This window comes from Balaenoptera musculus, chromosome 18, assembly GCF_009873245.2.
Source record: "Balaenoptera musculus isolate JJ_BM4_2016_0621 chromosome 18, mBalMus1.pri.v3, whole genome shotgun sequence".
Lineage (NCBI taxonomy): Eukaryota > Metazoa > Chordata > Mammalia > Artiodactyla > Balaenopteridae > Balaenoptera > Balaenoptera musculus.
In genome coordinates this window covers 9,236,226-9,524,583 of record NC_045802.1, presented here as the reverse complement: position 1 = coordinate 9,524,583, position 288,358 = coordinate 9,236,226, and the positions used below count along the sequence as shown (strand labels likewise).

Here is a 288,358-nt window from a genome sequence, read left to right as displayed (position 1 = left end):
ATCTTACTTAAACCTGGAAGAATAAACAGCAATTCAACAGCTGAGCTTACGTGGAAGTCCTTCCCCAACAACAGGGGAAAACAGGGGAGAGCCAGCCATGAGCCCAGAAACTAGAGTGAAGCCAGAGAGAGGAAAGATCTGGACACTTTGTGGAATCTGGACTTTGTCCTGAGTGAAATGAGGAGTTTTCAGTGATTTGGGGGCAGGGAGTGACATGATTAGAACAGCAACAGAAGCATGGAGAACTGACCAGAGAGCAGAGAAGTTAGAAACATGAAGAATTCTCGGGAAGGCATTACAAATTGATTTGATAGAGCCCCACTTAGTCAAGGCAAAAGATGTCAAGACGTGCACCTCTTTTACTCATACCCATTTTCCAGTGGGATTCAAACTATCTGCATGTGAACTTGAACTCAACACAAAGCTGCTGGTATGGGTTAAAAGGAACCCTCGTCAGCCTGACATTTATTCTTTTCTCTTACACCCCAGAAATATCAGATTGGAGTCTGGGATGGAAAATCCATTTTCTCAGTGACAGTCCATAAAGTATAAATACTCTCCATTACTTTGCATAATGTCCCGCATGGCCAGTCCTGAGCCTCTGGCATGGAGCATGTTCTGGAATCCAGAAGTGCCTTGGAAGCAGTGGGGCATTTAATCAGGGAGCCACTAATACCCTTCGCTTTTCCACAGATGGTAGGCAGAGACAAGGGTTGCCAACTCCTTCACTTTGGGCACCCCACATTTTGGCAACCCCTACCTCTAAACTTAGTGTAAAATTTCACCAATTCTAGAAGGCATCTCAGAAATATGATCCAGTGACCTAGTATCAAAGGATCTTTACTCAGTAAGTGTTAAGCACCTACCTTTCAGACTCTATCCTGAATGCAAAAAATAAAAAGATCTGGTTGTCCCTGTCCTCAAGGAAGCTCAATGTCTAGTGGGGAAAAAACTGCAAACAAGTAATTACTATCCAGTATTACACATGTTCTGGTGCAGGTGTATACTGAGGGATGTGAGCTTGTGAGAAGAACACGTCTAACTTTTCCTAGGGCTGCCGTAACAAAGTACCACAAACAGGGTGACTTAAATCAACAGATTTTTTTTTTAAATTTTTATTGGAGTATAGTTGATTTACAATGTTGTGTTAGTTTCTGCTGTACAGCAAAGTGAATCAGTTATACATATACATATATCCATTCTTTTCTGGATTCTTTTCCTATATAGGTCAGTACAGAGTATTGAGAAGAGTTCCCTGTGCTATACAGCAGGTCCTTATTAGTTATCTATTTTATATATAGTAGTGTGTATATGTCAATCCCAATCTCCCAATTTATCCCCCTTCACCCCCCCCCCCCACTTTCCCCCAAATCAACAGACTTTTAATGTCTCACAGTTCTGGAAGCTAGAAGTCCAAAATCAAGGTGTCAACAGGGCCATGCTCTCCCTAAAGGCTCTAGGGAAGAAACTTGTCTTTACCCCTAGCTTACACCACTCCCAAAAATAAACTCAAAACAGATCAAAGACTTAACATAAGGCCCGAAACTATAAAACTCCTAGAAGAAATCGTAGGAAAAAGCTCCTTGACATTGATCTCAGCAGCAATTTCCTGGATATAACACCAAAAGCACAAGCAACAAAAGCAAAAATAAATGAGGCTACATCAAACTAAAAAGCTTCTGCACAGCAGAAAAAAAATAATCAAAAATAAATAAATAAAAAGGCAACCTACAGAACAGGAGAACGTATTTGCAAATCATATAGATGATAATATGATCAGGGGTTAATAGCCAAAATATATAAAGAACTCGTACAACTTGGTAGCAAAAAAACGAACAATCCAATTAAGAAAGAAGACATATAAATGGCAAACAGGTACATGAAAAGGTGTTCCAACATCATTAATCATCAGGGAAATGAAAATCAAAAGCACGATGAGATATCACCTCAAACCTGTTAGAACAGCTATCATCAAAAAGACAGGAGATTAAAAGCGTTGATGACGGGGAGGAAAGGAACCCTTGTGAGCTGTTGGTGGGAATGTAAATCGGTACATCTACTATGGAAAACAGTATGGAGGTTCCTCAAAAAATTAAAAATAGATCTATCATATGATCCACTAACTTAGCAAAATATCCAAAGGAAATGAAAACAGGATCTCAAAAAGATATCTACACCTCCATGTTCATGGCAGCATTATTCACAATGGCCAAGATATGGAAACAACCATCAATGGATGAACAGATAAAGAAAATGTGAGATAAACACACACACACACAATGAATATTACTCAGACATGAGAAAGAAGGAAATTTTATGTTTGTGACAACTTGGATGAATCTTGAGGGCATTATGCTAAGTGAAATAAGTCAGAGAAAGACAAATACTGTATGATTTCACTTAAACATGGAACCCTAAAAAGCCACTAGAGTAGTGGTAACCAGGGGCTTCAGGGTGGGGGAAATGGGAAGATATTGGTCAAAGGGTACAAACTTCCAGTTGTAAGATTAACAATTTCTGGCGATCTAATGTACAGTATATAATAATGCTGTATTTCATACTTCAAGGTGCTAAGGGAGTAGATCTTAAATGTCCTCACCACAAAACAGAAATGGCAATTATGTGATGGGATGGAGGTGTTAGCTAATGCTGTGGTGGTAATCATTTTGTAATATATAAATGTATCAAATCAACACATTGTAGACCTTAAACATACACAATTTGTATGTCAAGTATAGCTCAATAAAGCTGGAAAATAAAAATAAAATAAAGCAAAGGCAACAAAGGCTTTTTGGTGCTCCATGCCCTTTGGTGACAGAGGTGCTCCCCTACGGGGCCTTAGGCTCAAGAGAGAGCAGCCTGGCACATGCCCAGCGGCAGCCAGCTCTGCTCCTGAGCTGCTCCTCTAAAGAGCCAGCGGTGGAGAAGAAGGGGAAACACTCAGGCTCCTGATGCTGGGACCCTACCAGTCATCCTGCCGTCAGAAGGAATAGGAGAAAGGCAAAAATCCTGTGTGTCCTTTCTATTGAAAGAAGCAAACAAAAACTCGGTGGGCCCACCCAATACCCTCTGTAAATAATTCCTTACAGACATCCTAGCTTCCACCTAAACCAGCCCCCCGCAGAGCCCTGCCCCGTGGGATCTCCTGCAGGCCCCCCTCCCAGGCCTGGTCCGCAGCATCCCCACCTCCCGCTCGGCGTGCGGTAGGGGTTCACTACAGAGATCAAATGGAGCCCCGTCTCATCCCTCTCAGGCCGCGTCACCTGTATTTTTTTTTTAGGCTATTTATAGATTGATTATTAATAAAAATTCCATCATTTTGTAATTCTCAGCGATGGCTCGTACCTAATTTCCATCATAAATTGTTTCCCTGGAGCTTTGGAAAAAGAGCCACGTGAGGAATAGGTTATTTATTTATGAGAACAGTAGAAACTGTTCCTTCCTGCGGCTCCTAAAGGAGTCTTGATTGCTTGGCCAAGAGAAAGGTGTATTTAAATGACACAGGTGGGGAGCGCTGGGGCACCCTTGACATTTTGTCTGCGATGGTGAGCCGGCTGCCTTCTCAGGCAGGCGCGGAAGGAGAATGATGCCGCCGCAGAAACCCAACCCAAGGGCAGGAAAACGAAAGAGAATCCCATTTAGAATTACAAGGTCACCGACATCAACAAATAACTCTCAGCTGCCTCCCACTCTTTTCAAAAACTAATCTAGTTTTCTTAAGCTTTGATGAAAAAGTTGTCTTCCCAGAGGCCCTGCATGACTGATAGGTAAGCCTCATCCTCTCTACCAGCAGTGGAATAAAATTGGCTCTCCCCAGACAAAGCAGGGCCTGGCAGTTTGGACAGGCTCTGGCTTGTATGGCCTCCCCTTGGAGGGGCTGAGGGTGGTTGGCCCTCCTGGGAGCTGTGCCACGAGCCGGCACAGTCTTGCATCTGGAAAGTGCTCAGAGTAGTTGCGGCATTGACCTCATTAAGTTCCCGTGTCTTCCTTTAAGATCACCAAAGACCATCCAATTCAAAGGCAAGCCTCAGGACTTCAAGCCTCACTACTCACAGTGTGGTCCTTGAACGTGCTACTTGCCTTGGGAGTTTGTCAGACATGCAGAATCTTAGGCCCTTCCCAGAGCTTGAGAGTCAGAATCTGCGCTCTAAAAGGAGGCCAGGTGATCTGCATGTGCTCAATGTGTGAGAAGCACTAGTACTTTAGAAAGCCTGCCCTTGACCTCTGAGTCACAGGTCAATAGCTTTCACATTCCTTTATTGACTCAGAAGATATCTATGAAGCACTGCATCCATTTGCTAGAGCTCCCGTAACAAAACACCAAGACTGGGGGGCTTAAACAACAGAAATTTATTTCCTCACAGTCCTGGAGGCTGAAGTCCAAGATCACATGTCAGCAGGTTTGGTTTCTCCTTGGCTGGTTACAGATGGCTGTCTTCTTGCTGTGAGCTTACACGGTCTTTCCTCTGTGCACGTGAGCCCCTGGTGTCTCTCTGTGTGTCCTAATTTCCTCCTCTCATAAAGACACCAGTCATAATGGATTAGGGCCCACCCTAACGGCCTCATTAAAGGCCCTATCTCCAAATACAGTTGCATTCTGAAGTACTGGAGGGTTAAAGATTCAACGTATGAATGCCTGTTCAACTTTTAACAAGCATTACCATGTCTAGGCACTGTGCTAAGCCTGGGGTTACAACCATGAAGGAGACAGACTTGGTCCCTGTCCTCAAGCAGCTTATAATCCCTCACTGGTCACATCTCCACTCTCATCTTGGCTACTCTTGACTGTAGGGTCCAACTGGCCTCTGGTCCACTGTTAGGTCCCACAGGTCTGAGAGGCCTACACTGTCAGCACTGACCACTCGCCCATCCCACCAGGAAGAACTGCTGGTTCCCTCACTCCTCGGCTGGAGAGAGTGGGTAAGCCCTGTATGGACACCAGCCAAGAGGAAGACCCCCAACCCCCCAAAACCAAAAATTATCTGCAGATGCTAAAATGTGTGGGCAAAGTATGTGGAGAAACAGGATATTTACAGAATCTAATTCCTTTTTAGGTAATCCATCTTTGTTCTCTAGTTTCTTTGAAAATGTTTCTTGTCTTCGGAATCCTGAATCTTCAATATGATTTGCCTGAAAGTGGAATTATTCTTGTTTTATTTTTCTTCAGGCATCATTGTGCTTCTTGAAACTGAGGATTCATATGTTTTACCAATAATAACTTTCAAAGTTATTAGCTCTTCTAATATTGCTTATCCTTTTATTCCATTTCCCCTGTGAGAACCCTTGGTAGACATAGTTTATATATTCTCATTCTATCATCCATGCTTCTTAACATCACTTATGTATTTTTCGATCTCTTTATCTCTCACTGTGCTGCATTCTTGGAAATCTCTTCGGATCTGTCTTCCTGTTGACTATTTCTCTATTCAACTATGTCTACTCTGCTGTTTAAACCATTCACTAATTTTTTTCCAATAATATTTTTCTAAAAGTTCTATGCCCCTTTCAAATCTGACAATTATTTCCTCATGTCATCTTGCTCTACAGCTTTAAATCCTTCTTTTACATATTTAATCACTTAAATATATTTATTTTATACTATCTTTCATATATTGCCATTCAATTATCCAAAGTTCTTAGGGGTCTAACTTGATTTTTGTTGTCTCCACTGTACAAATCTTTTATGTCCCAGGTTGGGAATACATCTCCCTTTCAGAATATTTTTGCATTCTTTCCTGCAGAGTCCTGGCTCTTTGTATCCCCAATCTGGGGACAGTTTTTATTTAAAAAAAAAAAAATGTGGTTTGGCTATTGCCAAACCATATGGATAGTATAAACTCACTACCCAAAACTCAGATCAAGCACAGCACAGTGGTTATGAATTTGGGCGAGGAGAGGGAGGAGGGATCTCTTTTTTCCCACCCAAAGACAGTCAAGCTTCCTGTTCTCTTCTGTGCCAGCGCACAGATTTTCCTAGTCCACCCTCTCACTAGGGTATAGCCATTTGAGCATGTGGGTTGAAGGAAGAGTTTAGTTCAGTTCCAGCTCTGTCTTTTTCATCAGCTCATGGCCTCATGTCCTATCGCCATGTGGGCATTAAAATCCAAGGTCCTGGGCTACAGAGACTGACAGCCTTCTTTGTGCTCTCCCCTAACCCAGGAGCTTACCATTCTGATTTTTAGTTCCCTCTGTTTCTAGAACTATGGGATTTCCTCTTTCTCTCAAAGCTAACTAGTCATTCAAAAAGATCTTTGCTATTCTTTTTTTTTTAATTTAAAAAAATTTTTGGCTGTGTTGGGTCTTCATTGCTGCACGTGGGCTTTCTCTAGTTGCGGCGAGCGGGGGCTACTCTTCATTGCGGTGCACAGGCTTCTCTTGTGGAGCACGGGCTCTAGGCGCGCGGGCTTCAGTTGTTGTGGCACACAGGCTCAGTAGTTGTGGCTCACGGGCTCTAGAGCTCAGGCTCAGTAGTTGTGGTGCACGGGCTTAGCTGTTCCGTGGCATGTGGGATCTTCCCAGACCAGAGCTCGAACCCGTGTCCCCTGCACTGGCAGGCAGATTCTTAACCACTGTGTCACCAGGGAAGTCCAGATCCTTGCTATTCTTTGTCCAGAATTTCTGGGTATTTGAAGAAGGATTTGAGATTATCCAGTTCTACATATTTCCAGAACCAGCATGGTCAGTGAAACAGGCGTGTTCACTCCCTGCCTGGTCTTCCTCCAGTTCCATTCAGTTCCCAACTATAACAATCTGGCTTTTGCTCCCATCTCTCTAAAGCACTCCATTCTAATAACACAAAAAATGCACACACCAAAGTGAACGCTCAACCTCAAATGCCCCTATACCCTTCTTGTTTACTTAACTCTTAGTTATCCAGTAACTATCCAGTAACCTGGAGGGCACATTTCATCTTCTCTAAGAAGACTTTCCTTTGAACCACTGTAGTCCCAAAGATGCTGGTGCTTACTTCTATCTCTCTCACTACATTATAATGAAAGTATATTTTAGTGTCTCCCTCCGCATTTAAGATCCTTGAAGTCTGGGACCATGATTTACTCGTTGTATCCCCAGAACCTAGTATCTGACACATAGAAGGTGTTTAATATATTAGTTAACTGAATAAATGAACACAGACCAGTTCCATAATTACTGCCTTTAAAAGGTTTTTTAGCAGTCCCCCCAGACCTGGAAAACTTCCAGTTTCCTACAAAACATGTATGCAAGACAATCACCGGAGGAAGAAGAGGGAAGTATGTAAAGCTCAGAACACTATACCCCAGGGACAGACGGGACATTGTGCTCCCTCGCCTCACCGGGGCAGCCTGAGATCTGAAAGATGTGAAATCCAATTAACTGAACGTTCATGTCTCTCCAATGACTTGCCATAAAATGTAGTACAAAGCTTCAGCCTGTCATTCAAGGTCATCCAAGATCTAACACCTAGGTGGTTTTTCCAGTATTTTCTGCTCCATAAACCTTCACTTATTTCCCCCAAATCATTATGCATCTCATATTATCACCCCTTGACCCAAACCCCTTAGTCATGCTATGTACAAGAGCTCAAAAAGAGACAATTTTGTTGCAAGCACACTGTTTATCTTTGTTTTTCACTACTGGCTTACTTTATGCCTTTTAGATATATATGAAAGGAAACAGAATATATTTAATTGTGTTACTCTTGGCTGTAATAAAACCCTCTGCTCCTTTTGCTACCCTACGATAAATTTCATATTAGAGTCTGTGAGCGGCCCTCCCACACCGCACTCCTACAGCTCAGTTCCAAAGGAGAAAGAGCAGGGAGGGAAAAGAGGCTGATGTTTCAGGTCTACTGTGGCTCCAAATTGCAGAGTCATCTCTGTCTCTCTCCACCGCCCCTAAGGACAAGGGCATTGATTGGTGAGCTCCCTGATTTGCGGCACCCTGGAAGAACTCTGTTCTTAAGATGTCACTTTTCCCAGTGAAATCTGCTTTCCTGTTGAAAAGGATTCAGATGACCGGATTACTCCAGAATAGTATGTAATTATTTTTGTGGTCAACTGAGACAACATCGCATAGGGAATTAGAACAGATGTTGCCCAAAAAGGAATTCAGTTTGGCAGATGGAGAAACATGGTGGGGAGAGAACTTCCTCTGACTCCCTGGCTAAGAAACTGCACAAAGCTGGTCTGCACAAAGCTTAGACTGAGAGAACGTCCCTGCAGGAAGGAGCATTCGTGCTCCAATGGCCCCACCTTCTCCTGGAACAGATGAGGAGACTGAGGCCACAGAGAAAGTAGGGTCAGAAACCTCATCTACTTCTTTCATTCTAGGATTTATTTTTCTGGAAAATGCAGGAAGAACTGATAGCCCAAAGAATTGTTTTCTTTGGATTTTCCTACATGAAGAGTCATAATGAAGCATTTTCAAATATTTTTAGGTTAGTGAGAAGCCAGTGAACTCCATGCGTGGTTGGACAGAGTAGCTTCTGTCCTCAAGTGTGGCTTCTGCTCGCTACACAGCTATGTGAATGTGGAATGCTGAGTACTGAGCTCCGAGCACTGAGGACTGAGAACCAAACACCAAGCACTGAGCTCTGAGCACAGAGGACTGAGAACCAAGCGCTGAGCTCTGGGCACTGAGTACCAAGTTCTGAGCTCTGAGCCCTGAGGACTGAGCAAGCCCCCCTAAGCGCTCAAGCTCATTAGCCTTCCTGTGAAAGGAAAGCAATCATTCAGTGCATCCTGCCAGCTCTAATGGAACATGCCCGAATGCTGGGAAAGCATATGGATTTCCTCTATATTCAAAAAATATTCTGAATATCTTTTCTGCTCTCTATCACCAAATGGCAACAGTATACTAAATTTATTTCAGGCCCCTGGCGCATTCCAAAAAGAGTTCTGTTTCTCAAGGTCTCCCCCACTTTGCCCTATCAAAGGAGAGAGCAGGCATGGGTGACAGCCTTCTGCAAGAACTTGCTTCCCTCTCCTCCTGCGTCTCTTTCTCCTCCTACTGCTTCTCCTCCTCCATGAGGTCTTCCCTTCTGGTCCCGATACCATTACTCCTTCCTTCCTCTGGTTTCCCAAAGCACTTTCTAAAACCTCTATCATAACACAGCAGTTGTGTGTTCAAGAATTGGTGTCTTTGGGCTTCCCTGGTGGCGCAGTGGTTGAGAGTCTGCCTGCCAATGCAGGGGACACGGGTTCGAGCCCTGGTCTGGGAAGATCCCACATGCCGCGGAGCAGCTGGGCCCGTGAGCCACAACTACTGAGCCTGCGCGTCTGGAGCCTGTGCTCTGCAACAAGAGAGGCCGCGATAGTGAGAGGCCTGCGCACTGCGATGAAGAGTGGCCCCCGCTTGCCGCAACGAGAGAAAGCCCTCGCACAGAAACGAAGACCCAACACAGCCAAAAATAAATTAAAAAAAAAAAAAAAAAAGACCTAAAGAAGAAATACATGGCGAATATCTTAAAAAAAAAAAAAAAAAAAGAATTGGTGTCTTTGTCCACTCCCCAACCAGACTCTGAAATCCAGGCGGGAGGGACTGAGTCACTGACTGTTATATCCCACAGAGCCCAGCACATCACCGGGTGCCTTCAAGATGCTCAATAATAAAAAAGGCGTAGGTGAGCACCTGAGTCATCGTCTTTCTCCTCCCCCTCCTCTTTCTCCTCATCCCCACACCTTCCTCCCTAGACTCTGAAAGCAGGAGTTTAAGGGCTGTAAAGAGCACAGCACTCCTGCAGGCAACCTGAGCCTGCGTTTCAAGTACTCATTTCCTTTCCAACCTTGGCTGTGACCCTGACCCACTGGAGATTTTTTAAATAATTTGCACAGATAGTTAACGATACTGTATTGTATACTTGAAATTTGCTAAGAGAGTAAATCTTAATTGTTCTCACAAAAAAAAAGGTAAATATGTGAGGCGACGGATGTGTTAATTAACACTTGATTATGGCGAACATTACAGTGTATATCAACACATCACATTGCACACCTTAAATATATACAATTTTTATTTGTCAATTTTTCCTCAAATAAAACTGGGGAAAAAAGAGAAATTATTTGTACAGTTGATGAGAAAAATAATCATCCTCATGCTCTATTCTGTTCTGAATGTTTCTGGACTTACAGATAGAGGTTTGGACCCTTCATAAAGCTCTTTGAAATTCAAATCTAGGGCCTCTGGAAGGTTCTTAGAAAGCAGACTCTGGGGTGAGCAGTCTCTCAGAGCAGAGGGGAGCAACTGTTCTGCATAAGGGCCAATTTAGGGAAAATAAACATATTTAAGGGCTGCATTTTTCTCCCTTGGTGGGAAGTGCATAGTTGTATAACTTAGATTTATCTCCTTTATTAATTAGAAGAATGTCTAGGAAGTAATTGCCACTGTTTTTCTGCCACAGCCACCTACAAATGGTAATAACTGGTCTGATTTTAGGAATGACAACATAGACTAAGCTTTCTAACTTTCCTGCCATCTCTTCCTGACTGCCAGCCCCTGGCTGTAGGCTGCTCAGCCCTGCTGCAGACAGACTTCTAAATCCCAGCAAGCTGCAGTCTGCATGGAAAATGGTTCTTCCTCATGCTGTCTGTTCCAGCTGTTACTTACTCTTTAGATACTAGTAGTTAGGGACTCCAGAATTCTGCTAAGAGCAAAATCCTACAGTCATTTGGCAGGTTTTAAAGAGCACAATGAATCAGAAACCTTTTGTTAGAGGCGATGTTCAAAGAGAGGCTGGTACACCCATTTCACCTAACATTCTAATCCTTTATCACCAAATTATCCCAGAGCTCAAGGCCCCAGGGTTCACATCCTGCCAAGGCTATGCCTCCTGTATAAGTATGCTCCACTGAGAGAAGGTGGGGGGTGGGGGAGGAGAAGGAAAGGAAGAGGGGAAAGGGGGAGGGAAGGAGGAAAGGGGGAGGGAGAAGGGAGAGGGGAGATGGAAAGGGGGAGGAGGGAAGAGGCCACATTTGTGGTGCTTAACTTGACTGTTAGTTCTGGTGATAATCAAGGCATAAACATTCAGAACAACCAACTCAGTGTTCATCTCTACCTCATGTGCATACACACTCACAAGCCTAGTGTCTTAAGTGGAAGAGAGTTACAACAAGGGAACTTTCAAAAGGTCTCTGCTCTTATTTGCATTTCTGGAGCTTTTCTTTCTACATAGGTATTGTTGAGAAGCAAATCATTTGTCAGGTGAGCCCTTTAAGTTAGGCAATGGTTACCTGATGCACACATTACACAAGGACAGACCCCGTGCTGCTGTCCGAGCTCTGGAACTGAGAAAGGCTTGGTGCTGAAGAGGTGATGCAGAGGAAAAAGAAGGAAGGAGTCTGTACCCATTCGAGAGGGACAGCATCTGATCAAAGCCTCATCCAGCTGTTGAGTTGGGACTGTGGGATGCTGAGTGCTTCTCACTTAGTGCCCGGTGTTCCTCTCTGAGTACTACTGGGCAGCGTTAAGTACTGGGTTCATCCTGTACCGCTGCCCTCACCTAATGGTCATACTCATTGCCTGATAGGATGTGCACCGAATACAACCATACAATCTGACATTCTCCTGCTCTCTCCCTGCTGTTTCTCTTAGATCAGGGTTGTCGGAAGGCTTCTGCTTCTGCGTCTGCTCCTGCCTCTGGCTCTGCCCCCAGAGACTTCCTGTGAGCAGCAGGAAACCTAGAAGACAGCAGAACCGAACTGGCCCCTCCCCAGGGATCAAAGCTAACTGGTGTCTCCTGCTCCCCAGAGAAACCTGCCTGTCAGGCCCTGGAAGTGAGTTTAAAGACCAAAGGAACTCGCTCTGTGAGGGCTTTGCCCTTGGTTCTTAGGCCTCCTGTCCTGTGCTTGTGGTAAGGACTCAGTAAATATTTCAGCTCAAGGTGCTGATACAGGAGCAGACCCCAAGCTCCATATGTGGTCAGAACCAGAAGATCCTTGAAAGAGAAAATAAATCAGGTTGTTCCTATAGCTCGCCCTTGATTAGCCGCAAATGTGACGGATTATTTCATGAGTCAGACTCAGGCAAGGGTGAGAGCACTTGAGTTTGGATCTGAAGTGTCCTCGTAAACAAGGGGAGATGGGCATTGTCTGCCCACTCTGAAGTGTCCCCTGAACTGTGAGCTGTCATTGAATCAGTCACAGATGATTTGAGTTACACTTAGCAAAAGGCTGCAAGAAAATCATGAGTCAAGAGTTCAGCAAAGGAATTACAAAAAGACTAAGGCTGTCAGTAAAATCATATCCTGAGATTCAAGGTGATAAAGGGAAAGGGGAGGAATCTGCAGATGTGTTGTTGACTAGCACAGTTACGTGAGCGGGAATATCCCCTCTGCACCGGGAGGTCTAATGGAACCATGGGGACCATGAAGGAGGTCCCCCACCTTCACCCCAGGGGGTAGCTACTCTCATGAAGGTGGGAACTGTCTGCCCTGTGTATTTGCATCTCCACCTGCAGCCGGCCCAGTGCCCACACGCAGTGCCCTCCACCCACGGCACTGAATTGAGACCCACACTGGGTGGCTCCAAGGGACATGCAACCTTGTACCTCAGTCCAAGCAGCCGATACCTTTTTACTTTAATCCACTGTGTCCTTAGCATTGTGCTTTGGTGCCCTAAAGAAAGAATAATTATGAGATTTGAGCCCAGCTTCTAGTTTAATTGAGAAGACAAGGTCAGTCGGTGAGATGTCAGAGAATGATATTCAGCAATGTTTAATTAATTGCTAAATTGTGCAGCACAGAGTTGACTGGCAAAGGAATCAGGAGATGGAGGTGAGAACTGAGAAACCCTGCTGGCTCCCACCTTAGAGCTTTCACCTGTGCGGTTCCCTCCGCCTGGACCACTCTTCCACCTCTTCACCTAGTTAACTCCTATTCCTCCTCAGAGGTAGCCTTTTTTTTTTTTTTTTGGCCGACCAGGGATCGAACCCATGCCCCCTGCAGTGGAAGCACAGAGTCTTAACCACTGGACTGCCAGGGAAGTCCCAGGGGTGGCCTTAAATGTCCACCTCCTCAAAGGAACCTTCTCTGATCCTCCATAGAGTTTTTGGCATGATTTTTGGTACTGACTTACTTCATGTTTTGTTTACTGTCTCTCTCCTCCTGCTGTACTGTAAACTCCCTGAAAGCAGGATATGTCTGTTTTGTTCATGGCTGAAATTAAGACCCTGAGCACAGCGTAGTAGATACTCAAATGAGATCTATTTCTTTTTCGTTGTTGTTAATTTCTTTTTTTTTATTAATTTTTATTGGAGTATAGTTGCTTTACAATGTTGTGTTAGTAATGAGATCTGTTTCTGAGTGAAGGCAACCACGCTTGAGCTGGGCTCTGAAGAAAGTGTAGTAGGATTTGAACAGCAGAGGCAAGAAAAGGCAGGATCCCCCAGAGGAGATTTCCCCATGGGTAGAGACCTCAGTGTTGGCATAAACGGGACACATGTGAGTGGTGAGACCCGCCTGGCAGAGTAGAAGGGAGAATGGGGACCAGATCTGGAAGGACCTTAGAAACGGGCCAACATGTGCCTATTGATGGAGAAGAAGAAACAGAGAGCCACTGAAGGTTTTTAATAAAAAGAATCTCCTAGGGAAAGTGATATTGAAAGATTAATTTTGCATCCTGCTTGAAGGAGAAAGTATCTGGAAGCAGAGAAGCCGGGTGTTGGGGGCCTGGCCTGAGACGGGGAAGAAGCCTTGCGCTTTGTAAAGGCCTCTGCTTCAGGCACTCTGCTCAGGCAGGAAGTAGGCTGCATCACCAAGGAAAACGAGCAGAACTTGAGACTTGGAAATAACAGATGAAGGGGCAGGAAGAATGAAGAGGGGCTCCCAAGTCTAGAGGCTGAGTGAACAGGGACGGAGAAAAGAATAACTAGGCAGGAGGAGCCGGACGGAACTGGGGAGAAGGTAAAGAGTTCAGTGTTGACACACTAGCAACAAAGGTCACGGGGTATGCATCAGTTATCTATTGCTATGTAACAAATTACACCAAAACTCAGTGGCTTCAACAACATGCATTCATTATCTCGCAATTTCTGTGGGTCAGGAATGGGGCACAGCTGCGTTCTTCTCCGGGGAGAGGGTTGGGGGGTCCTTCACAAAGCTGTGCTGGAGGAGTCGGCTGACTCGGGTGCTCATCTGAAGGCTCGGGGTCGGGGGGCACTCCCAAGCTCACTCGTGGGGCCGCATGAGGATTCAGCTCCTCAGGGCTGTTGTGCTGAAGCCCCACGTCCTTGCTGGCTGTTGGCCAGAGGCCACTCTCAGTCCCTCACCACGTGGGCCCCTCCAACATGGCATCTTCACCAAAGTGTATAAGCCAAGAAGGCAAGAGGGAGAGTCTGCTAATAAGGTGGAGGTCACACTGTTTTGTAACCTAGTCACGGGAGTGACGCCCCTCAACGCTGCTGTATTATATCTGTTAGAAGCAAGTTACTCAAGGGGAGTACAATCATACAAGGTTGTGAGTACCAGGAGGCATGGATCTTAGAGGAATGTGGAATTGAAGTTTGGAAGCAAGGGGGGCATCATCTAAATGTAGAGGAGGGTTAAGATGATCAAAGGAAAGAGTATTTCATATATATGTGTGTTTGTGTGTGTAGTGTGTGTGTGTGTGTGTATATATATATACTATATGTGTGTGTATATATATATATATGGTGTGTGTGTGTGTGTATGTATATAGAGACATATATATAGTATATATATATATATTTTGCCTGGAGGATCATTCACATTTAGAAAGGAGAACAGAGGGACTTCCCTGGTGGTCCGGTGGTTAAGACTCTGCGCTTCCACTGCAGGCAGTGCGAGTTCAACCCCTCGTCGGGGAACTAAGATTCCACAGTGGCAAAAAAAAAAAAAGTGAATAAAATTCTACAAATACTAAAAAAAATAATAAAACAAAAGCATTTTTAAAAAGATGAGAACAGGAATGAAGAAAAAGACCACGCATTTTGTAGAAGGTGGAGGTGCTCACAACAGGGAAGACCAGATCAACAGGCTTATTAGAAGGATGAACTAAGGTATCTACCATGATTATTTTTGTAATCTGGTCAGTTAATAAACAGTGACTGCTTTCAAATTGAAAATAAATAAATTAATTAAATAAAATTTAAAAAAGATGAGAACAGAGAGGTAGAGAAACCTACAAAATGGAAGAAAGGAAAATTGAGAGGATAATTTCACCAAATCCAAGATTATCACTTTCTTCAAAACCTAGGAGGAAAGTCATCTCCTCCAGGAAGCCCTCTTAGACTGATTTGGTTCTACCTGATCCTCCACTAGATACTGGCTCATCACAGAGTCTCTAAGAAGCTTACAAGTTAGGGAGTTAAGACAAATTCATAAAGAAGTTTTTATAAGATAAAAAGCAAAGTAGTGGGAGAGTGGTACACACAAGAGAAGAGAGTCACAGAGTAGCATAGTGGGAGAACCTGCTTCTGCTGGGGAAATGAACTTGTGTATGTATCAGGCCAGTCTGTGGTTTTTGTTTCTGTTTTTTTAATTCTTATTAATGTGCACCTTTAGGGCCTGGGTCGCAGGACATTTTGTGTGCCTCTGGGCTGTCTTTCCAGTTGGGTCATGTAGCTTAATGAAGGGAGAGCCCACATTTTCGAGACCTTTTCTGCACTCTTTGGGGCCCAGACAATGTCCTGCATTGGTCAGTTCTCTGGAACTGCCTGGTGAAGACAAAATTTCCTCTAGTGCCATCTAACTAGCAGAAACACAGGACACAGCAGACTGCCTGAGAATAACTGAAGCATTTGAAATACACTTTCAGCATTTTTGAGTCGTTGGGTTCTTAGCAGACAAAGGCCTTTATTGGAAGAAATGATTTATTTCCCCTAGCAGGCTAAGTGACGCTTTTGGTTAATCATTTCTTTACTTGGTTTTTAGATTGCATTTCACAAAATCACCTCAGGGGCAAATCTCTCCAAATGAAACTGTTAATAAGACTAGATAAAACCGTGGCAGGCGGAGCAACTAGGCCCATGAGCCACAACTACTGAGCCTGCGCGTCTGGAGCCTGTGCTCCACAACAAGAGAGGCCGCGATAGTGAGAGGCCCGCGCATCGTGATGAAGAGTGGCCCCCGCTTGCCGCAACTAGAGAAAGCCCTCGCACAGAAACGAAGAACCAACACAGCCAAAAAATAATAATAAATAATAAATAAATAAAAATTAAAAAAACAAAACAAAACAAAACCGTGGCAGGTTTTCAAACCACCCCTGAAGGTCAACCACATCACAAGCCCAAGCTCTAACTCCATTTGTAAATCTCCTGCAACAGTTCTAGGGAGAACTACCCACCTGTTCTTCCTGCCTTTCTCTGGCTGGGCCTCCAGGTGCTACTTTGAAGAGAACAGTTCCTGGAAATAAACATAAGAAGGAAAAAACCTGGACAAAAGGAAAATAGGATTCCAGGGTCAAATTTCCTCTGAGAAAAGGGTTCCTGCAGACCCAGGGCAGAACTGAGGCAAGCGTCACTCAAGGTTCCACGGCAGAGGAAGGAGGGAGTGAGCAATTTGCTCTCAGCCCCAGGCAAGGCTGAGCAGACAGCAGTGTGACTGTCCCCAGCGAAGGCAGCCTCTGAGCTGACCACTCTAATGACCTGCTCCCTCCTGGTGGCCTGGAGGGATGCTAATAAGAATTGGCAAGTTGCCAGCATCCTATTTATCAACTCATTGGTAATTCCTCTGGGCTGCCAGTGCATCGATTTGACTCCAAATAGAGCACAAAAATCAGCACTGAGATTTCTTTACCCTTTCTAACATTTCATGAGGGAGGAGTAGAAATTCACTCTGGACAGTCTGGGGACTGACTCTGGCGACCAGGGGTTAGTCTTCTCTTTTCTCCTAATACACAGGGGCCTGGTCCACTCCAATCTGCCTCCCAGAGGTGAGCCGCTGCACTGGCTGGCTCTGCCCCCTGCTCATCTCGGGCCTCGAGTCTCAAAGTGTGGTCCCTGGACCAGCACATCAGAATGACCTGAAGCTTATTAAAAATGCAAATTCTCAGGTCCCGCCCCACACCTGTAGAATCAGGTCCTGCATTTTAACAAGACTCCCCAGATGATTCATATGCACCTTAAAAAGCACTGCTTTAAACCAGTAATTTCATTCATGAGAATTTATTCTGAGGAAATCATGAGATGCACGCATACTTGTGTTCACTGCAGCATTGCTTACTTATAAAGACAAAAACTGGAAACCCACCAAATGTATCGAAGCAATATTTATTGAGAGCCTACTATGTGACACTGAGGAAATAGGAGTGACAAAATGAAGTCCTAAAAATACGGTTTGTTTTTTTTTTCAGATGAAACAATACATAGCCATTTAAAAAGTACCCTTTTAGAAAAACACCCTACTATTACAGCCCTATTTCCTGCCTTCCAGCTTGGCTCAATTATTGTCATTCTCTCCAGACAAACAGCTCATGAAGGCTGCTAGGCTGGGGACATTTCCCTTTACTAAACAAATAAGCAAACACAGAAGGGTCTCAGCTGCTGGGGCATGTTGGAATTGCATGTGAAATGAATCAAGAGCCACTTCCAGGGCTTATGATGTAGGAACATGACTGTTTGCTTTCACTTTTCCCCCGATTTTCCCATCCCCCAGGACATAATCCACTCAATCTCAGCTGCACGTGGCCCCTCTACCTTATAGCCACAATGCTCAGCAGATTTATGTCACCATATCCATTTTTTTTTTCTAGGAAGACAACTCAGATAAGCATGTTCAGTTTAAGCAAACATAACTTGATTCAACTACAGCCACGAGAAGGGTAATAAACCCTGAAGAGGGGATCTTCCGGAGAATATAGCAATATTATCTTGCCAGCCCAGGGCTGTGGTTTACAGCTACTCTCAATAGTTGCCCGTAAATCTCTGCTTTGCTTAGTATTATCCAAACACAGCAAAGTCTCTCAAGCAACGCTTCTTATAATAAGGTAAACTGTTAGTGGCTGCCTTTAAAACAAACAAACAAACAACTCCTGACAGTACAGTCCCCAGCCAGAGGAAAGGCCCCTTGTCTGTATCATAGCCACAGCCCAGGTAGTTCTACCTGCAGGGCTCACACCTGGAGGGGCCCCTGGAGTTGGGGCCCCGCCTCACTCCTCAGGGAACATGGCTGCTGAAAATATTAGCCCAGCTGAATTTCATCTTGTTGGTTTCTTATCTAATTCCCTTCCTTGATCACTCAAACCTGTTTGGCCTGCTAGAGTACTTCCCATCTCTTTATTCTTTCTTCATTACCCCCATCCTTATTGATTAATCTCACTCATTGATTAATTCAACAACAAAGCCCCTTACTGTGTTGGGTGTCCACAACCTCAAATGAGCCAAGGAGCTCACTTCCCATGTGCGGAGAAAGAGACGTGAATAGAGCCAGACTTCCTAGGTGTCCACGATGCCACCAGTATTGGGAAGCCACATTTATTCTGTAATATTTAAATTAAAATGGCCTTTCCCAGCTGGGCCCCCTCCCATTCTCAAAGCTCTGTTTTGTCTACTACTCTCCCTTGGCGCTGAGTTTCTGCACCTGCTGAATTCTCTCCCTTCATGCTCCACCTGGTCCTGCTCCTCCTGTGTGAGCTGGCCCTAGTCTGTCTGCATCCTGTGACCCGCTCTGGATGCCACCCTGCCTATGTCACTCCCCAGAGGACCTCCACCTGGCTCCCCCTCTCTCTCTGGCAGAAAAGCTTAATTTTTTTCCCACTTGATCATGAAGAATTCTTTCCCAGCCTGTCTGTCTCTCCAGATCTTCCATTATAAATCTGAAAGCTCATCCGGTTGACTAATAACCAAGAGCCATCCAGTGGAGGACGTCCAATGGCTAGACGTCCAGAAAAAAGCCCAGAGGAGAAAGTTAACGTTTCAGTTAAGAGAAGAAAGGAGAAAAAAATTCATTTATATATATGATCATCTCACTAAATTCAGTAATAGCATTTGACAAAATCTAACACCCTTTTATGATAAAAATACTCATCAAATTAGGAATAGGAGGGAACTTCCTCAACCTGATAAAGAGCATCTACCAAAAACCCACAGCTCACATCATACTTAATGGTGAAAGACTGGATAATTTCCACCTAAGATCAAGAACAAGACAAAGATATCCATTTTTGTCTCTCACCATTTTTATTCAAAACTGTACGAATGATTCTACCCAGGGCAATTAGGTAAGAAAGAGAAATAAAAGGATTCAGGCCAGAAAGAAAGAATCAAACCATTTAATTAGTGGTTGCTTAGGGTTGGGGAATGGAGTAGGAGGGTGATAGCTAAAGGTTTCTTTTTGAAGTAAAGGTTGCATATATTTGTGAGTATACTAAAAACCATTGGTTTGTATAGCTATTTTTAAAAAGTGGCCAGTGAAATAACAGAACTAGAAGAAAGGATAAAGGTGGAAAATTCAAAGAGAGGGTAATTAACAACATTAACTCACCAGAGTTAAAGTTAAGGGAAAAAAAGTTCACTGGATTTAGTGATTATCAAGACAACTGAAGACCTGGTCTCAGAGAAAAACTGTCCTTCCATTTTGCCAAAGCCAGCTGCGCACCCCATGCTCTCAATCACTTTCCTTTCTCTTTTTCCTCGATCTTCTTCCAGAAATATTTCCTCCATCTCTTACATCTTTTTTAAAAAAATAAATTTATTTATTTATTTATTTATTGGCTGCCTTGGGTCTTCGTTGCTGTGCGCAGGCTTTCTCTAGTTGCGGTGCGTGGGCTTCTCATCGCGGTGGCTTCTCTTGTTGCGGAGCACGGGCTCCAGGCACACAGACTTCAGTAATTGTGGCTCACGGGCTCTAGAGCACAGGCTCAGTAGTTGTGTTGCATGGGCTTAGTTGCTCCACAGCATGTGGGATCTTCCCAGACGTGGGATCTTCCTAGACCAGGGATCGAACCCGTGCCCCCTACATTGGCAGGCGGATTCTTAACCACTGCACCACCAGGGAAGCCCCTATCTCTTACATTTTTAATCACACCATTCATACCTTTAATTCTTTCAACCAACAAATATTATAGCATCTCCATGTGCTGGGAACTCCTCTGGGCATCAGCAGACCTCTGCCTGAACCTCGTTGATAAGGACTATGTCATGTGGTCATTCCTAGCTGCAAGCAAGGCTGGGAAATCAAATTTTTTTCATTTTCTAGCTTCCTTGGTAGAAGAAAGACAGAAGAGAAAATAGCTCGAATTAGAATTGAATGAATCAAACTATTCCTTCCATACATTTACAAATAAAATTTTGAATCAAATTTGAACACAGGCCTGACAGCAAGAATTGTTTTCACGGCTACTGGAGAACCCAGATACCCTCCAGTGGTTCTCTACCATTTGCTTAATTGCTCAGGTGAAAAACTTTGGAGTCACATTTGATTTCTGTCTTTTAATCATACCCTGCATCCAATTCATGAGCTGGTCCTGTGAAGCAAGATCTTCAAAATGTATCTCTTCATCTCCACTGCTACCACCCTAGTCCAAGCATCCCTCACCTCTCATCTGAACTATTACAATCGCTTCTTAATTGGGCTCCCCACTGTCACTCCTGCCTCCCACTGTCTAGTCTTCACAGCACAGCCTGACTGATCCTCTCAAAACACAGATCTGATTATGCCACTCCCTTGTTGGACAGGCTCAAACAGCTTCTCATATTGCACTTAAAATTAAATCTAGTGAAGAAAGGATAATCTTTCCAATAAATGGCGCTGGGTCAAATGGCTATCCATATGTATAAAATTGCAGCCTGATCCCTACTTCACTCCATACAAGGAGAAGAAGTCTAGACAGACTGTATACCTGAACACGAAAGAGAAAATAGTAAAGTTGTAAGACAAAAACATAGGAGAAGATCTTCCTTAGCTTTGAATAGGAAAAGATTTCTTAAAAAGAACACTAAAATCACTAACAATAAAAGAGCTACATTAAAATTAAGAACTTTCCCCCCAGAAGACACCAATAAGAGGATGAAAAGGCAAACCACAGAGGGAAGATATTTACAATATAAATATCCAATCAAGGACCTGTGTCCAGAATATACAAAGAACTCCACAAACTTTTTTTTTAAGACAGTTAACAGAAAAAAAAAATGGGCAAAAGATTTGAACAGGTTATCTCACAGAAGAAGATACCCGAATGGCTCACAAACATATGAAAATGTAACTTCATGAGTTATTAGGAAAAAGCAAAATAAAATTACAGTGGCATACCATTACAGACACACCAGAATGGCTAAAACAGAAAAGACAAACCATCTCAATTGTTGGCAAGAGTATGAAGCAACTGGAACTCTCATAAAAGGATAGTGGGAGTGAAACGTGATACAAGCACTTTGAAGAACTGACAACATTTACTGAAGCCAAATATATATATATATATATATATATATAGATATATATCTATATCTATATCTATATCTATATATATATCTATATATATATATATCTATCTATCTATCTCCCTTAAGCCAGTAATTCCACTCTTAGATTTATACCCAACAGAAACACATACAGATATACTGAAAGACTCATACATGAATAATTATAGCAGCTGAATCTATTATAGCCAAAGCTGGAAACAACCCACATAAATAAACTGTGGAACATTCATACAATGGAATACAGTAAGTCCCCTACATACGAGCGAGTTCTGTTCCAAGACCGCATTCGTAAGTCCAGTTAGTTCGTAAGTCCAACAAAGTTAGCCTAGGTACCAAACTAACACAATCAGCTATATAGTACTGTACTGTAATAGGTTTTATAATACTTTTCACACAAATAATACATAAAAAACAAACAAAAAAATAGAGAAAACATTTTTAATCTTACAGCACAGTACCTCGAAAAGTACAGTAGTACAGTACAACAGCTGGCATACAGGGACTGGCATCGAGTGAACAGGCAAAAAATAAAGATACTGTACTACTGTATTCTACTCGGTACTGCACAGTAAAGTACACAAAAGCACAACCACTTGTAGAGGATGCAGAGACAATATACGCCAGACACACGAACCAACTTAGGTGATTTGACATGCAAACACATGTTTCCATCTTTGAAAGTTCTCAACTTGAAGGTTCGTATGTAGGGGACTTACTGTATTATACAGCAACCAGAGTGAACAAGCAATTATAACACACAACAACATGGAAGAGTCTCACAAGCATAATGTTAGATGAATGAAACCAGACATAAAAGACTACATACTGTATGCTTTCATTTATAGGAAATTCAAAATCATTCTATAGTTCTAGAAGTCAGATAGCAGGTCTCTGTCGGGAGGGGAGAGTGGCTAGGAGGGGGCTCTAGGGTCGGGTGGGGTAAAATTCTATTTCTCAACCTGAGTGCAGGTTACACAGGGATCTTCAAATTTTTATATGTTTCTGTGTGTTCATTATGCTTCAGTAAAAAGATTTTCTTTTTAAAAATGCCATATGCTAAAAAAATTCAAATGTAGACATTAAAATGAAAGAGGATAAAATCCAAGTCCATAAGTGGCCTCCAAGCCTTGTATCGTCTGGCCTGGCTCTTTGACCTTCACCTCCTGCAGTTCCCGCCTTCCTCACTAAGCACGGCCACTACTTCTTGTTGCTCAGACACCTCAGGGCCTCTGCACTTGCTCCTCTCTCTGTATGGCATGTTTCTCCTCCAGGTAACTGAGGCTCACTCCCTGATTTATTGAATAGGAAAATGCCCACATGCCCACATTCTTCCTGACCACTCATCTAAAACAGCGCACACAGACTCTGTGGTTACCTGCTTTATCTTTCTTCCTAAGATGTATCACCACCATATTATTTATTTCCTGCCCCCACTGTGATATGAGCTCCCTGAGGGCGAGAACTTCTTCCATTTTACTCACTGTGGTATTGCCAGTGCCTACAACAGGGATTTGTTGAATAAATGAATGAATAAAACTCAAGGGCAAGGATAGCTCTTTATTCTACTTTGTATTCCCTGTGCCCAGCGCAGAAATTGGTCCATTACAGATGCTCAACAGATGTGTAAGTGCTTTGGTGTTGAAATTACATTGCCAATAAACCCTTCCATGGAAGAGGACAAGGTCTTTTGTGAGCAGTATATGTATGCTACCATTTCCATGCTGGCTCTGAAAAACAAGGCAAGGTTCTTAAGATTTGCAGTAAGGCCATAGATCCTGTTCTCACTTAAAAGACACAAAACCAACTATAAGAAGGCAGATCAACGCAATGATTCAATATTGCTAAAACCTAAGGGAGTAAGAAAACAGTCCTTCTGCTTGGTTGAAATTTTCCTGCAGAGATGAATCTTGAGTGACAGGCAGTGAGAACACACTGGATACCTATTTGTGAGATAACAAAGGCTCCCTCCCTGCGGTGCAATGTTAACTCTCCACGTCTTTAGAATGACAGAAAGCCAGTTTCTCCCCAGCACCCTGGTGACTCACCCATCTTTCTTTGTGTGCCATCACTGGTGTAAATAAGACTTTGTGGGGCTGTGGAAAGATGGGTACAGCAGCGACTAGGCAAAACCCAGCGCTTGCAAGTCTTATGGCTGCAAGGGCCCTGCAGTGAGCACAGCAATCAAAGGCAAGCGCAGGTTGTCCACTGCCCATGCACCACGGGCGCTCCAGCAAGCAGGTGCTGGAGATGGAGCCTGGCTCTCACAGTCCTCAAGTCACCCAGCAGGGCAGCCCTCGGCCACAGGAAAACCAGAGCAGGCCTGCACCTCTGCCTCTTCCTCCTGGGCAGCTTCGGGAAGACGTGAAGGAGCCCCTGCCCTCCCCCCTCCCCTCCCCCAACAGTGCCCCTCTCTCTCAGGGCTTCAGTGCTGCCCCACACCCACCCTTCTAAAAGTTGCTTTCCGGAAATGATCCCAGACTCATTCACACTGAGGTGGACAGACTGATAACAGCTTAAAGGGCTTCTTCAATTAAAGGTACATTGGTGCAGATTTCTTTGGGGACCCAGTTGAACTCATCCTTTACTCTCTTAAAATCATCTCTCTACCACGTTTATCTACTTTCACTGTGGTCCTCTCCTGCTTCTTCAGACTCAAACCTTTGATGCTTCTCACTCCTTTAACCTAGGACACGGAATACCCCTACTCATTTCGGTACACATTAGGGAAATCCAGTGCCAGGCATCCGTTCTTCACCAGCCATTGGTGTTCCCCCTCTGCCCCACACCAGGAAGCCCTGTAACTGTGAGCGGAGGGCACATTGAAGGCCCTCAGTGCCCTGCCCTTCTTTCCTTTAAGTAATTGCAGTGTCCGTGTCTTCTGTAAGCTGTGACAGGAACAATTCTTTACTTCTTCCCTCATTTCAGAACTTTCTCAAACAGATTCTCATAGCTAAGTAGAGTTAAATCCATATTTTCACCCTGGCATTCAAGACAACCCCCCATAATTTGGATGACCTATCTTACTTTCTCCCCATCAATCCTAAAAGTGAAAGGCTTGGCGGCAGGAGAAGGGGACTGAAAAATTCAGAAGAATAACATTTTTAAACATTTCTATTTTTCTTGAATTTTTAACCTTGAAAAAATGTGTGGACTTTTTAAAAAATTGTTTGTTCGTTTTGTCCCCCCAAAAAACATGTCTTAGAACTGATAAAATACAGTAAGTGAGGAGATTGAAGCAGTATAGTAGGGAGAAGGAGGCCCAAAGGATAATTTCAGAGACACAAGCTTGATTGGCCTTAGGACAAGGAGAACTTGCTCTGATGTTACAGGCGTGAGCGAGGCAAACATTTGGGGGCCAGGTGCCCTCATATCCAGCATCCTGCCCTTGGACATTTAGAGCCAAGGAGACTGGCACTTCTGCCCTGCTTGGGCTGTGCAGCTTGACCTGCCTCTGCCCCCATAGCCAGACTGTAGCAAGCTTCTCATGAACCCCTAAAGAGGGAGAGGTGGGAAGCTCAGAAGCATCACCTGCTGTCTTCTCCAGAGCAGACAGCCCTGGCCCTGTTGATACACTGAGAGAGAGGGCTGGCCTGTTGGGCTGTCTTGTTTCACTGTCCACAGACTATGGAAACTGAGGTGGGCAATGAGATGGTTCTTAATGATCCATTTCCTAAGGGAACCAAGGGGGCTTTTTGTCCATTTTCATCCTTACGATAAAACAAGAACCTCAGAGCTCCAGCTCTGAGGCCCAGAGAGACCTATAGATTGAACCTTTGCTAATCATCAGTAGACAGAAAGGAGGAGCAAGTGAACCTTAATTTCAGATCAGAAAACATACCACACACACACACACACACACACACACACACACACACAGTGAGATGGTGAGACATTTGCAGGAGAAAAATGGATATTATTTTTAATTCCGAGTTTCTGTCATTAGATTTTCAGACACAATCTAGAAATGGTTGGCTTTCAATTTATTTTATGCAAGTTACTGTTGGCTACACATTTGTCTACAGTGACATTAGAAGCAGCAAACCAAGGACTTACATGCATATTTCATTAGTAGGTAATTATGTTCCTTATAATTGGTTTCTAAATCAGACCATTTCACACAATTATGATGTTTTCTTTGCCCATTCAGTCAATTGAAAATATAGTAAGAAAGTTCTTTGTTATCAAAAGGGTATATTCTTAACCTCTATTATGGAGTAAAGGACATAAACTAAAATAAAAACACAACTATTCTGCATTCGTAGAATACTCCGTGTTAAAATGCATCATAAATTCAAAAGGAAGAAGAAAAAGACTACAAGGACAGATGTTTCTAAATGTATCAGGAGTAACAAAATACCAAAAGGGGAATTTGATGGTGGGGGCAGATTAAAAATATCAATAATGAAGTCATGCTGTTTAAATGCCAAAATCATTTTTCACCCAAATGAGAAAAGAAAACTGGGTCATAGTGAAGGCCATGAAATAACTACTAATAACAAAGGAATAACATGAGCCCTACACTCAAAAAAATCTATTTAGTCCTTAAGTTAACAAACATTTCCTAAGCACTCTGTTGGGGAACAAGGGCATGATAGTGGGCAAAACAAAGTCTCAGTGCTGCTGGAGCTTAACACCAACCGCCACCCCCTGGGCTCTCAAACACACACACACAGACACAGACACATACACAGACACACACACACACAAAAGACTTAGTGAAGCAACACGCTGGTGGGGAGTGGGGAATGTGCAGGGTAGGTTCTCAGCAAGACTGTGTAAGGCAGCAGGTAAGAGCACAGACTGCAAATCTCACCTTTACTAATGAACCTTGGGCAACTAACTCTCTCTCTGTGCCTCCGTCTTCCCATCTGTAAAATGGAAATAGTACAAGCACACCTGCCTCATAAGGATGCTGTAAGGATTCCATATGTAAAGCACTTAAAACAGTGCTGGAGTGAATAAACAAACAAACAAACAAATAGGGCAGGAAGTGATGGATGTGTTTATGGCACTGATTATGGTGATGGTATACTCATCTCCAAACTCATCAAGTTGTATACATTAATTATATCCAGATTTTTGTATCCCAGTCATATCTCAAAGTGTTTTTTTTTAAAAAAAAAACAGTGCTGGGTGTAGTGAAGGCATTATTATAAGTGTTAGCTATTATTATCTTTCCCAACCTCTTTACAGCTTTCCTCCAGGGTAAAAATGCAGTTATGGAACATCCTAGGGACCCACTGGCCTTTTTAAACTCTCTCTAGTTCTCTGGGTCCATCTGCAATGACACCTAAATTTTACTGTAAAGCCCCCAGCATTGATCCATAGCTGGTGTTCTATGCATGTTATTCTCCCTCCTTGTCCACTCCCTCCTTAAAATACTGTCTATCCCAACTGCCCACCATTTGGCTCTGCTGGAGAATTTCATAATTCCCAGTCTTCATTTCGAAGAGGGAGAACTATGTTCATGGATAAAATTTTCATAATTAAAAATTTCTCAGAATACATTTTTCCTACATTGCTGATATCTTTCTTCCTCTAGTCCGCCCACTAGAGATTAGTGTGAGATAGTGTCTGCTTTAGCCCCAAATTTAGTATTTAGATCTTAAAAATTAAATGAATAATATGTCATCATTTTCCAAACAGGTTTGAGAAACACTACTTCAAGTTCAAGGTGTAGTTGTGGATATCACTGGTGTAACTCCCATGGGCATTCTGTGATGCAAAGGGAAGGAAAAGAGGAGCAAGAGTTAGAACTGACTCTGAGACTATGAAATGTGGTACGTTTGAGGGTTGTTTGATGAAGTGAGTAAAACTTTAGCAATCAATGGGGCAAGTATTTGGAATGAGGTGGTCTTCCAGAGCAGGGTTCTTTGAACAGAGAACATTGATGACTTGACCTGGTTGGCCTGACAGGGGAGGTGGAAGTTCAAGCATCAGGGGCCAGGGATGGATACGCCAAGGGGACAGTGGTATAAGGGAGGGACAGTGAAGTTGGGCAGGGATGCATGAAGCTGGAGGGTAATACCAACTTCCAAAATGCCTTGTCCATCCGGGGCAGCAGCCAGTGCTCAGAAAATGCCACAGACGCTGAGCATCCCTCAACAATCTACTAGCCGACTGTGTAAGGCAGGGAGGCTGCTGCTTGAGAACCAGAGGGGACGGCCTGTCTCTGTTCAGAACACCCTCAGGGGCCCCAGAGAGACTCATTCATAGGTTCTCAGTGGCCTGCATCCACACCCATGAGGACCCACCGAGAACAAAACAGGAGCCCCCTACTGACAGGATGAATGAGTAAAGAATAAAGTTGTCGGGCTTCCTTGGTGGCGCAGTGGTTGAGAATCTGCCTGCCAATGCAGGGGACACGGGTTCGAGCCCTGGTCTGGGAAGATCCCACATGCCGCGGAGCAACTAGGCCCGTGAGCCACAACTACTGAGCCTGCGCGTCTGGAGCCTGTGCTCCGCAACAAGAGAGGGCGCGACAGTGAGAGGCCCGCGCACCGTGATGAAGAGTGGCCCCTGCTCGCCGCAACTAGAGAAAGCCCTTGCACGGAAACGAAGACCCAATACAGCCAAAAATAAATAAATAAATAAATAAAATTTATAAAAAAAAAGAATAAAGTTGTCGGGCTTCCCTGGTGGCACAGTGGTTAAGAATCTGCCTGCCAGTGCAGGGGACACGGGTTCAAGCCCTGGTCCAGGACGATCCCGCATGCCGTGGAGCAATGAAGCCCGTGTGCCACAACTACTGAGCCTGTGCTCTAGAGCCCGTGAGCCACAACTACTGAGCCCGCGTGCCACAACTACTGAAGCCCACGCGTGTAGAGCCCGTGCTCCGCAACAAGACAAGTCACCGCAATGAGAAGCCCACACACTGCAACAAAGAGTAGCCTCCGCTCGTTGCAACTAGAGAAAGCCCGCGCACAGCAACGAAGACCCAACACAGCCAAAAATAAATAAATAAAATAAATTTATTAAAAAAATAAATAAAGTTGTCGACTTTATGACATTTTTCTCCCAGAATCCAATTTAGAGAACATTTCAGCTGTTCACACAGAAAGTGTGAAATACAGAGAGAATAAAGGGACCTATAGGAACTACATACAAGCCATGCTCTGAGGGCTCACTTTAGAGAATTCCCGTGATCAGGACACCGAGTGGACTTTTTGACAAGATTTTGTATTGGCTGGGGCCATTCACTTTTGGCTTCACCTTTGCAGAAGGCACTGCCACCAGTTGCCACCACTGTCCACTGTCCCTTTAGCTATCACCCAGCTCCCTGCCAACCATAATCCCACAGTTTGCCACGTCGCTGCTGCCTTTACCTGACCTGCACAGCACACCTTACCGATCTTTTCCCTACTCCCACCCTTCCATCTGTATGCTCACCTTCATTTGTTTCTCGGCTCCTGTTCGAGACAAGAGTGATAGTGAGACTCTGATTTTTAAAAAAAAAAAAACACCAGGCTTTGTACACTCAGATGGGTCCTATCCATCATAGCCCTTTCGAGATTATACTCATTCTAATGATGGTGCATTGGCCTAAAGCAGTGTCAGCTTTCCTCTGTGGGTTTACCTTCAAACATTTATCATTCTCAGGAAAGAACACTGTCTCACTGTGTTTATCATAGACATACTCACCCCAGTTGAATGCAAAAAGCTCTGATCTTGGAATCAAATGACCTGGCTTTTTATCTTAGATTCACTACCTACCAACTTTGTAAGCTCAGACTTAAACCCACAAGACTAGATGTCTTCATACCTGCTCCAGTTTATAGGAATTTGTGAGGATCAAATGAGTAACTCTATAAGAAAGCACATTTAATGCCACAGAGCATGATATTAGATTTTTAAGTTGTTTTTCTCTCCTCATCTCCCATTTTACTCATTGTATACCTTATCAACTGTCCTCTCACCTCTAGTCTCCAGAGAAGACATCTATTCATTCATTCAAAAAAGATGTATTGAATCCTCACTGTGTGCTGGGAACACAAAGCTGAAAAACTTTAACTCTCTGTCCTCAAGGAGCCCACAGAAGAGAGAAGCAGATACAATTTTGAGTGGATGAATAACAGTAAACAAATAAAAGTCCTAAGAAAGGCATCTACATGTGCTAGGAAGTGACTAATTGTGCAAACGTGTAGATGGGGGCAGGTGATTTTTAAAAGAAGACAGATGATAGCTGAACTGAATTTATTTATTCTTCAATAAATATTGATTGAGCACTGACTATGTGTCAGGACTGTCCAAGGCATCGGAGACATAGTAGAAAACAAGGCAGGCAAGATAGTTGGCCTCACTGTACAATAAACAAGGAAACAAAAGCTGAAGAGAATTTCTGACTGTGACAAGAGCTAAGATGGAGATAAAAGGAAGATGTTATAGAGGAATGGCAGTATTGAATCATGTATGCGGCTGCTTCTGTCCTCCTCGCCAGGTTCCCTGTCAAGCTGTATCTCTATTCTGACGATTTGATCCTGTGAGGAACTATAACATATGGCCCTCAGACCACATGACACTGGTGCCAATCAAGTATTAAGTCAGTCACGAGGACCTCTTAGCCTACTCTCCACTGAGCAGGCAACCACATGCTGTACAGAAAACCCAGATAGATTCCTTCCTTCCTTCCTTCCTCCCTCCCTCCTTCCTTCCTTCCCTTCTTTCTTCCACTTACTCATTAATTTATGTATTCAACAAATTAATTATAGAGTACCTTCAAAGCCCCAGCTGTGGTATCTATGCTGTGAGGAATAGGAAAAACTGAAGGCATGGTCCCTGGGCACTGAAGTTTACAAGTTAGGAGGAGACAAGAGAGCCAAATCAGATTCAAACAAAGAGTTCCCACCTTAACAGATGTACTACAGACTGCATGGGAGCAAGATTACCTGGAAATCTTCTTGGCAAAGTTGAGTCTTAACCCAGCTTCACAGGGGGAGGTAAATAGGGATTAGCAGGATGCATGTGAGGGTACCTGAGAGAAGGACAGAGGCAGATGGGAGCAGGATGGATCCTAAGTCAAGGCTGGAGAGAACGCAGGGGAAGTCCTGATCTGTGCCAAGTGCTGTGAAAACTTCTTCATCTCATTTAATCTTTCCAGCAACCTTCTAGAAAAAATGAATAATCTCTAATTCATAGATGAGAAAAATATGGTCCACGGGGTTAAGTACAGTTGATCCTCATTCCTTATGGATTCCATATGTAGGAACTCACCTACACCTTAAAATTTCTTTGTAGCTGAAAATCAAAGCTTGCAGCACTTGCAAGTTCATTTGTAGTCACGTGCAGAGCAGCAAAAACTTTGAGTCATCTGACATGCTCCACTCAGCTGAGACTGAACAAGGCAATGCTCTGCTTTCCCGTTTTAGTTCTCATAATATTGTGTCCTTTTCACAGTCTATTTAGTACCATCTTTTTTGCATTTTTCTGCTTTTTGTTGGTGATTTCATTGTTTATATGCCCCCCAAATGTAGTGCTGAGGTGCTGTCTGGTGTTCCTACGTACAAGAAGGCTGGAATTTGCTTTACATAGAAAATATGTGTGTTAGATAAGCTTCCTTCAGGCATGAGCTACAGCACTGTTGGCTAAGAGTCCAATGTTAATGAATCAACAATATATATTAAATAAGTTGTCTTTAAACAGAAACACACACAAAACAAGGGTATGTATTGATCATTTGACAAAGATGTTGTGACCAGAGGCTCACAGGAACTTAACCTTGTATTTCTCCAGGAGCAGTGTTCAGTATTTGCTAATTCAGGGTTCACAGCGACTTTGTAGAACAGAACTGCCATGGAAAATGAGAATCAACTGGAATTTGCTCAAGATCACAAATCTCAGACTAGAAATCTGCTCTTTCTGATTCCAGCACCAATGCCCTTTCCACTTGCTTTGGAAGATGGGGCTCCCTCCAGGTCATCCCAAAGGGAATACGTTACCATCAATTTACACATATGCTAGAGAACCATTTCTAGAAAGGGTCATTTTGGCCATTTTTTGCTGGCTAAAAAATGTTACTCTTATTTCAAGTCAAAAGAATAAAAAACTGCTACATAAGCAGGAGCTACTTCTTTTTCCCTCTGCCTTACCATATTATCAATGCAACATGCTCAGAATCCAGAGATGGCAGAGGTGCTTTCCAGTGAGTTCAGAGGTGGTTTACTCCACTTCACAGAGCAACGTTGTTTGGCGTTTGCAGTACTGGATAGTCCTTCGCAAACAAATCAACATTGCAGTTGGGTTTAAGTGGTTGCCACATGGTTGTCTGCGTGGTGTTGGGACATCTGGCCTGGCCCTGATCCTCTGGATGTAAGAATGTGGGTTTCACACAGCACCAGGAGGCCCAGAAAGGCAAGCCCCATGGATTCACAGGGGTTGTCAGTCAACAAAAAATGGCTGAGCTCCCATTCAGAGAAAAACACAGGAGTAGGAATCCAGGAGAAAGGAAATCTTTATAAAGTATCCTTCACTCCTGGACCAGCCCAAACTATTCTGGGTATTTTCCTTTTCCTTTCCTTGTTTTGTTTTGTTTTCTTTTGTTTTGCTTTGAGCGACAAAACAGCTTCGTAATGTAGTCCTCAGTGGTGCAAAAGCATAACTGTGTGGTTGTGCCTGGCTGATATATATGGAAAAACCTCCAGTACAAAGAGGATATTCATTCATGTATACCCTAAGATGCAATTTTTCGCTTTTATAAGTTTAATGTTTTCACAACTAGGTCCAACTTTTGCTGGAGTACTTTTCTCAGAAGGGGCATTATAATGTGCTATCTAGGAGGCCATTTTCTCCCGTTAGCCATTATGAGCTAATTTAACTACATTAAGATCCTGCTGGGTATGTGTCTAGAAGTATAAAAGAAAATCACGACCAGTAGCAGAAAATGCTGTCTGCTCTGGATCCCGAAGTACCATTAAACACATTGCCACCTCCCCCAGTATGCACACACATTCATACACATGGCAAAGCACTTTTATTTTTATTTAATACATACATTGCATAATAAATTCAATATTTTCAATAAACTGAAAGGTGAATTATAACAAAGGTGCATATGTGTTCCCAAAAGGTTTGTGAGCACTAATTTCATTATGATTAATACTTTACTTAAATTCTACATTAGATTTTAGAGATTAATCCTTTGTCAGTTGCTTCATTGGCAAATATTTTCTCCCATTCTGAGGGTTGTCTTTTCATCTCAGGTATGGTTTCCTTTGCTGTGCAGAAGCTTTTAAGTTTCATTAGGTCCCATTTGTTTACTCTTGTTTTTATTTCCATTTCTCTAGGAGGAGGGTCAATAAGGATCTTGCTGTGATTTATGTCATAGAGTGTTCTTCCTATGTTTTCCTCTAAGAGTTTTATAGTGTCTGGCCTTACATTTAGGTCTTTAATCCATTTTGAGTTTATTTTTGTGTATGGTGTTAGGGAGTGTTCTAATTTCATTCTTTTACATGTAGCTGTCCAGTTTTCCCAGCACCACTTATTGAAGAGGCTGTCTCTTCTCCACTGTATATTCTTGCCTCCTTTATCAAAAATACGGTGACCATATGTGTGTGGGTTTACCTCTGGGCTTTCTATCCTGTTCCATTGATCTATATTTCTGGTTTTGTGCCAGTACCAGACTGTCTTGATTATTGTAGCTTTGTAGTATAGTCTGAAGTCCAGGAGACTGATTCCTCCAGCTCCATTTTTCTTTCTCAAGATCGCTTTGGCTATTTGGGGGTCTTTTGTGTTTCCATACAAATTGTGAAATTTTTTGTTCTAGTTCTGTGAAAAATGCCATTGGTAGTTTGATTGGGATTGCACTGAACCAGTAGATTGCTTTGGGTAGTATAGTCATTTTCACAATGTTGATTCTTCCAATCCAAGAACATGGTATATCTCTCCATCTGTTTGTAAAATCTTTAATTTCTTTCATCAGTGTCTTATAGTTTTCTGCACACAGGTCTTTTGTCTTCTTAGGTAGGTTTATTCCTAGGTATTTTATTCTTTTTGTTGCAATGGTAAATGGGAGTGTTTCCTTAATTTCTCTTTCAGATTTTTCATCATTAGTGTATAAGAATGCAAGAGATTTCTGTGCATTAATTTTGTATCCTGCTTCTTTACCAAATCAAAACTACAATGAGGTATCACCTCACACCAGTCAGAATGGCCATCATCAAAAAATCTGCAAACAATGAATGCTGGAGAGGGTGTGGAAAAAAGGGAACCCTCTTGCACTGCTGGTGGGAATGTAAATTGATACAGCCACTATGGAGAACAGTATGGAGCTTCCTTAAAAAACTAAAAATAGAACTACCATATGACCCAGCAATCCCACTACTGGGCATATACCCTAAGAAAACCATAATTCAAAAAGAGTCATGTACCACAATGTTCATTGCAGCTCTATTTACAATACCCAGAACATGGAAGAAACCTAAGTGTCCATCGACAGATGAATGGATAAAGAAGATGCGGCACATATATATAATGGAATATTACTCAGCCGTAAAAAGAAACAAAATTGAGTTATTTTTAGTGAAGTGGATGGACCTAGAGTCTATCATACAGAGTGAAATAAGTCAGAAAGAGAAAAACAAATACCGTATGCTAACATATATATATGGAATCTAAAAAAAAAAAATGGTTATGAAGAACCTGGGGGCAGGACAGGAATAATGATGCAGATGTAGATAATGGACTTGAGGACATGGGGAGGGGGAAGGGTAAGCTGGGACGAAGTGAGAGAGTGGCACTGACATATATACACAACCAAATGTAAAATAGATAGCTAGTGGGAAGCAGTCGCATAGCACAGGGAGATCAGCTCAGTGTTCTGTGACCACCTAGAGGGGTAGGATAGGGAGGGTGGGAGGGAGATGCAAGAGGGAGGGGATATGGGGATATAAGTATATGTATAGCCGATTCACTCTGTTATAAAGCAGAAACTAACACACTATTGTAAAGCAATTATACTCCAATAAAGATGTTTAAAAAAAATAAAAAATAAAAAAAAATAAATTCTACATTAGAAAAATATTTAATCTATCTCTCACCCTCAATTTAATAGGATATACCTACTCATACACTGGAATGAAGCACTCTTAACATGGCACTTTGTCCTAAATAAACAGTCAAAATTCAAAAGAAAAAAAAAATCCTGTGAGAGATCTTGTCCCATGAGATATCAATTATAAGTTAATATATCAACAAGATAGTTTTAAAATAACTGCTTTTTGGATTATAATGACATGTATTGATTGGCCTACAAAACAACGATAACCAAGATTAATGTGGAAAGTATCTTATCAAGTTCCTTATTTTTTGTTACCAAATTTCCTATTTTATAATTTTTGTTTTTTAATTTGACCCAACAAATTGATATAGTTTATCCATCTCTGGAGGGAATTACTACTTATGACGATGTTCTTTTCTTACCAAAATGTAACTGAATATTGCCTCTGCCAAAAATTCCATTTAATTAGATGTGATAGATCCACTATTAAGGAACAAAGACTACATCTATTGATACAAGTCTTCCTAGGAAAACCTGTCTGCTCTATGATCTATGACTTTCCAGCCTCACAGAGTAAAGAATTTCATTTCCTGGCAGGCCAGGAATATTAACAAATACGGGAATCTTAGAGAAAATAGTGCTGGTAACAATGATAAAAACTCTCTCACTCATAAAAGTAATTTACAACTCCCAAGGCTTTACAAAGCCTCCAGACAGAAGTTAATTCTAAAGCTTTACTATCATGTGGTTCTAGCTCTGCTACATACAAAAAGTAGGTATTTATATATTACTCAACACCTCTTGTTATGCCTATATAAATAAACTGGTCAAATAAAACAAGATATCAATTAAATGAGTCATGGTAATTTTATTCCTCTTACCAAGTAACTGGTGAAGGTATGGGTATTGATATATTCTGGTCAATGATGTACTAGCAAAAATCTGGCTGGGAGTGGGGAGGCAGTATGGAAAAGATATCTTTGCTAACAAAAAGAGACACACAGAAAATCCCCCCTTCTTCTGCTGATATTATCACAGCTAGATGTGGTGACAGGAACTGCTGCAGCCATTCTGCAACCATGAGGACAAGCCAGGATGTTGAGCAGTATTAACCTGGGTCCTTACTTTAGCCACACTTGGGTTCTTGAGCCAGACTCCCTGTTATATGTGACACATTTTCTTTTTTGTTTAAGTCAATTGAATTGGGGATTTTCTTTTTTTGCAGCCCAAACCAGACATTCTATTAAAGACCCCAATTAACTCTCCTATTACCATCAAGATTCCGGGGCTAAAAGTAATCAAACCAGGTAAACAGTGCCAACATTATAAAGAGTCCTGGACATTATATTTGCTCTTGGAGATTTTATAATAGGAGATACGTATATAAATAGAAGAGAGTATTGCAGGGCACATATACAGCATTAAAACAGTGGGGGCCAAAAGGTAGCCACTGGATCCAGACAGAAAAGATGCTAAATCCCCAAGGAACATAAGAGAGGTGAGGTGAACTAGCAAATGATCCCAAGGATTATAGTTAAAGTTCTTCTGATGAGAAAAATCATGAGAAGCATCTTCAGAAACATGTAATGCTTTAACCTGTGCCAAGGCCATGAGTGACATGAAACTGCATCTCTGTAACCCACCACACCTTAGTAAGTCCGAAGCCTGAGTTTCCTGCATGGTATAAAAATACCTGTACTCCTCAAGATGGCTGACCGCACACTGAGTACCAATGGCAAGAACCTGAAGTCTAGAGGTGTACAGCAACACTTAGAGATAGTCACACATATATTTTTTCATCCAGTGGGTTGAAGGGCAGTGGGCAATGCAAGGGACAAGAGTGGACATCTCATTAAAAGAGCTGCCCTAGGGCTTATGTCTCAACACACAAACAATCTTGTTTTATATGATGTGGTCATTTCATGTGCCATCAGGAGCCCTAGCAGTTCTTCTGTGTTTGTATATAACAAACCCTCCTCATTTTTGTTTCAGAGAAATAACGTTCCCTAATGGAAAGATACATCAAAGATTATTGGGTCTAATCAACCATTTCACACATAAGGAATTGAAGGCTAAGAAAAGTCTTGTGACTTTTTCAGAATCTCGGGCCAGCACTAGAACCTAGATCATGTCTCTCACCCAAAATATACTCTTGTTCCCAATAAACGTAATTTTACTTAATTTGCCAACAATTCACCTTGTCAATATTATTTTTATTTTGAATTGTATATTCTAAGGTGCTAACGACTTTACTTACAACCCACTGGGAACTCACTTGGTTTCTAGACTTTTCTTTTCTTTTTTTTGGTTCAACGGCGGAGCAAAGAATAAAAACCCTGACAAATAACCACAAAGAAGCTAAACCCTACAAAAGGTATAACTACAATGAAATGTGTATACACTTTGCTATCCTCTCATAATGCCAGGGCCTTCAAAGAAATATTTCAGAAGGTCTGAAAAATTTCAATATTAGAAATATTCACAGCAATTATTCTTATTAATATCAGAGGTGTTCTTACCACACATATTATTTATGATCATATGATCAGACATTAGTTCTCTAGATCCACAGAGCTCAGACAGCAATTAATGTTTATATAATGTTCACACAAACCTAATCATATTCTGATAAGTAGCTCAACGGAGCTCATGTAATTAATGAAGCTGATGCTTTCTGCTAAAATCTAAGGATGTCTACAGACTTCCGATGGCAAAAACCTGACCTTACAAAATGCCAGTTTTATACATCCAGCTGTGATTGCTCTAAGGGTGAGACTGCCGTTTTGATGTTTCAATGTATTGATCTGACAACCTCATTACAAGTTGATCCATGAAAAATTAACTGAAAACTATGGTGCCTGTTGGATAATCCTGACATTGTAGGACAACACAATTGCAAAATCTCTAAGAAGTGTTTTGAAAGCTTCATAGTTAAGACTATTGCTTGGCATAAGTGACTATTGTTAAGGCTTGACAACTGTTAGCTATGCAGAGATTTGAGTTGTTGAATTGGCTTGGATCGTCGTAATTTGATTTCACATACGCTTTCGCCCTGGGAATCAATTAATACGTGCTCAGTATCTCTTGGGTTCCGGCATCCTATTATAGTCTCTTGATGCGTAAATATATTTAAGAGCAAATAACATGCCACTTCTCGATTTCCAAATAAGCTTACGCCGTTTTTAATTAAACTTCTCAGGGCAGTTTGTCAACCTTGGCATTTACACATGTAACACTGACAATTATGTAAAGATTCTTAAGAGATTTGTTTAGAATGTTTCGAGTTAAGAAAAACAGTGCCGGAGAAAGGGCAAAATTAAAGCACTAACGCAGTCTTGTTCACATCACAGCTCTGGAAACAAAAGCAGTGCAGCAGTGCATCCCACAGAAGGGAATCCTGCTCGCTCGTCAGCCCCAGGGGGAGAGAGGGAGCCACGCCGAAAGCACGGCCAGGCACCCTGGTACTTTTCCTGGGGAACTCTCCTCTTTATTTCTGGAAAAGTACTTAGAAACCCCTGTAAGAACAAACCGTATCAACTAGGGGCCTGTGCTTAGAGCTAGGGTCACCGGCAAAGCCCATTAACATTTCCTGGGAAATCATAAAAATAGAGTCTGGGTAATAAAATAAAGGCTAACCTTTTTGTTTCCTTCTCCTCTGTGCTTGGTTTCACTGGCTCACAGGGTGCTGCATGACGGGGCGTCACACCCGGCACCCGACGCGAAATGACTGCACCGACACCTCAGCTCACCGGGCCGTGCGCAGAAACGCCGCACACTCCACCTCAGTTCAAGATGGTGGCGGCGAGCCGTGTGCAGAGAAGCTGCGCAAGCGCCCTGGATCTGAGGCGGAAGCAGCGCAGCTCTGCGGCCTCGGGGGGAACCCCGCCCCCCGCCCCGCCCCAGCCCCGCCCCCGCCCCGCTGGCTGTCGGGATACCCATAAAGCAGCCCAGGCCTCGGCCTGTCTGAGAAAGCGGGCTTTCTGGGGCAGAGCTTGCAGCTCTCCATTCTTTGATCAAAGAACAAAACTTTCCTTTGCTTCTGAACCAAATTTGGTCTCGTTCTACTGGCGCGAGTGACACCAGGCAGGAGGACCTTTGTTGCACCCCGACTGGAAAGGTCGGTAACACTAGCACAGTATTCCTATCAGAAGGATGCAGGGATATGGGGAGGGAGGGAAGCAGAGACAGAGAGATACGAGTAATGCTGATACTATGTTCCAAGAAACAAAAATACAGCAGCTTATAAATCTCATTCTCTTAAACAGAAAGATCATCCGGGTTGTGGATACAGATGAGGTCAGAGGAATAACTGTCACCAGGCAGGTATTGCAAGGCATTTCCAAGGCTCTCTTCTTGCTCTTGTGGAAACACAGGTCTGCTCTCACGCGGGCTCCCGGGACACTGAGCTTCCATCCACTGGCACCTTAAGGGTCCAAGGGGCACCGCCTCGTGGAAGAGGCACTAGGCCGCCTTCCCGGACCTGCGCCCTCCTGTCTGCCATCGCCGCCTCCTCGGAGCCCTCGCAGTGCACTCGGAGCTCCGCCAAGACGGGGAAATGGCTTCCTTCCCTTTCTAGGTGACATTCAGTCAGAGGTGTTCCTAATCGGGGCAGCTTTTCTCCCAGGGACTTGTAGGGTTTGGGTCACAGAGCTGCTGCTGTTTACTTCCACGCCTCTCTTTAGCACACAGACTTGGGCCAAGAGCTGATCAAGTGAGAGAAACTACAAGCCCTGCTTAGAAGGCCTCTCCTGGAAACCAAGGCTCCAGGGGGAGAGGGGGCTGCTGCCTCCTTCTTCCCTGGGTTGAAGGGCCTTGACTCCAACACACTGGGTTCTTGTACTCCCCCCCACCCCACCCCAATCCACCAGATACACACAGAGACATCAGAGTCCAGAATTGGGACAAGCATTTGTCGTGTGTTTCTCCTCTGTATCTCATTTTAATGTCCTTACTACATAAACAAGAATAGATGTAATGTGTCACACAGCATAATAATAAATGAAATGCCTGTTATAAAACCACCTGACTTAAGAAGTAGAATAGACCCACTACTACTGTGTGTGTTCCTTTCCTATCCCAGGCTTGTGCCCCCAGCAGGTGAAACCTCTTTCTTGAATTTCCTTGCTTTTTTCTCATTTCCTTGCTTTACATATACATATATGGTTTTATCACATATGCATATGTGTCTTATTCCTAATTTTAAAGCGAAATGCTTCTAATTCCTTATGGAAAATCATATTTGTGATTGGTAGATATTCTTTATCAGATTAAGGCAGTTCTCTTCTATTTCTATTTCAGAGTTTTTATTTAGAATAAGTGTTTAGTTTTACCAAATGCTTTTTCTGAATCTACTGAAATGATCATGTGTTTTCTTTTTCTTTTAATCTATTAAAAAGAATTCCTGGAATAAACCCAGGAATTTAAAAAACCCCATTAGTTTTTTCTTCTTTTTAAAAACATATGGCTAGATTCAGTTGTTAAATGTTTAGGATTTTTAATCTATGTTCATAAATGTAATTGGCCTGGGGTTTTTCCCATGCTTTGTGTTATTTTGATATCTAACTTATAACAGTGTCATAGCTTATGTCATGATTTAGGGAGTAAACTCTTTTTCTGTTCTCTACAGAGTCTCCTGAAACTTTGATAGAACTTGCCTATAAATAATCGGGGCCTGGTTGTTTCTTTTTAGGGATATCTTTACTGATTCTCTATAATTCAAACTTTACTTTCTTCCTTCCTCAGTTTTTTTTTAAAGAAATTTGTCAATTTTATCTAGAATTTCAATTTAATTGGCATAAAGTTGTGCATAGTATTCTTATCTTTAAATCTTTCTGTGTCTATACATGTCCCCCTTTTCATTCCTAACCTTATTTGTGACTTTTCCATTACATGTATCTAATAAAATCAATAGATTCTTTATAAAGAATCAATTGTTGGCTTTGTTAAGTCTGTCATATGTTTGTTTTCTATTTCTTTGATTTCTGCTCTTCCTTCCTTCTTTTTAAAGAATTATTTTTTTATTTTCTAATATCTTAAGTTAGGTGTTTCACTTACTAATTTTCAGACTTTTCTAATGTAACATTTAATGCTATAAATCTCTAAGTACTGCTTTTGCTCCATCTCATAATGGTTGATATGTATTATCATCATGGATGATACTAAAATTTTAAATTTCCCTTATGATATATTCTCTTAGTCTTCAGATGTATGGAAATTTTAATCTTATCTTTATGGAATTGCAGTCAGAAAACAAAATGTGGTTCACATAATATCAGTTCTTTGAAATTTGTTGAGAATTGCTTTATGGGCTAATACATGGTCAATTTTTGTAAAGTATCCATGTGTGCTTGAGAAAAATGTGTATTATCGAAGTTTATGGCCCATCACACTAATTGACCAACATATTGTTTTGTTCAAGTATTCTGTATCTTTACTGATTTTTTGTTTAACTTAATAATTGAATGAACTGACCTATTAAAATGGATTTGTCCCTTAGTCTTTATATTTTTTATGCTATTTTATTAGTGCACAAATTTAGAATATATATTCCCAGTAAAATGATCCTTTTATTATTATGTAGTGATAATGCTTTTGTTTTTTTTATGTAGTGATAAGGCTTTTTTGTCTTAAGGTATCTCTTCCTCATATACCTTTCTCAGCTTTCATTTTGTTATTATTTGCCAGGTATATTTTTCCACCCTTTAATTTTCAACGCAGTATTTTTTAAAGCATGGGTTTCACTCTGATATCAGGGAAGAAATGAACTTTTTTAGCATTTAAATCAATAATAAAATTTTAGTTTTTTTTTTTAAGAAAACATTTCCAATTATTTTTTTCTTTATCTAACATAAAGGAGTTCCTTATGGTTTTACATGTCAAATGAAGTCAAAGCTACATGGAAATTGATCCAGGACAACAGGTCCATGGCTCACTCAGCGTAACACTCTTGTCTGAAAACACCTGACACTGTCTTCCAAAGTCAGTTACTCCCATCATCTCCACCTTTGCTTTGATCATTTTCCAGACTCTTCATGTATCAGTTTTATTAAAAAACTCTGTGACTTTTCTGCTCAATTATTTTTAAAACCACCAATAGTAATACCTACCCCCCAAGGTTAAGATGTCTAATTTCCTTTTGAACTTTATTCCGTGCATACACATATATGTACAGACAATATGTGTATCTCTGTAGAAACAGAGAGAGACAGATTAGGGACCCAGACAGACCTAAATTTAGATCCAGCCTTGTCATTTTCTGTGTGGCACTTCCAAGATTAATGGGTTGTTAAATGCCTGTCTTTCAGTTGTCCTGGAATTTTGTCTAGGGCTCCGCGACAGAACAAAACAATCCGTGCCACCCGCGCAGAGGAGAAGATGAAAAGCGCCCACTCAGGAGGCACCCAGACGGTGATTTCACCCGCGGTTCTGCGCACGCTCCCTGCCGGGCAGGGAGGAAACACTCAGCTCTGCAAGTCAAGTGGGGAGAGGGATGCAGGGAGGTCAGGGGGACCATGGTGTGACCCGGCGGTACCTGGAATCCGGTATCTGGAGTCCAAGGCACGGGGACCGGGCCTGCAAGGTGAAAAGGAGTCTGTCTGTGATCACCCTTAAAGGGATCCTTCCCGAAGGGCCCTTGAGGGAGGAGTGAAGTCTGGAGCCCAGGGCGTCGGGTCACCTTCTTCTGTGGTCAGGGTCCCCCATGTCCCGGGGGGCCACCACCAGAGGCCGTCTGAACCAGATTATAAATTTGGTACATTTGTTATCAGAATCCCTGAGTCTCAGTGGGTTACCTCATTTGTAAATGTTGATAATAATAGTAGCGATACCACAGTTTCCAGCAGGACTCAAGAGATAATAATAAAGTACTCCTGGGTGCTCTCCGGATTCCCCTCGTCACCTCTGGCTCTTGGAATCCCCCAAAACTCTGACTGATGAGCAGTCCTTACCCTGGCAGGCCACTTTCTTGGACAAAATCTCTTTTTAACAAATGACCCCAAGCTATTCCCTTACCCAAGTTCCACATCTGGTGCCCAGGATTCTGTGCTGTGGACCAGCCAGGCCAGCAGAGCGGAGGGTATCACTTCTCAGGCACTGCCCAGGCGCAGCCTCCCTCCAGCTGTCTTGGGCCTCTTCAGCTCCCTAGCCTGGGCCAGGACACCCAGCAAGCCCCTCACGACGTGTGTGTGATGGGGTGGCACTCGAAGCATGGCTTTCGATCCGAGAAATCAATCCTCTCTCCCTCCCCACACAGTCAGCTATTTTACATCTTCCCTTATATGTAAGATCGCTTATATCTTTTCTGACCAATTCTCAAACCACACATTCTATTCACAGCAACACCACTTCTGGGCGGGGTGAGGGGGGAGTCTGTCTTTTATTTAGTCTTCCTCTGGTCCTGGCTCCACATCCTTGAGCTCTAAACAGCTCTGCACCTTATTCACTGATGTCTAAACACATCCATCTATGAGGGAAGCTCCACATTTGAAATCCTTCTGCCAAGAAAATAAGCCCCTTCAAATGCAAACCATTTTCTTTTAGTCACTCTGCATTTGAATGCTCTAGCTTTAGTGAGATTTTGTTTTGTTTTGTTTTTGTTGTGAAGCAGAAAATTCTGTAGACTGAAGTAGAGAAGAGGGGAAATATAAAACTTTACAGGGAAAGAGGGATAATTACTTCTGTTGTATTTGGCTTTTGGATTGGATTACGGCAATTGCAAGCATTATTTCTCCTTCTTGAGCTCTACAGACATATCAAAGTGTCAGGGATACGTGGACCAAAGGTAGCAGTGAAGTACAAAAAGAAAGCCAAGGGGAGGAAAACTGACACGCATGGAATAGGAGCTAAGGATCAGCAGTTGGAAAGGTCAACATTTCCAAAAGCTCTAGAAGCTCACAGGAAAAATGGAATTGAGAACCAGTGCCAGGCAATGAAGGAGGAACCAGAAACTAAAAGAGGCAAGCACACCTGTTGCTAAGTCACTCACTGTGGCAAGTGGAATTTCCTGGAGAGCCACACCAATACATATCCCTTTCCCAGGCTCATCTTACAGTGCCACTGACACTTCTCCGACGAGAGGCGGGAGCTGTATTCAGGACAAATGACAAATGTGAACGTAGAATAAATATATTTTCAGACATTCAAATACTCACAAAGTTTCCTTCCCATAACCCTTTCTTTCTTAGGAGTTTACTTGAAGGTGAATTCCAGCAAAGTAAGGAAATAATCTAAGAGGAAGACATGAGATCTAGGAAACAGATTCTAAGAGAAGGAAAGTCCAGGATGAGAGCTGCACAGAAAGACAAAGCTCCAAGAGAGAGGTTCAGGGGAAAGCACGGGGGTGGGGCTGGGGCTGGGATTCAGGAAATTTATTATTCTGAGAGTTTGGGACATTTTATTGAAGGCCACTCCATAATACTAGATTTTTCCCAACTATGTACATTATTTATAAAAATTAAAAATTATTTTAATATAAAATAACACTGATATTCTTTGTAATTTGTGGTATACACTTATGGCTGTTTCTTTGCTTAACTCAATATGAAGTTTTCTAGTTTTCTACTTATTTTAATCCTTTTCTTTTCAATGGTTGCACTGGTATGGAAAGAAAAAAAGTCTTCTGGTTTTAAACAGTGGGATAAATAAGATTCCATGGAGGTCTATACCCAGGGTATCAAGTTGGGCCATTTAAAAGGAAAAGCTAAAGTTTAACAGGTCATAAACAGAAGGCACAGGGCTTAGTCTCAGATTCAGGTTTGGTTTGGATTACAGCAGAGATATAATAAATAGGAATCAAAACAGAATCAGTGGTGTGGAGAAACCAGAACCCTGTGCACTGCTGGGAATGTAAGATGGCACAGCCATTGTGGAAAACAGTATGCACGTTCCTCAAAAATTTTTAAACAGAATTACTACATGACTCAAGAGATTCCAGCTTCTGGGTATACACCCAAAAGAACGGAAAGCAGGGTCTTGAAGAGATAATTGCAACACCCACGTTCATAGCAGCATTACTCACAATAGCTAAAATGTGGAAGCAACTCAAGTGTCCATTGATAGATGAATGGTGGTTGCCAGGGGCTGGGAGGAGGGGGAAATGGGGAATTATTGTTTAATGGCTATAGAGTTTACGTTTTTCAAAAAAAAAAAGTTTTGGAAATTGATGGTGGTGCTGGCTGCACACTATGAATGTAATTAATACCAGTGAACTATGCCCTTAAAAAATGGTTAAGATGGTAAATTTTGTTAAGTGAATTTTCCCACAATTTTTAAATATTGGGAAAAAAATCCAACAAGATCAGTGGGCAAGATGAACTGTAATTTGGACAATGAGCAATGGTCAGGATTTGAGAGGCCACCGAAGGTGGACAGAAGACGGCAACATAGTTTGTATATTCCCTACCTCTGTTCCAAAGCAGTAAATATAATACAGATACCCTAACATACACACACCCACATGTAACTCTCAGTTCCCCATGACTGTATCTTGCTTTTTCAGTTAAACATATTTTCTTTAAGGACCAACAATTACCCTCTTGTCCAAAAGTGGGTAAAGATCCCAATAACTGAATTACTGATAACTGAGGACTTTATCATCCACAGATTTTTTTTTTTTTTTTTGCACACACTATTTTAAATAATTTGATTGACTACACTTTGAGGTTTTTTTTTTTTTTCTTAAGCTATTTACTCCCGTTTTACAGATGAGGAAACTGCAGTGCAGACATGTAAAATAACTTGCCTAAGATCATACATCTGTTACATCTGCAGAGCCAGTAAAACGACAGCTCTATTATAGCTATTTGTCTACACTTTCCTTTACACCTGGAGTAACACATGGAATGAACAGACCTACATCTACATAAAGTTTCAATAAATGTATTTTCCATATATGTAGTAATATCATTCAAATGTATGTAGATAGGAATAAAAACTGAGTGTGGCAAATCTAAAGTTGCCATGTAAACTTCGGTATAGCTGAAAGTACCCTTAAAAATCCCTTACATCTCCCATGATTTTATACACTTAACCCCAAGCAGTGATTTCCATGCACAGTAAAATTTGAGAATCAATGCCCTAAACCTATGAAAGGCACAAAAGGATGTCAGGGTATCCAAACAACTCTGCCTTTAAGATAGCTATGAAAACACTGGTGAGTAGAAAATAGGGAGATATTGCTTCTTGCAATATTTACTTCATCTTATTTAAATATTTGCATTTTATACACTTATTCAATCTTTTTTTTTTGATCACACCACTTGGCTTGTGGGATCTTAGCTCCCCAACCAGGGATTAAACCCGTGCCCTTGGCAGTGAAATCGTGGAGTCGTAACCACTGGACCACCGGGGAATTCCACTTATTCAACCTTATTATATTATATGCTGCTGCTGAGATTAAAGAAGCTAGTAGAGTCATATCTTTCAGGGGGAGTAGGTTTTAAAATTAGTGTATAAGTTAAATATATTTGTGATGTGGCTCTACTTATTATGACTTTATATAAATTTTCTCGATGGATACTAAAAGTACCATTTCTACTGTGCAGAATTCAGTAAAACTGTTTTTTTGCCTTTAGAAAGAGGACAGAAAGTTCATAACTCTTACATTAAGTTACAATGCCAATTAAGGAGTGGGTGAAAAGAAAAACCACTGGTGAAAATAACAGACATTCAGAAGGGTAGGAAGAAAATCCTATTCTAACAGTGTCACAAGGGCCAGTCAAAAAGCAAGTGATATAGAGAAGTCCTGGAGAAAGAGGACTGAGAAGAAAGGACTGGATTTGGTCACTGGTGATCTACAGTAACAATTCTGTAAAACTGGACAATAGAAGCCCCCGAGGAACTGAAGTGACTCCAACTTACAGTGATAAGCAGCAGTAGCGTAACCAGACTTGCTAAAGATAGTTTTTGCTTTGTTTTCTTTAAAGCAGCCCTGGAAGGCTCAGTCAGAGATGATGCATTAAGTATAAGCGTAAGAAACTTTCATTTCCCCAGCAAACAAAAAGAAAATGGGTAGGGACACAACATAAGTGCTGGAATGAAGATAGGATTCCACTGGATCCAGACAAGATTAAGTGCTGGCAACTATCTTCTCTCATAAAATGAAAGCGGATAAGAACACACACACACGCACTCCAGATAAATCCACAAGAGAAAGAAACATAAAATTTTGACAAATTCGGAAAGAAAAACAAATATTTTAAGAAGAACCATAGCCCAAAACACATGCTAGAGAAAAGCATTGCAAAGGTGAAGTTTAGATGTGGAAGACAATTCAAAAAACTCTAAATATCTAAAAAGAATTCCAGAAACAGAACAGAGAAAATGAAGCGGAAAAAAAACAAACAGTAAAGATAGCTATATGCTGTTTTAAAATCAGATGTAAAACACAATGACAGAGGGAAGCTTGAAAAAAAGGGTATCAAATATTTATATCAGTCACAGAACTTCTAAGATCCGAACTTTGAAACATATGAAGTTAAAAAAAAAAAAAAGAACTATCTCCTAAACTAACAGGTTTGACAGATGATAAAACCAAGATATATAAATTTAAATAACCCAATAAACAAGCTCAATCTAAAACACACATACATACACACAATTTGGTACACAAAACACTGAATAAGCCTAAATAAACCTTCTTTTCAGGCACATATGGAAACACACAACAAAAATCTCTCAATACAGACCAAGAAGCAAAATTACACAAGTGACATTCTTAGCCTACATTCAGTTAAATTAGAAATTAATCACAAAAAGATAACAAAATCACCATCACCATGCCCAACCCTATCTGCTCAAAATTTTTTAAAAGTCTGCTGGGAGAAAAAGTCCCACTAAGCTTAAGACTCAAAAGAAAAATTATAAGCTATTTAGAAATTGAATAATAATGGGGAACACTACAAAACAAAACCTTTGGAATGTAATCAAGCCGTAGTCAGAAGAGAAATGTATATATTATTAAAGACAGACTAAAGGTAAATGAACTGAGTATATACCCCAAGAGACTAAAAGAAGAATTAATAAATTCAAATAAATTTGAAAAAAGGAATGAAGATTATTGCAGAAATTACAGAAATAACACGCAACAACAACAAAATGCTCAATCAATAAAACCTAAAGCTGGTTCTTACTCAAGGAAATCCAAGGATAGAGGGAAAAAAAAAGATAAAAAAAGTTTTTTGAACCAAGAAAAAAAAATATATAAGAGATGCTACAGAGGAGATTTACGAAATAAAGTAGCCTACTTGAACCTTTTACCAACAAATTTTTAAATCTAGACATGCACAACTGTCCGGGAAAACATGAGTTACCAAAATTTCACTTCAGGAAGACTGAAAAACTTGGATTAACTAACCATAAAGAAGCTAAAGACATAATAAAAGCTTCAGCTCCTAAAAAAGCTTTTAGGCCCCAAAGGAGTAAGGGTAAAGGAGTGAGGGTAGACTGAGCCAGTGTTCCTTATCCAACAGCAACAATGAGAAAAAGTAATTTTAAAGAAAAATAGAGTTTGCAAGATTGTTATGAAGTAAACTGTAAAACTACTTATGGATATAAAAGACACCAACAAACCAAATTCATGGATGGAAAGATTTCAATATCATAAAAATGACCATTCTCTCCAAAAAAAAATCTTTTTTAATTCAATGCCATTCCAGTAAAAATCCTAAGGACTTTTCCCAGAATTTGGCAACCTGATTTTAAAATTCATGCACAGGTGTAAAAAGACAAAAATAGCCAAGACAATTCTGAACAGTAGTAATAAGGGAGATGCCCTACTATAAAACTACAGTAATGAAAATATACTAGTTGCAGGAGTACATACATAAACTAATGGAACACAAAAGAGAGCCTAGAAACATTATAAACATAAATATTATATTATTTTAAATATATTCTCAACATATAAAGGCACTTGGTATATGACAGCTTTAAATCAAAGTAGAAAGAATGAACTATTTAATAAGTAATAGTGCTGAGGTGAATGGCCATGCATTGGAAAAAGATACAATAAGACCCTAACCCACACCACACACAAAGTTAATTTCAAAGGGATTCAAATCTAAAAATTAAAAGCAAATAACAGCTCTATACACTGCTGGTGGGAGTATAAAGTAAGACAACCACTTTGGAATGTAATTTGGCAATACCTAGAAAGTAGAATGCCCATATTCATTAAATTCAACATTCCCATTCAAAATAACCATTTATGAGACAGGAAGGATGTTCACTTTGGCCCTGGTTGTAATAATGAAAGTGTAAACAATCTGATAATAAGAATAAAAATAAAAATATGAAAAATGATTAACTGCTATAAGAATGGATTAACTGTGGTATAGTCAAACAACAGAATACTTTACAAAAGCAATTAAGAGGAATTTACAGAACTTCATCAAATTTAATATGACACCATGATTTAAGAAGCATCCTAATTTCAGAGATGTTAAATCGTGAAAATATAGAACAACATGTAACAAACATGGCTATACCTATACCTCAAAGACACAGTACTGAGTAAACAATAGGTTTCAAAATTATAGATACAGTGGATTTTTTCCCATAAAATTTAAAAATATACAAAATACTCCTATGCACTTTTTAAAATACACATATGTAAAACAAGGATGAAAACATGCATGGGAATGATACACATTAATATCAGGATATTTACCGCTTAGTGAAGAAGGGGGGAAGAATGAAAAAAGGTTATAAGCTTTAACTATATCTTTTAGTATTTTACTTCTTCTTAAAAAAAAAAAAAAAACAGGAATGTAGCTTTTACATAAAGTGAATTTCTCCTCCCCATGAAAGGACAGACACAAATGCAATCACTCCACATCATCTATGACACAATTATGGAATGTTTACTCTTAAAACACAATAAAGAAACACTGCTTCCTAAACATTCCTGAGAGATTTTACTGCTCACTGGCAGAGGGAGCAGAGAAAGTGTGTGTGCGCGTGCGTACCTGTGCGCGCGCACGTGCATGTGTGTGTGTGCGTGCGTGTGTGCCTGCGTATGCATGCGCGCGTGTGTGTGTGTGCTTGTGTTGGGGGTGGGGGGAGTTATCGAGAATTGAAACAAATATGGTGAAGTATTAACATCTTTTAAACTTGGAGAGTGAGATCATGATGGTCTGCTATATTATTTCCCGGATGTTGGAAATATTTTTTACTTGAAAATTGAAAAAATAAAACTAAAAAAAGCACCATGTACAATGTAAAATGTGAGCTCTATCAAGATTTCAGAAAGTAAATAGTTCCTACATTATATAAACTGTTTCACAGACAAATAGAGAGACCTTTCCAACTTATTCTAAAGGCTGGAAAAACCCTTCATACCAATACTGGAGTAAAGAGAACACAACAAAGAAAATCACAAACCAATCTCAGTACTCGACATGAATATAAGGATAATGAGTAAAATGTTACCACGCTGAATCTCATGGCATGGCCAAGCTGGGTTAATCCTACCAAAGCAAGCAAGGATGATTCTATTTATATAATTCATTACACTGACAATTATATATTTTTTAAAACATAAACTGCCATGCAAACATGGAATTCAACACACATTCCAGATTTTATTTTTTAATAACTCTTGATTAGACAGCAATAGAAACTTTCTTAAACTGAAAAAAGACAGGATGCTTTCTATTTAACAATGCTCTGGAAGTGCCAACCAACACAATTAGACCAGAAGAACATGATAAATAAGTATCAGAACATCTGAAATACTGACAAAACTCTTTGCAGAGAGTGTTATCTATCTAACAAATCCAAGACAATTAAATGAAAAAGTCTTACAACTAATAAAAAGTTCAGCAAAGTGGCTGAAAACATAACACAGTGGGTATAACCAGTTAGAAAATAGAATAACAATGTTAGCAATAACAGTAAAATTCATAAAATATATTTTTTAAGATGCAAAGCCTATTCTTATGAAGAAAATAGTAAAACTATATTGAAAGGAAGGACTTTAAAAAAATCTCAGTGGGCACTCAATATTGTAAAGATATTGATATTTTGAGTAAGAGAAAATGACAAGAGTAGCCAAGAATAACAAATAAGACATTGTTAAAATTAAAATTTAGGAAAATTTCTCAGACCAAATATAAAAACTTATTATATAGGTATAGTAATTACATTATATATTGGTTATAGGCAGAGACAAAGAGATCAATGAAACATGAGTCCAAAACCAGGTCCAGGTAGATAAAGGTATTTATATCATGATACCTGTAGCATTTCAAACCAGTGGAGATAAAAGAAACTACACAATAAACTGTGTTAAGAAAAGTAACTATACACTTAGGAGAAAATTAAGTTAGACCATAATTACACACAATATACAAAAGTAGTCCCCAGATAGAGTAAATGATTTAATGTTAAAAACAAGTGTACATATTAGAAAACAGGAAAATAATTTCAAAATCTTGTAGTAAGCACAAAACTCAGAGGCCATAATGAAAAATACTGACAGATTTGAGCTCACAAAGAGGAAAAACTCTCACATTATATGACAGAAGACACCACTAAAAAAACCTTAAAGATGGGAATTCCCTGGTGGTCCAGTAGTTAGGACTTGGTGCTTTCACAGCCTTGGCCTGGGTTCAATCCCCTGTGGGGAACTAAGATCCCCGGCAAGCCATGAGGTGTGTGGCCAAAAAACAAAAAAAAAGCTCATCGATAAATGACTCACTAGAAGATATCTTCCACAGACTTAACAAGCAAGTGAATAATGTGAGAATATGTAAAGAGCTCATGGAAAGATCGTAAGCTCACTTTTAGGATATATGCTAGCCAAAAACTACAGTATATTTTTGTAACAAAATGTAACATGGTGTGGCTAAAGTCCATAACCCATCCCTACCTCCTTCCTTTTTACCCAGAGATAAACAACGATGATAAAAAGACAGATAAATAGAAAAATGCGCAAAGAATATGAACAAGGAAATCTAGCACTTCAGCACAAAGACATTAACAGGAAAGATCATTTACTGCAACATTTGTAACAGTGAAAAATGTAAATAACCCAAATGCCCATCAACAGAACAGTGATTAAATAAATCATGGCATACCTATACAATGAACCTTATGCAGTTGTTAAAAGAGTGCAATAAACTCATATGTTCTGATAGCTTTATAAAAACATTAGGTAGAGGAAAAAGTTGTAGAAGGGTATAGTATGGTCCCACTTACATAAAAACAAGATAGACAGGTATATATAAGCGAGGAAGTGAGACTGAAATCCTGATCAGATGAAACGAAGGGTGATTTTCATATTTTGCTCTGAATGCCTGTGTTGTTTCTACCTCCTTTCTATGGGAAAGGATTTAGGAAGTACCTGTGTAAGGTTTGAAATCAAAAAAGATGTTCAGCTGGCTGTTACTTACTGTGAACCTTGTCTGTTTATTTGAATAATGGAACTACAGAACTCAGGTCTAACAATTACTAGCTATGAACAGTTTGAGGCTTAAAGACAAGGTAATTGCTTCTTCAGAGCAAACTACTAAGCTAATCTTACAGTGAACTAACTGGACTAGTTTAGTAGTCCCTTAAACTGTATTACACACCCTTCTAAAGCTGTCATGTGAAAAGTCCTAATAATTTCCTAGCTTCCTTCTTTTGCTCTAAAAATCCATCAGTAGCTCCCTTAACTGGCTTTGTAATTCAAAGCCCTAAACTATGTTCTCCCAAAATACTTCTGCAAGAGCATCTCCCCACTACCCAACCACAACACAGATAAAGTTCTCCCCTTCAGCCAAGTTGATCTCAATTCCCAAATGAACATGTGTGGTATGCACCCAAGCTCCAAACATTCACATACTATCTATAAGGGGCTAACAGTATTATCACCTCTCCAGGATTTTTTTCATGGTAACTAGGGGCACCCAAGGGGTATAACACAGAAGACTACCTAGTGAACCACTTAAATCCATCCACCAAAGAATGTAAATTATGTAAAGTAAATAAACTTACATTTTTATCCATCACTATCTAAGATTTGTCTGAAGCATTTTATATGCTTTCAATAAATAGAAAGCAGTTTGGGTTTAAGTAAATTATTTGAATTCTAGTCCAAACCAATGGCATAAGTTTTACTTCAGACCAGCAACTCTGGCTCTACTCTGTGACCTTTGGGCAAGTCTAGGTTTCTTTGTAAAATGTTGATAATACACATTTCTCACAATGGGAGATAATGTAGGGAAACAGGTAACAGAGTATCCAATAAAATGTGGCCAATGCTATGTTATCACCTTGACTGGGAAATTCCAACATAATTTGAGAATTACATCACTACTTCTTTAAGACTTATTAATATTTATTCAATCAATGTTGGCTTGATGATTAATATTTGAGGTAGTACCGAAAGGGCATAGCTTTGGAGTAAAACACATGTGATCGACCCTCAGTCATCACTTTAGAGATGAGGAATCTTGAGTAAACCATTACTATATCTGACCCTCAGTTCCCACATCTGTTAAAGGGCATACCATCAATGACCACAGAGCTACAGTGAGGACTACATGAGATGACAGTGTATGTAAAGCTTTTAGTAAGGTTATCTGGCACAATAAATTATCAGATTCCTTTGTCTTAAATCAAACAATTTTTAATGTCTTATTTATCTACATTTTAATAAAGTAAAGTTAATTTAGATTATTCAACAAACGTTTTTGAGTACTATGTACACTAGGCACTGTGCTGTGTGCTAGAGATAAACTAGTAAAAAAAAAACACCACCTCTGTCTTCATGTAGTTTACAACGTTGGAGGCAGTAGGACAAGCGTTAATCAAACAATTCAAATGCCAACTGTGCTAATAAGCTCTATAAAGAGGTAAACTAAGGGGGTGGATAACAGTGGGGTTTGTCCTGATCACAGAAATCTAGAAAGGCTTCCTAGGGAAAATTCTTACTTGTAGTGTGAGTATGAAACAACCAGATGCAGCAGAAAAAGGAAGAGTGCTCCAGGCAGAATGAATAGACTATATTTTATCTTTTGAATGTCTATATACCTTTATATGCACCCTAATAGCTTCTACCTCTGGCAACTAGGTATAAGGGGACTGAAAGAATAGCCTAGCTGACAGAGACTAAGAAGAAAAGACTGGCTAGATAGGACTGACCAAAGATGCAGAGCTTTGTAGGGCACATTATCCTAAATGCAATGGTGAAGTGTTATGGGACTGTAGGGTTTATACTGTAGGGTTTGTTGTTGTTGCTGCTGCTGACGGGATCACTGTATTTCACAATATAGTCTGGCTACACTGTGAAAATAAATTTGAGGTCAGGCAAGAGCAAATGTGAGCAGACAAGTTTGGAGGCAAAGAAATGAGAACTACTTTTTTTAATACATTGATGAAAAAAAGTAGAAAAATTCCAGGAATAATCAGAAGGTAAAATCAACAGGACTTGATGACAGACTGGATATGAGCGTAAGGAAGAGGAGGAGTTGGGAGGTAATTTCTAGATTTCTGATCTGCATTACTAGCTGAATGCTAGTTCTATTTTCAGATATGTAAAGACGACCAGATCCAGGAAGGAAAGGTTATGCACTCAGTTTTAGACATGTTGAGTCCAAAGTATTTTTTTTTTAATTAAAAAATAAGAAAGAAAAACAGGTCCAAATCTTGCCACTCTCCTACTCATCAAAGCCCTGCAGTGGATTCCCATCAAACTCTGAACAAAAGTCCCAAGAGGCATACAGGTATGATCTGATTCTTTGCTATCTTCTGAATTTCTCTCCTACCCTTTTATCCCTTGGTCACTTTCACTCCAGAAACACGGCCTTCTTGAAATCTTTGATGTACTTATTCTTCCCTAAGGACTTTTGTACTTATTCTTCCCTCTGCCCATAATACTTTTTCCCCCCATATGGCTTGATTCCCTCACTTAATGGAAGTCCATGATCAGATGTCACCTTCTCAAAGAACCTTCTTTGCCTATCCTATGTAAAACAGTCTTCCTGCTGAGAGGCTGGGCTGGAGAGAAAAGCTGAATGAAATCTCTGGTAGTCTTGCAAGGCCTGTCACATAATACAAGTTTTACTCCCAAGACTTCTGGAACAAGTTTGAGTCTAACAAAAGCTGCAACCCAAGCCCAACTCCATGGACTGAGGTAATCAAGCCCTAAAATGCCTAATAGAAAACAAGGCAAATTCTCTCCTGGTGGAAAATGACATCAACTTCAATCCTTCAGTTCCTTTATAAACATTCTCCTGCAGAAGGGGAAAAAATTAAAAGCCCTATAAAGTGAGAGAAAGAAGTGTGACCAGGAAAAATGTGACTGGTAATCAAGAAAAAAAAGAACTAGACAATGGGATCAGATCCACAGATGATGCAGATGTTAGACTTAGTTATATAATTCAAATGTTTGCCAGCTGTATTTTTTTTAAATGGGAGGAAAGAGTAAAAAGACAGAGACGTTCAAAAGAAAAATGAAATCTATAAAATATAACTGGACATTCTAAAACTAAAAAATACAATATTTGAAGTCAACTAATTGGGTTGGTTAAATGGAAGACTGCGCAGTGCAGAAGGCAGGCTTGATAAATCTGAAAGATGGGTCAACAGAAAACATCCAAACTGATGCACAGAGAGAAAAAAAAAAAGCGGAAAGATCAGGGAAGAAAATAAAAAGCACATGGGACACAAACAGTAAAGTATATTTATAACCGTAGTGTCAGAAAGAGAGAAGTGATAATAAAGTAGAAGCAATATGTGAATGGATAATTTTTCACAACTGATGGAATACATCAACCCACAGATTCAAGAGCTCAGTAAACCCCAAGCATGATAAATAAAATGAAAAACATAAGTACGCTCAGCACAGTCAAACTGCTAAAAACAAAGATAAAGAGAAAATCCTAAAAGCAGCCAGAAAAAAACACACACATTACCTACAAAGAGCAAAAAGGTTTTAAGCTGACTTACAGCAAAAAATATGAAAATCAGAGGACAACAGAATGCTAACTTTTAAGTTGCCAAATAAATAAAACTGCCAATCTAGAATTCCATATCCAAGGAAAATACCCTTCAAAAATGAAGGTGTGATTAAGACCTTTCAAACAAACAAACGCTGGATGAGTTAACTGCCCCCAGGCCTGCACCATAAGCAATATTAAAAGTTCTTCAGGCTTAAGAAAAATGAATTAAGGTGGAAGCATAGAACTACCAAAAATAAATAAAAAAGAAAAAAGTGCAAAGAAAAGAGAAAATGTATGTATAAACAAGTAAGAACACTGACTATTGAAAGCATAGATATTCTGACATTTATAACCACAAAATATATAACAACCATAGCACAAAGAGTAGAGGCGCAGCAAATGGAATTGAACTGTTTTCAAATCCTTGCATTGTTCCGAAGGGGCAAAAACATTAATATAGCGCAGACTATAATAAGTGAAATACAGATATTATAATCTGTAGGGTAACCACTGAAATAATAATACAATCGGGTATAACTAAAGAGCTAATAAAAGAGATAAAATAGAATAGTAAGAAGTACTTTACCTAGCCAAAGGAAGGTAGGAAAAGGAGAAAATAAAGGAATAAAGAAAAAATTGGCAAAAAAAAAATAGCAATAAAAGCTACTGTATCAGTGATTATACCAAAAATAAATAGTCTAAACACTCTAATTAAAGAACAAAGATTCTAAGATTGGATAAAAGAACAAGACCAAAGTATAAAATGTTTACATGACATGCACTTTTAAACATAAGGACATAAACAGGTTGAAAATAATGGAACAGAAAAAGTTTTGTCATGCAAACAACAGTTAAAACAAAACTGGTATGGCTATATCAATTATCAGACAAAGTAGGCATGAAGTATTCATACAGCTAACAAATGATGTTTTATAATTATAAAAGTGTCACTTCATCATAAAGACATTAACAATCCTAAATTTTACTGAATAACGCAGCTTCAAAGTATATAAAATAGCTTCTCCTCCAATCATTTCTACTCTCTATCCTGCTTTCCTTTTCTAATCTCCATACTTTTCACAGTATGACATAATATATATTACTTATTGTTTTCCTTAGTCCCCCACCTCTTTGTGGAGAATGTAAGCTCCACAAGGGCAGAGACTTATTCTATCCTGATCACACTATATCCCCTGTAACTAGCCTAGCACATAGCAGGTACTCAATAAATATTCCCTGAACAAATTAATAAAACTGTCACTACAGTAACTTATTTTCTTAGTGTTTACTTTTAAAGTTTATATTATACATTTCTTTTCTTCAGTTATGCAATCTTTTAACTTAAATAATATTTAGTAAGTCTCTGCCAGCCAAGATGTTGCATGAGAAGTTTAAACAAGAAGTCTGAAAAATGTTACTAGGAAATATATTTCCTCTTTATGAAACAAAGCCTCCAAAATTAAAAATCACTAAAATGTGCCTTCCTCCATTTAGTAAACATATTTAAATATATATAGATAGATTCACATAAATAAAATAATACAGTTATATATTAGCTTTCATGTTTATTCAACTTCACAGAAAATCCAAAACTGTGTCTGAAAATTGGTTATCTATCTAAATACCAACTGTTCATTACAGTGACATAATACTATGTGGTAGGGGAGATATGCCTAAGTTAAACAAATTCTTAAATTCCTGACATTCTTTAAGTGGGCAAAAGGAAACCTTAAAAATCAAACTTACAAGTTATAAGAAAATACAGAAAGTAATGTAACCTTTAATACCTGGAACAAGTTTTACAGCCACATTTGTAATTTACATATACAGTGGAGATCACTGAAAAAGCTTCCTGTTGCACTGCAGCAAGAAATTTTATTATAGTGTAGATTAAACGGATTTGCTACAGAGTGCAGCAAGACAACCTCACTGAAGAATCATAAGATCTTCATAATGGAACTTGTTACAGTGAGTTAAATATTTTCTTAATTTTTTTATACAGTATATATTTTCAAAATGAACATTATCACTGAAGAGTTTGCTAACCACTGTTAGCAATTAACGTTTTACACATACTTAATTTTACTTTAGTTACAGTATGTGGTTCTCCAAATGTTAGTATATGAAATGTTAAGTTTCAACATGAGATAATCCCCTAAGATGACTCAGGACATCAAAACTTTGATCATTATTGCACCTATTTTTTCTACAGAAAAATGGAAAATTTACATCATAATCTTCCCAAAAAGTGAACAGACAAGTTATAAAATCACAGACTCATTGTCATTGAACAAAATCTACAATGAACATTTTTTGTGAACTGATGTACAGGATTAAATGTGCAATGAAATTTGGTTAACTATGATCATGCAAATAAAAATCCTCCACAATCATTTTTTCACTGTTTTATAAAATGGTCTTAAAGATATACTTCCATAAACATTTCCGGTGCAATTTAGTCAACGACAAAAATACAAAGCTATCCCTTATTCTTTATTTTATAGGTTTAAAAACATGCCTTTGTACTGCTGAAATAGAAATAGCGTGTTTGGGAGAACTGAGCTAATGACACATTTAAAAACCAACTGTATCTTGGTCCAACATTAGCTGCCTTGATATACAGCAGCCTCCCATAATCACTGGTGTCAGTACTGTTGTAGATGAAGAATAGTTAAATATTGAGAGATTAAGACACAATTCAAAACTTTTTTTAAAAAATAAAAGGCCGTTTCATAAACATGAAGAAATCTTCAAAAGAAAAATAATCACATCAATTGTGATATACACTGCAAAATAGTAAAATGTCACTTTCCAAAATAGTAGTTTCTTTATTATATCCCCCATCTATTATAACCAACTTGAAATATACCTTAAACATAATGGCATATTAATGAAAATGCTCCATTATCCACTGTGATAAATTTAATAAGTTAGAATATGATTTTCTTTTCTGATGGTAACCATGAAAAAATGAAAGAACAGCACCTGAAATACTAAAATGAATTTAGGAAAGCATTAAGTTGTAACCTATATGTTTTGGTTGAAAATACAGTTCATAAAACTGTATAAAGGATGCTGCCTTTGTTTCTATATTTTGTAGATTACAACAAAGAAAAGAAAAAAGATATGCTCTAAACCCAAATATATTTCCACTTCTCCCAATCTGGACAAAGTGGAATTTCATTCAAAGTTCATAAGACTGTGATACCTACAGTAGCTCATATAGTTGGATATATCACTCCCACCCTGTCCCTCCCCCCCAGAAACAATTTTTGGCTCCAAAATAAAGTACAATAATAAACTCTTGATGAAAAACTATGTTATGGGGCAATCTATCATATACTATGGCTAAATACGAATTTACAGAAAAGAGCACATCCCATTTTCAGCACTTTTTTTCATAAACATGCAACTCACTATAAAATACAAAACACTTGCTTTCAAGAACAGCTTTATAAAGACACACTGCATCAATAAAATTTTTTTCTTTCTGATTAACTTTACACTGTTATGGAGAACTGAAACACTTCTAATGTGTATATATCAGATTTTATATTATAGTGTAATAATTTGCATTTTCTGAACATAATGTTCAAGAGGAAATATCTATACACAATAACATTCTAGACTATTAAAAACTAATTCAAACTGCAGAATTTTATTGATACAGTAGATTAATAAAAACTGAAAAGGGATGATAAAATGGGATAAAGAATTCAGCACATTATTTTATAACACACTCTTTAAAATTATAATATTTTAAATCTCTCTCTTTTTAAAATTTTCCTTGCCATGAAAGGCCAGAAAATTCTGGGACCAATACTGAGGTGTAAAATAATCAAACAACTTCAGGACTATTCCACAGTTTGCGTGGCGTCCTCCCATCAGAGGCATTGTTCAGGTGTAATGGCAGACAATTTAGCACCTCTGAAGATTAAGGGTGCCCAGGAGTAAACACTAGGTAAGATACACAAGGGAAAGAGATCATTTCAGCTCTCCAACAAATCGTGACATCAAGAAAATGACACCATTTGTTGAAAAAAAATTTTCACAGTAAAACTGCAGAGAATACAAATACAAACACTGACAGATTACTGCTTAAGATCTATCCTAACAAACTCTTTTCAAATCAATAGATCCGATAAACAGCTGGGTACTGTCAGTTTAAAGCCGCAGATAAAAGCTATACAAGCACTTCAGAAGTCAGAAACATTAAAAAAAAAAAAAAAAGAAAAAAAGAAGAAAAAATATATTTACAAGTTTCTTCTTTAGTTTATGTCTACATAGCCATCGCACATTAGACTTTTTCACAAGACTCCATACTCAATGTTATCACTGTGCGCATGGCTAAAGCATGTGACCACAAATACATGAGGTCATCAGAGTAAGGTCCAACTGTCCACTCTTCAGCAGTCCCATTTTGTGCATCAAAGGCTTTACTCGGCCTGAAGCTTGACAAAAAATTATTTTTTTCAAAGCTTTCACATAGAAAGTTATTAATGACATTTGTTCATCGCCTTTCTCTTTTAGAACTTCGCCGCCGTACCTTGAAAGAAATATCACCAGATGCTTAATTAAAATGCGTACATATTAATTAGACACAGCAGTAATTATTATTATTTTTTAACCAATCATTATTCTTACATGTTCCTGATTTTCTTTGCTTTTCTTTCCTCAAAACCTTTCTCCTATGTTAACTTTCTGCCTTGACATCACATATTTAGACGTACGTAATACATGAATGCCCATAAATAGCCTTTCCCAGGATAGCAAAAGAGAGAACTATCTTACTTTTCTATTTAATAATTTTAAAGAGAAATGAACAGAAGTCAATGCCAACAGCAAGAAAAACAATTGCAAATATCACCTTTTTACTTATGTTTCTGTAGTAAAAGAAAACATTTGATATTTATGAATTTAGGCTTACAGCTGTCTTTCTCAGAAAACAGCTATTGAGTTTGGATCATAACAACTATCAAATACATATAAATAATCTGAAATTCAGAAATATTACCACTTACTGGCAAGTACTAATGAAAGCATAAAACTTTAGTTCAAAAAAGATCAGTATTAACAAGAGGAATACAAATAGAAAAGGATTTTAATTTAATTAATTTACAGTATAGTTTTTCTTTGATGAAGACATCAGTCACTATGTACAACCCTTCAGCCTTATTTTTACACCCCCAAAACACCCTTTACAAACAAGCCCAACTAGTTTGAGACCATAATTCAACATATTTTTCTGTGGTCTTAATTCATTCACATAAATGCATCCTGATGCAGACAGAAATGCTGATTATATTAAATAGGACAGAGGGGCAGGGATCAACCCTGGGACCTGATCAAAGAACACAGGTTTCTCAAACAAAAATGGCTGGCTGAACTGACCCAAAGATTCAGCATTAATGTTAGGAAGATGACAGCTCTTACTTAAATGTGTTAATTATATTTCTTCCGAAGAGAAAAATCTGAGATGTAACCAGCAAAAACATTCATTTCTTTTAAAAAAAAGTATCTCAGGAAGCATCACATTCTTACTTCTGTAAAAGAAGTGTCTATTACCAATTTTATGAATTCCAAAAGCTAATTTTAGTTAAAGACATGATTTTATTCTATACGACTAACTACTAGTAGCTAGTGGGAAACTCAAACAAATACTTACAAAACATAAACAAGAGCATATGTAACAGATACAGGGAGAACTTAAATGCGTAAGGTGTTGACATCAGACTGCCTGCCACTTGTTCATCTCTGCATTCAGTTTTAAACTGGGCATTTACACTTTCACTAGGCTACGTCTATTATTCTCATTTGGTTTCAGGTTTTCACAAAGGATATACTCTCCACTATCTAAGCCGGTAGATGAAACAACACTATAAACTAATGAAGAAAAATATATAAATATTTAGAATTATTAAGTAACAGCAAGTGCTAAATGGATCTGACCAAATATTTACCAACTCTAATTCTATATTCCATACTATTACACATGGCACTTTCATAAGCACATACATTTACTGCAGAAACTTCTTCTTCCTCTGTTTCTTCCTGTGGATTATCATCATTGACAGGAGAGCTACCCTGAAACACATCTACTTCTTCACTTGAATCATTTTCTTTAGTAGCGGCTTGTTTGGAGCGTCCTACACGGCTAGAGTAAAACACATGTAAAATAAAATGAACATTCTGATCCTTAAGTGGTAGGTTACTTCATAACAGGAAATGCTTTAAATATTTCACAGGCTTTCATTTATTATCATTTTTATTCTCAATTACCTCGTAAGCCAAAAAATATTTTTCTTACATTCTGAACCCTAAACAAGCACTTAATCCTAGAATCTTACATATAAAAAGTTCTACCAAATAACAAGTCAGTGTGACTGAGACCAATACCATAAAGGATTTTAAAACATAACCCAAAGTCTACTCTTCCTTTTATCTTTCCCAACTCAGTAAAAGGCTGAGTTGCTCAAAGCAGAAATTTTAGAGTCTTTCGTCATAGTCTACAACTCTTTATCTGGCCCTAAGATTCTACTTATAAAGAAATCTCAAATCCATTCACTTCTCTCCAACTTCATTGTTACTACATATTTCTAAACCATTCTCATCTCTTGCCTCTTCTCTCTACAAGTAATCTTTCAAAAATGTAAAAACAGCTGATGCCACGCCCCCTAGAGAACCCCGTATGTACTGAGAGCAACTGCATAAACCTCCTTAATACAGTATATAAAGCCCTGCAGACAGGCCTTGCCTACCTGTCCATTCTCATCTCTTTCCACTCCCCAGTTCCCCACAACTACAATACAGCAACATCCTTGCCTTCCTTCAGCTCTCTGAATTTGCCAAGATTTTTCCCACTTCAGAACCTTCCAAAACAGTGTTCCCTCCACCTGAAATGTTCCTCTCCCTACTCTCTATCAGTCTAACTCCTACTATTCTCAAGGAATCAACTGGTCACTTTCCAAAGAGAAAACTCCCCCAATTCCCCAGCCCTGTCATTACATTCTCTTACAGCACCCTAACTTTATCTTTCAGGGCACATATCACAATTTATTATTCCATATTTATGTGTGATTATTTAATGACTACATGCCCATTTAGATGGTAAGTCCTATAAGGATAAGAATCGTGCCCGTTTCGTGCCGCTATATTCCCTAGCACCTAGTACTCTCTGAAACAGGAGACACTCAAAAATATGTAATAGATGCCACCATTTAATTAAATGTATCTCTCTTGATAAATATTTGTTTTTTTAATTAAGAACTTAGCCTATCACTTCTATAAGCAATCAAAAATAGATATTGTTTAATCCATACTCAAACCAATTACTCAAACTTACTTGATTCAGTTTTTCAGAATTAACAGAAGAAAATACAAGGAAAATTATACAATCTTTCTCAATTCCACTGAGGTCAGAACAAGAAAACAGACAAATCATAACATATGTTATTACATTACCTCTAAAAAGGGGCTTCCCAGTGAAAGGAAGTTATTTAGGCTGTTAAGACAGAATACAGAATCTCTTTCTGTATTGATTTTTTAACAGAAATGCTTGTTTGATTTATAACACTCATGTGAGGAACTTGTGTAATTTTAGGAGGTAACATGATAATCATCTAAGCCCTTAATTTTATGAGGCCCAAATAGAAACAAATTAAAGTTACAAGCATGAAAGATATTCACCCCGTTACATTCTTGTTATAAAATTAACCATGGGAATTTAAGATGCCTTAAGAATATTTTTTTATCGAAAAAAAACAATGATTTTCCATGGTCGAATACAAACACATTTATGAAGCTGCCACAAAAATGTACTTACCTTTACTTTTTACCTGAGGGAAAAATTATATGGAAAAAGGCAGGAAGTACTGGCTAGACACTCAGGTAACTTTTCCTCTTCCTATGGAATACACAGGAACAGGAAAAACTTTGAAGGTAACTGAGTATTTAACCAAGGTCTGTTGGCAACTCTGAAAAGTCAAGCTACTGAAGTATGGAATTACCTTCAGAAAAACTGCAAAATTTCTAATAGAAGACACGCTATTCTATTTCCACTTTGAGGAGAAAAAAGTGCCAATTTACAAATTACAACACTGATGCACCTGTCACTTTAATAAGTTTGGACACAGATTTGTTACTGTAACTCTCCTATAAACATGTACTTGTGTGAACATCCAAAACTATCTATAGATACATATGTGTTAATGTGATTAGAAAAGAAACAAAATCAAGACATCAAAAACTTGAGATCACCATGTGATAATTTCCACAGATGTAATTTAAGAAAAATGATGCCTGTTACTTTCCGACATGGTTCAAAGAATCAAAGCAAAAGTGTAAAAGCTATTTTTTAAAGCTGTTGAGGAAAAGACATGAAGAAAAATTGTAGCATGGAATGACAAGGTAATGTGGTCTATACTGTAATTATTTAAAAATACTTCATCATCTCTTCAGGTACCATAAAGTATGTATTGGAAATAATAAACTATTTGGTATTCATTTATAAAGTTTTGTCTAAAACCTGTAAAAATGTACAAATGTCACCAAAGGTTGACTGGGTATCAATCACCTAGGTAAGTTTACAAAAATGTTATCTTACCTAGTGTAATGGGGCTAAATATATGGGATTTAAATACAGCCCTATGTATATTTAGAAATTTATGAACCCCTGCAAAATAATTTGAAACTGGTTTGAAATTTAATATTATTTACAACTTACACATTTTTGGGGGGTTGTGATGGTGATGGCGTTTTTGATGGTCTTCCTCGTCCTTTCTGTGGTGTGGATTGTGTGGATTCAACTGCACTAGTTTCAGGAGATTCTGCTCTGCTTTGGGGAAGACCCAAATGTGGATAGCATCAAATTATGATTTATAATATAGTAACTAAATGTATGCAGTTTAGAGTTACACATACTTACCTTAGTTGTGCTCTCCTTGAAGTTCGGTGCTGTTTACTTTTTGACTTCTGTTCTGTGTTTCCACTTTGTCTTTCTTCTTCTTCCTCTTCTTCTGCTGTTGAAGGTCCAGGTTTTTTTTTGCTTCCTTTTTTAGAAGTTTTCATTGTTGGCTCTTCTTTGGGTGTACCTCCACCAAGAGGTTTTGGTGGTCGGCCTCTTTTACCTTTTTTTGGTGGACTATTCTGTTCATCCTCATTTTCTAATATATCTTCTTTGAGCCTCTTTTCCTCAGGCCACTGCTGTTCGTCTGATTCTGAAGCCGTATGGCCTCTCTTCCGTCCACGCTGACTGCCTTTAGGTTTCTGTTCCTGTACCAACTTAGTCAGGTCATCCATCCCTAATTTCTCCTCTGAATCTGTTACAGGTGTTTTTTTCCGGCTTCTAGGTTTGTCCAATTCAGACTAGGAATAAAAGCCACAATTTCAAATATAAAACTTAGTATGCAGTGTTAGTATATGTATTTTTAAGAATCAAAAAAAAAATCTGTTATCCACTTCAGTCATAAAAATGTACCTAAATAAGGTATAGAGTTCTGAAGTACATCAGAACCATAACTACTTACTTGCTTTTATTAATAATTTTCTAATTTAAAACACTATCTGGGGGTAAGAGGGTAAGTTTTTATTCTTACTCAAGCTAGAGAGCCTCAAATGAAACCTCTCAAGATCAGTATTTGATTAGATTATAAATTTTTGGTGAAGAGCTATTTCATAAAAAAGGACATTCTAAATTCAATGCTTAAATAATGGACAACTATACTAAAGTATAATGGATCTGTTTTGATAGTCAATTTAAGTAATCCTAATTTTACCACACAATGTATAATAAGACATAAAATATCAACTATGTTATATATATATATCATGCATACACATCATAAAAGAACTATTTTTATTTTATAAATGGAGGTTGCAAGATACAAAAGTTTAAACATATTCATCATTTATTAAAAATTCTGAAAACACTTCTGAATCAAAGATACCACTTCTTCCCAGATACAACTAACAAAAAAAATAATTTAAAAATCAGTGACTTTCAAATTTAAAATGAAATACCAGTCTACATTCACAGAATTTAAGCACTGACCAGCAGATGGAGACTGAGGAAATTCTTCAAAGAAACCAAGAATAGTGCATATGAATTTATAATGCTCTCCACAGGTATACACATGCATAAAACACATAATATTTATAGTACTAAGTTAATTTCCAAAAGGTTTGTTCCAATTTACATTCTTAAAAGATCAGTGAAAAGAAAAATTATCTAATTACTTATAATTTTTTAATATGTTTAATTAGTCATTTGTGTTTCCTGCCTGTGAACTGCCTATTTATATCCTTGGTATTATGCCCTTTGTCCATTTGTTTATTAAAGTCTGAGTTTTAATCTAAATATTCTACACTTTTGTGTATATTTAAATTTTATTTCCTATTTGTTATGAACTGAATTGTGTCCCCACAAAATTCATATGCTGAAGTGTTATGATACAACAGTACTTGGAGATGTGGCCTTTGGGAGGTAATTCAGTTGAGATAAGGTCACGTGGGTGGGGCCTTCATGATGGGATTAGTGTCCTTATGAAAAGAGACACCAGAGAGATCTTGCTGTCTCTCTCTCTCCACCATGTTAAGAACATGGTAAGAAGGTGGCCATCTGCAAACCAGGAATAGAGCTCCCACCAGGAACTGGATTGGCCCACACTTGATCCTGGACTTCCTAACCTCCAGAAATGTGAGAAAATTAATTTGTGTTGTTTAAGCCTCCCAGTCTATGATATTTTGTTATGGCAGACTGAGCAGACTAAGACATTATTGTATCTTGTTTTAGAATAGGATGCTGAGTTGAGGTTCTAAACTGTTTTTCCTACTTCCACTGCCAAACAGACATCTAATCAATTTCAAAATCACTGATTTGTAATGCTTCCTTTATTTTGCATTATTTTTCAAAAAATAATAATGTTTCTGGGCTAATGTAACAACAGCACAATAGTTTACTAATTATAACTAAGTATGTTTGTGTTTGGTTGGGCTGATCTTATTACTCCTCTTTTTTGCATCCATTTTATTCTTCCACATGGACTTAAAATCACACTGGAATTTTACAATGATATCTTCATTTAGAAAGAACTGTCACTTTTTAAGTCATTTTTTCCATGAAGGAATATGGCATGTCTTCTCTCTCTTCTGTTTCTCATTTTTGGTATTTTCTCCACATAGGTTCCCCCTACCTCTTTTTAAGGTTATGTTTAGATCCATCTATCTAATTTCATTGTTGTAATGGTTAGTGTTGTAAAGCAAATCCCCTTTCCCCCAAGTGTACATCTGATATAAAGTAAAATTACCAGAGTAAAATTATAGTTACATATATACATACATACATACGCCTACACTCTTAGTTTTTCAACTGCTTCCCTTATTTTTTTTTAAGAGTACAAAAATAAAAATAAATTTGTCTCTTCTTTTTCATTGTCATACTTTTTGGCTCCTATTTAATGTCTTTCAGAACTGGTCAAATATTCTAGAACAATTTTAAACAACAGGTTGTTTTGTTCCTGATTTTTAATAAGAATGTTTCAAGTATTTTGCCTTTAAGAATAATAATTTTGAAAAAAAAAAAAAAAAGAATAATAATTTTGACTAAATCACTGACTACTGATTTAAACAGATAAAACTTTTAGCATGTTAATGAAGTATCTTTCTAGTATTAATTTACAAAGAGTTCATATTTGTCAAGGATGAATTCTAAGTTTTATTTATGTCTGCTTGGCATGATCTGAGATTATCTTGTTAGTATTTTTATTTGGGATGTTGATTTGCTTTTTATTCTTTTTAGCGTTTAAATTATCCTTGAAATCTAGGGGAAAATAAAGACCTATAAATAATTGGCTTTAATTTGTTAGTATTTATCTAGAGTTTTGTACATAAATTAAAAATTAACTGTCATTACTTAGAGATGGGAAGAGAAATATTAAATTAAAACTAAACCCTCCAATTTTAAATGCTACAATTCATTCTGACATCCAAAGATCTGAAAAAGTGGCTGAATTCATTTATGCTCTGGAAAAGGTTGTTGGCAAACCCGAAATTCAATGTCTGTTTTCTTGAGAATATCATAAAATAATCTAAGCTTCCTCAAGCACTACATTCTCTAATTTTTCATTTTGTACCGTATTGTTTTCAGAACAGAGGGGGTATAAAATTGAGGTTAGAAGCAGGAAATGCGGAAAATATGTTATTTGTAAAACTAAATATTACAATACAAATGTATATGAAGAATAATCCCTTTGCAGTGAAATTTCTATGTGAAGCTCGTAGTATATAAAAAAGACGAGGGCTTCCCTGGTGGTGCAGTGGTTGAGAATCTGCCTGCCAATGCAGGGGACACGGGTTCGAGCCCTGGTCTGGGAAGATCCCACATGCCGCGGAGCGACTAGGCCCGTGAGCCACAATTGCTGAGCCTGCGCGTCTGGAGCCTGTGCTCCGCAACAAGAGAGGCCGCGGTGGTGAGAGGGCCGCGCACTGCTATGAAGAGTGGCCCCCACTTGCCACAACTAGAGAAAGCCCTGGCACAGAAACGAAGACCCAACACAGCAATCAATCAATAAATCAATAAATCAATAAATCAATAAATAAAATTGTTAAAAAAAAAAAGACGATACTCTTTCACCATAATTTATTGGTCTTTAAATTGAACTTCTGTCTCATAATGCTCACCTCTTTGAGAATATTTCAGTTGAAACGAGCTTATTAATAAGGTTCTTCTGGAAATGGATGCAATGTTACACAAAAGACAGCCAAAGGCCTTCATTAATTATATAAATAAATCTCAAAAGCTCAGAAATTCAAAACTGTTCTATAAAAAACAGACTTCGTTCTGCATTGCTCCAAAAGGCAGAACTAGATATGGAATTTATAGGCTAGCAAAATATTAACCATGCTTCCTAATTAAGGGGGTAGTGGGGAGGGAAAGGAGGCAGTATATGTGGGTATGGGTCGCTTAGTTGAGGTTTCCAACAAATGAGAGAAATTATAAGCTCTCCACTTAAGGCATTTTCAAGCACCAACTCTCATAAATGATAATGAAGGAATTTCTGCACTAAGTGAGAAGCAGGACTAGAAGACATAAATACCTTTTCCAACTCATGGATTCTTCCATAAATCAAGATAACAGGATTCCTTTCTGGCTAAGCAATTAATTTTTAATTCTGTTTGGGTGAAAATTTTAAACAGCCAATAAAAACCCAAATTTATAGTATAGTTAGGATTTAGTAAGAATTTTAGAATTTTAATTTTTTTAAGTGGAAAGAGAAACAATCTGCTAAAATAAATTACTGGAGAAATCTGAAAAAAACTGAAAATAATTTAAACTTCGTGGGATATGTAAGCTTGGGCCAGTGGAAGAAAGGACGGCAAGTTCTATGTCAGAGAAAGCAAATGTTTTTATTAATAACCTTTTGCCTCTATTAATCGAGTAGATTAAAACACATTAACTTTCATTATTATGATAATCATTAATCAAAAATATTAATCTTTATAACAAAACAGCAGCAACAACCATTCATTTGGGCTAATTCATTTATTCTGATAAACCTTACCACCTAAGTATCCACACTTCACTGATAAAGGAACTCATTCAGGGAACCTAATGGGTTATTCAAGAAATGTTTAGAGCTAACCTCGAAAGTCAAAATGTGCTCAATTATTAATGCCATCAGGTTGTGTTGCAATACATAACTGTATTCTGTATCTGTACTAAAAGTACCAAATTTGTCTTCAAATGACATTTATAAATTATGCCTATCACACACACATCAATATCATTGCTATTAAGATTTTAAAACTAAACAAGGACTTTATGAAAACAGTAGCATTTCCTATATTTACTAGAAACTTATTTAGTAATTAAAGGCTCAGGAAATCAACTGAAATGAAGGAAACTTTAAGGACCCGAATTCTAGCCTCCTCTCTAAGGCTAAGCCTAAATTTACTGTGTTTAAAAAAAACACAAAAGCCAAGCAGTTCTGAGTATGGAACTGGCATGTTTGATTCCAAAGCTCTAAAGAATAAAGATTGCTTACTAGAGTGACAAGAAACACAAGAGGTTCAATATACTTAAATTACATGGTAGAGGATAATTATAAACTCAAATTTGTGAGTAAAATCAGATGTCAAACTTGGAGAGCAAAATTAACTGGTTTCAGTGTAAAAATGATTATTTACATAGTAAAAATTATTATTATTGTACTTATTATAAAATCAAACCAAATATCTCACCCTTACAAGATCAGAGTCGTCTCTCTTGTCACTTTTTTTCCCCGGCAAAGGTGAAGACATTGTGTAATCTTCATTTTCACTGTGATCCATTTCAGAACTATCAAGCCTTTTAATATAGACATTTGTAATTGTTATTACAATCAAATAACCTTAAAAGTTTTTCCTGTTCCCTAGTGTAGCTTTATAACTTTATGAGGAAAAGTTTCATTCTTTTCAAAAAGTATCCATTTTAGTATCATATTTAACACCATTTGGCTATTTTCCATCATCTTCCCTTTTCATCCCTTCCCTAGATTACTATTAGCTGACTCCAAAGTGGCACTTCCTACCTCAATTCTAGCGCCTCTATTCTCCACCAATAATCTGGGCAATCTTTTAAAAGCACAAATTAGACCACTAGACTCTAGAACATCTTCCAGTTTTACTTAAAATCAAACCCAAATTCCTTACATTACCCACAAAGTCCAAACATAATCTGGGTACCTCACACCTTCATCCCTGACCATTATTCTCTCATTCCTACTCTCCAGCCAAATTGATCTCTCAAACACACCTAGCTCATTCCCTTAGAAAGAATCTTAATGAACCCATGGGATTTGGAGAAAAAAAGCAACAAAGGCTGAAAGAAAGTTTAACCAAAAGTAAAGTAGGGAAACTACGAGTCATTTGTTGTGAATAACAATGGGAGATGAGGACTGGGTAAAACTATATAATGGTCTTGAAAACAAACAAGGGAAGCCAGTTAAGATTTCCAAGCAATGGAATAACCTGAAAACGTAGCATTTAAAAAAGATTATCTAGCAGTGATATGATATACAATACAAAGCTTTTGCACAGCAAAGGAAACCATAATCAAGACGAAAAGACAACCCTCAGAATGGGAGGAAATATTTGCAAACGAATCAACAGACAAAGGATTAATCTCCAAAATATATAAACAGCTCATTCAGCTCAATATTAAAGAAACAAACAACCCAATCCAAAAATGGGCAGAAGACCTAAATAGACATTTCTCCAAAGAAGACATACAGATGGCCAAGAAGCACATGAAAAGATGCTCAACATCACTAATTATTAGAGAAATGCAAATCAAAACTACAATGAGGTATCACCTCACACCAGTTAGAATGGGCATCATCAGAAAATCTACAAACAACAAATGCTGGAGAGGGTGTGGAGAAAAGGGAACCCTCTTGCACCGTTGGTGGGAATGTAAATTGATACGGCCACTATGGAGAACAATATGGAGATTCCTTAAAAAACTAAAAATAGAATTACCATATGATCCAGCAATCCCACTACTGGGCATATACCCAGAGAAAACCGTAATTCAAGAAGACACATGCACCCCAATGTTCACTGCAGCACTATTTACAATAGCCAGGTCATGGAAGCAACCCTTTAAATGCCCATCGACAGACGAATGGATAAAGAAGTTGTGGTACATATATACAATGGAATATTACTCAGCCATAAAAAGAAATGAAATTGAGTCATTTGTTGAGATGTGGATGGATCTAGAGACTGTCATACAGAGTGAAGTAAGTCAGAAAGAGAAAAACAAATATCATATATTAATGCATGTATGTGGAACCTAGAAAAATGGTACAGATAAACCGGTTTGCAGGGCAGAAGTTGAGACACAGATGTAGAGAACACACGTATGGACACCAAGCGGGGAAAACCGTGGTGGGGTGGGGATGGTGGTGTGCTGAATTGGGCGACTGGGATTGACATGTATACACTGATGTGTATAAAATTGATGACTGATTAAAAAATAATAATAAATAAATAAATAAATAAATAAATAGATTATCTAGCAGTGATATGATATACAATACATAGCCAGAGGAATAAGAAAGGGAAATAGCCAAATACTACAGTAATTAAAGAAAGGGAATGAATGATATGATGATAGCAGAAAAGAGAAGTATTAAATAAACACTGTAGAGAAAAATAACTGGCAAAACTTATTAGCACAGGGGAAAAATCAAAGACAATTTTGAGGCTCTTAGCCTAGATGGGTGAATTAGATCATCTCTGATTATAACCAGGAATTCAAGGAGAAAAGCCAGTAATTTAGGAAATGAATTGCTGGAAATGTTTTTGGTCATGTTAAATATGAGGCCATCCAGTAGAAAAATGTCTAAATGACATAGGTAAAGAAGGGTCACTTAGGTATCAGCCACTAATATGCATTAAAACAGAAATCTAGAAAAAACAAGAACTTCAGATGTAATTTTTGTTTTAATTCGATTATACTATATATCACTTAATAATTTATTCATTACAAGGAAATTGATAAGACATTTTAGAATGTCTCCTCCCTTCTTTACTGATTGGTTATGAACAGTGCAAAAGACAACATAATCTTTCATAATAACTTAGCAAAACGAATAAACGGTGGCAGTTTAGCCTTGTACAAGGCTCTGCTGCTGACAAATGGTATGCTAAGCCCCATGCTAAAACCAGGTAAAATGTGAATTATTTTCCTTTTTTCTTTCTTAAGAAGAAAAAAAAAAAAATCTCCTGCAAAGCATAATTCAAAAATACGTTTTTAAACTATTTTTTTTAACAAAAAAGTTTATATACGTACATGGTAAAAGAAATTCAAACCGTATCAGAATATAAAATCATCTCCCTCCTACACTAGATTGTAAACACTATTAAGACATTGTGTACTCTTCCCAAAACTTTCTATGAATATACAAGCAAATGAAAATACAAACCCTTCTTAAAAACTCAAAAATACTTTACACTGTTCTATTCTTTGCCTTTTTCACTCAATAATATATTGTGGAAGCTCTTCATATGAGCTCATACCTCATCATTTTTTAATGACTATGTATTCCATTGTATGGATGAACTAGACATTTAGTTTGGAAACTAGCTTATGTCTACCAACAATGATTGCCCCAACAAGCTAAAATATGAAAGGCTAAGATGGAGTACCTACCTAAGTGAACAAGCAAATACATTTAACTTGTAAATGGCTACCAGTGTTAAAATAGGAATGTTCAGATATGCACTGATTTTCATTCACTGACATTAAATGTAAATGATGTTATTTTAGATCTCATAGCCTTGATGGAGTCCTTAAATGTTAAGTATGGTATTTCTTATGTACTTACCTTCCTTTTATTCTTCCAGGAGAGCTTGGATTTGAGCTGCTGCTTGCATTGCTTACAGTTTCCATTCGTGATGATTTTGTCTGAGATTGTTTGCCTGCTGATGAAAGCGGCTTATTAACAGCTCCTAGAACATTGGTTGTTTTAGGCTGAAATGGAAAATGCATATCTTTCTATTTGATTAAAACCAAAAGAAGTTTAGGTGTAAAGAATCATAAATAACACCTGTCAAAGTATTTACATATACAAATCATGAAAAACTTGCCTATCCTTCAGCAAAATAAGAATTATAAATTGAATATCACTGAACAAATATAAAACTATATAAATAGAATAATAGTTGTTTCTTAGTTACCTGCAGTAAAAGGCTTACATAGGAAGTGAGAGCACATAAAATGTATAGTCAACAATGACAATTGATAATTAGACTCTTGCTAGGGAAGGACATAAGAAGATGTCTTTTTACTTTAATATTTTTATCTTAATATTACAGGATAAAATATTTGAAAGAAGGTCTCCAGGGTTTTACCATAAGCTAAAAAACAAGTTCTATATCTCAGCTTGCATCTATATAGTAAATATAACTATTTCTTACTAGTAAATGGAAGATATCTAATACTTTTGATGCATCAATTTTTAAAGAAATACTAAATAACATAATTATGCCAACAGTCACACTAAAATAAACTACCACATAAAAATTAAAACAATTTTCAAAACATACTTTTCCAGGAGTGAAAAACGATTTCATTTCTGGAGGCAGATAATTTTTGGTGTTACTGAAGTTCTACAAGCAAGAGAAAAAAATCATAGTCAATGACTACTGAAGCACTGTATCTACAAGGTGATTCAAAAGCCAACAAAGCATAGAGCAGCTTTTGTTTTAAAGTACATTATAAAATACATATTTGTTTAAACTAAATAGTCAGTTGAAACACAAAATTTTAGTCACTGATTTTAAATGCTGTAATAAGCTTAAACTAACCTCTTACTAATTCTAGTACTAACACAACATATTTGAGCTCTAACATGCTAGAGCTCTAAGAGCTCATCAGCAAACACTGTACACTGGGTAAGACGTTAACTGGTATTTTGCTTTAAAAAAAAGAAAAAGGTAGTGGCTGTTTCCTCTCAGTTACTTTAACAGGCTTAGATGCACTATAAAACTCCAAGAGAGATTCTAAAAAACACCTTTTTTAGTATCATACAATACTTGAGTTTTCTGAGAGTGGTTTGGGAACATCCCTGTAGTGTTCCCAGGGTCCTGGGCCTGTTTAGTGTCAGTTCTCTGCTTGTTTCCTCATACCAGTTAGAAATCTCAAGGGCTTATAACTTCAGACTATTTCTATCAGCATTTTCCTCCCCATTTTGGATCAATGGCCATTATCTCATAGATTTACAAGCTTTGATCACATTTTTGCCTGTGCTCTTAGACTAGCATAAAACTTGGAATACAAACTCTAGATCATCCTAACTCATCTCGGAACCTATTTGTGTCCTCCAGTTTGGCCCATATTCTGGTCTTGAACCACACTGTTAAGACTCATGGCAACCTTTTCATGACATTAGTAGTGGGTCACTTCTTGATACTGATTCTTCGTGATCTTCCACAACCTAGTGTCGAGAATACATTTTATTTCAACTTATACAAACAAATCCTAAAATAACTACCTTGTCAGGCTGGGTGAAAAAACGAGCTGGTAGTACTGGGTCTTTAGGAGATTCCAAACTATATGTGGTGCTTTTTGACATGATGATATTCATGGCAACATCACACACAGTATACAGTTTCTGCAATGGTATTAAAAGAAAATTAGGTACTTAAATCAGTATCCTAGACTCTGAGAATTAGGAGTAATTCTAGAACATGCATTTAGTATGCAGTTTTCAGGACAACAGTGTAAGTTAAAAGACTTACTCTATTATTTTCATTAGTTTACTAGTAACAGCATTACTACTAATTCTATATTAATTCTATGTTAGTAAGTCTAATTATTACTAATATGAATACTATTATTTATTATACTACTAACAGAAAAGACTGACGTTGTCTACAGAAGTTTCATACCCTATACTCAAATGCTTGAAATCAACATGGAATCATAACTTTACAAAGAATTACATACTTCATTCATTTTTGCATCATCTGGTCCTTGAGCATCTTTTGTTTGTTTAATATTTTCTACCATCTTTCTGATAAATGCATGACTGTTATTTTCATTTTTAGCCATTAATATTTCCAGAACAAACCAAAGACACCTAAAAAATACCAAGAAAAAATTCACTGTTAAATACAGAAATAATTCTAAATATAAATATAATGAACTCCAGGAGCAGGAAAAATTAAAAATAAACAGCTGTAAATCAATAGAGAAAAAAAAATATGTCACACACATATCACAACATATCGGCAATGTACGTGGGAGTTCGTAATACCCCTTTTCAAAGTCTCACTAACTTTCCTAGGGAGGCAGGTTAAAAAGAAACAGAAATGGTGGAAAGAATGAAGTGATCTTAATCCCTGGCTATGACAGGAAGGGAAGACTGCTTAAAGGAATAACTGGGCCATACATAAAGTGAAGCCTCAAATATTCAAGACTGACTGTAGTCCTGATTGGAAGCCTTCAAGAAAATCTAACCACCTTACTCAACAGTAAGAATCTTCATCAATAAATCTGAGGAAAAAGTCATGGCTGACAACTCTACATACTGCTTTTGCTTAAAGAAAGAAAAAAGTAAAAGAAAGTTTCAGTACCTCAGTTTTAAAGTTAATTACATTAAATTCTACTCAAGAAAATACTGAAAGTGCTTTGTCTCTGTGTTATGCAGACACAATGGGACAGAGGGATAGCACAGAGGAGAAAATGGGAGAAGAGAGAAATGTGAAACAAGGTATCATTCTAGAAGGGAAAAAAGTAACCTTTGAGACCTCAGGCACAGGATAAGTTCTTCTGGTGTGGCTCTCTGCTGGAATGGAGATCACTCATGGCTGTACTAGGGCAATTTACAAATACCGCACAAAATGTTTAGTAAATTCCAAAGAATATTTTATCTATTTCAAAAACTAATGTGTTCTGATAAGGAGGAGTGGCTAAAAGCTGTCATTAGTTATATAATCACTCTAACACAGAATTCATTTTGGGAAAACTAACTGCTTATTTTTTAAAAATAGAAACTGTGGCAAAAAGAGGGTAAAGGCTTTTTCTCTTGTCATGAGAAAGTTATCAATAATTTAATTTTATTCTCTTGAAGCACCTCAAATATTTAACTATAAAATATTTCTATGAATCAAGAAACCAAGAGTTATTTTCCTTTAATAGAAGCTAAAGGCATAAGAAATTAATTTATTCAAAACCACAAAGGTCATTCTTTATTGTAACAGAAACAGGGTCTCATCCATATTTTAAAGAACTCTGGTAGTCTTACAAAGACTTCTCTAAATACCGTTATATTCCCCTATCCCACACCCAGGCATATAGAGTCTTCTGGCCTCTCAACAAGAATCTTTGAAAGAACTGTAATTGTCATAAACTTTAATTAGAGAATCACCAATGAAGTAGTAAGTGGAATCAGTTGCCTGGTTATCAACTTGGCCCATTATTAAATTAGACTATTCTCTATTCCTTATGGAGGAAGATAGTAACTGCAAAGAAAATGTGCTTACTATGTGAATAAAAGAGAGTATTAATTCTCCCCACATGAAAATCTATACAGTGTTTCAGAAGAAAGTAGGAAAAGATAAGAACTGGAATGGAAACTCTTAATGGGTTGCTTCAATAAAAAAGAAATGCCAGACTGGTAGAGAAATAGGTCAGTAACACAGTAATTATGCTAAGTTGTTTTGGGAAATTATATAAGAAATGAAACATGAAGAGATGGTATGAAAAAAGAAAAATAAGAGAACAAATAAGGTAAAGAACCTTAAACTCCTAAGAAATGAAATAAATTTAATACACTAATTATAACTGAGATTCCATTATCAGCAGGAAAGGGAAAAAACTTTCAGAAAATATGAAAATGGGATGGAAAAAGTCTTACTCTTTAACATCTTTAAGTTGTTCAATATCCTGTACTTTGACATAATCTGGGTCATGTGCCAAAAGGTGAATTGTATATGGAACAACATACTCGGGTAGAAGAGACAATAATTTTTCTGAAAAAGAAAAAGAAAAAGAAAAAAACAAAACAAAACAAAACAAAAACAGCCAGGTTAGAAAACCAAATCTTACTCATTCTCTTTCTCTCTCTCTCTGATACTATGTTTCCTGCATCCCAATAGTTTACCACAATATGACTGGAAGGAAAATATATTGAAATGTCCAGTGTTGAGGTACATCATAAATTAAAGTTTATTCATTCATTCATCATGGCCAATATTGATTTGCCTACTAAATGCACCATGTGCTGAGGCTACAAAGACAAATATTTCAATTTTCAATAGATATGGGAAAAAGTGACCCAAACTATATTCAAGACTAAGGAACATAAGATCTATTTTTCTTATTATTAGTAACTCTATGTTCAACACTCCCTTGTAAGCTGCAGAGCAAAATGAAAAAAACTAGTAAATTTTTCAGTTAATATGACACAAAAACAGGAGTAACGGTTGATACTATTTGATACTATTTGTAACATAAGAACAGATATAAAGGAATAGACATTGTTTCTAGGGCATTTTAAATAACAAACATCTTTTTAGTTTAAATTCAAGTATTTTAATATTTTGACTGAGATCAGCATATTCCATTAGAGGTAGAATGGAAATCCTAACTAGTTTTAATAAAGGTTACTCAAAAGACCAGGATTCATATTCTGAACAATTCTTTTTATATTTCCTACTCTCAAAATTTTAAATCAGATGTTCAATCTAGAGTATAATAATGTATGTGTCAATAAGGCACCAAGTTTTCTTTATTTCTATTGCTGAACTCAAAGAGAATAAGTTTGTGTGTAATATCATTCATTTCAAGGTAGGTATAGAAGAAAAAAGTAGCAAGGTTCAAAAGGCAGTGAAAAAGTCTGTCAAACATTTATTGAGTGCTTACTCTTTTCCAGGCCTTCTATTTTTATTGGGGCTTACTATTTTAAATATAAAGATGCATAAGACTAGATAAAGACCTCACACTAAAGCATGGACAGGACAGAAGCTATACTTCAATGTGAGTTAGGAACAGAAAGAAAGAGGGTCCTAGTGATGAGGTAACACCAAAACTGTATTTTAAAGGGTTCAAAAGGGGCAAACCACTCTCCTTGGTTTTGTTAGTTTATTTGTTTGGACAGAAGGGGAATGCAATTTCCAGACAGAGTTGACAACAGAGAAAAAAGATGGCTTTACAAATTTCAAATAATCCAGAGTACAATGAGCACAGAATTTATAGTCAGGAGTAGCTAGAGAGAAAGCTTAAAACTCAGGCTGAGAGTAAACTATAAAAGGCCGTGCTAATGAGCTTCAACTTGATCCTATGAGCAATAAGGAATCGACAAAGGTTTCAAGCAAGGAAGTGATGTGATCTGATCTGTTTTAGAAAGATAATTTTGACAGTGGTGTAACACAGCTGGAGGTGGGTCAGAGGCAGGGGAACATTTACAACAGGGAGTTTGTCAGGAGTATATAAAATAATCCAAGTGAAATACAGCAGTGTAGGAGAGTTGAGGAGAAATATTCAAGATATCCAGAAGAAGAATTAAGAGGATTTAGTGACCAATGAGAGGAAAAAAGAAGGCGTGAAGAATGCCTCTGATTTCTGACTTGCATAACTGAATGGATTTTAATGCTGTTGATCAAGTCACAGAAGTCAGAGGGGCACAAAAACTAATAGTGTGGATGGGGTAAAGTGAGCAGATTTAAAACGGCACACAGGAACCTGCTATTAATGTCAGCTACAGGTGAGGACAACCAATAAAGATCAAAGACCTGTACTTTTTTAAACTAAAAGATAGTACTTAGACAATCTTCATAAATGTATCGCTTACTGTTTTTTTTTTTTTTTTAATTTATTTATTTTTGGCTGCGTTGGGTCTCCGTTGCTGCGCGCAGGCTTTATCTACTTGCAGCGAGTGGGCTTAGTTGCAGCGAGTGGGCTTAGTTGCTCCGTGGCACGTGGGATCCTCCCAGACCAGGGCTCGAACCCGTATCCCCTGCACCGGCAGGCGGACTCCCAACCACTGTGTCACCAGGGAATTCCCTCGCTTACTGTTTTATTTACCTCCAAAGTCACTGATTTTTTTCCCTTGGCCTTTTAGTCAGTTGCATAAAGAGCTATGGGTTGATATTTAAATACCCATGCATTTATATTTTAAAATGACCTATTAAAAGGAAAAGCTGCTATTGAAGAACAGTAATAACTTCTTATTTAATGAGGGCAAATTAGAATATAATAAATAAATAACAGTAACATCATTTTGTGTTCTATAAAACTGAAAACTGGCAGGATGGGAAAGTACACTTTTCATTTTCATATACGCTTACCACTAACAGCTGCATGCTGTTTCAGATACTCGCGTCTCACGTTGATATTTTTTACCAGACACTGCCTGGCATGAGCTCTTCTTTCTTTTACAGGATCTTTTGCACAAAGTGCACAAATTGCCATATACTCAAGTGGAAGCCGTAATCGGGAAAGACCTTTGTGCAGTTTCTGAGCAAACACTTGTCTTACTTGATAGCATTCATCCTGAAAGACACAATTATTCCACATATTATCCACAGGGTACCAAAGAGTAACAACTTTAGATATGAAATTCGCTATATCAGGTAACCAGAAGGGTAAACACAGCAAGTTTACCCACAACCACTGCTTCTGTTCACAAGACTGAGATGTGATAAAGTTAATATCAAGGCTGGAGTGATCACCTGGACCCTAATAACTACCAGCTACCTGGTGTTAGAACATATTGAATGTAATCTTAAAACAGATAACACTAGTAAATATTAATCCATCCTAACTTAAATAAATGAGATATGTAAAAAAAAAAAGTGTGAACACTATCTAATATTTAGCTTTTTCATTTGCTGAGCAAGATAAAACTCTGTCCAATTTATATATTTTAGTCCTATCATTTAAAAAACTATTCATATTGAAATGCACAACTCTGAAGGCAAGAGTTACTAATTTCAGAAACATCACATTACTTTTAGTTCTATAAATGAACCAATCTGTTCATTGCCACTGTGCCGGCTTTCTTCACACTACTCACTCTTCTAGACCACCCACCTCCACTCTCCTAGTCCTCATCTTTAACGACAGCTCCTGTATCTTCCAGAAATCACTGCGAAATCTGTATCCTGCATCCACTTCTGTGCTCCCTTAGCACTCTGTGCGTATCTCCACCATAGCCTTTAGTATACAGTATGAAAACGACTGGTTTATCTGTCTTAACCAGTGCTGTTTGTTCCTTGAAGATGAGAACGACACCTTTATTTTTCTCTGTGCCTCTAAACCTAGCACAATATCTGGTACACAGATTATGAGAATTTTTTCTAAATTATAGGGAAAAGCTCATATGACTTTTGAGCCATATATGAGACATACAAAGACCTTCTATGACATAAAAAGACTTTCATTATTACACCTTACACTCCACCAACGAACATAACATGTGGTATGTTTCATATTATTGCAACTTTATGTTTATTTCTTCTATCGAGAATATAAATTTTGTTTTTCTTCGAAACCTAGGTCATAACATCTTGCCCTTATCATTAAATCCTTATTTTGGGTATCTTCTTTCATTTAATTTAAACTTCAGTTTACTACAATACCAAATACCCACTTTTAAAAAAGTAGTCAAGTGCAGCCACTATGGAAAACAGTATGGAGGTTCCTCAAAAAACTGAAAACATAGTTGCCATATGATCCAGCAATCCCACTCCTGGGCATATACCCGGACAAAACTATAATTCAAAAAGATACAGGCACCCCTTTATTCATAGCAGCACTATACACAATAGCCAAGATATGGAAACAACTTAAATGTCCATCGACAGATGAATGGATAAAGATGTGGTACATATATACAATGGAATACTACTCAGCCATAAAAAGAATGATACAATAATAATTTCATTCTTTTTTATGGCTAATATTCCATTGTATATATATATATACCATATCTTCTTTACCCACTCATCTGTTGAAGGACATTTAGGTTGCTTTCATGTCTTGGCTATTGTAAATAGTGCTGCTATGAACACTGGGATGCATGTATCTTTTCAAATTAGAGTTTTTATCGTTTCCAGACATATGCCCAGGAGAGTGGGGTGGGGGAGGGATGGAGTGGGAGCTTGGGGTTAGCAGATGCAAACTATTATATATAGAATGGAAAAACAACAAGGTCCTACTGTATAGCACAGGGAACTATATTCAATATCCTGTGATAAACCATAATGGAAAAGAACATAAAAAACATATATACACACACACACACACCTGAATCACTTTGCTGTACAGCACAAATTACCACAACACTGTAAACCTACTATACTTCAATTAAAAAAAAGAAGCAGTCACGCTTTCACAGAAATATTGTCTATCATCTACCCTCATAATCCACAAAAGGAAGTTAAACTTATCTCATTCCTTCCTCAGTATTACTCCTATAGGGAGAGGAATTTTCATTATTCAATTATTTATTATAAAGATACCCAATTACAAACTGTGTAAGTAAAAGTCAATATATCACAAATATATTCACAAATGAACAGACCATTCATTAAAATATTAAACAAGAGGGAGAGGAACAAATTAGGAGTATGGGATTAATAGATACAAAGTACTATATATAAAATAGAAAAGCAATAAGGATTTATTGTATAGCACAGGGAATTATACCTAATATCTTGTAATAATCTATATAGTGGAATATAATCTGCAAAAGTCAACCTGAATCACTAAGCTGGTTACACCTGAAACTAACACAGTATTATAAATCAAATATACTTCAATAAAGCAAACAAGCAACAAAAACACTGAACAGCACTCAAACATCCCTCCCCCTATCCCTGTCCCCCTAGTTAGATACACTAGGGGGACAGACCATGTCATTCTCTCATTAATCATCGAGGATCCAACAGTACAATGCAAATTCATTACAAAGTCAATTGTGAATCACAGCAAACGTAGAAGAGTTTCAAAAAGTCATTAAAGTCATGTTAGAAAAGAACTGTCAAATCATATGCCAGGCAACTGACACATTTAACAACAAAAGATGAGAAAATTGACCACAATGATGATACAACATGTACATCAAAAGAGAATCATGTGAATAAAGATTAAAACATGTGCTCCTGGGAACTGAGGAAGTCTTCCAATGTTTGTTTTTTGTTTTTTGCAAAGATTTACCCTTTTCGTTAGATTATTAAAAAAATATGAAGCAAAGGACAGATTTATCCTTTTGACTAGGTTATTAAAAAATGTGAAGTAAAGATTTACCCTTTTGACGAGGTTATAAAAACATGTGAAGTAAAGGATAGAGTGATACAATTTTTATCAGGAAAAATACACTCTCAAAAAAGCACACTTGATACTTTCATGATTATACTTATAACCAATAATTGGTTCAACATAAAGAAGATGGTGTCTAATACTACAAAATATTTTTCCCAAGGATAAAGTTCCAATCAAAGCTTTTATTCACTACTAAGAAATTAATTTTAGTCTGCATCTTAAATTAAATTTTAATGTCCTTTTTTAAATTGAAATATAGTTGATTTACAATGTTGTGTTAATTTCTGCTGTACAGCAAAGTGTACTTTTTAAGTATAAATTATCCGTAGAGCTACTTCTAGTATCTTGCAAATAGTTCAGTTACTCTGTGTACTGCACTGTGTTATCAATGCTTATTTATATTTTCTGTTCTCCTAAGAGGTTATCTTCTTGAGGGCTGTAGCCATGACTCATCTTTGCATTTACAGAACCTAGAACAATGCATAGCACATAGCAGTACACAGCAAATTTTCATGAACTGCATTCAAATTCTAAAATACCTAAGTAATTATTAAATAATTTTAAGATTCTTATTATTGAATTTCTATTCCTCCATATTTACTTTCTATTCAAATACATGACAAAGGTCACTGAGACACAATACTGCCTTTAAAGATCTCAACTCAAGTAAAGAGAAATAAACCATAGGTACATAACTAAGCACAATGCATGTATGTACCGGAGGACTATAGATAAAATCTGTAGCGGATCAAAAGGAAACCTGCTGTAAGAATAAGAGCAAGTTTTCTGGAGAAGGCAGTGCCTGAGCCTTGATTTGCAGAAAGGGTTGGATTTGGATGTGTAGAAATGAGAGGGTGAAAACAAAATTAGAGGCAGCAAACCACAGGTACATAAAAGAAAAAAATGTTCGGCTTCGTTGAAATAAGCATGGGTAAAGGGTAGTGTGCTAAACGGGATTTTTAAATGTTTATTTGGGTCCAAATATTAGAAGGACTTGAATGGCAATGTAAAATATATGGGATTTGTTCTTTCTTACGAGTGTAAGCACCTAAATATTTTTGACCAGGAGCTAATGATGGGTACAGCAGTAAGAATGGTTAAGAAGGTATGAATAAAAAAAGATATAATAGATATCAAAGGACAGAATTATCTGTACTTTTGCAACAAGGTGTAACTACAAGCAAATAGTCAAATATAAATCATGCTTTTAGGTCTAAGAAATGCCAACCAGCTTTATTTAATGCTTATTGAGGCTCTCTGCATGTCAGGAAAGAATAGATTTGGGAAAGATTCAGTCTTACGTTCACAGAACATGAAAGTTTGAAATTTCTGTTTAGCACTGGAAGTGGGACCGGAAACTTGAGAAGGGCCAGAAAATGTAGTCGAGAAGCATGACAAAGATCAGGAGACAAAAAACAAAGAAGAGCGTTTCAAGAATAAAGGTGCAATGAGCTGTGTCAAATGATGCAAAAAGGACATGTATAATAAAAATTAAGATCATTGGATTGAGGGACTTAATTAGACCATTTTTGGAAAACAGTGAAGGCAAATGGCAAAATATGAGTAGTGAGGAGCGAGAGGATCAGAGAGACAAAGACACAGATTACTCTTTCTTGAGGTTTGGAGGTTTAAAAAGAAGAGACAACCACGTGGTTTAAAGGAAAAGCAGAATTAGGAAAAAGTTTTGCATAGGATAGGGTAATCTCATGTTTGTAAGTTGTGAGAATGTGCTAATAATTAACTCTGAACCATTAACACATGTTCCACAGTCAGAATTTCAAAACAATCTTTAAACTTAGGTAATCTGAACTTTCACCTTGGGAATCTGGTGACTGAGATAGTAACATAAAACAAAGTGTACTAGAAAAGAAAGTCTCTAGAACTTACCCAAGTGTGGATGCTTTTTGCACGTAGTGGACATTTAACTAATGATCTGCACATACTTATTACACACAGGGAGTTTCAAACAAAGCCCATCTCTTTTAACATATTTTCATACATCCCTTTTTAAAGAAAAAAAAAAATTTCTACTTCACAACCGACAGCACCAATACCCTAAGAAATACCAGACCAAGAATCCCAACAACTCAACGGACTGCAAGTACTACCAATTTGAAAAAATAATTACATAGTTTGTTTTCTAAGAAATTTAATATATACTTTTAAACAATTTTCATTTTATTGAAAAATAAGATGATCTCCAAAATTAAAGGGGGAAAACTAAACCAGGAAATTATGGGCTCTGCAAAATCTCATTTCTGCTATTGTTTAGTCTAATATCTGAATAACAACACCAAAAACTAAAACAAATCGTAATAAACAGAATTTGGAATAGCTGTTTTAAACACTGAAGTACTATAAATTGATAAAATAATTACAATTAAAAAAACAGATGACTGTTTATGTCTAAGGGTTATACATAAGCAGCAATTTTTAAAAAAGCAGTAGAAGGAAGCAGAGAATGGAGAGAAAAATTGCAAGTATCCCTAAAAAGTGCCAAATTCTTATACATAAGACTGCTTGGAAAAGAACAGGAAAATCAAGTGTAAAATAACCAAATTATGAAAAACTCATATTGGAATATCATATTTACTACTGTAGAAGTCCTTTTTCTTTAATTTTCTCAATGATGCTGAAAACTTGTAAAGTTATAGACTTCAAATATTACGGTACTCTAATATGAAATCTGCAAGACTGGAATATGAATTCATTAGTATCACTGTTAATAACTTGAAATTCTAATTCACTGAGTAATAAGGAATGCTTCTGCCCTAAAATTAACCTCTACCACGTCTTCATAAAACTATACGTTTCTATATACTTTCCTTCCTTTTAAGAACTAAGTCCATTCAATCCTTATTATTCACACATTACTAATTTGTGAATTTACCTACTCACTAAAATTTATTTGTAAACCCAAATCAATACTTGCAGCACTTTCATCGTCATTCAAGAGTAAATGCACATTTAGGCCTTTAATCCATTTTGAGTTTATTTTTGTGTATGGTCTTAGGGAGTGTTCTAATTTCATTCTTTTACATGGAGCTGTCCAGTTTTCCCACCACCACTTACTGAAGAGGCTGTCTTTTCTCCATTGTATATCCTTGCCTCCTTTATCAAAAATAAGGTGACCATATGTGCATGGGTTTATCTCTGGGCTTTCTATCCTGTTCCACTGATCTATATTTCTGTTTTTGTGCCAGTACTATACTGTCTTGATTACTGTAGCTTTGTAGTATAGTCTGAAGTCCGGGAGCCTGATTCCTCCAGCTCCATTTTTCTTTCTCAACATTGCTTTGGCTATTCGGGGTCTTTTTTGTTTCCATACGAGAAGTGGAAATAAACACAAAAATAAACAAATGGGACCTAATGAAACTTGAAAGCTTTTTGCACAGCAAAGGAAACCATAAACAAGAGAAAACACAGCCCTCAGAATGGGAGAAGATATTTGCAAATGAAGCAACTCACAAAGGATTAATTTCCAAAATTTACAAGCAGCTCATGCAGTTCAATATCAAAAAAACAAACAACCCAATCCAAAAAGGGGCAGAAGACCTAAACAGACATTTCTCTAAAGAAGATATACAGATTGCCAACAAACACATGAAAGGATGCTCAACATCACTAATCATTAGAGAAATGCAAATCAAAACTACAATGAGGTATCACCTCACACCAGTCAGAGTGGCCATCATCAAAAAATCTACAAACAATAAATGCTGGAGGACAGGAATAAAGACGCAGACGTACTGGAGAATGGACTTGAGGACACCGGGAGGGGGAAGGGTAAGCCAGGACGAAGTGAGAGAGTGGCATGGACGTATATACACTACCAAATGTAAAATAGATAGCTAGTGGGAAGCAGCCGCATAGCACAGGGAGATCAGCTTGGTGCTTTGTGACCACCTAGAGGGGTGGGATAGAGAGGGTGGGAGGGAGACGCAAGAGGGAGGAGATATGGGGATATAAGTACAGCTGATTCACTTTGTTATAAAGCAGAAACTAACACACCATTGTAAAGCAATTATACTCCAATAAGATGTTAAAAAAAAAAAAAAAGAGTAAATGTACAGAGATGCGAAAAGTTTTTGAGTCGCCTGACACGCGTCCCAGCTGAAGTCAAACAAAGCAACGTTCTGCCTCCCTGCTTCAGCTCTCATTATCATTAACAAATGTCTGTTTGGTGGTCTATTTAGTGCCACATTTTTCGCATTTTTATACTTTTTATTGGTGATTTTGTTGTTTAAAATAGCTCCCATGCATACTGCTGAAGTGCTGTTTTGTGTTCCTAAGAGCAAGAAGGCTGTATGTGCCTTATGGAGAAAATCTGTGTCACATAAGCTTCATTCAAGCATGAGTTACAGCGCTGTTGGCCATGAGTTCAATGTCAATGAAACAACTATACACTAAAAAAGGTGCCATTAAACAGAACCAGACAAAAAACAAAGTTGTGTACTACTGCAAATAACAAGAATCAACTGTACTATGTCAGCAACCCACAATTCAAATGACAGTTTTAGAACTCTGAAATGTTTCACATACATAAATTTTCCAAGAGGAGACACAAACATTCAAGATTTTTATCTCTTTATCATGGTGGACTTTCTCCTTCCTAAAAGTCAAAGACCATAGAAAGTCATGTTCTATATAGCCATTTTCCTTACATTGATAGCTAAAGCACATAGCTGATATTGTTCTAATGTGATAATTTCATGATAACAGGGTTCCTGTGCCAGCTTCACAATAGCACTCCCAGCAGCAAGTCTCAGACGTGACATATCTGGTTTACTGAAAAATAAGCAAGAAAGAATGTGAATTAGATTTCTAAATGTCTGCACAAAAACATTCTTACTTTGAATATCTAATTTTATAAAAATTCCTCTGGCCAAGAAAAAAAAAGGGCAGAAAACAATTTAGTGATACTGAACACCATATTATGTTTCCTTAACTTCTCTAAGATGGTGTGTAATGCCACAAAGTTCTTCTCTTGAACATAAGTCTATGCTAGTCATTGAATTCTCTTATCCCACACAAAACAGCTTTCAGCCAAGCCTAGAACAAATATATTTGTATGTTTAGTTGTTAGGTCTTAAGTCTTCCACTACAGATTTTGTTTTTTAATATGTGTTTACTTATATATTAGGCATAAAATATCCTAACTTCCTAATCAGTCAACTAAAACTATGGTGCTAAGTACAAAAGAAGTGGAATGAAAGCAGGTGCGGTGGATAAAACATTACTACTTTTAGCTAGTATTCAATCTTTGAAATACCCCCAAGAGCCTATATTGAAGTTTAAGGAAAGAAAATTTTTGCTAAATGGGACATACTTAAACAATTAGGAAATTCCTGACTAGTAAATATATTTAAACAATCCTTCCTAATACAGTGACATGTTAGATGAATTATTAATGTAACTGGACTAATGTAAGGAGGGAAGTTGTAACTCCTTAATTAGGATCCCCTATGTAGTTCCATAGTAAACGATTATTATTTAATATTCATACAACAAATATGTGTCAATTTTATATACGGTACTGAGAGGGACTTAAAAGAGACAAATCTCAGTCTTCCAAGATCTAATGATCTAGTTGGTTTAAGACTCTTCCTTTATCTTTCTAAGGATTTTGTAAAAATATTTACTGAATGTATGCCAACATTAATAAGGTTCTGAAGTTACAGGTCCCAGAGGTGCTTTTCAGTTCATCAACAGCAATAATCCAAGTAGTTATTATAAGGTAAATCACCCAACCACTGCTAAGGAAAGTCTGATTTTTCTTGTTGGAGTTTTTTTAGTATAAATAAAAATTAGATAATTACAATACTTTACAACTATGTTTTTGAAGCCCCGGTTTAAAAACGGAGACCCAATGAGTGCTCCCACGGCGGGGACACGTCAGGTCTTAGCAGCTGCAGGCTCTGTGGGCACAAACACTCGGGGGCTGGGCCGGGCTAGGGTCTGAGCTGCCTCCATAGCTCCCACAGCAGGTCCAGGTGCACGGCTACTGCAGTCCTGGGACCTGACTTCAGTGGATCTGCACTGGTGGCCTTGTGGAAACAACTTCTGAGAGACACCAAGGATGACTGCTGGCATACCCACAGTTGAGGTGGGGCCGAGGGCAGTATCAACAACAGTGTACTTTGTGAGTATGCACAACAGGTGAAAGGTGACACAAAAGAGCACACTCAGTTGAACAGCTCCAGTGGAAGAACACTCAGTGGCTCCTCTCCCAGTGGGAGCATTCCAATCCCGCCTACCTTGCACCACAGCTCAGAAACGTTATCTGGGGCTTCTACTCCAACAACTAGGGAGCAGACCCTGCCCCGACAGGGCAATGACAACCACAGACAAAAGAGAAGGCCCTGGTCAATATCCTGTGCAGGCTCTGGTCACCACAACATCAGTCACACCTCCTATCAAGGGGATAATGGCCAGCATACACTGAGGAAAGGGGTGGCAGGCATCCATACTAAAAACAGCCCTCACACCAAAAAATATTAAACCCACGCAGGCTACACAGGGACGTGCCCACATAAAAATACCCTCCAAGACGACAGTATATAACTGTTTCTCCTAAACTCACAGAGCAAGAGAAATATAAGTAAAATGAAGAAGCAGAGGAACCACTCCCAAATAAAAGATCAAGAGAATTGCCCTGAAAGAACAAACAATGAAACAGACTGCTTCAATCTTATAGACACCAAGTTCAAAAAGGAGATAATGAAAATACTGAAGGAATTAAGAAAGGCTATAGACAGAGATGCAGATTACTGTAAGAAGGACCTAGAAACTATAAGGAGGAGCCAAGAAAAAATAGAGAATTCATTTGAAAAGACGAAAGCTGAACTAAAGGCTATGAATAGCAAAATGAATACTGCAGAAGAAGGAATAAGTTATGTGGAAGATAGAACAATGGAAATCACCCAGTTAGAACAGCAGACAGAAACCCAAATGAAAAAAAAATGAACGATATAAAGCGTGTCAATCTACGCATAATAGGGATTCCAGAACAAGAGGAAAGAGAAAAAGGGATTGAAAATGTATTTGAAGAAATTAAGGCTGAAAACTTCCCAAGCCTAAAGAAGGAAACAGATGTCTAGATACAGGAAGCAAACAGGGTCCCAACAAGATAAACCCAAACAGACTTACACCAAGACATATTATAAGAAAAATGGCAAATATTAAAGATAAAGAGAAGACTCTACAGGTAGAAAGAGAAAAACAAAGTGTTAATTACAGGGAAACCCCCATAAGGCTATCAGCTGATTTCTCTACAGAAACATTGCAGGCCAGAAGGGAATGGCAAGATATATTCAAAGTCCTGAAAGGGGAAAATCTGCAACCTAGGATACTCTACCCAGCAAGATTATCACTTAGAATAGAAGGAAAGATAAAGAATTTCTCAGACAAACAAAAACTAAAAGAATACAGCAATACTAAACCTATCCTAAAGGAAATACTAAAAGGTCTTCTCTAAGTAGAAAAGATGTAAGACTCTATAGGAAAGAGAAAGTCATAATTGGAAAGTAAATCACTTAAATAAGCAAGTACACAGATTAAAAAAACATCAAAAAATTTCTGTGAAAGTGATGATTACCACAATGAACAACAGAAGTGTGAACATGAAGATGTAAAAGAGAACATCAAAATCATGAAATGTGCCAGAGGAGAGTAAGAAAACATACATTTTTTTTTTTTTGAATTTGTTTGAGCCTGTATGACTACCAGTCTAAAGCAAGGAGATATAGGAAAAGTGTTAACGTATTTGAAAAACAGGGCAACCACAAATCAAAAACATACAATAGATTCACAAAAACAAAAAGGAAGAGAACATAAGAATAACACAAAAGAAAATCATCAAACCACAAAAGGAAGAAGGAAAAGGGACAAAGAAGAAATATAAAATCAATGGGAAAACAAGGTTTAAAATGGCAATAAATACATGTCTATCAATAATTACCTTAAATGTCGATGGACTAAATGCTCCAATCAAAAGACATAGAGTGGCAGATTGGATTAAAAAAAAAACAAAACAAGAGCCTACAATATGCTGCCTATAAGAGACCTACTTTAGGGCAAAGGACACACACAGATTGAAAGTGAGGGGATGGAAAAAGATATTTCATGCAAACAGAAATGACAAGAGACCAGGGGTCAAAATATTCATATCAGACAAAACAGACTTTAAAACAAAGGCTATAAAGAAAGATAAAAAAGGACACTATATAATGATAAAAGGATCAGTACAAGGAGAGAATATTACACTTGCCAACGTATATGCACCCAATATAGGAGCACCCAAATACGTAAAACAAATACTAACACACAAAAAGAGAGAAACTGACAGGAATACAATAATAGTAGGAGACTTTAACACCCCATTCACATCAATGGACAGATCTTCAAGACAGAAAATCAATAAGGCAACAGAGATCCTAAATGATACAACAGAACACTTAGACTTAATTGATATCTTCAGTACATTACATCCAAAAAAAGCAGAATACACATTCTTTTTAAGGGCACATGGAACATTCCCTAGGAGAGACCACACACTAGGGAACAAAACAAGCCTCAACAAATTTAAGAGTATAGAAATTATGTCAAGCATCTTTTCTGACCACAATGGCATGAGACTAGAAATCAACTACAGAAAAAGAATGAGAAAAAAAACAATTACATGGAAACTAAACAATATGCTACTAAAAAACCAACGGGGCAACAATGAAATCAAAGAAATCTAAAAACGCTTTGAGGCAAATGACAATGAAAACACAAACATACAAAACCTACAGGATACAGCAAAAGCAGTTCTTAGTGGGAAGTTCATAGCAATACAGGCCTTCTTTAAGAAACAAGAAAAATCTCAAAGAACCTAACCCACCACCTAAAAGAATTAGAAAAAGAAGAACAAACAAAACCTAAAGTCAGCAGACTGAAGGAGGTAATAAAGATCAGAGAGGAAATAACTAAAATAGAGATTAAAAAAACAATAGAAAAAATTCAATAAAACCAAGAGCTAGTTCTTTGAAAGGGTAAACAAAATTGACAAACCTCTGGCCAGGCTCACCAAGAAGAAAAGAGAGAAGACATAAATAAACAAAATAAGAAATGAAAGATGAGGAATCACAACTGATACCACAGAAATACAAAAAAAAACAATAAGAGAATACTATGAACAATACTGTGAACCTAGAAGAAGCGGACAGCTTTTGAGAAACATACAGCCCACCAAAACTGAATCAAGAAGAAACAGATAACTTGAACAGGCCAACCACTAGAATGACATAGAATCTGAGAAAACAAATAAACTCCTACAAACGAAAGTCCAGGACCAGATGGCTTCACTGGGGAATTCTATGAAACATACAAAAAAGAACTTATACTGATCCTTCTCAAACTCTTACAAAAGACTAAAGAGGAACACTCCCAAAGACATTCTATGAAGCCACCATCACCCTGATACCAAAAACAGACAAACACACCACCATAAAGCAAATTATAGGCCAATATTTTTGATGAATAGACACAAAAATTATCAACAAAATATCAGCAACCTGAATCCAACAACAAATAAAAAAGGTCATACACCATGATCAAGTTGGATTCATCCCAGGGTCACAAGGATGGTTCAACATATGCAAATCAATCAACGTGATACACCACATCAACAAAAGAAAGGACAAACACCACATGATCATCTCAGTAGATGCAGAAAAAGCATTTGATAAAATTTAACATCCATTCATGATAAAAACCCTTATGAAAGTGAGTATAGAGGGAGCATAGCTCAACATAATAAAAGCTATTTATGACAAACACACAGCCAATATAATACTCAACAGTGAAAAGCTGAAAGCCTTCCTGCTAAAATCTGGAACAAGACAAGGATGCCCACTCTCACCACTTCTCTTCAACACAGTATTGGAAGTCCTAGCCAAAGCAATCAGAGAAGGAAAAGAAATAAAAGCTATTCAAATTGGTAGGGAAGAGGTAAAATTATTGTTACACACACATAATGATAATTATCAGAGAGTCCAGAAATAAACACACACACCTATGGACAATTAATCTTCAACAAAGGAGACATGATATTATATGTAGAAAACTCTAAGGACTCCACACAAAAAGTACTAGAACTGATCAATGAATTCAGCAAAGTAGCAGGATACAACATTAACATACAGAAATCAGTTGCATTTCTTTACACTAACAATGAAATATTAGAAAGGGAATGTGAACAAACAATCCCTTTTAAAACTGTACCCCCCAAAATAAAATACTTAGGAATAAACATGACCAAGGAGGTGAAAGACTTATATGCTGAGAACTACAAAACATTAACAAAGGAAACTGAAGATGATTCAAAGAAATGGAAAAACATCCCATGCTTTTGGATTGAAAAGAATTAATACTGTTAAAATGGCCATACTACCCAAAGCAGTCTACAGATTTAATGGGATCCCTATCAAATTACCCATGACATTTTTCACAGAATGAAAATAAATAATCCTAAAATGTATATGGAACCATAAAAGATCCAGAATTACCAAGGCAATCCTGAGGAAAACGAACAAAGCAGGAAACCCTCCCAGACTTCAGATAATACTACAAGGCTACAGTAATCAAAACAGCATGATACTGGCACAAAAAGAGACATATGGATCAATAGAACAGAACAAAGAGCCCAGAAATAAACCCACACACTTAATCTTCAAGAAAGGAGGCAAGAATATACAATGGGGGAAAAAGCAGTCTCTTCAGCAAGTGGTGCTGGGAAAGCTGGACAGCTGCATGTGAATCAATGAAGTTAGAACACACCCTCACGCCATACACAAAAATAAACTCAAAATGGCTTAAAGACTTAAAGACAAGACACCATAAAACTCCTAGAAGAGAACCAAGGTGAAACATTCTCTGACATAAATCGTACCAGTGTTTTCTTAGGTCAGGCTCCCAAGGCAATAGAAACAAAACCAAAAATAAACAAATAGGACCTAATTAAACTTAAAAGCTTTTGCACAGCAAAGGAAACCACAAACAAAATGAAAAGACAACCCAGAGACTGGGAGAAAATATTTGCAAATGATGCAACTGACAAGGGCTTAATCTCCAAAATATACAAACAGCTCATACAACTCCACAACAAAAAAACAAACAACCCAATCAAAAAATGGGCAGAGAACCTAAATACACATTTCTCCAAAGAAGACATACAGATGGCCAATAGGCACATGAAAAGATGCTCAACATTGCTAATTATTAGAGAAATGCAAATCAAAACTACAGTGAGGTACCACCTCACACTGGTCAGAATGGCCATCATTAAAAAGTCTACAAATAACAAATGCTGGAGAGGTGTGGAGAAAAGGGTACCCTCTTATGCTATTGGTGGGAATGTAAATCGGTGAAGCCATTATGGAAAACAATATGGAGTTTCCTCAAAAAACTACAAACAGAGTTGCCATATGATCCAGCAATCCCACTCCTGGGCATATACCCAGACAAAACTATAATTCAAAAAGACACATGCACCCCTATCTTCACAGCAGCACTATTTACAATAGCCAAGACATGGAAACAAGCTAAATGTCCACCGATAGATGAATGGATAAAGATGATGTGGTGTATATAATGGAATATTAATGGAATATTACTCGGCCATCAAAAAAGAATGAAATAATGCCATCTGCAGCAACACAAATGGACCTAGAGATTATCATACTAAGCAAAGTAACTCAGAAAGAGAAAGACAAATACCATATGATATCACTTACATGTGGAATCTAAAATATGACATGAATCAACATTATCTATGAAACAAAAACAGACTCACAGATATAGAAAATAAACTTGTGGTTGCCAAGGGGGAGGAGGTGTAGGGGAGGGAAGGATTGGGAGTTTGGGATTAGTAGAGGCAAACTTTTATACATAGGATGGACAAACAAGGCCCTACTGTATAGCACAGGGAACTATATTCAATATCCTGTGACAAAATACAATGGAAAAAAATATGAAAAGAGAGATATATATATAAATGTTTACCTGACTCACTCTGCTGTACAGCAGAAATTAACACACCACTGTAAATCAACTATACTTCAATAAAATTTTTTAAAAAAAGCAGACCCAATGTAAGTCAAATACATGTGCAGAATTCAAGTACACACGTGATTTTGTTAAAGAATACCATGGATAAAAACAGGTGAGGGACTTCCCTGGTGGCGCAGTGGTTAAGAATCCACCTGCCAATGCAGGGGACATGGGTTCAAGCCCTGGTCCGGGAACATCCCACATGCCACACAGCAACTAAGCCTGTGCACCATAACTACTGAGCCTGCACTCTAGAGCCCGTGAGCCACGACTACGGAGCCCACGTGCCACAGCTACTGAAGCCCGCGTGCCTAGAACCTGTGCTCCACAACAAAAGAAGCCATTGCAATGAGAAGTTCGCGCACCGCAACGAAGTGTAGCCCCTGCTCGCCGCAACTAGAGAAAGCCCGCGCGCAGCAACGAAGACCCAACGCAACCAAAAATAGATTAAAAAAACAAAACAAAACAAAAAAAAAACAGGTGAGATCTAAATATGCATATAAATAATGTAATTAATAAATTTAAGACAAAACGTATTAATACTAAGGAAATTTTTCTCTAATTATTATGTAAATCTTGAACGCTAGCATGTAATTATAAGAGTAGAAGGTGAAGACAACTAATTAGACTGAAGAAAGGTAGATAAATCAGTTATACATGTGGAATGCTTTACAGAGTTTTCTTATTATTTGATTTGTTTGAGAAGAATGTGCTACTGTTAATATTCTATGCAAAAAGTACAGAATGAGCAAAACATATAAGAAGAAAAGAAACAAAGATGGAAAAGTATTAAGCAGCTGGCAATCACCATTTATATTTCGTCCTAAAGACTTGAAGCTAGATACATATGTTAAGGTGGGGGAAGTTATTCTCACATTTTTTATTACCAATAGAGACAATAAATGGCACTTGTGTTTTCACAGAGGACAAACTTCTAAATTTTAGCTAACCTTGACATAATAACCACTACCACCATCAATACTTCTAATTACTATGTGCTGGGCAGTGTTTTAAATACATTAAATATACTAACTTATTTGATTATCATAACAGCTAGATGAGATAGGCATAATCATTATCTCTGTTTTATAGATGAGGAAACTGAGGTACAGAGAGGTTAAAGTAACTTGCTGAAAGGCACCTCACTGCTAAGAGGTGGTGCCAGGATTTGAATCTGGGCTCCAGAGCTCATGTTTTCAGTCACTATACTATACATCTTTCAAACAAAACAAAATAAAACAAACAAAAAGGTATGTGTATTTTAAAAAATTTGCATCAAGTGCATTTTTCACATTTGCATATATTTATACTTCTGGAAACAGATTCAGTAAGTTGCCTTCTATACAGTCTGTTCTTTTAGCTTTAGACATTAACAAGAATGTAAAACATCAGTTATTGATTGGTACACTAACATTTTCACATTAGATATTCAAAAAAGTAAACATCTATTGTTTAAAATACTTAAGATTGTACAGCAGTACCTTGCACTAGACATGAGACTGTCATTTTGAAATAACCACTATACAAAAGCCTATTACAATAAAAATATATGCATACCTACAAAGCAATATTAATTATCTTTTAAAAAAGAAACCATCATTCAACAATTACACCAGATGCTAAAATAGTGTGTAATCCAAAGAACTCTGAAGTTATAATTACATACCTAATTTTCCCCTGTTCTGTCAAGTCTCCATCACTATGCAGTATTGTTGTGAGCAGTCTTAAAGTAGAAGTTCCTGATTTACTGTGATTATTTTTCATTCCAAGTAGCCATCGAACCATCATTTTAATAGCCTGAATCTATTTAAAATACAAATTGACAAATAAAACATTGCTACCATTTAAAGAAATTCTATATCAGCCTTGAAAAAGAATGAAGAAATGTTTTTAACAGATGCTTTTTAAGAAAAGGAAAGAAAAAAATTATTTTTTTCTCCATGTGTGAAGATAACTTTGAATGTTTTAAATTAAAGATGTCTCACCCCCAGGTAGTTGACAAATGAATGATTTATCTAAAAACTGGTTCTTTTTGCTTTTTAAAAAATGTTTCCCCAACAAACACTCTACCCTTTAGAACCCACAGTAAAATCGTGTTAACTTCCCTAGTTCAGAAAGATCCTGACTGAAAATTATATTCGATCTTTTGTGTCTAAGAGTTGATACCACCTTACATTTGTACTGCATTTGACAATTATGAAGTACTTAGTACTTTAAAACCTGTTACTGCCTCTAAGGCTTGCAACAGCCCTTTTCAAAGGGGTGCATATTATCTCTTTTTCACATATTATCTTAATTTTTACAGATCTGAGGCTCCGGAGCTAAATGGGTTTTGAACAGTGGCATGTGACTAACAGTCTTAAGATCCTCTTCCTGGGCCACTTTGTAACCATGAACTTAAGCGCAGGCGGCCCGCCTTCTAGTGCAGTGCTGCCCAACTATACAGAACTGCTGCTTGAGACCAATGCTGAGAAAACAGGTTTATACTGGAACTCAAAAGTTTCAAGCATCATTCAATGATGCTAAAGGAAAGACTGCCCTACAGGTCTGGAGAAATAGTATCAGAATCTGAAGCTGCAATAATGTGACAAAGTAGTTCACAATATGAAACATAAACAAATACACACACAACGAAATGATTTGCAAGAAATTATAATTAGAAAAACAATATTTGTTCCTGGCCTTTACACTTTGGGCAGTGGCTTGATATGAGGTCTACATTACAGAGTACAGACAGTTTTAGTAAAGCAATACTTCACAGCTGTGATGAGCAATCCTTTACCCATAACTCTTAATTGAAGAAATTACAGGTTGAATTTTTTTTAATAAAAATAAAAAAGTATATCAAATCCCATGGAAAAGATGAATAGTCTTAAAACCTGGACGACCATCTTTGCTGAATAGAAGAATGTACATAAGAAAACCAGCACTGTCTTTTCCCATTAAAAGGTGGATATCTAAGAAGCAGCAACATGGAGGAAGTTTTCAAACTTTTTGTTTTCCAAACTAGATTATGTGCAGCTGCCCACAGGCCTCAAGTTTCTCATTATTGCCCTACACTCTCACAGCACAGAGGATAATGTCATACAATAAATATAAAAACCTGAATGATTTTAATAGTTGTATCTTTATAACAGGAACAGACATTTTAACACCTATAATAATAATACAGTATATTAAATATATTAAAATCAACAGATCTATGCATATCACTCACTTTGACCATTGTCTCAGGTGAAACTTCTTCATCTGGAACCCAAAGCTTAGTTGTCTTTTTTCCTGGAAGCTAAACAAAAATTAAGGACTTTAAAACACAAATACACATTCTCATGTGTAATTAATATTTAGTGAATGAATGAAATTTTTATCTTCTGCAAGAACAGTCATTATACATGACTATGCTTTCTGTTACTTACTCATAAAGGTTGAAAGGCCTGTCTGCACTAGCACCACAAATGAACCTTATACATCCATCACCAGCTGGTTCTTTGTAGGTGTGAGATAGGATCAACTTTAACCACTTATATATATACTTCCTTACTCAATCCCCTTTAAGTCTACTGTTTCAATTATTTAAGGCAGTTGGCAAGGACTAAGATAAAAATCAATGGAGCCAAAAAGTGTACAGATGACCCTTGAACAAGACAAGTTTCAACTGCGCAGGTCCACTTATATGTAGATTTTTAAATGAACACATGCTACAGTAAAACACAACCCACAGTTGATTGAATCAGAAATGCCCTGTGGATAGGGAGGAACCACATACAAAGAGCTGACTACAGATTATATTAGGATTTTCCACGACACAAAGGGTTGGCACCTTTAACTTCCATGTTGCTCAAGGGTCAGCTATAGTTCATAAATGAAGGAAAAGGCATCTGCAAAAAATCTTGAGCAGGGAACAATTATAAAGGTTTGCAGAAGTAACAGAAAACATACATTAGTGTCTTCCTACTTAAATCCCACCAAAATGGCAACACACACACACACACGCACATGCACGTAAACACACACCAGTTAGCTGGGCCGGAAAACAAAAGGGGCCCCCCCAAAAACCAAAACCAAAGAAAAATTTCGAAAAACAAAATATACAGTAAAAAAAAATTAACAGAGGTAAGAGGGCTTACAACTCCAGAAAAGCACAGAAGGAAACACCCTCCAAAAAGCCATTTTTTTTTTTCAGCACAATCATAGTATAACCCTGAGATGATAAACTGAAGGTATTAAGAAATGTGAATTTACAGTAGCAGCCAGGAAATTAAATAAGGTGACAAAAGAGCTGAACCCAATCTTGGAACACTGGAGATCCCATTTTTACCTCAACCTGACATGAGTAATTTCCAGTTGGAAACAGAAATCAAAGAGCACCTCAGGTAACCCTCTGGCAACAGGATAGGTAGCTCAAACATCCAGAAGGCAAACTCCCCAAACACACAGAGTTATTTACAAACAGCTTAAGAATTAATTCTTCAGCTGAGAAGTGCCTTCAAAGTGTGAAGTGAAAATAATGAAATAAGGATCTCATTAGAAACATACTGATGAAATTTCTGAACTAAGAATATCCAAAAAAATCTCAAAGCTTGCATGGAGGAACCTACCAAAAAAGAAACAAGAACCATATCAACTTCAGATTTCTTTACACGCCAAAAAACAATATTCTGAATTTTCTGTTAGCCAAGTTACTTGAAAAATAGAATTCTAATCTTCAAGAATGAGGAGGAAAATATTTTCAGAAATCAGAGAGAAAGCTTACAAATTACGAGCCATTTTGAACAAATTATTCAAAGATGCACTCCACTAAAATATTTAATTCACAAGAAAATTCAATCAGCATAAATTATTACAAATAGAAAATAAACAAAAAAGTTATCATAAGTAAGACCAATAGACAGGTTCAAACAGAAAGTTATCATAAGTAAGACCAATAGACAGGTTCAAAAATAATAAATGAAACCACAACAGATGCAACACAACCAAAGACAGAAAAAATCTAAAACTAATGGACAAATACACTAGTCAAGATCTAAAAGCATTTAAACGGGATATGGATTTATATGGGATACTAATATAAAAAGGATATTGATGTACTTTTCTTTAATCTTACATCATAAGATATAAAATTCATGAACATCTGTAAAACTAGCAGTATAATATCAAAACAAACCAAAAGAAAAATGATTTTTTAAAAAAAGAACATCGAAAACTTCATCATCACAGCAGAAGACCTGAATATACCTCTTTCAAAAACTGATAGATGAAGCTGAGATGAAAAAAGGTAAGTACAGGAAATACATATAGAAATATAAGGAAATACATAGAGATAAAATATTTAAGGATTAAAAAAATCAGAACTGGCCTTTCTCATAATTATGATGAAAAGTAAAGAGAAAAGAGTTTAGCAAGACAAGATGATATGAGATTAAAAACTACAAAATAATTCCCCAAATCCACCACAAAACAAAATAATTTTAAAAACTGAAATACCTAACAAAGTTGTGTAAGAGAAATATTTAAATTTTCTTCACAGAGAAAATTATAAAACTTTAATGAAAGACACATTGTAGATGAGCAAACAAAGCAATGGGAAAGAATAGAGGCTGTGTATGATATGAATGTTAGCACTGCAGATGACTGGAAGAAGGAGAGATCAGTCCATAAATTCTGCTGGGAAAGTTGGTTACCCTAATGGAGAGTAGAAAGAAATGGAATCCTTAAGTCACAGCATACAAGAAAAAGCAAACAAATCAATTCCAGATGGATTAAAATTTTTATATGTGAAAAGAAAACTTTAAAACTTTTAGAACATATGGGAGACTATTTTTATGACAATGGCATAGGAAATGATTTCTTAAACAAGATATAAAAGCATTAACTACAAGAGAAAAGAATGATAAATGTAGTTAAATTAAAATTAATAACTTTTGTTCAAAGGGCACAATGAAGGGAGTGAAAAGACACACCATAAATGAGATTTTATGCATTTTAGAAACATACTTCAACATGTACCTGAAAAAATATTAGTGTGTGTAAAGATTACCTATGAGAAAAAGACAAACAATCCAAGAAAAAAAAGCAAAAGACATGAAAAGGAATTTCAGAAAGGAGGCAATATGAATGATGACTAGACATATAAACTTTCTTAGTAACCAGGGAAATGCAAATTAAGACTATACTGAGACACTTTTATATCTATTAGATGGGCAAAAATTAAGAAATCTGACGATAATGTGTGTTATACACTGCTGAGAGGAAAATAAGTTTTAACAACCATCTTCAAAAATAATTCAGCAATAAAGTGAAAAGTTAAATATGTGTACAAACTGATGTTCATCACTATATCACTCTTGTGAATGTACCCTGGAGAAATTTGTGCTCATATGCATCAGAAGGCCTCTATAAGAAATTCACAGGAGCACTGTTCAAAAGAGGAAAGAAATGGAAATACTCCAAATGTCCATTAGGAGAATAAGAGATATTTCACACAGTGATATAATACAGAGTAATGAATGAATGAATGAACTACAGCTAGACTTGACAACAAGGGTTATTCTAAGAAACATATCCATAATGATAATACCAAGTCACCCAAGAATATATACGGTATAAAATAACTCTTATAAACTTCAAGAACAAGCAAAATTAAACAAGTACATGTTTAGAGATAAATATATGGTAAAATGGTGTTTTGTTTTAGTTAGGGAATAATAAACCAAAATTCAACAAAGTGGTTACCTGGGGCAGGAAAGAAACGGGAAGAAAAGTTTGGAGAATAATAAAACCAGGTGCTAAGAGTTCATGGGTGTTGAATCTTTGCAGGCAAAGTTTCAAAAGAGGAGAATAATCAAGAGATTTGAGTCTGGCACTAAAATTGCTTTTCTTACATAAATGATGGCTGATTCTGAAAGTGAAAAAGGTTAAAAGGTTGAGCAATGTTTTCATCACTGTCACAGAGGTAGAAGGAAAAAAAAAGTGGAATTCTGAGTTCAATAAAGAGTAGAGTCCTTGTTAAAAACCCTAGACTTGTGGGGGGATCCCAAATAAAAACATCTTAGACATAAAAGTGACCAGAAAAAGAATCAGCCTGTCAAAAACTGAAGCCTCGCTTCCAATCACTGCAGTCTTGACTGAATGAATGTGATCTGACAATAGCTCAACTGCCTGTCAGAAGCAAAAATAAATCCTGTTTGGAAGAATTATAAAATCATCCAGAGCCTCAAATTATCTCTACAATTTTTTGTTCACAAAGTCTATAGCTCAATCAAAAATAACGTGTGCAAGATAAGACTTGACCAAAAATCAAGCGAAAAACAGACAAGAGAAAAAGAGCCCCTGGAGATCCAGATATTGAGGCTAACACACATAAACTTTAACATAATTAAAGATGTTCAAGGATTAAATAATAAGAAAAAGAATTTTGGCAGGGAACTAAAAGCTATATTTAAAAACTAAAGGAAATTACAGAAAATATATTAAAACTGCAATTAAGAATTCATATTTATAGGTTTAACATAAGATTAGACAAATCTGGAGAGAATGAGTAAATTCAAAGATGGGTCAGAAGAAAACAAAACTGAGGCATGAGCAAGCTGAAACAGGTATACCTCTGAGATACTGCAGGTATGGTTCCAAACAACCACAATAAAGCAAATATTGCAATGAAATGAGTTACACAAATTTTTTGGTTTCCCAGTGCATAGAAAAGTTATGTTTACACTATAACATGGTCTATTAAATGTGCGACAGTATCATGTCTAAAAAAACAATGAACATACCTTACAAAATACAAAACAATACAAAAATATAAAAAGAAAAAGCTATTACAATAGCAACTATTAATAGTAATGACTATTTGGGTCTTTTGTCCATTTAAAAAAATTGGGTTGTCTTTTTGTTGAGTTGTAATCGTTCTTTTATAGAGTCTAGATAAAAGTCTCTTATCAGATATGATTTGCAAATATTTTCTCCCATTCTGCAGGTTCACTTTTCCCTTTTTTTTCAAATTGATAATTCTTTTTTTTAAAAAGGAGATATAATTGGCATATAACATATTAGTTCCAGGTGTACAATGATTCAATATTTCCATATACTATGAAATGATCACCATAATAAGTCTAGTTTTCACCCATCACCACACAGTTACAATTTCTTTTTCCTGTGATGAGAACTTTTCAGATCTACTCTCTCAGCAGAAACTTTCAAATATACCATACAGTATTAATAACTATAGTCACCATGCTGTACAGTACATTCCTTGACTTATTTATTTTATAACTGGAAGTCTGTACCTTTAGAAGACTCCCTTTACCCATTTTGCACATCAGCCATCCCCTGCCCCTGACAACTACCAATCTGTTCTGTGTATCTATGAGTTTGGGGGTTTTTGTTGTTGTTGTTGTTATTTGGTGTTTTTTAGATTTGATTCCGTGTGTAAGAAAGATCACACAGTATTTATCTTTCTCTATTTCACTTAGCATAATGCCCTCAAGGTCCATCAGTGTTGTCACAAATGGCAAGATTTTTTCTTCTTTTTTATGGCTGAATAATATTACATTGTACATATACACCACTTTTTCTTTATCCATTCATCCAATAGATGGACATTTAGGTTGCTTCTATGTCTTGGTTATTGTAAATAATGATACAGTGAACATGAGGGTGCAGGTATCTTTTTGAGTTAGTATTCACATTTCCTTCAGATAAATATTCAGAAGTGAAATTACTGGATCACATGGTACTTCTATTTAAACTTTTTTTTTCCTATTTTTAATTTTTGGAAGATCCTCCATACTGTTTTTCATGGTGGCTACATCAATTTACATTCCCACCACCAACAATTTATATTCCCACATTCTCACCAACACTTGTTATTTGTCTTTTTTATATTCGCCAATCTAACAGGAGTGAGGTCCTATGTTATTGCGGTTTTGATTTGCATTTCCCTGATGATTACTGATGCTGAGCACCTTTTATATAACTGCTGATGATTTGTTTATCTTCTTTGGAAAAATGTCTCTGCCTATTTTTTAATCAGATTTTTTTTTGCTATTGAGTTATCTGTGTCATTTATATAATACGGATATTAACCCCCTTATCAGATACATGATTTGCAAATATTTTCTCTCAGTAGGTTTCCTCTTCATTTTGTTGATGGTTTCACTTTCTTGATAATGCCCTTTGATGCACAAAAGTTTTACATTTTGATGAAGTACAATTTATCTGTTTTTGGTTTTTTTTTTTTTTGGTGTTTGTGCTTTTGATTTCTCATGTAGGGATACACTGCCAAATCCAATATTAGGAAATTCTCCAGGATTTTACTGTTACTTTTGTTCTAAATCATATGTATATAATCTATTGTTTCATACTTTCTTAATTATTGTAACAAGGTATGATATCTAGCAGCGTAAGCCCTCCAAGTGTCTGTAATGATGACTTCTGCTGCCGCTGCTCCTCCTCCTCCTACGACTACTTCATCATCATCATCATCATCTTCTTCTTCTTCTTCAAGATGATTTTGGCTATTCTTACCCTTTTGCATTTCTACTGAAATTTTACAATCAGCTTGTCTCTTCTCCCTATACCACTCTACCCCAACATATACACACACATCTGGCTAGAATTTTGATACCTATTGTATTGAACTATAAATCTGCAGATAATTTTCATCATTATAGTATCACCATCCCATTCCATGGTATTATAATCCTGACCTTTTCATTTCATGAAGACAGTATATACCTTAGGTGGCCTTTAACTTCACTGAGGAATGTTTCTAAAACATCTGTGTAGAGGTATTGCTTACCTTTCTTAAGTACATTCCTAGGCATTTAATGGTTTTTGATGTTACTGTAAATATAATTTTCAATATTTATTTTCTAATTGCTTATTATTGGCATAGAAATATAAAGTTACTTCTTTTTTACACTGACTTTGAATCCGGGGACCTTGTTAAACACAATTTTTAATTCTATTAACTTTTGCATTCTTTTAGGATTTCTCCGTTCATAGTAATAACAGCTTTTTTTTTTCCTTCATTCTTAATGGTTTTCATTTCTCTTTCTTCCTCCTAGAATGGCCAGATCCTTCAAAACAACACAAGTGGTGATAGTGGATATTTTTATCCCATTCCCAATCTCAGGGGGAAAAGACAGAGTAACAGTAACTAACAGAAGACTTGAGGACTTCTCAATGTCATATATAGAACTGTACACAACCCAGTTCTGACACACTTTCTGTCAACTTTGTATTTAATTAGCATATTCTGCTTACATGTTATGTAAATAGTGATTACGGTTAATTTGCCACCTGAGGGACTTCCCTGGTGGTCCAGTGGTTAAGAATCCACCTGCCAATGCAGGGGACACGGGTTCGAGCCCTGGTCCGGGAAGATCCCACATGCCACAGAGCAACTAAGCCCGTGCGCCACAACTACTAAGCCTGCGCTCTAGAGCCCGTGAGCCACAACTACTGAGCCCGTGTGCCACAACTACTGAAGCCCGCACGCCTAGAGCCCGTGCTCCGCAACAAGAGAAGCCACCACAATGAGAAGCCCGTGCACCGCAACAAAGAGTGCCCCCACTTGCCACAACTAGAGAAAGCCCGCATGCAGCAACAGACCCAAGGCAGCCAAAAATAATTAATTAATTTTTTAAAAATTGGCCAAAAAATAAATAAAATAAAAATTTGCCACCTGATATTCTTTCAGTTTGTTCTATCAGTTTTGTGTTCATTTTCATCTTCTTCTTGCCTTATTTTTGGTTAAATATTTTTATTCCATTCTCCTCTTTACTGGCTTATTCGCTTTATATTTTCCTATTCTTTTAGTAGTTGTCCTAGAGAGTAGTGGCCTTAACTTACTGAAGGCCTATTTCAATTATTCTGTCTTAAACTTTCAGAACAGTAGTAGGTTCAGTATTCTAAGAAAACTTAAAATATGTCAACTCCCTTTATACTCTGATGCTTACTGTGCTCTTGTTCACACAGGACCATTACTCTTCTAATTTTATGCAGTTAATATTTATTTAGATTTACCAACATATTTTCCTCTTTCTCTTGTTTTTCACTCTGTTCTGTCTCTGTGATAATTTGCTTTCTACCCAAAGAATTAAAGTAGAAATTCTTTTAGCTGGGATAACTGCTAATGAACTCTTTCAGTTTTTGTTTGTCTGAAAATGTCTTTATTTTGCCTTCCCTTTTAAAGGATATGTTCTCCAGGTTTAGAATTCTAGATTGGTACATTTCTTCCACTCGATAATTTGAAAATGTTATTCCATTATCTTCCATTTTCTTATCTTTTCTTTTGAAGTCAAGTGACAGTCTTGTCCATTTGAAGGTTTTCTGTCTTTTTGCTGTGAATGCTTTTAATCTTTTCTATTTTGATTGGTTCCAGTTTTACTATGATGTATCTGGGTGTGCTTTGTGTTATATTTATCCTACTTGGGGCTTCTACCTGATCTTGAATGTATAGCTTTGATGTCTTTCATAAATTTTGAAAAATTGTCTGGCATTATCACTTCAAATACTATTTCTGTTTCATATTCTCTTTCCTCTCTTTCTGTAGTTCTAATTACACTCTAAATATACAATATTTTTTTTTACTGTGACCCAGCTGTCTGACATACTTTTTGTATACAGACAAAAATTGTTTCATTAGGCTTCACAGATACTGCATTTTTTACAAATTGAAGGTTTGTGTCAAGCAAGTCCATCAGTGCTATTTTTCCAACAGCATTTGCTCACTTCATGTCTCTGTGTCACATTTTCATAATTCTTGCAATATTCCAAATGATTTCATTATTATTACATTTGTTATGGTGATAAGTGATCAGCGATCTTTAATGATACTATTGTAATTGTTCTGAGGTGCCATGAACCACTGCCACATAACATAGCGAACTTAATTAGTAAATGTGTGTGTTCTGACTGCTCTACAGACTGGCCATTCCCCCATCTCTCTCTCTCTCCCTCAGGCCGCCCTATTCCCTGAGACACAACAATGCTGAAATTAGGCCAATTAATAACCCTACAATGGCCTCTGTAAAGTGTTCAAGTGAAAGGAAGCACTGCACATCTCTCAGTTTAAATCAAAAGCTAGAAATGATCAAGCTTAGTGACGAAGGCATGTCAAAAGCTGCAATCAGCTGAAAGTTACACCACTTGTGCCAGTTAGCCAAGTTGTGAATGCAAAGGAAAAGTTCTTGAAGGAAATTAAAAGTGCTACTCCAGTGAACACGTGAATGATAAGAAAGCAAAACACCCTTATTGCTGATATGGAGAGAGTTTCAGTGGACTGGAGAGGAGATCAAACCAGCCCAACATTCCCTTAAGGCAAAGCCTAATCCAGAGCAAGGCCCTAACTCTCTTCAATTCTGTGAAGACTTGGTGAGGTGAGGAGGCTGCAGAGGAAAAATCTGAGGCTAGCAGAGGTTGGTTCATAATATTTAAGGAAAGAAGCCATCTCTATGACATAGAAGTACAAGGTGAAGCAGCAAGTACTGATGCAGAAGCTGCAGCAGGTTATCCAGAACGTCTAGCTAAGATCATTAATTAAGGTGGCTATGCTAAACAACAGATTTTCAACGCAGAAAACAATCTTCTACTGGCAGAAGATGCCGTCTAGGACTTTCATAGCCAGAGAGAAGTCAATGCTTAGCTTCAAAGCTTCAAAAGGACAGGCCTACTCTCTTGTTAGGGGGCTAATGTAGCTGGTGACTTTAAACTGAAGCCAATGCTCATTTATCATTCTGAAAATCCTAGTTTTAAGGTTTTCTTTTCACACATATGTGTATATATCTAAAAACACAAAGACGTGCATAAAACTCCACGTAACTGTAAGGGGTCAATTCTCCAAGACCCAAACATGCCATGCCTTACCCCAAATACTTACATACTGGAGACAGAGAAAATCACTATTTCTGTCCCAATGTTTTCTCCCAAGGCTCTTTTAATTCTCTCTTGTATGTATGAAAGGCAACAACTACTATCATACAGCCATATTATAAACTAACCTGTCAGTCTTCACATTTTTAAAAAAAGATGTCATTATAAAAATTAAACCCCTATAAAGTTGAAATAGACAGAATCAGGTGATATTTCGTATTTATCAAGGAAAGTATTCCAGGTCATAGTCCTATGCTCAACTAAAGAGATGTTTCAATGTTGCTTCACTTACAATGGAGATACAGCATGTTGAAAAGATAAGAAAACCTAAAATAAGTCAGCCAAATTGAAGTGTTATTTACATCATTTCACTTCTCTCTTTGCTGCATAAAATTTTAGAAGATAGCATTATGAAGAACACACATCTAAAAAATAAAAATTACCCGATCATTCATGAGAAGATCCTTCACAATGAAAGTAGCTACCAAAGACTTCAAAGGAGCAGCAAACTGATCCGGTGCAAGGAGAGCAATATGACCAATAGTAACCAGCGGTGTTATGAGATGTTCCAGGTTGCTTGGATCCAGGCTCTTATGCAAAGGCTGAAAATGAGGAAAGGAAAATGATCAACTCCATAAACATGCAAATAAGCTGTTCACATATTTCACCTTCAAATTTTAAAAACTACAAAAGTTCCAATACATGGTTTAAGTAGTAGCTCAAGCTTACATTTAAACTTTTATAGGTTATTTATGTAGAAGGCATCATATTTAAATATTTTCAGTTTTGCCCAAGTTATATTTTAGAGGTTAGGTAAAGAACATTTCAGCATAAAGAATCATATTATGTATCATATATTTTATGACCACATACATAAGTATGTTAGAGACTGCTAAGGCTCACCAATATCCACTTCCATTCAAGGATGCCTATATGTGCAGTTAGGTGAGGATGTGAGTAAGTTCTGGTTACCAGAACAGGAATGAAAGTGAGGTATGCCATGCCTGTACTGAGGCAGATATGAGCAACGTATCTTCTCCACATTCTCTCTCTTTACTCACTGGCTGTCTTAATACCAAGGATCCGGTGGGACTCAAAGAGAAGCCACTAGTCAAAAAGGGTCTGTGTGCCTAAGCCACTGATTAGAATACAATCAAAGCACCCAATTAGACTTTTTTCAGGACCAAGAAATAAGTTTTATTATGTATAGTCACATGGATTTTTGTGGATTTTTATAGCATCAAATATTAAGTACCATAACTAATAAAATTATTTTTATTATTCTAATAGGAAACCCAGCCATTAATATTCATTTTGCCATGACAAAAGAATGAGGCTCTTTATATACTCACATAAATTGATATCTAAAATATATCGTTAAACTTTTAAAATAGGAAAATCAGAAGAGTGACTACAGTATACTATCATTGGCATAAGGAGAGGGGGAAGGGACAAAATATGTGTGTATTTTGTGTATTTATATTACTTGCATATGAATAAAATCTCTCCAGAAAAGTACATTAGAAACTGATAACACTGGCTGCCTCTAAGAAACTGGGTGGCTGGGGATACGGGGGTGAAGCAAAAGAGAAAACTCTTTACTCTTTAGTATTTACTACTGGATATTTGTTTTGTATCTTTTGATTTTGAAGCAGGTGAATATATTATCTATTAAAAATTTTAATGGCACATTTTAATGAAGAATTGATGCTCTATCCTCCTACACTGAACACCAAGAATTCTAGGCTTGAAAAACAACACAAAACTGTTCTTCCCAACACACTGGGGCAATATGAGAGGCTTCGTTTAGTCAAAAGTATATTTAAATGAGTTTACTTCTTGCTATTCTCGATGACCTCCCTCAGTACCTCCATTGCACATCTAAGTGATAACTTGTTGTTTACAGTGTACTTTTTTCAATTCATTTATTATAATGTATGACAATTTTCCACAGTAAGATAATAAAATCATTTCTGAAAAAGCAAAATAAATGGCCAGTCCCTGGATTAACAGTAACCTCATAAAGGCCATATGTCTCTATGAAACCTTTTCTCAGAAAGCCAGCCAATCTTGTATGTCATAGTAGAAGGATTACCGGTTAGGTTCTTGTAAAGATAAGTAACAGATATCAAAAATGAAAATAAAAGTACCCTAAAAATTCAAGTTATTATCAGCATTATCCTCCTCCTCATTATCATTGGAAGGAACAAAAAGGAGATTATTCAAGAAAAACAAAAGCTTTCTAGAAATCAACATGAGTTCATTGAAGTCATCCTCTTATTAAAAAAAAAGACTATAGAAAGTATTTCCACCCCCAAATTTAAAATATATTACTATTTGCTATCTATAGCAAAGATGCTGTTTAATAAAGAAAACTTTTTTCCTCCTTTAGGTCTTTAACATAATATATGAAAATGACAAAATTAGCATAAATATTTCTAAAACAGAGATAACAAGTCTAAGTATTTATGGTGGGTTAGTTTCAGCATAATTTCCAAATTGTTTTGACTTCATTCAAAGCTCCTAAACTAAAATTATAAGTTAGGATTTTATAGATTTTCTGCTTAGCTTCTATTTGTAGGAAGAATGCTAAAGACAGCCCCTGATTATAAGAGCTTGTAATGAAATTGCAATGCTTAGAAAGGGTAATAGTAATTCCAAGTACAGAAAAAATAATATAAAATACATATTGAAAAGATGGTCAGTAGACATTTGGTCCTATCCAATACATCCATAAGACACTTGGTCTACACACAAAGGTCCTCGATATTTGTTCATATTTGGTCCTGTCCAAAACCATTTGGCATGGACCAAATATGCCCACAGACATTTTGGAGAGCACCAAAATATCAAGGACCTTTTGGTGTGGACCAAATGCTCTGCAAGGGAAAAGGCACATTTTAATCTGACATAAAATTATGTCAGTCATTGAAGTACAAACTTAAACTTATTTACCTTACATTACAAATTAGTATGGATTTATAGAACCCCACACTTCAGTAGTATCTCATATATAGAAATCTAACTTTCAAATCTGTAAACTGATAATCATCTACTACCTACTGTCAGTAAGTGGGATTTTATATGTAATTACTTACTAATGAAAAATAGTTTCCTAATACTAAATGTATAAAGTAATGTCAAAAAATATTATACAACTGTTTGATTTCTGAATCTGAGTTAGCATTAAACATCTGAATAATCAGATATTTTCTGATTTTAACCGCCCATCAATATTGATTATACTAATTCAAATTCTGAAAATAAACTATAAAATGATACATCTCCAAATGTGAACATCCTATAAAATCATTCATATTTGTTTTTTAACTATAACATGACACAAACAAAAAACTTTTCTCTTTACCTCAAATATCTGTGCAAACTGTGTCTCTTTACTAGAAAATATCGCATGGATACAATGAATAGCATATTTGGCTTGACGGGGGGGTCCTTTTTTAGATTTGTGATGTAAAACAGGAAGCAAAGCTCTAAAAAAAAAAAAAAAAAATTAAAGAAAAACAATTAACCAGAAAAAACAACATGACTTCCACTAGATACTTTAATGCTTGTATTTTTTAAGTAATGTTTTGTAAAAACAAAAAAAGTCATAACATCTACTCAGACATTTTCAATCTATAATTTCGCTTTATAAATATCCATATTAAAAATATAATCCAAATACAAGTATTTTTTCCTTTTTACTTAATAATTATAAAAACAAACAAGGATGGTGACCCATTTCTTCTTTTTAATGTCATTGCTTTAGCCTTTTCTATTTCATTCTCACTGGTACCACTTCAGCTAAGCTTCTGCCACCTTACACCTTCTTTCTCCAGGCTCTTCCTCTTCCAATTCACCTTTTACTTTGTGCCAAAACAACCTACATGAGCAGAAATTTGATCATTTAACCAATACAAATTGAGCACTTACTACAGTGCCAGGCACTATTAAAAGTCCCAAATCCTTGCCTTCATGTTACCAGCATATTAGGGATAAGACACATGATTACAAAAACATATGATATGTCAAATTGTGGTAACTCCTGTAAAGGGAAAAAAAGAAGCAGAAGAAGAAAAAGAGGACAGGAATAGGGAATGCAGCTAAGTGTGTAACAGTGTTACAATTTTAAATAGGGTGCTTATAGACGTGCTTATAAAGTAACATTTGAGCAGAGTTCTGAAAGAGGTAGGGAATGGGTCATACAGCTACCTGGAAGAACATGTATGTATCGTATCATTCCACTATATAAAAAGTTAAAATCCTGAATAAAGCAGAATCTCTTAGCTCAACTATTATGAATACATCTCACAGTGAAAGCAACTTCTGAATCCTCGCCCTTGCCCAATAACAACCCAGTGCTCCAGTAGAAAAAAAAATTAGAGATAAAATAATTCATTATAATAATATAAGTCTCAGAAAAGATACCAACAGCAAAATATAATTTTAAAAAAATGACAAACTGAAGGGAAACTTTGCATTTCATGTTACAGAGAAAGGGTTAATATCCCTAAAATGTAAACACCTACAAACAGAGAATGAAAAGACCAACAATATCACAGAAAAATGGGTTGGATCTAACAGAGTAGAAAGCTCTTCAAAAGAAGATAAACAAATTACCCAATTGTATGTGAACAGATGTTTATCTTCACTCCTTTAAAAACATATATAAATACAAATTAAAACTATACTCAGAGGACTTCTGCTTCAGATTAGGACAGTATATCTGAGACTGGGTTTACTCTTTTACCTTAAACAAGCAGAAAACAAGATAATATGTTAATGGTTTCAGACACTGGACAATAGGAAGCACAGTGCGAAAATCCGTAAAGATGGGAAACAAACTAGAAGAGCTCTACATCTGCCCCCAATTACTGCAAGGAGGTAGTTTCCAGACTGCAGTACAAGAAGTAGAGACCCAAATAGAGCCTGGTGGTTGCCTGCAGTTGAGGTAGACAGGAATGAGAATTCAGGGAGGCCAAGGGAGCTATACTTTTTACAGCAAAGCACCACAAGGAGGGAGCTACAAAGAGAGAAAGAGAGCTGGAGTTCTGTAGACCTGAAGAGGGGTATCCTTGAGTCTTTGGCTGAATAATGATCAGCGTGATGTAAGAGCAAAAACTACCTAAGACCAGGAAAAGAATGTTAGAAAGAAGTAGGCCAAAAAACTCCCTACCACACACAGGGCCGGTAGCAATTCATGTTTCCACCAGCCACAGCAGAAAGACCTTCTAATATATAATCAGGACAAAATTAATCAATAGACACAGTCCCAGAAATGGCACAGGTGACAGAATTAGCAAAGACATAAAAACAGTTGTTATAAATATGCTCCATATGCTCATGAAGGTAAGAAGAAAACATGAACATGATGAGGACAGAAGTGAAATATATATATTTAAAAGACCCAAATGGAACTACTAAATATGAAAAATGTAATACCTCAAATTAAAAATATATACATAGAATAAAAGCAGATTATATATATTATAGAAGAAAAGATCAGTGAACTTGAAGACATAGCAATAGAAACTATGCAAAATAAAACAAAAGGGGGGGGGGGACAGGAAAAAAAAAAGAATGGCACATCAGTGACCTCCAATACAATATTAAGTAGTCAAAAATACATGCAGGGCTTCCCTGGTGGCGCAGTGGTTGAGAATCTGCCTGCTAATGCAGGGGACACGGGTTCGAGCCCTGGTCTGGGAAGATCCCACATGCCACGGAGCAGCTGGGCCCGTGAGCCACAACTACTGAGCCTGCGCGTCTGGAGCCTGTGCCCCGCAACGGGAGGGGCCGCGATAGTGAAAGGCCCGCGCACCGCGATGAAGAGCGGTCCCCGCACCGCGATGAAGAGTGGCCCCCACTTGCCGTTAACTAGAGAAAGCCCTCGCACGAACCGAAGACCCAACACAGCCAAAAATAAATAAATAAATAAATAAAGTAGCTAAAAAAAAAAAAAAGCCCAAATTTTATAAAAAAAAAAAAAAAAAAAAATACATGCAATTGGAGTCCCAGAAACCAACGGGGTGAGAAGGGGAGAACATTAAAAAAAAAAAAAGAAAGAAAGAAAGAATTACCAAAAAATCTCCAAATATGATGAAAATAAACCCACAGTCCCAAGAATCTCAATAAACCTCAAGCAGAAGAAACATTAAGTATAACATTCCAAGGCACATCATTATCAATTTGGTGAAAACAGCGATTAAAAAAAAAAAATCTCAAAACCAATCAGAGAAGACCTATTATGTATAGAGGAACAAAGAATGAAGAACACTTTTCATCAGAAACTATGCAGTCCAGAAAATAAGAGAGTGACATCTTTCAGGTACTAAAAACCAAAAGAACTCTCAACCTAGAATTCTATTCCGAGCAAAAATACTTTAAGAATGAAGATAAAATAAAGACTTTTTCAGACAAAGAAAAGCTAAGATAATTAATTATAAGCAGAATTATACTCTAAGAAACATTAAAGTTATTCAGGAACAAAAATGATACCAGATGAAAATATGGATAGATATCCAAAACATGAAGAATGGTAAAAAAGGTAAATATATGTGTACAAATCAAAGAAATATGCTATTGTTAACCTGAGATATATCAAAGTATTTAGGGCAAAAATATCAGTAACATACTGTAGCATTTATAACATATATAGAAACAAAATATATGACAACAAAAGCAAAAAAGCCTGGAGGGGGAAGGCATGGAAGTATACTGCTGCAAGATTTTTACAATATACATTAAGGGGTATAATTTTATTTGAACACAGATAAGCCAATAAAATAAAATCATTAAAAATACTCAACCTCAAAGAGGGCAGAAATAGAAAGAAATGGGAACATATATTAAGATGGCAGCTTTAAACCCAACTGTATCAACAGTTACATTAAATGGTAAATGGCATAAACATTCCAATTGAAAGAAAGAGTGTGTCAAATTGGATTAAAACAACCAAAATCAAAACAAACCAACAAAAACAAAACAAAGACCAAACTCAAACTATAGGATATTTACAAGGTATTTATTTTAAATATTAAGTCCCAGGAACATTTACAGGGAAGGAAGGAAGGGAGGGAGGGAGGGAGCAAGGGAGGGAAGGAAGAATGAAAGAATGAGAGAACTGGGACTTCCCTGGTGGCGCAGTGGTTAAGAATCCGCCTGCCAATGCAGGGGACACGGGTTCGAGCCCTGGTCCAGGAAGATCCCACATGCTGCAGAGCAACTAAGCCCGTGTATCACAAATACTGAGCCTGCGCTCCAGAGCCTGCAAGCCACAACTACTGAGCCCGCACGCCACAACTACTGAAGCCTGACCGCCTAGAGCCCGTGCTCCGCAACAAGAGAAGCCACCTCAGTGAGAAGCCCACGCACCGCAATGAAGAGTAGCCCCCGCTCGCCACAATTAGAGAAAGCTTGTGCGCAGCAACGAAGACCCAACACCGCCAAAAATAAATAAATAATAAAATTTTAATGTTAATAATAATAAAAAAAAAGACAGAGAATAAAAGACCAAAAGAAAGAGATATGCCTTGCAAACACGAATACAAATGAAAGTAGATGCTGCTCTCAAAGACTACAGAACAAGGAAGATAACCAGGGACAAGGAGAAACATTTCATTAACAACATAGTCTGTTGACAAGGCTATGGGGAACCAAGTACATTCATACACTGCTGGAGAGAATGTGAAATGGTATGACCACTACAGAGGAAACTGTAACAATATCTAGTAAAATTATATATGCATTTATTCTATGATATATCCACAAAATAAATATTTAAATGTGGAATAACTGCTAGTATATGTAAAGAGAAAAAAAGCAAGGTGGAGAAAGGCATGTATAGTGTACTTTATCATTCTTCTATCAAAGAGATCATGTGAACACACATACATATACACATACGCACTGAAACACATCTAGACCGACATGCATGAAAAGACGTCTTTTAAGTTTATCTATAGGTAAGAAGGAATAGGGTAGAGTGCTGAGGAGTACAAGCTAGACTTCTTAGAATATATCTTGCTTTTTCAGCTTGTCTTTAAAACCTGTGAATATTTCATATAATTAAGAAATAAAATTTTTTTAAAGTAACCTCAAAAAATAAAAAGAAACAAATGAACAAAAGTGTGCATCCATTTGGTGGCATAACCACACAAAGAATCATTTCAAGTAACTTTAAAACACAAGAATTTGACTGTAAATCCCTAATGTGATACACCCTGAATACAAAAGAGAACTACATAATGCAAACAAACAGCTGTTTTTAGGAATCACACTGGTGGCGCTACTACTATTCTGAGACTGTTCTGTATTTATTATGGGATAATTCAAATGAGTTATTATGTAATATCATAGTTTTATCATCCTGTATTATCTCAGCATAGGGGAAAAGATAAAAATGTAAAATTGAAGAGGCTCAATAAAAACCCAATTTGAACTGTAATAATCAATATAAACATACAATGCATTTTATCTTCCAAAAAACCTTTTTTTTTTTTTAAGCTGCATCCACAGAATTGTACTAGAAAAGTGACCCACACATTAGCAATTAGTACACACAAGATTCACATTCTGATTTCTTAATACTATTCCCGTTAAAAGGAACCAGGGCTCCTTAGAGAAATGGCTGAATCCAGGTCTGGGGCAGGACGTGTACAAGATGGGTCTGGAACATTCTGTCATACCAGGTTGCAAAGACATTACAAAGATTAGTGGAGTTATTCAAAAGGATTCAGAAGTCAATCTGAATAGCCTATAGATGGGACAATGTGAGCATCGAGTGATCACTGTAATTGACTGAAACACAAATATGAGTAAATCAGTTTATAATTATATTTTTAAAAGATGACAACAGAGGATACTAGTAAACTCCTCACTCTTTATTTTGAACTCTGTTCAATACATAAAAGAATCACCCATTACTTACAGATATGGAAAACAAACTTACGGTTACCAAAGGGGAAGTGTAGCGGGGAGGGATAAATGAGGCGCTTAGGATGAACATATACACACTACTACATATGTATAAGACAGATAACTAACAAGGACCTACTGTAGAGCACAGGGAATTCTACTCAATATTCTGTGATAACCTATATGAGAAAAGAATCTAAAAAAAAAGAATATATGTATCTGTATAACTGAATCACTTTGCTGTACACCTGAAACTAACACAACATTGTAAAGCAACTATACTCCAATAAAAAAAAAAGATTCATGATGTTTAAAATAAAATAAACTGATAAATAAAATGAAAAAAAGCATTTTAATTTTTCTTTATGTGCTTTAAAGTAATGCTTATGTTTCTGCAAGTTAATTGACTTAGAGCAAAACGAATAATATTAGGTACAGAAAAAAAGCCTGAATAAATAACTTCTGATGCTAAAAAAAGAAAAAAAGAAGAAAAAAAAAAAAGTATCAAGCACTTATCCTGCCAAAGAATAGATGAGAAGTTCCTCTTTATAAAAGTATTCAGCTAACAAGTGATAAAGGAATGACAGAGTATCATTACTGATTACTAAATATGATCAGCTGCTAACATCATAAAAGAGAAACAACCAGGTATTACATTCCTCCTAACAGAAGAGCATACCACCACCTACAAAGTGGTCCTGTGACGACAAAAAAGCTGAAGCAGAATCCAATCAGGCCTCTGGATTCAACTATCACTTTACAGAAAACACAGGAAAATGTTAAAGCATGCCAAAGGCATACAATTAGCAAAAAGCAAAAAATCAGTTTATGTGAAACTCTTCAAGATAAACAACCTGGTTTCTTCATCAAACACAAAGAGAAGAGCTAACTGGAGGGGGAACCTACAGGAGAAAAGGGACTTCAGAGACCTATCAACCAATAACAATGTAGAAACCTCACTTGGACCCCGATTCAAAAAAAAAACAAACTGTTAAAAAAAATTACTATATTTTTGAGAAAATTAATTGGATATTATTATTAGGAAATTATTATTAACTGTGTTTATGATAAAGTATTGTGATCATTTTTTTAGAGTTATCTTTTGGAGATACTGAGATGTATAGATGAAAATACAGAGTCTGGGATTTGTTTTCAAATATAAGGGGAATGCAGGGAGTGGGTAGAATTATAAATTAAACAAAGTGGTTTTTAGTTATTTATATATAAACGGGTTGGTGGATACATGGGAGTTCACTATAATATTCTACCTCTTCTTTATCTGTTTGAAAACTTCAATAATAAACTACGTAAAAAAACAATTCGAGCCTCACCAAAATGCTCTCTTTTTAGTCTGTGGTTTGTGGATTGTTTGTGAAATGAAAAATTATTATTTTCTGGTTACTTCAGTAACTGAAGTCCCCAGAGAAGACCTATCTTCTCATAAGTCAGACTTTACAATACAAACATCCATAATCTCTTTTCTTAGTAATCAAGAGAAAAATTACAGGTCACAGACAAGTAAGAAGCAACTCTGGTGGAGACTTTCAAAGATAGCATGAGAAATTTTAAGTTCATCCAATGTTCTGCATATTCATTTAAACAGAAAACAGAAATAAACCAAAACAATAAGGAAGGAAAAAAAAAGAATTTCAAGAATTCTAAAGGCAGACTGAGAAGTTAATGAATGTAAATGAAGCAACTATCTTCTGACTGCTTTTTATATTAATAAGTTTCTATTAAAGGAAATCCTTTATTCCCTCATTAAATTGATTTTTCCCCTTCAAATTCAAGGGGAAACCCCCCTGCCGCCCTGGTTGCAAACAAAACTGAAAAACACATTAAAAACATAAAGAAGGGCTTCCCTGGTGGCGCAGTGGTTAAGAATCTGCCTGCCAATGCAGGGGACATGGGTTCGAGCCCTGGTCCAGGAAGATCCCACATGCCGCGGAGCAACTAAGCCCGTGCGCCACAACTACTGAGCCTGCGCTCTAGAGCCCACGCACCACAACTCCTGAACCCGGGCGCCTAGAGCCGGTGCTCCGCAACAAGAGAAGCCACCGCAATGAGAAGCCCACACACTGCAACGAAGAGTAGCCCCCGCTCATTGCAACTAGAGAAAGCCCGCGCACAGCAACAAAGACCCAATGCAGCCAAAAATAAATAAATTAAATTAAAAAAAAAAAAAAAACATAAAGAAAAAAACTCCAAATCCTACTACCCTGAAATAATTAGTGTTAACATTTTTTAGAACTACTTCTAAAATTTCTCTGTACATACATACATATATTAAATAAATGAGAATACAAAATATACATTATTTGGAAACTTTTTTTTTTAAAGGTCACACAAGTCTTCAGTGGCTGGCTATACCACAATTAATCTAAACAATCTCCTACCAATGAGCATTTAGATGGTTTTTTTTTTTTTAAATCTTGACAACAAAACCATGAACATCCCTGTGCTAGCTCTTTATCTAGTGTCTCTGGGCTTTATATCCTATAATCTGCTCTGAGATCCTGGAGCTGTAAATCTGCAAATTACATTTCCCAGACTCCCACAAGAGCTGGTAGGTTCTTCCAACAAGAGACACAACAGCTTCTTTAAGGCCTTCTCTGCAGTAGCTGTGCCGCCCTGCAGCAAGAGCCAGGCCACCCCTACTCTGACAGTTAGTTGGCACGATGTGGACAGGCTCTTCCACCCACTGGGCGGTCCTTAACACCGCTTATTCCCAGTTGTTCCACCAGCCCTAAGGGTGCTAACTGCTTCCAGCAAATCATAATCTCTGAACTGCCAAAGCAACTTTTTGCTCTTTCAAGCTTCAAACATCTGTATTAATTAATTTATTTACGTTTAAAATACCTAGAATGGTTTCTGTTTCTGACTGGACCCTGAACCATATAACCACTACGTAGACGTATTTTCTAATTATCTCTGGGATAAATTCCTCAAAGCGAAACTACAGTATTAAACACCACACACATTTTAAGTTGATATGTATTACCACATTACCAACTCAGAAGAGCTGCATCAGTTTATATTCCAACTGAGAGCAGCACTGGCATGCTAGCTAAAACTGGTTATACAGCATGTGGGTATTGTATTTTCCTCCAGTACTCTTAGCAGGCATAAATGTCCTTTCCTAATGTGATGAAGGACTTTCTGTTTGCAAATTTCTTATTTATTCCCTATGTTAGTATTCTACTGTGAGACATGTCTGTTATTCCTTTGTTAAGAATCTTAATATATTACAAATATTAACCTTTTCTAAAGTCATATATATTGAAAATAGCTTCCCAGCATACCAGTTCTCTTTTCAATTTATTTCATGATTTTTGCTTTTGTCTAAATAGTATTCTCCCTCACTAAAATATAAGGGCAGAGACTTAACCTGTCCTTTTCATTTTAACATCCTCAAGTACCTTATACACAACGAAGGCTCTACAAATATTTTTTCAATAAATTAATTTTTAAAAATCCAATCCATCAATATTTCAATTGTGACTTGGCATCAGTGTCCCTTTCACCACAAAGTAAGAAGTTACAAAAAATGTACTGGTTACTAATACGTTTATTAATTAATTTTATATATATTTAAAATCTTAGATATATGAATAATCTTTGACTCATCTGGAATATATGTAAAAGGAAGTAAGCAGTCTACATTAATTTTTCTTTCTAAAACAGCTTGCCAATTATTTACTCAATATTCTAAGTTTTCCTAATTTCTCTGTTAAATATTATACCCTTCACTAGTATAGGGTTGTACAGGGTTGCAAATTTCTTATACACTTTACTTTTAAATCTTCTGATTTCTACTCGTATAATATTTTCTAAATGATTGTTAATGGTATATAAAGAAAGTTTTGGATTTTTACATACTTATTTTGCCCATCTTATTTTTTAGTATTTTAGTAGTTCTGCAGTTCATTCTCTTGAATTTTTCTTAGAATATAACTTTGCTTCCTCCTTTCCAACGCCTGCACCTCTTATTGTCTTATGTAATTATATTGGTTAATGCTTCCAAAACAATGTTAATTAAATCAGAGCAGAGCTAGTGTATTTTCTCATCTTGCTCCTGATTTTACTGGGAATGCTTCTAGTGTTTTACCATATGATGGTGCATACTGGTTTGAGAAGTATGAAGGCATTAAATCGTATTTTATTGGGTTTAATTATAAATAGCTGATTTTTTTTTTTATCAGAAGCCCTTTCAGCATCTGTCAAAATGATCTATTGTGTGCCCTTTCCCTTTTACTCATTTATATAATGAATTATAACATGAATATTAGGCTTTTTAGTAGTAACCCTTCTTGTATTCCTGGAATTAACCACATTTGGCCATAGTATATTCTTCCTTTACTGTAGTCAACTCTCTTTTTGATAATATTTTATGTACAATTTTTGCATCAATATTAGTAAGATTTGTCTTAGGTTTCTTTTGGAGGGATATCTTTTATCAGGTTTTAGCATTCCTGCTAGTTACCTTGGCTTTATAAGAAGTAATCTAAATGCTTTCTTTTTCCCCCTATGCTCTGAACAACTAAAAAGAATTAGAATTCCTGTGTGGTCTTTTTTTATTTATATATAGATTTGAAATACCTCCTTTAACACACACCTTTTATTGGCCCTTATTATTATTATTAGAGGGTAATTTTCTCTAATTCTTTTATAGTTATAGTCTGTTAGGTTTTCCTCTTCCCTCTACTTGACCCAATTTTATTTATTTACATCACCCTTAAAAAAAATTCAGGTTTTCAAATATCTAAGACATAGATATAGCCACATCTAAAACTTAAATAATGAAAGTAAAATGATGAGAAAAGACAAATCAGAGATGTGCAAACAAGAAGAAAACAAAAGTTTGATTTAGGGGCATAAGCTAAACTGAATGCAAAGGGAAAAAAAATCACACTACTTGGTAGACAGAGTGACCTCACAATAAAAAGGGGCTAATACATTCCTTAAGTCCTTGAATCCTAAATAATGTCCCTCATTTCCCCTTATTTAAGCACAACTTGGCTAGTTAGGAAATGCTTTAGATACATTCTTTTCGTCCATCAAAACTCTCTAGTTGTTGAATCATTAACTCTGGAAATCTTTTGTGGTTGAAAAGAAATAAGTCAGCCTCATTACCTTTCCGTTGTACATGATCTACCTTTTTTTTTTCCCCTTGATGTTTATGAAATCACTTCTGTAATCTCTGAAAATTCAGTAAATTCCATCACAATATTTTCCTAAAACATGAGCCTTTTTAATCTCCAGATTCATGCTTTCATACGTTCTAAACAAGTTTACTATTATTTTTTTTAAATGTTTTCCATTGTCCATTATTCTGTTGTCTTCTCCACAGAAACTAATCATGGCTTTTCACTATCTGCAATTCTCTTTAACTGCCTTCATTTCTTTGCCCACTATATCTACATTCTATGCAGTTTCCTCAAGTTCAACAGAACCCTTCCTGGTTACATTTTCAATATTGTTTACTCTGCTCCTTGCTGTTTATAATAAATTACTTTCTATAATACAAATATGTTCCTGCTCTTCTTTATCCTTAGTTCTGCCATTTCTCTTTTTATGTTATCTTATTTTTGTTCTTTTTTTCCAGATGTCATTTGTTGTTTAATTTTCTTGGCAGTTTAGAACAACTCTCTAAAATTCTCTTTTTTCCTAGAAAAATACAATTCTTCTGAAGTGCTAATCAGCTATCTTTTGAACGCTAAATTATCCCCATAGGATTCATGTTTGTTAATTTATTTGTATTCTGTTAATTCATCTTCGAATAAGAGAAATTCTCTCTGGCTCCACCATTTAAACAAAAATGTAGATAGTGTCTCCCTCATGACTGAACATTGGGCACTTGTTTTAAAAAATTAACATCAGAACTCCCAACTCAAACTACACTTGCTTAATTAGCTGGATAAACAGCATGGAGGAAGAAGCTGGGACTAAAGGTAGCGAGTCCTTTTTTTCTGTGTAATTTCTAAGTCTGCTTAAGCTCCTCCAATTGAGAACCAGCTCCACTTGGACTATGACCATAGCTTATGCTATAGGGGACTCAGTTTCGGCACATCTGCCTGCTTTGGGATGAGCCAGATTCCTGAGAGACTTACTGAGTCATAATGGAACCCATAATTCACCATCATTTTAGTTTAGTAGGTCAGCACATAATTTTTTCTGTTCCTGTAAAGTCGGTGAGACATTGCTTCACAATTCTACTCTAAGCCTTACCTCATCTATAAGCTTTGCTCCTCCTATTAAGCCCAGAGAAAAATGGTATGACCACAGAGTCTCTCCTTTAGCTCTACTCCAGCTGAAATTAGGTTTTCCCTATTTCTCTCAAAGCTGCCCATAGCTCAAACTCCTCCCTCTAAATGAGCAAATGAAAGAACACTTATTATACATTCCCTTAAACATCTGATTCAGGGATACATTTATCAACTGTCAATGTTCTCACACTCAATTCAGTCGAAATGGCTTATCTAGCACCAATTCTGTCCAGCTTGTGGTAGCTTCTACTTAGATACATTTTTCTTTTAAATTATTTTAGGGAATTCAAGGGAAGATAATTTAATAAACATTCATTTAACTCTACCATTTTTCCTCAACATCAACTCACCCAATTTAATAATTTAAAATATAAAATCTGCACACATATTTTATCTCCTGGAAGACGTATACTATGAATTACTTCATCGAGAACAGTGTGTACACCCAGTTGGTATTCAATATCAGCTGAATTAATTCTCCTCATGAGAGATATCCGAAATATACCCAGCATATATATCAAATAACTCTAAGTACTTCAGTTCCATATTAAAGCACAGTATGTTTTAAAATGCCCTCGTGTGTTCTAAAATGTCCACCTTTCGACCTTGCTCTCATAGTTCTCCTACAAATATATCAAACAATGTTTCTTTAAAATATAAAGGGTACTAGGAAAGACAGTCTAGAATGAAAATAAAACCTCCACTGAATAAATCAAACTAAAACTTGTTCAAAGCTCTAATTAAGAAAGGAACTGTGCCATAATGGATATGGTACCATACACACTGCAAACAAACAGGCCTATATTCAAATCTTCACTCTGCTATTTGCTAGCTATGTGACCTAGAACCATTTACCTCAAGTAAACATTAGATTCCCCATTTGGAAGATTAGGATAATTCCCACAAATCACACTGAATTGTTACAAGGTTTAAATGAGATAATACAATAAGTGGGCATTCAGTATATGGTAGAGTTATATACGGTTTATACATATAGTGTGTGTATATACACATATCTCCAAACTCTGATCTCTGATCTGGATAGGAGAGTCGCAGTTCAAAAGGGAAATTTATGTTCCAAAAGGGAAATTTATGTTCTAAGCTCCCTTAAAAATTAAGAAGCCAGGTCTAAACAATAAAGTTTCTTACCCTTGCCAAAGAGTATACTGTTACAAAATTCTTTTATGTTTCAATTATCACTTAAATAATGCTTTTGTCCTATATATCAATAGTTTCTAGAATTGATTAAGTTCATGCAAATAGAAAGTAATAACAAAGTATACCTGAGCCTCTAAAAGCTAGCTTTGTCCAAGTCTCTTTCTGAGGAAAAGAGCTGCAGGCAATTCTTCAACATGAAGAAGCACAGTACCCCAACCACAACTAACTAGACCAAAAGTAATGAGCTGGAAGTAAAACCAATCACCAGTGACTATGGCAATATCAAGACCAACTATCAGCTATGCTCTCCAGGAACAGGGAGGAGACATGCATACAGAGAAGCAAGCAGGGATTCATAAAGAATGAAGACTTATTCTTTTTGAGCTATTAAAGAATCTTGAACAATAATCAACCACTATTAGAGATCACCAGGATAACAGCACAATTTCCAATTCTTGGAAATACTAGAACACACAAACACACACACATAACACACTGCTGTTAGGATGCTTTTACCATGCTTCTCTGCTTCCCTGTGCCAAATAAAGCAATACTTCTGAAAATTTTCGAGTCAATACTCATAATCACAGAAGAAAGTAAAGAGTGCTATGGACAATCCTGTTGAAATGCCTTTGGAATTTCCCATTGGACCTTAAATTTTCATGAATTACTTATCCTATGCCATAATATGCCAAGGAACTGTTTTACTGTAAAACTGTTTTCATTAAAATCTTTAAGGGCTTCCCTGGTGGTGCAGTGGTTAAGAATCCGCCTGCCAATGCAGGGGACACGGGTTCGAGCCCTGGTCCGGGAAGATCCCACATGCCGCGGGGCAACTAAGCCCGTGCGCCACAACTACTGAGCCCACGTGCCGCAACTACTGAAGCCTGCGCGCCTAGAGCCCGTGCTCCAAAACAAGAGAAGCCACCGCTATGAGAAGCCCGTGCACGGCAACGAAGAGTAGCCCCCACTCACCACAATTAGGGAAAGCCCACGTGCAGCAATGAATACCCAATGCAGCCAAAAATAAATAAATTAAATTAAAAAAAAAAAGTATATATACAATTCAAAAAAAAAAATCTTTAAGCAAAACTGATGCTTCAGAGAGAAACACCATGCTCACCCTACATTTTCATGAATCTTCTAAAACCAATCAATGCTTTCTCCCAGGAAATGAGAATCTAAACTGAATATTTTAGACTTAAGATAACCCAGACATTATTTCCTCAAAACTTAAAAGATTCCAACTATTACATAAATCAAGAAACAGTAAGTTACTTTTCTGTCTTCCAGAATATTTATCAGAAAAATCTCAACTCACGATCTGATGTGTGGGAAATCCTCTTCAATTTTACTTCCTGTGTTTTTGAAAATCTGGAGTGCAGCTTCTGCTACTTTTTCATCATCCATTTTCAGACAAGCCAGGAGAGATTCAAATGTTTCAGCAGAATGAAACGAGATGGGATGTGTAAATGAGAGTACCTAAAAAATGATCATAAAAAATGATCTGTAATCCTTTTCACCTTTATAAATCTCAAATGTTACATATTAGAAATACTACAAATCCAAGAAAAAAGATGGTAACAGAAAATAACTGAGAATGGATGGAATTTTTATTTTTAATAAATAGTCCTGGTAAAGGTGGATAGTTATTTGGAGGAAATCAAATTAGGCCCTCCCCTACAATACACAATTTCAAAATAAATTTTAGCTGTGTTGTTTCAAATTTAAAAATCACAAACAATAAAAACCCCTCTGAACATGACAGGACTTTTAAGCTTAAAATAAATAATTAAACTCAAACGTAGAATGTAAAAACAAGCAAGTAGTAGAAAAACGTATTATGCATAATGCCATATTTGTAAGACTGAGAAACAAGCAAAACAAGTGATGTTATTTAGAGATATACACATAGACATAAATGGAAAATCTATACTGAATAGTTAAGAGAATAACAAACTCCAAATTCAGGACAATCAGACCTGGGAGATGTGGGGTAAAAAGCCACTCAGTGAACTTCAACAGTATTAATATTCTATTTAATTTGAGTTATCATTCCTTTTACTTTCTATTAGTATTCATTTTATTACTATACTTTATAACTTACATATAACAGAATACATTTTATTTTTTTATATATCAAATATGTCCTATAAAAAAGCCAAGGAAATTAAAAGCTCACTTAAGTCAGTTAAAAAAACAAAAGATTGAGATGTCAGTAGAAAATGAACACAGGATAAAAGTAATGAATTCACCACAGAGAAGACACTAATGATCAACATATGAAAGGTGGATCTAACTAGCAATAATTATACAAATTAAAACATTATTTTTCGCTTATCAGATTAGTAAAACTCTTAAAGTTTTATACTATTCCAAATTTGTGAAGATAGGAGATAGGCACCTTCATACACTGTTTACTGAATTATATGTACTGTATGAATACGATTTCTCTGTAAAGGAATTTGAATACACATATATCCAAGAATTTTGAAAGTGGTCATTCTCTTTGACCCAGTAATGTCCTTCTAGTATTTAAAAAAAAAAAAAAAAAGAAAGACAGACATTAGCAGGAGATCTTAGATATATTTACCTTAGCAGTAATAAAATTAGAAAAATCTAAATATCCAACAATATGAAAATAGTTGGGAACACTATGATATCCCCAAAATGAACTAATCACCATTTCAAAAAATAATGTTTATTATTATTTTTAGTATGAGCCAGACACTCTGCTAAGACATTAAGTACGTGATTTAATTTAGTCTCTGTGAGAGAAGTACTGTTACTAACTCCATTATAGATGAGGAAACAGAGGCAATTAACTTAAAGCATACATCTAAAATCAGATCTGTTTTTTGACACTCTTAAAAATACTGTCTTAAAAAACATTGAGAAAAATGCTTATAATTTATTATGGGAAAACAGTCAAGATACGAAATTGTATTTTCAGTCTGATCTCAACTATATAAAAGTGTACATTTTTCTAAAGATTAAAAGGAAACAAAAGATATTTATAAATGATAGGCTTCTCAATGTTTTCTTCTTTATTATTTTATATTTTCAATGTTATCAACAATTAACTGATATTTTTGTAATCAGTAAAAGGTAGTAGTACATTTTAGCTAACAAAATAACACACAAAACGGACTTTAAAATTTTGATTCTTCCTGTGGTAGGGGTAAGCAAGTTCTTTGTTCACTAATGAAAGCTTCAAATTATAATCCTTAATATAATTAATACTAGGTTATATTATACAATTTAAACCTGAGAATACTTAGCTTACATGTTGGAATAAACATGCAATTTCAAAATTACCTAAAAATGATTAAGAAAATTTTACTTCAGGTTCTATAAACCTAAAGAAGCAAATCTCAAGTCTAAAAAATCCAAACTATACATGTTTAACAATTGTCTAATTAGGCACTTAATTTCTTTCACCTTAAGCATATTTACCTTAAGCAGTTCAAGACCTGCCCTGATGGCTTGATCAGTCGGAACACCCTCATCTTCATCATCTGCTGTTCCATCTATTGATTTGTTCACTTGCTTTATAAGAGCACTAAAGTATGAAAAAATAATTTTTTTTCATTTTTTTTAAACTCTTCTATTAGCAATGTCTAAGAAAAATAATCCTGAACATTTTCTACACAGACCACAACTAAACTACATAAAATTTGATACAGCTGTTGCCCAACCATTATGGCAAAACAGAGAGCTATAGTAAATATAGCTTCTTTTGGAAACGATATTTTCCTTTGTCCATTCAAATGAGGTCAAAATGTTATCTGATTTGCTGTTTATTAATGCTATATTTTTATTCTTGTATTTTCCGTGTAAAGTTTATGTATCATGTGAATGATAATAGATGTTTTCTAACTATCTAAAGTTCATTATTACTCCAGTCAGTAGAAAACGTATACTGAAATAAAGGATAAATGGCAACATTAAGCACTTTCAAACCATCTAGCAAATATTACTGTGTCTGGCACTGTTATAAAAGCCAGAAAGGCCTCCTCCTGAAAGGTGTAAAAATGCCACATAACAGACATACAATAAATCCTCACTAGAACATTCAGAATAGATCAAAAAGGAAACATGTTTTGAAATTTTCTTCTAAAAACAAGCTTATGTGATTTTAAAATAATCATTTGTAATGCACTATTATTGAAAATAATCATTCGCTCTGACAGGTATTTGTTCTTTTTAACAAAAAAAACAAGTAACAAACAGCAGGTTAGAGACATAATAATATCAAAATATAAGAAAATTCAATTATTCAATGTTCCTTAAAATGTTTAGTAGATCTACATTTCTACAAAAATATTATGTACTCAAATCTAAGGTCAAGCTACAAGTCAAATATACCTGTCTTCCTCGCAGCATCCTCTTAAATTTATCATTCCCTTAACGATTAGTATCTTTGAGGATGTTTTGTCCTTTTCTGCCCATTTTCCCTGATTAACTGATTCTCATAGCTCCAACTACCCCAAATAAAAATCTTCAGCCTGAATCCTCTTCCCATATTTTGATTAGTCCCAAGGTGTTTTTTTTTACCTAGATGTACCACAGGAATGAAAAATACCATATATCCAAAATTAAATTCATTATTTTCTTCCATGAGTAAGAGCATGAAGCTCTCAGTCTAGTGAGGGAAGGCCAAAGGCCAAAAATAAGCAAACAAATACATTAAAATCAGGGAACAATAAGGACTAGAAAGAAGGCTAAGACAAGAAGACAAGACCCTTGGTTAGCCAGGGCAGTCAGGAAAGGCATTCCTGAAGAGGTACAATTGAGCTAGTAACCAAAGAACAAGAGTCAGTGATATAAAAAAATCTATGAGAAAAAACATCAACCTGGAAAACCAAAGAGAATCAACTGAAAAACTATTACAAAATACTAAGAGTTCAGTGAGGTGACACCAATAAAACACTAAAATTCGACTGTGCTGTTCTGTATTAGCCAAAGCCACCTAAAAAATACAGGCGGGTGAGGGGTAGAAGAAATCTATTTATAATGACAAGTCAAAATATACAAATAAATAAAATTTGAAAAAAAATGCTCCCTATTAAAAAAAAAAAAAAAAAAAAAAGAATCCACCTGCCAATGCAGGGGACACGGGTTCGTGCCCTGGTCCAGGAAGATCCCACATGCTGCAGAGCAACTAAGCCCGTGTGCCACAACTACTGAGCCTGTGCTCTAGAGCCTGCGAGCCACAACTACTGAGCCCTCGTGCCGCAAGTACTGAAGCCTGCGCGCCTACAGCCTGTGCTCCACAACAAGAGAAGCCACCGCAATGAGAAGCGCGTGCACGGCAACAAAGAGTAGTCCCCGCTCACCACAACTAGAGAAAGCCCACGCGCAGCAACGAAGACCCAACACAGCCAATAAATAAATAAATGAATGAATAAACTTATTTTAAAAAGTTTTAAATGCACAGAATCTGTACATAACTTCTGAAATTATATTAAGGGAGCATAAAGATTTGAAAAAATCAAGACAAGCATGGAAACACAGTATTACACAAATGGTGTTTTTCACTACATCTCAGAGGAACACAACTTGGTGTGGGACAAGATTCAACAGACACATTCTATAGCTCATCTGGAAAAATTAATTAATGTTTGGGAACATCTAGTATATTTTAGGGGAGGAGGGATGAAAGAACTTTCTCAATGAGATAAAAATGTATCATAAAAGCCTCAAAACACAAAGAAACCAAGGCGAAAATCCAGTAAGACCCCAAATATAAGAATTTATGCTGTAATGAGGGAACATCTCAAATCAAATGGGAAGGTATCAATTTTTCCATAAATGGAGTTGATACAACTAGCTATCAGGATTTTAAAAAAGAATGGATCTCTATCTCCACCTTGCATCGAAATGAATTCCAGACCAATTAAAGACTAAATGTAAAAAACATAACCACTTGATATTTTACCAAAGGCGAAAGAAATCATAAAGGAAACAAATAATAGATTATATAATTTAATATTTATTAATGTCAAGCACAAATTTAAAAGGCAATCAAACTGTGTTACTAGCCTTACTTTATAAAGCATTCATATAATCAATAAGAAAAAGACAATTCCTCTAAGCCACTCACAGAAAAATAAAAAGAAACACAATTAGCCAAGAAACACATAGGGAAAAAATGTTCAACCTTATTCACAATTTTTTGTTTTTTTTTTAAATAGTACCATCATTCACCTATAAAAAGGCAAAGACTGAAAAGGTTAAGTCACTATCAGGAAGAGTTAGGTGAATTGGACACTCATTGACTACTGGTGGGGAACAAGAGTGGAATCTTTCTGCAGCGTGGTGGCTAAAGCAAGAGGGCGCTGGAGCCAGACTTCCTCAGTTTAAATGCCGCTAGCTATTTCCCAGCAGTGGGAAAGTTACTCAAACATCTGTGTAGCTCACTGTTCCTTACCTGTAAAATGGGAATAAAAATATTTCTTGCCTTATAAAGTTATGAAGTGAGTTAAAACATGTAAAACACAGAGAATCAGCCCAGGCGTGTTATAAGCACTAATGGCTACTACCTGTTACTATTATTTATGTTTGAACATTTCTTCTGTAACACCATGACCTACTAACTGCTAAAGTCAAAGACCTGTTTTGGTCCTCAGTCTTTCTGTTCATCACACATATTACTGCTGGAAACTTTTTCTATCTTAAGTTTCAAAATACTGCAATAACCTGGTTTTCTTACCTTTCTGTAATTTTTCTACTGTTAAAAAAAATTCCAAGGTTCTGTCCATGATCTTTTGATCTTTTTAACTTTTTTCTACATAATCTTGCTCAGGGAACTATCTATTCTCACAGTTTCACTTTAAATTCAATTTGCCTTGATTAAAAAAAATTGCGTCTAAATAACCAGCACATCTTTTCTTACCAGCTCCTTTCATTCTTTTCATGGTAATACTATTCATCATCTGGACTTGACCCCGTATACTTGTGACTCCTCCCTTTTATTCCTCATTTCCAGTAAGATGACCCATTTTTTACATTGTTCTTTCAAAACCTTCCTCAAATATGTTCTTTCCCTTCCATCCCACTACCACCATCCACAGACAATTATAACATCTTAGCAGTCTATCTCTTTGACTTTCCTCCTCCTATCCATCATCAATCATTCCTGGTTCTCAAAAGAGCAAAGAACAAAGTAAAAGCTCTAAAGTTAGATCTTAAAGGCTTTCCACAATCTGATCCCAAATGCTTTTTTAGAATCACCTCATAACACTTTCACACTTCACCATATTGTACTTTAAATAGATGGCAATCATTTTCTAAATATCCTTGTTCTTTCTTATCCCGGTTAGCTTGGCTTATATTAATCTCAATACCTAGAATACTCCTCCCATTTCTGTAGAAATACAATCTTACCCCATTCTTCCTCTTAGGTCAAATACTACCCCCTATGAGAAATCTTCTTTCAGTCCTCTGAACACTATCTGCACCAATTTTATAGAACTATAATATAATTTCCTGATTAAAACTCTTTATTCCCTTACTCAACAGAAGGTTGATGAAAAGCAGAAAATATGCTTTGCCAATACCTAACTAGCATTACTTCAAATATATTGTAGAAGGCATGGGATTATTTATTTAATTAATGAATTTCAGTCTGATTCAGATTCTTCCTTGTACTAATATAGAAGGTTCTGGTTTTTTGTTTTGTTTCCTTTTGTTTTTCAAACTGAAGAACCCTTTCTTCAAATGAAAAATGATGCAAGAGGAGTCCAAAGTGACAAATGGGCATCCAAAGTAGGGTCTGTCTCCCTACTCTATGGAGGGTCACAAGTGAAAAGCTACACCCTATGCCCTCCTCAAAAAAAAAAAAAAAAAAAACCCCAAAGGGGCTTTACTGAGTACAGAGTGTACCATTAGTATATTTATTTTAGATTCCAATATACCTCTGAAAGGTACTACTGATCACTAATAAATCAGTATGCTATATATATATTTTATAAGTACTTTCTTTTTTCAACCAGTTGAAAGATTTTAGGAAAAGTTATTAAAAAAAAAAAAAAAAGAAAAGGAGACTTCGCTGGCGGTCCAGTGGTTAAGACTCTGTACTCCCAATGCAAGGGGCACAGGTTCGATCCCTGGACAGGGAACTAAGATCCCGCATGCCACATGGTGCAGCCAAAAATAATTAATTAATTAAAATAAAATAAAATAAAATAAAAACTAAAAAGAAATAAATAAATAGAAAAGAAAAGAGCTCTTCCCACATTTTACAAAACCAAGTACAGATATAAAAAGAAAGTATTTTCCAAGATATCACAGTCAGGTGATAAAGTTTCAAACCTGAAACTTTAAATGAAGGTTGTTTTAAAAATAACATTTTCAGTTCTCAGATATCTGTGAAAATGCATCATATGTTGTTTTACAACATATTCACTTAGTTTTCTTTTCCTGAGAACAGAACTGCAATTTGTTTCTATTAGTTAACCTATGCAAGCTAACTAACTAGTATACTAGTAAGAGACAAAAACTAGGCTTGGATTGACAAATTCTCATCCAAATTGAAAGAGTACCAAATTAAAATAAATAACAAGAAAAACTAAATATATACATATATATATACAGAGGAGTGTATGTATATATACAAACATATACATATATATGAATAGATCTATTTACAGATATCTACAGATTAGGGTATAGCCATTACGTATATACATAAACCTATACTATGAGTGCCTTACTCAATAATGAGCGCAGGTACCCAATAATGATTGACTACTAAAGCATGAATGAATTAATAGTGATGAAAATTCAATATTTTAATATACAAATACCTGATAGATTCAGTATCTATGTGCACAGGTGCTATCCTCTCCAAGAGAAACTTGATCATTTCCAGAAAAGGATTTGTAGGCTGTTTGGGGTTGCCCAACTTCTTAGTTATTTCACGCTGTAATGTAGATTTTTAAAATATTAAAAAAGTATTTTTAAATAATTCATTACATTAAAATGTTAAGAACCTATAATAATTAAAACCATGTAGTATTGGTGCCGGAATAAACAAATCAATAGGAATAGACTAAGAATTTAGCATAGGAGAAAGGTAATATTTCAAGTAAGTAGGAAAAAGATAGATTATTCTATATATTGTTATATTGAAATACCTGAACAGACATTTAGAATAAAAGCAGAGTTATATCCCTATCTCACAACTTATACCAAAAATATTCCAAAACGAAAACAAATACGAACAAATAAAACCAAGGGTCAGTGGATACACAAACTTCAACAAGCAAAATTATTAGGGGAGCTCATTAAAACTACAGATTCCTGGCTCTCATTGTGAAGATTCTCATTTAGTCAACCTGGCGTAGAGCCAAGAATCATCTTTTTTAAAAAAGAATTTAGGACGATACATGGGCAACAGATTTAAGAAATACTGACATCAGGGACTTCCCTGGTGGCGCAGTGGTTAAGACTTCGTGCTCCCAATGCAGGGGGCCCGGGTTCAACCTCTGGTCAGGGAACTAGATCCTACATGCATGCCGCAACTAAAAGTTCGCATGCCACATCGAAGGAGCCCTCAAGCCGCAACTAAGGAGCCCGCGTGCCACAACTAAGACTGAGCGCAACGTAAATAAATATTAAAAAAAAAAAAATACTGACATCACTAAACATTTTCATTGACCTGCAATAGAATGGGATTTCATAAGCAGGACTCCAAAAGCAAAAACCTTGAGGAGACTGCTGATAGACTTAGCGAGATAACAAAACTATAGTATGTAAAGGACATCATAAACAAAATGAAAAGGGAAAACTACAACAGATAGAAAACGATATCTGCAGCTTAATTAACATACAGTGCCATGACATACTAACAAATCAGCGAGATAAAGACAAGTATTCCAGAAAAATAGGCAAAGACTAAAAAACACACAATTTACAAAAGAAATAAGAATAGCTAATACACTGAAGGAGAAAAAATGGTCAGATGACTAGCAACCAATTTTACAAATCCTATCAAAATAATGATGTTTTTGTTTGAGTTTTGCTTGTTCCCAACAGTGATAACTGGTCAATAATGAATTTATCCTAAAGAAATGAAATCAAGACTGTGTAAAATTACTTAGCTATAAAGATTAAGTATTCTTTACATTAATCAAAAACTGGGAAAAAATTTAAATGTGTAACACAAGTGGGCCGTTCAATAAATTATGGTACACATACTCAATGGTGTGCTATGTTGCTACTAAATATAATACTGCAAAAGACTAATTAATGGGAAAGTAAAATGTACAAAGATACATGTATAATATAAACATACACCATAATATTAGCAACTGTCTCGATAGAGGAATTACAGTTTAACAAGTATTGTTATTTTTGTGATATTTTCTAAATTCTATGTAACGAATTACAAAAGGGGGCAAAAAAAGATTTCGAGGTTTCTCCAAACATGAGCTCTTTTTAAATTTCTCTCCTTACCACACAACCTTCAGCCTGTTTGCAGGAGCATGTTGGACTAACAAGTACTTCTAACTGTTTTCTTATTTTCTCATCATCTTCTAACACCTGTGTGAATTTCTTCATGAAATCCTGAGCCTTACCAGGATCTGGCAAATTTCCTTAAATTAAATTAAAATTCAATTAAAATACAATTTTAGAAATTTCTCAAAATAATAAATGAGATCAACATTTTTCATTCTTTTTATTACTTTGATGAATAATCCTAACTTACAAATTCATTTAATTTAATGCGATAAAAATCGTAGAGCACCTTCAATAATAAATTTTCACAAATAAAAATCTGTTTCCTAGAAACATAAAATAAGATCATTGTGAAGGACCATCTATGCAGAGAAAGACCAAACTGGCTATTTCTAAATAACTCCTTATAATACTTAAAGGCATTAAATGTCTACCTGAATAATACCAATTTTATTACTATCCCTTGAGCTTGCTGTATACATTGTTCTTTTGCAATTCAGAGCAAGAGATGAAGATCAATCAGTTTTACCAAGAAGAAACCATTTTCCTGTACTGCACTGTTTACTGTTAAACTATCCAGAGATAATGCACACACACACGCATGCTACTTGGCACCAACACATGCTGAGCAACACGTTCCAGGTGTTTCTGCTGGGTAGGCCATTATCGCATGAGAAAGGATGAGTTCTTGCAGAATCAAAGATGAGTTTTATACTACTCTCCTAATACATCATGTATCAAAACACTTACGAAAGCTAATAAAATATTCATCCTAGAATCATTTTTTTCTGGCTACTCACAACTGTGAGGGAGAACAAGACTAGGTAGGATCCTTCTAATAACAGAAATTATAATATAGAACTATGGACTCTAATAAAAGTAGTAGAAATGTGTAGAATCTTAAAATATGAATACAGTAAATGCAGTCTTCAAGTTCATATACAACTCTGAAATTCCATTTTAAGTCTTGGCTAGATGACTGAATATAGTAAGAACAAATTTTCCTCCTAACTACTTGACTGTATGACATTTCCATATTTCTAGAGTACAAAAATTCTACTGTACTGTTTGTCAATAGTTTTGGAAAATGTCACTTTACAGCCCCTCCATAACATATAGGCATCATATTAAAGGCTACGATAAAGCATACCATTTAAGAAACAAAACAAAAAGAAAGTGAAATGGGGATAGAGGGAGGGGGAGGGAGAGAGAGGGAGAGAGGAGGGAAGGACGGAGATAGAGGGAGAAAGGGAGGAAGGGAAAAACAACAACAAAAAGCCCCTTTAATTCAGGATTCTACAAACGTACTAGACCATGGAACTCTTTTTTCTGATGATACTATTAACACCTGCAGGATATTGGCATTCCTCACAACAGAATTTGGGAAGTACTGTACTTGTTGGAAGAAAATGGATAGGGGGTTAAAAACAGAAAGAATATAGGAGACGATCTCCTTTAGGGGACAGTGTCTGCAGCCAAACAACCAGGGAAATAGCTGTTAAAAAGCAATAGCACAAAATCACTTGCTTTAAGTTACCCAAAGGGACTGAAAACTAATTTATGTTTAACTGCTCAGGACTAAAAGATATTTTGGTCTTTTTGGGAAATTTCTACTCATGCTAAAACTTCTATCACTTAGTCTAATACCCAGTGAATTAGGTTACTGTTCTCTTTGGTGTCTTAGCATTACTTCCACACACATCTCGGAATATTTGTTAACATCTCAAAAATCCATCTAAGAACTCTTCATTACTACCACGTGGAAGCTCAGTAGAAGCATTCCTCCAGGTGTTCCTGATTTTCCCTCCATCCATATGCTATATATACACAGTGATCTCTGAGGTGAGAGGAAAAGCAAATGACCTACAAAAACCGCTACTTTTTCCTACCCCTGCCCTGAACAAAGGAGATGTGCTACACAATCCTTTAGTATTTACTGTTAAAGGCAATTAAATAACATTTTATTTAAAATCACTGAAAACAAAAAAGCAAATTAACTTTTTTTTCAAAGAAGATCTTTTGTAGTTATTAGGTATATCTTTCATTGTAAATTTTGGCTCAGAATGAAATTAGCTTCAGATAGATTCACATTAGACCAAGCAATACCAAAGCACAGACGCAGTTTTTAACAGCAAGGTTACGCAGTAATTTGAATGTATTCTCAAAAATAAATTTATGTAATAAAACCCAGCTCTTGCTCGTATCAACACACAAAATAATCCTGTGTAGTATGCAAAATAAATGAAAATCAGAAAAAAAAGGAAAGCTGAGCGTGTTGGGGGGGAAAAAATAATCAATCAAAAAACTTTAATCTTTTCCTATATTATCGTAGCCTAAAATGGAACTCCAAGAAACACTTTATATTATCTGAAAGAAATGTTTCAAATAAACCTTAAATTTTACATATAATATTTGAAATAACTTACTTGTAATAACCATCACTTTTGAAAATATGGCCTTGACACTGGCATCTGTCTGTAAATCACACAAAAAAATGCAAAATTAAAATCTCCTGTACCAAATGTACCACACTAAAACAAGATGTAAATAATAGGGGAAATGGGGAGATGATAGGGGTATATGTAAACTCTGTACTTTCTGCTCATTTTTCTGTAAACCCAAAACTACTCTTTTAAAAAAGTCTTTTAATTTTAAACAATTAGTAAATAGCAAAAAAAATCTCCTAACAATAATCTTCATTGTATTCTTCAGAAAGTTAAGTAAGCATAACCCACTCATGCTCTCGGCCCACACCCTGACCACCACTATATGCTCCTTCTTTAGCCATGTTTAAACTCCAGATGAACTGAATGAAAGGTAGAAGTGAAGTCATACTCCACTGTCGTCGCCTCTTCCCTTGTCCTGTTCTGTCAGCCTCCAAAACAAAAACAGACGACTGCTACATCAACCTTTTGGGACACAGAGATATTTTGTTTTTCTTAAGTACTCAAAGAACAGGACAACTAAGTTTAAAAAAGGAAAATAATCTGGAAATGTTGGTTTTCACATTTTTAGCCTATCTCAAACAAAAAGTTGACAATTAAGTATATAATTCTGATTGAACTGAGGTATTCCTAAAATTGTTAAGCCTGAGGATTATAAGGCATAGTCATGAAGCCACTGGGAAGACACTGGATGAAGACAATGAAGATGCCACTGACACGTACAAAAGTTTTCCAAGAGTGCTAGTTATTTGCTGTATCAGGGTAGTATTTCAGTGAATGAATGTGCTCATCACATCGTGCTGCACGTAATGCACTCTGTAAAGTCACATGTATAAAAGATGTTTCTAAGAATGCTAGTTACTCATTCCATCAGGTTAGTGTCATTAAAAAAAAAATGTCACTGAGCAACTCTGCATAAAATACTGAGCTAGAAAAACATTGGGGTGAAAGCAACAAATCAAAAAATAAACAAATAAACAAACCGTCCCTATTGAGAAGGAGCTTTCTAAAAGGAAGGAGAGACAAAGAATAATAGAGTACAAGAGCTAATTCCCAAATATTTGGAACTTAATAGATCTGACTAGAAACATAAGATTTCTATTGTTGTTCAATTTGGGGGGAAAGAGGTGGTGCTGGCCTTACTAGAAGTTGATCCACATGAAAAAGAAACATCACCAACAAAGTACAATACTGCAAATTACAGAGTCACTTTGAGTGACACTGAGCAAATCAATTTAGTTACATGAAGTAGAAGAGCTACATTACTAAGAAAGAATAAAAACTATCTTAATCAGAAGGAATAATGAGGAAGCCAATGAAACATGTACTGATTATTATATCTAAGAGTCTTCCTGGTAAAACAGGCAGAATTATAAACAGCCAAAAGTTAAACACAGCTTTGTATTTTTTTTCTAACTTTATAATATCTACTACAATTCTCAGTATAAAGTGAATATTAAGTAATAAGAGACTATTAATTCTCCTTTCACTAGAATTCCACTTTAGAGTACTATCCTCCTCCATTCTGTTTCTTCTTCATCCCCACCACACATGAATGAGAATTCCCTCTTTGATTTGGATAACTTGTTAATTATTTTAAGATAATTTAAAGGAAAATACCACGAAGTGGAAGGGAATAAAACACTGTAATTGAATTGAGATTGTATTTTATTTCATGTAGACTGAACAGGAATGTCATGAGACCCTCCCAAGTTTTTATGAACAGGCAAAGGGAAGAAGCCTCCACTAAATAAAATTTAAAGGGACGGTGAGAGTCAAAAAACAAAGTTATTTTTGGTTACCGTCTCATACATCACGCTGTTCAACATATGATCTACACACTTATGCTATTCGGCTGCTAATGACTTCAATAATGCCTAAAATCAGGAATAATTTTATACACATGCAAATAAGAACCTCTCACATTCTTGCAACTTTACCTAGAGGAAGTAAATTAACAAGTCTCTAGGTGGCAAAAAAGGGCACTTTATCCAGAGCTTATTACCTGAAACACACCAACACTGCATTATAACATTGACTAACACACATGTTTATTTGGCTGAAACACACTAACTTAACTGGGATTTTCCAATTTTCCTCCTTCGCACAGAAAGTACTGAAATAGCAGAATCTCTAAAATTAGTTTTAAGTCATTGACTATAAGGAAAAACTTTTTCTAGCAGGTTCAATATACGCAGGAATCACAGAAGGTTAAATTATGTTCAATAAACCATAAACAAAGAGGTCATTGTTAGCCCATAAAACAAAAATACTACTCAGTTGTAAGCTTCAATCAGGCAAACAAGTGGTATGAAATGCCTTATTACTAGTGATTTAGAGGTTAAGAAAAAAGTGAGGTCACTATAAACCACTCAAACAACTACTGTTAGCTCACTGATTTTTAGGGCAAACGGCAAGATTTACACCTAGGAAAACTGGAAATTTTCTCCCCTTAGATGAAAAAACTCCATTCTGTTGACCTCTGTCCTATGAACATGAGGTGTATGTTGGGGGGGAAGGGGAAGGGGGGGGTCCACTGTGCACTGAAAAAGAAACAAAAAATAACACTACACTGTTTTCCCTGGATGCAATTTAAAATGACGAGGCACACTGATTTTTAGATGAATTATACTTTTTATAGGCCTACATACAACATTCTCAAACAACATTGACTGGATGAATAACCACCATTAAATTATAATTATGAAGACCAGGTAATACATTAAAATTACCATAATATTAATTGTAAGTAAAAATATCATGATACTAAACTATAATTACATGATATTAAAACTTTCTATAACCACAAGACTATATAAAGATGATGGGAGCATTTTAGTGTAGCAACATTAAGTGTAATTTTACTCTATTTTCTATGCTTTCAATAATGCTGAGTTATTGTTTTGGTTTTATTTTTTTAATTTTAAAGCTACCAAAAAAGGCTTCATTCTGTGTACACAGAAGCACATTCTCCTTCCTGTTGGGTATCACCTTTTGCAGATACAGTAAATTTCAATTTTTCTAAGCAATAAGTTTCTTAAAAATTTCAGTGTTCTAAATTAGAGATCATAGGTTCTAGAGTCAGAAGTGTTCCACACAGAAACAGTTGTTCAACACATAGGAAAAATGGTGATAACTTACTTTGGGTTGCTTAATTAAGTCAAGCAAATCCTTTACTTGATGTCGGAGCAGATTTTGACATTTCCACATTTCATTCAGTGCTCTGAAAAACACATACATAAATTTAAATAACAAAACAGGATAAACATTCTTCCAGAATATCCCAACCATGTTAATTTTTTCTAAAAGTTCAAATTACAAATGGAGATGACAGAGAAGGGTAAAATTTACAGGACTAGGCAATTGATGATACATTAAGAGAAAGAGAGAAGTCAAATATAAGAGATAATAACATTTGAGGAGATGGCTATATCAAAAGAAAGGGATTAGTGGTGGTTGTTTTTTCTTTTGTATAAAAATAGTGAAAATCTATCATTAACTGGAACATGTTTGTAGGCAAGGGCATAGCAATGAACTGCAGAGATTACAAACTTAAGAAGTAAAGCAATATTTAATGGAGTAAGGTCTTGTATTCAATAGCAGGCCAGATGAAAAGGAATAAAAGACACAAACGGAAAAGAGTGAGCCCTGAGAGAATGGAGATACTTTTTCCTGAAACAAAAATATTATAATTTTACATAATATATATTATATACTTTTATTTATAAGTAATATTTATAAATTACATTATATGTATATAAGTGAACATTCATTTTTTACGGCAAAAATTTTGATATCACCATAACACTATTGTTCTCAGGCAGAAATTTAAATCTAAAAAAAATTATATAGGTACTCAAGAAAATATACATAAATCATAGACAGCAGTTAATGTTATTTAAATATTAAGATATAGAATATCAGAACCACTCACATTTAAAATTTTAAAAAGGAAATTTTCCAAAACCAAATATTACTTCTTATTGTTTTCAATTATCTATACTTCTATTAACCTCCATTATCACACATATGAAGCATTGCCATAAAAGAGTAATTTAATATAGAAGCATATAAAACCATATAAAAACACACTTTTTCTTTTGATAGACAAGGCAATTGTTTAATATTTTCACCCTCCTCAGCAGTATGTTTTAAAAATACCTTTGCATTTTTTAAAGGAGACAAATTAGCTTAAATTTGGACAATTCCTTTATAGTAGTCCCTTCAACATGGTACTGGCAAAACAACAGTACTGGTGCATTTTCACCTTAAAATAGCTAAACTTTACTGTCTTCAAGCTACTGAAGTTCCATAAAGTTTAACTGGCACACTTTAAGAATGTAAACATTAAAACAAAAATGACCATTATCCAGAGGACTGTAAATAATTTTCAAAGAAACAGAGTAGTCATCTGTGAAATTACTTGTGAACTCCGAAGTCAATGAATTCTCTCCTTACCTATACATCTTTTCACTACTTAAAACTTCTGAAGGCCCTGGATTTTGAAACTTGCTTTCACTTAAAGCAGAAAAATAAAGCAGAAATTATCTTTTATAAACTTAAAGATGAAATCTTAAGCAATTCTAAAGCTTATTATAAACTATTATGGCTATAGCTTAAATCAAAAAGTGACCATCACTGACTAAGAATTTGTATTATAACATTCAGGGGGAGCATCCTCTTGAGCATTTCAATTAAATTATATTAAGCAGCAAAGACAATCTGTCCTTGTGCTTTGCCTTTCTAAATAGTACTTAAGGAAAAAAAGTTGTACTAGTAGAAGCAGTATTACTACAATAGGAAGACAGATATCCATTTATTTAATATTAGCCTGAATTCCAGCTCTGTCACTAAATAAACGTGAAAAATCTGGTTAGAGCCTGGATACTGTTACATTTGTTAAGTGACATTTTAAGTAGACAACTAGTTCCCTCACTTTGGCTTCTCCTTGTTTGAACCAACATACCACAAGTTTGCATCAGTTCAAAGAAAAAGACGACTACCATTGGGCTGCAGTCAGAAACTTGTCCAAATGTTGAAGAGAACCTCTCCTCCAACCTTCTGCTCCCAATTGGCAAATTACCCATCAGACTCCACAGTTCAAAACTGTCTAGATGAGAGCCTGATCAATGAAAGAGAAGATCACAACCAGGACACCTGATACTACCACTTACTCTTGTCACTGACAGTTGTTCTGGGGAACTTGGGGTAGGTGGAAATACACACCATGATCAGACAGTACCCAAGCTTGCCTCTATTCTCCTTTCCAGTAATCAATATACTTACAGTTAACCTAGGGACTTACCCAAAAGTGGGTACACATCAAAAAGTCTAAAATATAGGAAGTATTTTGTCTTCCCCAAAAGAACACAGATATAGAATAAAATATATGGCTCTTTCAGTAAATAAGAAAAATCCTTACCAAACAAGTTCTTAGCAGGAACCCGCCTGCCAAGCAGCTATTTTAAAATACTTTTCACACTAACTAGAGGTCACAAAAATTCAAATGACTTTCTGGGCTAGAATGGTAATGTAAATGAATGAAGTAAGACAGGTGTTATAATACAGTGTTATATACAGAGGACTGTGGTGAAATTAGAAACATTAAGTAAAACATCAATATTATTAGTATTCAGGACAATGAAAAAAATGAGAAAAAATTTGATACCCCAAAAATTGGCAAAAAATAAGATGCCTGATAATGTATTGGAGGATGTAGGAACTTACAAACCACTGGTAAGAGTATAAATTAGTATAATCATATTGGGAAATAATTTGACTAGTTTATAATGCTGAAAACATGCATTCTCAGCAATTCCACTCATAGCTGTATACCAGTGATCCTAAACCTTGGTTGCCCATTACAATCTCCAGAAACGCTTTCCTAAAAACCCCAATGCCCATACTACACTCCAGACAAATTAAATGACAATCTCTGAGGATGAGATTCATGTGTCAGTATTTTTTAAACCTCTCCACGTGATTCCAATATGCAGCCAAATTTGAGAACCATTCATAACCATACCTTAGAGAAACCCTTGCATGTGTATACTAAATTGAAAAATGTTCACAGTAGTACTATTTGTATTATTAAAAAAATGGAAACACACAAATGTCCATTCTTTCCATTGACTCAGATTTGCAATGCCAAGATGATGGAATAAAACTATGGTTTAATGACAAAGTAATTCAGTACCACAGTGAAAATGAATGACCCACAAGCTATATATATAGAGTAGATGAAGCTTAGGAACATAATAGAGTGGCGTGAAAAAACAAGTCACAGAAGACTATACCCACAATTATTCCATTTTCATAAAGTTCAAAAACAAGCAAAAATTTAAAATATATTATTAAGGGATACATACATACATATGATAAAACTTTTTTAAAAGGAAATGAGAAACACAAAATTAAGGCTAGTGGTTTCCTCCGGGAGGAAGATAGGAGGATGAAAGAGAGACGTGTTCACAAGTTGGGTGGTAGATTCATACATAGTTTTATTTTATTACTATGCTTCAAAACTCGTGATTTGTGTGCATTAAATACTTCATGATAATAAGCGTAAAGACTTTTGGAGAAAATAATCACAGATTAAAGTTAAAGTGTAAGTAATAAAATGTTAAGAAGTATTAGGTGTATAGTTGGTCACTTAATTCCAAGAAGTTGATTAAAATAAAAAATAACTTTAAAAACATTATACATATATATATATATATATATCTCAAGTATTTTAACTTAAAAGAGATAAATACTCATTCACTCACCAACCATTTCTGTAGAATCAATTGATCCACAGATTGGAAATTACTTTCAATGTTTCCATGACATTATTTTCCAGTATATCTCCTATGTCACCATTTTTTCTTTTTAATTCAATCAAATGGACTTGTCATTTAAGTGATGAATGATATCTGATAAAAATATTTAGTTTTGAAACTGCTATTTATGTTTTGTGTATTCTATTTTCAATTATTTTTTATTTTCTTTTCCACTTCTGGTATTAAAGTTTTCATTAATTTTTTGCTCCTATGGGTTTAGACGTTATACATTCGAATTCTATTTTTTTAGGGGTGACTCAAAGTTTTAATATGCACACTTGATTCATGGTCTAATTAATCAACATGTCTGTCCTCACTCTTATATGACAAAAGAACATTAGAACACTACCTGCCATCTTAACATGTTGTTATCTGACAGGGTCCACCCAGGCATGTGGCGGGGTATCCCAGGGACTCTCAAGAGAGTTCACATATCATTGCAGTGGTGTACACTGGCACAATATCAGCCTAGATGATAACCTACTTTTTAATCCAGACCCCAACCCCTTGTAAAGAAAACTTTATCCTATTCCTTCCTTCTGGATTCAATTTCCTTTTTTATTCTTTAGTAATTTTTCCAAGTAGGAATTATGAGTGATGAACTCTCATTTTTTGCTTGAAAGTGTCTTTAATTCATTTTTACTCCTGAATGACAGTTGAACTGAGTCAAGGCGTCCAGATTGGGTGTGATTTAAATAGGTTGTTTCAAATGGGATATATACATATCCTATTCTCATCCATTCTAAGAGGCCATCAACTGCACCATGAAGAAAAGGATGCATTCCAATTCCACAGATGCTAGCATATGAAAATTTTATGTTTCACAATTAATTATAGTGGTAACATATTTTACTATATGCAGTGGAAAAAGAATGACCTTTGGAACCGGGAAGAACTGAGTTCAAATTCTGGCTTTGTCTCTTATTACTTGTGTAATTTTGTGCAAGTTCATTGATCTCTGTGGGATTCAGCTCATCATGTGTAAAACAGAAAAAAAATCATTTATACTGGGAGTTGCCAAGCTTTTTCTATAAAAGGCCAGAAACTAAATATTATAAGCTTTGTGGGTCATAAGGTCCCTGTTGAAACTACTCAACTCTGCCAATTGTAGCAGAAAAGAAGCCACAGTTAACACATATTCCTGTGCCTGAAGTACAGTGGATATCAAGAAATGTACATTTCTCCCCCTACAACCCTTTTTCTCAACATTCTTATGAAAGATATAAATAGCATATATAATAATTTCCATGTGGGAAGTGCAGTTAAAAGTCCCATTAAGCTGTGGTAGGAATGAAAATTATATACAGCTCCTTAGACTTCTAATTTCTGAATATTTAATCCCCATTAGCTGGGGATTAAGTTACACATTCACTGGAATACTGATGATCTAAACTTTCTGAAACCTAGAGCATATCCATCTCTAGGCCTCAATTTCCTAAGCCTCAGTACGATTCAATTAGCAATGCCTCTCCCATGTCCAAAATGCCAATTCCCTACAAAGCCATACAAAAGAACTTTTTGAATGGAACATGGTCATGAAAATGTATTTGTGCTTACCTTTACATCAAACTATAACACCATGCTGAGGCTATGCAGCCCAAAAATATGTATCCTACTGCCCTACACTGTAATTCAAATCAGTGTCAGGTGAAAGTAAGAAAGTACTAATTGCACAATATGGACCTTTCTAATGCCTTAAGGAATACAAACAAAAACAAAAGGTACATCAGCATTTCTTGAGACAACAATATGAAAATCTGGAGAGAGAAAAACTAAATCCTAAAAGATTCCATGTCAATCAGCTCTGTTTTTTAATTCGTTACAAAAATCCTTGTTAATCTCATGTTAATAGCAGTACTTTCTGAAAAAATATCCAAGTATTTTATTGTGTCTGACCATTTAAACAATGTTTGCATTATATAAATTGTTGACATTTAAAAATACAGTTGTGTTTTCTTTTCCATAAAATCCAACATACTGCAAAAGATGGAAAGAACAGAGTTTAACATTTGAAACATACTTCACAGCATTTAAATCCAGTGTGGCATACAAATAATATAAGCATTTCATCCGTTCTGTAGTTTCCAAATTGTGGGGGACCATGTATTGAGCAAAGATCCGTTCAACAAGCAATCTACGAAAAAACATAAAGTACTGTATTAATTTCTTTAAATGTAGGTATTAAGTATGTATGTAAATTTCCGAAACACATAAAGAACACATATAAAAGAGCTTTTTCCTTCTGAGTAGAGATGAGATTTCCAAATCAAAGATTTCTTTCTATAAGAAGAAGAGCCAAAGAAAAAATTTTAGCTGGATGTACTGGAATCAGTCCTATACCTAACTAAGATTAACTACTTCTGCATGACCTTGGGCAAGTTATATACCAGGGACTCAACTTCATTGGCTAAATAATAAAGGGTTAAAAAACTACACCAGAACCTTCCAAGTGACAAATTCTAATCATCTGTAAGTTAATCATAAAGAAATGTTTAAGATTCTTGACTTTTCGTAGTGATCATCATGAAAAGAGACCTAGATAGAAGTAAAAAAAGAAAAAAAGAAAAAAAAGAAAAGGAAAGAAAAAAAAGAAAAATTAAACGGTGGGGGGTGGGCTATGAAACCATAACGCAAATCTCTGTGCAATGATGCCACACACTCAAAAAGCTTAAAAACGTCAATTTTCTAAAAATAATAACTATAAAGTCTCTTAGATAATATCAACCTAAGATACTCAGTTTCTACTTCCCATACCTCTTAAAATTGTAAGATGTCCTACTGGTTCTTAATTTTCTCATTCTCACCTGTTAATAAGCAAGATCATTTGGACCTCAAATTCATCAAATCAATGCAGACTGCAAGCAGAATTTACAGTTCTACTAACTACTAAATTGCTAGGTTCCATACAAGATCTAACCTTACACACTGGAATAGAAAAATACAAAGATTATATTCAGATAATGTGTTTTTATATAAATTTATAAACTATTATTTTTAGCCTTGAGTAGGAATTGTTTTTATTTAAAATGTCTAAATCCAAAGGGTGTATATTTATTTTAATTTTATTTGAAAAAATGAATGTGAATCCTTATAACACAATTACCTATGAAACAAAATTTAAATCATAATTACATACACTCCTACTTTCAAATAGTACTCTGTTAAAACATAGTATACGAAAATGACCATAAAAGACGTATCCATCCCTAAAGTTATATGTACATTACTATTTCATTTATGGCTTTGGTGGGAAAGCAACTAGTCACTCACTACCTTTAATTTGCAGTAAAAACTGAGGAGGGAGTTTAAAGTTATAAAGAAAATAGTTAGCCTAAAACAACAGCTCAACAACAGTTATATAATACCAAAAGCACCAAACATTTTACATGTGGTGTCTTTAACTTACCTATCATCAATACTATTTTGATAATATATATGTAGCAATTTGTCTTTGATCCATGAAATCTGTTTTGCAGCATCTTTCCCAGCTGCTGATTGTAAAGCATATTTCTTATAGATCTGGGCAAGTCCCATCATGGCTTCTTTGCGCACTCTCCACTTAAAAAAAGAAAACAAAAATTTTTCTTGTAATTTAAAAATGCCTCCGTTATATTAATTCAGTGAAGTCTAGTTTCCCAGTTTTTTAATTTACTTTACACAATTTATTTTCATCATACCTCAGTTCCTGGATGTCAATCTGTAATGACTATATGAAAAAACACAACTATCATTTTAATATATCTACTATGTCAAGCACAGACATCTATTAACATGTATAAAGAATTTTAATGCTTTGATATCTTAAACCCATTACCAATCCCTAAAAAACAAAATTCAATCACAATCTACATAATGTCACTTAGAATGAGTGAGGGAAAGCACACTACCAAATTGTAAAAGGCAAATACAATTAAGTGGATAAACTGTGAGCTATTCCTTATAGATTTTTTTCCAAATTATGGTCTATATTAAGCATATCTGTATTAAAGGTATACATGACAATGGCTTTATCAGATGCTGAATGCAAAGACACATCAGTGGTTCATTTTGTATATCTGGCAAAGACGTTCAGGTATAAATGTATTCAACTATTTTGTAAAATAAATACATATCTGTTATAGTATACCTAACATTAATTATCTTGGTATGAGTTTAATCTTAAATTTTACATAAACACAGCACTATAATCAGTAGGATGTAAGTAATATTTAGAACTTCATGAATCTGCGAAGATTATTAATTTTTCCTTTGCAGTCTGTCACTCACAGCAACATTTTTCTCTTGGTTCCTCTTTCAATTAATTACAGTAAATAATAATCCTTATTTCATCCATCCACTGCATACATACTGAAGTAAAAGACTTCAAAAGCTTTACTCATAAAATAAGAATTCAATATATTTGTAAAACCTTTATCTCCAATTCCCTATCTTATCTCTAATTCCCGAAAGTGCTACTTCAGGGAAAATTTAAAGATACAGAGCATATTCTAATACTGCCAGTAACATAAATATATTTAATTATTTTTTGGTACTCAATTAATATTTATATGAATAAACCAAGCAGTCCTATGATGAACACAACATGATGATCAAAAACATACATGAATTATAATCCCAATAATACACAAATACTTAGGTTAAATTCTAAGTGTAACTATGAAAAAGTTTACTTGAACACTTAGAAGGCTGTTATCCTACCATGATGCAAACCTCCTTTTCCTTCTTTATAGCTTTTGGCCTTTTCATTGTTTAATACCCTACTGAAATACTCAATAACAACAAGTCTAAATTTATCAACTAAAATAAGTTGCTCTGAATACCTACAGATTTGGAGGGAAAACCATGCAATTCCTGTCCATGTATTCTCCATCCACAACCCACATGATCAAAGAGAGAATTAAATGATGGAGATAGCACAATCGACCATACAAGTGACTTTCAAAATGTTGTAAAGTTTTTACCTAGTTAGAGCTATTCATATCTACCAAAAGGCCTCCCACTTTCTTTGCTTATTAACCCCTAAATACACCAAAGATTTTCATCCTTCACCAAAATTACTCTTAAGTCTAAGTCTGTAAAATCCATGCCATCAAGGAAAGGCAATGGGGAGGAGGGGAGAATAAATATTCACTGAAACACTTACTGAGTGCCTAATACATTCCAGGCAACATGGAATACAAATGTAAGAGACACTGCTCTCTTCAGAAGCCACTAACTAAAGAGTGGAGCTGTTCAGTGCTCTAGAAGGAAGGTTTGGGATCATGGGAGATAGGCTCGAAGCATGCTGCTCTGCTGGGGTTAGCTTTGCCATGTTGAAAACATTTCTGGGACTTCCCTGGTGGTGCAGTGGTTAAGAATCCGCCTACCAATGCAGGGGACACAGGTTCGATCCCTGGTCCAGGAAGATCCCACATGCAACTGAGCCCGTGTGCCACAACTACTGAAGCCCACGCTCCTAGAGCCCGTGCTCCACAACAAGAGAAGCCGCTGCAATGAGAAGCCTGCACACCACAACAAAGAGTAGCCCCTGCTCGCCACAACTAGAGAAAGCCTGCATGTAGCAACAAAGACCCAACGCAGCCATAAATTAATTAATTAAAAGAAAAAAGAAAACATCTTGTATTTTCTATTCCATAGAAATTATAATACAATCAGCTAGAGGACTAAGAACTGATACTCAATGAAAGGAAAAAGAGAAAAGAGAAGTTGTGTTCAGAGGCCTTTTCAAAAGTCACTTACTAAAATTAGTGTACAGGTTAAACATCTGATTACTCTACCATTTAGAGCTGGCCCATTTTGAGGATGAGAACAAATAATACTAATAAAGAAAAACTAATAAAATTTAATGTAACAAAAAGTAAAATCTTCTCATAAACATTATTTTTGATATTAAAATGCCTCCCCCCCAAAAGGGCTAATTACATTTAAATCTCAATATTTTCAAATGAAATACTATTAAACTTCAAGTATTCAAAATGCAAACCTACTAATAATTATTAACCCTACTTACCCGTTTGTCTAATGTTCTCTCTCTCACAAAATTGAGTAAGTGATCATTGACCAGAAGAATATCCTTTTTAGCAGCTGTAACTATAGACACAATAACATCATGTCTAATAGCTTCCTCAGGGTCATGTGACCTCACTTTAAGATACTCTGAAAGATAAAATTTTATTTGATTAAAATGAAACTCTGACAACTAAAATGTTCTAAAAGATTGCATAAGATCTTTGAAAGTAAACCACAACAAAAACAAAACCTAAGTAGAAGGTTGAATATTTCAAAAACATTAGGAGTAGGTAAGAGAGAAAGGGAGAAAGAGAAGGAAGAAGGAAAGAAGGTCAGTCCTTCAGGCAAAATACAGTAGTTTACATGCAACTGAGTAGTAAACCCCCTCCCCATTTGTGGGACAGGGTAGTTAACTAAGGAGTTCCTAAACTCATTAATTCAACAAACCATATAAATGAACCAAGAAGTGTATCAATGTTAAATATTTCACTTTTGTTTTTTAAATGGTTAAAATATTCAAGTCAAGTGGTTCTAATGGGAAAAGGCTAGAGAATTCAAGTTTCTATCCCTTAACTAGGTAAACCCTTAGTGAGGTTATTGAAAGAGTAAAATTAAGGTAATGGCAGCCGAGAAATAGGATTACAGAAAAGACCGTAAGGCAATTCTGTTTAACTGAACTAAAAGAAAGGCCAAAGGGAAGACAGAAGAAATGAAACATTTAACAATTACGAGTGACTGGAGGAGAATCTTAAAGTCAAAAACATGGAAGTTCAGATCTGGCACTGAGAAAGCTGAAAGAAAAAATTAACAATCTTCAGTAATGATATATTAGGTTTAAAGAAGAGGTACCACAAGTGAACATAAATTATTATTCAGCTTTTTAATTATATGACCAGTAAGATAAAATTTCATTGTTTGGATCTGGAGTAACATACATAGCCATGTCTATAAACAAACAGTGCTTATGATTGTGAATGGATTTACGTCTCAATAAATTAACAGTTAACAATATAATGCAAAAGCTCATAAAATCAATGCCCAGGTCCTAAGCCCCTCCACCTTGAGCATCCTCTACTAACAGGAACTATTTCAAAAAGTGTTTAAGACAACATGTCGCTAAAAAACTTCTGAAGAAATGGAAATATTATTTTATGTATCACAGAAAAGAAGGTTATTTTTAGTATTGATTTCAAATGCCCCATGCTAAATATATCTCAAATTCATTTACCCATCAAGATAAAGACAGGAGTTTTATCTTTCGCTGTACTTGTTTCAAATGCAATACGTATTATTATTTCAGGTGCCACTAAAAAATGGAAAAACCAATGACACACCATCAATTTTCAGATGCATCCTCATTTCACTAAAACAAATCATTCATATTAAACAGGTATATACAAGAGCTATTGACTTATAGATATTAACTGTGCAGAGGAAGAGAAAACAGGACAAGGAAGAAATTCTCAACAGTCAGCATGATGCAGCATCTAACAATACTCTTCCCAATATGGCTACGTCCCTCAAAACTTGGCTGAAGGCACAGGATGAAGCTCATACACACACTATGGAGAAAAGAAGATAAATGTATGTTTTTAACATATTTATTTCAGCTCACTCCTGAAACCCTAAGAAAATGTCTTTTAAAAGGGACAAGTGGGACTTCCCTGGTGGCACAGTGGTTAAGAATCCGCCTGCCAATGCAGGGGACATGGGTTCGAGCCCTGGTCCGGGAAGATCCCATATGCCACGGAGCAACTAAGCCTGTGTGCCACAACTACTGAAGCCCGTGTGCCTAGAGCCTGTGCTCCACAGCAAGGGAAGCCACCGCAATGAAAAGCCCACGCACTGCAGTGAAGAGTAGCCCCCATTCACCACAACTAAAGAAAGCCTGTGCACAGCAATGAAGACCCAACGTGGCCATAAATAAATAAATAAATTTATTAAAAAAAAAAAAAAAAAAAAAAAAAAAAGGGACAAGTAACAAGAGAAGAGATCATAGCAGAAGAGATTTCTCACCAAAATTTTGGCAGATGGATTACTGGTAAATGCCCAGGGACAAAGGAGAAGGATGAAATCTAAAAGGGAAAGAAAAGTCATGACAAGCTCATTTCCAGGGTAGAAGAACCCTGAAATTCAAGGCACCAAGCAATGAGAAAGGCAGAGATGAAGACAGCAGCTGAAAACATGGAATGGAGTGGTTGAAAATCTGCATTAATAGTTAGACCCCTAGATTTTTCAAATCTGTCTTTTAGCCAACTCTAAAAATTAATATGTGCCAGGAGGCTAGAGACTAGGAAATACATAACAAGATAAATGTTTCATAAAAAATGAAACTGTACACTACCCTTTGATAAAGCAAAACATTCAAAACAATGATAAGGACTAAAAAGGTTATTGGTGAAATTATTCACATCTAAAGTATATTTCAGACAGCTATAAAAAAACAAAATATCTATTATTTAGCCAAGAGTAAACAATGCATTGAAGTTCTGACTATGGAAAAAATACTTTAAAAAGATACAGACTATGTACAGAACTACTACAGATCAACAAGAAAAAAAAAAAAAAACAACGAACAAGCCAATTAAAAAAGGATGGGTTTAAAATTTAAACAGATACTTCATAAAAGAACATATATATCAATATGCACATAAAAAGATGGCTAATCTCATTAGTCATCAGGAGAATGCAAATTAAAATCACAACAAACATTAAGACCTATGAGAATGGCTAAAACCAAAAAGACTGACAATACAAAATGTTGGCAAGGATGCTGAACAACTGCACCCTCAAACATTTCTGGTGCGAGTGGGAAACAGTACAACTACTATGAAGAACTTGGTCATTTCTTATAAAGTTAAACATACATTTACCCTATGACCAGCAATTTTACTCCTAAGTAGTTCCAAAGAGAAATAAAAACATAAATCCACAGAAACACTTATACAAGAATACTCACTGTAATCTTAATCATAATCGCCCCAGACCAAAAACAACCCAGATATCCGTCAAAAGAAAAAAAAAATGGATATAAGCAAACTATGGTGTATTCATACAATGAAATACTACTCTATAATAAAAAATAAAGTAATAATACGGTGTCCCAAAGACATAAGCAATTAAAATTAAACTCCTGGTAGGATACTCTTTTCTGGGGAATATGAATAGCCAAAGAGAAAGTTATCTAAACTAAAGGTTTTCCAACAAACAACCCACCCCGATCACCCTACAGTGAAGTTCAGAGTCAACAATCCCATCCATATGCTCAGGGCTTTCTGAACAGCTTTTAATTTAGTCCCCCACTCTTAATAAAAGCCGACAGCCACGGACTGCCAAGCATTTGAGGAAAGCCTCTAACATGGAAAATACAGACAAAAGCAAATAAAAAGTGGGAAAAACAAGTGGGTGAAACAGACATTTTTAAGAAAAAGAAAACTCCAAAATACTATCATTAATATTCTCAGAGAATACTGCACCCATAACACAAGAAAAGGATGCTCCAGAGTAAAAGAAACATCCAGGATAAAAGAGAAGGAGGAAGAGAAAAGGAAGAAACAGACAGACATACATAGACACACACATGCACGCATGCACACACACACACACACGCTCAGGGTCACACAGAAGAAAAGGGGGGAGAAAAGAAGGGAAGGAGAGGGGGAAGGCAAAAGAGAGAGGAAGAACGGATCATCTTAAGATGAATGCTATAAAGCAGAAGCTCACACACAGCGAGCAGTCCAAGTTCAGGTGTCAGTAGGTAGACAGAGGGTTCTCCAAGCAGGGCATCTCCCATAAAAAGCAGTTTAAAATGTACTACAAGTTGGTAAAATTTTAAAAAGACTAAATAACTAAATAATAACAAGCAATAATATGAAAGATGGGAAGACAGTGCTCAGAGGTAAACCATTCAAGGGTCCTTGATTGCTCAGAAAGAAGCTAGTGTTCTGATTAACTTCAGACTTTATTAATCAACTATGCAGTAAAAGCATGAAGGAGAATGTTAACTTCCAAGCCCATATGGATAAAAAAAGGAAAAATGAGAAGAAAAGTAATCAGCTGAGCAGAAGAGAAGAAAAATAGAAATAAAAGAAGCAAAGAATAGGTATGCAAAATAGAAAACACAAAGTAAGATAGTAGGAATAAGTTCAACTATATCAAATTCAAATTATTTCAATAAAATTTTCAAATAACGTAAGAATACTATGTATAACTTATGTACAGATACACATGTGACGTAGATAGAAAAACATGAACAGAATGCAGAACAAATTTAATAGACAGGTTACCCTCTACAGAAGTAGGAATGAGAGGAGTTTGTGAACAGCATTTCAACTGTATCTACAATTTACTTTCTTTTTTTAACCTCCTAAGCTAATACAGCAAAATGCCAACATTTCTGAGGAAGACAGTGGCTGCCGTATTCATCCGTATTCTCTGAACTATTTCATAACTTTAAAAACCTTAACAGAGCAGCAACAGTCAGATACACAGTATTCTCATTACTATAAAAATGCAAAGTTCTGAAATACCTCATCAATATACAGATTTCAGAAAAGTTACCTCCATTAAGCATGGTTAAATTAGTTCATAAATTAAAGACTCTCACCTAAGTTCTCAAAATATTAAAGACGACTGAAGTCCCATAATCTATGCAAAGTCAAGACCTGTTCAAATCCAAATACCTGAAATACTTTTAGAATTGTTCTTAAATTAAGAAACCAATATTGTCTCTGATAACGCTACTTTTTATGTAAGTGCTTCTAGCCTATGTAGGTACTAGGAGATAAAAAATGTAGCTTCACCATGATGATGAACTGAAACAAGAAGACTTCACTGACAATAATCACAAAAAACAACCAAAAATAAAAAGGTTTTTTTTCCTATATATAAAACCAATTTTTTTCACCAAAGAGCATCTAGGAATATTTGCCATTATGGGTATACAGTACCTGTTAAGTCCTTTGCTAAATCAGGATGGTTCATGAGACAATGGCTAGCAAATTTCACACATTCCAGGCGAATTGGTACATGGATATCATTAAACCTGATAAAATATAAAGTCACAGAGTAATCTTTAAAATAAGAGAGACAGATAAGTGTTTAACCTGCACTTAATTTATATTTATTTCTCTAATTAAAAGAAAAAACAATTTATACAGGATAATTCAAAGCAGAACCAGACTATTTTAACAAAGTTTTTGATATACTATGTATGTAAGAATGCTTTGGAACCTCTATATTAAACTAGGTCAATCTCCTGTGAGAACTATGTACTTTTAAGGAGGATGTTTAAACAGTACACATTTGGCTCAAATATAAGAACTGGAATGACAAAATTTTTCCTATAAATAGTATACTTTCTTTTTTGTTATATATACATTTATTTAATTGTATTTATTATTATTTTTGGCTGTGTTGGGTCTTTGTTGCAGCGTGCGGACTTTCTCTAGCTCAGGTGAGTGGGAGCTACTCCTTCATTGTGGCACGCAGGCTTCTCATTGCGGTGCCTTCTCTTGTTGTGGAGCATGGGCTCTAGGCATGCGGGCTTCCGTAACTGTGGCATGCAAGCTCAGTAGTTGTAGCACGCAGGCTCTAGTGCACAGGCTCAGTAGTTGTGGCATATGGCTTAGTTTCTCCGCGGCATGTGGGATCTTGCCGGACCATGGCTCAAACCTGTGTCCCCTGCATTGGCAGGCGGATTCTTAACCACTGCGCCACCAAGGAAGCCCTATAATTTCAAATATATCTGTTTATGCAAGTATATGTGTATACATAATGCACATACACATTATTAAATCCCACACTGAAAAGAAAGCTTTTCCTCAAATTATTCTTTCTTAAATACAGAACATTCACAAATGTTTGGTAGATCTTGCACTAAACCCTGTATTACCTTATATGACTCTAAAATTGTGCCAAAATTACTCCTATCTATCATAATTATTTCCACTAATATCAAAGCAAATTTTTACATGTATATGTAAATACCTTAGTATGTATCTCTAAAAAGTTAAAACTCTTTGGTTGATAAGTCATTTAAGTATCTTTTACTCTTATATTTCCCCTCTCTTTTTCTTTTCCTTTGTAATCTGGTGAAGCAACTGTTTCGTGTTTGTGTGTGTAGTGTTTTTCCACAGTTTAGATTTTGATAATTTTATCATTCTGATGTCAATTAACAGGTTCCCCTCTCTCCTAAATCCTGCACATTAGGAATCAGGTCTAGAGACTTGATCATATTCACGTTCATTTTTTAGCAAGACTACTTGATAATGGCATTGTGTTCCTCCATCAGGAAGCACATGATGCCTAGTTGTCTCTAAACCATTGATGTTCAAAGCCTATATACATAAGTTCATTGTGGACTACAAAGCAGTAGGGTTTTTTTTAGATCTTAAGTAACAACAAGAACGTTAAAGTGAAGCAAGAATTTTCCATTTGACATTTTCATAAGTCTTAATTCCCGAAGATCAAAAAGTCTCCAAATCTTGTATCACCTAATACCGTAAGAAACAAAATCTAGCATCAGAAAGAAAAAAAGTCTTCTGAAGGAGCAACAAATTACTCATAAAAGATTATTATTAGGAAACAAACTGCTTTATGAAGTACACTCAAAAAAAGTCTAGTCTATAAAATCTAGTCTCTGGTCTCATATAGTTTCCTGAGTGTTCTGAATCCAAGTACTCAATCCCTGTATACTTTAACCTTTCTCAACTAAACACGTACCAAATAACCATTAAAAAGACATCTTTAAAAAAATACTCTAGCTCCCTAAAATTGGTAATAACATGCAAGTTTTATGTCATTAATAAAAAAAGGAAAAATTACAATGTAATCAAAAGGTAAAAAATTTAAATTAGAATTTTTCCTCCTAAAATCCTATAAAATAAAGTCTGGCTAATCCAAGTCCTGATTTAAAGATATATTAAATGTCTATATGTAAAACTGTATTTGTTTTAGCACATTAAATAAAATAGATTTTGATTTTAGTTGCACAGTTTAATTAAACTATTTTGCCCTCTTGCTCATTGTATTTAAGGGGAAAAAGTCTAGAAATCAAACTCAAAATGACAATGGGCTAATATTTATTAGTTTAACACACCTTGTTAAATATTATTATTGAGCTACATAAGAGATAAGAAAACAGAGTAAGAATTTAGGGCTTAACATATAAAGGCTTATATGATTTGACAAATTAGAAAAACAAGACCAGAAGAGATTATCTTTATCATAATCATTGATAGTTCTGGTAACGAAATGGAAAGAAAAGTGGTGATGACAATGCAAATATTTCAATACAAAGAAAACAGAGTAAGAATCTCAATCCTATTTACTTGTTTATTTATGACTTAATTGCATTATTTGTTATAAGCATAATAATAAAAGGGGGAAAAAAAATCCTCCTCTATCCTCAGGGTCAAAGTAGGTTTCAGCCAGGGCACTTGGAAGTGGTTTTAACATATTCAAGGTCGGGGTATCTTTAGAAAAGTAATAAAATAAACCCCTCTCACAGAAAAAATAGAGAAACACATTCAAAATTTTTTAACCGATTTCAGGAGGTTTGTGGATCATTAAAAGCATACAAGAAGCCCAGGTTATCATTTCCTCATTATCATAAGACATGTAGAAAGGAGGTTAGTAGGAGGAATATACATAATCATTTATTTATTCATTCTATGGACACCCTTTTATCTTTACAATGTCTCCAAATAATCTAATTAAATATAATTTTTTTGTGGAGAGGCTATATCTCACCATGATGTATTTTTGGCTGGAATTAATCACTATGTAATAATACACTTCAATTTCATGATTATAATACTTTGTGAGATAGCTTTTTAAATGTATCTTTTAAAAATTACTGAAGACAAAATAAGAAGGGGAAACTGTAAATATGGCCAATCGCCATCAGCATTCAAGAATTTCAAAATATAAAACCCCTCATTTTTATGATTTCAGGAAACAATCTTAAATGTGGGTGCTGTTTTAAAATAGTAAGTAGATATAAATACATATTACTTTTAAACAGGACACCAAAATCATATACCTGCCCAAGTAACACTGCCAAAGTGGTTTGTTTTGAGAAGCCAATTCTGAATCCTTTGCCCCAAACATTTTTGCCAGTAGTTTAACAACTTGAAGGCGTTCCTCATTATCATTGCTCTAAAACAAAACACAACCACAGCTTTAAAACCATGAGGTAGATATACTGAGAATAATTTTTCCCATGATTTCCCTTAATCTCCAATTCCACAGAAAACCTTTTATGAACTTCAGCTGAAAAATTATACATAAAAATGTTTAATGTTTTTCATAAAATTAAATGTTACCTTAAATATTCTAATCATCTCAAATTACATTAAAGGAGTACTCTCCTACATGAAAATTCATCCCAAAGTCTGATTAAGATTTAGTGGCCCCTCCTACAATTGAGGCTTGTTTCCATTCAAAATCAAAATCAAAAACTAACTTGCATCAAACCTACTTGGGACCCTTGAAAAACTATTTGTGGTCTTTAAGAACAGACACTGATAGAGGCCAATCCTACAGTAAACAGAGACTTATGTATGAAGGTACTTGTTAAGCCCTTTGTAGAAATAAATATGCACTAAATCTCCCAACAGGAGAGTCAGTTCATCTACGTACATCAGATTCATAATGGAGTTCAACGACGTGATGAAGCCTTACACGTGCAAAAACTAAAGTTTCCACTTTATATAGAAAATGGGTACTCTGGGGATGAGAACTCAAATTTTATTACTGCTTTTGGTACCTCCAACAAATGACAATATTTAAATGAATGAGCCAGCCACAATACTAGACTTGAACACAAAATGTGACAATTAGAGATCGTTAAAAGCACTAATATTCAAGGTATTGGATGGCACTGTACAGATTTTCTTTTAAATTTTAAACCAATGCCAAAGCCCATCATTTAAAGCCCCTGTGATATGACCTGACTCATCTCTATTATTTGATTATTCCTCTAAAAAAGTACGTTTTAACCCTGGCTGCACATTAGAATGACCTATAAGGCTTTTAAAAAACAACAAACAAACAAACAAAAACTCATGTCTGGACTCCACTGCCAGAAATTCTGATCTCGGTTAATGCCTGGACATCTGCTTGTTTATTAAGGCTCCACAGGTGAATATTCTAATGGGCAGCCAGGAATGATTTAAACTTACTTTATGCTACCATGCAACTGTAATTCTTTGCGTTCTGCAAATTCACCCAGCACCTTCCTACCTCTATATCATTCTGCATGCTGTTTCCTTTGCTTCAATTGTATGCTGTCTGTATCTTTTATGATACTTATAATATTTGGCCTCTTATTAGATACGGATTTTTTCCTCTTCCTCCCATAATAGATGTTAAATTCGCTGAAAGCAGGGATGATAATTCTTATTTTTGTATTTCTTACAGTATTCAATATTTTTATTAGAGAAAATCAAAGCAACAAATAATTAAAGGTATGACTGCCTTTTGCCTCATCAAAATTGCTAACTACATGAAAAAAGGGGGTTGAGGAGGCCAGTGAATCAAATGTCTCACTTGAAAAATACACCAAAAATATGCCCCAGAATAAAATGAGAATAATTATTTGCTGCATTTGGGGCGTATTTACACTACCAACATAAACTATTTATTTTGTAGTTTTCAAAGAGACAAATTCAAATTTTTAGAAACAAGAAATACAACACAGAAATCATTTAAAAACTTTTCTGGGTGGTACAGTGGGGTTCATCAAACAGTATTAATTATAACCAGATTTATTTAATCTTTATGTAATAATTTGAAAGAGAAAATATGCCCCAAATCTGCAAATGAAACTCAATTTTATGGCATAATTTAATGCCAAGGCAATAAAGACGTTACCGAAAGATTCCAGAAAGCCATGTGAAAAGCAAAGGAGCTTTCAAGATAGGCTAGGCAAGTACAAGATAATATTCATAAAGGGAAAATATTTCACCCTATGTCGATAATAGACCCTAAACTATTTTTATGGCACATCAAGGGGTCTTGGGAACCACTATAAACTATGCCTTTAAAACGTAAAAGTTTGATGTATAGCTATGACCTCAAAAGTTAGTCACAACCCAGAATTTATCTGGAAAACATCTGAAGGAAAATATCATCCTGCTAATCATTAATTCATCAGATTTTATCTGCTAGGCACCATGCCAGGCACTGGAGATACACAAATATGCAAGGCACAAACTTGTAAATAAATAACAGTAATATACCACCACATTTGTAACATTCAGTTAAAACCACTATAAGGATTAAAAAGCCACAAATAATGCGCTTTGTTAATCTGGTTGATAAAACCATATTATTTTTAGAATAGTTACCTTCAATTTAAATTCAAGCTGGGGTAAAACTGAGAGCAGCAAATGACTATCAATATTATAGAGCTCCAAAATTAAGTCAAAGACATGCTCTGACAAATCGCTGATAGATGTTTTCCCAAGCATCAGAACCTGATTAAAAAACTTTTGAGAAAGAAAATTTATCATTAATAGAAACACCATAGATAAAGTGAATTTTTTAAAATTTTATTATTCAATTAAGTTCATTATCATTCTATACAGAGTCAAAACAGGCATACCAAAACATTTTCTAAGAAGGTGGGAAATCACTACTGGTTACATAAAAACATAAAACATGGAATTCACCTCGTACATAATAAAAGACAAGTAATTTGTACTGACTCATCAATTAGCATATCAATAAATACCCTACCTACCAAATACACTTTATTCCACATTATGGTACTTACCATATTTTATCCTATATTACAGTTATTTGTACACATGTCTTACTTTCTCTACTAGATAAATTTCTTAAGGGCAAGGGATCACATTTTGTTCACCATAGCAGTATGGGAGACAACAGTATGGAAGACAAAGCCTTACACCTTCATAGTCGAAGCCAATTCCATTTTTAAAATACGTAATTTTATATTTACAAGGCAAAACAATATCTTTCTAATACTTTTTGTCTTCTTTTATGGTCTGATAAACAATGTATACATACATACAAAGTTTATAGCACTAATTAAAGTGCAACTAAAAGCACATACAAACACAAGGAAAATCCAAATGTGAACAATTTTTTTCTATAAGCAGCCGGCACTAACTAGTTTCCACACTCAAATCATTCATCACGTTACTACTGAAAATCGTAAAAATACATGGCATAATGATCAAGTTCCTTTCTACTTAAAGTCTTCCAAATATGTAAAAAGTTAACTCAGAGCATATCCCACATATTCTCCACAGCATCTTTTATCTCCTTGAAGAAGGAATTAAGGATTCTTTACACCACACAAGCTGCCCTGATCTCTTCTTTCTGTGACAGTTAACAAACAACTTGGCTTAATCAGGTTTTCTATCTGGAAAGTACAGTCAGGACTTTACATTTCAATGTCTCCTCTGCTTACTTTTAGTTCCTGTGTTGTTCTTAAGTTTTTTAGATCTACGAACCTGTACCAACCACCTAGCCATGAAGGGAAATAAAGAAAAAATTCTATTCTACTATTCTTTCTTTATTGGTTTTAAAAATAACTCGTCTGTCCTCCATGTTCATCAATTTTGTGGGAGAAGAATTTCATGACATCAAAGGTTAAATTCTCATTCAAGTTGAAGATAAAGTGGCTTCGTTGTTTCCATTCAAAAATTTTCTCCTGTTTAAAAATGATAAATCTACCTTTCTTAACAGAAAATAATTCTTTCCAATCTGGCCATCTTGGTGATCAAACCATCCTCTTCTTCTATCAGTCTGGGGAAAACTCATTTGAAAATGGGAAAAAAACAAAACAACAACAACAACAAAAACCCAGTGTTAACTTCCTACAAAGTCCATCAAAAACATTTATTTGACACTTATAATCTCCATCTATCTCCAAGTCAGTCTTCACTGTATAACAAGAGCCTAGTACACTGCCTGACAGAGAGGTATCCAAAATAGATTCAGTAAATGAATGAATGATACGTAACAGGTACTATAACACAACTATAGGTGAAACAACCTTCCTGAGGGTATACAATTCAGTGGAAGAAGCAGATATAGATTTGAATAAAGTATTTGCTACCAAAAAACATCAGTCTTTTACTTACAAATGGTAACTAATTTTCACATAACAAATTAAATTATAACAACTGCCTCCTAATGAAAGGAGTAAGAGGAGTAAGTTAAAGGTCGATAAGAAATTCTACCTTAGATTTAAATGATCAATTTTAATTACAAAAGTGCTTTCACATCAGTTAACACATTCTCTACCATCACCCCAAGCATTAGTAACTCCAATAACTAAGGCTAAGTGAGATTAAGCAAATTAACCAAATTTTACCTACATCAAGACAAGCTTGATACATTTTTTCAATCCAACTAAATACTTCCGTGCTATCCCCTAAAACTTGTGATTAAAAAGATCTGGTAAAAAATAACAACATTACCAAGAAGTGATCCATGTAGGAAATTTTTTGAATTGTCACTACGTACTTTTTGTTTTTGATACTGTTGTACCTTTTATGTATATATATATATATATATATATATGTGTATATATATATACACATACACACACACACACACACTTTTTAGTTTCATGAGTTGTCAAGTTACAAAAAATTTTATTTTAAAAAGTAATCTATAATGCCACAGTGACTTCTTAAGTTCTATATATGTAAACAACACTGTATATAAAGAGGAAACTTGAATGTGTCTATATGCATGAGAGTGAAAAAAGACACAAGTAAAAAAGAGACAAAAGTGGGGTTATTATTACCTTGACATCCTACCTCTATTTTTGCTTGCTAATTCTCTACTAGGAAGATATATGAATAATGGCTATTACATGTACAAATCCAAAAAGGCTGAGAATGATTTTTACACTGTACTAAAATCCCACAAGACAATTAAGCTCACCAGAAAGTATTTTACATGTAATTGTAGATTTATAAGGGAGAAGAGGAGAAAAAAAAAAAGCAATTCTTAATGACTTCTTAGCTAACTCTCAAATAAGTCAAGGGACAAGAAAATAGGGAAAACAGAGAGAGATAAGAAAATAATGACAAAGTACTGGGAATAAATAAATATATAACTGAAAGTGTGCTCAGACTATTCTACTAATCCTGTGCCTCTTGCCCCCAGCCTCAGCTTCTGATAAAGACATAACCAAGTATGGACGGGGCTTTCTATTTCTGTAGGTAAGAACTAAGAGCAGGAAATTAACATGAGGTGCAAGTGACAGGGAAATGTTTTTACCTTGATTTACCTGGGATTGCTAAAAGTATTTCCTTGGTCCTTCTATCTTTCTTTTAACTTTTATTATAAATATTTTCAGACATACACAGATGTTGAGAGAATAGTATAATGAACCTAATCACCTCATTCTATCTTGAATTTTTTTTCTTTTATTACCCAAATATTTATTTTCCCAATCCTAGAAAATATATCAGCGTAGTATAGTGTTAATTTCTTATTTTTATGCCAGAAAAAGGCATCAGAAAAAGGTAAGTGTTCCCCTAAAAAACATCTGGCTCAGCAATATCAACTTAAATAAATGACCACCAGGAGGAGCTCACCTAAGTATATCTAATGGCCATGGAAACAGTCATTCACAGGCACTTGAAGCAAAGGAAAAGGGAAGGGGCACTTAATAACAGAATGCTTAAATCTGGTTCTACATATTTCAAGTGCCATTATGTCATAACAGAAAGAACTCAATCCACTCAATCTAACCAATTTACTGCAGCCAATACCCAAGACTCACAAAACTTGCAGAAATCAATATTTAGAATTCCCTGGCAATCTGACTGGAGCTATTAAGATAGGTTACACAATTTAATTCTCCAGATTCTGAAAGTCCACCCTCCAAAACAATTTCTTTACAAATTAAATACATTTTTCCAAATCATCATGTGCTCACAACTATTTAAGGTCATAAGCCAGTAACAAAAACTGGAATTTACCATAGTACTGTTCCATAAAGTATGTTAATTTTCAAAGTATATCTTTTCATGATGTATTTTTATATCTAAATTAAATTTTGTATTACTTCAAGAAAAATTCTCCTTCAATAAACTTCAGGAAAATTAAGTACATAAGTAATTATAAAAGGATTTCTTTCTCACTTTTTTCAAGAAGACAGACGTACACGTTTAGATGTGGGTAAAAGTGGAAAGCAGGTGGAGAGACAGACCTGCTACACAATTCCAGAGGCCAACATCAAGACTGCATTCTAGATTTGTTCCACTAGGTACCATTCACATGGAAAACAATGTGAATGGTGCCACCTAGAGTTGTGCAACTCAACAGAACTATGGGGGGAAAATTAAAACTTATAATAAGCTTCTATCAGTGAACTTATCAGATAAAATACATTTCTTCTGCAAATAAATAGAAGATCGTTAACCATAAATAAGTAGATTTGAGATGATAATGAAAGGGCTCGTTTCATTGCAATTCTTCCCCCTTCTCAGAAAAGGTAGATTTATATGGAATCTACCCCAGGGAGAGCCAGATAGGTAACTTTCACCACACCGCTGTCATTCACACTTGCCTTCAATTTTTATGTCTTGATATTAGTTCATATGTTCTTCTTGTACAAATCAATTTAATTTCCAAAAAGCTGTAAGCAACTTCTCTGAATAATTATAAGTTCCATATGATTTATCTAATTACATTTAACTAGATTTCCAACAATAGAAACAGTGTATCTTGCTAACCAAAATAAAAACTGTTTTAGTTCCCAGGCAATTTGAAAGAGAGAAATGAATGAACAAAGAATATGAGAGCTAATCTTCTAGAAAATATTAACCAATAATAATTTTAAATAAGGAGAAAGAAAATACACTTAATTATTAAAACAATACAAAATGTTAAAGTATGTACCACTTGCCGAAATTCTGCTTCTAGCAGTCTTTAAAATTTTGGCTAATCTTTCTGACAACCAATTGGACAAGTAAAACTTACATTGGTAATATATGGTTCAATAGCTTGAGCTGTCCTCTTCAGTAAAGCCTTTGCCAAATCATATGCTTGCTTGTTTAAATTCTGAAGAAAAAAAAAAAAAAAACAGTATCTATATTATACACCACTAACTATGAAAAAGGAAATATTACCTGTATTCAAAAAGCTACTGTTAAGTCAATAAATGAGAAAACTGTTTAAGACTCAATTCAAATAAAAGGGCGACGGCAAAGCCACTTTTCTCCTAAGACTAACTGGTCTAGTAGATCTTAAGATCCCTTCCAAGCAAGGATAATTATATTCTCTTCATATCTTTTTCATAGCATAAGGTAAACCACATAGAAAAGGTCAATAAATGTTTATTAGAAAAGGAGATATTGAGTCACTGTAAAGCTAGTTGCAAAGTCAAATCAGTTCAGCTGAGTACAAATACAGGCTATTTCACTCCAAGACCAAAAGAACCAAAACATCATAAGAGAATGAACTGGGTCCTAGTGTGGGCACAAATGGGGAATCCACAGGTGGCGAAAGACAAAAGAGTTTGGGGCAGCTAGGAGAAAGCAGATTTTCCTGAAGCACATCTCAGAGCATAGGGAAGTCCAAGGATATAAGAAACATAACAAGGGAATCCCCTGGCCGTCCAGTGGTTAGGACTCAGCGCTCTCACTGCCGGTGCCCCGGGTTTGAGCCCTGGTCAAGGAACTAAGAAACCACAAGCCATGCAGCACTGCCAAAAAAGAAAAAAAAAAGAAACATAAATAGTCAAGTATGAAAAGAAAAAAAGTACAAGAAAAAATACCTTAAGAAAATATGTTTCTAAGAGATTTTGATGATGGAAAGAATCATGACCAAAGATCTAAAATGGAATCACTATTCCAGTTTAAACATATTACAGAGAGCAGGAAAAGAGTATATATCCTGAAACTCACATTCAGCGTATTTTTAGATTTATCTGCATTGATGCTTTGTATTGTATCATTTCATTAATATGTAACTCCTGCTTAGTATTTTCATATATAATATGCTACAGCTTATTTACTCATTCTCCTATTCATATACATTAAACTGTCTTGTACTGATACATGCCTCCTTGTGCATATAAGAAATAATTTTCTATAAATACTACCTTTGCCATTTTTCAAATGAGCTGTTTTGTCTTGTTCTTATTTGTAGAGTTTCTCTATACACTAAACATTTGCCAATTACATGCACAACATATCTTAGAGCCTATACCTATGTTTTTACAATGCTTATGGTATCTTAGGACATACAAAAGTTTTCATTTTAATATAACCAAATATATCAATCTTTTCCTATTTGGCTTGTGCTCTCTCTATATTTTTTAAATTCTTTTCTATATTGAGGTTAATTTGTTGTTTTATATTTTCAAATAAAATTTCAAAGATTTGCTTTTCAGATTTAGATCTTTATTCTGCCCATAATTTATTTTTATGCATGGTGTGAAATAAGAATCTTATATTATTTTCCATACGGATATTCAAGTCCATTATTCCCTCCAATGACTTCCCTGTAATACTCACACTCTCAAGTTTCTATACAACCATGTACCCATTTGTAAATTTTCCATTACTTCCATATGTCCCTTTGTCTATTACTGCCTGATTACAGTCAAAGGGGCATATGGAAATAATGTCTTAACACCAGGTAAGTAAGTCCCCGCTTTCTTATTCTTATTCGAAAACCAATTTGTCAAACTACACATACATGTACATATACACACGCAATACACATTCACAATTTCTATTTTGATTAGGTTATCTATTAGTATGCAGAGGAATGAAATTACTGTGATACTGAGTTTCCCATCACATAAACATAACAAATCATGCAACATGTTTAAGTCGTCTCTTACACTTCTCCAACAACTGTAATAATTTTGAACATTAAGGTCATGCACATTGTTAATAAATTTCTAAGTAGCTCAAGTCTTTGTTAAAGCTACAAATAAAAATTTTTTGAAATTATACTAACAGATTTTTATATACTGATCTTATATCTAGCAACTTTGCAGAATTTTCTTATTTGTTCTAGAAACTAATCTGTACACTGTTTTGTGTTTTCTGCACAGGCAGTCATAACATCTGCAAATAATTTCAGTTTTGTTTCTTCTTTCTAATCCTTTTATCTTTTGTCTTCTTTTACTCCTCTAACTTAAGGATTCTAGTTAATGCTGATTCGAAATAGCATACTTGACTTTCTCCTGAGTAGAAGTGACATCTTGACAATGTTCCTAACTTCAAAGAAAATGTTTCAGCATTTCACCATTAAGTGCAGTATCATACATAACCTTATCAATTTAAGGAAGTTCCTTTCTATTTCAAATATGTTAATATTTTTTATCATAAGTTATACTGAATTTTATCAAATGGTTTTCTTATACATCTATTGATATTTTTTCTCTTTGTTCTGTTAATTTCCACAAATATTTTTTAATGTTAATCCATCTTTGAATTCCTAAAATTTAGCCAGTTTGCTCATTACCAATATTACTTTATATCATTCTGGATAGTGTCCACTATTATTTTATATTGGATTTACATGAATGTATTATAAATTAAATTAGCCTATTACCCTCCTTTCTTGAACTTGGTTTTCTCTCGTTTTCCCTATGAAGACTATATTCTGCTCATAATGTGAATTGTGGAGCATGCCTTCCTCTTCTATAATCTGAAAAGGTTTGCTGAATATCAGGATTATATGGCACTTAAATGATTAATAGAAATCTCCTGGTGATGAGTTTAAGTTCCTTCATGCTTGGTTTGAGTTCTGCTGCTGTTGCTATTATTACTGGCATTGTTGTTTGGGAGGAAAGATTTTTGTTTGTTTTATGGATATAGTTTTTAAAACCAGTTAAATTTCTTTTATTGGTTAAAGGATATTCAAGATTTTCTCTCTTGAGAAAAATTGGCAAGTTTTAACTTCTAGAAATTTGTTTTGTCCAACTCCAAATATGTTAGCATAAAATACTGTTCATGGAATTTTTGATCTTTTTAATGCCTGCTGTTCCTCATTTCATTCTAAAACTGTATATTAATACCGTCTCCCTTTTTCTGATTCAAACTGCCAAGGGTATGCCTATTTAATATACTTTTCGAAGTACCAACTTTAGGTTTTTCTGAAATGTCACTGTGAATCCCACAGGTTTTAATATGTATCATTTTAATTATCATTTCTAAATTTCTTATAACTGCCATCATGATTTACTCTTTTGACAGATTAATTATGAGTGCTACAGGCTTGTTAGTTTTGTGTTTTAAAATCCTCAAGAACTGTTGGTCTATTTGATTTATAATCAATTGGAAATGTATTAAAATGGCCCACCAAATTGTGAGTTTGTTTCTCCCTATAATTCTTTCAATGTATGCTTTATATATTTTCAGCCTATGTGAATACAAGTTTAGGCATCTTCCTGAGAACTAAAACTTATCGTTGTATAACACCCTTCTTTACTTGGTAAAGACTGTAACATCTAAAATCAATACAAGTTACTTCAGCTTTCCTTCAGTTAGTATGTGCCTGGCACAGCAAATCTTTTTTCCATCCTTTTAGTGACAACCTTTTTGTGACAGTATTTTTGTATCTCTTATTAACAATGACCAGTTGGATTATTTTTAATCTAATCTGACAACCTGAAGTAGTAAATTTGGGCCATTTACATTTATTGTAATTCTTCCTTGCATTGTAATCCTTAAAATTTTAACATGAATACTTCATTTAAAGTTCAAAGTAGGGTTTCCCTGGTGGCATAGCGGTTAAGAACCCACCTGTCGGGGACTTGCCTGGTGGTGCAGTGGTTAAGAATCCACCTGCCAATGCAGGGGACATGGGTTCGAGCCCTGGTCTGGGAAGCTCCCACATGTCGCAGAGCAACTAAGCCCATGCACCACAACTACTGAGCCTGCACTCTAGAGCCCACGAGCCACAACTACTGAGCCCGTGTGCCACAACTACTGTAGACCATGCACCTAGACCCTGTGCTCTGCAACAAGAGGAGCCACCACAATGAGAAGTCCACGCACTGCAATGAAGAGAAGCCCCCGCTCACCACAACTAGAGAAAGGCCGCACACAGCAACAAAGACCCAACACAGCCAAAAATAAATTAATTTTAAAAAAATAATAAATTTCAAAGTAAATCAAAAGCTCTATACTCCTGATCATCAGCAAGATCATATCACTCCTCGACTCTAGTAAGCCATTCAATCTTTTTTTTTTTTAATTAATTAATTTATTTATTTATTTATTTATGGCTGCATTGGGTCTTCGTTTCTGTGCGAGGGCTTTCTCCAGTTGCGGCAAGCGGGGGCCACTCCTCATCGCGGTGCGCGGGCCTCTCACCATCGCGGCCTCTCTTGTTGCGGAGCACAGGCTCCAGACGCGCAGGCTCAGTAATTGTGGCTCACAAGCCTAGTTGCTCTGCGGCATGTGGGATCTTCCCAGACCAGGGCTCGAACCTGTGTCCCCTGCATTGGCAGGCAGACTCTCAACCACTGTGCCACCAGGGAAGCCCAAGCCATTCAATCTTACATGTTATTTTTATCCAGTGGTTTAGGACCATTTTGTTAAAATCCTTTTAAATAATCATTATAATTATTATTGCTACTGTTTTTGTTTTATATATCAGTTCTTATTTAGAGCATTTCATTATTCACCAATACTTCTTACACTTCACTTCTTTCAAGTTCAATTTCCATTATTCTAAAGTACTCAAATAGTAGTTCTTTCAGGAAGAATCTATTGACAAGTTGTATATTTAATGTCTTAATTTCACTCAAACTGGATAGCAACTGTGTGCATGCATATACAGTTATTTTATCTCAGTACTTTGGAAATATAGGTCCATTATGTTCTGGCATCTATCCTTGCTACTGAGAAGTCAGCAATCAGTTTAATGTTTATTCCTTGGTAAGGGATATGTCTTTTCCCTCTGGATGCTTTATAGATTATTTCTATTTTGTCATTCTACAAATTCTCCAGGATATGCCTACACTGGGATTTATTTTTATTTATTCATGACACTTTTGTTACCTAACTCATAAATTTACGCTTTTCATCAGTTCTAGAAAATTTTAAGCAAATATCTACTTGAATATCATCTCTTCTCCATTCTTACTCGGTGTTCTGCATCACTTTTAAATATATTGGACCTTTTCATTCTATTGTTATGTTTTCCTTAACTTTATCTCACTGCATCTGTACAATTTCCTCAGATCTATCTCCTAGTTCTCTAAATATCTTTTATAATCCAAAAAATATTTTGATTTCTATGAACATTTTTCATTTCTACTTTTTTTTCTAACCGTACCTTCTTCTCCTTTCATATATCTAGCTATCATACTTTTTAACTCTTATGCTTCTAGATATTAAAACATAAAATTGTTATCTTTAATCCTTTTAAAGGTATTTAGTATTTTTATCTAATAAATATATTATCTGAATTTTTACTTAGTATCTGATTTTCAGTATTGATGGACTTCTTAAAAGTTTGGAAATTTTGGATTATGAGGTCATTTTTAATGAAGCATTATTTCTGTGAAGGCTGTGTAGCTATAAATTTAAGTTATATCTTTCCAAAAAGGTCTTAATTTTACAGAGACCTTTATACTAGTGAATCACAGAACCATATTTCCAACTGCTTACTAGAGTGTTAGTCATTTTCAAAGAACGAAACACACAAAAACACACACAACACACACACAACTTGATTAATATCACCCAGGCAAGAAATACTTGTGTCATCAACATATCTTTTTCTCCAAGTTAGTAAAGACTTCCCTTTTAATTTCACCCCTCCCCGCCATCTACACTATCACTGTCTTTTACCTAAGGCCTTATTTGGTTGTGCAACTCCCAACATATAAAGTTACATAATAGCATCAAAGTAGCTATTAATGTGTTCCTTGAAACATAATCCTATACAAAACTGAGTTATTACAGATACTTTATCACATGTACTAAATCTGTTATCTCTTCATTTAATTAGTGACTAATAAGTGTATCATGTTTTATTAAACACAAGTGATGTTCATTAATATTAATCAATAAAAGCCTCCAAAACTATAAAGCAGGATAAATTGCATTTTAAACGTAAGCAAATTCTGGACCCTAATATTAACAGGCTTTTGATATATTTCAATATATATTGCTACTTACCTTATGGGCAGGTACCAGATTTACCAAAACTGTATCCAAAAGCTCCTGAGATACTGTATCACCTTCACAAATAATAGAACTCATGAGATCCACCATATGCATATGAACTTTCTGATTGTGGCCGTTGCTGAAATTCAAAATTGATATTTCATTTAAAGTATATCTGAAATTTATAACATTTAATCATAACATAGAACATTATACTTTATTTTAAAATGATACTCAGGTATTAATTAAATCAAATTCTACATATTCATTTAAAGCTTCCCTCTCTTCCAAATCTTACAATAGCATCCAAAATATTTTTTAAATTACATTTCCAGGGCTACTTTTTCCTAATTTTTACCAGTCTCACAATCAAAAGTAATTAAATCAAATGCAACTTTAGTTTTGCCTTAAATTCAGAAAATCAAACTACTTTGCAGAAGTTAATTCTAGTAGATAAATTTAAGGAATACACAAAGAACTCAACTATTCACATGAATTAAGGAGTCAGTAATATGTGATTTAAATAAAAGAAAATAATATAATCCAAAAAATATTTTTATATTGGCTATAGATTACCTTATGCCACTCTTATATTATTCTCTACAGTACAGAATTAAGTTGTATTCATTGTCAAAACATCTATAAAAATCATGTTAATGAGTTCTTAAGTTATAACTCTTAGCCTTCCAATATTCATCATAGTAAACACAGTTTATGCAGATTCACCTGTAAGTTAAAAATTCTTTACATTTAAAAAAAGATTATACTCTTTGTAAAGTAAACTTACTTTATAACTGAAAATAATGTTCTGTATAATTGGGTAAAAATTTCATTGCTGTCTTCCAACTCAAAGCATATGTTATATGACTTGACCCAAGCAATGTTCTAAAAATAAGACATAAAAAAGGAAAAGGGTAAGATTTTAATTAGTAAAAGTATACAAGCACAAAACCCAGTTTAAAATGTCATCTCAAGATAGAATATATTGCTTACCTCAAGCAAATAAAAATACCTATTGAATTGTGGGCTCTTTGTATCCTCTAGCCCCTTTAACTGCCTTGTTATAAACATAAATATATCCTTAAAAAAAAAAAGACAAAGTTTTGTTTAGATTATGAAAATATCCACTAAATTCCTAAAGATAATTCAGCACTCATGTGTATCTATCATGATAAATTATAAAGAACCAGTTTAAAAAAATTCTACTTGACTGGAATTTTTTAAATGTGCATCATCATGAAAACACCAAATATCTTACTGCCCTTTAAAGGAAAACGGTAAATCATTTACTATGATCTTAAAGTACAGAAAGAAAAACACCTTACTGTAGGTTAAAAAAAACAGACCTGAAAATGGAGTAAACTAAAATTTATGCTGTCATTAGAACAAACAGGTTGCAATGACTGAGAGCTGAACTGATCAGGTTTGCTGGAATAGCACTATATATGGTAATTATATAGCAAGCACATGGTTTAGGAAACTTGAAATTCCAAAATAAAATCACCAAGTGAGGAGACAATAGATTGCAGAAGCTTAAAAATTTTTTAAAGACCCACAGAAGTTAACTTGTCAAGCTTCCTACCTTGTCATTATAACTACTTGTTTTTCCCTACCATTTATCAATCTATCCCCATCTCTTGCTTTTGGTTTTTTACTGCACACCCCTTTATACCTGGGTAAAGATAAGTTCAATATCACTTTGAGTCAAATTTTTATGAAGATAGTTTTGAAAAATTTGGAAAAGGTTAAAATTATTAAAGTTAATTCTACAAAGGAAGCATGCTAATCAATCAAAAAGAAAAAAGAAAAAAATGTTTCCCTTGTAAGTAAAACGATAAACAAGCATTTCTTAAAAGGGAAGAAATAGAAAATGCAGATTACTGAGTAGCTTTTCAAGAAAAATACTATCACAAGTACATCCTTCAAAAATGGTTACTTTAAAAAAAGAAAGTTACTTTGTTAGTAGTACTGTATAAAATATGTTCTCCATGAACGAACCCTTTCTGGTTTGACTAAGAGAGAACAACTGCTGTACTGACTCTACCTGGACAATATTCATTGATCATCTCTCTAACAAGCACTGACCTAAACATGAAGCTGGGTATATAAAAAGGGTTTTCTGATGACAATAACAATCACTCCAGTTTTTAAGAAGCAACTCCCTGAGTTCAAGAACCGAGTCTGGGTTGTTTTTCACCAAGGTAAACCCAGTTCCTGACATATAACTAACATCAATATTTGTTAAATAAAATAAACCTAAATTCTCTTTTTGTTCCATACTGGGTAATCTTCCTAGGGACTCATTTCCTAACCAACGGTTTCCACAATTATCTTTTATTATTGTTGGCTTTTCTAATTTTCTTCTAACTTGCCGTATTCAATAAATTTTTGCACAGCTCTACTTATTTTCATGCTTTCTACCCACTGGATTAATCATGCTATTCCCCTTCTTTTCTCATCTTTTAAAAATTATTTCATTCACATGCCTTTACTTACAAATACCATAACCAAGTACTAAGTGTGCTTTCTACCTTTCATTAAAATTTTGTTCATTGTATTTTCTTCAAAACAATTCACATCACACCTTACATTAAGTGAATTAGGATTCATATATTATAAATTCAGATTTACACTAAATACTGTGTTTTAAATAATGAACATGGTCTTCAATATGAATTTTTAAAAAGGAAAAGGAAGTGTCCCCAACTGATAGAGAAATACCACTAATGATGACATAATATAAAAAGTATAGGGAATTCCCTAGCGGGCCAGTGGTTAAGACTCGGCGCTTTCACTACTGTGGCCTAGGTTCAGTCCCTGGTCAGGGAACTAAGATCCCATAAGCTGTGTGGCGTGGCCAAAAAAAAAAAAAAAAAAAAAAGTATAGAAAACACTTTACTAATCAACTTCTTATTCTGAAGATCAGATATTGTTTTACAAAATTAAATACTAATGGGGGGGGAGGAAATTCTACAGAAAACAGAAGTACAATAGTTTAACAAAAGACTGCTGCAGCTAATGTCAAAGAATCCAAAGAAATAATCTAAATACTTCAATTCCCATTTTAGTCAGAAAGATAAAGTATCAGTCAATCTTGGCACTTCTTTTAATCAGTACTTGCCTTTAATTTATCAGGGGATGTGTAAGGAGCTTCAGGAGCATAAATCCTAAAAATATCAGCAAGGCAGCAGGCTACCAGTAATCGAACATCTTTATCAGGATGCTTGAGGAAAAAATCTGAAGCAAGATGTAAAGCTAGGTTTAAATAGAGCTCCTTTTCTTCTTCAGAGTCCTGGTCCATATCCATGAAAGTTTTCACAACCATCTATATAAAAACAAAATAATCAAATAATGAAATCCTCCATGTAAAAATATATTCATTTGAAATAAAAGCCATATTAATTACAAAGGTTAACTTCCAATAAATACACTTTCATGTTTCCCCCAGAAGTATCTATCTGAGAGAACAAGACCTTTCTGAACTATAGGGTAAGTACAAATTTTCTTTAAAAGACTAAATAAAATACTTTTCATTTACCCATCACACCTGCTAACCAGATTTTAAAAGTTTAGAAGTAGCTTAACATAGTACTTCCAGTCTCACTTTTACAACACTGAGCTAAAAAAGAATATATAAACAGATTCAAGAAAGGATGACAAAGATGCATCCCTAAACATTAAAAAGCTACCATGAAGTAACTACTGTAGCATCCAATTAAATATTTCTTGTACCACAGTTAAAGAGAATATGATATGGTCATTTCATTAGTAGGACTCAATGGCATGTATGGAGTGAGCAGAAGAAAGCAAACATTTACATAAAAGAAGTGGGATGGAAACAACAATGGTGAAAAATCATATAGTTTGAATTCTGTGAAGAGCTTTCTCTAATTTTAGTATCAGCAGTCACAAGGAAGCCTCAGTCTGTACTATTCCTACTTCACATAAGACTTGACAAAATTGCTGAACTCGTCAGGGACATTTAAACACAACTCTAATGCAAAGGTGACCATCTGGCATCCACTAGGTGGCGCTACAAATACTAATCAACAAGTAGGGCTGGACTTGGTCTTTGAGACATACTGCATGGATTTACACTCTGCCGTAGAGTTAGACTTCTGAGTAATGAATTGCCCAATGTATTACTGAATTCTCAGAGCAGCTGTGGGTAACAGTGTTCCTCACAGAGCAGACCCTCAGTTCTACTACACCAGAGGCCAGAACCATCAGTAGACTTATCTTTCCAGTCTGACCCTACAATTAGTTTAAGGGTACTATGTCCAGGGCTACTCTCCTAACTTTTAAATTTTATTACTTTTAAGATATATGCTTTGATGGCTTTGATGGATTACGAAAAAAGACAAAAAAAAAAGAGCTATATGCAAGGAACTCTTTCTTTCCCTGGAATCGCTTCACAAGAGTGAGAGATTAAGTATATTTTGAATAAAATGTTATAAGAAATTCTATAAATTATATAAACAATGACACTTTACATATTAACAAGTTTTTATAACTTATAAAACTTATACCTGTACTTGTACATATCAAAAATTACCATCATCCCACATTAAATCCTTCCTATATTTCTCCAAGACGGTTGCTAAAAACAGTGGGAAGTGTAAATCAAGAAAAAAAAAAAGAAGAAAAGTAACCAGATTATTGCTTAGCAGAAATGTCTACAAAATAATGAAAGCTTACTACAAGCACTAAATGTGAGCACTGTGGAAATCATTCCACCAAAACTATCAATAAAGTTTATTCAAGGGCTAGAATAATGGGAATTCCTCAATACTGTGACCAACTCAAATGGTGTTATAAAACTCACGAATAACTCATATATGAGTCCTCTAAATTAAAAAAAGATGTCTGAGAAAATAACATCCATAAAAGACACTAAATGCTAAAAGCTTGTAAATATAGTCTCTGCCTGTGTTTAATGTTCACTTCTTAGCAAACAATAAGGATGATATCATTGCTGAAATATAAAAAATCTGAGGAAATAAATGTATTCTTTCTCTAAAAACTTAATAGGTCAAGAAACTCTAAATACATAGAAATGAAAAATGTCATATCTAGAGTTTGTAGCTTAACCATTTTTAATAAAATATACACAATTCCCAACTAGATAAAATATCCACATACTGGTAAATTTAATCTGCTCAAAGATGTCTTTTGCTTTGAACAATAAACACCTTATATCTGACATTCTAATACTTTATGCACAGGATATAATACTAAGACTTTATGTGAAACTTATAATAATATTAGGGTCTTTTTCCTCTAATAAATAAACCATGCAGCAATAAAGTAGTACTTTAAGGCTCCTGGGCCTTCAATGATTAATTAAGGCAAGTCTTTTACACTTGAAATACAGGTAAATATTGATACTAATATAACAAGCAACATGTCTAGGTAGATACAACATTGAACTGAAAAAAATGCTCAAAAATAAAGACCATCTGAACTAATCAGCTTAACAATCTTCTTGGCCACTCTGCTCTTTTAACCATTATAATTACGGAGACTATCACTGCCTCGAAGACAAAGAAGAAACATTATTCAAACAAATATGAAGAGAGTCTAACCATACAGTGACTGCCTCACAAATGGAAGTTCACCATCAATCTTGACTCACTGCTGCACATCAGAAGCAGAGAGCTAAAAGTAAAGCTCTTTAACCTACTTTCAAAATACAGGAAAGTAAAATACAGCCTTAGTATTCAGAAGAATTAAAATTTCTTGTCTCAAATTAAAATGGTTGCTTTTATAAAATAAATGAGATATAGGAGAAGGAGACAACTTTCTACAGATAATAATGAGTATAAGTGTATTGTGGATTTGTTCTTTATACCCAAGTAGAGGCAGTCCTAGAAAATCTAAGCTTCACCTTTCTAATTGCGCTCCCATTAACAATAGCTAAGGAAACCCTACAGTTCTTTATCTACTCCACTCTCTTAGCTCCTAATTACAGCTAATTAGTTTGGCCATGAGACATTTTCTGCTTTGATTTGCTTGAAGTTGCCCTAACAAGATACAGCTCTATGTGATTTCCACAGGTGTCCTCCCACAACTCTGCTTATCCTAAACGGATGTCCAAAGGACATAACCCAATTTTACTCACCTTTAACCGTCTCACCATTTCCTCTTTAGATATTTTATCTGAGATTTCCTTGACACCAGGAGGATAGGTAATTTTTCCATCATTGGTCCTTGTCTTTGAATGAGCCATGATGGAAATATTTTTACCCCTAAAACGAGAAAACTATTAGATGCAAACCAAAAAATAAGTATTAACAACATTCATAATAAACATGGAAAGGAGTCTCTCCCTACAAAAAATTATAACTACTTCCTAATTTATAGTAATTCACTTATCTAATTAATGAAAATCATTTTACTGAATATTTCCCCAATTTTTTAAATTTTATTTTTACGTTCATTTCCATTAGTGGCAAGCCAGGTTATTTGCACTGACCCTCCAACAAAAAAACTGTAAGTGATTTTATTTATTTATTTACTTACTTATTTACATATATATAAATACACTCAGCATTTTTTTTAATAGCACCACAAATTACTTGGGCCAAAATCTAAGAGAATTCAGGAACCCAGAGAACTAAATGGAACTTTATATCCACTTACACCCTGAAGGCATCTGCCAACCCTGACAAATCTAGAGTTCAGTTTTGGTGATCTTATGGAAAAAGGACAGAGTCCTGTCAAGGAAGAACATCAGAGACCCTCTTGACATTAATGTAGAATACTACCCCAACCCAAAAAAGATAATACCTGCAAAGGAGAAAATTAAACCAAGTCAACATGTGCCCATGCTGCCATTACCACCCACAAGGGACAGCGGAGAAGGCTGCCTTGGTATTAAGCAGAGCAAAGTAATAGCAGATACAAGGGAGGAACAGCTAATTAGTTTTGGCCATAAGCCTACACATTTGCTGAGGTTCACACTGCCTACATAGTCCAGAGAACCTCAACACAAGAACTCAGTGACCCCCAACTGGTAGCACCCCCAAGCACCTAATATAAGTACATTCAAGCCCTCCTAGAGAAGGGCACCTTCATCCTACACTTCAAACAATCCCCATATGATGTTTCTAGGACAATGAGCATTATCAAGTCAAAAACAACCAAGCATCTAAGCAAGCAAGGCACAATGAGCAAGAACCAACAGAAATACCAGACCCCCCCAAAACTTCAAATATTACAATCATCAAACGGATTAGAAAACTACTATACAGTTGGCCCTTGAACAACATTGGTTTGAACTGCATGGGTCCACTTATACACAGAGCTTTTTCAATAAATACTACAATACTACACAGTCTATGGTTGGTTGAATCCGTGGATGTTTATAACAGTGGATATAAAGGGTCAAGTATAAAGTTATACATGGATTTTGAACTGCGGTTGGGGGAGGGTCAGCACTCCTAACCTCATTTGTTCAAGGGTCAAATGCATTTATAATTTTAAAGAAATAAAAGATAAGTTTAAAAATCTACAAGGAATACAAAATTATACAGTAAATTAAAAGATATGAACAAAAAAGACCTACTAAAAATGAAAAAATACAAAAATTGAAAGTAAAAACTTAATGGATGAGTTTATTAGCAGATTAAGAAAAGCTATGAGACTTAATGAACTACAAAAGATGTCCGAGGAAATTATCCAAAAATACAGAACAGAGAAACATAAAAATGCAATACACAAAAGAAAAAGTAAAATAGTTTAACTTATGATTCATGGGAGTACCAGAAGAAGAGGAATAAGGCAGAGGCCTCTCTATGAGGTGAATATCATAAATACCAATTCACAAATTCAAGAAGCCAAACAGAATTAAGTTCAAAATAATAATTCCAAAAAAGCAAACAAAACCTTATAGCAGACATATTACCTTCAAAGGAACAGTATTTAAACTAATAGTGACTTCTCACTAGCAACAATATAAACCAGTAGACAGCAAAATGTCACACGCAATGTGGTTAAAGAATATAATTGCAAAGCTGAAGTTTACATCCAAGGAATATAATGTTTAGGAATACAGTGAAATAAGGACAAATGAGCCAAACAAAACTTGAAATGTATAATAAGTTACTATATATAGTACTTAGAACAATATATAACATATATCAGTATATTATAATATGGTAAATACGGTGTACATGATCACATTAAAAGATCAAGATTTTTAAACTTCAATATAGAGAGCTTACAGAAACAATTTAAAATAATGATATGAGATACTGAAAGTAAAAGGATGGAAAAAAAGGATGCAAACACTAAACAAAATAAAGCACTTAAGCTAAACATAAATTAACAAGCATAAATAAGTAGGCCCCAAGATACACTCCTTGGTATTTACTCAACGGAAACACATACCTGAGTCCACTACAAGACATAAAAATGTTCATAGCAATACCGTTCATACTAGTCAAAACAGAAAACAAAAATACCTATCAACAGTGGAATGAAGATATATTGTAGTATAGTCATACAATGAAATACAACACAGTTTTGAGAGTGAATAAGCTACTACTTCACACAATATGGATTAACATTACAAAGAAAGTTAGGTGAAAGAAGCCAGATATAAAACACTATACATAAAATATGACTACATTTCCAGAAGAATTCAAAAATAAGGAAACATAGCCGATGATGTTAAAAGTCAGAAGAGTGAATTCCTTTGGTGGGAGATGTAACTGAAAGAGGAGTAAGAGAATATTTCTTGGGTACAGGTAATGTTCTACTTATATATCTGGATGCGGGTCACACTATTGTTTTCACTTTGTATAAAGTCACAGAGCTAGCCATTTATAATTTTTACACTTTTCTGAATTATGCTATACTTCAACAACAAAAAAGAAAATCTCCAAACATTTAAAAATTTAAAGTGCTTTCTAAGAATCAATGGATCAGGGGTAAAGAAAAAAAAAAAAAGCATAATATCAACAAAGTAAAAAATCACAGGCCAATCAATCTTACAATTTTTGACATAAAAACATTTAAAAATTTAGACAAACTGGAGAAAATCTATACCTTACCAAAATTTACTCAAGAAGAAAAAATGCCACTAAGAAAGAAAACCAATAATCAATAAATCTTTCCATAAGGACAAATATCCAAGTCTACATGACTTTACTAATGAGTTCTATCAAATAACTGAGGAAGAAATAATTCCAATGTCATATAAATATTTCCAAGGACTAGAAAACAAGGGAATCCTTCCCGACTAATTTTATGTAACTAACTAGCATAACCATGATACCAAAACCCAATGAGAAAAATAAAAGGAAAAAAAAATCACAGAACAATCTTTTCTGTGTTTACAAATACAGTATTTTTAAATAAAATACTGAGAAAACAAATGTAGCTACATATAAAAGATTGGGTTTAATCCAAAGAATGCAAGGTTGAATTCACCATATTAACAGATTAAAAAAGAAAAACCATGTGATAATGTCAAAAATGAAGAGACAATGATAAGAATTCAACATCAATTCTTGACTATAAAACAAAATAGAAGAAAAAGCTCAACAAAGTAAAATTTATATGAAAGTTTCCTTTATCTGAGAAAGGTAGGGTGCTATAAACACCCTACAGCATAAATCACATTTATTGATGATCTTTTGACCTGTAAAAACACACCTGCTATCACGACTTCTATTTGACACTGCAATAGAGATGCTAGTCAACACAGGAAGAAAAAGGTATCAAATATAAAGATAAAAAGTAAGGAACAAAGCAGTCATTACTTGCAGATTACATGATTATGTATACAGAAACTCCAAAGATTTATAGATAAAACATCAGAATTAATAAAACTGAGTTTAACAAGGTTGTAGAGTAGAAAAATCAATATGCAAACATCAATTACCTATAGCTAACAAAATACTTCACAGCCAAAGACTGAATAATTCCTCTCAAAATCAGAAACAAGACAAGGATGTCTGCTGTCACCACTCTTATTCAACATAATACTGGAAGCCCTAGCCAGCACAATATGGCAAGGAAAAGAAAATAAAGGCATACAGATTGGAAAGGGAAAACTAAAATCATCCTTACTTCCAAATGACACAACTGTCTATACAAACAATTCCAGGGGAATCTTAAAAAAACAAAAACTAGTTCATCAGGATTACAGGATATATTGGACTTCCCTGGTGGCTCAGTGGTTAAGAATCCACCTGTCAATGCAGGGGACACAGGTTCAAGCCCTGGTCTGGGAAGATCCCACATGCCGCAGAGTAACTAAGCCCGTGTGCCACAACTACCGAGCCTGCGCTCTAGAGCCTGCAAGCCACAACTACTGAGCCCATGCGCCACAACTACTGAAGCCCGCGCACCTAGAGCCTGTGCTCTGCAACGAGAAGCCACCGCAATGAGAAGCCCACACATCACAACGAAGAGTAGCCCCCGCTCGCTGCAATTAGAGAAAGCCCATGCACAGCAACGAAGACCCAACAGTCAAAAATAAACTAATTTAAAAAAAAAGATTACAGGATATAAAGATCAACATAAAAAATCAATTTTATTTCTATATACTACCAAGAAACAGAAACCAAAGTTAAAAGTGCAATACTACTTTCAATCACTACACCCCCATTAATAAAACGTTTTAGTGCAAACCTAACAAAACATATACAGAAAAAAAAAAAAACATATATAGGATTGGTATGCTGAAAATTACAAACCACTGATGAAAAAAACCCACATAAGATCTAAATGAATGGACAGATATACTATGTTCATGGACTGAAAGACTCAAGATTCTTCCCCAAATTGATCTATAGATTTAGGGATTCTAACAACATCCCAGCAAGATTTTTCATAAATAGAGACAAGCTTATTCCAAAGTTTACCTAGGAAGACAAAGGAACCAGAAGAGGTGAGCTAATTTTAGAATGAAGTGGGAGGAACTCATTCCACCAAACTTTAAAATTTCCTATATAGCCAGAGTAAACAAGACAATGTGAATTTGGCAGAAGAACAGACACACAGATCAATGGAACAGAACAGACAACCCAGAAAGAGATCCACACAAGCACGTCCAACTGATTTTTTTTTTACAAAGAAGTACTGAAGCCAGGGAAAGAGCTTTTAGAAATGACACCAAAAGCAAGATCCATAAAATTAAAAATTGATATATTGGACTTCAAAAATTAAAATCTTTTACTCTGTGAAAAACTGTTGAGAATGAAAAGATAAGCTACAGAATGGGAAAAAATATTGAAAATACATACATGACAAAGGACTTATATCTAGAACTCTCAAAAGGATACTATAAAAAACCAAACAACCCAATTACAGGATGGGCAAAAGACATGAACAGACATCTGAATAGGATATACAGATAGCAAATAAGCACATGAAAAGATATTCAACATCATTAATCATTAGGGAAATGCAAATTAAAACCACAATAAAATATCATTATATACTATTAGAACGGCTAAAATAAAAAATAGTGATAATATCAAACATAGGCAAGGAAGCAAAGAAAATGGATCTATCACACATTGCTGGCAGAAATGTAAACTAGTACAGCCATAATTGAAAACAGTCTGGCAGTTTTTCATAAAACTAAACATGTATTTACTATACAAACCAGAAACTGCAGTCTTCGGCATTTATCCCAGAGAAATGAAAGCTTCTATTCAAACAAATCTGTACAAGAATGTTTATAGCAGCTTTGTTCATATACCTTAAAACTAGAAGTAATCAAAATGCCCATCAATGGGTGAATGGTTAAACAAACTCTGATAGATCTGCATAATGAAATACTACTTGGCAATAAAAAAAAAACTGTTTTACTGATAAATGCAATAACTTATCACTGAAGGAGCCAATCTCAAAAGGTTATAGTTATGCTCCCATTTATTTAACATCCTCAAAAATCACAGAACTATGGACATTGAGGACAGATTAGTGGTTGCCAAGGAGCATGGATGAGCATGACAAGTAGCACAAGGGAATTTCCTTTACAGTTCTGTATGTTGACTGTAGTGGTGGTGAAATGAATCAACACATGGGATCAAACTACACAAAACTACACATACACATACAGGGAGAGAGAAACAGTGAGAGCATGAGCAAGAGCGAGCGAGCATGCAAAAAAGTGAGAAAACCAAGGTCTGTAATCTAATCAACAACACCATGCTAATGTTAATTTCCTAATTTGATATTGTGCTACAAGTTACATAAGATGTCACCACTGGCAGATGGATGAAGGGTTCACAAGACTCTAGGTAGTATTTTTGCAACTTTATGTCCATAATTATTTCAAAATAAAAAGGTTTTAAATGCACAACAATCAATTATATTTATATAATAGCAACCAAAAACTTTAAAAATACAATTCACATTGAAATGCATAAACTACCCAGGAATTAATCTAACGAAAGATGTGTTTTACAGAGAAAAATCATAAAGCTTTATTGGTAGAAGTTAAAGAAAATTTAAATAAATAAAGAGATATCTTGTTCACAGAAGTCTCAAATATTATAACGACAGCAAATCTTCCCACACTGATTATGGAGTCACTACAATCCCAATCAAGCCCAGGTTTTGATATTTAAAGAAAGATGACAAGTTTAATTTTTTAAACTCGTAAATTTACATGACATGTAAATTCAAAAAGCCAAGAATAACAAGATATTGAATACTTAAGAAAAACACAGTGAATGGACTTTTCTACCAGATATCAGATCCCTTTAGAAAGCTAAAGTAATTTAGATGGTGTGGTATTGGAGCAGAAAAAGATCAATGGGAAATATTAGCCCAGAAACAGACCCACACAATGTGAAATGTAATATATGAATACAGTGGCATGGCACATCAGTGAGAAAAGGAGAAAACAAAATTAGAAGTTCTAAATATTGCTTAATATTTTAACAATATTAAGTCTTCCAATCCATAAACACTGGATGTCTTTCCATTTATCTGTCTTCTTTTATTTCTTTCACCAATGTACTGTAGTTTCCAGTATATAAGTCTCTTACCTCCTTGTTAATTTCTAAGTAATTTGTTCTTTTTGATGCTATTATGAAGGGACTGCTTTGTAAATTTCTTTTTCATATAGTTCATTGTTAGTACATAGAAATATAACGGATTTGTTCACTTTGTATCCTGCAACTTTACTGAATTTGTTTATTAGTTCTAAGAGTTGTAATAGGGTCTTTAGAATTTTCTACATATAAGATCTTGTCATCTGCAAACAGATTAAATTTTACTTCCTCCTTTCCAACATGCATGCCCTTTACAGTCAGCCCTTCATACACGAGTTCCACATCCTCACAGTCAACCAACCGCAGATTTAAAATATTCCCAAAAACATTCCAGAAAGTTCCAAATGGCAAAATTTGAATTTGCCACATACAGGCAACTATTTATGTTGAATTTATGCTGTATTAGGTATAAGTAATCTAGAGATGATTTAAAACATACGGGAAAATCTTGTTATATGCAAATACTACACCATTTTATACAAGGGAATTAAGCATCCTTGGATTTTGGCATCCAAGGGGGATCCTGGAACCAATCCCTGACAGATACCGAGGGACGACTGTATTTCTTTTTCTTGCCTACTTGCTCTGGCTAGGGCTGCTAGTACTATAGTGAATAGAAGTGGCAAGAGTGGATATCCTTGTCCTGTTCCTGATTTAAGAGGAAAAGTTTTCCATTTTTCACCACTGAGAAATGCAAATCAAAACCACAATGAGGTATCACTTCACACCTGTTAGGATAGCCAAAAAAAACCACGAACAAAAGATTTAAAAAGTTTTGGCAAGGATGTGGAGAAATGGGAACCCTTGTACATTGTTGGTGGGAATGTAAAATGATGCAACCACTATGGAAGAACAGTATGGAGGTTCCTTGAAAAATTAAAAATAGAACTATTATATGATCCACCAATCCTAATCCTGGTTATATAGCCAAAAGAATAGAAATCAGGATCTCTAAGAGATAACTGCACACCCATGTTCACTGCAGCATTATTCACAACAGCCAAAATATGGAAACAACCTAAATGTTCAACAGATGAATGAATAAAGAAAAAGTGGTGTATACATACAACAGAATATTATTCAGCCTTTAAAAACAAAGAAAATCCTACTATTTGCAACAACATGGATGGACCTGGAAGACATGCTGAGTGAGTTAAGTCAGACACAGGACAAATACTGCATGATTCCATTTACATGAAGTATCTAAAATAGGCAAACTTATACAAGCAGAAAATAGAATAGTGGTTGCCAGGGGATGCGAAGAGGGGGAAATGAGGAGTTGTTATTCAACAGATATAAAGTTACAGTTATGCAAGATGATTCAGATCTAGAGATGTGCTGTACAACACAGCACCTATAGTTAACAAGACGGTATTATGCACTTAAAAATTTGTTAAGAGGGTAGATCTCATGTTAAGTCTTCTTACCCCTTCCCCACCCCCCAAAAAAGGCAAAAGGACACAAGGAAACTTTTAGAAGTGATGGCTGTGTTTATTACCTTGACTGTGGTAACAGTACCATAGGCGTATACATATTATGCATATGGCTGTATGTCCAAATTATGTGTATGTCCAAGTTGCATACATTAACTATGTGCAGGTTTTTCTGTGTATCAATTTTACTTCAATAAAGCTGAAGAAAGAGGGGAGGGGAAAAAATGAAGAAAGGAGGAGGGGGGAGAGGAGGAACAAGAAGAAGAAGAAAAAAAAAGAAAGAAAGAAATGGCCAGTGGGCAGTTAGGTCTCCAGAGAAATGTCTGAGCTAGAGACAGATTTGGAAATCCTCACTGATAGATAAAACCAGGGGCACATGAGAGCATTCAGGAACGTTTTTATAAAGTGACAAGAGTGATAGGCCAAGGAAGAGATGAAAGAAGACCCATCTTTGAAATGGGAAGAGGAAAAAGAGCTTGCAAAACAATCTGAGAATGATCAAAGAGGTGATGGGAGGACCCAGAAGGAAGCCCTGTCAGAAAGGAAGGAGCACACCAAGTTTCAAGAAAGGAAGTGGCCAAAAGTACTGGATACTGCAGAGAGCTCAAGATGAAAGCTTAAAAAGAATCCAGTGCCAGATTAATTATAAATTGGCATGAGGGATCTTACTGGACTGATAAAAATGTTCTAAAATTCGATTATGGTGATGGTTGCACATCTCAGTAAACTTTATGGTATGTAAATTACTCCTCAATAAAGTTGTTTAAAATTTTTTAAGTTCTGAGACACTTTCATATCTCTATGGAAAAAAAAATGACATTGTACCCATTATCTCACACCATATACAAAATGAATTCCAGGTCGATTAATGACCTAAATGTTGAAGCAAATGTAAAAGCTTTTAGAATATAATGTAGGAGAACAACTTCATGACCTCAGATTAGGAAAAGCAAGAATCAAGCCTACAGCTGTCTGTGTTCCTTCAACCAAAGAAGATATTCAGCAAATGCGACAAATCATTCCACAGGAAGGAAAATACAAACGTGACAGGATTCCCAGTTTTCCACAGAACCTGGAATAGAAGAAAGTCTCTCTGCCTTACCTCAACAGAAGCAAAAGCTGTTCATCTTCCATAACAACAGATACACGATTGTGACCACAGACCGCAGCTAAATAATGTAGACATGGTGCCTTTGTAGACAACACTGATCCATATAGTCAAAACTTTATCAAGTGCCTATTACTTGCATGAGTTTTTAGCAGTGACTAGAGGGCAAAATGAGTTAAGACAGATCTCAAAATCTACAAAGGAAATAAACATTCCCCCTAAATAATTAAATCACAATAAATTCTGAAGTTATCAACAGAAATAACAAAAAACCAGCTTGGAAAAAAAAAGATTGAAAGAAAACCCACTTCCATACGTAGATGGGGATGAAATATTAATAATATACAGAACAAAAGGACAGAGAAAACAATTTGAATAAATCTCAGAGAAGAAAGTTCAGAATTTGTTACTGGTCTAAAACCATGACAGAAGCAAAAAGTGGAAGGAAGTAAAGGGAGCTAAGAAGGAAAAGATAGAGCCAACAGAGAAGCAGGTTACTCAGTTTGTACTTCAGTTTTATAAGCAATGGTATTATAAGCAGAGGTTTGAAATACATCTGTGAATATACACAGGCTGTTTCCTCAGAGTAAGATATACTTACCGGCCTCTCTCTACTAAGCAAACTCCATGTACGTTAAACTCTCAAGTCTATGCTTAAACTTCCCCCGACCTCTCCAGGCAGAGCTAGGCTCCTTCCCCTACAGCTAGGCAAACTCTGAACATATCATAATTAGCATTTATCACATCGTATTTAGTAAACTTATTTCTATGTCTGTTTCTCCTACTAGACTGTAAGCTCCTTTAAGACAAAGAGAGTATATATCATTTTAGGCATCCTTACAGAGCCTAGAACAAAGTAGGTGCTCAGGAAATACTTGCTGAATCAATGACCAGAACTATTTTAAGAGATGGTGGCTCCAACAGGAAGTACAGACTAGACAGAGGAGAAATCAAATACAGTAAAACTAGTTAGGAAATTGCCACAAAGTTCCAGGTAAGAACTAATAAGGTACAGACTGCAGGCAATGACTGGAAAATAAGAAAACTGATGCAAAGACCATGAATGATTATTTGAGAAAAGTAGAAGATGATTACAAGATTCAAAGCCTTTGTTCCTGGAAAGTCAATTACTTAAATATTTACCGAGATTTTACTTGGTGTGATACAGCACTCTAGGCACGAGGAATACAATGGTAAGCAAAACACATACAATATATGCCCTCATTATAACATAGATAGGGAAAACCAGAGAGAGATCAAGCCTTTGGAAAAATTAAGTTTGGAATACAAGGCAACTGGAGATGTAGCACTGAAGTTCTAGAGAAAAGTCAACGACAGAAAATATTTTAGCACCACGTATAGCTCATGTTTTGTGGGCTTACAAGATCAATAAAAAAAAATGTGTAGGGTGAGCTGAGATACCAAGACTGAACTTTGAGAAATATCTATATTGATGGGGGGGAAGGAAATCAGGAAAGAAAAGAGGGTCAAGAAAGATAGAAAAATGTTTTTTTTTAAACTAGAAAAAAAATGAAGATGAAGAGGTGGTATATAGGGTTAGTTACTTTAGAAATACACATCACTGGTACAAAATAACCTCAGCAAATACTCCCTTGGACTTGGTAAGTTGATCTCTTTAAGACCTTTCTGGAGAATAACAGGAATGAACACCGAATTATAAGGTAAGAGAAAAAAGGAAAGGAGAAAGAGAGAGAAGAAGGGGAGCAATGCAGAAGAAGAAAGGAAGGTTACAGGAAAGAAATAGGCTAATCAATTGTTATCTGAAGTCAAAGGGAAAAGATACATTAATATATAGCTGCTCCTCTGAGGTTAGTGTCAAAGAAATTATTTGACATTCATCTTTGTGGAATTTCAATAATATACATTATGGTAGAGCGGATACATTGAAAATGAGAAAATGATAACTTAAAAAATTATTTATATAAAACTGACCTGTTTCAGAATCCATTTATATATAGCATATAAATGTATATAGTATATATGTATATATTAATTTCAAATATCATTATATGCATGTTGTTATAAATATTTATATTTTGGGGTCTGGAATGAACAATAAATAAAACACAAAATATTCTAATACTAAACAGTTTACACAACCACTGAATAAGTTCAAAGAAAAGGATCATTAATTAAAAGAAACATCAGTAATTGTAAAAATCATACTAACAGCCCTAGAAAGGAAAAAAAAACAATGAAACCTTCATTCTTCCCTCTGATATTACCAGATGTAAATAAATGTTCACAAGATGAAACTAATAAAGACTGTAGTAAAAATATTTAAGATCCTTTCAATGAATGGAAAAAAAGAACAAAGCATTCACTGGATTAAAGAGCAAGGGTAAGAGCAATAGCAATAGTCATTTTTTAATTGATCTGGGAATAAAGACAGGTATCTGCCATTTTCATGATGATTTTTCTTAAAAATCCAATATGTGACATGTTCAGAGACACAGAAATCAAATCAAGCCACTACTAGAATCTCTACTTGGCCACGTTTATGAAAAGCTGTTCTTTCTCCTGGGACTTTAGGTTTAAGGTGGAATTAGAAGGAAAACAAGATTTTGTGAAGAGTCTGACAATTGCAAAAGGCAGGCTTCCCAGAACCGGTACCTCTTATAACCAGCAGATGGTGCCCTCCATAAATACAACCCTTCCAGTACATAGTCATTACATAGTATAAGGAGTTGGGTTTATTCTTGGCCAGAGACAACTAAAAAACTAATGAGAGTGTGTTCTAAGAAAAAAGAGACAAAATAAATTACGTTATTCTCCCCTAAATATATAACCTTAAGACTACATTTACATATTTTCCAACTATTATAACAAAAAGCTTTTTTCCATATAAATGGGAACTCACCATTCAGCTGGAATTATCTTTATTAATTCAAATTAAGTATATTTAATAGTTATTACTATATGTTCTGGTAATACAAAGTAATTTTTAACGCTTTAGGAAGTCCTTTTAGAAAGCAGGCCCATTTTGTTCATATTTTTGGTAATGTTTATTTATAAAAGGTTAAACATATGGTTACTCTCTTGCCTACATTCTTTTTAAGAACCATCAATGTTACAGACAGGAGTAGCATTAAACTAACTGGTTCAGACAGAAAAAGAGCCCCAGGCCCTAGAACTCCTCAACTAGCACCAGTTTCTAACTAATAACACAAAGTGTTCTGTCAAATCCCTTTAAAGTAGTATTTTTATATAAATAATGATAATATCTCTCATTTACTGAATGATTGGTATTTTGGAGTCAGTAGTCAGCTCAATGTCCCATTCATTGACAGGATAAAATTATGTACTTTCTCTATTCACATCAAACCCCAAGCACACATTCTTGTACAACCCCCCACTATCAGCAGACTGCCTCTACTTCATTGAGAAAACAGAAGCTCTGTCAAACAGAAACTTCCCCAGTCTCCCATTACTAAATCTACTTGCCTATCTACTACATTTGTACCTATTCCCTCCTTCCTTTATGTTACCAAAGAGTACGTAAGCCTCCTCACATCAAAAACTAATCCCTTCACAAGTGCACAGGATCCCATCCTCTACAGGTCTCTCAAAGACTTTCACTTCATTAGTTATCTCCTCTTCCCTCAGCATCAGCATCCTCCTTCCCTCAGTATTCAGTATAAGTACTCTGTTCTTGAGTGGACAGAAGGCATTCAGGCAGGAAGGGAAAGAAAGTACAACATGCCTGCTTAGACTACAAATACCCTTCCAGCTACTGTCTTCTCTCTCAAATTACCTTCATAGCCAAGCTTCTCAAAAAGTAATCTGCACTTCTTCAGTTCCCATTAGCTTTTCATACTAATCCAATCTTGTTTCCAGGATCCTCCATCACCAGCAATAATGCCTTTGCCATAATCAGTGTGACCGACTTCAAAAACAACGAAAGATTTTTCTCTTCCCTGTATCTACACCCTTGCAATGTGACTCTGTGGCTCCTCCCATCAAGAAGAGTGTTTTTCCAGCCCTTGAATCTGAGACGGTCTTAGGACTTGCTTTGGTCACTGGGACACTGGCAAGCTTAAAAAGTGCTTGTGCTTTGGAGTTTATTGACTTACTGTCCTTGGAACTCTGCTCCTAACAAGTGCACAAGCACAGAAGTTATCCCAGTAGAAAATGAGAGCTATAGAGAGAGTCCCCAGTTATCCCAGCCATGATCATCATGAACGAACCCAGCCCCAGACAAACCATCAGGTGACCACAGACACTTACCTGTAGATATATGAGCAAGCCCACATGAATCAGCTAAGGCTAACCCAGATCAGTAGAACTACCCAGCTAAGCCAAAACTCAAGCTGCCACCCTGCAGAACTGGGAGCTTAATAAATGATGGTTGTTTTAAGCCATTAAGTTTTGGGGTGATTTGTTATGCAGTAATAACTAACTAAAAGTCATCACTGCCCTCCATGTTGCCAAGTCAAACGAACACTTTTCTAATCCTAATTTTATTTATCTGAGCAGTATGACACACAGTTGACAGCAGCCTCCTTCCTGAAACACTTTTCCTTTGGTTTCTACTACACTTTACCTTTTCCTGATTTTTCTCCTACCTTACTGGCCACTGTCTCCTTTGTTTCTTTCTCGTCTATCCAACATCTACATATTAGTAATTCATCAGAGCTCAATTCTGTCCCCTCTATTCACTTTTTGGTCTATGTGTTTTTCTTCCAAGGCTTAAGCCCTAAGCTTTCTTAAAGCTACTCCAAAGACTTTACCCCACCAAGAGCTCTCTTCTGAACTCCAGTCCACATATACAACTGCCAACTTAACATTTCCACTTAGGTATTCTTAAAGGCATCTTGAACTTAAAAAAACTCAAAACCAAACAACAAATCATCTCCTAATTTCTTCCCCCTCCAAAAAACACTTCTTCGATCTTCTCTCTGTATATGGTGTCTTACTGTATCCAATTTGTTACCTCCAGAAAACTGGCAGTGACCCTTGAAAATTCTCTTTCAACACTTAAGAGCAATTATCAAGTTCTGTAAATGCTACCTGAAAACATAAATGGAATTCACCTTCACTTGTCCATTACTTCACCACAACCTAATCGAAGCCACCTCCAATTCATTCTTCATACAGCAGCCAGAATGATCTTAATATGCTAATCTCTTCATATCACTGCCTTACCTAAAACTCTTAAATAGGTTCCCACTGACCTAAAAATAAGTTCAACATATACTAATCTGACCACTTTCTCATTACACTCGAGTCATACCTCTATTCCTTAAAGGCTTCAAACCAAAATCCTTCTAAGTGTGTGCTATTCTTTTCCTCTTCTCTGTCACTCTTTCCCCTCATGCCTGACTAACACTAATTTTCCAAGTCTCATATGTCAATTCCTCAGGGACACTTTCCCAAATCTGCCCAAGCTAAATTAAATCTCTACTACATGATCTCACACCACCCCTGTACTTCTCCTTCAAAGAATTTAATCATAACTGTAAATATTTATCCTCTAATGTCTGTTTCCCCTTCTAAACTACAAACTGTAAGAGAACAAATATCCTATTTTGTTCACTGCTGTATACCTAATGCATAACACGATGGGCAAAAAGCACTCAACAAATATTTTTTCCCCAAATATTCTTAATAATAAGATGAATTATATATTATGCCCATTTTATAAATGAGGAAACTGAGGATCAGAGAGATCAACTATGCTAAAGTTATCCAGCAACTAAACTGGAAATAATCTGTATCTGATTCCCAACGCCTATTCCCTTAACCTAATAATTTCCAATCTTTGGAGCACACTGAATCCCCTAGTACTCAGGCCCAAACCCCTGCATCTGAAAAAGTTCCATGGGGATTTTTACTAAGTTTAGCAACAAGCACCCTAATAGCCAAAAAGTGTAAACATCCAAATATTTATTAACTGGTAAATGGATAAACAAAATGTGATATATCCATACAATGGAATACTAATCAGATGTAAAAAGAAACAAATTACTGATATAGAAGACAACGAAGACGAACCTCAAAAACATTATTCAAGTAAAAGAAGCCAGACACAGAAGACTATTCATATATGATTAGATTCACATGAAACATCCATAAAGGGCAAATCTGTAGAAACAGAAAATTAGTTGTCGGCTAGGGGTGAGAAATGAGTGACTACAAATGGACATGAATGATGTTTGGAGGGCAATGACTAAAAATCACTGACTTGTACATATAAAATCAATGTTTTAAAGGAAACACAAATGAGGGAACAATTCATTCTATCAAAGACAGTAGAGAAAGTTGTCAGCAGCACATCACAGAGAGATGGAATTTAATCTAAGCTGTGGAAGACAATAAGGTGTCTAAGTGAGGATTCAGGGCAGAGGAAACACTGAGCCATGAACAAAAGCACAAAGACATGCTAGGTCTGAGAAAAAGACAAGCACGGGTACCTGTTACAACACAAGTGTGTTCCTAGAAAAACCTCACATTCTGCAAAATCAACACTTAATAATAACGGTTATAACAGAACATTAGCAAAACAACAACAATCCTAGTAAAACAGTAGCATGGTCAGTATCCACTGGCAATTGTTCTCATCATCATAATCAAACTCCTCAGCCTTAAATCTTGGAGCTCAGGCTTTCCCCTTCAAATGTAGGCTCTTGAAGGTACTTACTTCTAACAGGAAAAAATTTAGCAAAATTAAAAATGCAATCCAGTGACAGCCTTCAATTTTTTGTTAAAAGTGGGGAAAATAGCCTCACAGATATTTCACCTACATTTGCAGCTGTAGCAGACAGCGTAACAGAAAGATTAGGGATTCCTGATACTGTTAAATCTTCTGCTTGTAAAAAACAGAGGCAATTTTTCATCTGGATTTTCAGCTTTTTTCTTTTTGCACTGCATCTATGGATCACTTACAGAACATTTTCCTTCATAGCACAAAAAATTTAAACAATCTTCTTGTCAAACACCTAGATCTAATATAACTTCAAACATAACATCATCCCACATTTTAAGATTTCTTTTTTTAAAATTTGCACTGAGATATAATTGACATATAACATTATATTAGTTTCAGGTGTGTGATGTAATGATTCAATATATGTATAAACTGCAAAATGATCACCACAATAAACCTAGTAGACATCCATCACCACATAGTTATAATTTTTTTCTTGTGAAGAAAACTTTTAAGATCTACTCTCTTAGAAACTTTAAAATATACAATAAGATATAAACTACAGTCACCATACTGTGCATTGCATCCCATGACTTATTTATTTTTTAACTGGAAGTTTGTACCTTTTGATCTCCTTAATCCACTTCATCCACCTCCCCATCCCCTGCCTCTGGAAAGTATCAATGTGTTTCTTGACGCTATGAGTTCAAGGTTTTGGTTTGTTTTCAGATTCCACATATAAGTGCGTTCATACAGTACTTGTCTTTCTCTGACTTATCCATCCATGTTGTTGCAATGGGAGGACTTCCTTCTTTTTTATGGCTGAATAGTATTTCTCTGTGTGTGTGTGTCTCACATTTTCTTTAATCATTCATCCGTCAGTGGACATTCAGATTGTTTCCACATCTTGGCTATTGTAAATAATGCTACAAGGAACATGCGAGTGCATTTATCTTTTCAAGTTAGTGTTTTCATTTTCTTGGGATAAATATCTAGAAGTGGAGTTGCTGAATCACAGAGCAGTTCTAGCTTCAATTTTTTGAGGAACCTCCATACTGTCCTCCAAAGTGGCTGCACCAATATACATTCCCATCAACAGTGTACAAGGGGTTCCTTTTCTCCACATCCTCACCAAGAATTATTTCTTGTCTTTTTGATAATAGCCATTCTAAGAAGTGTGATCTGATCTCACTGTGGTTTTGATGTGCACTGAGGATTTTCAGCTCTTATCTGCATACAATGTTAAAATATTATCTTTGGAAGAAAGATTGCCCTTGAATGCTTCAAAACACTAATGTGCTAGAAAAAAAGACATTTATGACCGATGATACTTCCACATTATACTTAAATCATTCCTCTACTTATCACAGAGCTAATTTATGTTACAGAAACATGTACTGCAACAGTGATGTTAACAGAGTGATTTAACTGGAATGTGCATGTGTGTATGGACATATGTGCATATATAGGTGAAGAGAATTATAAAAGAAATTGAGATCAGTTAATCTCAGGTTCTTCTATATCCCTGATAAGTAGTTTGGTCTTTATGTATCACATAAGGCAGTTATTGTCTGTTTTTCTTTGTTCTCTAAAGAACACAGAGAGCAATGAGATTTGTATTTTAGAACTTCCAAAGAGAGAGACATACCATTTAGAACATAAGAAGACTGCTAGGGCTTCCCTGGTGGCACAGTGGTTAAGAGTCCGCCTGCCAATGCAGGGGACATGGGTTCAAGCCCTGGTCCAGGAGGATCCCACATGCCGTGGAGCAACTGGGCCCGTGTGCCACAGCTGCTGAGCCTGCACCCTAGAGCCCGCGAGCCACAACTCCTGAGCCCGCGTGCCCGGAGCCCGTGCTCGGCAACGAGAGGCCACCACAATGAGAAGCCCGTTCACAGCAACAAGGAGTAGCCCCTGCTCGCCTCAACTAGAGAAAAGCCCGCACACAGCAACAAAGACCCAGTGCAGCCAAAAACAAAATAAATAAATTAAAAAAAAAAGAAGACTGCTGGAATATATGAGAGGCTCATAGACACAATACAGGAAGAGAACAAAACATTCAAGGGAAGGATATGATAGAAAACAGGAGAGAAGTACGGTTGAGTGGGAGAAAATGGTTAAGACAACAGTAGGCAAGCTTTACCCCTGAATAGAGAGCATCCTGACCCTTTCTCAGACCAAGACAGGTATGGTCATTTATCTCCATGGCATCCCTGTTACTGTCCCCTAAACCTTCCCTCACCTAGAGAACTCAGATTGAAAAACTGTTTACAAAGAGCCGCTGTGTTCAGTAATAAGGTGCTCAGTGTAAGTAAATTAAACAGTGCCAACTCAGAGAGACCTACGCTTTCAATCCAAAACCCAATATATCTTGCATAATGCTACACTTGTATCTCTTTTAGACTACAATGAAATGGGCATAAATGTACCATCCATACTGATACCTATGGACCATACCATTGTGTGCAGAATAAAGTATAATTATTAATTCTACTTAATTAAAAGTAATAGGATATCCAGAATAATAATTAACAAATTTGCTTCAAAAGTTATGTACTTCCTGTACTGTAAACTTAAAACTTTAAGAAGGTAAATTTCATGTTAACTGTTCTTACCATGATAAAGTTAAAAAAAATTTTTAAGTTATGTACTTTGTAGGTAAAACATAATGAATAAATTGGGCAGGGGTGGGGGAAACTGGAAGATAAGTCTGGATGTAAAGTCCACCAAAAAGTTCAACTTGATAAATTGCTCAGTAAATTTCTCTTAATGGTAAGACATACCAAAACCATCATAGTACATAAGCATTTGAAGATATTCCTGAAGATATTAATTTTGAAGGTATGTACAAGCGTTTTAATCTAGTCTCATTAATACTTTTTTCAGTGATTAACCAAATTATGTCTTATAAGTCCAGATTTCCAAATTTCTTTGCCTATTTAGGATATTTTGCAACTGCACCATCCTAACCGGGAAGCTGCTTCTCATTCCATGGGAGAATTACAAAGATTTTTCTATGATTATGATAGATAACTGCCAACATCTATCTTATATTCTTCCTGGCTAAAATCAACCCAACTCTCTTCTGTGGCAGTGCTGTCCAAACAAGGATGCTTGTTTTGTTTTGTGTTTGTTTTTGTTTTCCTAAAACAGCTTTACTGAGATATAATTCACATACCATACAATTCACTTTCCATTTAAACACTTTCTGGTTGAAATAGTTTTTTTGTTTAAATTCAACAGTTTTAATACATTATTAATTTTTTATTGTGGTAAAATATATATAACACAAAGTTTTCCATTTTAGCCATTTTTATTACATTTACAATGTTGTACAACCATCACCACTATCCATTTCTAAAAATTTTTCATCATCCCAAACAGAAACTCATTAACGATTAAGCAATAACCCCCCATTTTCTCCTCTCCCCAGCCCCTGGTAACCTCTAATTTCCTTTCTGTCTCCATGAATTTGCCAATTTTAAGTATCTCATATAAGTGTAATCACACAGTATTTCTCCTTTTGTGTCAGGCTTATTTCATTTAGCATAATGTTTTCAAGATCCATCCATGTTTTATCATGTATCAGAACTTCATTATCTTTTTTGATTGAATATATTCCACTGTATGTATATACCACATTTTGTTTATTCATTCATCTGTTGATGGACACTTGGGTGGTTTCCACTTGCAGCTATTGTGAATAACATTGCTATGAACAGGGTGTACAAATATCTCTTCAAAACCCTGGTTTCAATTCTTTTTGGTATATACTTAGGATCTTATGGATACTTTACAATCCATAGATTCTAGAGAAATGTCTGTTCAAGTCTTTTTCCCATTTTTTAATTAGGTTGTTTGTTCTTTTACTGTTGAGCTGCAAGAGTTCTTTAAATATTCTGGATATTAAATCCTAATCAGATATCACCTGCAAATTTTTCTCCCATTCTGTACGTTGTCTTTCACTTTCTTGATAATGTCCTTTGAGGCATAAAACTTTTTAATTTCAATGTAGTCAAATTTATCCATTTTTTCTTTTATTGCTCATGCTGCTGTTACCATTTCTAAAAATCTATTATCACACCTCCAAAGTCATGAAATTTTACCCCTGTATTTGCTTCTAAGCATTTATGGTTTTAGCTGCTTAGGTCATAGATCCACTTTGAGCTAATTTTTACATGTTGTTTGAGATGGGGTCCAACTTCATTCTTTTACATGTGGAAATCCAGTTGCTCCAGTATCATCTGTTGAAGACTATCCTTTTCCTGTTTATTTGGTGTTGTTTTTTATTTTAATTGAAGTATACTTGATTTACAATGTTGTGTTAGTTTCAGGTGTACAGGAAGTGATTCAGATATATATACACACACATACACACACACACACACACACACTCTTTTTCAGATTCTCTTCCATTATAGATCATTACAACATATTGAATAGAGTTCCCTGTGCTATACAGAAGGTCCTTGTTGTTTATCTTTTTTATATATAGTAGTGTATATCTGTTAACCCCAAACACCTAATTTATCCCCCCTCCCCCATGCTTTCCCCTTTGGTGACCATAAATTTGTTTTCTATGTCTATGAGTCTGTTTCTATTTTCTAAATAAGTTCATTTGTATCATTTCTATAGACTCCACATACAAGTGATAACATGATATTTGCGTTTCTCTGTCTGACTTACTTCACTTAGTATGGTAATCTCTAGGTCTATTCATGTTGCTGCAAATGGCACTGTTTTGTTCTTTTTTATGACCAAGTAATATTCCATTGTATCTTGTAATATTCCATTGTTTACTTGTTTCTAATAAAGATGTCCTGATCTCTCCTCTAGAAATTTTGAGTCAGTAGGTTTGGGGAGGAACTTCAGATTCTACATTTTTAAGGAGCGTCTTAGGTAATTGCCATGGTCAAACAAGTCTGGAGAGCAATACAGAATACAACTTCAGGTACTTGACTCATATTCTAGAGCAGCTAAAAAACAAATTTATTGGGCTTCCCTGGTGGCGCAGTGGTTGAGAATCTGCCTGCCAATGCAGGGGACACGGGTTCGAGCCCTGGTCTGGGAAGATCCCACATGCCACGGAGCAACTAGGCCCGTGAGCCACAACTACTGAGCCTGCGCGTCTGGAGCCTGTGCTCCACAACAAAAGAGGCCGCGACAGTAAGAGGCCCGCGCACCGCGATGAAGAGTGGCCCCCACTCGCCACAACTAGAGAAAGCCCTCGCACAGAAACAAAGACCCAACACAGCCAAAAATAAATAAATAAGTTTAATTTTTTTTTATATTTATTTATTTTTTTAATTCTGGCTTAGCCATCAGATACACTCTTAGTTTATGCTACCATCCAGGTAAGGACTTAGATAAAAGCCTTAATTTTCACAAGAGGTGGTCAACTCTACCATCTGCACATCTGATCTCTGAAACATAGGGCTTTACCAAAATAAACACAAACTTGCCACAACACAGGCTCATGACATTCGCTCTTTCAGCAACAAACATCTGAGCATCTGTTATCATACCCCAGCACTGTTCTAGCCACTGGGGATATGAAAGTAAAGAAAAACAAAGATTCTTGTGCTCATGAAACTTATTTAAAGTTGGAGGGAGACAGACAACAACTAAGTATGTGTGTGTGTTAGGCAATGTGAATTGTTAAGAAATAAAGGGTAAGTGGGAGGTGACAATTTGAACAGAAACCTGGAAAAGAATAAGAGAATAAACTATGCAAACACCTGAAGGGAGAATATTCAATACAAAGTGAGGCCTAGAGACTACAACCTTGAACTATCTACTACCCAACCATCAACAAAGAAACCCAAAGAACAGTTACATTTTTGAAAGAGCGCCAACTCATCTCTTCCTCTGATCAGGGTTTCTCAACCTCAACATTATTGACGTTTTTACTCAGAATTCTTTGTTGTGGGAATAGGGGTATTCCTATGCAAGATGTTTAGCAGCATCCCTGACCTCTGCCCACTAGACGCCAGTAGGCACACACATGATGCCACCACCACCCCTAGTGTGACAACCAAAAATTTCTCCAGACATTGCCAAATGTCCCTGCAGGACAAAATCACCCCAGATTGAGAACCACTACTCCAGACCAGTTCTACTGAAGTTCCATGTAGAAAACCCATAAACGGGCCTCAAGAGGTCTATGAAGCATCTACTCATCTCAAACAGTACATAAAGTTTGCATACGTGTGAAAATGTGCATTTTTCTGAGGTGAAGGTTCAGAGGTTTTAATACCTGAAAAGGTTCATGACTCAAAAAAGAAAGTTAAGGAACACTTCATTTAATATTTTAAGTGGGTTTGGAACTTCCCTGGTGGCACAGTGGTTAAGAACCCGCCTGCCAATGCAGGGGGCATGGGCTCGAGCCCTGGTCCGGGAAGATCCCACATGCCGCAGGGTAACGAAGCCCATGCACCACAACTACTGAGCCAGCGTGCCACAACTACTGAAGTCCGTGCGCCACAACTACTGAGCTCGCGTACCACAACTACAGAAGCCAGCACACCTAGAGTCTGTGTTCCGCAACAAGAGAAGCCACCACAATGAGAAGACCGTGCACCACAACAAAGAGTAGCCCCCGCTGGCCCCAACTAGAGAAAGCCCATGCACAGGGAGGAAGGAAGGAAGGAAAGAAAGAAGGAAGGAATATTTCAAGTGGGTTAAACAACATCTGAAGCTCCAAATCTGAGCCACATTTGTCTTAGCCCCACATATTCACCTTTGGTGGGTTGCACTTTGGCTTCTTCTTTTTTGAGGCTTCCATCAAGAAACCCATTAAAAGCCTATAAAACCAGTCACTGAATTTACTGGAAAATGTTTTGGAGAAATAGTCAACTCCCATTCTATTATCATCCCTATTTAATGAATGAAGAAACCAATGTCAAAGAAGTTCATTTATCTGCCCAGGATCAGAAAGCTCCTGAATGACAGAATTGGAGCTACACCACAGCTGCTTACATGGTTATGTGACTGGAAACAGTCACAGGAGCACATCTAACTTCTTGGTTTTACTTAAGACTAAAATACAGACCACTATAATTATGGTACATAACAAATAACCACTAACAAACTATCTTCAAAGAACATCAGATGAATAAAACAAACAGAAATATCAACTATAAGATGAACAACGTCCAAGAGTTGCTCAGGAGGAAATGAACCATTTTCTGAGTCTTCACTGAACCCTTACTAGGTCAATGAGTGATATAAAGGATAACCCAGTAACGTACCTAGAATAAGCAAAAAAGTGAGTTTTAGTTACTTATTTTTATCCCTCAATGCAAGCCAAAGTACACTTCAAACTACTTAAAGTATGATTCAGTAAAAACACTCTACAGGAATGGGGAGCCAAAATATAAGGGACCCAAAATATCAGTGATCTCAATGTCTAATTTGATCTAGGAAAAAATCTAACTACACAGAGCAATGATTCTTCAAGGCTTATTTTAATCATGGAACTCATTCTTCTAACCAATATTTTATAGCAATGTCCAATATATTGAACAGATTAAAAGAGAACTGCTCTGGTTGAATTTGGGGGATGGGTACCCCAATGCCCTTGACTCTTCTTGTCAAGAAAGTCCCCAGGGAACAATTTGAAAACCACTGATTTGTCAGATGCTGTTGGAAATGTGAATTATTACAGCCTGTCTGAAAAGAAACGTAATAATTATATCTATTAAATTTTAATGACATATTCCCTTCAACCCAGCAATCCCTCTCTTCCAACTCTATCCCACATACAGTTGAATGAAAATGTGATATAAATGTGTAAGAATTTTAATTCAGCGCTGTTTATAGTGAAAAAACATGGAAAAAACCTAATGAAATCGACAAGGAAACAGCTTAAAAAAATGTAGTAAACCTTTACCGTGGAATATTATGCAGTCATTACATAGAACAAGTTGTATCAACTCATCTATACTAACACTGAGGAGTGAGAAAAGCATTATTCTCAAATGTGTATGTGTGTGCAGATATGGGTATAATAATGACACTTTTGTAAAACAAGCACCACTACAACATACACCAAAATTAAAAGCACCTCTGGGAAGAAGTGAAATAAAATGGAAATATATGTACAGATCTAAATTAATGGGAAATAGAGAATTCAAAATTATTCCTACTGTACATAAAGATGAAATATAGACATGATTTGAACTTGGGATTGAAGACAGTACTCTTACAGATGTGTTATTTCAAAGTACTGGTAATAGTTTTAAAAACCAATCCTTAAAGAAAGAAAACAAACCAATTATCTATAGGTATTAAGAACTGCCTATCCTTCCAGCTCTTATTAATTAACATTTTTTTCTTAAAACTGAACTTTCAAATGAAGAGTAAGCAACAGATATTCAAGGTTTTATACTGTGGCAGGAGCCAAGAATGCAAACATTCTTAACTGTCAAAGACACCTCTGCCTGTAACAAGAATAAAATCACAATCTCTCTCTCACAAAGCATTCCTCTTCCTTCCCCCCTCCCTCCCAACCAATCTCCCTCCACCTCCCACTGCAAGATCCTAAAAGGAAGTGAACTGAATTCAATTCAGTTAGATGATGCAATGAATTCCATCAGAAGACCCAATTCTCATCTCCATCCTCATTCCACCTCTCTTCCGATCTAAAACTCTACAATTCTATTATCCTACTGTATCATATACTCCTACTACTTATCTGCAATTCTTACTATTCAGCTCTCCAACAATATCGGTTAAATATGACCTGTTCTTCACAGATCCATTAATGCAGTTACTCAATTACTTACTTGAAAATTAATTTTTGATCTCTTTCTTTTAAATTTTCTCAGGAAAACAAGCTTGCAACAGAAAAAATGTCAATACAGAAAATGGTTTTATTATCTTTCACTTTGAAAGAAGATATTTCTTTTCAATCCCCTGGCAAACAAATTTTCTTCCACTAAAAGGATAAAAACTCACAGAAAATGAACTACATTTTAAAAATACCAATCAGAAATAAACTTTAAAATACAGACTGTCTTCTGAGATGCAAATAGACAGCTCAGTAGATTAGCCTTGTGCAAAATATCTATAGCTTATCCTACAAAGATGGCTCCACTTTCTCTTCTAGAAAATGTAGATAGTAACTATTTGCTTAAACACTATATAAACTGTAAAGCACTACACCTATAGTTACCAAACTGTGCACCAAGACTTCTCAAACACCCTAGACTTCACAGCAAACTCACAGGTACTGTGGGATATTTTTAATTATCAAGGAAAACACAGCAATTCTCAAGAGCTGTCAGATACCACGTGAACTACTAGCTCGAAGGAGTTCCATTTCAACGTGAGATCATTCTAAATGCATTTTGATGGTTACCATATCTTTGAGAAACTGGGTTTAGGGCAGTGGATGTGATAAAAAGTACTGCACGGAAATCAATATAAAATAGGAAATGCAGGTGGCAGTGTCTAATCTAATTCTAAGACTTCAGAACTTGCACATGCCCAACAGACACACATAATCCATCAATAAGTAACTGTCGTTATTTAATAATAAAAAGGAAATGTTTTTTCTTTCAATGAAAAAGTAATTCTTAGACCATAAATACTTATTAAGCTATCTGTACCTATTAGATATTATTTTTTGCCTCTATGAAAAAATAATGAAATGCTAAGGGCACCGTGAACCAAGAACTTCTGGGAACCTCTCACTGTATGTTTACAAGGGATTTTCACAGACATTTGTAAATTGCACCATGTGCAATATCTTTATCCTATCTTCACTGGTGACAGGGTGAAGAAAATAAACTGTGAAGACTGAAAACACAGCAAAAACGAGTAGGATGATGACAGGCTGCTCACTGTCACATTTCATTCTAGAAAAGCAGGAGACAAAGCTAAAGGTTGAATACAATGATTAAATAAGAAAAAAATATCCAAATGTTGCCTGTATTATGTTGGTTTATTTAAAGACAAGGCCTAATTTAGTTTCAAAACCTTGGTTATCTAACAATGGTTTTCAAACACTCTTTAGCAGCTGAGCTCTATTTTCAAACAAAATCTCCCACCGTATATTCTAACTTATAAAATATCTAAAAAGCAGAAGTCTCTGTTTGTAGCTGATGAGTAGCCTAGAACCACAGTCTGGCCTACCTCCTCCACACCTGTAACAGTATTCACTGGAACCACTAGGCTTCAACAAATAGTTTTAGGTTGCTGCAGAGAAGAGGAAAAGGCCTTTCCTGACCTTCAATTGCTTTATTGAAGATCTCATTTAAATAATGGATTCTTCAAGGATGCACAGGGTACAATCCATAGCCTAAAGCTAGGACAATGACTTTCAAACTTTTTTTTAATTGCAATACAACCCAGTACATAAATACACTTTTTAAAAAAAATCTCATTAAATAATATTCTTCTTGTGTGTAATTCATTCTGAGATTTTCTATACAAATTGAAACTTGGTTTATAAAACTCTGACCTAAGAAATTACCTCTATGATTTCTCAACCTGAAATAAATAAATAGATAGATAGATAGATATTTTTTTTTTCATGTAATGTCTGAAACATTTATATTAACATATTTCCATACATATTTCCATACAAATACAAATATAAGATTTTTAGAAATTTCATGTAATGTCTGAAACATTTATATAGATAGATATTTTAAAGTGAGTCAGGAGAGAAGGAGAAAGGAAAGAACAAATTTCTTATGTGGAAATAAAACAACAAACAAACAAAACCCATTAAGATTTCCACCTCACAGTGCACACTGAAAACCCAACAAAAACAACAGAAAAGACATGGGGAGAAAGGAGGAAATAGGAAGGAGTGATCTGCATGAATAAGAGATGAATGTAAAAAAATAAAATCATCAAAATCTTATCTCTAGTTAAGAAAGAACTTTTCAACCTGAAAATAAGAGTAAACCTTTAAATATTTTTCAGTAGTTTCTGATTTTACAGTGGTCAACTTCATAATAACATTTCTCTCTCCTCTTCCCCGAATCCATTAAAATGGCCAAAGAAATGAAAACTAAGGGAAAAAAATGGCAGCAGTGTTAGAAATCAGAAGATCACTGACAACACTGATAGGCAACACAAGCAAAACCAGGACTCAGTAAACCACCCCAACTCAGAATTAGGGGGTGGGGGACTGAATGAAGACAAGAAGATAAAAGTTCCCTAGGTTTGGGTCACCGTAATTAACAAACAAGCAAACAGAATTTCCAACAGCATACTCTTACTTCTACAGCAACTCCTTTCCTAATTCCTGCTAATAACCTCAGCTCAAAGAACACAGAAAACAATATGACTTTTTTTTAAGTAAATTTATTTATTTATTTATTTATTATCTTTGGCTGTGTTGGGTCTTCGTTGCTGAGCGCGGGCATTCTCTAGTTGCGGCGAGCAGGGGCTACTCTTCATTGCGATGCGCGAGCTTCTCATTGCAGTGGCTTCTCTTGTCGTGGAGCACGGGCTCTAGGTGCGTGGGCTTCAGTAGTTGTGGTGTGCAGGCTTCAGTAGTTGTGGCTCGTGGGCTCTAGAGCGCAGGCTCAGTCGTTGTGGCGCACGGGCTTATTTGCTCCGCGGCATGTGGGATCTTCCCAGACCAGGGCTCGAACCCATGTCCCCTGCGTTGGCAGGTGGATTCTTAACCACTGCGCCACCAGGGAAGCCCCAGACAATAGGATTTTGAAAGTCCACCAGAAACCAAAACAAAATTAAGATAGGTAAAGACTTTGCACCTGAGCTTTTCCTGACTTGGCATAGACTGCAAGATAAATCAAGTTGGGATTTTGTGACCCAAATGCTCTCACAGCCATCTGTCTTGTTCACAGGAGACACAAGCCCTACCAATGTGCTCCCAGCCCACATACCCTAAAAATAACCCTATTTTTAAAGCCTGTCTCAGTTCATTTACAATACTAGGGATAACCCACGGAGAAAGAACTACAGCTACCCATTCCCTTGGAAGGACCCATCCAGACAAAATAATCCTGATTTGTACAACTGCTAAAGAAGCCCACACCTGCTACCAATAATGACTAATTTAGAATTCCATTTACAAATATAACTGCATAAAGAAAAACCAACAAGCACATCAGGAGACTCAGAGAGTCCAAAAGAGGTACACAAAATGAGAATCAGAGCAAAAAGGCCACACAAAGTTAATATAACTACACAACAGAAATACATTTTAAATTTTTAATTAGTACTGTCAATGAAATGTGGATACTTACATATAATAAACGAAGTAAGCTTGTATGAAAAGTAGCAATAGTAAAACAAGAGAATTCTAGTGACTTGAGAGCATGATAGTCCAAACTGGAAGGGAAGAGGGGAGAGAGAACTAAATATCACCAGAAGCAGTGAAGAGCCCAACAAGCACAACTGAAAAAACTGAACATCCGTATCAATATAGTCTATATATTATGAAGGGCCCAACTGATCCAGTAGAACACTGTTATCATATTACTGAACTCATACAAAGAAAAATATACAAGGACATTTCCATGCTCCATCACTTCCATGCTCCCCACCTCTCCATCCCCATAAAAATAGAATGAGTTGAAACTTGGGCAGTAGGCAGTATGCACATGGAGATGCAAGAGGGTAAATGTCCATATCAACACTGTACTGGTTATAAGGAGGAAAGCTGAACCTGAGAGTCATTCTTTAAGCATGAACCCTAGAAAGTTCCCAGAATATAATAAACCCTATATCTTAGCAGATATAAAAGCAAATCCTCTGTGGGCTTAAAAAAAAACCTTCTCAATGTAGTCTCCCAAATTCCCCAAGTATTAAGCTCAACAAAACTTGAGTCCTACTCAAGGATCACCAAACACATAAGGAAATGAACACCACATGTGAGATGCATGCACCACTGAATTCAGATATTAAAATTTAATCACCAAATGGATGAAATGTTGAAGAAATTTTTTAAAATGAAATTACAAAATATGCTAGCAGGAAGAGCTGCTGAGAATAACCAGAAAGACGGTGGGGGGTGGGGGGGGACCAAAAAACTGTAATGAAAAGTAATGGCTGATTTCAAAATCTCACTGGACCAGTTAAACAGATTAAAGATGGATAGTCATAAAAATCAGCAATTTGAAGAAACTACCTAAAATGCAGGACTAAGAGACAAACATAAAAGAAATTTAAAAGGAATTTAAGAGATACTGAAAGATACAAAGAGAACTGTGAAATCCTGGCAAGAGAAATTAAAAAAAAAAAAAGAAATTGTAGGGGAATTCCCTGGCAGTCCAGTGGTTAGGACTCTGAGCTTCCAGTGCAGGGGGCACAGGTTTAATCCCTGGTCGGGGAACTAAGGTCCCACAGGCCATGTGGCACGGCCTAAATAAATAAATAGAAGCTTAAAATCACCTTTAATAAAAAAGAAAAAGAAAGAAGAAAACTGTCAACATGAAAGCAGAATACAAACAAGCACTGTACACAGTAACAAGTCTCATTTGCCTAAAATGCTGGGCAACATTATCATGAAAGTTGGGAGGGGGGGGGCTGTTGATCAGAGTAAAAGAGACTTTTTGTGTCTATTTTGAAAAAGGCTAAGGTACTCATCTTAAAATTAACTTTAAGTATGCAAGATAGAATTTCCAGAGTACCAATTTTTTATAAAAAGAGACTTCCATACCAAAAAGAAATAAAAAAGAGGGTGACATCAGCATCGCTGTGGCATGAGTCATTCCTCTTATCACTCCCCTTCGATTTACAGCTAATCAGAACATCCATAACCCAAAAAAAGCACCTCTGCACAGCACAGCAGGACACCCAAGAGATCCAAACATCTGTTCACCCAACAGTGAGTGGACAGGACCTTGCAAGAGGCTGGGAAGCAAGGGAGGTGGTGACAGGTCCAGCAGAAGGTCAACAAGACCTTTCTGGCAGAGAAGGCAGAGGTCTGCCCAGCCTCTGCAGCTGGAGGAACCCATTGTTCTGAGGCGAGACCATAGTGACTGGAGGTAGGGACACAAAAGGGAAGATGGTAAAGAAAACTGAGGGAAAGTGTATCCTGCTATCTGCCCTGAAATTCTGGCAAGATTTTGGACCCATGGACCTCTGAGCAACCCCCCACCCCTGCTACCCCAACTCCAGGATCACCCTACTGGGCTGTGGGCACCCTCAAAGCCCCAAGTGCCGAGCACACACCTCTTCCCACTCTGCTGCCACTCCTTTTTCTCCGCCAGCTTTTTTTATGCACAGGCTCCCAACCTTAGCCAAGAGTCAGTGGTGGTAAGAAAAAACAAAAACTTGTGCTATATAGCGTCACCTAGAAAACAAAATACTCCTAATTACCAACCTACTAAACTGTTAGGCTCAAAATAAACAAAGCCTTGCCTAAAAAAGATGTTCACTACTTCAAATGCAATGACAGAAACACCTGTCATCAAACACTATGAAAAAAATCAAAGGAACACTGCATCACAAAAAGAATGACAATTTTCCAGCAACCAAACACAAACACATGGACTAGTGTGATCTGACCAATAAAGAATTCAAAACAGCTATTATGTTGAAATTTGACAAGCTATAAGAAAACACAAAAAAAAGCAATATAACAACTTGATGAATAAAATTGATGAACAGGAGTATGTTACCAAAAAAGACTGAAATTCTAAAAAAGAACCAAACAACTTCTGGAGCTGAAGAACTCAATAAAGGAGATGAAGAATGCATTAGAAAGCAATGGAAATAAAGCAGATCAGATGAAGAGAGAATAAGTGACGTTGAGGACAGGAACAGAGACAATTCAGGTGAAGAGGAGAAGGAACTAAGGTTTTTAAAAACTGAAGAAACCCTATGAGAACTATCAGACTCGATTAGGAGAAGCAGTGTAAGATTAATGGGTATACCAGAAAAACAGAAGGAGAAGATAATAGAAATTATATTTGAAGAAAAAATAGCTGAGAACTTCCCAAGCCTGGGGAAAGAACTGGATAAAACAAGTCCATGAAGCTAATACAACACCTTATTATCTCAATGCAAAAAGACCTTCTCCAAACACATTATGTTAAAATTCTCAAGTCAATGATAAAACTTTAAGGGCAGGCAGGGGAAAAAAAAAGATGGGAACCCCCTCTCTGACCCCAATGAAGCTATCAGCAGATTTTTCAACAGAAACTACACAGGCCAGGAGAGAATGGAATGACAAAGTATTGAAAAATTAAAACTGCCAGCTAAGAATACTCTATCCAGCAAAATTACATTTCAGATATGAAGAAGACATAAAAGCTTTCCCAGACAAACAAAAGTGAGTTCACCACCATTAGACCTGCCTTACGAGAAATGTTAGGATGAGCAATTTAAACTGAAACAAAAAGACAAAAGTACACAAAACTCTAAGGTGATAAATAGAATTAGAAAACTGTTACTTTCTTTACAAAAATATATAAAACACTTGATTATAGCATCAAGGTGAAAGGAAAAGAACATTAAAAATAACTATCGCTACTACAACTTGGTAATGAAATCACAATATGAAAAGATAATTTATGACATCAGAATTATAAAGAAAGAAGAGTAAAAGGCTGAAACCTTTATAGGTGAATGAAAATAAGTTGCTATCCACAGAAAAAGAACTATTTACCTATGAAGTGGGTTATGTAAACCTTATGGTAACCACCAAGCAAAAATCTAGAGCAGAGACACAAAACATAAAAAAAAGGGGGGGGGGGGTGACAGCAAATCGCCGTGGAAAACCACCACATACAAATGTAGACAAAAACAGAAAGAAAGGAAATGGAAAGACAAAATAACCAGCAGGCAAAAAATAAAATGGAGGTAGTAAATCTTTACATATCAATAATCACCCTAAATGTAAATGGACTGACCTCATCAACCAAAAGACATGTAATAGCTGGATGGATTAAAAAAACAAGACCCAACTATACTCTGCCTACTGGAGACTCATTTCAGCTCTAAAGACACATGTAGACTCAGAGTGAAAGGACAGAAGATGATATTCCAAGCACACAGAAACCAAAAGAAGGCAGGTGCAGCCATACTTATATCAGACAAAGCAGACTTCAAGCCAAAAGCGTAACAAGAGACAACAAAGGTCATTACATAATGATAAAGGGATCAGTATATCAAGGCATAACAAAAGTAAATATATACAACCCCAACATTTAGGCACGGGACATGTTAAACAAATACTAATAAATCTTAAGGGAGAAAGAGACAATACAGTAACAGTAAGGAACTTCAATAGCCCCCTAACAGCAATGGATAGATCATCCAGACAGAAAATCAGCTAGGTAACATTGGAATTGAACCACTCTCTAGAACAAATGGACTTAAAAGACATATAGAGAACAATCCATCCAATAGCAGCAGAATGCACATTCTTTTTAAGTGCACCTGGAACATTCTCCACAACAGATCCTACCTTAGGCCACAAAACAAATCTCGGCAAATTTAAGACTAAGACCATACCAATTGTCTTTTCTGACCACAATGACATGAAATTAGAAATAAACAAGAAAAAATTGAGAAGACCTACAAATATGTAGCTGCTAAACAATACACTTCTAAACAACCACTGGGTCAACAAAGAAATCAAAAGGGAAATAAAAATTCTCAACACAAATGAAAATGCAAAAACGACATATCAAATATTGTGGGATGCAGAAAAAGCAGTTCTGAGAAAAATTTATAGCAATAAATGCAAATGCTAAGAAATTAGAAAGATCTCAAATAAATAACGTAGCTTTACACTTCAAGGGACTAGAAAAAGAACAACAAATCAAGTCCAAAGTTAGCATAAGGAAGGAAATAATATAAAATGGAGACCAGAAAAACAATAGGATCAACAAAACTAAGACCTGGTTCTTCAAAAACATAAACAAAATTGACAAACCTTTAGCCAGACTAAGAAAAAAAAGAGAGGACTCAAAATTAGAAACCAAAAAGGAAATACTACAACTGATATTACAGAAATACATAAAACTCTAAGTGACTACTATGAACAATTTTATGCCAACATAATCTAGAAGAAATGGATACATTTCTACAAACATACAACCTGCCAAGACTGAATCAAGAAGAAACAGAAAATCTGAACAGACCAACAATGAGTAAAGAGATTGAATCAGTAATCAAAAATCTCCCAATACAGAAAACTCCAGAACCAGACATCTTCACTGAAGAATTAACACCAATCCTCCTCAAACTCTTCCAAAATACTGAGGAAGGAAAATGTCCTAACTCACTCTATGAAGGTAGCATTACCTTGATACCAAAACCAGATAAGGATACCACAGGAAAAAAATATATAGATCAATATTGCTGATGAATATAGAGATGCAAAAATTGTCAACAATATATTAGCAACCAAATTCAAGAATACATGCAAAGGCGTATTACACCATGAGCAAGTGGGATTTATCCCTGGTATGTAAAGGATGATTTAATGTATGTACATCAATAAGTGTAATACATCACATCAATAAAATAAAGGGCAAAAATCACATGATCATCTCAATATTTGCAGAAAAATTATTGACAAAATGCAAAATTCTTTCATGAGGAAAACTCCCAACATATTGGGTATGGAAGGACTATACCTCAACATAAAGGCCATATTGTCAATGGAGAGAAATTGAAAGTGTCTCCCCTAAGATCCGGAACAAGACAAGGATGCCCACTCTCACCACTCCTAATCAGTATATTACCAGAAGTACTAGCTAAAACAGTTGCACAAAACCAACAAATAAAAGGCATCCAAATTAGAAACAAAGTAAAACTGTTGCTATTTGCTGATATGATCTTACCCATAGAATCAAAAAAAAAAAAAAAACATAAAAAAACTGTTGGAATTAGTTAACAATTTCAGTAAAGTGCAGAATACAAAATCAACATACAGAAATCAGTTGCAGTCCTTTACACTGATGATGGAGCATTTGAAAAAGAAAGAAAACTATCCAGGTTACCATAGCATCAAAAATAATAAAATATTTACAAATAAATTAAACCAAGGAAGTGAAAGATCTGTATAATGAAAACCACAAGACTGCTAAAAGAAATTAAAGACATAAACAAATGGAAAGATATCCCACACTCATGAAACAAAAGAACACTGTTAAAATGGCCACACTAACCAAAGCTATCTACAGTTTCAACACAATCCCCATCAAATAAAAGGCTATTCTTCATAGGAATAGAGGAAATAATCCTAAAACTTGTGGGACCCACAAAAGATCCCAAACACCCAAAGCAATTCTGAGAAAAAAAGAACAAAGCCAGAGATATCACACTTCCAGATTTCAAACTAGACCACCAGCCATAGTAATAAAGAGAGTATGATACAAGCACAAAAACAGACACATCAGCCAATGAATAAAGAGCCCAGAATTAAATCCCAGCATATAAGGTCAACAAATATTCACCAAGGGAACTGAAAATACCCAATAGGGAAAGAACAGTCTCTTCAACAAATGATGGTGGGAAAACTGGAGAAACACATGCAGAACAAAGAAACTGGACCTCAATCTAACACCACTCACAAAAATTAACTCAAAGTGGATCAAAGACAAACACAAGACCTGATACCATTAAACTTCTAGAAGAAAATGTAGGGAGGAAGCTCACCAATAATGGTTTTGGCAATGATTTTTTAGACTTCACCAAAAGCACAAACAGCAAAAGCAAAAATCAACAAATGGGACTACATCAAACTCAAAAGCTTCTGCACAGCAAAAGAAACAGCAAAACGTACAGAGAGAAAATTTACCCAAACCATATATTGGATAACGAGTTAATATACAAAATATAAAGAGCTTAATCAACTTAATAACAAAAAAAATCTAATTAAAAAATGGGCAGAAAAAATAGACATTTTCCCAAAAAGAACATCAAAATGGCCAACACACATATGAAGAGATGCTTGACATCACACTAATCATCAGGGAAATACAAATCAATACCACAATGAGATATCCCCTCACACATGTTAGAATGGCAATAACCAAGAAGAGACAACAAGTGCTGGCAAAGATGTGGTGAAAAGGGAACTCTTATAAATTGTTGGTGGGAATGTAAATTGGTCCAAGCACTATGGAAAACAACATGGTTGTTCAATAAAAACAACATGGCTGTTCCTCAAAAAAAAAAAAAAAATAGATCTACCATACAATCCAGCAATTACACTTCTGAGTATATACTCAAAGGAAATGAAAACAGGATTTTGACAAAATTCACGCACTTTCATGTTTATCACAGTATTATTCACAATAATAATATATTATTATTATTAAATAATAAAGGATATTACAAAACCCCAAAGGTCATCAATGGATAAATGGATAAAATAGAGGTGGTATATATACACAAAGGAATATTATTCAACCATGAGAAAGGAGGTTATCCCGCCACTGCAACAACATGGATGGAACGTGAGCACATTATGCTAAGTGAGGTAAATCAGAGAAAGACATGTTATCACTTATAAGTGGAATCCAAAAAGTTAAACCTATAAAAAACACAGTAACATGGTGGTTGCCAGGGGATGCATGGGGTAGAAAGAATGGGGGATAAGACTAATGGTGTTCAGGGGTACAAACTTGTAACAAGTAGTAAATAAGCCATAGAGATCTATGCACAGAATAATAAATATAGACAATAATGTTGTACTATAATTATGTAATGTGATTAGTACCACTACTTCAACAATCATATTACAGTATATAAATGTATCAAAGTAATATGCTGTACACCTCGGACTTACACAATGTTACATGTCAAATTGCCTCAATTAAAAGAAACTTCAATAAAAAAAAAAGAAAAAGAAATGGATTGTGGTAAAATGAAAACAAATCTTTAAAAAGAAATAAAAGCAAGCAAAGAAAAGGGAAAGTTGGGCACAGAACAGAAAATGGAAACTACAAGAAAAAGAAAAGTGGGTACCTACATTATTATCAGACCAAACAGATTTTAAAACATAAAAAGTTATAAGACATCATCATAAAGAAGTCATCACAAAATAATTAAAATAGTGAAATCACCAGGAAGGTAATTTTACATTTATATGAACTATTAAACGACATTAAAATACAGCAAAAATTGATAAAACCACAGGGATAAACTGACATATCCATGAACAGAGTACAAACAGTTTTAACACCTTTTCCACTACTGACAGATTATACACTAGAAAAATTAACAAAGATATAGAAAACTTAAATAAGATAATTAACAAGCTTGACTTGTTGGTCATTCATAGAACCCTGCACCCTTACACATTCTTCTCAAGCACAATATATAACACTTAGAAAAATTAAGGACAATCTAGTATACAACAAATTCAAAAGAATCCAAATCTCACTGACCACATCTTTCTGACTAAAATGTCATCAACCAGTAGAAAACAAAAAGATAAATATGTCCATGTGTTAGGAAATGTAAAAACACACAAATAATAATAACACATATGTAAGAAAAAATAGATACAAAACTTGTAGTAATTAGGGAAAGTAGTATAGAAAGGAAAATTGAGAGCCTTTTATATTTATACTGAAAAGAAAAAAAGGGTTAAAATAAAGAAGTTAAGCATGAAACCTAAGGAGCCAGGAAAAGAAAATAAGAATAAAACAAAAATGAACCCAAAGAATAGAGAAAAAAAATAATAAAGAGCAGAAGTTAATTAGGAGAATACACCTAAACAGCCAAAAATTGGCAAATTTCTGATAAGGCTGATCAAGAATAGAAATTTTTAAAATTAACATTAGGAATAAAAAAAGAATGTAACTACAGACATTAGTGTGGGTATTAAAAGCATGATAAAGAATACTTTAAGCCAAGGATTGGCAAACTTTTTCTTAAAAGACTAGACAATAAATGCTTTTGGCTTATGGCTCATACCTTCTTTCCTAACTCCGCACTTACAGCACTAAAGCAATCACAGACAATATGAATGAGTGTGGCTGTATTCCAATAAAACTTTATTTACAAAAAGAGGCAGGCAGCCCGTGGGCAATAGTTTGCTGAACCCCTGCTTTATGCCAATAAATCTGGTAACTCAGGTGATATAATTTCCTAGAAAAACAACATAAATAACAAAACCTTATTCTAGAAGAAATTTAAAAATCTAAATAGACCAGTAATCATTAAAGAAACTGAAAATTGAAATCTTCTCACAAACGAAACATCAGGCTTAATGAGCTGTTTCAAATTTTCAAAGAACAGAATGGTTCCATCTTATACAAAAGCTTCCAGAAAACAGACACAAAGAGAATATTTTCCATCTTTCTGTGAAACTAATAAAACCCTGACATGAAAATCAAAAAATACTACAAAGACTCATAAGCAAACATACATACATGGATTAACCACATAACTCCAGCAACGTATCTTAAAAGACAGCTATATCACAGCACTGCTCAACAGAACTTCCTGCAATGGAAACGTTCTATAATTTGCACTGTCCAATATCATAGCCGCTAGCTACAATTAACACTTGAAATGTGGTTGGTATGCCTAAGAAACTGGATTTTAATTTTGCTTAATTCTCATTAAAATTAAACTGCCACATGGGGCTAGTGGCTTCTATATTGGACAGTGTAGCTATCTTATGACCAACTTGGGTTTATCCTAATAATGCAAGGTTGGTTTATAACCAGAAAAATCTATCAACATGATCTACCACATCAACACACTAAAGGAAGAAAGAAAACTATCTCAACACCTGCAGAAATCAATGCCCATTTGCTAAAAATACAAGAAAAGAAAATATGCTTACCTAAATAAAGCTTATCTACCAAAAACCAACAACAAACATCATTCTTAATGGTGAAACGTATCAAGTATTCCCTCTAAAGCCAAAAAATAATAATAATTCCACTACCACTACTGCTCTTTAATATTTACCAGAAGATTCTAGCTAGTACACTAAGAAAAGGAAATCAGTGTATAAGGATTAGAAACTACAGTCTCATTATTTGCAAGTGATATAATTTGCTATGTAGAAACTGATAAACAGCAAAATATTGGAAAACAAAAAGCTTAATAAGGTAGGCAGATTAGTATGCAAAAATCTACTGCATTTCCATACACCAGTCAAAGCAACTGAAAATGTAAATTAAAATCAAAAAAAAAATATTTCAAGGTACATTTTAAAGATTTAACCAAACATGTTTAAGACCTATATGATGAAAACTGTAACATCTTACTAAAAAACATTATATAAAATCTAAATGCTTACAAAGATATACTATGTTCATATCATAAAGATGGCAATTCTCCCCCTAAGTATCTTATAAATAAATAAGTCAACAGAGCACCTGAAAGACCTTAGTACCAGATTTTAAAATTATTCAGATGTGCAAAAAGCTAAAACACACATGAAAAATGAAGTGGGGAGGAATTTGCCCTAACAGAAAGCGTAAGTTATTACAGTGAGGATAGACATATAGATCATGGAACAGAAATGAGTCTAAAAATAGACCTACACACATATGGTAACTTGATTGTGATAGAGTTAGTTTTGCAGATCAATGCAGAAAAGATGGACTCTTTAACAAAGGAATCTGAATATTCATAAAGGAAAAAATGGATTTCAATCCCTATCCCACTACTGATGAGGAAAAAAAACAAAAGCATCCCCAGTGAAATGAAATGAAAGACAAAGGTTTAAAACAAGAGACATTTTTTAATTACCCAAGTCTGGAAAGATTTCTTAAACCAAACTAAATATAAATTTTAAAAAAACCATGAAATAAAAAATTGATAATCTTTACTACATTAAAATTAATACCTCAATATGGGGGAAGGTATTTATAACTCAACTTTTTTTTAAAGTTAGTAACCAGAATATACAAAGAACACGTACAAATAGGGAAGAAAAACACAACCAAACAGGAAAAAAGCGTCAATATCAGGTGCATTACAAAACACGAATAAATATCCATTAAACATTTGACAAGTTGTCCCCTCTCTCCTTTGTAATGAGAAAAATTAAAATTAAGACCACAATAAGGAAGGATTTTACACACAATGAACTAGCAAAACTTGAAACAGGTAATAACACCATTATTAAACCAGATGCTAGCAAGGGAAATGAAACTGCCACAGTTGGTTTAAACTACTCTTATTTAACCCTCGTGGTTCACTAGGGACCAGCCTCCTCCCAAGCACATGTAACAAACCTGAGCTCCATTTGCAAGAAAGAAGCTAACCACACTGTTTGCCACATTGGTCCCTTCCTTTCAGATATTTATATCTCTTACTTATCTCATATTTTCACACTGTCAAGATACCCAAAACAATGTGGGTATGTGCCTGCCTCCCCTACAACCATTACAACCCTCTTTGATAATGTAGCTGCAATGAATTTAGGGTAGCAGTAATATCTAACTCCATTAAATAGGCCCTAACTGGCCGAGATAATCAGAATGACTCCATCTCCCTAGAGAATAAATACATGGTTTACAGTAAAACAGATTTAAACTGATGGGGATATGGCAATTCTCCAAGCCAGAGGTACTGATACACAGGTGGTTCGACCATAGGTCAGGAATTTGTTTTAGCTGAGACAAATAATAAATATGCACATGATTTCACTTCTCACTAGTGTACAATCTCTGTCTTGCAAACGAGTTCTCTCAGCAAAGACTGTCAACATCAGAGAATCTATTAATGAATGAATTATATTGACAGGCAAAAGAAAAAAAAAAAACACAAGATCATCTAAATTAAACTACTCCCTATTCCTGATTTATATAAATCTCTCTCAGAACAAATCAGGAAAAGAGGAGAGATTCTTTTAATTATAATGAACAGTACCTTTCAGAAGTAAAGAGCAAATAATTAAACTTAGTTACAAAACACTAGAGCATTTCCACTTAGACAAGTGCAAGATAAGAGTGCTCACAGGGACCTCCCTGGTGGTGCAGTGGTTAAGAATCCGTCTGCCAATGCAGGCGACAAGGGTTCGAGCCCTGGTCCAGGAAGATCCCACATGCTGCGGAGCAACTAAGCCCTTGGGCACCACTACTACTGAGCCCTCGCGCCACAACCACTGAAGCCCGCGCGCCTAGAGCCCGTGCTCCGCAACAAGAGAAGCCACCGCAATGAAAAGCCCGCACACCACAATGAAGAGTAGCCCCCGCTCGCCGCAACTAGAGAAAGCCCACGCGAAGCAACAAAGACCCAACACAGCCAAAAATAAATGAATAAATAAATTAAAAAAATAAAAAAAAGAGTGCTCACAGTATCCATTTGGATTCGTGAAGTGTCAAGGAACAAAATTTCCTAGTCCAACTACATTCAACAACAAAAAGAGTTTATTGTCTTGGGGAAATAAATAGTAATCCCAAAGTAGAGAAGGCTTTCGGTATGGTTCCATTATTGCTCTTGACTCTAATTCTATCCCAGTTCCTTGACTCTGTCTTCTCCACATGCCAGTTTGAACCCCAAGATACCAGGCAATGGCAACATGGGCTACATTTTTTTTTAATATATTTACATGCAGAGACGAGTATAACAGAAAAGTATGTAAAATTACATGTCCTACAACAGTAAAGTTAAGCAATTTTTGGTATAAACATACAAAACTACAAGTGATGATGCAATTTATGTGCTGACCCAGATCAAAGTCCAAAATACATCATTAAATTGAAAAGGCAAAACAATACATACAGCATGACCTCCATTTGTGTTTTTAAAACATAAAATTTTTTTAAATAAAAAAAGTAATTGCCAGTTCTAACTTAGCACTTTGAAATATTTCTAGAACTCAAGATGTAACTACTAAGGAAGTCTTTGGCTGGAGGCAAGAACATTATGAAAATAGTATTTTGAAAACAAAAGTCTACTTCTAGATTGCCAAATTATTGTATTAACTACATAGTAAATGAAAGAATAAAACTAACATTCATTGAGCATCTATTTGCCAGAAACTACATAAATTACTTTTACGTATTCAATACTTGGTGTTACTCATCTTTCCAGCAACCCTGAAATATATGAGGTTCATGCTAAGAAAGAATTAATAGAAACAACATGTCCATAGCCCACAGGTCATAACTCTCGTAATTGACAAAGCTGGAATTCAATTCCAAATTTAATTCCAATAGAATATTATTCAGCCATTAAATGAAAGAAGGAAATCCTGCCATTTGCAACAACACAGATGGAACTGGAGGGCATTATGCTAAGTGAAATAAGTCAGAGAGAGAAAGACAAATACTGTATGATCTCATTTATATGTGGAATCTAAACCAAACAAAAAACTGAATTCACAGATAGAGGGAACAAATTACATTGGTGGCTGCCAGAGCTGGAGGGTGAGGTGGGCAAAATGGGTGAACGTGGTCAAAAAGTACAAACTTCCAGTTATAAAGTAAGTCATGGGGATGTAAGTGCAGCATGGTGACTATAATTAATAATACTGCATTGTATATTTGAAATTTGCTAAGAGAATAAATCTTAAAAAGTTCTTTCCATAAAAAAAAAATGTGTAACTAGGTGTGGTGATGGATGTTAACTATAACTAGACTTATTGTGGTAATCATTTCACAATATATACAAATACCAAATCATTACGTTGTACACCTGAAACTAATATGGTATATGTCAATCATATCTCAATTTTTAAAACATTTTTTAAAGATTTTTTTGATGTGGACCATTTTTAAAGTCTTTATTGCATTTGTTACAATATTGCTTCTGTTTTATGTTTTGCTTTTTTGGCCACGAGGCATGTGGGATCCTAGCTCCCTGACCAGGGACTGGACCTGCACCCCTGCACTGTAAGGCCAAGTCCCAACCACTGGACCGCCAGGGAAGTCTCAATTTTTTAAACATTTTAACTGTACTAAGTAGCCCTTATCTTCCATTAATTCCCCGTATATTTAACTTTCCACAGTTTGCCACCCTTAGAAACTCAATGTCCTTTTCCTTCGCCTTGTCACTTCTCTAAAAATGCATTGTTCTTTTGTCAGTCTAATACGTAGGGTCCCAGCCAATGAATTTAGGATGGATAGAGGAAACAGATTTTTTCCTCCCATACAAGAAATTAGCAAAAGACAGATTTTTACTAATGTATGTATGTATAGGAGTTCACAGAAAAATGTGACTCAAGGAGACATTTAAAATCTGAGCCTTATATAGCACCTTAATAGGGGAAGGGCATTGATAGGAAAACAAATGACTATTTGAAAAGATAAATGGGCCCTGACAAGAACAAATGGGAGACAGGGAAGTTTTGTGACTATGTCTGTTTATGTGTGATGTGGAGACTTCTCATCTCCAGTAATAAGAGTCAATCTTCCCTGGCTGCTCCAGGAAGGGTATTTATGACAATTGAGTTCTTTGGGGAAGCTATGCTTTTAGGCAGATAAGAGAATTCAGGAACTCAAATGCCTTCTCAAAATATTTTTTATGCCATGATAGCTTATTCTGGATCCCTTTAGGTGTCAAGACTATAGCAATGCAGGACAGAGACTGGGCTCAACTCTGAATACAACAAGGATAAGAGGGAATTAATAACAAAAACAAAAAAAGTTCGCGCTTCAAAGGGTAACATCAAGAAAGCATAACAGGGCTTCCCTGGTGGTGCAGTGGTTGAGAGTCTGCCTGCCAATGCAGGGGACACGGGTTCGAGCCCTGGTCTGGGAAGATCCCACATGCCGCGGAGCAACTGGGCCCGTGAGCCACAATTGCTGAGCCTGCGCGTCTGGGGCCTGTGCTCCGCAACAAGAGAGGCCGCGATGATGAGGGGCCCGCGCACCACGATGAAGAGTGGCCCCCGCCTGCCACAACTGGAGGAAGCCCTCGCACAGAGACAAAGACCCAGCACAGCCATAGATAGATAAATAAATAAATACATACATAAATAAACCCAAAGTTTAAAAAAAAAAAAAAGAACAAAATATAATTTAAAAAGAAAAAAAAAAAGAAAACGTAACAGCTACCAACAGAATGGGAGAAAATTTATGTAAATCATATACATAAATGTATCTGCTAAGGGGCTTATATCTAGAGTACACAAAGAACTATCACAACTCAATTTTAAAATGGACAAAGGATCTGAACAGTTTTCCAAAGATACACAAGTTGTTAATACACACATGAAAAATTGCTCAACATCATTAACCATCAGGAAATGCATATCAAAACCACAATGAGATACCAGCTCACACCCACTAGGATGGCTATAATCAAAAAGACAGACAATAACAAGTGTGGGCAAGGATGTAGAGAAATTAAAACCCTCATACACCGATGGTAGGAATGTAAAACGGTGCTGTAGCTTTGGCTTTTCCTCAAACAGTTAAACCAAGTTAACATATGATCCAGCAGAAATAAAAACATGTCTGCACATAAACTTTTACACGAATGCTCATTATAGTATTACTCATAATAGCTAAAGTGGAAACAACCCAAATGCCCATCAACTAATGAATGGATAAAATATAGTCTAGCCATATAATGGAATATCTGGCAATAACAAGAAATGAAGTACTGACATATACCACAACACAGATGAACTTCGACAACATTAAGTTAAAGACACCAATTACAAGGGACCAAATATTAAATGATTCCACTAATATGAAATGTACAGAATAGGCAGATCTATAGAGACAGAAAGCAGATTAGTGGTTGCCGAGGGGAGGGGAAGGGAGATGAGACGTTAGGGGGTGTTGGCTAAAAGGTGTGGGTTTCTTTGCGGGGTAATGAAATGTTCTAAAATTGACTGTGGTAACAGATGCACGACTCTGTAAATACACTAAACCACTGAGCTGTACACTAAATTAGTGAACTGTATTGTATGTGAATTATATCCAAAAAAGAATGTTTAAAAACGCCAATGAGATAAAAGCTATAATAACTCATATACCAATCCAGGCAAAGAATCAGGAGTCTGAAAGTATGTAGTAGGGATAAGGAAACCTTCCCTGAAAAATCACACTTGAGCTAAATCTTTAAAAAGATGCGCAAAGTGTGCCAACAGAACAAACATACGCAGAGGATTTCACATGAAATTAAAAGCACACGCAGATGCACAGACATGCAAGAGAATATAACAGTCCTGGATAATTTCACACAGCAGAAATCAGAAATTCTGTTGCAAAGTAACTAAAGATTCTGCTGGAGAGGGAAGCAGAGACAGATTCATCAAGAGCCCTGAACGCTCAACTTTATTTTTTCTTGCAAGCAATGTGAAGTTAACATTTTAACCAAACGAATAAAATGATCAAATGTTCTTTACATAAACTATTTTGACAGTCCCTGGAAGATGGACTGGGAAAAGGTAAGAATGGAGTTAAGAGACTGACTAGGAGGCTTCTAAACTAATTTAAGAAAAAAATGATGAGCTCTTTTTTGCAGCACCTTGGAGCTGGTCAGCTGCTTCAGGATGAAACTGAATATCTCTTTCCCAGCCACTAGATGCCAGAAACTCACTGAAGTGGACAATGAATGCAAACTTTGTACCTTTTATGAGAAGTGTATGGCCACAGAAGTTGCTGCTAATGCTCTGGGTAAAGAATGGAAGTGTTATGTGGTCGAAATCATTGGTGGGAACGACAAACAAGGTTTCCCATGAATCAGGGTGTCTCCATGGCCGTGTCCATCTGCTACTAAGGGGCAGTCCTGTTACAGACCAAGGAAGACTGGAGAAAGAAAGTGCAAATCTGTTCAGGGTTGCATTGTGGACACCAGTCCAAGTGTTTTCAACTTGGTCATTATTTAAAAAAAAAAAAAAAAAAGGGAGAGAAGGATATTCCTGAAGTCACTGACACTACTACGCCTCGTCGACTCGGGACCAAAATCGCTAAAATTTGCAAACTTTTCAATCTCTCTAGAGAAGATCATGTCCACCAGTGTGTTGTGAGAAAGCCCCTAAACAAAGAGGGTAAGTAACCTAGGACCAAGGCACACAAGATTCAGTGTTTGTTATTCCACGTGTTCTGCAACACAAACATCAGCATATTGCTCTGAAGGAACAGTGTACCAAGAAAAATAAAGAAAGGCTGCAGAATATGCTAAACTTTTGGCCAAGAGAATGAAGGAGGCCAAAGAAAAATGCCAGGAAGAGACTACCAAGAGAGGGAGGCTGTCCCCTCTGAAAGCTTCTACCTCTGAGTCCAGTCAAAAATAAGATGTTCTAAGAGTAACAAATAAATAAGGTCAGATAAAAAAAAAAAAAAAAGAGAAGAATCAGCACTAAACCAAAAGCAATAAGCATAAAGGAGAAGAGTGTGAGAGATAACAGAAACAGTAAATTTATTAACTAACTGGAGAGAGAAAAAAAACCAATTAAGGAATGAAAATCAGGAGTGAGGTCAAACTTCAGATGTTGATTTGAGAGTAACCAACATTAAACAGAAGCCACAGAAATGAATGACATTGTGCAAGAAAAGCTCAGGAAGGAGATGGAGAAAAAAAAAAGACAAAGTACCGTGGAATAGTTTTTCCTCAAATTGAAATGTTCCCATATAACCAATTCACATCAGTAAAATCCATAATTACTATATTAGGAAACTAACTATAAAGATTAATACTACTTCATGAAAAAATTAGATGGCTCTAAAAAGAAAAGGGTGATTAACTTCAGCCTCATTTAATATTTTCAATAAGAAAGGTTTTTCTTATTTGCAACAAGAAAGGTTTTTCAGCATAGGGTAATAAGAAGAAGAAAAGGAATAACATATAGAGTACCCACCTAGCCTGTGCTCGTAGTTCTAAACAATGTATATTAATTCATTTAATCCTCACCAACAATGGTGGGAGGTAAGCAATCTCCTTTCCTAGAAAGTGAGGCACAAAGAGGTTAAGTAATGTGCCCAAGGCTGAAAGGCTAGTAAGGTCTGGGACAAGGACTCTAACAGTTCCAGAGGCCCCATGTTTTACCACTGTACTGGCTGTCAAAGGCCAGTATTAGGTTTTCAAAGCAAAAACAAAAAACCTTGGTTCAACGTTGGGTCTACCACCAACCTTGGCATATCGGTAACTTAAGCAATTCAGTCTGTCTCCTCAGCTATAAGAAGGAAATAATGACAGCATCACAGGATTATTATGAGTATTTTAGTCATGAATATAGAACACCTAATCATTGTAAGTAATAATAATAAACATTTACTGAGCACATATTGGCATATATTAAGGCACTACCACAGACACTTTACACAGTTTATTTTACCTAATCTTCAAAATTGTCTCAAAAAGAATTGTTACTCTCCTAGCCATTTTTACAGGTTAGGAAACAGATTCAAAGGGATGAATAGACTTGTGCAGCATCATGTTGTATGGTAAAATGCTTATACAATCGCCCCAATTCTCCACCCCTCCTAGTAGCCATACCCCTAGCAATGTGACACTGCAGCTCCTCCCATCAAGAGGTAGAGCTCGGGCTTCCCTGGTGGCGCAGTGGTTGGGAGTCTGCCTGCCAATGCGGGGGACACGGGTTCGAGCCCTGCTCTGGGAAGATCCCACATGCCGCAGAGCAGCAGAGCAACTGGGCCCGTGAGCCACAACTACTGAGCCTGCGCGTCTGGAGCCTGTGCTCCGCAACAAGAGAGGCCACGATAGTGAGAGGCCGCGCACCGCGATGAAGAGTGGCCCCCGCTTGCCGCAACTAGAGAAAGCCCTCGCACAGAAATGAAGACCCAACACAGCCAAAAATAAATAAATAAATAAAGAGGTAGAGCTCATTTTCCCACATCTTGAATCTTGTCTGGCCTCATGACTTGCCTTGAACCAACAGAACGTGGCAGAAGTGATGTTGTGCCAGTTCCAAGTGTAGACCTCAAGAGACCTTGCTTGTTTCTACTACCTCTCTAAGAATCCTGCCACCACCATGTGAAGAAGCCCAGACTTGCCTGATAAATGATGAGAGACATGTGCCTCAGTCACCCTCCATCATCCAGCAGAGAGCCAGCCAACAGCCAGAAATGTGAGAAGCCACCATAGACCAGCCAGCTTCCAGACAATCTGCCAGGTGACCACCGATGTTATGAGCTATCCTAGATGAAATCTGCCAAATCTAGCCCAGGTGATCAGAACCATCCATGTGATCTACAGATTCATGAGTAATAACGCACACTCATTTTAAGCCACTGAAATGCGGGGGGGGGGGGGGGGGGGGGGGGAGTTGTTAAAGAGCCATAGTTAACAGAAAGTCATGGTAAGCAGAACAGCTGGAATTTAAAGCCAGGTGGTCTGACTCCAGGCTCACTCTCTTTCCAGTTTCAGAGTAGATATGACAAGCAATGCTACTGCAGTATTTTCATTTGTGAAAATGATGTCACTTATATTCACTGTTCTTTATTCTTTAAAATTAATTTATAAAAGCTCAAAATAGTAAATGTAATTCTCATTTCCTCCTTTAGGTAAACAAAAAATCCAAGAAGTATATCAGATCTAGATTCAAAACTTGGGACTCTCCTGGCGGTCCACTGGTTAAGACTCCACGCTTCCAATGCAGGGGGCGTAGGTTCGATTCCTGGTTGGGGAACTACGATCCCACATGCCGTACGGCCAAAAAACAAACAAAAAAACACATAGATTCAAACTCAACTGCTACCAACCTACCAACCATCTGCACATTATTAAATATGGGATAATAAAAAAGAAAAAACTATACGCATGTTCTGAATATATTTACACTTCTTTCAAAATAAATATTTCATATAGGGTATCCTACTAACTCCCCAAGTACTGTGAAATATACCTGTATTAATTTGTATTAACTCATTCTCACTCTAAACAGATTTCCTTTGTTTCCCAATTCACTGACACATACAACACACCACATCACTTACCCACCCATATCCATCTATGCCCATATAGTTCCTTTGGAAGATCTTAGTTTCCACCAAGGGATGCAGAAACGATTCCATTAAACTGTAAGTTGAGAGTGCCACCCAGCCACTTTGGGTTATTCGTGCCAATGAACCAACAGACAAAGAAGGGGGTTACAGAACCGACTAGGGTTCTGATCTCACAATCAAGGGGAAGTCAGGTTGCTACCACACAAGAGGGGCTAACAGAAAGTATGTCTGGAATGCAGGAGTTCCTCTGGGAGGCCACTTAGTATTTCCATGTACTGTGATTAAAGTCAGTGGAAACAATCCAGGCAGGACTGCTAATGACCCAGACCCTTAAGGAATGAAGATTTAGGTCACCCCATCAGGCAAGAAACCACAACCAGCTGAGGTATTGCCAAGAACAGAGGGACTGTGGAATGACAACAGAAGATAATTATAGACAGCAACTACAACCACATGACTAGTTGCAGAAATGAAAATTCTAATGAGTATTTCTTCCTTTTATGATATAAAAAATTTGTATATATATTAACCAACTTACTTCTTACCCCACTTTCTACATCCATCTGATAGTAGCTAATCTCATATCTCCATATTTAAGTTACAGGATATTAAGTAGAAAATGTGACATAGGTAGAAAAAAAATTAACCCACCTATGGATAAAGGGATTTTGTATCCTCTCTTAAGGAGAGCATTTGTATGTTATCAGGTGAACAAAGGATAGATGCATTATGTTCACCAAAAGTATACTTTTGTAATTGTCTTTATTTATAAGGTAAATATGATAAAAACAAGTGTGCACTGGTGCCGTGGTGACAAGTGATGGTCTGTGATGGCTTTTTACCTTAGCCGGGTTGCAACTACATTTTCCCAAACACCATTCATTCCCTGCATGGTTGTGGGTTAGGGTTGGCCTCAAAAAGAAAAAAAAAAAATTCCCATGAGATTAGAAGACAAAAGTGAAGCAGCTGCCAGGTTCAGAATGTCAATCTAAGGTCAGGTGTTACCGCAGTCCTCACACAGTGTCATGGATTTTTGGGCTCATTGGCATGGGGCAGCAATTGAGCCTACAGCTCTTCCAGCTCCTGTCAGATCTCCACCTTTGCTTTTCCAAATAATACTGGGGCAGGTTTGTGTGCAGCTCCATGGTGCGGTGTGCCACACCTACTGCAGATTACCTACATCATCAAGGTTGAAGGTTACCTACATCATCAAGGTTGCAGGTGTGGAAGCAGTGAGAGCCATGAAAGTTCAAGTTTGGGCTCATAGGTTCTAACTCATTTCTAAAAGTTCCAAATATTCTTTGCAGGTTCCAGTCTAACCTTCCTCTCCCCCCGTTCATGTCCATGTTCCCTTCCCAACTACTAGTCCTGCTGACTTCAAGCCTAGAAGCAGATTCAGGTGTGTGTAACTAGTTCCTACAATTGGGAAAACCAAAAAACCAATCACAACAATAATCTTACTTCTCTAATCAAACGCTAACTGACAAAGACAGAAATGTTATTTAGAGTTAGACTACTATAAAAAGGGCTAAAGGTATCCACATGCCTCTTATCTACTTCTTAAAACACTGAATTAAAGATAAAAAACTCAGGGGCTTCCCTGGTGGCGCAGTGGTTAAGAATCCAACTGCCAGTGCAGGAGACACGGGTTCGAGCCCTAGTCCGGGAAGATCCCACATGCTGCGGAGCAACTAAGCCCATGTGTCACAACTACTGAGCCTGCGCTCTAGAGCCTTTGAGCCACAGCTACTGAAGCCCGCGCACCTAGAGCCTGCGCTCCGCAACAAGAGAAGCCACCACAATGAGAAGTCTGCACACTGCAACGAAAAGTAGCGCCCACTCGCCACAACTAGAGAAAGCCTGCGCACAGCAATGAAGACCCACTGCAGCCAAAAATAAATAAGCTTATACAAGAAAAAAAGATAAAAAGTCAAACAGCACATATTGGGGTTATAATATACCTCATTTACCTTCCATCAGCAAAAATACTTAAGGATTTACCTAAAGTATGTTAGGTTTGAACGCACTTACTTTCTAAATTTATTTATTTTTATTTATTTATTTTTGGCTGCATTGGGTCTTCGTTACTGTGCCCGGGCTTTCTCTGGTTGCGGTGAGTGGGGGCTACGTTGCGGTGTGCAGGCTTCTCATTGCGGTGGCTTCTCATATTGCAGAGCAGGGGCTCTAGGCGCACAGGCTTCAGTACTTGTGGCACGTGGGCTAAGTAGTTGTGGCTCGCAGGCTCTAGAGCACAGGCTCAGTAGTTGTGGCACACGGCCTTAGTTGCTCCACGGCATGCGGGATCTTCCTGGACCAGGGCTCGAACCCATGTCCCCTGCACTGGCAGGTGGATTCTTAACCACTGCGCCACCAGGGAAGCCCTGCACTTACTTTCTACAGAAGCCAGTACAAATTTTAAAATCTATCTCTTACTAAATTATATTTACATTAACAAAATAACCTTGTTTAATTTCAAGAGAACAATTAAAAATCAACACATCTTAAAATATGTATTTAGACTATATTAACGTTAACCTTAGACTTATGCTAAATGCAAAAGACAATCAATTTATTAGATGTATGTGCCATCTTTAGAATCAACGCATCCAGTTCCCTCTTGGACACACTTTCTTTTTAAATATATTTTGCTTAAAAGTCAGAGCCATAAAGTCAAATTTCTGTAGAATGATTCTAAAAGGTCCTCTGGACCAGAGCTCATCCTAGCTAACCATTTAAACATAAACAGATGTCCAATAGCCCTATCATGAAAATGAATTTTGAGAAAGAAGCAGCTGAGACAAACATTTACATTTTACTACTTTTTTCCACAGAGTAGAAATATCAAGAAAAGTAAAAGTCAAAGACAGGTGAAAAACAACATTTTCTTCCAGTATTATCTGGTCGCATGTGTCTCACTGCTATCTACCAGAGGTTGGCGCTAATAAAGGGGAAAAGAAACGGCAGTAAAAACATGGCCGTCCCTTTCACCAGTCTTTATAAGCATTCTTTAACTCTAGGCTTTTCACTAAATAATTACGTATTTAAATCAAATACACGTAATTGAATTAACAGTGAGTTTCTGGGGCCCTGAACCGAGATGGCGGAGCAGAAGGACGTGCTCTCACTCCCTCTTGCGAGAACACCAGAATCACAACTAACTGCTGGACAATCATCAACAGGAAGACACTGGAACTCACCAAAAAAGATACCCCACGTCCAAATACAAAGGAGAAGCCACAATAAGACGGTAGGAGGGGCACACAGTAAAATCAAATCCCGTAACTGGTGGGTGGGTGACTCACAGACTGCAGAACACTTATACCACAGAAGTCCACCCACTGGAGTGAAGGTTCTGAGCCCCACGACAGGCCTCCCAACCTGGGGGTCTGGCAACGGGAGGAGGAATTCGTAGAGAATCAGACTTTGAAGGCTAGTGGGATTTGACTGCAGGACTTTGACAGGACTGGGGGAAACAGAGACCCCACTCTTGGAGGGCACACACAAAGTACTGTGCACATCAGGACCAAGGGGAAGGAGCAGTGACCCCAGGGGAGACTGAACCAGACGTACCTGCTAGTGTTGGAGGGTCTCCTGCAGAGGCGGGGGGGTGGCTGTGGTTCACCGTGGGGACAAGGACACTGTCAGCAGAAGTTCTGGGAAGTACTCCTTGGCGTGAGCCCTCCCAGGGTCTGCCATTAGCCCCACCTAAGAGCCCAGGTAGGCTGCACTGTTGGGTTGCCTCAGGCAAAACAACCAACAGGGAGGAAACCCAGCCACACCCATCAGCCGCCCAAGACGATTAAAGTTTACTGAGCTATGCCCACCAGAGCAACAGTCAGCTCTACCCACCACCAGTCCCTCCCATCAGGAAACTTGCACAAGCCTCTTAGATAGCCTCATCCACCAGAAAACAGACAGCAGAAGCAAGAAGAACTACAATCATGTAGCCTGTGGAACAAAAACCACATTCACAGAAAAACAGACAAGATGAAAAGGCAGAGGACTATGTACCAGATGAAAGAACAAGATAAAACCCCAGGAAAACAACTAAATGAACTAGAGATAGGCAACCTTCCAGAAAAAGAATTCAGAATAATGATAGTGAAGATGATCCAGGACTTCGGAAAAAGAATGGAGACAAAGATCGAGAAGGTGCAAGAAATGTTTAACAAAGACCTAGAAGAATTAAAGAACAAGCAAACAGAGATGAACAATACAATAACTGAAATGAAAACTACACTAGAAGGAATCAATAGCAGAATAACTGAGGCAGAAAAATGGATAAGTGACCTGGAGGAGAGAATGGTGGAATTCACTGCTGCGGAACAGAATAAAGAAAAAAGAATGAAAAGAAAGGAAGACAGCCTAAGAGACCTCTGGGACAACATTAAACACAACAACATTCACATTATAGGGGTCCCAGAAGGAGAAGAGAGAGAGTAAGGACCAGAGAAAGTATTTGAGGAGATTATAGTCAAAAACTTCCCTAACGTGGGAAAGGAAATAGCCACCCAAGTCCAGGAAGTGCAGCGAGTCCCATACAGGATAAACCCAAGGAGAAACATGCCGAGACACGTAGTAATCAAATTGGCAAAAATTAAGACAAAGAAAAATTATTGAAAGCAGCAAGGGAAAAACGACAAATAACATACAAGGGAACTCCCATAAGGTTAACAGCTGATTTCTCAGCAGAAACTCTACAAGCCAGAAGGGAGTGGCATGATATATTTAAAGTGATAAAAGGGAAGAACTTACAATCAAGATAACTCTACCCAGCAAGGATCTCATTCAGATTCGATGGAGAAATCAAAAGCTTTACAAGCAAAAGCTATGAGAATTCAGCACCACCAAACCAGCTCTACAGCAAATGCTAAAGGAACTTCTCTAAGTGGGAAACTCAAGACAAGAAAAGGACCTACAAATACAAACCCAAAACAATTAAGAAAATGGTCATAGGAACATACATATCGATAATTACCTTAAACGTGAATGGATTAAATGTTTCAACGAAAAGACACAGGCTTGCTGAAGGGATACAAAAACAGGACCCATAGATATGCTGTCTACAAGAGACCCACTTCAGACCTAGGGACACATACAGACTGAAAGTGAGGGGATGGAAAAAGATATTCCATGCAAATGGAAATCAAAAGAAAGCTGGAGTAGCAATACTCATATCAGATAAAATAGACTTTAAAATAAAGAATGTTACAAGAGACAAGGAAGAACACTACCTAATGATCAAGGGATCAATCCAAGAAGAAGATATAACAATTATAAATATATATGCACCCAACATAGCAGCACCTCAATACATAAAACAACTGCTAACAGCTACAAAAGAGGAAATCGACAATAACACAATAATAGTGGGGGACTTTAACACCTCACTTACACCAATGGACAGATCATCCAAAATGAAAATAAATAAAGAAACAGAAGCTTTAAATGACACAACAGACCAGACAGATTTAACTGTTATTTATAGAACATTCCATCCAAAAACAGCAGATTACACTTTTTTCTCAAGAGTGCACGGAACATTCTCCAGGATAGATCACATCTTGGCTCACAAATCAAGCCTCAGTAAATCTAAGAAAATTGAAATCATACCAAGCATCTTTTCTGACCACAACGCTATGAGATTAGAAATGAATTACAGGGGAAAAAATGAAAAAAACACAAACACATGGAGGCTAAACAATACGTTACTGAGTAACCAAGAGATCACTGAAGAAATCAAAGAGGAAATCAAAAAATACCTACAGACAAATGACAATGAAAACGCGACGATCCAAAACCTATGGGATGCAGCAAAAGCAGTTCTAGGAGGGAAGTTTATAGCTATACAAGCCTACCTCAAGAAACAAAAAAAAAATCTCAAATAAACAATCTAATCTTATACCTAAAGGAACTAGAGAAAGAAGAACAAACAAAACCCAAAGTTAGTAGAAGAAAAAAAATCATAAAGACCAGAGCAGAAATAAATGAAATAGAAACAAAGAAAACAATAGCAAAGATCAATAAAACTAAAAGCTGGTTATTTGAGAAGATACACAAAATAGGTAAACCATTAGCCAGACTCATCAAGAAAAAGAGGGAGAGGACTCAAATCAATAAAGACAGAAATGAAAAAGGAGAAGTTACAACAGACACCACAGAAATACAAAGCATCCTAAGAGACTACTACAAGCAACTCTATGCCAATAAAATGGACAACCTGGAAAAAATGGACAAATTCTTAGAAAGGTATAACCTTCCAAGACTGAACCAGAAAGAAATAGAAAATATGAACAGACCAATCACAAGTAAAAAAAATGAAACTGTGATTTAAAATCTTCCAACAAACAGAAGTCCAGGAACAGATGGCTTCACAGGTGAATTCTATCAAACATTTAGAGAAGAGCTAACACCCATCCTTCTCAAACTCTTCCAAAAAAATTGCGGAGGAAGGAACACTCCCAAACTCATTCCATGAGGCCACCATCACCCTGATACCAAAACCAAAGATACTACAAAAAAATAAAATTACAGACCAATATCACTAATGAATATAGATGCAAAAATCCTCAACAAAATACCAGTAAACAGAATCCAATAACACATTAAAAGGATCATACACCACGGTCAAGTGGGATTTATCCCAGGGATGCAAGGATTCTTCAATATACGCAAATCAATCAATGTGATACACCAGAGTAACAAACCGAAGAATAAAAACCATATGATCTCAATAGATGCAAAAAAAGCTTTTTACAAAATTCAACACCCATTTATGATAAAAACTCTACAGAAAGTGGGCATAGAGGGAAACTACCTCAACATAATCAAGGCCATATATGACAAACCCACAGCAAGCATCATTCTCAATGGTGAAAAACTGAAAGCATTTCCTCTAAGATCAGGAACAAGACAAGGATGTCCACTCTCACCACTATTATTCAACATAGTTTGGAAGTCCTAGCCACGGCAATCAGAGAAGAAAAAGAAATAAAAGGAATACAAATTGGGAAAGAAGTGAAACTGTCACTCTTTGCAGATGACATGACACTACACATAGAGAATCCTAAAGAAGCCACCAGAAAACTACTAGAGTTAATCAATGAATTTGGTAAAGTTGCAGGATACAAAATTAATGCACAGAAATCTCTTGCATTCCTATACACTAATGATGAAAAATCTGAAAGAGAAACTAAGAAAACACTCCCATTTACCACTGCAACAAAAAGAATAAAATACCGAGGAATAAACCTACCTAAGGAGACAAAAGACCTGTATGCAGCAAACTATAAGACACTGATGAAAAAAATTAAAGATGATACCAACAGATGGAGAAATGTACCATGTTCTTGGATTGGAAGAATCAATATTGTGAAAATGACTACACTACCCAAAGCAATCTACAGATTCAATGCAATCCCTATCAAATTACCAATGGCATTTTTTACAGAACTAGAACAAAAAACCTCAAAATTTGAATGGAGAAACAAAAGACCCCGAATAGCCAAAGCAGTCTTGAGGGAAAAAAAACGGAGCTGGAGAAATCAGACTCCCTGACTTCAGACTATACTACAAAGCTACAGTAATCAAGACAATATGGTACTGGCACAAAAACAAAAACATAGATCAATGGACCAAGATAGAAAGCCCAGAGATAAACCCACACACATATGGTCAACTAATCTATGACAAAGGAGGCAAGGATATACAATGGAGAAAAGACAGTCTCTTCAATAACTGGTGCTGGGAAAACTGGACAGCTACATGTAAAAGAATGAAATTAGAACACTCACTAACACCATACACAAAAATAAACTCAAAATGGATTCAAGACCTAAATGTAAGACCAGACACTCTAAAACTCTTAGACAAAAACATAGGAAGAACACTCTTTGACATACATCACAGCAAGATCTTTTTTGATCCACCTCCTAGAGTAATGGAAATAAAAACAAAAATAAACAAATGGGACCTAATGAAACTTCAAGGCTTTTGCACAGCAAAGGAAACCATAATCAAGACGATAAGACAACCCTCAGAATGGGAGAAAATATTTGCAAACGAATCAATGGACAAAGGATTAATCTCCAAAATATATAAACAGCTCATGCAGGTCAATATTAAAGAAACAAACAACCCAATCCAAAAATGGGCAGAAGACCTAAATAGACATTTTCCAAAGAAGACATACAGATGGCCAAGAAGCATGTGAAAAGCTGCTCAACATCACTAATTATTAGAGAAATGCAAATCAAAACTACAATGAGGTATCACCTCACACCAGTTAGAATGGGCATCATCAGAAAATCTACAAACAACAAATGCTGGAGAGGGTGTGGAGAAAAGGGAACCCTCTTGCACTGTTGGTGGGAATGTAAATTGATACAGCCACTATGGAGAACAGTATGGAGGTTCCTTAAAAAACTAAAAATAGAATTACCATATGATCCAGCAATCCCACTACTGGGCATATACCCAGAGAAAACCATAATTCAAAAAAACACATGCACTCCAATGTTCACTGCAGCACTGTTTACAATAGCCAGGTCATGGAAGCAACCTAAATGCCCATCGAAAGGCGAATGGATAAAGAAAATGTACATATATACAATGGAATATTACTCAGCCATAAAAAGGAACGAAATTGGGTCATTTATTGAGACGTGGATGGATTTAGGGACTGTCATACAGAGTGAAGTTAAATCAGAAAGAGAAAAACAAATATTGTATATTAACGCATATATGTGGAACCTAGAAAAATGGTATAGATGAACCAGTTTGCAGGGCAGAAACTGAGACACAGATGTAGAGAACAAATGTATGGACACCAAGGGGGGAAAGCCGCAGGGGGGTAGTGGTGGTGGTGTGATTAACTGGGAGACTGGGATTAACATGTATACACTGATGTGTACAAAACTGATGCCTAACAAGAAACTGCTGTATAAAAAAATTTTTTAAATAAAATTCAAAAATTTAAAAAAAGAAAATAAAGTGAGTTTCTGTCTTATTCTAAAAATGTCTAAGCCTGACACAAGGTGTGTGTTAAGTCAGCAACTGTACTTAAAGGGCCAGTTTGAAATGAATGAAAATCAGTCTGAAGAGTTCTAATAATGGTGTAGTAATTTCTGGCAACTCATTAAATTAATGCTTCCACATATAGCAATTATAAAAAACAAATAAAACCTGTGGATAAAACACTTTTAAGAATGACTTGAGGGCTTCCCTGGTGGCGCAGTGGTTGAGAATCTGCCTGCCAATGCAGGGGACACGGGTTCGAGCCCTGGTCTGGGAAGATCCCACATGCCGCGGGGCAACTGGGCCCGTGAGCCACAATTACTGAGCCTGCGCGTCTGGAGCCTGTGCTCCGGAACAAGAGAGGCCGCGATAGTGAAAGGCCCGCGCATCGCGATGAAGAGTGGCCCCCGCTCGCCGCAACTAGAGAAAGCCCTCGCACAGAAACGAAGACCCAACACAGCCAATAAATAATAATAAAAAATAAATAAAGTGAAATTCTAAAAAAAAAAAAAAAAAAAAAAAAAAAAAAAATGACTTGAAAGCAGAAGAAACCATCAAGAGCAGGAAGAAATTGGAAATTTGACGACTGAAAGAAGGGAAGTACACTGGAAGAGGTTCAAATTTACACAGCTCTTCCCCCTGAGGGCACTCCTAGTCTGCAATAGCACGGGGCTACTAGAACTCAAGCAAAAAGCCGCAGTTTTATTAAGTCGATGGCCACAAAGTAGCTAGAAATACAGAGGGCAAATTCAGGAAAGGTGTGAGTCACAGCAGCAGAAGCCTCAAAAACTAATATAAACTCCTTCAAATTCTTCACTGAGCCCTGAGGTAGTATGCTCAAGGAAGATTTCAAGGAGCTCAGTGGAAAACAACAACTGGAAATCTACAAGAACTCAGCAGCAATCTCAGCTGCTGCCCACTGCAGAGGAGACATGAGCCTGTCCAAGTTACAAGGGCTTAAAAAACACCTCAAGCTTTCTACAGACCCATCTTAAAGTATAAGACCAAGCCTCCACAAGTTCAAGGTGATCAAGCAGTTATTTAACTATACTTATCAGAAGAAGATAAAGAGAATTGAGAGATATATCACCCACAATGTCCACTCTACAATTAAAATTTTCTAGACATGAAAAGCAGCAGGGAAATGTAACCTACTGTCAAGGATGGAAAAAAAACAATAAACGGAAAAAAACAATGAAATAATTCAAAGGAAGAAATTAACAAGCAAAGACTTTAAAGAAGCTACTATAAATTTGTTCAAGGACTTAATGGGAAACATGGTCACAATGGGGAATCTCAGCAGATAAATGGAAAATAGTTAAAAAATGAAATACCAGAACTGAAGAGTATGTTATTTCAAAGTGGGCTTAGAGATATCTGTACCACCATGTTCACTGCAGCATTACTCACAATAGCCAAGACATGGAAACAACCTAAATATCCATCAATGGATGAATGAATAAACAAGATATGATGTACATATTCAAGAAAATATTGGCCACAAGAAAGAAGAAGATACTGTCATTTGCAACAACATGGATGAACCTTGAGGACATTATGTAAGTGAAATAAATCAGAGAAAGATAAATGCTGTATGATCTCACTTATATGTGGAATCTAAAAAGCTGAACTCATATCAACAGAGAGTGGACAAGGGCTGACGGGGGTGGGGGGAATGGGGAGATTTTTGTTAAAGAGCATAAACTTTCAGTTATAAGATAAATTAAGTTCTGGGACTCTAATGTACAGCATGGTAACTATAGTTAACAAGACTGTATTGTGTACTTAAAAGCTGCTAGGAGAGTAAATCTTAAACATTCTCACCACACACACAAAGTAATGTTAACTGTGTGAGATGACAGACGTGTTAACCCACCTTATTGCGGTAATCATTTAACGATATATACATGTATCAAATCATCACACTATACACCTTAAACTTACACAATGTTGCTTATCAATTATATCTCAGTGAAACTGGAAAATAAGTAAATAAATAAATGGGGGGGTGGGGAATGGGCTTGACAGCATATTAGAAGCAAAATAAAAAAGAATCAGTGACCTTGAAGACAAATCAGTAGAAATTAATCAATCTGAAGAACTGAGGGCAAAAGATTGAGAAAAAAAATTAAAAATAACAGAAACTCACAGACCTATATTACATTTTTAAGCAAAAGAACAAGAATCTCAGAAGGAAAAGAGAGAATGGGGCAGAAAAAGCATTTTAAAAAATGGCTAAAAATTGGTGAAAAAACCAATCTGCAAATTCAATGAGCTCAACAAACTCTAAGCAGAATAACCAAAAAAAAAAAAAAAAGAACACATCAAATTGTTGAAAATTAAAGACACAATGGAGACTAGAAGACAATTAAGAAGAATCTTTAAGTCAACCAGAATCTATATCCAGCAAAAATATTCTTGAAAAATAAGAGTAAGCGTATATATATATAAATATATACGCTTACTCTTTATCTGGGGGTGTGTGTGTGTGTACACGTACACACGTAAGCTGAAGACTTTAATCACTAGACCTGGACATTACGCAATGTTAAAGGAAATTCAAGTTGAAGGGAAATGATATCAGACGAAACTTACATCTACACAAATATAGAAAATCCGAAACAACTATGTAGTTATATACAAAACACTCTCTTGTTTCTCTCTATAAATTCTTTAAAAGGCAACTGACTATTTAAAGCAAAAACAGCATTGTGCTGAAGCAAAAATTAACACACCAATAGCAAAAAGATTAAATGTAATTATGCTTTTTAAGGTTCTTTCATTTTACATCAAGTGGCATAATATTAATGCTAAGTGAACTGTAAAAGTTAATCATGAATACTGTAATCCCTAGAGCAGCCACTTATACAAAGCAGTACAGTTTAAAAAGCCCATTAAAGTTCTAAAATATTTTTTAAAATTTGACCAACATAAAAGAAGGCAATAAGAGAAGAGAGGAGACAAACTGACAAAATAGAGCAAAATGGGAGAATTAAACTTATCCATATAAATAACATTAAATGTAAAGTTACCAAATCCTCCACTCAGAGACAGAGTTTATTAGATATGTTTACTATTAAAAGAAGAGATGGAGGAAGGAAGGGAAGAAGGAGGGAAGGAAACCCATTAAATACATGCTGTCTATAAGAGACACACTTTAAACACAGACACAGGACTTCCCTGGTGGTGCAGTGGTTGGGAATCTGCCTGCCAATGCAGGGGACATGGGTTCGAGCCCTGGTCCGGGAAGATCCCACATGCCGCAGAGCAACTGGGCCCATGTGCCACAACTACTAAGCCTGCGCTCTAGAGCCCGTGAGCCACAACTACTGAGCCCGCGTGCCACAACTACTGAAGCCTGCGCTCCTAGAGCCTGTGCTCCACAAGAGAAGCCACTGCAATGAGAGGCCCTCGCACCGCAATGAAGAGCAGCCCCCACTCACTGCAACTAGAGAAAGCCTGTGCGCAGCAACGAAGACCCAACACAGCCAAAAATAAATAAATAAAAATTAAAAAAAAAAAAACAGACACAGGTTAAACATATAATAAAAAATTATACACCATAAATATAAATAGTAAACATAAGAGAACTGGTATAAGTTAACTAATGTCAGAAAAAATTAATTTCAGTAAGAGAATTATCAAAGGTTAAAAAGGTCAATTCATCCAGAAGGCATAACAATCCTAAATGAGAATGCATCTAATATCAGAGCTTGAGGGGAAAACTACATGGAGGAAATACATGAAGCAAAAGCTTAAAAAGTTACAGGAAGAAATGAACAAATGCACAGGTATATTTGGAAATTTTAGAACCCCTCTCTCAGCAACTGAAATGGATAAAAAGCAACCCACAGGCATATAAATCAGGGGTCAGCAAACTGCAGGACCTCTGCCCATCTTTGTAAATGAAGTTTTATTATAACACTGCCATGCCCATTCATTTACATATTGCCATGACTGCTTTTTGCACTACAAGGGCAAAGTAGTTAAAACAGAGACAGTATAATTCACAAAACCTGAACTATTGTCTATACAGCCCTTTGCAGGACATTTTCTGACTTCAGATATAGCTGATTTAAAGAACACTATTAACCAACTTAATTGTATGAGACTATATACCACACCATACAATATGCCTCACATTTCAAAAGACAGAAATCTTACAGAGTATATTCTGTGACTATAACAGAATTACATAAAAAATCAATTTCAATAAGCTATCCAGGAAAACCCAAAATATTTGAAAATTAAGCAACACACTTCTAAAAAAATCCATGAGTCAAAGAAGAAATCACAGAGAAAATTAGAAAATATTTTGAACTGAAAATGAAAATACACCATACAAAAATGTGGGGGAAATTATAACTTTAAGTGCTTATATTTAAAAACAAAGTCTTAAATTTAAATATCTAAATTCCCTAATTAAATACCTAAATTTCCAGCTTAAGAAGCCAGAGGATAAAAAGAACAAATTAAACCAAGTGAAAATAAGAGTGAAGGAAGTTATCAAGATAAGCATAAAATCAATTAAATTATTGAAACCAAAAGTTGTGGAAAGAAAATTGCTAAACCTCTAGCAAGAATGACCAAGGAAAGAAGAGTGTAAAGAGGGGTCACTACAGATCCTACAGACATTAAAAGGATCACAAGGGAAAATTACAGTCTTTCTGCCAAAAGACTTGATAACTTAAATGAGACAGATATACTGCTTGGGGGAAAAAAGACAAAACAGAAAATCCATATAACCATATATTTACCAAAGAAACAAAACCTGTTACCAAAAATCTTCCCGCATGCACAAAAAAACCTCCATGCCTAGATGGTTACCAAACATTAAAGAAATTATATCAATCGTATACAAACTACTTCTGGAAACAGAAGAGGAAACATTTCCGGGTTTCAGAAGACTAGTCTAACCATGCTATTAGAAGGCATTACAAGAAATGGCAATCATAGACCAATATTCCTCCTGAACATAGACACTTAAATCCTCAACAAAATATTAGCTGACCAAATTCAGAAACAGATAAAAGGACAATACATCATGACCAAATGAGATTAACCCAGGAATGCAAAATTGGTTTAACTTCCAAAAATCAATAAATATAATTCACCATAATAACAGAATAAAGCGTAAAAGCCATAGTCATCTCAATAAATACAAAAAGAGGGGGACATCTAACAAAATTCAACACCCATCCATAATTTAAAAATTAAAATCTCACTAAACTGGGAATAGACGGGAACACGCTCCATCTGATTTCTTTGAATCTACAAAAAAACTACTGCTGACATTCTACTTAACGTTAAAAGACAATGTTTTCCCCTTAAGATGCGGAATAAAACAAGAATGTCCATTCCCACCATCTCTTCACCATTAAATTGAAAATGCTAGACAGTGTAATAAAGTAACACAAAGAAATAAAAGCTTATAAAGATGGGAGAAAAAAGAATAAAACTTTTATTCACAGATATGATTGTTTATGTAGAGAAAATCCTAAAGAATCTACAAAAAAACTATTGGAACTAAATGAATTTCAGCAAGGTCAAAGAATACACACACAATTTTTAAGACAACTACTGTATTTGGATATACTATCAGAAAAAAATCAAAAAATAAATTTAGAAAATAGCATCAAAAAGAAAAATCTTTAGGAATAAATTTAACTGCAAGATCTCTACGGAGAACATTAAAATGTTACTTTACATTGTATGTACATATGTTAATATGTTAACAAAATCATATTACATAATTGACATAGTAACATATGGAAAAACCTTTTTCATTGGGCTGACGTAAAGATCTTGCATAGATACGTAGATACATAACTATAAATTTGTTTACAGTATGTATCAAAAAAAGACCTAAATAAAGGAAGAGGTAAACAACTGTACTAATAATCTACTGCTGTGTAATAAACTACTCCAAAACTTCAGCAGTTGAAAATAACATTTATTTTCTCACACAGTTTCTAAGGGTCAGGAATCCAGGAGCAGCTTAGCTGGTGGACCTGGCTCAAGGGTCTCTCATGAGGTTGCAAACTGTAGTTAGGTCTACACTCAACTGAAGGCCAGAGGATCTGCTTCCAAGTTCACTCAAGGCTACTGGCAGAAGGCCTCAATTCTTTGTCATGTGGATGTCAGGAGACAATATTCCATTGGTCTCTTGCGTTTCTGCACATCTTGCAACTGAGGATCTCACTGCCCTTTGTTCCAGACTAACTTCCCAAAGGTGTTTATAAAGTGAACAGATGTGGAAGATAAAGTCTCCTCCAGAGCAAAGAACAGGTATGCTTACTGCCCATTAAAAAACATCCAGGTTCCCTATGTTCGGAATTCCTCTCTTGTAATGCAAGCACTGCATGTGCAGTTGTCATCTGACCCTCTTCACATCAAGTGTGATTTGGAGCTTGAGGAACTGGTGCAAAAATGCTGACAGTACCCTGGCTACTACTATAGCTGTGACAATAACCTGTCTTTTGACGCAGACCCAAGAGTCTCATGTCTTCTATCAGCATCCATGAAACTGCAGTAGGCTAACTTGTTAGCTTGCAAGTAGGGTAAAATCTCAGCTCCTTCACAGGCTTGACAATGGGCCTCTCTACAACATGGCAGCTGTTTTCTCCTAGAGTGACTGATGAGAGAGAGAAAGAGACTAATACACAAGCCACTGTGCCTTTTATAACCTAATTTCAGAAGTGACTTCAACCATATTATGTTGGTTACACAGACCAACCCTAATATAATGTGCAAGGTGACTACAAAAGGATACAAATACAAAGAGGCAGAGATCAATGGGAACCATGTTAAAGGCTGACTACCAAATTCAATATTGTTATAGGTCAGTTCTCCCTAAATGAGCAACACAATCCCAATCAAAATCCCAAAAGGTTTTTTTTTTTTAATAGAAATTGACAAACTGATTTTAAAATTTATATGGAAACACAAAGGAACTAGACTGGCCAAACAATATTAGAAGATGCACACTATCTGATTCCAAGACTTAAGGTAACAGAGACAGTATGATACTAGCATAGGAGAAACAATTAGATCAAAGAAACAAGAGAGTCCAGAAACAGATCCATACATGTGTTCAAACATTCCTGGACAAAAACACAAAGGCAGTTCAGTGCAGGAAAGAAAACAAAATTTTTCAAACAATGGTGTTGGGATTGGATAAATGCATTTGTAAAAATGAACCTCAACGCCTACTTCACACCATGCACAATAATTCAAGATGGATCATAGCCCTGTACGCAAAAGACTATGAAACTTCTAAAAGAAAACAAGGGAAATTATTTTCAAGACTTGGGAGTAGGCAAAAGCTTCTTAAAACTCAAATCTATTAAAGAAAAAAATTGATTAATTGAACTTCGTCAAAATTAAAAACTTTAGCTTATCAAAATACACTGTTAAATGGGCTTCCCTGGTGGCGCAGTGGTTGAGAGTCTGCCTGCCAATGCGGGGGACACGGGTTCGAGCCCTGGTCTGGGAGGATCCCACATGCCGCGGAGCGACTGGGCCCGTGAGCCACAATTACTGAGCCTGCGCGTCTGGAGCCTGTGCTCCGCAACAAGAGAGGCCGCGATAGTGAGAGGCCCGCGCACCGCGATGAGGAGTGGCCCCCACTTGCCGCAACTGGAGAAAGCCCTCACACAGAAACGAAGACCCAACACAGCCATAAATAAATAAACAAATAAATAAAATAAAATTAAAAAAAAAAAAATACACCGTTAAGGAAAACACAAACTTACAAACTGGGACAAAATACTCTCAATACACTGATGTGACAAAAAACATATCCAGACTATATTAAGAATTCTTACACATCAATAATAAAAAGATAACCAATTTTTTTTAATGTGCAAAAAACTTAGGGATATTCCACAAAAGAAAATACACTAATTATTGACAATTGTCAGTAACCATATGAAACATCATTAGCTCGCAAAGAAATCCAAAATAACACCACAAGATACCATTTCATGCCCACTAAATAGCTAAAATTTAAAAAATGATTATCCAAATGCTGGCAAGGATGTAGAGCAACTAGAATAACACAGAGTCACAGTGAGAGTATATAAGAGAAAACTGAAAAACTACACAGCAGTTTTTTATATAGTAAAACACACATCTGCCTGTGAACCAGCAATTCCAATCCTAGGCATTCACTCAAGAGAAATGAAAACACATGTTTGCAAGAAGATCCCTGCAGGCCTTATTCTTAACAATAAGAAACTGGAAACAACTCAAATATCCATCAACAGAAGAAAAGATAAACTCTGGTATATTCATCTAACAAAATACTACTCAGCAATAAAAAGAAGAACTCTGACACATCCAACCTCATAGATGCATCTGGAAATATATGTTAAGCAAAAGAAGCTAGATGCAAAAAAGCACACACTGTATGAAGACCAAACAAAATAATCTACATTGTTAGAAATCACAGTGCTTGGGAGAGAGGGGAACAGAATGGAAAGGGCAACCACTGAACTTCCTGGGGTGATGAGAAGGTTCTTTATCATCTTCTGGTTATCAGTCAGTTACACGGGTAACTGTCACACCTAAAAGCGAACAGCTAAAATCTGTACATTTTATTGTATTCAATTTATATCTCAATTTAAATAAATAAAAACAAATTTTAAAAATAAATCTGAGCTCATAGTATTAATTTTCCATTTTTTCTTTGTCCTGGGTTGTCCACATATATACTTAGTGTATATATATACACATTTATGGGTTATCAGTAATTGTTACTCATCTACTATGTGCCAAACATGATGCTAGCTTCCAAAATAACTGTTAAGTCCATGCCTCAAGAGGATAACAATCTAAAGCAAGGAAATACACAATAACAATACACAATGTGAGGGTTTCCATTATAAAGATATACACGGGGGGACTTCCCTGGTGGCGCAGTGGTTAATAATCCGCCTGCCAACGCAGGGGACACGGGTTCGAGCCCTGGTCCGGGAAGATCCCACATGCCACAGAGCAACTAAGCCCTCAAGCCACAACTACTGAACCTGTGCTCTAGAGCCCTCTAGCCACAATTACTGAGCCCGCGTGCCTAGAGCCCATGCACCACAACAAAGAGAAGCCACCACAGTGAGAAGTCCGTGCACCCCAACGAAGACCCAACACAGCCAAAAATAAAAATTAATTAATTAAAAAAAAGAAAAGATATACACAGGGACTTGTGAGAAGGAGAAAAGGGCACCATACACTGCCTGAAAGAAGAGTTAGGTAACAGAAAAGCCTTTTCATTAGGTGAAGGATGAAAAGCAGGACTTCGGACGTGCAGACAAGCAGGAATGGATCATTATAAGCAGAGAAATACCACGTGCAAAGACACAGAGGCAAAGGGTCTAACACAACAGGGAGCTAGGAGCAGTTCAGTGTTTTTGGAGTTTGGAGAACCTATGGGGGAAAAAAGGAAATGCCAGCAAGGTAGGTAGGTACCATGCTAATGTTAAGGCATTTGGATTATAGAGGCAGTGAAGAGGCACTGAACAGCTTTAAGCAAGGGAATGACACATACAAATCTGCAATTAGAAGTATCACTCTGCTAACACTGTGAGAGAAAGCCTAAAAGAGAGTGAAAAATGGAAGCAGAGCTACCTGTAAGAAGGCACCTGCAACAAGCTAGTCATGTTTCCTTTTAGTAAACCAACACTGCACATGGACTGAAGAGAAATTCAAGAATCCCCAAAATGGACAGGAAAATGAGTAAAGATTAAGATCAGACTGTTCACAGAAAAAAAAAAAAAAAGAATGATCAAAATGGCCCAAACATATGAAAGGATACTCATCTTCACTCATAAGAGAAATGTAATGACATAAATCACAGCAAGATCCTTTTTGACCCACCTCCTAGAGAAATGGAAATAAAAACAAAAATAAACAAATGGGACCTAATGAAACTTCAAAGCTTTTGCACAGCAAAGGAAACCATAAACAAGACGAAAAGACAACCCGCAGAATGGGAGAAAATATTTGCAAATGAAGCAACTGACAAAGGACTAATCTCCAAAATTTACAAGCAGCTCATGCAGCTCAATGTCAAAAAACAAAAACAAAAACACAATCCAAAAATGGGTAGAAGACCTAAACAGACATTTCTCCAAAGAAAATTTACAAACAGGCAACAAACACATGAAAGAATGCTCAACATCACTAATCATTAGAGAAATGCAAATCGAAACTACGAGGTATCACCTCACACCAGTCAGAATGACCGTCATCAAAAAAATCTACAAACAATAAATGCTGGAGAGGGTGTGGGAAAAGGGAACCCTCTTGCACTGTTGGTGGGAATGTAAATTGATACAGCCACTATGGAGAACAGTATGGAAGTTCCTTAAACTAAAAATAGAACTACCATATGACCCAGCAATCCCACTCCCGGGCACGTACCCTGAGAAAACCATTAATTCAAAAAGAGACGTGTACCACAACTCTATTTACAATACACAGAACATGGAAGAAACCTAAGTGTCCATCAACAGATGAATGGATAAAGAAGATGTGGCACATATATACAATGGAGTATTACTCAGCCATAAAAAGAAACAAAATTGAGTTATTTCTAGGGACGTGGATGGACCCAGAGTCTATCATACAGAGTGAAATAAGTCAGAAAGAGAAAAACAAATACCGTACGCTAACGTATATATATGGAATCCTAAAAAAAAAAAAAAAAATGGTTATGAAGAACCTGGGGGCAGGACAGGAATAATGACGCAGATGTAGATAATGGACTTGAGGACACGGGGAGGGGGAAGGGTAAGCTGGGACGAAGTGAGAGAGTGGCACTGACATATATACACAACCAAATGTAAAATAGCTAGTGGGAAGCAGTCACATAGCACAGGGAGATCAGCTCAGTGCTCTGTGACCACCTAGAGGGGTGGGATAGGGAGGGTGGGAGGGAGATGCAAGAGGGAGGGGATATGGGGATATATGTATAGCTGATTCACTCTGCTAAACAGCAGAAACTAACACACCACTGTAAAGCAATTATACTCCAATAAAGATGTTAAAAAAAAAAAAAGAAATGTAAATTAAAACTACACTGAGGTACCATTTTTCACCTATCATATTGGTGAAAATCCAGAAAGTGTCATTGTATGCTGTGGTGGCAAGGCTTTAGGAAAACAAGTACTCTCGTGTATACAATACTGTTACAACCCTCATGAAGGACAACGGAACAATATCTATCAAAATTATATCCTACAACCCTCATGAAGAACACCTTAACAGTATCTATCAAAATTGTATCCGCTTTATTCTTTGACCCAACAATTCCACTTCTAGGAAGTTAATCTACAGACACACCTGCATGTGTACAAAATGATATATGTACAAGGTTGTTCATGCAGTATTTTTATAATAGCAAGAACTGGAAACAATTTAACTGTCCATCAGTGGGCTAGTTAAATTATGGTCCATAAACAAAATGAGCACTCTGCAGCTGTTGAGAGAGAGAGCACACATACTAGCACTTTATATACTAATACAGAAGGATCTCCAGGGTATACTGTTAAGTGACATAAATAAAATAAATAAATAAATAAATAAATAAATAAATAAATTTTAAAAAGGCAAAGCAGTTAAACTTTCCAGCATTAGTGTAAAACATGTGTTGGGGTGAGGGGAGGCGTGGGGTGGGATACATATACTTGTACAGGGTTGTATTTTTTAAATCCCCAGAAGGATATATAAGAAATCCAATAATACTAGTAAACTACTGTAGGAATCTGGGAACTATACAGATGAGGAAGGGTATGGAAAAGAGACTTTTTTTCTCTTTTTGGTTTTTTACTTTTGAAGTATTACTGTGCACACAGTGTTAAAAAAAAAAAAACAACTTTGAAACTACTGTATCAGAATCAACAGGATTTGGTAACTCATTTGATTTGAGAAGTAAAGGAGATAGAGAGGTCAAGATGACACCCAGGTTGCTGACTTGATGACAAACCTAGCCATTGAACTTAAAAGAAAATCTGTATTAACCAGTGCAGATGTTAAAGGATAGAGGAAGGCAGCTCAGTTTTGGACACGTACTGGAGTGTTGTGTCTGACGGCATATGAGAAGAAGGCGATAGGAAATTGAGAAGAAACGTTAGGGCTATGGCTGTTAGCAGAAGCCTTGGGAAAAAAAAAAGGAAAACATTTTATATGAGCCTAATTTACCTAGGAATTATTTATTCTGCAAACCCAATTAACCAGAGAATAAAACTAAAAAGGCAACTAACTCAAAGTGACAGCATAAGGCCACATAATCATACCTTCTTCTCACAGACACCAGGCTCTCACTAAAAGCTTATTTATTTCTTACATTTAGATAACTTCCCAAGTTCACAACAGATTAGAAACATCAAAAAAGGGTGCGGGTGAGAATTCCCCGGCTGTCCAGTGGTTAGGACTTGGCACTTTCACTGCCGAGGGCCCGGGTTGGATCCCTGGTCCAGGAACTAAGGTCCCTCAAGCCTAGAGGCGTGGCAAAAAGTAAATAAGTAATGTTTTTTAAAAAAGGGTGCAGGTGTAGCTACCAGAGGCAACCATTTGGCAGCAACATGAGGCAGCAAAAAAAAAAAAAAAAGATGGGAATATCACCAATACCTCAAAAAAGCACAGCATTCTTCAAGTGCTCTTCACAGAGCCAGAGTCCCATATTTTATCATCTAAGACTTGGCCAAAATGGTCCCTCCTTTAAGAAGTTTTTCATGGTTCCTGCACTCTTACCTAAGTAATTAATCTCCCTTTAACAAATTTCCAATTTCAAATATGTTGTTTACACCTTCCCGAAAGCACTTTATTCTGCCTCGTTTTATAATTATTTTACAATTATAACTGGTATAACTGGTATTTTGTGATACCAGTCTCTTTCTTCCCACTTGAATATAGATCTCTTAAATAAAGGTGTATCTTTCATCTTTATATCTCCGAGCACAATTTCCTTACATAGTATAGCATGCAAATATCCATTCAACAAATATCCGTATTTGCCTTCTATAAAGTCTTGTGAATGGGCCTGCCACAAAATAGAGTCTCCCTGCCCCAAGTTATAATAGTTTTTTACTAAGTACTTACATACTTGTCACCAAGGGAAGCATTTGGCCTGGCTTATACCAAAAACTAATTTAAGGGGTGACTGGAAGTGACCGCTAATGGGTTTAGGGTTTCTTTTAAAAGAGAAAAATATTCTAAGAGCAGATTGTGGTGATGGTTGCACACACCTGCGAATGTACTATAAATTGATGAATTGCACACTTTCAATATGTGAACTGTATGGAATGTGAATTATATCTCAATAAAGCTGCTTTTAAAAATGAGATACCTGCTATTATTCCCCACTTCACAGATTAAGAAACTGAGGCTTGGCAAGATTAGGTAATTTATCCACGGTGACAAAGCTAGCTAGTGATGGAGGCAGGATAAAAACCCAAGCAGTCTTGACTCTATGTCTATATGCTTAACCGCCATGCTCTTCTGCTTTCCTCAGCAAAGGACTTCACTTATCAAGCATCATATTAAATGCCTAAATATGTTCCTACTGCTGTTCAAGCCTTCAATGCTAGTGACCTTCCGAACTCCACGTAGGACTGCAAAGCCTTGACCTAATTATGTTACACCATGAAGGTAGAGGAGAAGGAAAGCAAAACGCTGAAAAGAAAAGGACCAAAGAGACAGAGGAGGGGAAAAAAGTACTCAAGATCTATATTTCAAAGCTTTCCATTCTGAGCATAAGACTACATGAAACATTACTACTGCTTGACTGCTATCATCAAAGTTGGTGGGCAGGCCTAATTCACCTGAGCTGGGGGCTTCCTGGACTAGGTCTGCTGAATCCAGGGTTTCTTGGCAAAAGAGACATTTTAGGCCAGATAATTTTTTGTTGTGGAGGGCTGCCCTACACATTGTAGGATGTTTAGTAGCATCCCTGCCTCTACTCACTAGATGCCAGTAGCACCACTCTTCCCACTCCCAGTTGTGACAACCAAAATGTCTCCAGGCATTACCAAAGGTCCTTGGGCGAGGAGCTGGGGAAGGAAGGGGTGTTCAAAATCACCCCCATTTGAGAGCCACTGGCCTAGACTAAAGGTAAAGTTGAAAAAGGGCCAGCCATTTGATATTAACTAGTGTACATAATAACTGGAGACAGACAAAAACTTTTTTTTAACCAGCTTTACTGAGACATCTTTGACATATAAAAATGTAGATATTTAAGGTATACAGCTTGTCTTTTGATATATGCATGCATTGCGAAAACATCACCACAATCAAGCTAATTAACACATCTCTACATACTTACCATGGGGCGGGTTGGGATAGGGGGTAACAGACAAGAGCCTTTTAAACCAATTGCCTCCCAAGCCTACTAAGAAAAAAAACTTATTTCATTAAAAAAAAAAAAAAAAGTGAAGCTGGGGTGGGGGCAGCATGTAGGGATTAAATAGGAACAAAGCTCACGTAGTCATGCCAACTTCTGCACAGGTCAGCATGTAAGGCCCCTGACACTAGCAGAATATCAACTATAAAGAGGGACTACTAAAGATCAGAAAATAGATCTAAAGAATGTTAAAAATGAGAACTGCTCCCTTTGGTTTGAAGAAAAATCAGTTTCCCTTATAATAAAAACTAAGTGTCCCTCATCTCTGGAAGAACTGAAACATCAAAGTCAAGGTTGCCACCCCACCAGGGAAGAAGAGCAAGTCAAATGACAGTATAAATAAAAATGAAATGACAGTTGGGGCACAAGGGGGGACTGGTGAGACAGGACAAGCAGACAGTAGGAGATAGAGCTGACCCTATATGAAATTACTTGCCCTGACTCTCAAATCTCCCTTCCTGCCGTTATGTAATCTTCCATTAAGACCAAGTTAAGGGCTTTCAATACTTAATCTCTGGTTATTGTTCAAAGTCTAGCACTGCAGCCTCCCCATTCAGAGCACTGCTCCCCCTCAAGGTGCCACGGGCTCTGAAACCTTATTTCTCTCTAAAAGTTCCATCTCCTTCAAACCATTTTAGATGGGGGGGAGGGGCACACAGATAACTTAACCTACTCAATCTAAAGTGTGTGCTGCAAGTAACGTTTGCCCAATAAGCATACAAAAATGTTTTCCCCTCCTCATAATCAACAAAATGCAAACCCAAAACAAGATACAAACTTCACATATCAAATCAGCAAAAGGCATAAAGTTTAATAAAGCCCAATGTTGGGGAACATGTAACAGTCATAGTCATATACTGTCAGTTTGTGTAAGTAGTTACAACCTACATACCACTCAAAAGGAGTCAGAATAAATTATGGTGACACATGCATATAATACTCTAATCATTGTTTAAATTATGTTGATCTATATGTGCCAACATGAGGAGCTATGTGACATCAACTACAGAAAAAAGTAAATTTCAGAAAAAAAGTAAACAATATAGCTTTTAATCACAAAAAAAAAGCAGTAAGTATAATACTATTTGCATAAATTTTTTGAAAAGTAAATTTTCTGAAAACTGTTAACAGTGGATTACCTTTTAGGGAGAAGAGATAAAGTAGCTTTTATTTTTATCTTCTGTACCATAAGAATTTCCTTATCATATACATGTACAACTTTTAACTTAAAATATACGATTCTTTAAAGTACTCTGTTCTCGCCAACCGTAACAACTACTCTCACTACCAACTCTCCATACACACCCCAACCCCCATCCCAATATCTGAAGGCTAACAAATTGCCTGACGGAATTTCAGCTACTTAGGGATGCATTTTGTAAATACATTTTGTATATATATCTGGGGCTTTTCTTTAAAATCTCTTCCCTTACTTCTCTAAAACCACCTCTGAGATGAAAGAGAAAAAGAATCCCTACACTGCCCAGGGAACCACAAACTCTTGTTTCCTTTTGGGCCCCCTAACCATTCTCTCCAAGAGAGAGACAATGCTTGTGGTCATAATGTCCCCTCCTTTGCTCTCCCACATAAAGAAGAGCAACCTTAACTGTCACTGAAGAGGGAGGAAGGCCTGCCCCTTGTAGAATCACTTAACAGCAGGGATCCTACTCTGGTTTTTCTCAGCTCTCATCACCTTGGTGCAAGTGGCAAACCACCACTCAAAACTTCTATAGGGCAGAGTCTCAGTCCTGTTTATTACATCATCCATGGTAGAGTATATATATGAAGCTTAGTATTTGTTCATTTTAACTGAATCAGGTCAGAGCAATCTCTGTCAAAGGGAGGCAAGTTAGTGGAGTACTTCTAGATCATGGTCCTTTAAAGATGCCTCAAATTAGCTTCCTGCTTATCAGTCTTCCCTCCACTCCCCTTAGCTGACTTATAAGTTTTACATAGCTAAACCAAGTATTTCTAATTACTGCTTATTACTGATGTCTAATCATTAGAGCACAATAACTATCATGGATATTTTTAAACATCTCAGAGTAATGGCTTTAAGATTTACTTTAAACAACTAAATTTAACTAATCTGAGTTTAATCTTCACGATTTTCTCACTGAGCATGATCATCCCTATCAACTGAAACAATTACAGCAAACTTATCCTTAATTTTGAACTAATTAGTGAGAAAGAGTTATAAAACCTTTTTCAAGTATTGGGGAAAATGGTTATAATCAGGTGGTTCATGACAGTATAGTGTGAGGAAGAGCTGACCTCTACACGCCAAGGAAGCACAATTTTGAACCATTTGGCAGCTTCTTAAATAAGCTTAAAAAGTAAATATGTTCTCAGAGAAATTACTGGGTTTATTTTTAGACTAAGTATTTTTGGAATTTTTAACATTTCCAAATAGGAATACGCAAACCAAATACAATTTTCTCCAAACACCTACTGTAACCAGAAGCAAACGACTTGTGTAGCAAATTGAGTTTAAAAGTAAAAAAAAAAAAAAAAAAAAAAAAAAAAAAAACAAAAACACACTCATGCACACATGCATCTTATAACAAAATAAAGTTCAACACTAACTTCCAAATTACTCTGGCTTACAAGTTTAACAAAGAATAAATAAATGCCTTGTCAAGTATTGTTACACAATGAAAGATCAAGCAACTCCAGGAGACAGAGACATACAAGAGGTTATCTTCTGAGACAATTTAAGTGGACCGAATCCTGGAAAGAAATTATTAAAACCAGACTCTGGGGCTTCCCTGGTGGCGCAGTGGTTGAGAATCTGCCTGCCAATGCAGGGGACACGGGTTCGAGCCCTGGTCTGGGAAGATCCCACATGCCGCAGAGCAACTAGGCCCGTGAGCCACAATTACTAAGCCTGCGCGTCTGGAGCCTGTGCTCCGCAACAAGAGAGGCCGCGATAATGAGAGGCCCGCGCACCGCGATGAAGAGTGGCCCCCACTTGCCGCAACTAGAGAAAGCCCTCGCACAGAAACGAAGACCCAACACAGCCATAAATAATAACTAAATAACTAAATAAATAAACCCCCCCCCAAAAAAAAGTTAAAAAAAAAAAAAAAAAAAAACAGACTCTGAAACAGATGGTTAACCTCGAAACTTTATTTCTTGGTTGAATGAATGAAAAAAAAGGGGGGAAAGGAGACAGAATAATATGCTACCTGGCAATAATTTTAAATATTGCTTAAGTCCTGAATAAAACAATACAGACCACGTGGATGCTTCTAAGCCTCCAGGAGATCGAAGGGCTGCCTCAATTCCACCACAAGAATATGACTGTGACTTTGAATAAATCAATCAAGTTACAATCTGAACCTAATTTCTCATGCATATAATGAGTGAGTTGGAGATCATCTAAGTTTCCTTATAGCTCTCTAACACTAACAAAGGAAATACAAATTTATTCTTTTCTAACATAGATTATATACAGTACTTGTCATCCAAGCCAAATCACAGTGAGCTCTCCTGTTAGTTCTAGGCACACATGATCAAAAAAAGTAGCACTGAGGAAGCCACAGGACAATCCTAATCTCCAAGAGGGAGAAGCAGAAAGAACACAATCTCCCAAAATATTCCCCTCTACACAAAGTTTTGGGTACCATTCAGTCTTCACCAGGGCAAGCCCTGTCTAATACAGCATATCACTTTATTTTAGGCTTAACAAATTATTGACAAAGCCTGGTCCTCAAAACATAACTCTTTGTATCCGTTAAAGTTGCAAACCATTTTAAAATAAATTTAAAAATTAAAACTTTTATCCAACAGCCAGCTCAGTAGAACTAGTTGTCAAATACACTTAGTACAAAACATTCCACGACAACAAGGATCACTATCTTCACCAAGTTATCTCCTCTAATATTTGGGAAAAGTGAGGCAAAAGGCATAACCAGACAAGAATGAAAGTGACAGGAAGAGTACAAAAGCTACTGCAAAAAAACAAAGTTAATACAAGGAGAATCAACCTCAACAAAAAAGGAGAAAATAAGAAAGGGCACAAAAGTACTTTAAGAAAAAATAAAGGCCAATACAAACACTACCTTGTCATTTAAAATACTCACACGTTCAAGCAAAACCCAGAGTATAATTTTTTAAACCATCAAAAAAGGCACAAAAAAAATTACTACTTCAGTAATCAAAGAATATCTAACGTGCACCTTTTCTATATACATTCGTACATTTATTTTGAAAGAATAATGTTCTCAATCTTTTTTTTACAGTTGTTTTCAAAATAAATCTACCTTTCTATAAAAAGTTCCATGTTGAAACTGTCACCTACATATTCATCACTGTAAATTTTAATTAGGTTTTCTGCTATCACCAGACGATACCAGATTAACCGTTCCACAAACTGACCTGCACACACCACAGGAATGCTCATCTTATTGTCTAAAACTGCTAACATCTCCGACATATGTACTGCATAAATAAGTGTCCTTTCTAGCCGATATTTTGCTTAATACCATTTTTCTGTTTTTAACTATTTTACTTGACTACTGCTTACGTAAGTATAGAAAATGCTCTATCTTGGAACTTCACCTACATGTGTTCAGAACAATGACTATACTGCCATTCAAGTTTTAAATAATTATGACTTATTTACAGCTCGCCTCATATATAAACACACTTGAATTTTTAGAAGTTATTAGGAAGACAGTAAAAGACCTCCAAAACTCACTCAAGACCGCAGACCAACCTTCGAAAGTAAAGGCTACATCCAAAGTCTCCCAAACGGTTTAACAAACAGAGTTGGGTAGGGTCGTTCAGGACAGTACTGCCCATCCATCACTTCATAACAGAAGTGTGAAAAGAGCGTTCAAAGCACGTCCTTCAAAATCAAATATAGGGTTCCCTTTCGGGGGTTGGTTAGGATGCCTAAACATGTGTCAAGTAGGCAGGGACCTGCTCTTTCAAACCCTACCCCGAGTTTACACGGGCCGCGAAGGAACGCAGGAACAGGAAACTCTGAAGCCGACGAGGTGCAGCGTTTCAGGGTTCAGACTCATTCCCTTGAATAACTGTACCGCGCCTTAGCGTAGCTTTAACGCATATACCAAAAGGCAACAGCAGCAAGAAACCACAAACAGCGTTTCCTCTCGACCAGAAACTTTTCAGGTGTCACTAAGATAAGAGACTGCGAAAATGTCAACGGTACAGCTGCACACCGTCTGCATGGTCGCTCCGACTCCCAGGCTTCCGAAAGGAAAGCTAGAACTCAGTGGTGGCCCGGGAGAAGCCACTCCAGCCCGTGCTGGACTCTTCCTCAACTAGGTCCTCGGGTGCCTCCAGCACCAGCTCCAAGAGGCGCGGTAGGCGCGCTTTATCTCCCGCGACTGGCAAGTAACAGGATAAAAATGTCACTCGGTCGGCCCGTTGTCGTCGCCCGGAGCGGAGACTGCGCGGCGCGGGCGACCCAGCGGCGGGGGCGAGGGCGCCGAGGCCCGCACACCGCCCCGAGGTCAGCCCCGACCCACGCTCCCCGCCCCTCGCCCGGAAGGGGGAAAACCCGCCCGCGGGAGGATTCAACAGGAGCGCCGCGCCGCCCGCCTGCCGCCCGGGAAACAGCCGCCGGGCGGCCGGGCGCGGGGGGAGGGGCGGCGGGGCGCGGGCGGCGGGGCGGCGGGCAGCCGGCGCGGACCCCCGGCCGCGCGCAAGGTCACCGCCCGCCGCCCGCCGCCCTCGACGCCGCGGGCGCCCCAGCCCGGCCAGGGCGGCAAGTTTAATTTCCAGAGGCTGCGGCGGAGCCCGCGGCGTGGAGGGAGCGCGCCGGCCGCGGGGCCCTCCCCACCCCCACCGCAGAACCCGGCCCACGCCCCCGGCCCGCGCCCTACTCCTCCCGGCCCCACCGCCGCCAGGCAGCCAGCGGCTGCAGCCCCCGATGCCGGGAGGCGAGTCTCGGCTGGCAGGCGGGCGGCGCTTGAGCCCCGCCACAGACTCAGCCGCGGTGGCGGGCGCTGAAAAATGGAGCGCGGCGACCAGAGGGAAGAGACATTTTCTTCCCGTTAACTGAATTGCTTCCTACCTCCGGGTGGCCGACTCGCTACTCCTCTCACTCCGCTGCTCTCCGGGATCCGCCGCCGCCGCCGCATCCAATCGCCTCCTCCCCCCCCCTCCCCTTCCGCAGCCAGCCCGGCCGTTCCTCCTCCTCTCCGCTTCAAAATGGCGCCAAGCGCTATTCAGCGGCTGCTCCAATCGAACCGCTGCGGACAGCACCCGGGGGCAAGCAGAGCGCCGCGTGGGTGCGCAGCGCCCCCTGCCGACCGGACAGTCTCACGCGCGCGCGCGCGCGTCCGCCCACCCCTCCGCCCGACTCCCCGCCGCCCCGCCCCGTGCGCGGGCGCGTGCCCGCCTCCGCTCCGCCCCTCCCCGCCCGTCGCTCGCGCACGCAGCCACACGGGCACGCCGCCGCTGTAGCCGCGGTGGCGGCGAGACTGGCAGCTGTTAATGCTTTCTCGCTTCCTTGACTTTTGCCGAAAACCACATAAATTGTTATATGTCTCTAGCCTTACGGGTAAAAGTTGGGAATTTTTTTGGGGGGGGGGCGAATTTTTTAAAACAGTGAAACTGAGTACTAATGTTGTGCGAAGTTAATAAAATTGGTGTTAACTACTTTGCTCCTTACTTGGGAACTCTGACCTAGTCACCTCAAAATGCCTTAAAATAGCTTTTTTCTGCACTGTGTGTGTAATGTCTTTACTTAATCCCACAACTTTCCCGTTTTCAGGTATTGTTTAGGTAGCGGGTGGGGGGACATAGTAATTCCATCTGTAACAAAGCATTCCATTCATTCGTTTTATCACAGTTGTCTTTATCGGAGGCAGAAACAGTCTAAAGACCACAAGGACACCTTCCAGAAGGTGGGTTTCTAACCCCCTTCACCTCCAGGAGGTGCCACTCCTCCCTGCTGCAGCTGTGAGGGAATATGTTAAAAGTTGATCTGGCGATTACTATTAGGATGGAGAGAGGCAAATATCTTTAAGGCCTCAATGAAGTATAGCTGCTAACAAAAGAAACTATGTTTCATGCAACAGCAAATGGATTTACAGAAATTAGTAATCTAAACCTTCATTTAAAGCAACAGTTTAGGAAAACTGGAATCTGAAGTTGGTAATAAAAGAAAAATAAATTTCTGTGTTCAGGGCTTTAAAAAACAACCAAATGTGGGGCAGGGTGTATATGGGAAATCTCTGTACCTTCCTCTCAGTTTTGCTGTAAACGTAAAGCTGATCTAATAAAAGTAAAGTCCAAAAAATAACTAAGTTGTAATTCATCAGGAGCAATATGTGGCACCCATCAGCCCACACTTCTACTGGCTTTACACTAACAAAAGATTATTTTCCTTTCCGTAGAGAGAGGCAGATAAAAGAGACAGGGATGAGAAAGGCACTGGGATTTCCAAACAGGGAGAATAGCAAGAAGGGAAAGGATGCCACAAAGGGAAATTAGGGTAAGGGGTTCTGAGATGACCTTTGCCTACAACACAGCTCGATGCCAGAGCCAGCAAACGTAAGCCAAGGCAGTTTCCTGCTGACTTTCTTTCTTTTTAAACATTGTTTTAGAGGTCTCATCTTGTTAAGCACATTTAGTTCCTTAAAGAGTTCTTGGACCATCTTCTTACCTACCTAATAACTAATGGTATTCCCGATCTTCTATGCAGACACTATACTGAAATTCTTAACTTTTTTTATTCTGAAGAACTCTCTGGGATCTTTGGGGATATGTGTGTTCTCGAAGATCATTTGGGTAAATATACAGACTTGTTAAAGTCTTCTTGGTTTCCTTGGAGTTACAATAAATAGCATAGGTCACCATTGTGATTGAGGTTCTGAGCTGCTGGCTGAGAATTCCTGAACGCACTGGGCAGAACAGCAAAAGCAAAGGTTGTTCACTCTTATCCATGGTCAGCACTCAGCAGTGTGTGCAGTCCATGGGCCTGATCTTGGTTAACGGGAGGAAATTGCATTTAGTTACACTGTAAATCCACGCTGGTCCAAAAGAAATATGATATGAACCATGTATGCAACATAAAATCTTCCAATTTTAAAAAATGAAAAGAAACCAGTGAAATTAATTTTAATAACATTTTATGTTATTAAACAGTATATCCAAAATATTGTCATTTGCACATATCAATATAAAATTTTATTAATGAGATAATTTACATTCTTCTGTTCATCTTGTGAATTTTACACTTAAAGCACATTTCAATTCCCATTAGTCATGTTTCAAGTGCTCAATAAGTACATGTGGCTAGGGGCTTCCTATGGTGAACAGCACAGCCAGTAGACTCTGGAATCAAAATGCTATTTTTTAACAACTTATAATAAATATCCAACATTGTTTCATAGTGTATTCTTTGCAACTGTTGAAGTTTGTTAAGAATTATGCCAGTACCAGTTGAAGTGCATGTACTTAAATATATATGAAAAGAAATTAGGACAATTTGAGACCTCTGGGACAACATCAAGTGCACTAATACTCTCATTATATGGGTCCCAGAAGGAGAAGAGAAAGAGAAAGGGCCTGAGAATATATTTGAAGACGTAATAGCTGAAAAATTCCCTAACCTGTGAAAGGAAACAGTCACCCAAGTCCAGGAAGCACAGAGTCCCATACAGAATTAACCCAAAGAGGAACACACCAACACACATTGTAATTAAAATGACAAAAATCAAATATATATGTATATACATATATTCATATAGTATTTTATATATATATAGTATAGTATATATATTGTTATTTTATGCTCATGTTTTTATTTTGATATAGAACAATGACTTATTCTAAATTTCATATTTATATCAAGTATATCATTGGCTCAGATATGTAAGAAAGCAAATGAGAACTGATTTAAAGAGCATTATGGGGACTTCCCTAGTGGTCCAGTGGTTGGGATTCCACACTCCCAATCTGTGTTGGATCCCTGGTCAGGGAACTAGATCCCACATGCGTGCCGCAACTAAGAGTTCGCACACTGCAACTAGAAGCCCGCATGCTGCAACTAAGGATCCCGCACGCCGCAGCTAGGAACTGGTGCAGCCAAATAAATAAATATTTAAAAATAAATAAATAAATAAATATTTTAAAATAAATAAATAAATAAAGAGCATTATGATTAGCCATTAGAATGAGCCATAATTCTCAGCAAGCAGTTTAACCTAATACCAGAAGCATACTTATAGTAATACATGAGCTCCTTTAAACACAGTTTCATCTAGAATAAAATTTCTTTATATGGTGTTAGAAGTCATGAGTAATAGAACAATCTGGCCAGATGACTGAATGGAATAAAAGTGAGGACTCTCTCCCTAACAGCCTATTTATATTTTGATTTTAATGAACTGTCTGGTATCCAGGGCAGCTCCTGCTACTGTTGATTGGGTAGGTCTGAGGCTCTGCAGCGGCCTACCCCTACTTATTCAATCAGACTCGTTTACTTAACTTAGCCACTTTAATTTACTTCTCATTACTCTATACTTCTCCACTTCCCACAACCATGCTGCTTTGGCCCATGACTTCCTTTGCCTATAGATTTACCCTTCATCTTAATTTTCTTTTTCCTCTCCATAGTCTTACTGCCTATTTACAACTGTAGAAAATGTTTGCCTCACTATTTTTAAAAAGGGCAAAAAAGGAAACACTCTATATTCTTTTCCAAAGATTTCAAACTTCTCCCCAAGCAGGGTATGGATATTATATTAATTCTATATGTATACGCATATTTTAAAAGCCTTGTCTTTGTAAGTTCATATCACATCTATCCATTGTAGAGGGGAGACTTCCTTTATATAGGATCAAACTAGGTGTGACTTATACAAAATGTACCTAATAGTCCTTTAATTACTTGATAGGTGCTTTTTAAATTTTATTATCTGTTTGCTTATATATATATTATTGCATTAGAGCTGGTTAGGAAAGGGTTTCAGAAAGATGCCATGAAAAGATTTTGAGAATTTTAGGGTTCATAGAGCATAGAAATGATCACCTCTTTCAATTCATTTTACATAAAAAAACTGAGACAAATAGCTAAGTGATTTGTCCAGGGATCCATAGTCAGGGGAAATTTTTTAGTGAATCTCATCATCTTCCAACTAATTTAGAAAGTATGTAATTTTAAAATCCCATTTCATCTTACAATCATGCTTGAATCTCTTTTTAAATTAAGTCCCATGTAAATCACAAACAAATATGATAAATTTGTGGAAATACTAACTGACTTATGAGGAGACCAGAAAAATGGATCAGCTCGATGCTTTGTGATGACCTAGAGGGGTGGGATAGGGAGGGTGGGAGGGAAGCTCAAGAGGGAGGGGATATGGGGATGTATGTATACATACAGCTGATTCACTTTGTTGTACAGCAGAAACTAACACAACATTGTAAAGCAATTATACTCCAATAAAGATATTTTTAAAAAAGTATAGTGCATGGTTGCTTCAATATGTTCTCTCAAACTTGTTATACATATAAATATATAAAATATATATATAAATATTACACATACAATATATATTTTTTAGACTTTACTTTTTTATTGTGGTAAAAAAAATCATAAAATTTACCATTCTAACATTTTTAGGTGCCCAGTTCAGTAGTCTTAAGCATATTTACATTGTTGTGAAACAGCTCTCCAGACTTTCTTCACCTTGCAAAACTGAGACTCTATACCCATTAAGTAACAACTCCTTTTCTCCCCAGCCTGTGGTAACTCCCATTCTACTTTCAGTTTCTATGAATTTGACTACTTTAGACACCTCATATAAGTGGGATCGTACAGTACTTGTCTTTTCATGAATGACTTATTTCACTCAGCATAATGACAGATTTTACTTTTTAAGAGTTCCAAAGCTAGATGATTGAGAGATTTTTAAACAAAATATAATACCTCCTGTTACCATATAAACAGAAATTCATGTTTCTCTAAAAAAGCATTTATCATCAATTCAACTTCAGGAAAAAATAAAGAGATATGGAAACAAGAGGAATTTCACTTGAAAATAATGAGAATGACATAGGAGAGTTTAGACTGCAGCTCTGAATATGAGTGCAAAAGTATATGAATTCCTACAATATGATATATTTCATACATATCAATATTCAACCACTAATCAATGTTTTTATTTCACACAATCAACAAAATCAGCATGCCAATGTAAGATAGCTAAAAACACCAAACCAATTTTTCAATGTAATGTTTCTGTTCTAGTCAAACAGTCTATTTTTGTGTATTGGGTAATAGCCTACTCTGTATCCAACCAAATGTGTATCAGGTGAATTAACTTGACTGCTGATATTTCTCTTCATAGATATATAAGAAGCATCCTTTGTTTTAATAGAGGAATTCTATTTCTTGTCCTGGCTGTATTTGTAAAAACAAATACAGTAATATTTGAAAATTAACTCTATTCAGCAGCCAGCAGATGGAGCTGTTGAAAAATATTGCCATTATTAAAAAAAAAAAAAAATTAATTTACTGAAATACAACCAGTTTAGGTATACTGTTTTCTTTTTAATGTGTAAATAATGTGTTTACTGTACAGAAATCTGGAAATGCAGTTAAGATTAAAAGGGAAAAGAAACCAATTATAATCATGCCACCAGAGAAAAATACCTTTAATGCTTTAGTATATATCAGTCCAGAATATATTCTATTCATATATTTACACTTATATGTTATAAAAATGTAATTTTATATGTATTTTAATATAAATTTAATATATTAAATATATATTTATAATGTTTTATAATCTGCCTTCTCTCCTTGAAAACATCAGATGTATTTGCTTATAGAGAAATCTCCACAAACCTCTTAGGTAGCCTCATCCACCAGAGGGCAGACAGCAGAAGCAAGAAGAACTACAATCCTGCAGCCTGTGGAACAAAAACCACATTCACAGAAAGATAGACAAGATGAAAAGGCAGAGGGCTATGTACCAGATGAAGGAACAAGATAAAACCCCAGAAAAACATCTAAATGAAGTGGAGATAGGCAACCTTCCAGAAAAAGAATTCAGAATAATGATAGTGAAGATGATCCAGGACCTCAGAAAAACAATGGAGGCAAAGATCGAGAAGATGCAAGAAATGTTTAACAAAGACCTAGAAGAATTAAAGAACAAGCAAACAGAGATGAACAATACAATAACTGAAATGAAAACTACACTAGAAGGAATCAATAGCAGAATAACTGAGGCAGAAGAAAGGATAAGTGACCTGGAAGACAGAATGGTGGAATTCACTGCTGCGGAACAGACTAAAGAAAAAAGAATGAAAAGAAATGAAGACAGCCTAAGAGACCTCTGGGACAACATTAAACACAACAACGTTCGCATTATAGGGGTCCCAGAAGGAGAAGAGAGAGAGAAAGGACCAGATAAAATATTTGAAGAGATTATAGTTGAAAACTTCCCTAACATGGGAAAGGAAATAGCCACCCAAGTCCAGGAAGTGCAGCGAGTCACAAACAGGATAAACCCAAGGAGAAACACACTGAGACACACAGTAATCAAATTGGCAAAAAATAAAGACAAAGAAAAACTATTGAAAGCAGCAAGGGAAAAACAATAAATAGCATACAACGGAACTCCCATAAGGTTAACAGCTGATTTCTCAGCAGAAACTCTACAAGCCAGAAGGGAGTGGCATGATATACTTAAAGTGATGAAAGGGAAGAACCTATAACCAATATTACTCTACCCAGCAAGGACCTCATTCAGATTCGATGGAGAAATCAAAAGCTTTACAGACAAGCAAAAGCTAAGAGAATTCAGCACCACCAAACCAGCACTACAACAAATGCTAAAGTAACTTCTCTAAGTGGGAAACACAAGAGAAGAAAAGGACCTACAAAAACAAACCCAAAACAATTAAGAAAATAGTCATAGGAACATACATATCGATAATGACCTTAAACGTGAATGGATTAAATGCTGCAACCAAAAGACATAGGCTTGCTGAATGGATACAAAAACAAGACCCATAGATATGCTGTCTACAACAGACCCACTTCAGACCTAGGGACACATACAGACTGAAAGTGAGGGGATGGAAAAAGATATTCCATGCAAATGGAAATCAAAAGAAAGCTGGAGTAGCAATACTCATATCAGATAAAATAGACTTTAAAATAAAGAATGTTACAAGAGACAAGGAAGAACACTACATAATGATCAAGGGATCAATCCAAGAAGAAGATATAACAATTATAAATATATATGCACCCAACATAGGCGCACCTCAATACATAAGGCAACGGCTGACAGCTATAAAAGAGGAAATCGACAGTACCACAGTAATAGTGGGGGACTTCAACACCTCACTTACACCAATGGACAGATCATCCAAAATGAAAATAAATAAGGAAAGAGAAGCTTTAAATGACACAATAGACCAGACAGATTTAACTGTTATTTATAGAACATTCCATCCAAAAACAGCAGATTACACTTTCTTCTCAAGGGTGCACGGAACATTCTCCAGGATAGATCACATCTTGGGTCACAAATCAAGCCTCAGTAAATCTAAGAAAATTGAAATCATATCAAGCATCTTTTCTGACCAGAATGCTATGAGATTAGAAATCAATTACAGGGAAAAAAACGTAAAAAAACACAAACACATGGAGGCTAAACAATACGTTACTAAATAACCAAGAGATCACTGAAGAAATCAAAGAGGAAATCAATTCATGTTTGGTAATTGCAATCAGTGTTGCTTTTGTTGTGGTCATCCATGTACAATGCTTGGTGTCAGTCTATTTATGTCTTGTAAAAATAAAATACAGTGTGTGTGTGTGTGAATAAAAAAAAAAAAAAAAGAAAAAAAAAAAAAAAAAGAGGAAATCAAAAACTACCTACAGACAAATAACAATGAAAACACGACGATCCAAAACCTATGGGATGCAGCAAAAGCAGTTCTAAGAGGGACGTTTATAGCTATACAAGCCTACCTCAAGAAACAAGAAAAATCTCAAATAAACAATCTAACCTTACACCTAAAGGAACTAGAGAAAGAAGAACAAACAAAACCCAAAGTTAGCAGAAGGAAAGAAATCATAAAGATCAGAGCAGAGATAATGAAGTAGAAACAAAGAAAACAATAGCAAAGATCAATAAAACTAAAAGCTGGTTCTTTGAGAAGATAAAATCGATAAACCATTAGTCAGACTCATCAAGAAGAAGAGGGAGAGGACTCAAATCAATAAAATTAGAAATGAAAAAGGAGAAGTTACAACAGACACCGCAGAACTACAAAGCATCCTAAGAGACTACTACAAGCAACTCTATGCCAATAAAATGGACAACCTGGAAGAAACGGACAAATTATTAGAAAGGTATAACCTTCCAAGACTGAACCAGGAAGAAATAGAAAATATGAACAGACCAATCACAAGTAATGAAATTGAAACTGTGATTAAAAATCTTCCAGCAAACAAAAGTCCAGGACCAGAAGGCTTCACAGGTGAATTCTATCAAACATTTAGAGAAGAGCTAACACCCATCCTTCTCAAACTCTTCCAAAAAATTGTGGAGGAAGGAACACTCCCAAACTCATTCTATGAGGCCACCATCACCCTGATACCAAAACCAGACAAAGATACTACAAAAAAAGAAAATTACAGACCAATATCACTGAATATAGATACAAAAATCCTCAACAAAATACTAGCAAACAGAATCCAACAACACATTAAAAGGATCATACACCACGGTCAAGTGGGATTTATCCCAGGGATGCAAGGATTCTTCAATATATGCAAATCAATCAATGTGATACACCATATTAACAAATTGAAGAATAAAAACCATATGATCATCTCAATAGATGCAGAAAAAGCTTTTTACAAAATTCAACACCCATTTATGATAAAAACTCTACAGAAAGTGGGCATAGAGGGAACCTACCTCAACATAATCAAGGCCATATATGACAAACCCACAGCAAGCATCATTCTCAATGGTGAAAAACTGAAAGCATTTCCTCTAAGATCAGGAATGAGACAAGGATGTCCACTCTCACCACTATTATTTAACATAGTTTTGGAAGTCCTAGCCACGGCAATCAGAGAAGAAAAAGAAATAAAAGGAATACAAATTGGAAAAGAAGAAGTAAAGCTGTCACTGTTTGCAGATGACATGATACTATACATAGAGAATCCTAAAAATGCCACCAGAAAACTACTAGAGCTAATCAATGAACTTGGTAAAGTTGCAGGACACAAAATTAATGCACAAAAATCTCTTGCATTCCTATACACTAATGATGAAAAATCTGAAAGAGAAATTAAGGAAACACTCCCATTTACCACTGCAACAAAAAGAATAAAATACCTAGGAATAAACCTACCTAGGGAGACAAAAGACCTGTATGCAGAAAACTATAAGACACTGATGAAAGAAATTGAAGATGATACCAACAGATGGAGAGATATACCATGTTCTTGGATTCGAACAATCAATATTGTGAAAATGACTATACTACCCAAAGCAATCTACAGATTCAATGCAATCCCTATCAAATTACCAATGGCATTTTTTACGGAACTAGAACAAAATATCTTAAAATTTGTATGGAGACACAAAAGACCCCGAATAGCCAAAGCAGTCTTGAGGGAAAAAAACGGAGCAGGAGGTATCAGACTCCCTGACTTCAGACTACACTACAAAGCTACAGTAATCAAGACAATATGGTACTGGAACAAATACAGAAACATAGATCAATGGAACAAGATAGAAAGCCCAGAGTTAAACCCACGCACCTATGGTCAACTAATCTATGACAAAGGAGGCAAGGATATACATTGGAGAAAAGAGAGTCTCTTCAATAAGTGGTGCTGGGAAAACTGGACAGCTACATGTAAAAGAATGAAATTAGAACACTCCCTAACACCATACACAAAAATAAACTCAAAATGGATTAGAGACCTAAATGTAAGACCGGACACTATAAAACTCTTACAGGAAAACATAGGAAGAACACTCTTTGACATACGTCACAGCAAGATCTTTTTTGATCCACCTCCTAGAGTAATGAAAATAAAAACAAAACTAAACAAATGGGACCTAATGAAACTTCAAAGCTTTTGCACAGCAAAGGAAACCAGAAAAAAGACGAAAAGACAACCCTCAGAATGGGAGAAAATATTTGCAAACGAATCAATGGACAAAGGATTAATCTCCAAAATATATAAACAGCTCATGCAGGTCAATATTAAAGAAACAAACAACCCAATCCAAAAATGGGCAGAAGACCTAAGTAGACATTTCTCCAAAGAAGACATACAGGTGGCCAAGAAGCACGTGAAAAGCTGCTCAACATCACTAATTATTAGAGAAATGCAAATCAAAACTACAATGAGGTATCACCTCACACCTGTTAGAATGGGCATCATCAGAAAATCTACAAACAACAAATGCTGGAGAGGGTGTGGAGAAAAGGGAACCCTCTTGCACTGTTGGTGGGAATGTAAATTGATACAGCCACTATGGAGAACAGTATGGAGGTTCCTTAAAAAACTAAAAATAGAATTACCATATGATCCAGCAATCCCACTACTGGGCATATACCCAGAGAAAACCGTAATTCAAAAAGACACATGCACCCCAATGTTCATTGTAGCACTATTTACAATAGCCAGGTCATGGAAGCAAGCTAAATGCCCATCAACAGACGAATGGATAAAGAAGATGTGGTACATATATACAATGGAATATTACTCAGCCATAAAAGGGAACGAAATTGGGTCATTTGTGGAGACATGGATGGATCTAGAGACTGTCATACAGAGTGAAGTAAGTCAGAAAGAGAAAAACAAATATCGTATATTTACGCATGTATGTGGAACCTAGAAAAATGGTGCAGATGAACCGGTTTGCAGGGCAGAAGTTGAGACACAGATGTAGAGAACAAACGTATGGACACCAAGGGGGGAAAGCCGCGGGGGTGTGGGGGTGGTGGTGTGATGAATTGGGCAATTGGGATTGTCATGTATACACTGATGTGTATAAAATTGATGACTAATAAGAACCTGCTGTATAAAAAAATAAATAAAATAAAATTCAAAAATTAAGAAAAAAATAGAGAGGGAGAGTGAGAATGAGAGTAGAGACTGATTACATTAATTATGCTTATTTGGTACATTAAAAAAAAAAAAAAGAAATCTCCAGGGTTAATATTTAAAATATTTGCAACTGTACAGGACAGGCAAGGACCTATCGGAATGGATACAGCCTGTAACTTGAGCAGGATGCTGTATGCTCCCTGCTGTGCCAGGCATTCACCCTTTAGTTGGTGGAGAGTGGGCAAGGTCTGCAGGGTGACAGGGAGGGGCTGGAGTGCCCAAGAAGGAAGGAGAGTGCTCAGGGGGTCAGGAAAGTGACCATGTAACAACCTTATAGAAGTATTTTATTATTTTAATAACTGATACAGCCACAGCAATGCACAGCAGCTGAACTATCAGCTCTAAAATATTCGGAAGAATATACAGTCCCTGACTTAAGATGGTTCAAATTATGATTTTGAGTTTGCATCTTTTCCCAGGGTAGTGATATGAGGTACAACACTCTCTCAGGATGCTGGGCAGTGGAAGCAAGCCAGAGCCATACGATCATGGGGGTAAATAACGAATATACTTACAGCCATTCTGGACCCATACAACCATTCTGTTTTTCACTTTCAGTACAGTATTCAATGAATTACATGAGATATTCAACACGTTGTTATGAAATAAGCCTTGTGTTACATTATCTTGCTCAACTGTAGGCTAACGTTAGGTGTTCTGAGCACATTTAAGGTAGACTAACCTAAGCTGTGATGTTGGGCAGGTTAGGTGTATTAAATGCATTTTCGACTTACAGTATTTTCAACTTATGATGGGTTTATCAGGATTTAACCCCACTGTAAGTCGAGGAAGATCTGTACAAGGATATGCAAACTTAGGGGACCTCTAGGAGGGAATGTGAGTGGCTTGGGAACCATGGTGGAAGAGAAATATTTCACTGTGTTCCCTTTGGTACCATGATTATGTATTTTAACATTAAAAATGACTTAAATAAAATATCATGAATAACTTTCAGGTGAATAAATACACATATATCATTATTTTTAGGACTATATACTACTATTCCCTGGTGTAGGTATACCATAATTTATTTTATTTATTTCTTTATTTAAATTTATTTATTTTATTTATTTATTTTTGGCTGCTTTGGGTCTTCATTGCTGCGCACAGGCTTTCTCTAGTTGCGGTGCGCAGGGGCTACTCTTCCTTGTGGTGCGCGGGCTTCTCATTGCAGTGGCTACTCTTGTTGCAGAGCACAGGCTCTAGAGCACAGGCTCAGTAGTTGTGGCGCACGGGCTTAGTTGCTCTGCAGCATGTGGGATCTTCCCGGACCAGGGCTCAAACCCGTGTCCCCTGCATTGACAGGTGGATTCTTAACCACTGCACCACCAGGGAAGCCCCCATAATTTATTTAATGAACCTCTATTGTTGAACAGTTCAGTAATGAATCGTAACATAAAATATGTTTAAATCCATGGGTTCATATTTTTTTTTTAATTTATTTTTTAAATTAATTTTTATTGGAGTATAGTTGCTTTACAGTGTTGTGTTAATAATATATATATATATATTTTTTTTTAATAATATATTTTTTAAATAAAAACACTTAGTCACTGTTGGAGAGATCTATTTTGAGATCTGGCAAATAAAGAGAAAGAATCCATCCCTGTTCTACACAAGCTATAGCAGTAAATAATCAAATAGTTTTCTGTGAACAGAAGTAGTCCAGCTAATAAATGAAGAAGGAATGACAGAATTAGAATATCATCTTTTTTTTTTAAACCCGAATGAAAATAATAGATCCAGACATTGAACATAAATACCTGCTAACATTACACAGAAAGACAACTGAACATTAGATGCTCCCTGATGGAAGAACAAAGCAGCACCTCTGCAGTAATATTTCCATAATAATCCAACCTGAATCTGATCAAGTCTCTAGATGCAAGTACCAATTTACAAGAAATATGGAGGGACATGACATGGTTTCTTAAATAAATTCCAAGGGTCACACCAAAACCAAAGGAAACAAAAGCAAAAATAAACAAATGGGACTACAACAAACCAAAAAGTTTTTGCACAGCAAAGAAAACCATTAACAAAATGAAAAAGCAACCTACTGAATGGGAGAAAATATTTGCAAATCATATATCTGATAAGGGATTAATATCCAAAATATGTAAAGAACTCAGACATCTCAAAAGTAAAAAATTTTTAAATCTGATTTTCAAATGGGCAGAAATCCTGAATAGACATCTTTCCAAAGAAGACATACAGATGGGCAACGGGTACATGAAAAGATGCCTAACATCCCAAATGATCAAGGAACTGAAAATCAAAAACACAATTAGATATCACCTCACACTTGTTAGAATGGATATAAGAAATATTAAAAATAACGTGTTGGCAGGGATGTGGAGAAAAGGGAATCCTTTTGCACTGTTGGTGGGAATGTAAATTGGTGCAGCTGCTACGGAAAAAAGTGTGGAGCTTCCTCAAAAAATTAAAAGCAGAACTACCACATGATCCACCAATTCCATTCCTGAGTGTTTATCCAAAGAACACAAAACCACTAACTTGAAAGGATACCTGCACCCCCACGTTCACTGCGGCTCTATTCACAACAGCCAAGGTATGGAAGCAACCTCAGTGCCCATCGACAGGAGAGTGGGTAAACAAGATGTGGTTCACATATATACAATGGAATATTACTCTGCCATAAAAATCATGAAATCTTGCCACTTGCAACAACATAGATGGACCTTGAGAGCATTATGCTAAGTGAAATAAGTCAGAGAGGAAAAGACAAATACCACATGGTCTCACTTTTACATGGAATCTAAAAAAACAAAACAAAACAGACAAACGATAAACCAAGCTCCTAAACACAGAGAACAGATTGGTGGCTGCCAGTGGTAGGGGTTGAGGGGGTGGGTGAAATGGTAAAGGGGGAAAAGGGTACAAACTCCCAGTTGTAAAATAGGTCATGCATATGTAATGTATAGTTGGTAATACTGTATTGCATATTTGAAAGTTGCTGAGAGTAAATCTTAAAAGTTCTCATCACAAGAGAAAAAAATTCTGTGACGATGTATGGTGACAGATGTTAACTGAATTTATCGTGATGTACACGATATATACAAATATATACAAATATATACAAATACAATATATACAAATATAGAATCATTATGTTGTACACCTGAAACTAATATAACGATGTATGACAATTACACCTCAATAAAAATAAAAATAAAAATAATTAATTCCGGACTTCCCTGGTGGCGCAGTGGTTAAGAATCCACCTGCCGTCTATCGTATTTCTGGCCCTATGTAGGGAGTGAATAAACAGAAATGACTAAGACATGGTCCCTGTGCTCAAAGAAGACAACCTAATGGTGTACTTTCTTCTGAAATATGCTGATATTGTTACCATACCAGAATCATGATTATGGTTGGTTAAACACATTGGTTAAATGTGGTCATTCTTTTGGTTGAAGCAACAGAAGTTGAGCCTCTTTAGTCAGAGGATAATTTTTAGATGAGGTGGGACCTGAAGGAAGGATTTGAATACACCAAAGGGAGAAAGAGCATTCCACATGGATGGAAATATGGAAGCGAGAAAGAATCTACTTTTTAGAAGACAGCATGGCATCTGCCTGACCTGACAAGGAGTCAAGGTCATTCACTGAAATCAAGTGGGAGAAAAGGGGATTGCTGCAATGTTTAAAGTGTAAATAAAGTCTTTGGAAAGAGATATGGCCAGGAAGTCAGGAGATCTGGTTTTAGTTTTGTAATCTTGAGCCAGTCAGCCTTAATCTAGCAAGTATTAATTCTCTTATTCATAGAATGAGGGCAAAAATACATATTTGTCTATCATGTAATGCATATCTTCGTCACAGAAGGGTTTCTAGCCTGAATAAGAACATAAAGCAAATTGCTTTAAGCTCTTGGAAGAAAGATGCTCTTCAAATCTAGGAAATTATATTAAGATTTTATATTCATTCACTTTTATATGTGGTTTTGCTAAAAGAGAAAGATTAGTTTGAAGTTTATCCTGCTGTTTGGATAAAATGGTAAAAATGTCTTCCTGATTTTTTTCTGAGCATAAAGTAAAACTTATTGTCCTCAGCTAAGTAGATTACCAGCCATTTTCTTTGAACATCCAGAGCTCAAAAGTAGCATCTGTCTTATTCATATATAACCTAAAAAATAACACATAAACTTTTTAAAGATAAGTTAAATGCATGAAACAGTTTTTAGTTCCAAATTTGTTTTTTCCTTTCTGTGTAATATAAACTGAATCTTTCTTAATGTTAATTTTAGCAGTTTCCAGAAAGGTTAATACAAACAAGTTTCTTTCAAGTATAAAAAAAAAAAAAAAAAATCCACCTGCCAATGCAGGGGACACGGGTTCGAGTCCTGGTCCGGGAAGATCCCACATGGTGCAGAGCAACTAAGCCCGTATGCCACAACTACTGAGCCTGTGTGCCTAGAGCCCATGCTCCGCAACAAGAGAGGCCACCACAACGAGAAGCCCGCACACCGCAACGAAGAGTAGCCCCTGCTCACCGCAACTAGAGAAAGCCCAGGCGCAGCAACGAAGACCCAACACAGACATAATTAATTAATTAATTAATTAATTAATTAATTAATTAAAAAAACTCCAAGGGGGGAGTAAATGAGAGATGGAAAGGGAACCTAAACACTAAAAGAGGTTAACCAATCAAACAATTGCAATATGTGGACCAACTTGCATTCTGATTCAAGAAAATAAACTATAAAAAAAAATTATGACATTTATGAGACATTTGGAAATTAGAACACTGGATATTTAACATTATTGCTTAATTTTTAGGTATAATGGTTATGTTAAAATTTTTAACTGATATGAAGTATTCTGTTTCTTGATCTAGGTATTAATTACCCAGTATGTTTAATTTGTGAAAATTTGGTGAGCAGCATCTGACTAAAAAATGGGCCAAAGAATTTAACAGACACTCCACCAAATAAGGTATACAGGTGGCAAATAAGCATATGAAAAGATACTCTACATCATATGTCATTAAGGAAGTACAAATTAAAACAATGAGATACCACTACACACTTATTACAAAAGCCAAAAGCCAAAATACTGACAATACCAAATGCTGACGAGGTTGCAGAGCAATAGGAACTCTCATTCGTTGCTGGTGGGAACGCAAAAATGGTATGGCTACTTTGGAAGACAGTTTGGCAGTTCCTTACAAGACTAAACATATTCTTGCCATATGATCTAGCAATCACACTCCTTGGATTTACCCAAGGGAGCTGAAAACTTACGTCCATGTGAAAACCTGAACACAAACATTTATAGCAGTTTTATTCATAATTGCCAAAACTAGGAAGCAGTCGAGATGTCCATCAGTAGCTAAATGGATAAATGAACTGTGGTACATCCAGATGATGGATTATTATCCAATGCTAAAAAGAAATCATCTATCAACTCATGAAAAGATATTGTGGAAACTTAAGTGCATATTACTAAGTCAAAGAAGCCAATCTGAAAATGCTACATACTATATGATTCCAACTATATGACATTCTGGAAAAGTCAGAACTATGGTGACAGTGAAAAGATCAGTGGTTACCAGTGGTTGGGGTGAGTAGGGAGGAGGAACAGGTGGAGCACAGAGGATTTTTAGGGCAGTGAAAATACTCCTACAATACTGTAAGAATGGATATATGTCAATATTCATTTGTCCAAACCCAGAGTGTACGACACCACGAGTGAACCCTAATGTAAACTACAGACTTTGGGTGATTATCACGTGTCAACATAAGCTCATCAATTGTAATCAATGCACCACTCTGGTGGGGGATGCTGATAATTGGGGAAGCTATGCATGTGTAGGGGCAAAGATTATATGGGCAATCTCTATAACTTCTCTCAATTTTGCTGTGAAGCTAAAACTTCTCTAAAAATAATCTTTATTAAAAAATTTGATGAGCAGCCATGTGTATGTACACTACACTTCAATATAAAAAATATAACTACAAATAAATAACAATGACATCAAATGATTTTTTTTAGAAAAAAGAAATAATATGATATCTAGAATTTGCTTCAACATAATACAGACACAGGGAAAGTGGATGGAGTATGTATGTAACAAGACTGGCCCCAAGTTGATAATTGTTGAAGTTGGATGATGAACACGATACTTCTTTATGCTCTTCTGTCCACTTTTGTATATATTTAAAATAGTCTAGAAAAATATGTTTTTAAATGTATAGATTTAAATTTTTTGATACATATTGCCAAACTGCCCTCCAGAAAGATTGTTCCAATTTTTACTTTACTAGTCATGTAAATCAACACGCACACATACCAGTATTAATGCAATCTTATAAAAACAAAATTAGAGATAATGACATCACTGGGTATCTTAATTCATACAACAGTTAGTTTGGGTTTTTGCTTGGTACAATGTTATAAAGTACCATAAGTATTTTAAATGATCATATTATTTCTTTTCATTAAAGAGTGGTTAGTGAATTAAGTCTAATGTCTAGAGATAGCCTGAAATAAATTAGAAAGAAGCCTAATTAAAAAGATGAGTTAGCACCTCAAAGTGAAAAGACCTACCTAAAGTATATGAGGACACACACATCTACATACAAAGGCATCATAGAGTTGTGTAAAGAGAGTGGATTTTGATATCCCATGAACCTAAGTTAGATCCCAACCCCACACTGTGAACTTTGAAAAAACAAGTTACTTAACCTTTCAAATACTCGATTTAATCATCTGTAAAATCTAAGTAATATTATCAGCCATCTTTCAGAGATGTTGAAAGAGATAATTCAAAATATTATATGTGAAGCCCCAGATACTATTTTTGGGGTGTTGTAGTCACCTAATAAATGGAAAATATTATTAAATTCTATAGGTAAGTAATTTTATGTTCTATAAGAAACCTCTTAAAATAAGCTAAGATTGGCATTGTCAATTATTTACAATATTTTATAAACATGGCAAAGAACAGGAGTTGGTAACCTTTCAAAGAAGGTATGGAAAGTCTTCATTCAACTCCTTGGCAAAGATGCTGCAGTTCTTTTTTATGACTTGGGAGCGTTACCAGGCTGCTGAAGGCACTGCTAGCATTTCAAAGGCATTTCCTTTGAAAATGCAGAGCTTGAAGCAGAGGGGATGCTGGGGATGCGGAGGCTAAGTTTAAGTCAGCAAGCAGCTTATCAGTTGCTGAAAAAAGAGAGAGAAACTGACTGTCAGTGGAAAGGAGACAAGAGTGAGTCAGAGGCTAGGCACCGGGGGAGAGTCAAATATATACATTACTTTACCCAAGATCCGCATTTCTTTGTCTTTACCTCCTACCATCATCAATGCAACAACTTCCCCTTTCCAGCCCCATCTCCTTTATAACCAAATCCTCACAAAGTTCAAAAAAGCAATTCTAATCTTGCCCATTTCCCTGCTTCCTTCCCCTACCAGTCAAAGCCCAAACTCCTCTGTATGTTTTATCGAGTTTTCTGTGATTCTTACCCTGGCTTATCGTTCTAATACAACACACCCTGGCTTATCGGTCTAATACAACACACGGTCTATGCTATGAGGCTCTGGCCATATAGAATTACATGCAAGGTCCTTTCTCTCGCCTCCACTACTTTGAATGTTTTGTGCTTTTCTCCTCTAGAAATACTCCCAGACATTCTTTAAGACTCAATTCAACTGCCCCCTTCTCTGAGAAGCCCATCATAATGCCCAGGGAGAGTTAGGTGGTCCTTTAACTATGCTCTCCACAATCCCTGCCTAGTATAACTTTATTCTCACTCTAATTACCCTGCATTTTTTTATTTATTAATTATATATTTATATCCACTACTAGAGCATGAGTTCCTTGAAGATAACCATAATTTATATTCGCATTCTCAACTGTTAACCCAAAGAGGACTTCATATATATTATACAAATGAATGAATGTGAATGACTATGGAATATTAAAGATGACTATGGTAATATTTGTGTACTAGAAAAACAATCATAGGTAGAACAACAGACTAGACAAAGCTGGGTTAGAAATTGGACTCCAGGCTCAGTAGCTATATGATCTTGGGAAATATATTCAACCTTTTTGAGTTTCATGTTTCCTCATTTGTGAAATGTTTTATAACTTCCACAACAGAACTTTATCATTTTTCTCTACATTGAGTAAATTCCAAAATGAAAATCTGACTGAATGACTTCCTGGCGATAGTAATATCTGACTGCCTTCAGGATAAAGTCCCACTTAGAATCATTACAAGATCCTTAATGATCCAGTGCCTGCTAACCAGATCAGCCTCATATTTTCCCCTAAGCCTTGATGTGGCTTGGAGTCCTTTGAAAGACCAGCACACTAGACAGCCACTACCGACTAATTCCAGTGGTCCCTTGAGATGAAGTCTATTCAACAACCTTGGTTGAGATATTGCCTTCTCCAACCCCTCAAGTCTCAGTTAAGTGTCCCTTGTACAGGCTTCCATAACACCCTAAACTCCCTCCATCACAGTACATATGTATTTGTCAGGGTTCTCCAAAGAAACAAACTCAATAGGAAATATATATATGTATATATAGTGTCATTAAATTTGAGTAGCAAAACTAGCAAGAGGAATGGGCCCTGTCATGGAGGATAGATCATGGTGAATTCAATTTTGTACATGGCACATACGACTTGCCTGGAAGATCTCCAAATGGTAGTGTTGAATAGATATATTTGGCTGCATTCACAAGAGGGGCAGAGATGAAGATACTGGGGGTTTTCAGTAAGGAAGAAAACTAGGGGAAGCATTAGACTTGGATGAACACACTCAAAGAGAATATGGGGACTAACAGAAAAGTCAAAGGCTGAGGTCAAAATTTTCAAGATCACTGATAATGGACAAGCGGGAAGGAAGAGGAGTCTGCAAAAAAGGAACAGAGAGAGGAGGGGAAAGTATCAAAAATAAGGTCGAGGTCAAAGATGTCAAATGCCACAGGGAGAGAAAGACAAAACAGAATCCACGGATCTGGGGATGAAGAGCTTACAGGAGATATTAGAGAAGGTTTTCATGGCACAGTGGGAGGTGGAAGCCAGATCACAGCAGGGTTCAAAGTGAGTAAGAAGTGAGGATGTTTTCTTAAAGCACAGCTATGAGACTGTCATGATGTCTGTAATTTACTTTAAAATAGTTCACATAGACACTGTGATATAAATGTGTTCAAGTAACATTCTAGGTGCAGCTAGCAACCTGATAATTCATATGACAAGGGGGAGGGAGCCAAATAGCCTTATACCAAAAAGGGTGGTTCCCACCACCCTGCTGGCTCTTCATACCTCCATCAATACTACTTTGCTAACTAATGTCAGAAATGAGTTTTCATAGTTAGTGGCTCGTAAATATCATGAAGGATGTTAGAAATGGATTCTTACTGGTGGGATTAAAAATATTCAAACAAGTACTTTGGAAACACTCCCCACATTTTCATGAACTAGCGATGAGAGTAAAGTGAGACCTGGAGTCTGCACCCTCTGGGATGGTATTCAGTCATAGGTCACGAGGATTTCTTGTTGTCTAATGCCAACTATAAAGAGCAACAGAATTTTGCCTCTGAAACACTATTGTATCTGCTTCAAAGGAACCTTTCATGCAAGGTGGTGGTCAGAGTACTAAAAGAACAAAGAACAAAATTGCAGAAAAAGCTCTATGAATTCTTCTGTGCCCACTGTCTAAACAAAAATATTTGTTAGCAAATGTCTGTAAGTGAGACAGAAACTTGCTTTCAAGGTTATGGGGGAGCAGGTAACCCTTTATCAACTGACCATTGAAGACAACTGTTACCTATGAAAAAAGAAGCTAAGAGTTAGGTATTACTAAATTTGCTTAGGTCAGCTCGCAATAAAAATAAAAAGAAAGATGGGGGGCCCAGTAGCAGGGATTTTAGGGCTTTGAGAAGGCTCCATCTCTATGGTACCAGCTGCTTTGCCTCACCTGACTGTCATGGCCTTACCATTCTCAAAGGCATAACCTGTTCCACATGAGACAATTGATTTTATCATTGCCTGTATGGCAGACTTAATCAAAATTCTGTGACTTATTCCCCCAGGAAGAGATCCCAAGACTTAAAAAGTGATGGGTTAGCTAACTTGTACTTATAAATGACAAAATGATCAGTATTACCATTTTATTTTACCACAATAAAAAAGTGATAGTGACCAGGAGATCTAGTAACAGAAGAAATAGAAATTTTCAGGTTCTTGGACAGAAAGAAAATTCTTTGAAAGAAATTAGATGGAAAAAAATGGGATTAAACTTGAAAATAATTTCACGTAAAAGTGCCAGCAGAGATGATAGACAACATTTTTCTGTTTCTAATTTGTTCTGGTCCTCCATTAACTTTTCTGAATAAGGGAACCAAGGAGGTTGCCCAATATCAGAAATCTTGGGGGGCTTCCCTGGTGGCGCAGTGGTTGAGAATCTGCCTGCCAATGCAGGGGACACGGGTTCGAGCCCTGGTCTGGGAAGATCCCACGTGCCGCGGAGCAACTAGGCCCGTGAGCCACAATTACTGAGCCTGCGCGTCTGGAGCCTGTGCTCTGCAACAAGAGAGGCCGCGATAATGAGAGGCCCGCGCACCGCGATGAAGAGTGGCCCCCATTTGCCACAACTAGAGAAAGCCCTCGCACAGAAACGGAGACCCAACACAGCCATAAATAAATAAATAAATAAATAAAATTTAGAAAAAACAAAAAAACACTTATTAAAAAAAAAAAAGAAATCTTGGGATTTCACTGTACTCAAATCAATGGCACGCTCTCTCTTCTGATGTTTCACCATACATGATGTTCACTGAGTGTAGTCCCCTCCAACCTCCGGTGATAAGACATAATGTTTCAGAGGGGGCTTTACCTTCATGCATGTGTTATAAATCATACTTAAGAGTAAAAATTTCACATCTTCCCTTCAGCATCATTAGAATGAGAATTTTAAAAGCAAGAAAAAATAATCTTTAGTGAAAATGAAAAATAAAGTATTATTGTTTGACCAAAAGGCAAGCTAATGAAAGTTTCCTTCCTCCCACTGTTGGACCCCATAAACAGGGCTGGCTTCAGGGACATGGGGCCTGCACAGCAGCACAGAGACCTGTGCTCAGAAGGGCTGGCACTTGATTTAATGCTCTGTTGTCACCATCTTGAAATGCTTAGTAATTCTTTAACAAGGGGCCCTGCATTTTCATTTTGTGCTGGGCCCCACAAACTATGTCACCAGTCCTGCCCATGAGCTTTCTGCAGTTAAATCTCTGACCGCTTGGCTGCCACTGGTCTGTCCCAGGCTCCCTTTGGGCCCTGCCAAGGACAGTAGTGTCAGCCAGTGCCAACCGTCCCACTCTATCCCTCGGCATCAGAAAGGGAGACACCCCAGTTCCCCCTTCCTCCCAGACAAATACAAAAGTGCCTTTGGTTTTATGGATTTTCCTATTAATAATTATAAGGGAAACAGAATTACCAAAGGGACCACTCCGGAGGTTTCAGTTACACAGCGCCACAGTGATGTCCCTTGATGTGTGCCGTTAGTGTCCCTTCTGCAATGGCCACAGGATTATCTCAGCCCTGTCCTATTTCCACTCGCAGACCCAGACTGTTAGGTGGATAGGACTCATTTCTCTCCACAGGTCCTTCTGCCCAACACAGGTATCAGAAGAGGGAATTTCCAGAGAGCAACTGGTACACTACCAAAGTGAAATGTTTCCCACCAAAGGACTGGAAAAAAGCAAGCTGCAAGAGCACGTGTACGGGATGATCCCATTTTGTGAAAAGGAGCAGAAAGAAAAGAAGAAGCAAGGAGGAGACCCCATATATGTGTGTATATATTTGTACAAACACAATGAATGATGTGGAAGGAGACATCGCACGACATTAACATTGGTTACCTCAGAGGATTCAGGTGGAATGAGGGCTGGTGGGGAATGATTAGCTTTTCCTTTATATACCTCTGTATTTTTGTCCTGTTACAGTGAATGTATATTATGTACATTTTTTGCAAGCTCAAGTACATTTTATAGCATCGTTTTATAGTGATCAAACAAAAATTTTATGATAATTTTTACATGAACACAGTGAAATCCTCCTAAAGTTAAATTTACATGTTCTCTACAAGACATACTTCTGCTTTAAGTTTAGAGCCAACATAGTTATGTGGACCCTGAAGGCAGGTTGCATAGTTTCAAATTCTGGCTCTACCCTCTTACTAGCTCTATGACCTTGAGCAAGTTATAGCTACAAAACCCTTCAGAGCCTCAGTTCCTTGGTTTGTAAAAATAATAGCATCTACTTCATAGGACTGTTCAGAAGAGTCAATGAATCAATTAAGTAATGTATTTAGAATAGTATCTGGTACAGAGTAAGCACTATGTTGGTTATTTTTAAGCTCTCTGGGTTGAGAACCTATCATTTATGAATGAAGATCACTGTACAAAAGCTGAGGGTTTTGAAATAAAGTATTATTTATTGCCACAGTACTAAAAATCTCCATAGTAATACATCTGGGCAAATGCACATAAGACTGCTAGGCACTATGAATTTTAGGTAATATGCTATATGTAACAATTTTACTAAAAGCTTGACTATTTACTAGGATGTTTATTATAAAAGGAAGGTTCTTGGGTTATAGTGTATGAATAATAAACATGGAGTAAAGGAGGCAGCAAGAACGCTTTTACATGAAAATCAAATCCGTCACAAGAAAACGTCACTTGGTGTCAAAGGATTATAAAATGGTCCAGCACTGTGGGATGGGCTGGGGGAAGACCCTGGTGGATGCAGAGGTGTGGATGTGCTGAGGAGGTAACAGTATGTAGGCTTGGTGCTGCTTTCTAGAACACTTCACCAGATTCTTCACAAGCAGAAGGGTGGAAACAGGTCCTGACACAACCAGGCGAAAGACATTGCCCGTAGACTGTCATCTGATATCTGATATCGTTCCCATAAATTCCCTTCTGCTTAATCTAGTCAGAGTTGGTGTCTATGGGTAGCTCCAAGTAATGTAACTTCTCTATCCTTCCTATATTTCCACATTTTTGTGATAAAAATCACTTTAATAAGATGGAAAAAATTTAAATAGGAAAAACACTACTGAAACATCCATCAATCACTCTCCTCTCGGCAATCTTAGACAATGATTGAGCTAAAAATAAATTCAACTTCTGCATTTCTAGGTTCTAAAAAAAATCATCTTTATGCAATGAAATGTCATTGTTTTTTAAAATAGGTTTTTCCGCATGATAACTACAAATAATTATAATGGAAAAATCAATAGATCATATCACTGACGGGAAATTAGTGAAACCATAAAAGTCACATACGAGGTTTTACTGAAGCTGCATATTTTTTAAAAAGCAAATATATTGACTAGTTCTTCTGAAAGACTGCCTACAAGGTATAATTTCCAATGACTTTGGCACTAAACAGTCAAAAAAGATGTTATTTCTGCAACACAATTACTAGCATAAAAGGCTTCATGTACAGAATCAATAAAAATTGTGGGAATTAATTACATTCCATGAAATAAAACTATAAAGTATTTTACTGCACAAGTTAATTCTTTCACCCAAAACACTGAAATTTCTTGTTTTAGATATAAAAATTACCAAATGCAGATTTTCTTTATGAATAGGATAAAAACTCATGGGGCTTTGTAGCAAAATAGTTTTATTTTAAGAGAAGCTTCCTTAGGGTTCATTGAAAATAACTGCTTATTTCTTCTTCCAATTTTTAGTATCATTTTATTTGTGTGAAGTCTGGAATGCCATATCCATTGTAAGTTTTGGTTTCTCTGTGAAGACTGATGGAAAGTGGGGATAATAACAACCACTGCCGGAGACCGTACTGGTTAGAAGATGTAATGGTGGGCAGACAAAGGCCTGGCCCAACTGGAGAAACTAGCTGGCCCCTGCCTTGGCCTCATTACCTGTGTCCTTACCACCTTCCTTGCTATCACCCCTGCTAGGGAAAAACTTTCTCCCTTGCTTCTCTGTTTAGGATTTACTCACACTGTCACCTTCAGGGACAAGTGCACTAAGCACCATAAGAAACAAATATATTATTTTCTTATTTACAAAATGCTTCCTAGTGTCATTTTGGGAGCAGGGCAGTACAAGTCAGACAGGCAGGACAAATGAACGTGGGGCTTGGCTTGTGACCTGTTGTAAGTTATCTATAGTTTATTTTCAAATACTTCAGCATAAATAATGTGATATCATTGTGTGTGTGCTAGTTTAAATCTACACCATAAGGGTGCTCTGTATCCTATTCAGGAATATGTATTTTAGAGATGGTTAGCTAACATTTAATAAAAAGGTTACATTCTAGAGATGACTCCTATATCCACTTTAGCTCTATTCACCTCTGATCAATGCCAGAGTTTTGCGAATTAGCATACTTGATGCTAGAAATGGATTTTTGTTGATGAAATTAGTGGTGTTTAAGATGTATATGTAAATATATAGAGAGATAGGTGTGTTGAAATATAGAAACAATCCTCACCCTTGCATTAGCAGGGTATCCTTTGAACTGGTATAAAGTTTTATTCTGAAAAAGTTTGTGTTCAGCCACTGATTCGGAGGATTCCTATTATCTTTCATCTATAAAGTAACAATTTACCTCTATCATTGTTGTTTTCAATGAACTCTTCATGCAAGTTGTGTTGGCACATTTAAAGGACAAAGTTGGGACTCCACTGAATTTACAAAATAGGTTTATAATTGTTGTTACTTTGTTTTGTGGCAGTTTGCTAATAAATATCTGTATATGTGTCAGAAGTTAGTCTGGGATTTGCTTTCTTTACAACCTGGTAGCAAAGTTGTGGCAAAGAGACATATTATAACCCTTTTCTATCTCTAGAAATTGGTGACTACTTTTGGCAAAGAAGAGCTTAGTAATTGTGAATGGCTAAATTGGCATGGGTCCATTCCTAAGATCTATCTATCAGGATGGAACAGAGGCTGGAAGAAACGATATGCACTTAAGGCATGGGCCTAACTATAAAGGTACAGCCAAGTTAACCAGTGTAAATATCACCAGAAAGTGTTGAGAAACCAGGAGAAAATGATCCTATCAATTTTCAGTTTGTAACAGCCAGGGATGGAAAGGCCAAACATAGCAACATGAACAAAAAATGTGAGAAGAGAAAAATATGGCTTGTTAAGGATGTTTAGAGAAAGAAGATCTGAGGAGACTGGGAAAGCGGGACTCCTCACCTATTTTGTTTCTAATTTCTCCATCAGTGACTGATCTTTGACACATAAACCTGATTAAGACATGACCAAAAAATTACAAACCAACATCACTTACAAATACCAATGAAAAAAATCCTAAATAAAATATAGTGAACCATCTCCAGTACTACATTAAGAAAAAAATGTATTATAACCAAGTGGGATTTATACCAAGTTTGAAAGTATGATTCAACATTAGGAAATATTAATATAATTCCCCATATTAATATGTCTAGTTGCTGAAAAACACTTTAACAGAATTCAACGCTCATTCCTAATAAAAATTCCTGAGAAAATGGGAAAGGATGGATACTTTCTAACTTGAATATATATGATGCAGGCATACCTTATTTTATTGCACTTCACACAGATACTGTGTTTTTTACAAATTGATGGTTTGTGGCAACCCTGCATCTAGCAAGTCTATTGGTGCCATTTTTCCAACAGTGTTTGCTCACTTTGTGTCTCTGTGTCACATATTGGTAATTCTCAAAATAATTCAAACTTTTTTGTAATTATTATATTTGTTATGGTGATCTGTAATCAGTGATCTTTGACGTTACTGTTGTAACTGTTTCGGGGTGCCCACGAACTGCACCCATATAAGATGGCGAACTTAATCGATAAATGTTGTGCCTGTCCTGACTGCTCCACCAACAGGCTGCTCCTCCATCTCTCCCCCTCTCCTGGGGCCTCCCTATTCCCTGAGACACAACAATAGTGAAATTAGGCCAATTAACAACCCTGCATTGGCCTCTAAGTGTTCAAGTGAAAGGAAGAGTCGCACGTCTCTCACTTTAAATCTAAAGTTAGAAATGATTAAGCTTAGTGAGGAAGGCATGTTGAAAGCTGGGAAGGCCAAAAAGAACATCTCGATGTGTATAACTGAGTCACTCTGCTGTACAGCAGAGATTGGCACAGCATTGTAAATCAACTATACTTCAATTTTAAAAATATTTTTTTAATTTTTAAAAAATTAAAAAAAGAAAGCCTGGGGACTTTCCTGGCGGTCCAGTGGTAAAGAATCCACCTTGCAATGCAGGGTACGTGGATTCCATCCCTGGTGAGGGAACTAAGATCCCACATGCCGTGGGGCAACTAAGCCTGCGTGCCACAACTACTGAGCTCATGCGCCTCAACTAGAGAGCCTGCGTGCCACCAACTACAGAGCCCACGTGCCCTGGAGCCTGCGCACCACAACTAGAGAAGAGAAAACCTGTACACCACAACTAGAGAAAAGCCCGTGCACCGCAACGAAAGATCCCACATGCCTCAACAAAGATATCACATGCCGCAACTAAGACCCGATGCAGCCGAAATTTAAAAAATGAATAAATAAATAATAAATAAGTCTTTAAAAAAGAAAGAAAGAAAGCCAGGATAGGCCAAAAGCTAGGCCTCTTGAGAGACAGTTAGCCAAGTTGTGAACGCACAGGAAAAGTATGGAAGGAAATTAAAAGTGCTACTCCAGTAAACACACGAATGATAAGAAAGTGAAACATCCTTATTGCTGATATGGAAAAAGTTTGAGTGGTCTGGATAGAAGAACAAACCAACCACAGCATTCCCTTAAGCCAAAGCCTACTCCAGAGCAAGGCCCTAACTCTTTTCAATTCTCTGAGGGCTGAGAGAGGCGAGGAAGCTGCAGAAGAAAAATCTGAAGCTAGCAGAGGTTGGTTCAGGAGGCTTAAGGAAAGAAGCCATCTCCGTAACATAAGAAAGCAAGGTGAAGCAGTAAGTGCTGATGTGTAAGTTACAGAAAGTTATCTAGACGATCTAGCTTAGATAATTAATGAAGGTGACTACGCTAAACAACAGATTTTCAATGTAGATGAAACAGCCTTATACTAGAAGATGCCATCCAGGACTTTCACAGCTAGAGAGGAGAAGTTAATGCCTGGCTTCAAAGCTTCAAAGGACAGGCTAACTTTGTTAGGGACTAATGCAGTTGGTGACTTTAAATTGAAGCCAATGTTCATTTGCCATTCCAAAAATCCTACCCCTTAAGAATTATGCTAAATCGACTCTGCCTGTGCTCTATAAATGGAACAAAAAAAAGCCTGGATGACAGCACATCTGCTGACAACATGGTTTAATCAATATTGTAAGCCCACGGCTGCGACTTACTGCTCAGAAAAAAAGGTTACTTTGAAAATATTACTGCTCATTGACAATGCACCTGGTCACGCAAGTGCTCTGATGGAGATGTACACGAGATTGTTTTTGCCTGCTAACACAACATCCATTCTGCATCCCGTGGATGAAGGAGTAATTCTGACTTTCAAGTCTTATTATTTAAGAAATTCATTTTGTAAGGCTACAGCTGCTGTAGACAGTGATTACTCTGATGGATCCAAGTAAAGTAAATGGAAAACCTTCTGGAAAAGGTTCATCATTCTATATATCATTAGAACATTCACGATTCACTGGAAGAGGTCAAAATAACATTAACAGGCGTTTGGAGGAAGATGATTCCATCCCCTCATGGATGATTTCAAGACTTCAGTGGAGGAAGTAACTGCAGATGTGGTAGAAATAGCAAGGGAACTAAAACTAGAAATGGACCCTGAAGATGTGACTGAATTGCTACAATCTCTTGATAAAACTTGAAATGATGAGGGCTTGCTTCTTATGGATGAGCAAAGAAAGTGATTTCTTGGGATGGAATCTACTCCTGGTGAAGATGTTGTGAAGATTGTTGGAAATGAAAACAAGAGATTTAGAATATTACATAAATTTAGTTGATAAAGCAGTGGTAGGGTTTGCGAGGATTGACTCCAATTTTGTAAAAAGTTCTACTATGGGTAAAATGCTATCAAATGATTACAGAAAGATCGTCTGTGAAAGGAAGGGCCAATCCCTGTGGCAAGCTTCATTGTTGTCTTATTTTAAGAAATTGCCACAGCGGCTCCAACCTTCAGCACCTATAAACCTGATCAGTCAGCAGCCATCAACAGTGAGACAAGAATCCACTCCACTAGCAAAAAGATTACTACTCACTAAAGGCTCACATGATGGTTAGCATTTTTTAGCAATAAAGTATTTTTTAAAATAAGGTATGTACATTAGTTTTTAAATAGATGCTATTGTGCACAATAGATGGCATTATAGTATAAACATAACTTTTTAAAAATAAATTTATTTATTTTTATTTATTTATTTTTGTCTGCATTGGGTCTTCGTTGCCGCACGCGGGCTTTCTCTAGTTGTGGTGAGCGGGCGCTACTCTTCGTTGTGGTGCGCGGGCTTCTCATTGTCGTGGCTTCTTTTGTTGCGGAGCACGGGCTCTAGGCACGCAGGCTTCAGTAGTTGTGGCACGCAGGCTCAGTAGTTGTGGTTCACAGGCTTAGTTGCTCCGTGGCACGTGGGATCTTCCCGGACCAGGGCTCGAACCCGTGTCCCCTGCATTGGCAGGCAGATTCTTTTTCTTTTCTTTTAATTAATTAATTAATTAATTTTTGTCTGTGTTGGGTCTTCGTTGCGTGTGCACGCATTCTGTAGTTGTGGCGAGCATGGGCTACTCTTCGCTGTGGTGCAGGGGCTTCTCATTGCAGGGGCTTCTCTTTGTTGCAGAGCGTGGGCTCTAGGCGCGTGGGCTTCAGTAGTTGTGGCGCAGGAGCTTAGTTGCTCCACAGCATGTGGGATCTTCCTGGACCAGGGCTTAAACCCGTGCCCCCTGCATTGGCAGACAGATTCTTAACCACTGCGCCACCAGGGAAGCCCTAAACAGAACTTTTATATGCAGTGGGAAACCAAAAAATTTGTGTGACTTGCTTTATTGTGATATTCACTTTACTGCAGTCGTCTAGAACCATATCCATAATATCGCCAGTGTATGCCTATGTGTGTATATATCCTAACATCTAATATGAATATATATATATTTATCTAATATGAATATATGGATATATATTAGACTATATATATATTAGAAAATACATATGAGAATATATATTAATCTAAGATATATATATATATATGGACATATATGTGTGTATAAATGTGTGTGTGTGTGTATATATATATATATATATATATATATATATCTCCTAAAGCCAGAATCTTATTTAATGGAGAAACACTAAGACATTTCCACTAAAGTCAGGAACAAGGCAAGGATTATCACTATCTGCATAACTATATTGTGCTGGAAGTATTAGTCAGTGCAGTTAGGCAAGAGAAATCAATTAAAGGTATAAGAGTTGAAAAAGAAGAAAAAGAAAAAAATGACCTCTGTTTGCAGATGACATGATAGTACACTTGTTAAATTCTAGACAATCAATGCTAAAACTAAAACAACAAAATAATTCAGTAAGATAGCAGGATACTAAATTAATATGAAAAACGACAGCCTTAACTTATACAAATGATAACCAGTTAGAAGAGCTCATGAAAGAGAAAAATCTCATTGATAATTGTAATAAAAAAGATAAAAATACTTAGAAATAAATTTAACAATAAATGTTCAAAACCTATGTGAAGGAAACTATAAAATATTCCTGACACAAAACTTGATCTGAACAAATTGAAAGATATCCATTCTCGGTTATGATGTGTCAACATTACCAATGTATCAGTTCTCCTTTAAGTTAATTTATGAATATAGTGCAATCCCAGTTTTAAAAATACCGAAAAGTTTTTTTTTAGAGCTAGGTAAGTACTAAAGTTTACATGAAAAAACAGAGACTTAAGAATATCTAGGATATTACTAAAAAGAGCTATTTGAAAGGGGAGTGGATAAGCACAGCAAGATACAATTAAAATAGTGTAGTACTGGTATGTGAACAGACAGAAAGACCAATTGAATAAAACAGAAAACCTAGGCTCATGTGTACATTTAATATACTATAAAAGTGATATCGCAAACCACTGGAGCAAAGATTGACTGTTTAATAAATCCTGTTGGAGAAAAAAATGGAAATTCATTTCTTGTACCATATATACATATAAACTCCAAATTGATCGGAGATCTAGCAGAAAGTTTGAATGAATTCCTCTTAACCCTGTGTTATGCTTTCTGGCTATGACTTAAAGTCCAGGTGCAATAAAGGAATGATGAGTTTTACCCCACAAAAAATTAAAATAAAAAACTTTTACATGGAAAAAAAACCCCAAGCACAGTAAAAAAAAAGACATAAATTAGGAGAAAATATTCCAAGAAATATGCCAGATATAGGGCTAATATCCCTAATATATAAAGACATTTTTAATTGAGTAAAAAAAAAGATTTAAAAATTCCAATAGAACATGAGCCAAAGACAGACAATCCACAAAAAAGATACAAAAATTGTCCCCACTCATAATAAGAGAAGTATACATTAAACTACACTGACATACCATTTCTCATTCATTACATTGGCAACAGTTCAGGTAAACTGACACTATCATATATTGCTGGTGGGAATGCAAAATGATACAACCTCTGTGGAAGACAATTTGACAATATGTAGTATATATGGATTTACCCTTTGACCTAGCAATCCTATCTTTAAAGATAGACCTCCTAAAATATAAAAACAGAAGGTTATTTATTGTAGCATTATTTATGATTGCACAATATTGGTTGCTACCTAAACATCCAAGCATCAGATTTTAAGTGAATAAACTATGGTACATCCACACCATGGAGTACTATTCAGCTGTAAAAAAAGAATGAAGAAGATTTCAATAAGTTGATGCAAAGCGATCTCCAGAAGATACTGTTAACTGAAAAAAACAAAATGCAAAACAGCATATGTAGTATGTTCACTCTGGAGGAAGAAAAGAGAAGTAAGAAAACATACATATATCTACTTACTGTTGCAAAAGAAACATAGGAAGGATACATCAGAAACAATAAAATTGTATACATAAAAAAAGGTGGCAGGAAAAAGTGTTCACGAGATAGGGAAGAGGGACTTCCCTGGTGGCTCAGTGTTTGAGAATCCACCTGCTAATGCAGGGGACACGGGTTTGATCCTGGGTCTACGAAGATCCCACATGCCGCGGAGCAACTAAGCCTGTGGGCCACAGCTACTGGGCCTGCGCTCTAGAGCCTGAATGCCACGACTACTGAGCCTGCGCGCCTAGAGTCCATGCTCCTCAATGAACAGTAGCCCCCGCTGGCCGCAACTAGAGAAAGCCTGCACTGCAACGAAGACCCACTGCAGCCAAACATAAACAAATAAAAAATAAATTACTTAAAAGAAAAAGAGAGATAGGGAGGAGAGTGATATTCCTCTGAATATATCTTTTTGTATGGTTTATACTTTGGCAAGCATATTATTCTACATATTCCAAAAGTAAAATGAAATTATCAATAATGGAAGGAAAAATAAACTAAAACTGGAAATAGAAACAAATGAACTCAAGTGTATTTCAAATGACTAACTTAAAACCACTGAAGTGGGATAGGGTAGGGCGAGAGAAGTAATCCAAGTCATTTTTGCTCCTAGTACTTCGATTTTCAACCCTCAGTCTGGGGAAGAAAAACTACCTTTTTAGTAGACTTGCTTATGTAATTATGTGAATGTATAAATTCTGAAACTGTTTTATGGGTAATTACGTGAATGTAGCAATTCTGAAACTATTTTATGCAGGATTAGGCAAATAAGTAAATGTGCTGTGAGGAAACAAGGTTCTCACTGTTGAAGAAGGCAGACACAAATATGAAATGGGGAAGGCAACAAAGAACACTGTGGAATTCAATTGGAATTGTAAGTATCAACATTCATGATTTCTTAAATGAAAAAATCTATTCCCCTCTCCCCCACTTCTGTCTACAGAGATGACCTGAAAGCAATAATACCCCAGTATCAATAAGCACTCTTAGTGCCAAGGTCTTAGCTTCTAAATACCATTCTCCAAGAAAAAAACAAAAGATATCAAGACTTTTGGAGAAATTGTTGATTCTAGGGTAGGAGTAATGAATGTACAGGACAAGTCTGGAAAATCTTGTTGTGCCACAAGATAAGGAAGTTCTCAATGTGTAGGTCAAAAGGAGCCAACCTGAAGCTGGCCAAATCTCAGATAATCTGAGCATCAAAATAAATAAGTGTGGGAGAGAAGAGGCAAATCTCCCATGCAGAAGAATTCCAAACAAATTATATAAATACCCTAATGAAAGGAGAGCACTCCAGAAATGTGTGCTGGGCACAGTGACTTCCTTCCAAGGAGTACAGAATGGAAGGGGGGGGGGGGAAGAGTAACTTTACAGTGGAAAAACCTGATAAACACGACTTTAATGATCAAGTGCAACATAAACAATCATAAATTATGTTGGTAGCATGTACACTTGTTACAATGTGATGAAAACGACATTTTACCTCTGCGGTCTTCCCCTCAAAAACCCATAACCCCAGTCTAATCATGAGAAAAGCATATATAAGTTCCAACAGAAGAGCATCCCACATGGTACCTGACCAGTTTTCCTCAAAATTGCCAAAGTCATCAAATCCAAGTAGAGCCTGAGGAACTATCACAGCCAAGAGGAGCCTAAGGAGGAATGACAACTCCATATAATATTGTATCCTGGATGGAATCCTGGAACAGAAAGGACATTAGGTAAAAAGTAAGGAAATCTGAAAAACTATGGACTGTACTTACTATTACTGTATCAATATTGGTTCATTAATTGTAACAATGTACCATAATACTGTAAGAGGTTAATAATAGGGGAAACTGTATGTGGGGTGAAGGGGATACATGGGAACTCTGTACTATCTACTCAATTTTTCTCTGAACCTAAAACTGTCCTAAAAATAGTCTATTAATAAACAAGCAAATAAATAAGAACAGCAATGGATTATAACGTCTTGAACAAAAAAGAATTCATAAATTCATACTGATAGTAAATAAGTAAGAGGGCTTTATAGTAGCATCAGGACTAATAAATGGGGAGGGCTTGAAGGAGTTGGGGGGAAAAAATCAACATTTTGTAACTATCATTGCAAAGACCAATTGCAGTAAGAATCATCAATGGAGGCAAAACCTTAAGGTAGAGTTTGATTAGGAACAAGACATTTGCTTGGTCTCAAAGTATCTTTTCACAGATTGCTTATGAGTTGCAAGGGGGAAAACAAACAGCAGAGAAACTGGACAACACCTTGATCCGGTGATAAAAATGAATATCACCTTATAATGGACAGACAGACATCCTGTGCCTCCGGATGTAATATCCCGAGGAAGGACACAATTTCACTTATGTGGTTGTTTCCACCGATGATGCATAATTTGAATCTAATCACGAGGAATGATCAAATAAAGGTCGATGAGCGAAATTGTATTTGAGGACGAGTCTTTCACTGTAAGGGGATGGATTG

At 36.5% G+C, this 288,358-nt stretch overlaps 1 protein-coding gene and 1 pseudogene across 6 annotated transcripts; one reads left to right on the top strand and one right to left on the bottom strand.

Moving 5' to 3' along the window:
- Positions 1–56,806: 56,806 nt before the first annotated feature.
- On the bottom strand, positions 56,807–253,877 carry PDS5B (PDS5 cohesin associated factor B). 6 transcript variants are annotated; one of them, XM_036831559.1, is made up of 35 exons: positions 253,727–253,877; positions 176,381–176,507; positions 173,381–173,584; positions 171,253–171,339; positions 171,047–171,144; positions 170,272–170,398; positions 164,102–164,182; positions 159,475–159,615; positions 157,167–157,282; positions 154,072–154,166; positions 149,124–149,269; positions 146,520–146,671; positions 145,134–145,247; positions 139,434–139,515; positions 136,275–136,323; positions 133,846–133,985; positions 132,195–132,310; positions 126,841–126,946; positions 124,706–124,866; positions 110,412–110,535; positions 107,488–107,646; positions 97,386–97,454; positions 95,835–95,971; positions 86,740–86,863; positions 79,099–79,303; positions 76,668–76,782; positions 74,756–74,888; positions 74,301–74,420; positions 73,354–73,416; positions 72,633–72,778; positions 69,502–69,607; positions 64,190–64,629; positions 63,989–64,099; positions 61,282–61,420; positions 56,807–59,812 (listed from the first exon to the last, which is right to left on the bottom strand). In XM_036831559.1, the coding sequence occupies exons 2-35, from the start codon at positions 176,486–176,488 to the stop codon at positions 59,777–59,779; spliced, it is 4,350 nt and encodes a 1,449-aa protein (XP_036687454.1). In that variant the 5' UTR covers positions 176,489–176,507; positions 253,727–253,877; the 3' UTR covers positions 56,807–59,776. The 6 variants fall into 6 exon arrangements, with proteins under 6 accessions (XP_036687454.1, XP_036687455.1, XP_036687456.1 ...); XM_036831560.1 differs by having other exon boundaries at positions 63,989–64,096; XM_036831561.1 differs by having other exon boundaries at positions 69,508–69,607; positions 253,727–253,829.
- LOC118884150 lies at positions 220,853–221,596 on the top strand (annotated as a pseudogene).
- Positions 253,878–288,358: the final 34,481 nt, after the last annotated feature.

What these genes read in the sequence shown, in the direction of transcription:
- PDS5B (XM_036831559.1), bottom strand. Translation starts at nt 176,488, where the DNA reads ATGGCTCATTCAAAGACAAGGACCAATGATGGAAAAATTACCTATCCT. An exon ending in ACTTAATTAAGCAACCCAAA is followed by an intron (nt 136,324 to 139,433) that starts GTAAGTTATCAC and finishes TGTGATTTACAG; the next exon opens with ACAGATGCCAGTGTCAAGGC. An exon ending in ACGACTCTGATCTTGTAAGG is followed by an intron (nt 64,630 to 69,501) that starts GTGAGATATTTG and finishes TTTTATTCCTAG; the next exon opens with TCTGAATTGGACAAACCTAG.